The sequence below is a fragment of the Gopherus evgoodei genome, chromosome 8 (assembly GCF_007399415.2).
Source record: "Gopherus evgoodei ecotype Sinaloan lineage chromosome 8, rGopEvg1_v1.p, whole genome shotgun sequence".
Classification (NCBI taxonomy): Eukaryota; Metazoa; Chordata; order Testudines; family Testudinidae; genus Gopherus; species Gopherus evgoodei.
The window spans coordinates 69,795,716-70,039,508 of record NC_044329.1 but is presented as its reverse complement, the minus strand read 5'-3'; the positions used below and the strand labels follow the sequence as shown (position 1 = coordinate 70,039,508).

At 41.6% G+C, this 243,793-nt stretch overlaps 2 protein-coding genes across 7 annotated transcripts; one reads left to right on the top strand and one right to left on the bottom strand.

Moving 5' to 3' along the window:
- Positions 1-517: 517 nt before the first annotated feature.
- Positions 518-165,375, bottom strand: CAMSAP2 (calmodulin regulated spectrin associated protein family member 2). 4 transcript variants are annotated; one of them, XM_030573089.1, is made up of 18 exons: positions 165,003-165,375; positions 146,256-146,515; positions 71,888-72,049; positions 70,225-70,308; positions 57,217-57,249; positions 53,479-53,620; positions 49,601-49,740; positions 28,613-28,706; positions 27,398-27,491; positions 20,632-20,714; positions 20,029-20,098; positions 16,900-19,117; positions 14,296-14,432; positions 13,301-13,521; positions 12,139-12,238; positions 9,079-9,194; positions 5,886-6,004; positions 518-4,103 (listed from the first exon to the last, which is right to left on the bottom strand). In XM_030573089.1, the coding sequence occupies exons 1-18, from the start codon at positions 165,139-165,141 to the stop codon at positions 3,798-3,800; spliced, it is 4,518 nt and encodes a 1,505-aa protein (XP_030428949.1). In that variant the 5' UTR covers positions 165,142-165,375; the 3' UTR covers positions 518-3,797. The 4 variants fall into 4 exon arrangements, with proteins under 4 accessions (XP_030428949.1, XP_030428951.1, XP_030428950.1 ...); XM_030573090.1 differs by having other exon boundaries at positions 521-4,103; positions 12,139-12,211; XM_030573091.1 differs by lacking the exon at positions 57,217-57,249 and having other exon boundaries at positions 519-4,103.
- A 975-nt stretch (positions 165,376-166,350) lies between these two features.
- On the top strand, positions 166,351-241,016 carry DDX59 (DEAD-box helicase 59). 3 transcript variants are annotated; one of them, XM_030572648.1, is made up of 8 exons: positions 166,351-166,418; positions 223,551-224,389; positions 231,881-232,048; positions 234,705-234,794; positions 235,444-235,695; positions 236,495-236,647; positions 237,456-237,584; positions 239,842-241,016. In XM_030572648.1, the coding sequence occupies exons 2-8, from the start codon at positions 223,562-223,564 to the stop codon at positions 240,103-240,105; spliced, it is 1,884 nt and encodes a 627-aa protein (XP_030428508.1). In that variant the 5' UTR covers positions 166,351-166,418; positions 223,551-223,561; the 3' UTR covers positions 240,106-241,016. The 3 variants fall into 3 exon arrangements, with proteins under 3 accessions (XP_030428508.1, XP_030428507.1, XP_030428509.1); XM_030572647.1 differs by lacking the exon at positions 166,351-166,418 and adding an exon at positions 215,181-215,263; XM_030572649.1 differs by lacking the exon at positions 166,351-166,418 and adding an exon at positions 215,283-215,401.
- The last annotated feature ends 2,777 nt before the right edge of the window (positions 241,017-243,793 follow it).

Genomic DNA, 243,793 nt, shown 5'->3' with positions numbered 1-243,793 from the left:
TGGTTTAGGTACTTTCTTATAACATTCATGCAGGAGCTTCAGCCCTGATTCAGTGATGGACAAGTACATTTTTAAGTGCTTTTCTGAACCACATTATTTTCCAATGTCTTAACTAGTGTTGTAACAGCCATTAGATTAACTGGCTCCTCATATTTTTAGCAGCTCCATAAGCAAAGTTTCCTCTTGCTTTTTATGAACAGGTGACCTGAGATATGATATCTTGGTTAACAGGAGAGAGTTGAAATCTCAGTAGTCTCTCTAAATCTGGCTGGAAACATCCATCAGAGAGTTTTAAATTTTGTATATTTGGCAGCCTAGTCCCAAAACCAAGATCACTGGGATTACAGAAAAGTATGCAGAACAAAGACCATAAAGCTAAAAAACAAATGCAAGATTCCATCAAATGGGCATAGGTTAGCCCAGTATATTTAAATTGCTAAATTACATACATGGAGAAAGATAAGTTTCCAAGAATTAAATTCTGACCAAGATATACACCACAGTTGGGAAGTACAAGTGATTTCATAAAAAGCTGTCAACGCTTAAGAAGCCTTAGTTCATTCAAAAGGCAGCTGCTCTTCTATGTTGCAACACAGATAACCAGGAACACTTCACCTCATGTTCTGCCTTTTGTACATTTCCCCTTTAAGCAGCAATCAAGTACAAGGCTTCGTTTTATATTAAAAACACCCTCCACAGGCCAAACCAAAGCTATTGACATGAACACATTATGCTGAATGATAACCTCCCAAAATTAGACCAATCCTTTGAAACAGTGAAAGTTAACCATAAGATTGGGACTAGTGTGAGTGGGAGACAAAATGATCTTGGCAACTGGCCTGCAACTATGAACTTACTTTTAGAAGAGATTAGGATTACATTTCATTCTTGAAGGGAAAGAGTTGTTAAATCCAATTCTTCAACAGCCTTCTTCTGATAATAGAACACAGAGTTACATGTTAAATAAAATAAACATAAATGGGGGATGAAAAGAAAATACAAATCTGTATGTATTTTTTCTAAAATTTGTAAGGTGTTCAGCTACCATGATGAGCATGCTTTGAATAGGTAGGTGAATTGATTAATCACACTTTGTTTATATTTAAACATAATATGAAAGAGCGTGAGAAAATGTATGGTTTTTGGTGCCATGCTTTTATTTAACTGAAAGGAAAAACTACACTGTACCACATAAGTAGTAATATGACAATATTTTACAGCACACTATTTGAAAAAATATGGAAGCAATATTCCACAGAAGTGGACGAGTAAGCACACAATACACTGTACATTTCTCAACAGCGCCCATTAAATCATAATTAAATAGCTGTATTTGGCTTTAAACAGCCAAACAATAAAAATGAACAGTCATACTAAAATTTAAAAAATGGTTTCAGTAGCAATTATGACTGTTAAAATTTGAAGTTTTGCTCTGGAAATTAAGATGAGTGTTTGGCAAATTCAGTCATAGCAACAATAATAATACCACCCTTGATGAAAGCACCAGTGTGTTCTGAAAAGATCAGTGATAAATTCTGGCCTTATGAAAAGCTTTTTTTTCTTTTTTATTTTTTTAAACATGACCCCAACCAAAGATACAGTGTAATTAGAAAATTTGCAGGCTTAAAAAAGAAAAAGCATCTGTCTTCACTTTTCCTGTATTAAGAAAAAAATTTAGACTGTGAGCAATGAACTTTTCAACTGCATTATTCATATTCTACCTTTAGACACTGCACATTTTTTAACCGGTAGACAAATATGAACATAATACATTCAGTCATATTTTAAATGATTCAAAGAATCTCTGTGGCATGTATTTTAACTCACTTTGTTTAGATGGATGTGCATGTACTAGTGAGTATTGCAAGTGTTAGTCAAATCCTAGGCCAGTTTTAGAAAGAAAAAGGCCTCCCATGATAAACCTTTATAAACATATTCATCATATCCACGACTGTTAATTCCATCCACCCGCACCCTACTCCAGCACTGACTTTTTTTGAACTAATTTTTACAATACAAAGTTCATATAACAGTAGTTGTAAGAGCTATCTAACAGGCAGAATGTGCAAACCCTCTTTCCCCTCTATATTTTTTATATAATATATACATAATATGTATACACTTGAAATATAAGAGTTACATATCCTGATCATATACATGCAAACAGTAGGAATCAGCTAGCCACAAGTAGTTTTGAGCCACATACATCTTAAACATGTACTTTAAAGTGTTTTTTCTTTTTTTACAGTTTTAACAAATATACATAAGAACATAAATTATAGTAAAATATTGACAGCATTTGAGAAAATGTTGATAAACAACCCAATGCATTTATGCCTAAGGCCTTATAATAATTAAAAAAGTACTGTTCTAAACTGTTTAAGGACATCTCATTTCTGTGAATCTTCTATATAAGTAAATGAGTACATCATAGTAGTGAGGCATTATTTCTCTCTAAGCAGTTCAGTGAGAGAAATGTACATAATTTTAGTCTCTACTCCCCATGAAACAGAATGAACTACATAGTTACAGAATAACACTGTCCTTATTTTTATATTTACACAGTTGTCACAACACAAACAGAACAGAATCATAAATCATTCAAATCTTTTCCTGAGAATGAGTTCGCCCCCTCCCACCAACTAATCCTCTGGTACACGTTGCCAAAAAAACCACAGATTTGGGGGAGGTTTCAAGTTTGTAGTTTTTTCAGAACAGTGCTACATTGAAAATAATTATGCAAAAGAAAAACACTAAGCACACTTGTGCAAAATAATGAAACACTGATGAAATCAAAATGTAGCCCTTCGTAAATAATACTGAAATATGTTCCAATGGCTATTTTCAAATATGTTTATATTTGTTAAAAAGATTGAAATGTCAACCAGGTTCTTTGCCATACTTATTTTAAGAGATTCTCAAAATGTCATTTGTCAAAGTATGTAAAAAAAAAAGTGATTTACTTCTTAAAAAGATGGACAGACTGAAACACATATCAGATGTCTATCCACAGCAAAATTTGTTTAAGGCTGAATTGGGTAGAACTGAGGTGAAAAAACAGATTTAGTTAGTGAATACTGTGACTCTCCTGAATATTTTAGTTGCTAAATAATAATTTAATCTGAAGGAAACCTCCCTTTAAGCAGCTCAAAGAATTCCCTTAATATTTAGTTTAAAAAAATAAACCAGTGTTACAGCATTGAAATGGAACTGGAAATACTCAGTGGGATCTTTCAGTAATGATTAGAACATACGAGAGTCTTTCAGAACAAGACCAGGATGTCTTAGAATAACTATAGAGTGTTCTGTATCTCATAATAGACCACTTTTTTTGTTTGTATTTCATGATGGAATTCATTAAGTAAATTTCAATGACACTGAAAATAAGAAAAGTGAAGGAAAAAACAGCAAGAAAATTAAGTTTCAGGACAAGCACAAACACAAAAGCATAAGGCAAGAAATGTAAAAAATGTAATTGGAGTCACTGCAGATGAACAACATTCAGTGCTTGTGTATCTAATCAAAATATAGAGTAAATGTATCCTATAGTCTCTATTAGCATATACAAATCTCCACACATGAATCAGACATTTCCATTATCACTTGTAGTTGTATCACCTAAGTGACAATCTTCTGTACTCTTAAATACTGTGTTTACATTCCAGTTGTGGATGATAAAAGAGCTTGTCCAATTTCAAGTTCTATAAGTCTTGTTGGCAACTAGAAACCTCTTTTCTATAGGCAGTAAAGATGAAGTGCAAGTTTACTACAATTGTCTGAAGCAAATATTTTCCCCACTATGCCTTGGTAGGTAAGAGTTTTTTAGGAGTTACTGGTCTCTTGGTTTGCCACAAATGGCTGTGAATGGTAATTGCATCAACACTGGCAGACATAGTTTTAGCAGGTATGTGGCTGAATTGCTTCCTGTCAGAGTTATATTTATATAGCCCCTCTATCATTTTCTTTGTGATTGATTTGGGGCCTATCCCCGTCAGCTTACTGATTTCTTCAGTGTCAGGGCAGTATGTATACAAAGATCTGAACTGGCAGCCGGAATCCCGGAATAGGATTAAGAAGTTATTGGCATCAGATTTCTCCATTTCCTTTAAAAGAAAAAGAGAAGTGTTTACAATGTGAAATTTATATTACATGTAGGAAACCCTCAACACTAAGTTGTAGGGGGTTTTATTTTAAACACATTATAGGCTAAACTATAGTTTAAGTTGCAGAATACTTTCCATAAGACCTTGTTTTCAGTTGATTAAATTTTTCCCAAACTTTAAGTATTAGAACCGAACTTCTGCATGCTGGATGTTTGCCTCAGGAAGAATTTTCATTTTTTATAAAAAATTAAGCTATAACAGTGCAGTTGTTCTTAAGAAGGAGGTAAGGGGAAAAATAATAATTTTTGCCCAGGTTAAAAATATATATAACTGTTAAATTGAGAAGCGCTAGCACCTCCATACTTGGGAGCAGGGGTTTGCAATTTGCAAAGGAGGTTGCCTTTGTACTAAAGATGTACTTGTTGCCACTGGCCAAATTTGGATAGATTTTTAGGGAATCTAAGTTTCTGAAAAATTGCAAGTTAGCACATAGTCAGTAGAGGCTTGTTAGAGGCCATAAGCTTTATGGTCTAAAGATCCCAGTTGCGCAGATCATGATCCATCTGAAACAGCTCCTACTTGCTGACTAGACTGAGCCTGCTCCATTCTAGGGCTGCAGGAGTGGAGCATAACCTTCTCTGCAATTGCTCCTTCCTACTGCTGGGAGCTGTTATGGTGCCAGGCACCAATACTGCCAGCAGAGAGACTGTTTTTCCTGTGCTCCTGGAGCCCCCTCTGCTTTCACCCAGATAGTATGGAGAAGGAAGCATTCTGATATGAATACAGAGGGGTGAGGAATAGAGGGAGGGGATGGGGCAGAAGGCCTTACCTACTAGAGCACACAACCCTTCAGAATCTGGAATTGAACCCAGGACTCTTAAATCTTGACACTGCTTTCCTCTCAGCAAATAGCTATAAACCCACTGGCAAAGTGTGTGTCTCTACCACTCTGGTGGCTAGCGTACATTGAGGATTATAGTTTACTGTTACTACCAGTTACTCCGTTAGGTTAAATAGTAGAGATCTGTGTTATGGATCTAAAGATCCCAACTCTGCTGAAGACCCATATGAGTTCCACAAAATGGAATTGCTTTCTTCAGTTTGCTTTTTAAAAAAAAACTTAGAAAATCATGTTTTAAAAACCCCAAATCCTGGTTTTTTGTTAGGTTGCTAAATCGAGCATTTAAAAGTTAGCAAATTCCAGAATTAAAATTGCCTGTGCATCAGGGGCGGCTCCAGGCACCAGCATGCCAAGCGTGTGCTTGGGGCGGCAAGCCGTGGAGGGTGCTCTGCCGCTAGCCACGAGGGCGGCAGGCAGGCTGCCTTCGGCGGCATGCCTGCGGAGGGTCCGCTGGTTCCATGGCTTCGGCAGACCTCCCGCAGGCGTGCTGCCGAATCCGCGGGACCGGGAACCTCCCGCAGGCAAGCCGCCGAAGGCAGCCTGCCTGCCCTGCTTGGGGCAGCAAAATGCCTAGAGCCGCCCCTGCTGTGCATATAAATAATTCAGTCTCCTTCAGCACAAGCATTATGATACTCTTTAATTACATGATCCTATATGATTGTTTCCATAATACCGCTTGCTCTTTTGGTCCTTTACTCAGAGAGGGGACAGGCTTAGGATCATTGAGACTACTCTAGCCATCCACGAAGCATTTACACAGCATTGAGAGGAAGATTCCTTTCCACTCTTCCCTCCAACCTCGCACATCTCCCTAATGTCCAAAGGAGACTGGATTTAATCCCTTTTTCTTTTTTTAATCATCAGAAGGAAAATATCCTTACCTCCAATATTTTTTTCTTCTGACCTTCATTTACTTTTCCAGCCAAGCAACAATGAGCCAGAGCATTCTGAATAATATGCTTATTGGATTTTGCACTGGGTTCTTTATAGAGTTTTGGGCCTATGAAACAGAATCGACAAATAGGCTAAGTGATTCAATAAACTATACAGAAAGCAGTCTTGAGCACCACTTTTTCCATCTATCATTTGTATATGTAACCATACAATCCTAGCACCCACAAAAGAAATAAGTGGAGCTTGGACCTGTTACACACATGCATTGATTGACTGCTATTCTTCTGTTACTGTATCACAGGATTATGTGTGAATGTGGTACAACCGTCAAGTGAAAAAAGGATTTTTTTTTTAAATAATACTAGATTCACTCAATAAATATGTCCTTCAGCATTAGAGCATCATAGGGGCATTTTAGGGAACTATCTTGAATATGCCTCATAAAAACTATTCATAATAATCTACTAATGATCAAATACTTGTATTTTAAAAAAATCCTTCAACCAACTAGGAGAAGTTTCATTTCTTCCTCTGCTCTTAGTTTTGAAGGGAGAAACCGAAAACAGTGAGTTGCTACAGTGTTTAGAGTTATTGGTCTCCTGCCTTCTGGGATTTGAGTCTTGTGGAATCTCAACTGTGACTTTGCCCACAATGAAGGCAGAAGGTCTTGGTGCTGATTCTGACAGGTCATTCAAGGCTGCCTGAAGTGTTTGTTCCATCAGGAATGACTGGAAAAGCCTATGCTTTGGTTTCTGACAGGTGTGCAATGTAGGGTTGTGAGCTGGAGAGAAGCTGATACTATCCCCCTCTTGCTGACTTTAAGTGGTGACTTAGTCCCATGGAAAAGCCAAATTGGAAGAAAATTTTACTGCAAAAAGTTAAACCAAAAACCAGGTCCCCCAGATGAAAAATGTATCAAATATATTTTTTTATAAACTGTTCTTTGGAGGGGGGGTGATGTAACCTATTAGTATCAAAGCAACATATGAAGCCTAAGAACCATACGCCCTCTAGAAGATGTCTGGCTCTTCACCCTAACAATAATTTTGAGGGATTAGTCAATGGAGAATAGATTCAGCAATTTATCTTCCTATTTCAGTGAAGACACTTTAATCTTAAAGGCTACCAATAATTTAAAATCAGGATGAACTTTCAGTGTCTTAGACTAACTAACTGACTGTTTGGAGGGAAGAACAGAATCAATGGGAAAAGATGTAAGAAATCTGAGTTATAAACCACAGAGTATTCAAAATTATGTGGCAAAAAACCCTGATCGAGTTCCTTAAAAAAAATCATGCTGCATTTAAAAATAAAGTCTGAAAAGTTAAAAAAAAAACAACAACCCCCCACCCCAACCTTGAGACAATGGGTCTTACTGAGAGAACTAAAGGAGACAACCTAAGTCCAGTGTTAGTACCTGTATTAGACTTAATCCTGAGGAGATGCGAGGAAGCAATTAAGTTGGTTGAAAGAGCGCTCAAAGATTGGTAGATAAGTACTGTGTGCAGTATCAAGATTGTAAATTTGGCCTCTTCTGTAGTTTATTGCAGTAGTGTTGAAGAGGAAAATAGTTTATTTTCAGAACATACAAATTTCCCAGCATAGCTTAGAGCTGCACAGCCTCATAGATCAAAATTAACCTCCTTAAAAGCTTGTTTATCTACAATACCTGTTGATACTTCAGAGCTATTCTTTGCGAAAATGAGCGATATTACATGGACAAAAACACAGATTTTATTATTATAATGATGCAAGACATTTTGTAATACACCTCTATCCCAATATAACGCAGTCCTTGGGAGACAAAAAATCTCACCGCGTTATAGGTGAGACCGTGTTATATCAAACTTGCTTTGCCCCACTCATTCCTTGTTCCCTGACCACCCCCTCCAGAGAACCCCATCCCTAATCACCCCCAGGACCCCAACCCTACCCAACTCCCCTGTCCCCTGACTGCTCCGACCCCTATCCACCTCCACCTCCACCCCTATCCTGACAGGCACTCACCGGCAGTGGCAGGAAGCAGAGCAGCCCAGCCCCAGTCTGCTCCACTCTGCCAGCTCCCAGCCACAGTGCTCCGCTTCCCGCCGCAGGTGAGTGCGGGGAGGTTGGGGAATGGATGTCCCCCATACTCACCTGCAGCGGGAAGTGGAGCACTGTGGCTGGGAGCTGGTGGAGTGGAGCGGAGCGGACTGGGGCCGGGGTGCTCCACTTCCGTCGTTGCTGGTGAGTGCAGAGGGGATCCCTTCTCCCAAGCCCACTCTCCCGATCCATGTGGCTGGGGCTGGGGCGAGGGACACAGAGCGGGCTGCTCCTGGCCCCCCACTTATCCCCCAGGCCACTCTGGGACTGTGGTGCCCCCAAAAGTTCCCTCCCACAGCTCCTGCCCCCCAGACTCCGGGAGGAAGCCCCTGACTGCCCCCGAGACCCTCTGCCCCTTATCGAACCCATTGGCCTGGCCTGGCCTGGCACCCTTAACGTGCTGCTCAGAGCAGCGTGTCAGAGCTTTACAGCATTGTATGCGAACCCGCATTATATTGGGTCGCATTATATTGGAGTAGAGGTGTATCACATGCTACACACATGGAAAAAGAGGATGAAGATGTCACTATTGTTAGATTCATAGGGCAGTGAAATATTAGAATTAAGGCAGTAGAGAGTTTTTAATAAGTCTTGAGTTTTTAAAGAGGGGTGTCTTTTGAAACAAGATATAAACTATGGTGTATGGGTGGCTTTCAAAGAATTCTTCAATTCTTTTATATTTAGATTTATATTACTGAATAGATTTTTTTCTCCTATGACAATTATATTTTTCTCTTTGAAGTTTTTGGTTACAGACCGATCACATTTTCTACACTTTCCTCCCCTTGCTATAGAAACAATTTTAATAGGACCTGCATAAAGTTACTTATGTGAGCGTTTGCAGGATTTGGCCTAAATTTGTAGTTTTGTCTATTTAATATACCACATTTCCTATTGTATCAATATTTTTTATTTTATATATTACGCCATTTTTAGATAGTCTAGACATTTGCTTCCTTATTATAGAAGATTAATTTCAAGCCTTTAAGAAAGAGTCCTCAGTCGTGTTGTAGGAATGGCAAACAAAGAACCAAAACTCCCCATACACAGATCCTTCTTATACCCAAACATTTCCCTAAGAACATTACCAACACTGACCTGTGTATTCTGTAGCAGAGGCCACTGAAGAAGTTGTAGATGCATTTTCCCAGTCTTTTTCCCCATTGCGACTACCACAACGACTTGGAGATAAGAATCCTTCCACAGACTCAGACCTAAAAATGTACAAAAATACGTTTTCCTGTCAGAACTGAGTAGAACATAGCTATGAAAAAGTCCTCTTATTTTCAGCAGAATGGCCTTTTAAGATCAAAAGAAGACTTAGAATCAGATGTACCAAACCCGTGGGAAAAAAAGGAGAAATTGGGCTTGTTTTTGGCTTAACTGGCTTGTGAGTTGCTTGTTGGCTGGTTTTGGTTTGTAGCTTGTTGCAGCTTTTTTTTTTTTCAATTGGCTCACGGTAGGGAGGGGGGCAAGCAGGAGGAGAGTCAGTGGTGCACAGCGGGACCATGACAGTCCCAGACTGCACCCCAGGGGATCTAGTCACATAGAGTCTTGTGGATCTTAGGGATTGGCTTGTTTTGAAATAGGATTAGCTTGATTTTTGGCTTACTGTGAAGGTTGGGGTGCTTATTTCCCACGTGAAAGTTGGCAACTGTGCTTAGAATATATTACTACGATAGAAGACAGCAGGATATGAAACGTAGACTAAAAGCCATAATGTTACCAGAAGAATTAGAGGGGCAACTCTGTATGTTTACCTTCTGTCACATGTATTATTTAAGGTGTTCCAAAAAGATTAATAGTAGTAGGAAATTGTAGACCAGGGGTTCCCAATGCAGTGCCCGTGGGTGCCATGGTGCCTGCCAGGGCATCTAACTGTGCCCGCGTAGTGGCCGGCAGATGAGCATCCACCAAAATGCCGCTGAGAAGCAGCATCATCTAGAGGCGTAGCTGCCGAAATGCCGCTGATTTTCGGTGGCAATGCCTCTGGATGATGCTGCTTGTCGGCGGCGACACCTATTGACGTTGCCACTTGTTGGCGGCATTCTGGCAGATGCTCGTCCGCCGCCATGGTCCTCCATAGCTCGTCGTCTGGCGCCCATCAGACGAAAAAGGTTGGGGACCGCTGTAGTAGACTATACGTCAAGGAAAGAGTTCTAACAAAATCTATTAGACTGTAGAACAGTCTTACTGAATTTTGCTTGAATCATTTAAAACTACACCGAACAAAACATTTGAGAGTTTTCCATAGGGAGAAAGCCTGCTCTTGACAGGATGATTAACTAGACAAGTACAATGTTTGTTTTCCCATTGCTGCTGCTGATGGCATTATTATAGCAGCTGCCAGTAAGGACTGCTGTAGTTAAGGTTGCAAAACAGTTTCTATTATAACCTTTTGTTTTCACAAATATTAACCATTGAGACTGAAATAATCAATGCTTTGTCCTTAAATCAGGTGAGTCATTTGCTATGGAGCAAGGAAGGGAGTTCTCCTCCTTGACCTTTATTTGCTCCCCCTGATTTTTCATAGGCCTATAGGTCTTCCACTTTTTGCCCTCCCACCAGACTTTGCAGGATATAATGTAATTACATATAATGTTCTATATGCTGACACCACTTTATCCTACCCCTCAGTCCCCCCTTGAATTTTTATGAAATGACACTTTGCTCCAAATGTGAATATTTTTACATGTGGAAAGTGTGAACAAAATCCCTTCAGCTATATTTTTTCAGTTAAATTCTAAATTTCTTTGAATGAGACTACAACAAAAATTGGTCACGTTTGAAACTTGGCATGGATGTGGTCCTGAACAAGAGAAAGGCCTTGCTTGGTTGAAGAAATTAAGAAAAAAAGTGATTTTAAAAAACATTTTCTGACCACATTCAATTGACATCTGGTAGAACCTTAGCAGCTAATTAAGTTTCATTTCACTTGTAATATCACTGTACGTTCACTCTACTCAGCCTGTGCATGAGGGAGACTGCAAACTGTCTTTATGAAATTCACACAGTACAATCCTCAAAAGAAAACCCCGTTAACTCTCTGACATGAGGAAAAAGGAGAAGATTATGGCAATTCCCCTCCTTCCCTACCCCAACCTAAAATAAAATCAAATCAAATCAAGGATCCTGAAAATTCCATGCCTCTCATCAATTTTTACTGGATTCTACAAGATTCTGAAAACTCAAGCTCTGAATCACATCTGAAGCCACAGTAAGATGCATGAGTACCAGTCATTGTTACTTCAGTGCAGCACATCTGCACTAAGGTTTTGCACAAGTACAGATACATCCATGTGGCTAATCTAGTGTAAATAAAATAACTAGACAAAGCTTTACTTTTTTCTGTAGAATAGCTCAAAATAGTTACAGTATACCTCCTCTCAAATAAAACCAATAGTTTTAAGAGATGCCAAATACACAATACATGTAATTAATATAATTTATGCACTACTGTGACAAGCAATGAGCCAGTGCTCAAAGCATGAAGAAAAGTGAGGCAGTAACTCACTAAAGCTACAGGGCTGGTCACAGTTGAGAAGTAAAACACGGTGGCAGTAAATACAGGATAAAGTTGGGTTAAGTCTGATCTGAGCCTCAGAAAAACTCATGTTTCCTTTTTCTTCTCTCCTCTCTTGAATGTTAATTTTATGAACTTGTATTTATTTAATTCAATCTTTTCATTATATCATTTTCAAGTGAAAACACCACACTGGCTTTTAACTCACAATAAATTCTGGTATTCAGCCTAGGCTGGTGAAAAAAATGCCAGTTAAGTTCTGGTGAGCTCCTGACGACTTTTTGCAGAAACTAAGAAAAACAAAAACCACAAATCTATCAAATCAGCAAAAAAGTACTATGGCATATAAACAGAGCATGTAAACAAAGAATCTACAGGTGGTGAATTAAAGAGATAGCACATCCACTGGATTTTTCTTTTGCACTCATTCACAACTGCACAATCAGCAGCACTTGTGAAAATTAACACACACAACTCAGTTCTTCATCAGCCAACAGCGTGACGGCTCAGTGTTTCAGATCAGGAAAGAGTATCAAAATATACAACTTAGGTACTTTATGCATTTTAGTACATGTGCCAGTTTTCTGAAGATAAACACCAATTTGTATTAAATAAAGGTGTTACTGCAGCTTTACCTTGGTGTTCTCTTGCCTGATTGCACGCTGTCATTGTCTCCTGTGTTCAGTGATGCCAATGAAAGACTAGATACTGAAAAAACACGATAAAGTTGTGAACCTGGATAAAAACAAAGTTAAAATTCATGAAAAAGCAGGCTAATAGTAAAGAGTCTGTTCATTAGACACAACACCAGCAGAGGGAAATTGATAAGTGTTCTTATTTCTATATACGGTATACCTGCATGCATATGTTGCACAGTTAATTCATGTATTTACAGACACAATACCAATGGAACTTATTTGAATTTGGAGTTTTCTGAGGCTAAGCGTTAATGTGAAATATAGAGCTGAAATATGGGCACTAGATTAAAGTTGCAAAATCAGCAAAGCAGGTCTAGTTACAATGGAATTAATTTCCCATTATAAACTGGAAATTTGAATGGATTGTTATGGAGCATTTTAAATTGTACTGAAATAAGGTGGGAGCCATGGCACGGCACACATGGCACGACAGCGAAGGAAATGAAAACCTTACTGCTAAAAACACAAATGAGGACATTGAACTTTCCTCTAAATGTAAACTCTTAATATTTTCTTTGAAATCATTATTCTAAATTATTAAATAATTAATGACATGCTGCCCTATTCACAGGATTATTCTCACTACTACACATGCACTAAGTCAGGCGAGTATGTGAAGTAGTCATAATAAAAACACACCAGAACATAAAGGTAACTTTTCAGAGGTACTTTAGTTTTTGTCTATGATGAAGCAGCAACTTAAGGACTCTTACCTTATAGTCATAATTTTATTTATTAATCTCACATCACCCAAATGTTCTACTCATTCTTAGCTCTACAGGTGCAAAGAACAGGTTAGTGGCTGGAAAGAATACATGAGCATGCACAAAATTGTGCCAGACATTAGTGCTTTTGCTGGTGTTCATCTAGCAAACCTTTGTGATTCTTCTTATATGCATGCATGCATAATATATCAGCAACATTTGTCATCATTAGCTGACATTTGTAAATTCTACTTTTTCCAATTCAGTCACATGCAGCTTCAAATATTGTACATTGGTTTAGCATGCGGCTAATCTATGCATATTTTGATTAGTACCACAATTCAAGCTGGTGTTTTAGCATGAACAGACTCTTTTTATACACCGATATTTGTTACCTGGTGGACCTTTAAGTGGAGTTTTGGGTGATTCAATATGATCTCTATGAATAGATTTTGGACGTGGCTTTTTTTGTTTAGATGAGTGTGGGCGTGGCTTTATTACAGTATCCATTTCTTCCATGAGCTTCAGCTGTTTCCGTCTCATATATTCTTGCTTAATAAATTCTCTGCGTGCTCTTTCATCTTCTTTCTTTTGACGTTCTTCCTCTGTCTTGCGCCTAAGAAATCATGAAATAAAGTTTTAGTAGAAAACTTTCCCTTGTAAAGATTAGCAGTTGTAACCACCATAATACTAGTGACAGGGAAAAAATGGCTATTCCAGAATCTTCGAGTTCTCATATACCAGTAAGATGAACTGGTCTATTCTCAGTTTTCAAACAGTTTAAAAACTTTACACACTTGAATGTTGTTATTGGAAAAATTAAGACTATACTTAAGATTGTGGAATTTTTGGATTTAATTGTTTTAAAAAAAGTTTTCCATTTATTTATTGAGAACTTGTCTTTCTTTTCACCATAGATCTTTGATGTGTTTTTAATTGTATCAGGAAAATCAGAAGATTTGGATCCAGATTTTCAGCTGATACAAATTTGCCAGTTTACACCACCAGAGGATCAAACTCCTCACCCCCATTGTCGATGTAAATAATGGGATGAAAAAAGTTATCTACTTGTATAGTATGGTTCAAACCCTACCCTCAAATACATATGAAAAATTATTCTTTCATTCAAGTGGAATTGTGAATAGATACAACAGAATGTACTCTTAGTCTTTAACTCAGTTTGCCAGTACCAGAACTCCCTGAAATCTATTTAGGTAAAAGGTTTAAATAAAGTATTGGGCTCACAGGGGAAAAAGGATTTGTTGTGGAAAACAAAGAAGGGAGACCTCATTGCATTATGATTACAATTTTTATAATTTTTGCCATAGCAAAGATTCCCATGTATATTATTATTGCTTATGTTGCAATTAGCATATGCAATTAACTTTACCTTGTCTCTTCCTTCTTATGTTCTAGCTCTGCTTCCAGCTGCTGCTTTCGAAGTAGAGTCTCTCTTTCCCTTCTCAACCGTTTCTCCAGTAATGCTGCCCGTTTCACTGCCATATCATTTTCTGCCTTTTGATCATCCTAGTAGCAACAATATTTAGGAAGAAACTGATTAGGAGATTTTAAGATAATTTGGTTCTGCATATGGTATACTTCAGGTCACTAAAAGTCCACATTTTTTAGATTGTGTTGATATAATCTATTAAATATCCTTATTGAAAGTCTTCCAATATCTTTCTCCTACCCTATGGAAAACTAAACCAGCCCTCCACAACCCTACCAGTACACACTTGGAGATTATTTAGTTATGTCAAAGAAGTATTTATACTTCATTTATATCAACAATGGAGATAATGACTGAAGTGGTGAAACCTATACAGATTTAACTATCAAACCACAGCAGGAGGAAACATCCACTTGAGGAGTAGCACCTGGAGACACGAACAGCTGCCTCCAACTTAAGCCACTGGGACCTGTTTATGAGGGCACCCTCAGCTAGATCAACAGCACATCTCTCTGCCCTTGAAGACAAAAAAGCTTCAAAGATCTCATTCCATTCCAAAAAAAAAGGGGAAAAGAGCAACCAGGAGTCAATGGTGGGGGTTGGGGGGAGAAGGGGCATTATGACGTTTATCCCAACATTAATTCAAAAAACTTGTTACCGCCTTTTATATCACATATCCTTACAAGAAAGCTAGTTAAGAAATTTTTTTAATGTTCATACAATGCATTGAACTTGTCAAGTGCTGCACAGCTAAAGTGACAGTCTTGGTTATTTTTATGACGTATTTGTGCTTTAAGATATTTCAGATGTCCCAGATTTTCAGCTCATCTATGTGAAAGTGGTTGTCTACACAAAATTCACTGAAAGCTGCTCTGAGGTTTTGCATGTAAGTAAAGATGGTCAACAGGCAGAATGCAGGTCAGGACAACTAAGGCATAAAATAAGGCACCAGTCCTGAAAACATGCTTAAATTTATGTACTGAGTAGTCATAATGAACTCAGGAGTCTGGTTCCAAAGCCCTTTGAAGTCAATGGGAGTATTTTCATTCATTTCAATGGGTTGTGAATCAGGTCCTCAGTGCCTGTTTGCAGGATTGAGGCCCAACTGATTTATTTCTAATAACAAAAATCTAAACCTTTGCAGAAGAATACCACAAAAGGGAAATAAGAAATAACTCAATATTACTTTTTCTGACATACTACAGGGAGTTTATATTTGTTAAAGTAAATTAAAGGCCCTCTCACATTATCTCCTGCAGTTACATAATCCTATTCAGATCCAACAGCACAAACCCTTGCACACTTGCAGAGTCCCATTAGCTTCAATGAGATTCCACATGAATGGAGATGTCCATATTAGTGGACCTTAGTGCAGGACTGGGGTCTTAGGGGGATTGCACTCTACACACTCTCAGACTCAAAAAAAAACAACCAAAAACAGAACAGGATTTGTAATGGGAAAGATCTTGAAGAATGTGCACAAATTGCTGCTCATCAGGTGGATGCAAATAATTCTAATTTTTTTCCAAATGGTGGATTCAGGGCATACTAAAACAGAAGATAGCATAATAATGGCAAACCTTAGTAAGTTAGCTTGTATAGTTGTACTATGACAGTAACAAGGCACTATCATATGAAACTCAAGGGGTGCAGGAATGAACACAGGAGTTTCACTTTCAGTTAACTGTAGGCTGTGCATGGGGAGACGATGACAGTTTTCCAGGAGGAGCATGTGACTATGCAATACATAAAGCAACCTCTGCTGGCCAATTCAGTATCTTTTGTTAGCACCATGGATTGGTTTCCAGAGGGAGATAGGGCATGCATATCGTGGATGGAGCAGTTTCAGTGATGAATTGAAAAGGGAATAAAATACGCTAAAATTGTGCTCCGGAACCATGGGAGGGCGGTCTCAATTCAGTATCACTTTAAATATATGGTATTCAAACAGTGCAATGCAAGATTTTGTGCAATGCAAGAAAAATTTTGAAGCCTGCATTCAAAACAGTAGTGGCTTTCAGCATCCAAACTGCTTTTATAAATGCACACTTTAATTAAAAGATTCTGCCTACACATAAGCATTTTAGTATATAATATGTTCATTTTTAAACTATACATTTAAAATGCGACACTTTTAAAATACACAGAGTACTCTAAGGAGAAAAAAATTTCTGAAATCTTATATAACTGTTTGTCAGGAGGTAAAGGACATGAAAGAAATTTGTGTGGGCACTAAAGCTTGTGTTAAAAAAAAAAAAAAAAGTGTCCCTATATTCAATATGCTCCCCTCCTCCCAAAATCCCCAAACATCTTTTAAACTTTAAGAACTGAAAGAGGTGATGAAAATTGCTGGCAGATTTTGACAGTCCCTGTGATCCCAAATCAATCAGGAGGAGTCACAACGGCTGAGACAAACTTTTAATCATTATATGCAGTTGGGCTCAGTGGAAAGTGGTTATTTAAAAGTCATCTATGAAATAAAAGGCTCCCTTTGAAAAAGTAAAGTTTTTCCAATAGACTCATGCATTGTTCTAGTTCACCTACCTTAAAAAAGAATCCACAACACACTTTTTGGTCATCCTCGAATTGTTCTCTATCACTCTCACCTTCATATTTTTCAACAGATACTTCAGCCTTTTCAGGTGATTTCAAATCTGAGAGGGAAACTTCAATTAGGTTAGCTGTTTTAGGAATCAGTGTTGGCAAAACAGGTTGGCTTAGCTGATCTTCGTTTGGGGTGAGGCAGACAGTTTCTGTGATGGGCTGAGATAATACTTCAGAAACCTTAGATTCAAAAGGTTTGATCTCCTTTTCTTTCACTTTTTGTTCACATTCTTCCAAAGTAGCTTTTTGTTGTTGTTGTTCTTTTGCTTCATCCTCTGTAGTTTTGACTTCTTTCAAAAGATTTCTTTTTAATTGAGGTTCAGATATACGTTCTCCATCATCTCCAAAACATACAAATGATCTAGTCTGAATGGGAACCTGACTTGGAGAAAATCTTCTCAAACGAGGAAGACTATCCACAGACCGTGGAGCAGTTAAGGTGCGATTAAAAGGTATTATTTTCAGTTCGTTTGGCCTAGGAGTCCTTTGCATTTTAACGGGGAAAGAGGCATTCTTCCTATTAGAAGTTTGTGGTGATTGATGAGTAGGGCGAGGAGGTTCCAAAGCAAATGGTGCAATGGGAGATGACAGTCCTGTTTGCCTCATTGAAGATTTAAGCTCTCGGATTTGTTTCTGAGGTGAAGGCTGAGGAGGTGAAATAACCCAGGCCTGCTGCTCCCTCATTTGCATCAACATCTCTTGCTGAAGGGAGAGGCGTTGCATTTCCTGCTGTAGGAAATGTAGAGAAGCATTTAGCTTTTCAATAGATTTTGTATATTCTAAAATATCCCCTTCATTTATGGTTTCTTCTGCGGGGCTCATTAAGTTCCATTGCTTTTCAGCATCCATAGGTGTATTAGGTGACTTTAACCACTTGGCCTGAGAATTTTCAGCACCTTCCTTTATTATCTCTGCAGTCTTATTAATTTGTTCAATTGGTTTTTGTGTGTCTTTTTCATTCAATCTATTACTATCAGTGAATACTTTTTCATCTTCAGCTCCAGCTGCTTCTTCTCGAAGAGGTGATATTCCATCACCTTTCTTTTTCACTACATTCAGAAATGCTGTCCTTCCCATTTTCTGTCTCTGCTTAGTAAAAGCAGCTTCCACTTTCTTCTTCTGTGCTTCAATGGCTCGCCTCTTTTCCTCCAGCTTCATCCTAAGATGGACCATTTCTGAAGCAAGCAACTGTGTAGTGTCTCTTCCTTGAGGGAGAGGTGTTTCTTCAGGTATATGAGTCCAAGCAACAACATGAGGAATATTCAACTCAGAGCCTTCTGGGGTCGTTTTCTGAGAGCTGCTTCCACTACTTCTGCTATCTGTGTGATTCAGTTTCCTGAATTTCTGCTCTGCAAAGCTGGTCATTTTGACTCCCGAGCTTGAAGAAGCACTGCTGCCAGCTTGCGATTTGGTACTTATTGAGCTTGGACAGGGACTTAATAGCTCTCTGTGGTTGCTAGCTCGTATATCATAATCTTGAAGACATTTAGGTGGATCTTCCATGTCAGAGTCCATGCTTACAGTATAATCTCTCAAAGAAGAATCCTCATCCATAGTTTCTGGAATATCTTCTGAAGGAACATGTATTCCAGTATCCACTTCAGTATTGTCAGTCACAGGACTTAGGGCAACTTTTGTGTCTGTAATGATATCAGGATTAGGCTGATTTAGTTTAATATTTGAATTCAAGATGCTAATTTCCTGGTTATGAAGAAAGAACCCATTTGTAATTTGGTCTGGCTGGATAACACTGGGAGATTTTTCAGTATCATGAATTATCTGCAAAGCCTCTTCAATGCTTGGAGTCTCAATCTCATTGCCAAAATCATCCATAACTACCCTGTTTTGCAGAGCTCCATTTGGAAGCTTGTATTGGCTGTTTTCATTGGCATTCCTTTCGTTGGTGTTAAGAGATGCACTGGCCTTTGGGTCGATATGAGATACTATTTCCTTTTCTTCTTCAATATCTTGAGTTTCCTCTTCTCCATTTACTGGCTTGAAGGACAGGTTTTTCTTAATGTGTTTGGGCATGCGATTGATATTTGGCATAATGCCTTCATTACTAACAGATCTAGTAATTCCTCTGTTTGGAGTAGATGTCTGAATACTGTTTTCATTATCAAAAGAAATGTCAAATGAAACTCCATGCATCGAAGATCTAAATGAAATTAAAATAAAGAAAGCTGTTAAACAACTCGCATTTAATACAATGGACAAACATAAACAACAATCTAAAATTTTAGTGCTACGTGTACTAATGAGATATGATTAGCTTCATTTGCTAGCATTACAAAAATACAAAATCAAATTGAATATAACATCTTATTCAGTTTCATGCTTTTATTGTTTGTTCTAATTGCTTGTATTAAATTATAACCACATGTATGCTTTTATTTTCATATGAAAAATATGCTTATTCACTTCGGGTAACTTCAGAGAGAAAAATAATAATATTCCTGCCAATCTGTAATACACTTAAGCAATTTTAGGAATACAGGAACTGGTCATATTGAATCACATTAGTGGTCCGTCTAATCCAGCACCCTTCCTTTCTGACAGCAGCCAGTACCAGATACATCAAAGGAAAGTACAAGAAGCCATACAGTGATGATTTATACCTATAATATAAAAGAGTTTATATCACCTCTGTTTTGTTCTAAAATCCTCTCTCATCAGCCTATCCTCATTATCCATAGAAAAGTACCTTTAAAAAAAAAAAATCCTATTCAGCTCCTGATCTCAATGACTTCTATTGGGACTTCAAGTATATTGCATGCAGACAAATATATTTAACACCACCAGTTACAATATGAAATATTGGAGCACCCCAGTGCTAACCTTTCACTAGGTTGAAAAATTGACCAATTATTCCTATGTTTACTTTTCTATTAGCTAGTTTTTACTCAATTATATTGCTTTACCTCTTACTCTGTGACGATTTGAGTTTACTTAAAAGTCTCCTGTCGACGGCTTTTTGAAAGTCCAGATTATGTTAAATATAATTCAATATTGTTTAGTGGCTAATCCATTGTTACTTCTTAAACCAGATTCTATGTAATGATGACTTACCTTTTCTCTTTGGGCCAAGTCCCTACATATCCATCCACATAAGACATAGATGTGGACCTTCTAATGACTCCTAATTGGAATTAAAATAGAATATAATGTGACTAAGTTACAACTTATGGAAGTACTTGGAAAATCATTTTAAAATAAACAAGTTAGTTCAGCAAATCAGTTGCTTTCATAGTTTTGAATATTTCAATTGTAAATTATCAAATTTTTTGATTTTTTTGTTTTTATGTAAAATTATCTTTATTTTCATGTAAACAAAAGTATGGCAATCATATACCCATCACTCAGTAAAGAGATAAAGGTAAATTTATTACTGAATACAATATTAATTATGTTATAAATAACTGTTGAAAGCCATATTCCACTTAGAGTGGAAACCAAACTTCATAAAATGTATACAGCCAGTAAGCCTTTACAAAAACCACTGTCTTGAGTGTGTGCTTATCACAAGAAGTTATAGGCCCAACCTTGTAAGCTATCCATGTGTGGATCTCCCACGGAAGCCAATGGGAGTTCTGCATCAAGATATCCTGCAAGAGTATCAACAAAACAAGATAGATAATATTTTATCCAAAAAACCCAGTGCTATGCTGTTACCTGGAGCAGCTGAATAAGGCTGATGGTGTGTATGCCTAACAGGCAGAAGTTGATGAGATGGTGTAAAAGTTGGACCCTCCACACTGTAAAGCAAAACAAATTAACAGACAGAGGCCACATTAGAAGAATGCCGCCAGACTTTGTATATTAGGACATATATATATTTTTGTGTGAGGGAATACAGCCAAATGTAATTTTGCTCTTGAAATATTAATTTATTAAATAAAAAAGTACAAGCATATTATTAACACCACTAGAGTCAAAACAAAATTGCACAGAAATTAAAATAGAAAGCTCTTCTGTAGTTTTCAGAAATGGTCTATTGAAAATGTTTGTTTTACCAATTAACATCTGTCTTTTCACTAAGGAAGGAAGTTAAGGAAGGAAGGAAGTTAAGGAAGGAAATAAGGAAGGAAGGAAGTTAATGTTCTTCACATAAAGGTCACTTCTTTAGGTTTGATCTTGGCAACACACACTACAGCACATAATATAAAGAAACAAAGGCAGAGGTTTCCTGCTGTCCACAGCAGACAGTGGCCTGGTCTACACTACAAATTTAGGCAAACATAAACCGCATTAAGTTGATCTAATAATGTATGTGTCTACACTACCGAGTCCCTTCCACCAACCTAAGTGGCCTATAAAGTTGACTTCTGTACTCATCCTCCGCAAGAGATGTATCACTTGATTTCACATCCACAGATTGACATGGGGATAGTGTAGACACTGCATTGTGTAATTTGAATGAATTGTCCTCCAGGAGGTGTCCCACAGTGCTCTGCTGTGAGCGCTCTGGAGAGCACTTTCAACTTCACTGCACATCAGCCAGGTACACAGGAAAGAGCTGCTCCCCTGTTAAAGCCCCAGGAACTTTTTAATTTTCATTTCCTATTTGATCAGCATGGAAAACTTGCCAGCACAGCTGATCATGGAGACTCAAGGCTGCAAACGCGCTCGAGTATGGAGTACACAGGAGGTGATGGATCTTATTGCTCTGTGGGGAGAAGAGTCTGTGCAGGCAGAGCTCCTATTCAGCAGAAGAAATGCTGATATCTATGCCAAGATTGTGCAGGCATGGGGGAAAAGGGCTACACTAGGGACACACAGCAGTTTGGTGGTGACCCTGCCACTACTCCAAAACGCTCTGTGGATACTTCCCAGGAGCTCCAGGTGACATGTCCGTGGAGCAACAACGAGGACGACATTGTTGAGGAGGAGGAGAAGAATGTTAAGCAGGCAAGCGGAGGATCCATTCTCCATGACAGCCAAGAACTGTTTGTAACTCTGGAGCCCATCCCCTTACAGGACCAGTTGGCGGCGGAACGTGATGCTGGGGAAGGTACCTCTGGTGAGTATACATTCCCAATCAAACTGTAGGGGTTACATGCTATTATTGTTTATGTTTAATCTGAACAAAAAAGCATACTTCAAATCATTTTTTCATTGTGTTGTGTCAGTTCAATAGAGCTGACATGTAATCTAATTTATTTACATAATGCCTTACTTCAGCCTCCTATGTACTATAGTGGTAGGCTCTTTACAAATACCTCTATAGATTTTTGCAACTTGCTTTTTTAATGTAATGCGATAAAACAAAATTTACAATCACTTTTTCATTATTTAATTAAAAACTTATGACTAGCAATAAGACAAAGACAACCTAGGACCACAGGCATAATCTGCTGGTCTTGTGATTTTTGCCTAATGTGTAGTGTATACTGGCATCTAAAGAACCTTCATGAGAAGGACATTACTGTGAGATAATGGAAAATATGGATGAATAAAGCAAGCATTTTCCATGGGTACATAAGAAAATTGAATAAAAATTCTTATTTAATTATTTCTGCAGATTTCTCTAAGCTGTGGATAACTGGCATAGAGGTTTATACCCTTATTTTAGATTTCAGTTAAAAATGCCTATTCCATACTCCAGTGGCTGTATATTATTTCATAAGAAAATTTCATTGGGAAAAAAAATCTGTAAAACATTCTGTCCATCAGAAAGAAAATCCATCTGCTTAAATCCTAATCACATCATCCACGCAGGAAAAGCCTGATGTTGGCACGAGCGATTAATTTTCTAGCATTATAATCCCAAATCCTTGGGGAGAGGCCATCTATTTATTTACTATGAAGTGTTGTGCACTATTATCATACTGTACAAAGTACTGCATCTGATGATAAAAACAAGAGACCCTACAGTTAGATAATCAGTTAGTGGGCTCATAATATTCCAACACAAAAACTGTACTTAATCCTTAGAGAGACAAGACAACTATTGTTGCAGTGATGAACCAGTACAATATGCTACCCCATTATATACAATGTTGATGTTGGTTTGTACTACAGTTCGGAACAGGTCTCAAGAAACAGATCTTACTACAAGTTCAGTATGTGTATCAAGGCACTTATCTGGGGCAGCTTACAGACAATACTTAACTCTGAAGTCCTAATGATACTAATAAAGTAAAGCCCTTTAAGATCTGAGATCTCTAGGGGCCTTCTACAAATGGAATTCAAATGTCTATCTTAGAGATTCCAATCTACCCCTTCACTCTGGAACCCAAAATCATCTACACAGACAGATTCTCTTCTTATCCAGTGTGGGGAATTCTGTTTGGTGTAACAAAGGTGCTTATGTAATTGAAGGACTCTGTCAGAGTGGAGATAAATCCCTTATGAAGGGCTTCAACTCTTGTTTTTTTAATAACTGCAAGCTATATATTTCCTTCTCTTTACCACTGATTCAGTTTTAAGCGAACATTTTATTTAAAATATAATGTAAATAAAGTTGCCTCCATATTAATATACAGTAACACAAAGCTCAATACTTTAATTAAAAGTGAAGCCATTTGCTGTCTTTTATGGAACTTATAAAGGACATCCCTGACCAGGGCTCCAATTCTTATCTCACTCATATTGGTTATACACTGGTGTAGCCCCATTGTCTTTAGGGGAACAGCTCCTGACTTACATCAGTGTAAGTGAGAGGAGAATCAGGCTCTACTACCTAATGGTAGTAAGAAATATCATTCCCTGCTTGACAGTTTCTCTATTTTATCTCTCAGAAGAGACTGAACATGATTAACCAGGTAAGCTAAATAAAAAGAATATACCAAATAGCCAATTAAAATGCTAATTTTATCCTCCTTCTGTGCCCCAAAGTCATAATCAATAAACCTACTGCCCATACTGAAATGTGACTATCATACAACACATGTTCCACTTCTGTTCAACTGAAGGCCTTCTCTGACTCTTATCGAACGAAATATTAAGCAGGGATAAGGTAAACTTCACCACAATATCTATTGTACTGTGAGCAAGAGAACAAAAGGAAAAGATGACATACACTGACTCCACAACAGTAACTCAACTCAACTGGGAGACTAAAGTCAAAATAAACTTTAAGTTTTTAATTAGGGCTGTCAAACGATTAAAAAAATTAATTGTGAATAGAATACCATTTATTTTATATGGTTTTTGGATGTTTACTACATTTTCGAATACATTAATTTCAGTTACAACACAGAATACGAAATGTACAGTGCTCACTTTATATTTATTATTACAAAATTAGCACTGTAGAAAACAAAAGAATATATTTTTCAAGTCACCTCATATTGTAGTGCAATCTCTTTATCATGAAAGTTGAACTTTCAAATGTAGAATTATGTACAAAAAAACCGTGCATTCAAAAATAAAACAATGTAAAATTTTAGAGCCTACAAGGCCACTCAGTCCTACTTCTTGGTCAGCCAATCATTCAGACAAACAAGGTTGGTTACAATTTGCAGGAGATAATACTGTTTGCTTCTTGTTTACAATGTCACCTGAAAGTGAACTGGTGTCCACATGGCACTGTTGTAGCTGGCGATGCAAGATATTTTACATGCCAGTTGTGCTAAAGATTCATATGTCCCTTCACGCTTCAACCACCATTCCAGAGGACGTTTCCATGCTGATGATAGGTTCTGCTTGATAACAATCCAAAGCAGTGCGGACTGACGCATGTTCATTTTCATCATCTGAGTCAGATGCCACCAGCAGAAGGTTAATTTTCTTTTTTGGTGGTTTGGGTTCTGCAGTTTCCGCATCAGAGTGTTGCTCTTTTAGGACTGCTGAAAGCATGTTCCACATATCGTCCCACTCAGATTTTGGACAGCACTTCAGATTCTTAAATCTTGGGTCGAGTGCTGTAGCTATAGAAATCCCACATCAGTACCTTCTTTGCGTTTTGCAAATCTGCTGTGAAAATGTTCTTAAAATGAACATGTACTGTGTCTTCATCCAAGACTGCTATAACATGAAATATATGCAGAATGCAGGTAAAACAGAACAGGAGACATACAGTTCTCCCCCCAAGGAGTACAGTCACAAATTTAATTGACACATTATTTTTTTAATGAGCATCATCAACATGGAAGCATTTCCTCTGGAATGGTGGCCGAAGAATGGAAGAGGCATACGAATGTTTAGCATATTTGGCATGTAAATAGCTTGCAACACTGATTACAAAAGTGCCACGCGAATACCTGTTCTCACTTTCAGGTGACATTGTAAATAAGAAGCAGGCAGCAGTATCTCCCGTTAATGTAAACAAACTTGTTTGTCTTAGCGATTGGCAGAATAAGTCGTAGGACTGAGTGGACCTGTAGGCTCTAAAGTTTTACACAGTTTTGTTTTTGAGTGCAGTTATGTAACCAAAAAAAAAAAATCTGCATTTGTAAGTTACACTTTCACCATAAAGAGATTGCACTTCAGTACTTGTATGGGGTTAACTGAAAAATACTAATTCTTTTATTTATCACTTTTACAGTGCATATATTTGTAATAAAAATAATAATATAAAGTGAGCACTGTGCACTTTGTATTCTGTGTTGTAATTTAAGTCAATATTGAAAATGTAGAAAAACATCCAAAAATATTTAATACATTTCAACTAGTATTCTATTGTTATAAGTGTGATTAATCGCGATTAATTTTTTAAATCATGATTAATTTTCTTGTAATTAATCACGTGAGTTAACTGCAATTGACAGCCCTATTTTTAATATAACAAAACCAAAACATATTTAGTGAATTCACTACTCTGGACTCCCCCTGGTTTCATAATTAAGGATTTCCCCATAATAAACTATGCCATATTTTGATTTTGGCTTGTTAAGATTTCATGACCCTAAGAGCTAGTAAAAATATGTGCCACTGAGCAGGGCCGGCTCTAGGCACCAGTGCAGGAAGCAAGTGCTTGGAGCGGTCAATGGAAAGGGGTGGCATGTCCGGGTCTTTGGCGGTAATTTGGTGGCAGGTCCCTAAGTCCCTCTTGAAGGGAAGAACCGGCTGCTGAATTGCCGCTAAAGAATGAAGCAGCGTGATAGAGCAGCCGCCGAAGTGCCATCAGTCGTGGCTTTTTTTTTTTTTCCCCTTCTCTTCGCCGCTTGGGGCGGCAAAAAAGCTGGAACCAGCCCTGCCACTGAGAGACCATTTGGTCTTTACTGTGTTTTTCCTTCCACTTCACTTTCTTTATAACCTTTAGAAATAGTAACTCTGGATTTCAGGAAAACAAGCTCTTTTCTTGGCCTCACACATGCTGAACAAATCTTAACATAGTTCAACAATGGCTGCCAGCCAAGAAAAGTCATGCCTGGGATTTTCTCCCAATTTCTTCAGTCATCCTAATTTCTGTGTGTGATATTAAGAGTCTAAATCCCCTTCTGCTATAATTAATCTACCTAACATCAGAGGTAGCATTACAAATGGTTTTCTAAAGGCACCCATCACCACAATATCTAAGTGCACCACCAGTATGACAAGGAAAAGGTTTTATTCTTTTTCCATCTCCAAGAATGTGATCTTTAGTACTTCAAGAGGCTCTTCTACTGAGGCATTCATTCCTCTGCTTTGAATGGCTAGTTCTAAGTTTCTATTTTAAGTGAAGATATTGCAAGAATACTAAAAAGCAACAAAACAAATAACTGATTATTTTACATAGCAGCTTAAATAGGATACTGGGACAGGCTGTGAAGCCTGATAACATACATTTGAGTTTTGGGGCTGCTGGAGTTGAACACACTGACTGGTTTGGATGTTGAATCTCCAGATTCAAGGGTTCCTTGTGGTGCAATATTTTAGTGCACTGATGACAGAGTTAAAATCCTCTATATTGTAGATCACAAGCAAATCAGAGTTTATTATTTCCATTCTACTCCCCACTGTACAGATGATGATGAATTGCAATCTCTCTGAATGGGCCAATCCTGTGAGGTCCTAAGTAAATTCAGTTCCCTCTGACTTAAATGAGAGTTGAGTGCCTTCATGACTTGCAGGACTGAGTGAGTGTGAGAAAGTGAAGCCCAGAACTGGAAATGCAGATAATGAATCCCATTGCTGAGGCACACTGTCTGAGCTATGTGGGTCAGGCTTCCATATTACAAGCAATTCTAGTTCCAGCCAGAACTATCGGTCTTGCAGTTTCATAACTAAATTTATTTTCAGAATTTAACAATGTTTCTCAATCTTTTCATATGTATTCTTATACAGAATGAAAAGGAATCAATTGGACCAGGTTCAGAAAATTCTATAATAGTTGTTAGCAGTCTTTTGCTTTATGGTTATGGAATCATGTATGAGGAATTTGGCTTCACCTATTATTTGGTAATACACCCTCTGGACATTTCTAGAAAGGGCATCAGAAAATATACAAATATTTGTGCTTGTTTTGAGTGGAAGGGGAAGAAATGTAAAATGCTACTAAAGAGACTGGTATTACCTGGCTATAAAGTCAGAACCACATGAACCATCCATATAATTTCTTCTATTAGCATTCAAAATAGGAACAGAAGATGCATCTTTCACAGGTTCAGCTGCAATAGAAGACAAAACTTCCACATTATTTTCATTTATCATGCAGTTCAAAACCTTATCAACAAAGCTGGTTGAAATATTTTGAAGTAATGTTTATTCCATGAGCTTACACAAGCAATATTTTTTAAATTTTTTAAATGGAAAGTGTTCATTATTTTCTTAGCCTCTTCTGTCCCCTTTTCCCCATTTTGCCACTGAACAGGGGGGAGAGGAAGAATAGGAGGCACAAAGAAATGCTGATAAATCAAAAAAATGAAAAAAACACCAAGTATTTTGTTTTCTGAGGAAAATTTCAAGAGAAAAAAAATGATTTTTGCAAGTTTCTCATTTTGACATATTTGGGCTACATCTTAACTTATTTAGTTCCATTTTAAATTATTTTTTCCAGATTTTGTTTATTATACAATATGTACATGAAAAAATCTTAAGGCAGTAAGAGCCTACACAACAGAACTGTGATCCCAGGTGTTAGTGCTGAGACCATGGTACTATAGCATATAATTCTTGCCTTACCTCCACAGCCTCTGAAAGGTCTGCCTGAGAGGCAGATTTATCAATCTGAAAAATTGCTGAAGATTGTGTCTGAAATGATTTTTGCTATGCAGGTGCACAGTTTTGTCATCCTTCCCTGTAGTTGTTTGATCTGTTCACTACCCTGCCCTGAGTTCTTTCACTTTTGTGTCTCATTCTGACCAATAAAGTATTATATGGGTCAAATTCTGCCCTCAGGTATGTCTACAAAATTCCACTGCTTTTACGGGGTTTGCATAGGTGTAAGTGAGGGGAATGTAAGGCTTATCTAGATTACACTAATGTAGTTACAGCTAGGCAAATCTTCCTAGTCTAGAGAAGACTTTAATCAAAATGTCTGTTGATGATGCATGAGAAGGAAGAAGAATCTGCCTCTCAGCTTTGTTGATTCCTGAGAAATACATTCAAATTTCATACAAGGATGGTTTCCTGTTTACAGAGTCACTTTCCAGCTCTTTAAGGGGCTGGTTTGTAGCCAAGCACTGTGAATTGAATTGTAGATTAAATCTGCTTACACTATTGAAACCTGAACTCTATGGGGCTTGTACAGCACTAGTTAACATGAAATAAAAAACAAATACTTTGTTACCTTGGGGATTAATGACAACACGCGGCTGTACAAATGATGGCTTCACCACTTCAAACCACCAGAAAAGTTCTGCCATGAACACCAAATAATTACTCTACAAGAAATCAAGGAAATTTAGGTAAAGATAAAACCATACAAATCTTAATCCTAAATAAAATAATCATATAACATTCAGAAGAGGTATCTGTATTTTGTCCACTTTTCATTTCCAAATCTGTTAAACTACTTAGATGGTCAGGTGTGTGTGTGTGTGTAGAGATCATAGGCTGGCAGCACAACCTATTATTAAGGTTGCCTGACACTTCCCATTATAAGACCCTGCTTATAACATTACCGGACTCTGTCTGGATTGAATTTTTCCATGCTGTGTGTTTGCCTCAGGTTGAATTTTACTGGAAAATTTCAGCCAAAACATTTCTCAGCCATTTCTGAGAATGAGACTATTGAAAAATATTTTGTTTTGCCCATGTTAAAAAATTCTGGTGACCTTTTATTTGGCCCTCGGTAGCACCTTCGTTCTTGAAGTAAGGATTTGAAAATTGGCAGGTGGTGGTCCATGTGTGCCTTTTGGTTTCTCCATGAAATTCCACTCAACTTGGCCAAGTTACAGGCTTTTTGAAAAATCACAGTTAGAACATGCTGATTAGAGACTTGCTAGAGTGTTGCAACTAGAGTGAGCAGTGGAGGAATTAGATTGGGACAAGGAAGGACACATGGCTGGTGTGGTGGAGAGACTGGGACTGGCTAGTGAAGGAGACTGGGATTGAGAGACAGAGGGGCAGAAGATCCATAGATTTCAAGGCCCGAAGTCACAATTACATAATCTAGTCTGATCTCAGAGGAGACTGGGAACCCGGGGGGGCGGGGGGGAATGGAGGTGGAGGTTCTGGAAGCCAGAGATGAGTGGGTGAGATTGAGATTGGATGAGTAGCTGGTGGGAAAGGCTAGAAGCAGAAAGGGAGAGGGACAACAGAGTGACTGGGCAAAGAGATCTGGGCAAAGAGATAGGAGAAAGACGTTTGGATGAGGAGTCCAGGGTGGGAGACTGGGAGCCAGTTCAGACAGGGAATGTACCTGGCAGGCAGGTGATGAGAAACAGATTGGACAAGGAGCTGAGATGAGGGCAAACTAGGACTGACAGAGAAGGAGACTGGGGACAAAGAACTGGGGAGAGGAGAAATGAAACTGGGGATAGCTAGACAAAAACCTCAGGAGTTGGAATGGAGGAGGGGGAGAGACAGTTAAGCTTGGCAAGGGGAGAGGGAACAAGCAGAAGAGTCTCCTCCAGTGTCTGGAATGGAATCCATGATTTCTGAGTCTGACTATTCCTCTGCTACCAGCAAATCATGAAACACACTGGCAAAGTATCTCATCTTCCCCAACCCCAATGCTGTTCTACACAGATAATGACAACCTACTATTGCTGTAAGTTACTCCATTAGTGGCAGATGTCTGTGCAGTGAATCTAAAGGTTCCAACCTGATGACCCACCTGCGTGTCAACATTATGGCACCTGCTGGAATCTGTTTTCAGTTTGCTTTGTTAAAAAGCTAGGAAATCACACAGACACGGCTCTATGTTAAGAGAAATTAAGGTTGTGAAGTCAAGCACTCAAAAGTCAGGAAATGCCAGAACTAAGATTATAGAGAAAATAATTTAACAATAATTAAAATTTCCGTATTTTCTTTATCAGAGGGTTAGCCATGTTAGTCTGGATCTGTAAAAGCAGCAAAGAATCCTGTGGCACCTTATAGACTAACAGACGTTTTGGAGCATGAGCTTTCATGGGTCCCACGAAAGCTCATGCTCCAAAACGTCTGTTAGTCTATAAGGTGCCACAGGATTCTTTGCTGCTTTTACATATTTTCTTTTTAATTGCAGTAGTAAGATTGTTAATTATAATTTTACAAATGAAATTAAAAAGCACCACGATCACTCACTGTATTATAGAAATAATAAAAGTGCTACATCTATTAATGAGTTCAACATTTGACCATAAACATAAGGCCACTTCACACACAAACCACATAAATGTAATGAGTTTTCAGAACTTAAAAGGATACTTTGGGTGTAAATCAGCAAAATCATTTTTTTGAAAATTCTCTTTTGTAAACATTTACACTGTTTTATCTACAGGCAACTTTCAGATAATTTGTACAAATAAATTTATAGAGCATACTTTGCAAAAAGACTTAGCAAATGTCAGTTCATGCACCATCAATGAATCCATCCATCATAGATACATATATATATCTCATCATATAAACTGACCACAAAAGGTCAGTGTAGGGGAAAGTGAAGCCATCTTAGTATTTGGGTGCTATGTGAATCTGTAATTTAGGATGATTATTCTTATGTTCTTTTGGTATTGCTGAGAAGCATCATAGCGCACTGGTTGCAACCCTGCTAGCATATCCCGCCCACTTTTTTTTTTGGTCTCAAATCCTCAATTCTCTAGAACACTTTTCATTTTAGTTTTATCCTTTCATTTTTGATACCACTCCAACTTTTTTGAGTCAGGCACATAACCCTAGTCTTCTGATTCCCAAGCCCTTGACAGAAACATTTTACAGATCACAGTGCAAGTTCCACTGCAATAAATTGTACTTTGGGGAATATAATTGTAGCATCAGACACCATGAGTAACTGCTATGTATCTGTCACTGTTAGGGCACTTACCTGGGATGTGGGAGACCCATATTTGCATCCCCCTCTGGAGCAGGGATTTAGACTCAGATCTCCTCCCTCCTAGGTGCAGGGCTGGTGCAACCATTTAGGCGACCTAGGCAGTCGCCTAGGGCGCTGGCATTTGGGGAGCGGCATTTTCTTCAGCAGCGGCCAGATCTTCGGCCGCCGTGGTCGCTGCCGGTATTTAGGCAGAGGGACCTGGGGCAGGGGAGCACAGGGAGGGCCGCCTGCAGCAAGTAAGGGGGAGGGGGTGGCACGCAGGGGAACTCCCCACCCCAGCTCACCTCTGCCCCACCTCCTCCCCGAGCACTCTGTTGCTGCTTCACTTTTCCCACCTCCCAGGCTTGCAGCGCCTAAGCTGATTGGCCCCGCAAACCAGGGAGGCGGGAGAAGTGAAGCAGCCATGGTGTGCTTGGGGAGGAGGCGGGGCAGGAGTGAGCTGGGGCGAGGGGGTGCCTCAGGGTGGGGAGCTGCTTCGGGGGGGCGCCTCAAGGTGGAGGGGGGAAGCTGCCGCGGGAGGACCTCCTCAGGGTGGGGGCTCGGGGACAGGGGAGGGCGCAAGGTGGAAGTTTTGCCTAGGGCACGAAACATCCTTGTACCGGCCCTGCCTAGGTGAGTATCCTAATCAAGAGACTACAGGCTATTATGGGGTGGGTTGCTCTCCATCTCTCCTGTTGAAGCTGTTCCACTTGGTATAAATACTTAAATATTCATCGGATCAGAAACTTGAGACTCAGATATCCCCCGTGCCAGGTCAGCATCCTAATCACCTGGCTATAGGCTAGTCTTTCAGTCTCTCCTATTAAATCTGTTCTACTTTGTATAAATACGTACTTTGATATAAATTGAGCTAGAGAGAGAGAATGACTTCATCTGGTGACTAAGGCACTCACCTGAGAGGTAGGATACATGGATTAAATTCCCTTCTCTAATTCAGGCAGAGAAAAGTTTTCAAGTCCCTTCTCCAGAGGAGAGTCAAACCTGGCTCTCCCACATTCTAAGCAAGTGCTCTAACCACTGCCTTTAAGTTATAAGGGGAAGATACATACACACAGTAATATGACTGAAAACACTTCTCTGATTTGCTGACAAATTCTGAACATTTTCAGAATCTAACTGAATAGTTTTTCTAATTTTTCAGTTTGCTGGCTTAACTAATAATGAGTTATTCATCAAGCTCTACTCCTGTACCAAACACGAGGACAGGAGTTATCTCCTTTAACATTTTGCTTTGATTATCCCAGTGACACTGGCAGACCAGGCACCAGATCATGCCAGGGTCCACATATCTTAGCTGGACAGTGACAGATACATAGCAGGACTCTGTCTGGCTCACTTGTGGGTTAATATTGATAAAATAAGTATCAGAATTATAAGAAAGTGTCTAGTCTCTATTGAATGCTTGTGAGTTGCTGTATGCAGTAATCTTACTCGTAATATCGGTGTTCCACAGTGTAATGTTATATTTGAGTGGCTGTATTGTGACCCTCTGTGATTGTAATGTCCAATACAGAAGAGGGACATTAATTCGTGTGAAGAGCTGCTTTTCTACAGAAATTGTTACACCCCTCCTGAAAGAGGAGACCCGTGAATACCAGGCAGGTTTGAGGTAAGGCCTTACCAAATTCATGATCCATTTTGGTCAATTTCATGGTTATAGGATTTTAAAAATCATGAATTTCATTATTTCTGCTATTGAAATGTGAAATTTCAGTGTTGTTATTATACAGGTCCTGACCCAAAAAGGAGTTGTGGACGGGGTCACAAGGTTATTGTAGGGGGGGTTGCAGTACTGCTACCCTTACTTCTGCACTGCTGCTGGCTGCGGCACTGCGTTCAGCGCTGGGCAGCTGGAGAGCGGCAGCTGCCGGCCAGCAGCCCAGTTCCAAAGGCAGAGCCACTGCCAGCAGAAGTGAGAATAGCATGGTATGGTAATGCCACCCTTACTTCTGTGCTGCTGCTGGTGGGGTGCCACCTTCAGAGCTGGGTTCCCGGCCACCAGCCGCTGCTCTCCAGCTGCCCAGATCTGAAGGCAGTGCAGAAGTAAGAGTGGCAATACTGCAGCCCCCCTAAAATAACCTTGTGATCCCTCCTCCGCAATTCCCTTTTGGGTCAGGATCCTCAATCTGAGAAATACTGGTCTCCCCCTGTGAAATCTGTATAGTATAGGGTAAAAGCACACAAAAGGCCAGATTTCACAGGGGGAGACCAGATTTAACGGTCATGTTGTATTTGTCATGGCCATGAATTTGGTAGGGCCTTAGCTAGGGGTGAATCTTACTACTGGGAAATCCAGACATCTGCACTGAGGAATCATCAACAAAAGGACTCAAGACTCTTAGTACTGGCCGACACCCTGCAGACAAAGGGTTATGAAGTATATACCGACGCTCTGATCGTCGGGGCCCTGGGTGCCTGGGACCCCTGTAACGAGCACGTACTGAGGATCTGCCGGGTACGCTGTCGCTACATGCGGCTCATGCGATGTCTAATGAGTCTCAGACACTATCCACTGGTCCCGGGACATTTATACAGAGCACATCACCGGCCACTGCCAATACTGAGAGTGAGCCAGCGTGACTTCGTGCACCCACAATGAGGAAGAGACCTGAAGACTTCCTCTGTCAGACCCTATCCCCTGAACCCACCGAACCGAACTCCACCATATGAGGGGCATCCTATCCTCATTACTCAGCCCACTTATTTATACCTATGATTACCTGTAATTCCTGTATGAGCGATGTACCCTCACTACTTGGTGACTGTACCTTAATTCATCCACCTTAAACTCCCCTATTGGGGATACTGAAGACTGTATGTGTTATGCGCTATCCAATGTCAAAATACTAACATCCCCCTATACTCTGTATGGTACCCCCGATGACTATTAACTGAATTTTCAACGCTGTGTATCATTTATTTTTAAACATTTTCTAATAAAATTTTAAATTTGTTCTGCTCTCTTCTCCATGAAGATGAGTCATGCAAATGGATTCTCCCATCAGCTGAGTTTGCAGTTCAGAGCACATGGCAAGAGGGGGATAAAAACTTCAACCAAAGCAACTAGGTATCTCTATGTTGCTTGGACTCTTGAGGGCGGGGCAGATGGAGGAGGGCCAAGGTTTTCCTAGGCAGAAGCAAGATATCCTCAGCTGCTAAGCCAGTGTTAACCCTGAAGGCCAAACAGAGTTTGCTGATTTACAGAGGCCTATATTACCTTTTGAAACCCAAGCCTGGTCTACACTATATTGTTAGATGACCGAACTGTGGAAGCGTCTTCACTTAAATTTGGCTCCCACCAACTTAAGTGCCTCTCTATGCTGATTTAGTAACACCATCTCCCCGAGCAGCATAGAGTCACAGTCGACATAATTAGGTTGACAGAGTGTCAGTGTGGACACTAGGGTTACCAACCTTCCCAGATTGGCATTGATCTCCCGGTAGCTCCTGAAACCAATACAGGGGATTTTAATAGGCTGCTAAAAGTCCGATTGGCAGCACAACGGGGTTATGGCAGGCTCCCCAGCTGCTCTGGCTCTGCACAGCTCCCAGAAGCAATCAGTGTATCCAGCTCCTAGGTGCAGGGAGTCTCTGTGTGCTGCCCCTGCCCTGTGTGCTGACTTCGCAGCTCCCACTGGCCGGGAACCACAGCCAATGAAAGCTGCGTGGGTGGTACCTGCAGGCAGGGGCAGCGCACAGAGTCATCTGGCCGCCCCTGAGCCTAGGAGCCGGACATGCCAGTCGCTTCCGGGAGCCACCTGAGGTAAGAGTGGCCTGCCCAGAGCCTGCACCCCTCACCCCCTCCCACATCCCAACTCCCTGCCCCAGTCCCCTCCCTCTCAGAGTCTGCACCCTGAGCTCCCTCCCACACCCAAACTTCCTCCCAGAGCCCACACCCCCTCCTGCACCCCAACCCCCAGCTCCAGGCTCAGCCCAGAGTCCCTTCCCTCACTCCGAACCCCTCAGCCCCACCCTCCAGCCCAAAGCCCGCACCCCCCACCCTTGCCCCAGCCCTGTGCAAATGAGCAAGGGTGGGAGAGAGCAAGCAACAGAGGGAGGGGGGATGGAGGGAGCAGGGCCTCAGGAAAGGGGAAGGGCCTCAGGGACGGGGCAGGGCAGGGCAGGGCAGGGCAGGGCAGGGCAAGGATGTTTGGGTTTCTGCGATTAGACAGTTGGCAACCCCAGTGGACGCTGCATTGCTTACATTGACTATTACTAGCCTCCAGGATCAATCCCCCAATCCTCCACACTGACAATATAATTGATACAAGTGCTCCTGGTGAGAAAGCACACCACCGACATAAGGAGCCAAATGTGCACACACACAAGTACTTTAATAACTGTGATGGCTGTATGCCAATGTAAGTTAGGTCAACATAATTCAGTAGAGAAGACATGGCCTAACTCATTGTTTGTCTGTCTGCTTGCTTTAACTTTGTAAATAACTCTCTATTAGTAAGTCTTCATATAGTTTACTACAGGATTGGCTACAAGCAGTGGCTTTGGTGTGAGACCTAAAGCGCAAGTGACCTGGGGTAAGTGACTGGCCCTTTGTGATCAGGAATAACCTAAATATTGGTGTGATTCTTAGTGTAAGGAACCATCTATCACAGAGATAAGCTCACGTGGGTGGCAAGACACACCCGAGTACCCAAGGGGGCTGTCTTTGACTCTGTGTGAAGGCTGTTATAGTGCCTGAGGAGTTTGCACTAGGTGCAGTTTGTTGACAAAATCTAAGTTTAAATCTCACAACCAATTAGGGATTTGTGCCCTGGTTTCTAACAGCCTGCCCTGAGGTTGTCACTCATGCTCGTGTGTCACTGCTGGGAGCATTACTCCTCCAATCAAGCTTTTGGCTGCTTTTTGATTTATCATTTATCATCATTTACAATTAGTGCAGAAACATGACATAATCTTAATGATAATTCATAACTGTGCTCTGAACACATTTAGTGGTTCAAAAATTACTCAACACTAGATGGCAGACTTGCAGCTGTAAACATTCAGGTTTATAGCTCTACTCTCATTTTCTAAACGATTCTGACCTCACTTACGTCGTTCCCCTTCTTGACATTTCATGCCTACCTAAAAGCAATTAATTAACTTGATGAAATAAAAATTAGTTTACTCATGACTTTTGATGGAATACAATGAAATAATCCTATTGTTCAGATATAGTAGTCACAGTAAATGAATACAAGTTTCTATACAAAAATTTACTAATTGCATTTCTGGTTTCTGTATAAAAGGCAAATAATGTAACGGTGGTTTTTATGGTTCAGCAAAATTTACATACATGATCTTCAAAGTTTCCTTTAGAATCTCTTTATTTCCCCACACACAGTTTTAGGATTAAGATTAATTTTAAAGAATCCATATACTTAAGGCATTACATGTCAGAAAATTTCACAGATCATCCAGAAATAATTAATCTTAATGTTTATAGAGAATTTTGGTTGTCTTAATATTTATTAATTTTGGAACTGCATATTTAAAAGTTAAAGCTTAATTAATAGCATAACAATTTAAAAATCCACAATTCTTTTATAACCAAGCTTCAATCAACTTGTGTTCCAGAGGGGAAGTAGCCAGATGCAAACATAATCAGTCTTTTAAAAGCTATTCATGTAAAAATACATATTAACGAGCTGCCTCAAATTCAACTCGATAGTTAATATGAGTATACAACAGAGAGATTAGAAGACAGTGAAAGGGGAGAGAGTTGAGGTGTTTCAAACATTCTGTGGAGAAGGCCAAATTACATTGTTTAATTATGGACTGTGGGCTTAGACTACAATGTTAGGCCCAATATATCACCTAGATCAACAGTAGTTCTCCCACTGACATCAGAAGGAGAGTTGTACTAAGACTGTGGATAAAACATAGCCCTTATGTAGCAACACAACAATTAGGATTCATCTATATTGCAAACTTTTAAAGTATGAACATGATTTTGAGCCACTGTAGGCATATCCACATGGAGACTTAGCGCATGGCAAACCAGGGCATGACTCTACAAGGCACTAGCTTGCTGCACAATATGTTACAGCAGGGTCCTCACAGTGATTTAGCATGCAGCAAGCTAGTGCGCAATAGATTTACATTTATGTGCCACACACTATGTCTCTGTATGGACAAGCCCTGAGTTAGGACATGATGCTGAACATGTTTTTTTTTACTGGTTAGCAAATCAGTCAGCATTATGTCGGCAAACTCAATTATTCAAAACTGTATTCAAATACAAATGAGCCCTTAGATACTGTTACTATTGCATTTAACATTCCTTAGTGGGAAAAAATGATTCCACCACTGTTATTTCTGCCCTTTGCTTATCTGGCCTTTTATGCATGCAATTACACACTTTGCATGCTTAATTTAGTAATTACTTACAGAAATAAGGCATCCACTTCATGTGTGCAACTTCACAGCTAAATTATTTGAAGATATGGTCCATATTAGATTTCAGACTTAACACCCTGTTTAGATGACTGTGGGGAGTTCAGGCCTTTCATAACTGTTTCAGGCTAAGACAATGTTAAATCCATTCACATACAGAAGGTTGACTTCACAACATAAAGCTTCCATTCTGTTGGATCTGAACAAGTCAAATAGGTTAGATAAATTTAAGATTCCTGACTTAAGAAAATATTCTCTAAGGCTTGGTCTACACTAGGAAATTAGGTTGGTATAACTACACGGCTCAAGGGTGTGAAAAATCCACACTCCTGAGCGGCCCAGTTAAACTGACCTAATCCCTAGTGTAGACTGCGCTATATAGACAAGTGAATTCTCCATCGACCTAACTACTGCCTCTTGGGGAGCTGGATTACTGGCGCTGACAGGAGAAGCCCTCCTGTTGGTATGGGTAGTGTCTTTACTGAAGCACTACAGCAGTGCAGCTGCACCACTGCAGTGCTTTAAGTGTAGACAAGCCTTAAGACACTACTAGAAGGAACAATAGCAGTAAGGGAAACAGGCTACATATAATGTCAAAACTAGACTAGTTGACCCAAAATGTCTTTTCCACTCATACTATGTACATATATGATTCTTTTAGCAATGATGGGCAATCACTTGTTACCGAGTATGGTCATCTTCCATAGGAGTTATGGGTCCTCAGGTGGCTAATAAGGCCAATCCTTGAACCACAAGTTCTATTACAATGAGGGTAGATTTTTCAGGCTCAGCAGGAGGCTGTTGACCATTACTGGAGAACAGTCTCTCCTTCCTCCTGCACCTCTTGTCCTCTTCGGCTTGTTGGCAAGCAAGTTCAAAAGGGAGGGGACCATCACGTAGGACTTCACTCCATTTTAAGCGATCTTAGGAAAGTGTCTCCCAGGTATCAGTGTCAATATTACATTTTTTTAGGTTGTCCTTCAGCAAGTCCTTATAACACTTCCGTTGTCCACCCACATTACGGTACCCTTTTTTCAGCTGAGAGAGCAGGACCTGTTTTGGGAGGCGATGGTCTGGCATCCGGACAACATGACCAGTCCAGTGGAATTGCTGATGGATGATCATTGCCTCGATACGGGTGGTCTTTGCTTCTTCCAGAACATTGGTGCACCTGTCTTCCCATGTGATCTTCAGAATCTTACGAAGGCAGCGTTGATGGTGCATCTCAAGGGCTTTCAAGTGGTGTCTATGGGTCATCCAAGTTTCGGACCCATACAACAGTGTTGGGAGAATAATGGCTTGATAAACAAGAAGCTTGGTGTCTGTTCGAATGTCATGATCTTCAAAGACCCTGTGCCATAAACGAGAAAAAGCTACACTGGCACAGCTCAGGTGATATTGAATTTCTGCATCAATATCTATCTTGGATGAAAGATGACTTCCAAGGCAGAGGAAATGATAGACATTCTCCAGTGCCTTTCTATTGATTTTGATAGATGGAGCATGTATACCTCATTTGGAGAGGGCTGATAGAGCACTTTAGTCTTCTTGATATTAAGAGTGAGACCAAGACATGTGTAAGCATCGGCAAACACATTCAAGATAGTTTGAAGATCTTTTTCAGAGTGGGCAAAGATTGCGTTGTCATCAGCATACTGAAGTTCCAAAATAGATGTTGTGGAAATCTTACTCTTCACTTTCAGCCTGCTAAGCCTGAAAAGTTTTCCATCCATTCCGTAAGTGATTACAATGCCAGCTGTAAACTTCCCAGCAATTAGGTAAAGAATGACAGCAATAAAAACCACAAACATGGTTGGAGTAATACCTTTAACATGTCTCACCTGCCAGATGAAGCATGTGATCTTTCATAAGCGATCAAACATGTCTCCTCTGATACACTCTTAGTGTTAATTAGGTTAGGAAGTAAAATTCTAGGATGCCTTAAGCTCAAGTTGAAAACTTGACTACATGGCAAGTAAAGAGATTTTTCTGTGACAGTTTAAGCTTTACCTGTAAAGGTTTTCTGCATATTTTCATACCTGCATGGACTCATTCTTCTACCAGGTGGAACATGTGTCTGTGACAAGACATAATGAGAGTTCCCCCTTTTGCCTCTTTTCCAGATCAAAGTGATTTCCCAGATATGTGTAAAGAAAAATATGAGAAAACCATCACAGGAGAAAACAGCTTGTAGGAGGTGGGGGGAAGAGAGAGGGCAAAGGGAAAAAAGGGCAACCTGACACAACCAAACTTTGCTAAGAATAAAAGAGACCCAAACCCTGCTATTTTTGCTTGTTTTTTGTTTGGTGAAGGGTTGATCCTGACTAGGATAGGAATGTTTAGAAAAGAAATTACTATAACACTTATTTCAATATCTGATTATTTTTTATTCCTCACCATTTCATCAGATTTTGCCTACTATCTTTGTGTCTCAAAGTAAATAAGCCAATACCAACTAGTCCACTGTGTAGTGCCTCAAACATCCATGGAACATATTCAGATATCCTCTGCAACATCACTAGCCATTACCTTAGTGAGTGTGCTGCAATGATCTTTTGGAATGGGGGAGGGAAAAGGGTGTCTTTTTTCTTGGCTTCATATGCTACAACTACTTCATAATTAATCCATCTGGAAATGGTGTCTTTAGAAGCCAACGTGCCTTTTATACTGTAAGTAAGCTAAACAAATAACTATCTGTTGAATCATTTGAAAGGCAGTACAATGTGTACACACCATAAAACACTTTGGCTGTTTAATGACTGAAGCCTACTATTTGTTTGATTTCGTTTCTACGATTGTTGATATCAGAGACAGAAACAATCATTACCTTCTTGGTTAAGACAAACTCTGAATTCTTATTTCACACATATTCATGAACTACTTGATCTTTGCGTAACTGGAGGATGCAATGAGCACACTAATGTAACCCAAAATATACAGTTTCGACCTGACATGCTTCAAAAGAAATAGGGCATAATCCACTCCCTGTGCTCCTTTATTTATTTTATATCACAGACCATTTTCTATTGTTCTCAGCCACCAGCTAGAGGAACTGAAGTCTTTTGGGACAGGAACTTGAAGATGGTGACTCTCATGCCCCTTAGGTCAGCAGTGAAGTTATCTGAGATCTGTTTGGGCAGACTATAAGTCTGGCATGTGTTAGAAGTGGGTGGTGGAAATGTCTGAAATCATTTAACTCTCAGGATATGTCTACACTGCAGTCTAAGTCCAGAGTTAGTAGGATTTTAGTCAGCTGACCTGTGTTAGAGAACCCTAGACTTGAGCATCTACATTGTATTTAACCCCATGTTAAGACTTTTCTAATCCTTGCTTGAACTTAGTGCTCTAATGTCCACACTGCAATGTGCAGACCCAAGCCAAACTAATCTTATCCCAGAATCCCTAGTGCTCCCCCCCAACCCTGAAATGTGGCCACTCTACCCTAAGACCGTGGTGCACTGTGGGAAAACTTTACTGCTTGCCCTGTACCTTGCCAGGAAGCAGCTCGCTTTGCAAACGGCTTGGTCAATTTGCTCTCCGTTGCAAATCCAAGAGGCTGTCTGATAGTGTGCTTGCAGATCTTTGATTAGAAAACAATGGGTTAACGCTGACCTGAGCTGCTGCCATTTGCCAAGAGGAGGGGGAATGGCTTCTGTTTTCATTAGAGTGGACTGAAGATTTTTGAGGTAGTGAGAACTAAGGAAGTTGTCCCAGGGAATTGTGGAATACTTCCAGGTGACTCCCGGGACCTCAGGCAAGCAGGCCTGCATCTCTTCTGCAAAGCAATAGGGCTTGGATCCTGACTCTTGGATCCTCCAGCCCTGCAGGGCCCTGGGACCCTGGATTAGCGCAACTGCAGTGTAGATACAAGGGGAGTTAGGCTTGAGCCCAGGGTCAAGCACAGGATCACACTGCAGTGCAGACATACCTTCAATGACTGAACATGACACACTTCTGAGTCCTCAAGCTTCATGGGGTATCGCAGAAAAAGTCAGACACGAGGGAGAACTGTTCTGGCATCCAAAATGTAAATTAAGCACAAGGCTATTTTACTTAGTTCTTCTCCAGATTTAGGCCAGATCTACACTAAAAAGTTAGGTCAAGCCAGCTACAATGCTCAGGAGTATGCAAAATACACACACCTGAGCAACACAGTGAAGATGATCTAACCTCTGGTGTGGACAGTGCTAAACCATGCTACTGCCTCTTGGGAAGGTGGACTAACTACAGCAACAGAATAACCCCTCCGGTCGCTGTAGTGAGTGTCTACATGGAAGTACTACAGTGGCGCAGATTCAGCACAGCAGCTGTTCTGCTGTTGCGTTTTAAGTGTGGATATAGCCTTACTGACTGGAATCTTGTTGATCAGATCTGGCAACATCCTATAGGCATGCTATATTTTTAAAGTATATGTCCTAGCTTTAAAGGAAGGTAGCCTTTGTAGGACACTGAAGCAATATTCCCTGAATCTCCTGTTTAACTGTTAAGCCTCAGACTATAACAAGATGGTCTGGAAAGGTGGACATATTTAATCACAACAGAACACAGGAAGTCAGAGTAGAGTACCTAGCTTCCTTTCAACTGCTGCACTAGAAACTCCATGTCCATCCTGGAAGCTCAACTGTGATTTGTGCCACTGCTTTCCCCTAAAATGCACTCTCTGTTGGCAGTTTGCTTCTTTTTGTTACTTATGGCAGCAATATCAGAGATTAACTGATTTTTGATATGATAATATCACTACCTGCTGTACAGTCTTATCCACTTGACAAGTTGCAACAGCTAGGCCACACACATCGAGGCCAGGAAATGTACTGAAACTTCTGCCCAACCTTCTGCCTTTCACAAAGAAAGGTGTAAGCAGGGCGGGTGCAAGGATGTTTCATGCCCTAGGTGAAGCTTCCACCTTGCGCCCCCCCGAGCCCTGTGGCAGTTCTCCGCCCCCCTGCCCCTCCACCCTAAGATGCCCCCCTCTGCAGCAGCTCACCCACGGCAGCTCCCCCAAGTCCGGGGAGCCATGCGGCAGCTCCCCACCCCAGCTCACCTCTGCTCCGCCTCCTCCCCGAGCATGATGTTGCTGCTCCACTTCTCCCACCTCCCAGGCTTGTGGCGCCAATCAGCTGTTTGGCGACGCAAGCCTGGGAGGGAGAGAAGCAGAGCGAGGCAGCATGCTCAGGGGAGGAGGTGGAGCAGAGGTGAGTTGGGGCGGGAAGCGGTTCCCCTGCGTGCCACGCCTCCCCTTACTTGCTGCAGGTGGCCGTCCCTGTGCCCCCCGCCTCAGGTCCTTCCTTCTAAATGCGGACGATGGGACAGCCGAACATCTTATCCACAAGGCTCGTTTGATAGGATAATGAGCCTTGTGGATAAGGGAGAAGCAGTGGATGTGATATACCTAGACTTTAGTAAGGCATTTGATACGGTCTCGCATGATATTCTTATAGATAAACTAGGAAAGTACAATTTAGATGGGGCTACTATAAGGTGGGTGCATAACTGGCTGGATAACCGTACTCAGAGAGTAGTTGTTAACGGCTCCCAATCCTGCTGGAAAGGTATAACAAGTGGGGATCCGCAGGGGTCTGTTTTGGGACCGGTTCTGTTCAATATCTTCATCAACGATTTAGATGTTGGCATAGAAAGTACGCTTATTAAGTTTGCGGACGATACCAAACTGGGAGGGATTGCAACTGCTTTGGAGGACAGGGTCAAAATTCAAAATGATCTGGACAAATTGGAGAAATGGTCTGAGGTAAACAGGATGAAGTTCAATAAAGATAAATGCAAAGTGCTCCACTTAGGAAGGAACAATCAGTTTCACACATACAGAATGGGAAGAGACTGTCTAGGAAGGAGTATGGCAGAAAGAGATCTAGGGGTCATAGTAGACCACAAGCTTAATACGAGTCAACAGTGTGATACTGTTGCAAAAAAAGCAAACGTGATTCTGGGATGCATTAACAGGTGTGTTGTAAACAAGACACGAGAAGTCATTCTTCCGCTTTATTCTGCGCTGGTCAGGCCTCAGCTGGAGTATTGTGTCCAGTTCTGGGCACCGCATTTCAAGAAAGACATGGAGAAATTGGAGAGGGTCCAGAGAAGAGCAACAAGAATGGTTAAAGGTCTTGAGAACATGACCTATGAAGGAAGGCTGAAGGAATTGGGTTTGTTTAGTTTGGAAAAGAGAAGACTGAGAGGGGACCTGATAGCAGTTTTCAGGTATCTAAAAGGGTGTCATTAGGAGGAGGGAGAAAACTTGTTCACCTTAGCCTCCAATGATAGAACAAGAAGCAATGGGCTTAAACTGCAGCAAGGGAGATTTAGGTTGGACATTAGGAAAAAGTTTCTAACTGTCAGGGTAGTTAAACACTGGAATAGATTGCCTAGGGAAGTTGTGGAATCTCCATCTCTGGAGATATTTAAGAGTAGGTTAGATAAATGTCTATTAGGGATGGTCTAGACAATATTTGGTCCTGCCATGAGGGCAGGGGACTGGACTCGATGACCTCTCGAGGTCCCTTCTAGTCCTAGAGTCTATGAATCTATGAATCTGGCTGCTGCGGTCACCGCCAAAGGACCCAAAATGCCACCTCCCAAATGCTAGTGCCCTAGGCAACCACCTAGGTCACCTAATGGGTTGCTCCAGCCCTGGGTGTAAGCATGTTAGAAATCTTAATTTACTGCTTTAATGATTGCTACTAAGCCCAAGGATTGAAGTTCAACAAGTACAAAGAAATTGTTTGCTGCTTCTGCAACTGGTGGAAGATGAAATTGGGAGGAAGCAGACTGCTGGATTGCATTTAATCTTCTGAAGATATGTACACTACATATATTTATGTTATACTTCATCTGTGAGCAACTTTTCAAATAACTATTCTAAAATGTATTATATTGAAGCATTTAATCCTGCTCTTAACATATTTAATTTGTTTTTAAATCACTTTGCTTCTTATACAGAAAAGGGATCAAAACTACAAGCTAAAAGATAATCAATTTATGATAGTTTCCCTGAGGTACAAAGGAATCACACTTAATTTTATAAGCTGGAGATAGAAATATGTCAGCCTGGTGATCTGCAGGCTGTGCATACTGCAGAAATGATGCAAACCATCCCCCTGCTGGCAAGTGGCAGTGCATTAGTCAAAGCTCTAGCAGAAAGGAAACAGCAAATTCCATTATACCCTTTTAGTCAAAGAGATTCAATAAGGAAAACAAGCTGTATGAGAGGGACAGGGGCTAGGATACACTGAGAAAATCAGAGAAAAAGCTACAAAAGGTTTCTGCTCACAACACGAGCTTTTTCAAAGGGATTAATCAAGGGAGCATATATTCTTATTAGAAGTTACTCCCAATGGATATCCTGGGAAATTTGGAAAGCCCTCATCTTAACTGTGAATTTATTTTAAAATCAGATGTCTTTTCCACACATGCAGAACAGAGCTTACAGCACCAGCTAGTGTTTCCCTGCCAAGGCTTAGGAGGAAAACTTGGCAGCTTTTCTGTGTACCATTCACATCTAAATAGGTATCTGTGCCACATGAAGCTTGTGAAAGCATGGCCACAATGAGCTTTTTTCAATTTACAAATGTCCTAAATCCACTCTAAAGAAATTATTCAGAAGCAGGAAAATTACTTAGTCTGTAGCATTTTTAAAGTGTACAATATAAGAAATTAATTTATAAAGAAAATATTTATATCCAAATACTTGTTCTCAAAGCTTTATATTGGATACTTATTTGAATCATTATACACTACGCACCTCCTATACAAAAATAGCATTACTCATTGTCATGGATTAGCTTAGCACAGCAATAAGGAGTCATGGATTCCATATATTCCAGATAGCCAGGTCTGGGGGAAAGAGATCAAAATGCATGGAAGAAGTTCACCTCAGGATGGGATGAGCAGAAATTTGACATAGTGGGCAAGCCTGCTGTCCACTTCCTTTTGTCTGCTCCCACAATACAAGCAAATAGATATTCTAAGCAATAAGAGATAACAGTATAACAAGCATGTCGATAGGGAGCAGTCTGTGATGTGGAAATTTGAAAATGCCAAATGCTGACTCAAGTAGATGAAACTGGCTGCCTCTAGTAGGAACTGATGAAGTTTCAATATGTGAAGTAACAGAATAATCAGCAAGAGGAAAGGAGACTCAAAGAGCTTGGCTTGTTTAGCCTGGCCAAAAGAAGGCTGCGGGGGGATATGCTTGCTCTATATAAATATATCAGGGGGGTTAACGTTAGGGAGGGAGAAGAATTATTTAAGTTTAGTTCTAATGTAGGCACGAGGACGAATGGGTACAAACTGGATATTAGGAAGTTTAGACTTGAAATTAGACGAAGGTTTCTAACCATTAGGGGAGTGAAGTTTTGGAACAGCCTTCCGAGGGAAGTAGTGGGGGCAAAAGACTTATCTGGCTTCAAGACTAAGCTGGATAAGTATATGGAGGGGATGTTATGATAGGATAGTTTAATTTGGGCAATTGATCTTGGATTATCACCAGATAAGTCTGCCCAATGGTCTGCGGGGAGATGTTGGATGGGATGGGAACTGAGTTACTGCAGAGAATTCCTTCTTGGGTACTGGCTGGTGAGCCTTGCCCACATGCTCAGGGTTTAGCTGATCGCCATATTTGGGGTCGGGAAGGAATTTTCCTCCAGGGCGGATTGGCAGGGGCCCTGGAGGTTTTTCGCCTTCCTCTGCAGCGTGGGGCATGGGTCGCTTGCTGGTGGATTCTCTGCAGTTTGAGGTCTTCAAACCAGTTTTGAGGATTTCAATAACTCAGTCCTGGATTAGGGTTTGTATAAAAGTGGATGGGTAGGGTTCTGTGGCCTGCCTTGTGCAGGAGGTCAGACTAGATGATCATATTGGTCCCTTCTGACCTATGAGTCTATGAGTCTATTAGGGGACTGATTCTGCAGCTCTTACTGACACAGGCAGTCCCATTAATGTCAGTGTGGCTACCCATATTAGTAGAGATCCAGCAGAACAATATGCAGGCTTCCAGCCTTTTGACTCAGTTTGAGAAACTGCTGGAGATCATAAGAGCAGCCGTGAAGATGACCCAGTTATGCAGAAAACTGATTGCATCCCATCTGCAATGGCTATGCTGTCACAAAAAGAATGTTTAACTCTTTGAAGACATTCAAAGAAGAATCTTAAGCAAAAAAGGGAAATATTTTAAATAGAGTCTTTGAAAAAAGAACAAAACACAAAAAGGAGAGTTACATTTAGGGAAGAAACCATTTCAACAGTTGTCTCCAATTCTCTAAACTGACCTTAAAGAAGATACCTGACTAGCAAAAAGAGGCACTTTTTTTTTTTCTTACTGTCTTCTTTTGAGAAGAGGATAGTTCATTATAAGAAAGCAGAGGTACCAAAGGCGTACTCAAAGCTCTGCTCAGTCTCTGTGAGATACCTTACCATGTTCGAAGGATAAGCCTGAAAATATCTATTATAGAATCATACTGGTCACACTATCGTTACAGTCACGATAGAATTTCCATCGTAAGTCTCTGTTTTAAGCATATAACTTTCTGGAAAAAGACATGTTTTGCCCTGATATGCGTTTTCATTTTATAACTTGAAGAAAATCTATTCAGCTATTTTATCACCCAAGCACAGAGAAAATGTTTTACAGTCCCAGAAAATATTGCTGAGATACTTTTTGGCACTTGTAAACTAAAGAACAGTTTCATATTAAAAGTTCAAACTTGGCATCTATGTAGTCCTGAAAGAATTAGTGTTCTGTCAAGTTAAGAGGAAGCTGTTAAGAAATAAATCTATAAAATGAATAAAAACAGTACTGTGTATGCACATATCTATTTTCCTTAGTGCAATGGTTTAGCTAAATCAGTGGAGTTAGACCAGTGCAATCCCCTATATCGATATTCTTAGGGCAGAGAGAGGTAATAGCTATGTAGCTCTTCCATCAACAAAACGCTGTCTACGTGGGGGGGTTAAGGTTGGTATAACTACGTTGCTCTGAGGTGTGGATTTTTCACACCCCTGTGCAACGTAGTTATACCAAACTAAGGACACGTCTATACTACCCGCCGGATCAGCGGGTGGCGTTCACTATATCGGAGATCAATTTATCGTGTCTTGTCTGGATGCAATAAATCAATCCGCTAATTGACGCCCGTACTCCACCTCAGCAGGAGGAGTAAGCGCAGTTGACGGGGGCACTGTGGCAGTCAACTCGCCGCCATGAGGATGGCCAGGTAAGTCAAACTAAGACACCTCGACTTCAGCTATGCGAATAGCATACCTGAAGTTTCGTAACTTAGTTCGAACCCCCGCCCCCGCTTAGGCCTTAGAGTGTAGTGGAGACCTGGCCTAAGGCTACTATGTCAGCATAACTATGCTGGCATAAAGACTGTAGAGTAGATGCAGCCTACCTGACAGAAGGTGTTTTTCTGTTGGCATATGAAGACCATCCTCCTCAGCAAAGTTGGCTATGTTGCCAGAAGCACATTTCCATCGACACAACTGGGTACACTGGGGATTAGGTCACGATAGCTATGTAGGTCAGGGTGTTTTTTTCACATCTCTGACTGACATGGCTATGTCAACCTAACTTTTAAGTGTAGACTAAGTCTTATTCTGATTTAAGAGTAGCTTATTTTGATTTCGCTTAAATCTGTTTTTAATTTTCTTAAACTGAAATAACCCTGGGTTAACCAAAACAAGAGTGTCCACACAGCCTTTTGAACTGGCTTCACTGAAAAGGTTTAAAATCACACCGTAAGTTAAACTGGTATAATGCTGCATGTAAACAAGCCCTTAGTGACTATGGCCTGGTCTGCTCACAGATTTTGTGGTAGTATGTCAACTAGGGATGTGATGTTTTAGCATTACAGTTATGTCAGTATGAATCCTATTGTGAACACAGCTATATTGGTACAAAGCTGTATAGTTTATTCCCCTTCCCCAATGGAAAAGCTATACCTATTAAAAGCACATTTATGCCAATAACAGTGCATCCACAATCGAGGGAAGGCACAATGTGTCTGTGTGCAGATAAAGCCTGAAGTACACAGCAACAGCTCAAATCTGGAAGATTCTAAGTGCTCCTGTGAACTGCTAAACACCTTCATCTGGGTGAAGTCAGTGGCAGTTGTAGGTGCTCAGCACTTAGCAGAAATGAGCCCTAAACGCAGTTATTCAGGTAACACTACACACATTCATTGCAATTATATGTAGAATTCTGTATACCTGTTAGAAGACTCAAACACTTACTTGTATCTCATACCATTCTTTATAATGAACACACATACTGTGAAATTCAGTACAGTTTTCTGTTTTAAGGTAAGGAAATGAAATACACACAACTATAAATTATGTGCATAAGTGTTAGATTTTTAAATTAAATTAATTCTGGAAATTCTGAGCAACCATAGCCTATCAAATAAAGATAGCACATACACATGTAAAACACAGAACTTAACACTGTATATATATTTTATATTTCTGTATAGATGGACAAGGGGAGATGAGTTAGTTATTCTAGAAACTATAACTTTAAATTACACTATAGTTTGAAAAACTTAGGAAGTCACAGCCATCATAACTCTCAATTACATTTTTAAAGAAATATTGCAGATTGTGTGTTTTTAATTGAGAGAACAAAGTTATGACAGTCTGCCCAAAATTCAAGTTTTATCTGTTCTCCTTTTAAAAATATATTTACATTTCAAGGTCAATAATAACCATCAAAAATGAGGTGATATGTGCAGCTCAAACATGCATTTTATATGCACATTATACTTTAATCACCATGTCCCAACAAATGCAGTGTCCTTTTTCACTGAACCACATAGCAATAGACCTAAAAGCAGTTAAAATAGCATTACTAAAGCAGATCAGAAGAAATCACACATTCAAAAAAAAAATTTTTTTTTTCACCTTTACTGAAGCAGCAGCATAGAGCATATCTTCAAGAGTGAAATGGCAACACTGGTTCAAATATTCCTGACAAAATTCTTGTATGAGCTGTAGATTATAAAGGCTATCAGCCAATGACATGGTCTCCTTCAAACAAACATCTAAAACGAAAGCACAAAACAGAAAAAGTTAAGCATAGCTACAGATCTGAAAATAAAAGCCTTACATATAATAAATGCTAAGCATTTTGGAGGTAGATTAAAAAATGAAAAATTTTTGTTAAAAGGAATTTTTTAAAAATCAAGTTTTGAATTAGATTTTAATTTCAGAATCTTGAGTTATGTCATCTTACATTTTATTCCATTGCATTTTTATAGGTTTGTTTTTATGCTATTGAAGTAGATTAACATCTTGAATATTTTCTAAAACATGCTATGACTGGGCTTTTTGGTAAATGATAATTCCTAATTATGATTTTTAATGACCCTTCCTGAAAATAAGTTATGATCTAACTCTTGACCCAATTATTTTGAGCCCATCACAAACATAACTGTATAACTTAAATATATTGCACTGATTACAGTATCCCTCTTGCAACTAGGTTTTAAATGCTCAGATACAAGTAGTAAGGTAAATGGAATTTTACATCTGTTACTGGAGTTCTCCAAGCATATTTATTTCTTATCACTGAACAGCCACTCTTGAGAGACTGCCTCAACATCACAAACTCTGGCTCCACATATAAAACCAATATCAGTATTGGCACCATACACTCTATTTTTTGGAGCCAACTGTTCAAAATGAGTTTAATACAAGGAATTGCAGGCCTTGATGCCCTCATTTCCTTTTACTATTCAAAATACCATTTATAGTCACAGAAGTGGTAATGGTGAGTAGGGCATGTGGTTCTGATGCTACAATATACTCTACATACCATGTACAGCTGAGTAACTTTCCTTTCTCCTTCAATAATTGTCTTTTAAGAGATAGACTACAGTAATAGTTCCCTAGAGAAGTTCTTAAAGAATGAGGTCTTGAAGGAAATAAAAAGGAAAGAATATAAGCATCAGATTTTATTACTAAATTGAGGGAGTACAGGTAAGTGAAGATGTGAACAAAGTTTCATGTGGCAGTGTGATGGAGTGGATGAGGTCTTGAAGTCCCCTGCTGGAGGCCTTGTGGCCCTGCCACACCCTGTCCCAGAAAAGGGCAGGAGAGGGTACTTCGGGCTGCCTAGAGCGGCTGCGTGGGAAGCAGCCAATCAGGGCCCAGCAGGTCAGTATAGGAAGAGCTGCAGGGCCAGAGTGAGTTCAGTTCCTTGCTACAGCTGGAGAACAGTGGATGGTGCTCCAGGCTGGCTGCTGGAACTCCACAAGGACAAGGCCCTGAAATAAGGGTGAAGAATATGCAGGAGCCATGGGGAAGGGGCCCAGGGAATTATAGCAGCAACACAGTTTATTTAAAGGGACATCACAGACAGTTGCTACCTATAGGGTCCCTGGACTGGGACCTGGAGTAAAAGGCGGACCCAGCTCCTCTCTACCAGTCACTGGAAAAGTGGCCTGGACTTTGATACACCCCAGAAGAGGAATCAAACTCTTTTAATGGCCCAAGTGAAGAGCTGGGGCCAGAAAGGCCCTGAGAGGGCAAAGTTACTGCCTTCAGGGAAGGAGCCCTGGGGCACCGTTCTATTCTGGAGCAGGGACAAACTGAGAGACACATTACAGAGGGCACTAAGAGAGGCTTCTGTTTGACTCGTACCCTGAAAGGGGTTTATGTTGCTTTTATCTCACAGACAGACTGTATATGACTTGGCTGGAGGGCCAAGTCACCAAAGACCCACCACCGAGAGAGAGAGAGAGTTAGGGTGATCAGACAGCAAGTCTGAAAAATTGGGACAGAGTGTGGGGGGTAATAGGCACCTATATAAGAAAAATCCCCAAATATCAGGACTGTCCTTATAAAATCAGGACATCTGGTCACCCTAGAGAGAGTGTAGGCACATGCACTCAGCCAGAGGGTGCTCGTGAGAGGTTAGTGTGACCCCATTACAGGCAGCTTTACAAATTTCAGGGTGGAGACATTTCTCCAGCATTCCATGGAAGGTGTTTTACAACTATTAGGATGGGCTACCTGGTAGAGGGACTTATGTTGGTCATAGACAGGAGTTAATAATTTAGATAAATCTTTCAACTGAAACTGATACCAACTTGAATATGGCCACAAATGCAAAAAAATCTTGAAAACAACAAAAAAATTCTTTCTTCATCAGGTAACAAATCAACGCACTTTTAAACTGAAAATATTCAGGTTTAATTTCTTCTGTTAAATTTGGTTTGGGATAAAGACTACAAGAGACCAACTAACTAAGATGGATTTAGGATGTGGACATAGCATCTACTTTACCTTACAGAACAAGATGAAAGGAGAATCTGGCATAAGCAGCCTCACTCAGCCTGGTTGTTGATCTAATAGCTACTGAGACTGCAGCTTTGAGAGACAGGGGAGTAAAAGTGGTCTTGTCAGTACTGAGTTCTAATTTCTGGACCGTAAAGCCTCACACTAGAAGATATAAAAAAATAATGCCCTATTCATAGTCAGATGAAGAAAAACTTTTGTTCCCTGGACTGGAAGATTATGATAAATTGCTAAAAGCAGCCAGGTACGGTCTTTTTTAAAGAAAGCAAGTAGTCCAGAATACAAAGAATGAGAAGACATTGGGTCTATGTTTCTGCTTTTTCCCCTATTTATTAAAGCTTCTCCATTTTACTGCATACCCTTCTGGTAGCTGGTGTCCTTAATTCCAAAATGACCTGGTGCTTCCCATGTGAACATTCAAATCTAATAAGTGTCAAGAATAATACTGTTAGATAGAGTAAGGCTCAATCAAACTTTATATTTGTAATGTTTTCTATGGTTCTCACAGTAGGACCTGATCATCTCTGACTTTATTTTCGAGACAGAAAGGGAGACTTCACATGCATATTTTAAAAGGGTAAATGGGATATTATGGCTAGGAGATCCAAACAATAAAACTGGTGATATTAAGCTAGGGATTCGAGGATGACATGAGCCCTGTCTTGCTTCACTGTTCTGAAAAACAGAGAGTGGAGGAATCTGTGGGAAGGCATACATGAGATTCCAACTTCAGGCCTAAAAAATGCTTCAGTCAGAAATTCTGAATCTCTGTCTGTTCTCAAATAGTAAGTGGGCAAGGTGTTAGCACTGGAAGCAAAGATCGAAACAGTGAGCATCCATGGCAGTCCTGGTTTCAACCCTTCTCTGATCAGATACACTAGACAATAACAGCACGTGCCTGGATTTGACACTTACATAACTTGAAAGCCAACTTTTTCCATCTCATAAGCCCAAGAGCAACTGGAGTTTTTCTTTCTTAAATCTGGAGGCCTGTAGTACTGAAGGCATTCTTTGGAATGGTTTTGCATACGGATTTCACACTTCAGATCTGAGCAAGCCTGAGATCCATGTGCATGATCCCAACAAGGCTGAAGCTTTCATGGGAAGAACAGAAGGCTAGAGAATGATCAAGAAGGACTGGATGCCAAGACACTTTAGGCATTGAAGGATGTGCTCTCAAGAGTGAGGAATCTACCAAAACAGTTCCTTATGGAATTATCTTTACAAACTTATATTTGCTTGGTGATTTATAGATAGTAATGGTAAACATAATATTGGGAGATACCCTGGTAAGTAGTGCTCTCTCTTTAAAAACTTAAATTTTATGCATGAGTCAGAGCTTTTAAGAAACTCTCAAATTTTACCTCTTCTGTATCTATGCTATTCAATGCCACCATTCTAATGTATACTGAAGAAAAAGCCATTTTAACTTGCATCGCCATCTTTTTAATGTTAGAGAGTCATCTAACATACACACTCACCCTCCAGTTTGACAATATCAGGACAGTAGAAGTGGATCAGAGCAGCTAAAGCACATCCATCTGTACCATCCTTCAGCAGATTTTCTACCAATGGAATGCAAGGCAGCTGCTTAAGCAGTGTTTGCTCCTTCCTGTAACGAGCCTACCATGTAGAAAGAGGAGATTAAAATGGACATATGCTCAGAAACATATGTGAAAACAGATTTGTACTGTAAATTCTGTGTTCCATTAGTGAAAAGGCATTAAGTAATATCAAGTCAGTCACCATTTTGTCAGTGGTTACTTTCTGTAGATTAATATTTATGCTAAACAAATAGGCAAAATGTAGATAGATTTAAAAGAAAATAAGCTCCTATGATAATATTGCAACTTTCATTCAAAACTACTATGCTACCAAAGTCTGATCAAATACATACAATATTCTAATTCACTCTGAAATCAGATAATTCATTTATCAACTATTAGGAGAATAACCTACGAACAGTGGAATTCAATTTCATAAGCATTCAAAAATTATTTATTTGTCTAACATAATGGGCCAAATCCTCAGCTGGTGTAACTCTGCATTGCTCCTTGAACATGAAGAGCTATGCCAGTATGCACCACATGAGGATCTGGGCCAATATATGCTTCAGTTATAACAGACCTGCTGCCAAGTTCAAAAGTAGAGACATCTGGATTTGATCAGCTCCATTTTAATTTTAATCTGTGTCATACAGACAACAGTGCATTATGGTCAAGATTTCTAGGGTAAAAGAACATTACAAAAAGAAAACATTTAGAAAATAAACTTTTTTTTTTGCTCTAATTTCATATTGGTCATTCTTAATGTGTCTTCTCACATCCTCTGGAGTGGCAGATTAAAAAAAAAGGGACATATAAAATGATTTATTTACTAAGTTGTTGATATGACCTTTTAATTTTCAAATATTACAGAAAGTTTACAATCTGTCTTCATACCTAAGTGCTAATTATGATGTCAAGAATATCCCTGAGCTAACTAATTTTATGTTTAAGTTATGTATATATTTAGATGGAATCCGAGGGATCTCTTCTGAGGTTCTGAGAATTCACTCACTCTAACCCTGAAAATTATACTTTTGGTGAGAACTAGATGGGATTCCACTCGGTGCAGTTCCATGTTTCTCAAATTGGCTAAAATGGGGGATTATTGAGAGATGCAGAACTCCCAAACTGTATTACCTTGTGGAGAGACACCACTACTGTGAACTGAAGAAAAGTCTTTATTACAGCACACCAGAATGTGCTATAACTTTTAACCAGTTAATATTTTCAGATTTAACGAGTGAGATTTAAAGCTTTACTTGAAGCTTGAAATGTGGTGACACTATTGTATGAAGTATGTTGTATGAAGATACAAATGGCAGAAGACAGTTTCTCCTTGCTATGGCAGACATCTGAAAATGCTAAACAAAATGTGTTTATCTTTCATGTATTAACAATATTTGATTTGCATAGGTCAGTAACACTTTAAATTACCTATATTTAAGCAAGACATTTTTCTTCCTGTCAGAGCTTTTTCCTCCCCCTCCAATTTGCAATTCTTTACTCATGACAATCTAATCTATTGTCATGGAAATCACTATAATGTCACAAAGACAGAATTATGCTTTTCCACCATGGAAATGATTTAGAAATGAAGTATGAGGAGAAATGTTTTACTGAGATTTGATTTTATTATTAGACAACAATAGCAAAGAAGCAGTAACAAATAATATGCAGACTGGCTCAAAAATCATAATTAAAAATTTCTCCCAATCATTTAATATATTGTTTTAAAAACAAAGTCTCTCAATTTTGTTTAAAAAACATTTATGCCACCACACAATGACTTTCTGGGAGAAAGCTTCCTGTCACTTAAATGATGATTCAGGTTGCCTTAGGAACATTGTCTACAGACTATTCTTGGAAACTGTCAAACCTTTAAGGTAGACCTGGAAGAAGATGGTTGTCTGAGAGAGCAGAAATACCCAAATTTATGAAAAATAAGTTAAAATATAGTCAAATCTACTAGGTTGCTCAAGGTATATTTTGTATCATGTTTTAAAAGGAACTTATTCAGCATTTGATAAAGAAGGCAACAGATGTTACGCTACTTCAGGTTACTGTGTAGCCACCAGTGACTGTTTTTTACTTTTAATTTGGAAGAAAATCTCTTGTAATTATTTAGAAAGTGTGATGATAAACATGGTCATAACAAAATAACACACCTCAACATGCTAGTACCATATTTATCAAAAGATTGTACAGCACTGCTTTTAATAACTGCATGGCAAATACATATGATGTTTCTAATATACTGCTGGAGAACTCTGGGTAAACTAATACTGTATGCAAAAACAGCAACAACAAAAGGTTTATTCTGAAACAGCTCTTCACTAGCATTCTGGTTTAATGGAAATACTGTATGTTAGATTTTGATGTGAGATGTACTTTATTTTCATAGGTCTGTAATAACCATATACAGCCCACTTGTGGCTTTACTCCTCTATGTTAGTTATGTTGTTGTCCTTTCATTCCTGAAATAAGAACATTTAAATGGTATTACATAGTCCAGAACTGAATAGTCTCTTTAAATATACGTAGATAGCAATGCATAGTGGAAAAAAGACAAAACTGCAGAGGAATTACTTTTATGCTACAGACTCATGAATTTGGGTTCAAGCAGCTAGAAATAGAACAGCTGTAGTCACTATTACAAACTGTTTTTTAAGGCTGTTCTTTAGGCAATGGCAAAATTTGATTTACAGTAAGCAGTTGCTAAGTGCATTTTTCTCTCTTTGCAATATATAAACCATCTCTTATTAGTTAAAACAAAACTATCTGAGGGCCTGCCCAAGTGCTACATGTGTGATTTGATTGAAAGATCAATTTTGGACAACAGAACCAAATGCAGTACAGCATTTACTTGAACATCTACAGACTAAGTAAATCTCAAAGCAGCTCCATACCTATAGTATGGATTTATTGATGACAGAGAAAAGAGCATATTATCTTTGTTGTTGAAGTGTAGCAAGGGGATACATTAATCAAACTGCATACAATTTTAATGCAAATTACAATATGATAAAGAAAAATGATCACCCTCAGAAAAGAGAGTATCAAGGAAATAAATTTAGTTTGTTATTAATGAAGCACAGACTTCATTATTATGCTTTTATAATTTTAACAATAAGGGGATAACCAAAGTTTTGCTCCCCTACATACTCATCACTAATTGAAAAGACAGAAACTAGGATAAATGATGTGTGAGATACACTCTTTTAATAAGTGTCTAAAAACTTCAAATGCCACAAAGGTTGGCTTCTGTGGATCAACTTTCTTAATAAAGTACACAAGCAGCTCTGATTCACTCTGAATAGGAGTTTGCCTATGAACCAAGCAAAGAACCTTACTAGAGAGAGTACAGAGAGGATATTTTATATTCTGAGGTGAGGTCAGAGAAGGCAACACACTGCGCTTTAAAAAGTAAAATATCATAACCACTACAGATGCATGTCAACTGTTCTTAAAGCAACTTCTGATCCAAAATCATACCTTAAATTTTAATTTTCCCCAGATTACCTTGAAAGACTGGATTCTAAACTATGTGAACCCTACGGACAGCAATCTACTATACTATAATCTAATCTATTTGAGATCAATGAAATGAATGAGTACACCAGCATTCTCATTGTAAGCTATTAGATCAAAGGTGAAGCAGTCAGGCAAACTTACAGGAACCAGTTTCCAAAACCATTTGGTAGGAGACTTCAGCGGAAGCAGTAGAAAAAAGAAAAAACAAAAAGCAAAAGGAAATTTTTTTTATCAGATTTTATACTTTATCCCTACATAGAAATTTTGCTATAAACTCTCAGTTTTGTACAATAGTGTATTATAATTTCATAATAAATGCCACACTGTAGCCTTCATACATGATAAAATGAAATTCTTTAATAGTAAAACTAATAATGGAAATGATAGTTTTCAGTCTCTGTCGATCAGAGTAATTTTCCCACACTAAAAAGACACATTTTTAGAATTACTATTATTTTATTTGATGTCCTCACACATCTAATTGCACCCAGGATATGCAATCAATTTTACCAAATGAAGAATTCATCTGAGACTATGATCAAAAAGAAATGACTCAGAACACAGAATATGCAAGCAAGCAAAAAAGGTCACACAATGTATAGTAACAGGTCTAAACATGCTTGTACAGCAACATTATAAATTCCAGTGAGGTTTTTAACAGTTAATTCCAATGCCAACCAGTAACATTTCATACAAGTTGAAAAATATTTTGTAAATATAGTCCTAGGACAATCTTCAGAAAAATGAGGGGTGCAGGCAATCATGTATTTGCAATTACAAGTCACATTAGCATCCGCTACATGATGGGCAATGACCTGAATGTATAACCTAGTTTTCATGTGCATAGTTTTCTTTCAGCTACTTCTAGAGAAGGGGCCGGGGGGATCAGAATGGGTGGATTTAATCAAATAGTCTATAAAATATATAGACTAGATTTGCAAAGAATCAAAGTAAATTCACTCTAAATACTTAATCCCAAACCCATTGAAAAAAAAACCAATGGAAATTATTTCATTAATTTCAAAGGGTTTTAGATTAGTCCCTAATTGTGCTTATAGGTTTCAGAAAAATATTTATTACAAAAAAACAGTTACTGTACTGTAACTGTTGATTTTTTGAGACGTGGCTGCAGATGTGTATTCCACTCAGGTGCGTGAGCACCCAGTGCATCAACACTGGAAACCTTTCCTAGCAGTACCAGTAGGGATGATGCTCATGCCCTCTGGCCCTGAACCCCTTCCCTGGCTATTTAATGGAAGTGCCACCCCAACCCCTCTCAGTTCCTTTGCTCCAAATGTCAAGACAAAACACTCTGATACAGAGGGACTGGAGGCTGGGTTGTAGAATACACGTCTCCACCCACATCTAGAATAACAGCAGTTACAGTACAAGGAACCATTTTTCCTTTGAGTGGTTGTAGATGTGTATTCCATTCAGTTGACTCACAAACTATACCTTAAGGTGGTGGGACATGGAGTCTACTTCAACAACTGCAGAACTGCCTTTCCAAAGTTTGCATCTGACCTTGACGCAGTGCTAACAACATAGTGCTTGATAAAAGTATATACAGAAGACTGGGCAGCAGCCTTGCCAATGTCCAATATCAAAACAGCACTTAGGAATGCTATTGATGTTGGGTGGGCCCTCATCAAATAAATCCATAATCTCTGAGGAAGCATGGTCTGAGGAACAGCTACTTTATATGCGATTGCAATGCAGGAAGTTATTCACCTGGAAATCTGCCTAGAGTCAGCCTGACCCTTCCTTTGATCTGCACAGGAGACAAAAAATGAGGTGATGAATGAAAAAGCGTAGTCCTCTCTAGGTAAAACGCCAAGCATCATCTCATATCCAATGAATTAAGTTGCTGTTCATATGTATTTGATTGCTGTTTGGGAAAGAATAGCAAAAATATTACTTGGTTAAGGTGAAACTGGGAAACCACTTCCAACAAAAATCTTGGATGTGGCCATAGGGCCAGTCAGTCTTTGAAAAACTGTGTAAATTGCATATACCATTAGGACCTGCAGTTCACATACTCTCCTTGCAGATGTTATAGCAAGAAGAAAAGCTGTCATCTGGCACAGGTGGGACAGAGAACAGGTTGCCAGGGGCTCAAGTGAAGGCCCGATAAGAGCAGTTAACACAGTATTAAGGTCTCACAAGGGAACTGGCTCTTTCACTGCTGGGTGGAGACTAATGACTCCTCCTAGAAATCTTGCTACCATGGTATTAGAGAAAATTGACTTCACTTGGATCAGAGGATGAAACGCCAAGATCACCTGTTATTGGATCTTCAAGGAGCTGAGAGACAGATCAGAGGATTGAAGGTGTAGCAGATACTTCAAAATGTCCCAAATGCAAGCTAGCCTTTGTTGAATCCCCAGGCTAGCGATCACATCAAAAGCCGCTTCCACTTGGTCAAATAGGTAGCTCTTGTGGACGGTTTTCTATTACTGAATAGCACTTACTAAACAGCTTCCAAACAGCATTCCTCTGCCTCCTCATCTAACCATGCAGGATCCATGCCATGAGGTGTTGACTTCTGAACACTGGATGCAAAACTCAACTGTGGTGCTGAGTCAGCAGATTATGATAAAGAGGAAGGGTAGTGGGAGGTCGAAATGACAGACTGAGTAGGTCAGAGAGTCAACATTGCCTTGGCCAAACTGTTGCAGTAAGAATTAGTTTGGCATGATCCAACTTCAGTTTAAGAATAATGAGGAATGAGTGGTACCAGGGGAAAGGCATACATCAATGCCGATCCCCAGTTCAGATGGAAGGCATCTGTTAAGGAGCCTGGACTGAGACCTATTTGAGAGCAAAAAAATGACAGTACTTCTAGTTGTCTCGTCTCAAACTGGTCTATAATCAGGATGTCCCTTGTAAGAAGATGGAACTTGGCACACCACTTGTGATTCTGGGAGAAATTCCTACTGAGATGATTGAAGTAGTGATTCTGGACCCCAGGTAAATGAGCAGCTGCAGGAATTATACTTTCCTTGATCCAGAACTGCCAAAATTTTATTGCATCCTAAGATCATAATACATTGTGGTGGTGATGGTGGTGCGCATATGAACTGCTGCACCCCAATGTGATTCTGAAAGGCTGGGCAGGCATTGTAATTGGCTTGAAGCTCCAGGATGTTGATATGAAAGGAAGCCTCCTTTTCGACCATGAGCCCTGAATTTTCAGTGTTTCTAGATGAACTCCCCAACCTATTGAGGAAGCATTGGTGACTATAATCCTGGTTGTTGGAAAACAACCAAAGGGAATACCCTGGCATATATTGCTCAGAACTGTCCACCACTGTAAGAAGTCCAGGATCACTGAAGGACCTTGGACAAGCTTGTCCAACAACTGACAACTTGGGCAATAAACTGACTTCAACCACATTTGAAGAGGATGAAGGCACAATCTCACAGCCTGGACTACATAAGTGCATGAAGCCATATGGTGTAGAATTTCACACACACAAGGACTGTGGTTGAAGTTTAAGATTGAAGTGCCAGACACAGGTGACAAATTGCTTGAAACCGTTTGTTTGGCAGAATCACTCTCAAATTTATTAGTCTAGTAGGGACCTAATTGATCAGTTTGTTCAATTAGCATTAATGTCAACGCTCCTTTGTTCAAAATCAGACTCAGATGATCAAAGAGACATAATGTGAATTGGTATTAAAGAGGACTTGTTTTTTGGACTTGCCTCTCATTAACCAATTGTCCAGGTTTGGGCAGACAAGAATTCCTCTTGTTCTGAGATATTCTTAAACTAGAGTGAAGCGTTTGGTAGATACCCATGGAATGGAGGAAAAGCCAAAGGGAAGCACAGTGTACTTACTGATAAGGCTGACCTCCTCTACAAATCTCATAAACCTCCTATAACTTGGGAAGATTACCATATGGAAGTAGGCATCCTGAAGATTGAGGGCTGCAAACCGGCTATTGTGATTCAGAGCGGGAGAATACTCCCTAGGGTACCCATGCACAGTCTCATGTATCTGATGTACTTGTTGAAACCACAGAGACTGAGGTTAGGTCTCAACCTTCCCTTGGACTTGGGGATCAAGAAGTACTATGAGTAGAAACTCTTTCCCTGATTTTGAAGTGGAAACTCCTCTATGGCCCCCAAAGCCTGGAGTCTGCACATATTGAAGGAGCAGAAACTAGTGAGAGAGGTTCCTGAAAAGGGAAAGAGTAGTTGAGTGGGAAGAGTGAACAGACTGGAACTGAACGGCATACCCCAGTCCCACAATGCTTAGTGCCCACTTGTCCATAGTTATTGACTCCCAAACCCTGTAGAAAAGGGATAGCCTGTTCCCAAACAAAAGGGAAATAGCATGAAGCTTGAGAACTGGAATGCCAACCTCAGGGAAAGTGTTGAGTAGGCTGCTTTCCCAAAACAGATAAAGGACAGGCTGATGCGTTAAAAATGGGACCAGAAGACTTACTTCTATGAGACTTGTGCCTCTTTCTGGAGAATTATCCTGCAGGATAATTTGAACTAAAGAACTGCTGAGGGTGATATTGCTGCTATTGTTGTTGTTCCGGGAAGTGATGCATCTTTAACACTGAGGTAAAACCCCTCAACAAACACAACATAGCTTGAGTCTTCAAGGGAATGTAATGTTTCATCAGTTTTCTCTGAAAATAAAAATTGACTGTCAAAGGGTAGGTCCTCAATTGTCTGTTGGACCTCAGAAGTTATACCAGAGTTCTGCAACCATGAAGTCCTTCTCATTGTTACAGCAGAGGCCTTAACTCTAGAAGTAGTATCAGCCATGTCTCAAACTAACCGTAGTGATGTTTCTGCCACTCAACAGCCTTCTGCAATGAAAGCCTTCAACTCTTCGCTACAGGATTCTGGGCAAATTATCTGTTAATTTTGCCATTGCTTCCCAATTTACAAAAGTCATACTTTGATAAAAGTGCCTGCTGATTGGCAACATGCATTTGTAAGGAAGAGGTAGAATACATTTTCCTCCCAAACACATCCAATCTTTTAAAATCCTTGTTCTTTGGTGTCAGTTTGTATCTCCCTGTCTTAACCTCTCATTAGCTGCCATTACAAGAAGAAATTTAAGTACTGGATGCAAATAGATGCACTCAAAACCATGCAGAGGCACGTTACATCTTTTATCTGTACACTTCGTTGTGGGTGGTAGGGAAGCTTGAGTGTTCCATAGAGTCCTTGCTGGTTCCAAGATCACTTCATTTATGGGGAGAGCCACTTTCCCTGGAGCTGAGGATAGGAGAATATACAGTAACTTATGGATGTTCTCCTGAATACAGAAGGCTGAAACCATGAGCCTCAGGAGGTCCTGATATTATTTAAAATCCTCACATACAGGGGAGGAATATTCTGGTATTACAGCGTTGTCTAGCAATGAAGAAGAGGAAGGAAACAAAGCCAGCGGAATCTCCTGTGATGCCCATAACAACAATTCAGACTGAACCAGTTCCACCGGAGCAACTGCCATTTGTGACTGCAGTGATAGAGGCTCAGTAGGAGAGGCTCCCAGCAGAATAGGACTGTGCCATTGATCAGAACCTCACTGACTGTGGAACATCCCAGGGATCCCCAAAAGGCCATAGTGGGTAGGGATACGGCATAGATGGCCAGTAGGAACTGGGCCAAGAAGTCCTCTCTCAACTATGAAACCATTCGCAATATTAGTACCAATGGTGATCCCCAGGAAGTCTTGGTGTTTTTCAAAAGCAATACTTAGAAGGCAACAGAGAGAAGGAAGATGTCTCCAACCCTGAGGAATCTTCCAAGTTGTCAACAGAGGCAACAGAATAGCCATCCCTGATGGGGCCAGCAAACATCCTGCCTCATCTGAAGTTCAGCTCATCAGTACCGAGAAAGATAAAGCACTCAGTACTTTAAGCACTGATATGGACCTTACACTCAGTACCAGAGCAAATGTCTGCACTGAAATTGAAGCCGTTCCTATTCCTACAGAAGCAGTGTGCTCTGCAGTTGTCACTGATACAAAAGGTAGTAACTGTGCTGACATGCTTCTCAGTACCAAAAGGGTGGGTGACCTCAACCCTGCACCCTGAACTGGAAAAGGCACAGAAGACAGTGCCAACAATGATGAGGGGTCTAAAACTAGTTCAGATGGTGCCAAGGACACTGACGAAGAAAGCACTACAGTTGAGCATTCTTGAATCAAAGGAGAGTCAGGAACAGACAGGCAAAGCAATGCCAATCTTCCCTGATATGACATCTGTGTGGACACAGCTTGTGCTGACATAGATGTTGTCGGTGATGGACTCAACGGATGTCCCACAAGTGGTGTTAGAGTCAACAGTATGGAGTCTACTTGCTCTCACCTCGGTACCAAAGAGCAGGTAGATGGACATGCTCTATCTCGAGTACTGGATGAATCATGATGCTGCTCTACACTCCATTTAGAACAGGAGAAGGAATCTTTCATAGGTTTGGAACAGCTCCCATCTATTTTATGAGATCTTTTTCTAAGAGAACCAAAGGAAGGAGAATAAGCTCACCTACTCCTGGGAAAAGAATCTGAATCTTGCTGAACCTTTCTTTGATGCGTCCTTCTTCCAGGCACAATAAACACCATGTGCTGGGGTCACTAGTGGGGATAGCCACTTGCCACCACAGATCATGTTTAAATCCTAGTGAGGGCATCACCCAGGATAACTGTCTATCCTATTACAAACTAAACCTATGCGTACTATTTAACTATACTAACTAGTCAGTAACTAGAGACGATAAAATCCCAGAAAGACAGAGAGAGAAGTTTGAGGTAAAATAAGACCCAGAATACTCTGACTCCAGCCATGAGGTGGTAAGAAGGAACTAGGGTTTGGGAAGGGCAGTGCTACCTTTAAAATAGGTAGAGGAGGAGCTAAGGGCCAGAGGGTTCCAGCTCTGTGCCTTTGGGAACTGCAAGGGAAAGTTCTCCAGCTTTGGTGCGCTGGACACACACACACCTGAGTGGAATACATGTCTGCAAACACTTGAAGAACCACCATTGTTATTGTAGTATAGCAAATACACAAAGCAAGTTCTGCCAAAGGGTAAATTAACTTGATTGTACAAATGAAAACTTTTAAGGAATGGTTATAAGTGCAGATGAAGCTAATTTTCATATGTTTTATACTGAAGCAGAAAATATATTGCAAAGGAAGTATATATTTTGTATGTTTATGTAGTTATTAAAAAGATCTAGACATGCTGCATTATTATAAAAGGTTTACTCACTGAAAGATTGTAAAAAAGTCAAAGTATGTGAAAGCTCACTGTTATTTTACATAGTTGTTTGCTGTATGGAATTTTGTCTTTACTACATACTTTTTAAACTATGGAAAGTAACTGTAGCAAGGAAACAGATTTCATTTAGTCTGAATATGAAATAATTTTTTACTTGCAAAAGGCTGTGCACGAGGAGTGGTTGAACTCAAGGTATTTCCTCTGCAAAGCCACTGTGTTAGATTGGCCTTCTGTATTTGGAGAATCCCATAACCATTTAGAAGTGGTTAAGTTTTAGGTGATAAATGCCCAACCACCTCTGGATCTGAACATTCCAACCATTCTTATTAAAACACTTCCTGTCAACTGGGTCCAGTTCCTCCCCACCTCACTGAAATCTAATAAAACCCAAAGAAGAGGGAAAATGCAAATGGATTTGCAAAGACATTACACTCAAAGATCTCCCAGTTATATGTAATTAATGCTTACTGTTGGGTTTGTCTAGATTAGGGAATGAGGCAGAAGTTAGGTCTGGGCTATTTAATATGTTAGCTAATCTAGACAATCAAATTATTAATTCACAATAAATAATCATTTAAATGTTTTTTTCAACAAAACACTAATTTAGTTGCTCTCTAAAGATTTATTATAGCATTTCTAAATAAACTGAAGTAAAACTGTCTGGCAGGCTTTGAGGGTTATATACTCAGTTTTCTACTATTCCTGGCAAGAGTGAAATTTATCAAAGTAGGAAATAGAAGAGAATTATAAAGTTTACTGAATAATTTTGCCTGTTTCTAGCATAAGCAATCTTATTTCTGTTTGGTCAGAAACTAAAATGAAAAATAGGTCTTCAGGTCCTTGAAATCTTCATAAAGATCTTTTCTTCCCAGTCCTGCTTGGCTATTTGTGCTTATTGGGGAGATAGAAACATTCTCACTCCCTGATCCTTTTCCAGTTCAAGCTCCAGAATGACAGAAAAACAGGCTTCCAAGATCATGCCTATCCCTGAGAGCTACAGCTTAGAAAACCTCAGGAAATTAGAAGTCTCAGCAGTATGTGGCTGAAGTAGCAGCCCATACAAACAGGAAGAACCTTCAACAATGCTTAAAGCTATAGAACAGGGGTTCTCAAAGTGGGGGTTGGGACTCCTCAGGGGGTCGTGAGCTGTCAGCCTCCACTCCAAACTCCTCTTTGCCTCCAGCATTTATAATAGTGTTAAATATATAAAAAAGTGTTTTTAATTTATATGGGAGGTTGCACTCAGAGGCTTGCTATGTGAAAGGGGTCACCAGTACAAAAGTTTGAGAACCACTGCTATAGAACAAGGTACTTCTGAAATTCAAACTATGCCAGCCACATGGAGAACCCACATTACAGCAGAGGGCCTCAGTCTGGAAAGGGTGATGGAAAGAAGCAGAAGAGGCACAATGGAAATATCAACCCCCTGATTTATTAGGTTTTCAAGTCCTAATGGAAGCAACATGCTGAAGGCTACAAGCAGCATCAAGGAAGGAGGGTAGTGATGGGCTCCAGATGTAAACATAAAGCTAGAACTGCATGTGAACACTAAGGCCAATATTTTCAAGATGTAGGTGCTTAAATTAAGGTAACTAAATGGCCTCATTTTCAAAGTGGTGACCATCCTGAGCTTTCAATCCAATAGAGTCTGGGTGGTCAGCATTTCTGAAAATCATGCCACTTACACTTAGGTGCCTAACTTCACTGTAAATGTGGAGTTCTTTTTATTTTTTGTTTTGTTTGTTTAAGTATTTGGAACGCTGCTTATTTAGAAAGGGTATGTAATGTATCTGAATAATCTAAAAAGTGTAATTACATTGCTTTGGATATTACAACCGCAGAATTCAATGTTGGGTGTTTGACCTAATTACAATGCCTACTGATACCAGTAACTTAGTTCCCAGGCAGGGAATGAAAATGATAGAAAAAGGTAACATCACACAGATAGTCAGTAGTAACAGCTGCAATTGTATGTCAGCAGCAGTAGAATAGTAGCCCATGAGCATAACTGAGTCTGTTGCACAGCTGTCAGTATTAGATGTTGGGGGTCAACAAAGATATACACTGTAAATGACATCTCACTGGCAGTGAGCTGTGAAAAAAGAAATGGAGTACAGGGATGACAAGTCAGAGCCTGGAAACAGATGAACAGTGTGCTGCACCAAAGTGTGTGTGTGAATACTGAAAGACATTTGATAGTGACAGCATTATACTGAACAATTAAGCTGATCATAGCACCTTAATAGAAAGCTGTTGATGGAAATTCCAGTCAACTTGGTTAAAAGGATGGCTTGAGTTACAATTTAAAAAACAAAACAAAACACTTTACTATTCTGTAGAGTGGTTCAATATGTTCCATGTGGCGAAAATATAATTTCTACCTGAGACTGTGATGAGTTTCAAAATCTCAGCAGCAGTGTCTACGTGTGAGAGCTATTAACTTTAGTAATAAGTGATAGTCAAAGTACAGTATGTGAGATGCACTGTACTTAAGGAGTGTGTTTCTAGCAGAAATGGGACGTAAGAGGAGTAATGAATGGCAGAGACTCAACTGTGGCAGGTTGGCCACTGGCCTAAAAGACCAGTGAGAGCTTAGGAGGTGGTGATATTTAAGTAACAAGCAATGGATTTCGATAAATTGGGTAAAATGTGATACAAATGAGTACAAAATATACTATACTTTATCTTCCTGCATTTAACATAAGAAAATAACCTTTAGATACTAAATAGAGCTGGCTGAATGCCTTTTTTTCAAATAAATTATTCATTTTTTTAATTATTATTTTTTAATTATTATAATTATTTAATTATATTTACACATAAATGAAGTTAGCAGGCTCTTATATATTATAAAGCTCAGGAAATGCTTCAGGTGAATATAAATACACTGTAAAATGCTTTTACAGTAAAATTTTTAGGTACAAGCAATATTATAAAGCTCTGAACCTCACTATTACAAGCACCATTAAAAGATACGGCATGCCAAAGCACTTCTATAAACTGAGGAAAAGCTTCTGTTTTTCCATAAAGGGATTTATGGATCTCATGCAACACATCTGGAAGATCATGCATTTAAACATTTATGAAAATCTAATTTGCGGGGTTTGTGAATCTATGTTAGCGTTCAAGCAATGTATTGTGGGTAGATTTATCTGTACTAAAACTTATTTAGGTACAAGATTTATTTTTCCAGAAGCTGATTTAATTTTTCATAACAAATTGAAGCTTTAAGATGTAATTAATATTTTAAACTCATTTTCCATATAATTTTACTGTCATTTCTCTTCATGCCTTTAAACATGAAGGATAACACTTTATTACAGCAAGTGTTGCCATGTCCCCCAGCAATCTCTAAAAGGTTAAAAAAATATATTCAGGAATATACTGGAGCCGTAGAGCTTGCCTGCACTGGTGTGAACACCTAGCATAAAGGCACTTACACTGGGTAACATGATTTATACCAAAATAAATCATGCTACACCTGCACTGGTTCAATGGTGTCTAAAATTCCGATGTAGACAAGGCCTTAGTGACAATTTGTAAAGAGTTTTGAAGCATGTGATCGTTATATGTTTGTACAGTGCCAACCACAGTGGGGCCCAGATCCATGATTGGGTCCTTGAATGCTACCACAATGTAAATAATAATAATAATAAATAAAATAAGCAACATAAAAATACAATATTTTATACAAAATATTTCCATCATGCACATTCATATGATCAAATCTGCAGACAACAGTAGTCTTTAAATAGTTAATAACATAAAATATTTCTCCTCGTAAGACAAATTTCTGTTTCTATACCTCTTTTAGTCCGTTCATTATTTTAAAAAAATCTCAACCATATTGGCCCCCCTCAATATTTCAAGAAAGCCTAAAGTCATGGAGTCCTTACTGCTATTTAATTTCCCTTTTGAGTCTCTAATGGAAGACAATAATATATCCAGATATTTAGCTTGTTTTAACCCAATCTAATGAGTGCTTTTCTATGGCAAGGACATCCCTTACTCTACAGCACTATGCAAAGAAAGCAGGGGGATAATTTTTTTCCCTCCGTATTACTAAGTCAAGATCAGATGGGCTACCAGGCTACTTTTACTGTTGTAAGAGATCTCTCCATTGTGAGGTCTCTCTTTCAGGGAGGCCTAATATCATTGTTAAGTCATATTATTTTGAGTAAGTAGCCTTCATTGTTCTCTAATTTTGGACCAGAAGCTATGAATGACGGCACAATGATTATATGTTGATAAAAAGTTCCTTTTACTCCACATTCCCTCCAGCATGCTGTTCCTACTTTGAAAATATTGCATTTCAGTTAGCTAACAGCATACCATTGGTAAAGAGTCTTAAGCAGTTTTCCACATTGGTAATACAAATATGAGATGACTGACCTTTCTACTATATTTTCAGTCATTTTTCCTATGCTATTTCCTATTAAAATCTTTAATCCATCTGCTCATAAAACTTACTACATTCCTGCATGTCAATTTCAATCCGTATTTTGTAGATGTCAGAAATTAATCCTTTTTTGTTTCACTGTTTCATTGCTATTGCTATAAACTTAAGCTGTTCCTGGGATAGGGCCTTATTTGCAAATATTGATAAAATGTAAGTATGGGGCAGTTACAATTATTTTTGACCTCATCAACAAGACTACCCTTTTAAAGTACGAAAAAGTCAAAGAATTTCTCTACTTGGCATATCTTACATTATTTGAACTAAACAACAAGCAAGAGCCCTTCTCTCATATGCCAGAAACTTTTCTGTGCTAAGCTCTAATTTAAATTTACAATTTTTAAAAGAACCTTTATCATTTTTTTTAAAAACCAAATAATTCACACAGCTAGGCATCCTTCTGGCTCCTTCAAAACAGGGTGGGAAGGAAAATTACTCCTTAAATTAAAAGAGAATAGGGAGGAAAGTACAGGTAGAGTTGTATGGTAACTATAATAGCTTCTTTTACATCAATACCAAAACACGTCTAGAGATAAGAGGAATCCTTCCCCTCAATAATAAGCATTTCTCCAGAGTGAATTGTTCCCACACTCTGGAATCCACAGAATCCTTCCTTAGTATCATGACTTTGACTAAGATGCTTTTTAACTGACTCAGTGCCAGGAACATCAGGGAAAAACTCCTGACAGAAAAAAGTATAGAATACCATGTATTTGACTGTATTCATGTTTAGGCTAGTAACCAACCATTATTATGGACTGTAACCAAAGTGATGCTTCTTGCTATTCCACACTATTAGAAACTTTCAAAAAAAAAACAAAAAAAAACCCAAAGACAAAACCCTATGTAATAGAAGGGAGATATCTAAAAGCTATGCCAAAAAGAACTTCTAAAGATGTATGTTGCTTTTTAAGAGTTAGATCTGTCTGCAGCCTCTTTTTTTTTTTTTTTTAAGTAGTATTTATTATATACTGTTCTTAGGACTAATGTGTCATATGTATATTGCCACAAAGATCTTTCCACATTGTCAATCTTTGATTTGGCAAAGAGGACAAAAGGGAACACAAAGCATGAAACTCATTTTTAAAATGGATTTAACTGAAGAAGTGAAACTTTGATAGCTTGTTGCAATTTTGAACTAAAAGCCTTCTCTCTTACTTTAGCATACTGTACACCCTGCTCTCAGCAGACATATCAGGACTACAGCAGTGTTCATATGTGCTCGTTTTGGCTTGTTAAAAAGCAAAATGCTCCTAAGATTACCAGGAATCACCAGAAATGTTTGCTGTTGGGTACTGAGCATCATTAGAGTGCTCAATTCAACTGTAGTGTTGGCTAGATTTAATAAAGAATTTATAATGTAACTTTACATGTTGTACAAAAGCAAGTCTTGTTTACATATGTATGCACATCCTCACAGTTAAATATTTAAACATGTACACCTACCTTTTGACCTCCTGGAGTTTCTACACTATGATGCTCTTTTAGTTTTTGTTCCTGTTCCATAATGTCTTTCAAATGTTCATTTACCTAAAGAGACAAAATTTTCAAATGACCAATTCTGTTTTTAAAAGAAGCAGTCTTCTGACTGGGTTTACAACTGAAACATGATAGTCAATATGATCAGGGTCTGTTGAAGCCAACCTAGGGCTCAAAGCAAAAGACACAAAATTGGACCCCTGGCTGCAAGCCTCAAGATTCAGGGTGCAACATTATCCAACCCCACCTCCCCTCAACCTCATTTGCCCCAAACTCCTAAGATGGTGATGCTTTGTCCTAGAATCAGTGTATGTTTATGGAGAGAGTTAGGGCTCTGTTTCCCAACTGGTGGATCCCAACCCACCACCGAGTCAAGGGAAGCTTCTCAGTGGGTTGTGGACCTGGTATAGAGGGGAGGCCCCAAAGGGCATCTATACACGTGTGTGTGTGCTGGAGAGTGAGCCTGCTCCACACTCACCCTGCAGTAGTGGCTCCTGTTCCACTGGACTGGGCCTGGCTTTCTGTGCTCTGAACCTGGCAGAGGAGCAGCCAGGCCAAACCTGAGTGATGCTATCATCCTATGCACCACGTTGCAATACCCAGGGTGGAGAGCTGGGCCCAAATCCACAGAACAGGCCGTGCCGCAGCAGCATGAGTGTAAGGCAGGCTGATTTCCATTCTTCCCTGGCCCTCCTTCCCTCTTGTACCCGACCCCGGGTCTCCCTGCTGCAGCGGACTGGCATTAGGGTCGCGGTGCCAGGGTGGAGGGCACTTCTGTGGTTGATCTCTGCCCCCTTAGTGAGGCAAGGAGGAGGATGCTGGCCTATTGTGGCTTTCCCACAATTTTGGAATCTGAGTGAGTTGCAGAAAAAGACAAAATGCAGTCAGTGGGTCTCCTTAGTAAAAAGTTTGGGAATCCCTGATTTAGGGAATGCTGGATTGAGGTTTCCAGTTAAACATGTTGAGGAGGAACCTGTGATATGCCCCCAGCTATGACCGATACAAAAGGGAGAAATAATTTTTCAGGGGCCACTAAATTATCACCATCATAGGACTCGCTGAAAGCATGAAGCAATGTTTACTGCACATCAGACAGAACTCTGGGGCCATCTGTACCAGCAGATTTGGCAGCAGCGTGTTATCTGTTTCTGAATATGCTGGATGCTGATAGGTACATTTTATTACAATAGGCTACTATAATATCTGGAAATTCTGTTTATTATGTAGTAAGTAATCAGGTTGAAAACCTCATACTCAAGATATGCTTAGGTACAACAGAGACCCCAGTTTCAAACTGGGTTCCGTTACACTAGAGAAAGCCAAGGATATCTATAGGTTCTGCTAAATGATTTATCAACAACTTTATCATGTCATCAAAATTCATCAATAACTGGTCAGGTTTCATGTCTGTCTTACATTCTTTTCTTCATACTATACACTGCAGTCATAATTTTGATTTCAATAACATTTTAAATTGATTATTAAAACTTAACTTTTTCTTATCCTTGCTGAAAGTGAAAAATGAACATCCTATATGAGATAAGTCTGGAATACACATACATTCCATTCATGGCTGCAGAATCATGTTGATTGTCTCTTCAATCTAAGCATATGTTTGCTTTGTCCTTACCTTATTTATCCAGTACATGACAGCATCCTCAATGTCATAGGGCAGGTCTGTGGCTTGGAAGAAGACTGAATACTGTTGAGCACATGCAATCACTTTTTCAACACTGACCATCTCTACTGTATATGCCATCATCAGGGTATCAATCATGGCCAAATGAGCACTCTGCAAGAAAGAAGTTAAAATTATTTCATAAGAGACCATTTGTTTATTTTACAAAATTAAATACTCTATTCTTTCTCTATTTTTCATTAAATTTCTACTAGATGTATATGAACCTACAAAACACCAAAAAAACCTAACCTCCACAAGACATCTGATAACAGACTGCCAGTTTTAGGCCAAAGGATAATGCTGGATACATATATAACAATTTTAACAAGGACAACACAAAGCACAAGGACATACACTTGAAAAAAATGTGTTTTTGAAAAGTAAATTATCTGTACAGCCAGATAACGAACATAGCAACAACAACAACAAAAAAACCTGAATGTGAGGTCAGACGTAAAAGCAATGAAAAGAATATAAGACTCCTCACTAAGTTTTAATGTCACCACCAAGATACATGCAATCATTTTAAAGTTTGTTATATTCTTAATAAAATAAATATCCATAAGTAAAAAAACCTGTTAACCAATTTTATCTGTACGGGAAAAGGGTAGAGCTGGACAATAAACTCACTTTGATTACCTCTAAGATACTAAATTTAGAAACGGAAATTCTATTTTTGTATGATGTTAAAATTTATTAAAAATATCAAAGCTACACAATTAAAATAAATCTTTCACTATAACCTAGTGCATTGTAAGAGAAAAGATTCAAGAAGTCAGAAGAAAATTATAGTTGAAATATCATTACATAGGTTACAATTAGGCTTAAACTTGAACATATGTGGACATAAACTAAAAGATAGCCTTCTATGTTAATATGGAAGGGATCAATTTCTCCTCATTTTATGGGCTACAGATTGAGAGACTGGCAGTTTCATTATCAGTAACTATTAAAAATCCCACAAAAAACAAACACACAAAAAAACAAGAAAACTGCAGAGATTTTCATCTGACTCTTGATTAATGTGGGAGTTCTGGGTATTGGTGGCAGCATTGCTCATAATAAAACTAATCAATGTATGCCTTTTGTTGTAAAAAGACAGTAATCATTTCTAGAATTCGGACTGACATTTCTCACAAACTGGAATAATTTCCACATATTAATCTTTTTGCAGTATGGCCCATTATGGCATGTCAGATTTTGTTTGATATATGTTAAATTTTATTAAAAATACCATGGGGATCTGAAGCCCACGCCCCTCCTGAGGCTTCCAAGTCAGATCTTCAGCCCATGCCACAACTACAAAGTGCTCTTTACACAGCACAGCTTTAGAGTGCTAGCATGAGCCCTGATAGCCCAGGTCTGTAGACCACGTCTGGGAGACTTGCTATTAAGACCTTTCCTTGATGGGCAGGGGTGACATACAACAGAAAGCCCTCTTCTGGAGGGAAGACCAGCAGGACAGTGCTGGGAACTACTGACCCAGGCCCAACTGAGAAACATCTAGTTATTGGGTCAGATTTCCAGCTGGAGGATATAAAGCAAGGCCTCAACTCCATTAGGGGGCCGGGAACCAGGAGCGCGCTGAAAGCTTACTCTCTTGTGGCTGCATCAGAAGGCTGCAAGAGGGCAAGCAGGCCCTTCAGACCACTCCTCCCCCTCGGTAGGCTGCGGAGGTCCAGAACTTTCAGTTACCAGAGGTGGGCCCACAACCTCAGTCAAGAACAGGGCTGATGCATTTGTTTTGTGCTGGAGAATAAACAGAGCCCTGTGGAAAAGGCTACAAATGAAACTGGGTGTGTCTGTTTGTCCCAAGCTGGGGAGCTGATCCACCAGTTTACAATTGTATTTTAAAGTAATATCTCTGGATGAAAATGAAGATTCTGAGCACTCAGTAGTGTTACCACTGTAACAAAACTCTATAGTTCAGCATTCATACAAACATTTCATGAAGCACATCAGCTAATATCTTGGCAGCACTGATGAATAACAAGCCACAGAGAAAGATACTGTGTAATATTAAAGAACTTTAGTTAGGGTAGCATACGTACATCATTCCACATCTTATTACCATCTGTAATATGAGAATGATGAATACGTTTGCATTGTGCTGTCCCGTCCTCTTGTACTTACTGCCTACCTCCTCAGATGAACATTTATATTATTTCCACACCAAAAGTGTTATGCGTTTACAGTTACAGTGTCAGAAGAATATTTCTTTTCAATGCAAACACTACAAACCTAGAAATTCACAGGTTATTAAAATATTAAAATTCAGACCAACCACAGTCACATGCTTTATTCCTCAAATGTCATAGATAGGGCCCTACCAAATTCACAGTCCATTTTGGTAAATTTCAGTGTCATAGGATTTAAAAAGTTCTCAAATTCATTATTTCAGATATTTAAATGTAAAATTTCACAGTGTTGTAATTGTACGGGTCCTGACCCAAAGAGGAGTTGTGGGGGGATTGCAAGGTTATTGTAGGGGGAGGTTGCAGTACTGCTACCCTTACTTCTGCATTGCTGTTGGCAGTGGTGCTACCTTCAGAACTGGGTGGCCAGAGCGCAGCAGCTGCTGGCTGGGAGTCCAGTTATGAAGGCAGAGCTGCTGCCTGCAGCAGCACGGAAGTAAGGATGGCATGGTAAGGTATTGCCACCCTTACTTCTGCGCTGCTGCCTGCAGAGCTAGGCCTTCGGTCAGCAGCCACCACTCTCTGGCCATCCAGCTCTGAAGGCAGCACAGAAGTAAGGCTGGCAATACCATGATCCCCCTAAAATAACCTTGCTACCCCCACTCCCGCAACCCCCTTATGGGTCAGGACCCCCAGTTTGAGAAACGCTGGTCTCCCCTGTGAAATCTGTATAGTATAGGGTAATAGCACACAAAAGACCAGATTTCACAGAGGAAGACCAGATTTCAAGCCCCGTGACGCATTCTTCATGGCTGTGAATTTGGTAGAGCCGTAGTCATGGCCGAGAGAGAAACATACTCATTTCTCACATCCAAAATGCACATCACCTCCAACATACAACCACCAACAATGTACATGCCCAGCAGCTCAAATACCCAAACACACACCCATAACCCCAACCGTACCAAGATGAATTTATATTACTGACAGTCTTGTGCTGGAAATGTCTGTTATTACTAATCACTGGGGAGTGGGGCTTCACTGGGCTCTGCCTATGAAAGGCTGAACTTGTGCCCCGCTGGTTAGTGTGCCAGCCTGGCTTAGGTTTCACCAGCTGGCGGAAGGGCAGCAGCTCTACTGAATATTTTGTTCCAGCTCTGGGATTCAAGGGAATGGTGGACAGTGGCTCCTCCTTGGCATCTCCTCCAAGACTGGAGAGGCAGGACGAGTGTCCATCAGCCCCACCAACCCCAAAGACTTGAAAATTACATTGAGTTAGAAAAAGCAACAAAGAATTCTGTGGCATCTTATAGACTAACAGACATTTTGAAGCATGAGCTTTCGTGGGTGAATACCCACTTCATCGGATGCATGGGTTAGAACACAGTCTTAAGGAGTCATGTTAAACAAGATATTAAAACACAACTTTACCTTCAGTATAGACAGAAATTATTCATATTTAACATCACATCAGCCAGTCACAGGAAAGCCTTGGGTCTAATTGGGTTCACTCATGACCAGCCGACAAGATACACAAACATATAATGTGCAGTCCCTGATGCAAAGGTTTCTAGAGTGTTTGCCTAGGGGATGGAGGGGCAGGGATCAGCTGAGAGCCAGAGCTGAGGGTCAACATGTGCTACAGAGAGGAAAAGGATCCAAGCAAAGAACCAAGAAGCAGATGAGCTCTGCAGGGAGCAGAAGCTGTTTTACTATGGTTAAGGCTATGATTTTGTCATGGATATTTTCAGTAAAAGTCAGGGACAGGTCACAGGCAATAAACAAAAAATCACAGAAGCTGTGACCTGTTCCTGACTTTTACTAAAAACATCTCTTACAAAATGGGGTGGCAGGAGGGTCCAGCACCCTGCCTGCCCCTGCAGGAGCTGGGAGCGGCAGGAACCCTATTGCCCAGTGGGTGCGAGGGGTTCCCCTGCCTCCTTGTAGGACTGGAAGCTGCAGGGGAGGTCTGCCATCACCCACAGTGGCAGGGGATCTGCAGAGGGACCCCAGACAGCGGCGGAGGCTGGGGAGTAGTTCCGGGATCCCTCAGCAGCCACCAGCAGCTGGGAGCCCTGGCTGCTTGTGGCGGTGGAGCCACTGCCAGCAGTGACAACTAGGAAGCTCAGAGGTCGCTGCCCCTGGTGGCACCCACCACCGGCACCTACTCAAAGAGGCTGGGCTGCTGCAGGGTCCCTCGTTGCCGAGAGCAGCTGGTCAGCTGTGGGGGCCCCCATTGTCATGGAGGTTGTGGAAGTAATGGATCTGTGACTTCTGCGATCTCTGTGACATAATCTTTGCCTTAACTATTGTTCTTTTAATAGACCTGCTGTGGCTCCCAAGAAACCATCTTGCTACTGCAGGTGGACATTTTTCCTGTAAAACCCAGTTGCTCCCTACCTCCTCAGACATAAGCTGGTGAACTGTCTCAATCTCCAGCCCACAGATACTGGATGATCCAGTCTCTGGGCTAGCTGTGGTATGAAAAGCTGAAGACTCACCAGCCTCAGCAGGAGGAATACCAGCTTCAGCATACTCTGTGTTCAACACTTAGCCCTGGTCTACACTACAAGTTTAGGTCGAATTTAGCAGCTTTAGGTCGATTCAACCCTGCACCCGTCCACACGACCAAACCTGTTTTGTCGACTTACAGGGCTCTTAAAATCGATTTCTGTACTCCTCGGTGAGCGGTTTAGCACTAAAATCGACCTTGCTGGGTCGAATTTGGGGTAGTGTGGACGCAATTCGATGGTACTGGCCTCCGGGAGCTATCCCAGAGTGCTCCATTGTGACTGCTCTGGACAGCTCTCTCAACTCAGATGCACTGGCCTGGTAGACAGGAAAAGCCCCGGGAACTTTTGAATTTAATTTCCTGTTTGGCCAGCCTGATCAGCACAGGTGACCATGCAGAGCTCATCAGCACAGGTGACCATGGAGTCCTAGAATCGCAAAAGAGCTCCAGCATGGACTGAATGGGAGGTACACCTCTACCCCGATATAACGCGGTCCTCGGGAGCCAAAAATCCCTACCACATTATAGGTGAAACCCCATTATATCAGGGTAGTGGCAGAAGGGCTCCAGCAGTGATTTAAACAGCCCGGGACTCTGGCCGCAGGGAGCCCCAGGCCCTTTAAATCGACAACCGAGCCCCGCTGACGAAGCCCCAGGGTAGCGGTGACAGGGCTCTCATGGTGATTTAAAGGGCACAGAGCTTGCCACAGCGGCCAGAGCTCTGAGCCCTTTAAAGCACCGCTGGAGCTCTGGGTAGCGGCAGCAGGGCTCCAGCAGTGATTTAAAGATCTCTTGCCAGCCGAGCCCCGCTGCCGCAGCTCTGGGGTAGCAGTGGCAGGGCTCCAGCAGTGATTTAAAAGGGCCCGGGGCTCCCTGCTACAGCTGGAGCCCCGGGCCCTTTAAATCACTGGCCGAGCCCTGCTGCTGCAGCCCCGGGGTAGCGGCAGCAGGGCCCTAGCGATGATTTAAAGAGCCCTGAGCTCTGGCCGCTGCGGGGAGCCTGGGCCCTTTAAATCGCTGGCCAAGCCCCGCTGCCACAGCTCGGGGTAGCAGCGGCAGGGCTCCGGCAGTGATTTAAAGGGCCTGGGGCTCCTCACAGCAGCCAGAGCCCTGGGCCCTTTAAAGCGCTGCCCGAGCTCGCTGCCAGAGCCCTGGGGTTACCATGCTATACGTGAACCCATGTTATATTGGGTTGTGTTATATCGGGGTAGAGGTGTACTGGATCTGATTGCTGTATGCGGAGAAGAATCCGTGCAGGCCGAACTCGGTTCCAAAACATGAAATGCTAATATACTTCCCAAAATCTCCAAGGGCATGATGAACAGAGGCTGCAACAGGGACACACAGCAGCGCCGTGTGAAAGTTAAGGAGCTGAGGCAAGCCTACCAAAAAACAAAGGATGTAAACGATTGCTCCGGGTCAGAACCCCATACATCCCAGTTCTATGATGAGCTGCATGCAATTCTGGGGGTGGCCCCTACCACTACCTCACCACTGTCCGTGGACACCTGCAAGGGGGGAGTCTCATGCAACAGGGATGATGAGGAGGCGGAGGTTGAGGATAACATATAGCAGACAAGCAGAGAATCCTTTCTCCCTGACAGCCAGGAACTATTCATCACCCTGAAGCCGATACCCTCCCAACCCTCCCAAGGCAGGCTCCTGGAACACAAAGCCGGAGAAGGCACCTCTGGTGAGTATACCTTTGTAAATATAATACGGGGTTTAAAAGCAAGTGTGTTTAATTATTAATTTACCACGCCAAGCCAGTAGCAAGGAGTCTGGAATCACTGCAGAACAGAACATTGAAGCGAATGGGCTCGGGCTTTGGTGCCATTTGGTGGCATTCAAGCAACATCCTCAATGTTAGCCATGCTGCCGGGGGAAAGCCCATTCATGCTGAGCTGTTTGCGTCTGATCCACCAGTGCTTGCAGCAGCACTGAAAAGTACCCCTTGCAGTTTACGTACTGGCTGCCAAAGTGGTCCGGTCCGGTCCCGTCTATCACCCCACCACAGTTAGGAAAACCCATTGCAGCAAAGCCATCCACTATGACCTGCACACGTCCCAGAGTCACTACCCTTGATAGCAGAAGCTCAGTGATTGCATTGGCTACTTGGATCACAGCAGTCCCCACAGTAGATTTACCCACTCCAAATTGATTCCCGACTGACCAGTAGCTGTCTGGCATTGCAAGCTTCCAGAGGGCTATCGCCACTTGCTACTCAACTATGAGGTCTCCTCTCATCTTGGTAGTCTTGCACTTCAGGGCAGGGGAAAGCAAGTCACAAAGTTCCATGAAAGTGCCTTACGCATACAAAAGTTTTGCAGCCACTGGGAATCATCCCAGGCCTGCAACACTATGTGGTCCCACTAGTCTGTGCTTGTTTCCTGGGCCTAGAATCGGCGTTCCATGGCATGAACCTGCCCCATTAACACCATGATATCCACATTGCCAGGGCCTGTGCTTTGAGATAAGTCTGTGTCCATGTCCTCATCCCTATCATGATCACACTGTCGTTGCCTCCTCGCCTGCTTTTGCAGGTTCTGCATATACTGCAGGATAATGCGCAAGGTGTTTACAATGCTCACAGCAGCAGCGGTGAGCTGAGCAAGTTCCATGCTTGCCATGGTATGGCGTCTGCAGGAGAGCAGAGTTGCAGTGGAAGTGGTGGAGGACGATGGTTAGCACCATACACATTTCCCAAGGAAGCACACATACCCAGGAGCACAAGACAGACAACATGGAGAAATTAGCTATTGGGACAATAGCAGCAGAGCAGAGTTGCAGCGGAAGCGGTGTATGACGACGGTTAGCAGTCCTCCTGCACTGTTTGCTGCCAGCAGCACCCAGGACACAACAACAGCAGTGTCAGTGAGCTGAGCTGAACAGGCTGCACGCTTGCCGTGGTATGGCGTCTGCGCTAAAAAAAGGCGTGAAACGATTGGCTGCCATTGCTTTCACGGATGGAGGGGCGACATGTACCCAAAACCACTTGTGACAATGTTTTTGCCCCATCAGGCATTGGGAGCTTAACCAAGAATTCCAATGGGCAGCAGAGACTGCAGGAACTGTGGGCTAGCTACCCACAGTGCACCACTCTGTAAGTTGATGCTAGCCAGGGTAGTGAGCATGCACTCTGCCGACTTAATGCACTTAGTGTGGACATACGAAATCGACTGTATAAAGTCGATTTCTAAAAATCGACTTCTATAAGATTGACCTAATTTCATACTGTAGACATACCCTAGGCCTGTGTCCTGACAAGTCAAAGCAGGTCCATCAGCTGGAGAAGGAGGGAAGCACTAATGCAGCAGTTTTGAGCTGCTCAGAAGCACGCTCCCTGCCTGTTCTGCTCTGTGCAATTTAGCAAAATATAGCAAAATTAAATAAAATGCCATGACTATTTTGATAATTTATTCATTTTTAACTGCACAAAATTACCATCACTAATACATTTAAGCTTCTAATCAATTACATTTTATGTATAGTTTTAAGAAACACATGCACACAGATTTATTTCAGGTTGTTTTCTGACCTGTAATGTGGTTGAGTTCTCAACATAAATTAACAGTTCCCTCAATTAAAATTATTGATCTGTGTCACATATTTTCAGTGTTTCTAATAAACTAAGCAATTGACAGCTCATTAATAAACAAATTAAGGGAAACAGAAATAGAAGGGATAATCTACAGAGAATGCCATGCAATACCAAGTCCAGGTTTAATAACACCCTTTACCTATACTGACAACAATCCATGTTGCAAAATTCTTCTGTTACATCAGTTACCAAACACAAATATATTCAATTTCTTGAAAGTGAACTGCTAATGTTCTTTTCTTTTTTAACCCCAAACTGGATTGCCCAAAAGGTTAACTGCTTAACAAAAAATAACCACCATCTCCTTAAGATCCTGAGAAACCAAGTCTATCAACTTCTCAGTTTTCTACAAGAGAGAGGTTGGTCCACACTACTAAGTTTTGTTGACTTAAACCAACCTGTTTTTTACGTAGCCCTGGTCTACACGATAGAGTTAGGTCAACATAAGGCAGCTCACATCGACGTAACTCTGTAAGTGTCTACAGTAAAATGCAGCTTCCATCAATGTAACTCGCCCACTACATCAGCTTAGTAACTCTACCTCTGCGAGAGGCATAGCACTTAAGTAGATGTATTTAGGTTGATGCACTGTCAGTGTAGACACTGCATTGTTTACTTAGGCCATGTCTACACTAGTGAGCTTACAGCATCACAGCTGTGCTGATACATAAGCAGCTCAGGTTAATGTATAGATTCATTTACTCCCTATGATTGTTTCCCTTTTTGGTGCCTGAATCCTCTCTCTCTCCCCCAACCTTCTTCCCTATTTAAAAATGACACTCATGCTTAGAGAACAAAGAAATGGACTTCTGATTCCTCAGTTTAGTTTTAAAGCCAGCACTGGGAATACAATTAAAATTGTGTATTCTCCATTAGCGATGATAATGAGAACTGCACTAAGCCATGCAGGATCCATGCTTCTGCCAGAGAGATATTGGTGACTGAAAAGCAGTGTGCAGGACTATGGGAAATTTCTTAAATTACATTAAAATTATAGAGTGGAATAAGTACTATGGGAACTCAACACTTAGTTCCCAGAAATCCCTAGGCAAATTACTGGTATCCTACCAAAAAACAAACAAACAAAAAAAAAACACTTAAAAATGTTACACAAGGGCTCTGCACTGCACAGCAGTGTGGGGCACACTGCAATATCTTTCCATGCTTCACCGCATTTTCTAATCAATGCAACAACTTGTGGTGAGGACATGCAGCATCAACTCAAGCACCAAAGTGTGCATGCACCTGAGTGACATATAAAAGTCCATGGCTATAAGCCAACATAAGTTAAATTGACCAAATTTTGTATTGTAGACACAGTGAAAACAACTTTGCCACAAGGAGTCATTTTTGGGATGATAAAAAGTATAGCAATTTTCACCCATAAGGATAATTTTCAAAAAGTTGCAAGTAACCCAAATCAGGTGTGTAACTTAGATTTTATGTAATCCTAGAGGATTCACTATATCCAAAACTTGCTGCTTATACACAAAAAAGTTAAAAATCAATATTTTTGTTGTATCCTTAAAATTAATCCTGGGATTATAGAGACAAACTATATTCTTTCCTTTTCATGCATCAGCACCAGTAATAAAAGCTCTTTAGGTTAAATTAGGCCTTCAGTTACATCTGTGCCAATCTATTGTTACTGGGTTTACAAGCATAATAAATTGCAATTTGTTAGCAGCAAAGAATCCTGTGGCATCTTATAGACTAACAGACGTTTTGGAGCATGAGCTTTCATGGGTGAATACCCACTTCGCTCATGCTCCAAAACGTCTGTTAGTCTATAAGGTGCCACAGGATTCTTTGCTGCTTTTACAGATCCAGACTAACACGGCTACCCCTCTGATACTTGCAATTTATTAAACGGTTCTGTTGATGCACAAGACTGAACAGAATCAACGTCCATCTCTCCCAGGTGTGCAGGCTCTACAGAGCTAACAGGAGGAAAAAAAATGGGGGGAAAATCAGTTTTGTCATGTAAATCACCAGCTATGACTGAATATGCATAGAGAAGCATCTCTGATGAGTCAGAAGGTACCATTTTTACCTAGTAATTTTTAGCAACTGAATTGTTCTGTCTCTGAAGAATCAGCAGGAAATGGAAGCTGATGAGATTCCTAATCTACAGATGCTGTATAAAGCAGGAATCTTATAACACTTAAATCCATAACAGCTCACTAGAATTAATTGACAAAGGAACCAAGGAATGAATTGGAGGATTAGACCCTTAGCTTGTTCTGAGATTTTTTTTTTCTGGAAAAAAAAACAACACATACTTTAATCTTTGAAAATGAAACACTGTCAATGTTCTACACTATTTTAAACATATTATAAACAGAAATAAGTGTGACAGGGTCAGGCCAGATGGCTACAAGAGAGTGGTCGAAGGTAGATACATTAGTTCCAGGTGAAACAGGTCCCTTTTCCTGGGTAAGATAACAGGGACTATTCCAGAACACTCAGGAACTTTCTAGAACTAATTAAGGCAAGCAGGCTAATTAGGACACCTGTAGCCGACTGGGAAGCTGCTAGAATTAATTAAGACTAATCAGGACACCTGGTTTAAAAAGGCTCTCACTTCAGTTAGTGAGGTGTGTGTGTAAGGAGCTGGGAGTGAGAGGATGTGCTGCTGGAGGACTGAGGAGTACAAGCGTTAACAGACATTAGGAGGAAGGTCCTGTAGTGAGGACAAAGAAGGTGTTGGGAGGAGGCCATGGGGAAGTAGCCCAGGGAATTGTAGCTGTCATGCAGCTGTTCCAGAAGGCACTCTAGACAGCTGCAGTCCACAAGACCCTGGGCTGGAACCTGGGGTAGAGGGTGGGCCCACGTTCCCCCTAAACCTCCCAACTCCTGATCCAATGCAGGAGGTTCCACCAGAGGGGAAGATCTCTGGGCTGTTCCCTGCCCCACACAGTGGATCAGCAGAAACTGAGGGGATTGTTCTTACTCTTTTTTTCCCCATACTGGGCAGTGATGAGGTTATCTGAGTGAACAGCAGATTTGAGCCACGAAAGTGGCCAAATTGAGGGCTACTGTGAATCTCTGAGGTGAGCAAAATCTGCCAATAAGTGCAGGACCCACCAAGGTAGAGGAGGAACTTTATCACATACGCTAGAACACAATTCAGATAGCTAACTTTTTTGGTGCTTCACCCTGGCCTAATGTCTCAAAGCACCTAAAACTTGCACCATTGTTCAGACATTCCAGAAGAGAGACAGGAGGCAATGGATATGGTTTAAATTAGGCTGCAATTTTATTCACTTAAAATATATGGGAGTGCCTGGCAATAAATTGTACAGTGCAGGTCATCACAAGTCCTTAATTATTTCCACATAATCCCCAGCCTGGTCAGCCGCCTCAATGTTGGGACTATGCTGCCCACTCCTCGTATGAGGATTTAACAGGGCTAAAAAGGAGGGAGGTCAGCTTCCCACTACTATTCCAGATGTATTCCAGATGTAGGAGTTCGAAGGCCCTTTCCTAAGATCCTTTAAGGAAGGGGTGCTAGAAAAATGAGGAGGGTTGGCTTTCTGGTGTTCCAGACATAGGAGTCCTGAATCCCATTTCCTTAGCTCCGTTAAGGGATACTTTCCTTCAAATCCTTTCCCAATCCATTTTATCCAATAACTATATGCTTACCATAACAAGTACCTGCACTGGCCATCTGTCACAAATTATACATAGTAATCTGCAACACTAACCCCCATGCTTCACCCCACCAGATCTTAAATTTGCTGTGGAGAGGGCAGAAAACACCCACCCTATCTCAGCCAATAAGGTAACGAGACAATTTTTTTCCGCAGTCCCTAAGGAAAAAGCGTGACAAGCGTGATCCACAGAGGATTATGAATGGATCTAGCCCTTTTTTGGATCCTGTGGGTAGGTGTTACCAGCACAATCCAGATAAAAGAGGACTTCTCTGGCACTACACAGAGTATAAATACCCTACCACTCTTCCAGTCAGTTGGAAGGGCAGTGCACTCTCCTCTGACCTAGTCCAGCTGCTTCCTGCTTATCCCTGGCTGTCAGGGTAAACTTTCGCTCTGCTACCAGTTACACGGGGAGCTATTAAAGGGGCAATAATCCCTTTTCTTCTGGCCAGGCAGCCAAAGACCAACCACATACAGTTAAGACCATAAGAAGGGCCATGCCATGTCAGATCAATGGCCAATTGAGCCCAATATCCTGCCTCCAAGACTGGCCAGTACCAGAGCTTCAGGTGGAGCATACAGAACAGGGCAGCTGGAGTGATCTACTCCATCTTCTCCTTCTGGCTTCTGACATTCAGAGGTTTAGAGTCAATGGGTTGCATCCCTGACCGTTGTGGCTAACAGTCATTGATGAACCTATCCTCCATGAACTTATTTAGTTCTTTTTTGAACCCCATTATATTTTTGGCCCCCACAACATCCTTTGGCAATGAGTTCCACAGGTTAACTGTGCATTGTGTGAAAACTTTTCTTTTGTTTGTATTAAACCTGCTGCCTACTAATGTCATTGGGTGACCCCTGGTTTTGTATTGTGTATTTTCTATTCAATTTTCCCACTCCATTCATGATTGTACAGACCTCTCTCATATCCCCCCCTTAGTTCTTTTTTCTAAGCTTAATAGCCCTACTCTTTTTAGTGTCTCTAGGTATGGAAGCTGTTTCATACCCCTGATCATCTTTGTTGCCCTTCTCTGAACTTTTCTAGTTCTAGTAGAGTAGTTACATTGTAAAACATGGTCTGTTGTGTAGATTTAAGTTTAGGTACTTTATCAGAAATGTACATTTATGAACTGACCACCTTAGCACATACTGTTTATAATGTAAAATCTAACTATGCATAAAAATTTATGAAGTGCTTATCACAGTAGTAGCTAAGTGCTAGCAAAACATAACAGATCTGAGTGTCATATTGACTGAGATCAGTGCGTCGTCTAGTCCAATATCCTTTTTCTGACAGTGGCAAATAACAAATGTTTTAGAGAAAGATGCAAGAAACCCCATTAAAGACTATTATGTACAAATGGAAAAGGAAAATTTCTTCCTAACCTGAGACATCTAGTAGTTGGCTTATACCTGGAAGCCTAAGGTTTTAAAATGCCTCTTTATGATAATTTATATACCTTCAAATTTTCTCATAATCATAGAAATGCACAATCCTTTTTATTTTAATCGAGCACTTTGCCTCAGTCATATCTTATGGCAAGGAGTTCCACACATTAAGTTATGCATTGTGTAATAATGTATTTCCTTTTATCCTTTTATATATTTGTGTTTCCTTGTTATTCGCTGTTCTCTCATCCTTATATTATTAGAATGACCTTTTCCATACCATTTATTATTTTAATCTCTTTCAAGTCCCACTTTACTCACCTATGTCATACACACTGTAGTACAAATGCTATCAAGAGTAAATAACATTAAAATATTTCTTTAGAAAACAGATTATTCACATTTGCTGTTGTCATTCTTAAAACAAAAATGATAAGAATATATCATGGACTAATTATTTGAATAACGTAAATGTTTCTAAATATCCAGTTTTTTCAGCTGTTAGAAGTACAAAACAAACAAACCAGTTTTTTGTTAACCTTTTGAACTTTTCCCCTTAAGAAACTGCTTAATATTTTAAGGCCAAGCCAGCATTCCCTGTTTTTAAAAGCTCGTATAAAACAGAATTTGGCTTGTCAGTAATTGTATTCCTGGCTGGAACCTGACAACAAATGTTCCCTTTTTGCTACAATTGAAAGTACACGCCAGGTTTCTCCAGCAGGGATTTTCAAACACTCTTATCTAACTTTTTAGTAGTACACACATTTATATGTTAGCAACGTAGTACCTGGATGCAGTTAACATAATTTGGATCAAGAGAAATATTTCCTGTCAACTAGGAGCACATACATCACATGCTATAGTAGCTGAATGAACTAGCTATATTAAACAGATCAGAAACAGGAGGATTACAGCCAGGAGACTGAATTGCTAAACAGATTCCAATCCCTACCACTGGTAGAATAAATGTTGTTAGGTTATTTTTCAACATGTCCAAAAGATAGCCAGGTTCACCTGAACACTGGTTCGAAAAGAGGGTTGAAAATGGTATTGATAAAACCAGACAATTCTGTAGGATTTGTCTTGATCATCAAGGAAGCAGACACCAGGGAAGCCATCCTTAGGATAGGTTTCAGAGTGGTAGCCGTGTTAGTCTGTATCAGCAAAAACAACAAGGAACCCTTAGGATAAGTTTTATTCCTTTTGAGCTGGTTGGTACTACACCTACGAGACCTCAAAGCAGTCCCACAGCAGGAAAAACAACTGTTCTAGTCGAGGGACTTAAGTGCTAAATCAACTGCTGATTGAAAAGTGAGTTGTTATATATGTGGATTTTTTGGCACTGTCAGATGTGTCAGAATAGGTTTTGGTTTTATTTTCCTTGAGTACCAGCTGAAGTTACTGAAGAATCTAGATGGGTAAAACAATTACCTTATCTGGAACTTAGCCAGGCCACTAGAGATAACAAACCAAAATTCTGCAAGAGTTCCATGAGATTACACACACATTTTTGTGAGACAGAGGTCATCAGAAAGGTCTTTACTATTGTCGTGGGGCACTGCTAAAACACTGACTCTAATGCAAAAACTGGTAGAAAAGTAAGTTAATTTCAGGCTTCTAAGATGGTACTAGGAAATATGGAATGTAAAAACTATAAATTAGCTGACAATATTCACAGAGGTACAGGAGTAACAGGAAAAAGTAGGGAAATTCAGCAAAATCCAATAAAACCAAAATTTAATGTTAATTTTTTATATACTTTAAGCTAAGTTATTTATATGGCCTTCACTCACCATCATATCTAAGCACTTCACAATCTTGTAATGGATTTATCCTCAGCACCCCTGTGAGATAGGGAAGTATTATCACCCCCATTTTACAGATGGGAAACTGAGGCACAAAGTGACTTGCTCATGGTCACACAGGAGGTCTGTGGCAGAGTAGGGACTTGAAACCAGGTCTCCGAAGTTCTAGGTTAGTGCCTTAATCACTAGATTACTTTTCCTACCTCAGTTAAAGCAAAATGATAGTGATCTAACATCAATCTGTCAGACCTCCAGGCAACTCTTTTCTGTAGTATTATCAAATGTACACAGTATGACGCTCCATTACCAGTGCCTCACCACAGAACTTCTTCCACACAAACTTAGTGATGGAAGAAAGTTATCAATCAGGTTCAGCTTCAAACTCATTGCCTGTTTCTATCAAGACCACTCTATTAAGCAATTACACTTCTTATTTCATGCAGCAAGAAGGGGTTTTTCACCTTTTTCATCCGAAAGGTGAAACAGCCATATGAAGCCATTTGTTTTCATTTTCTTCAGACAAGAAACAGTTTTCTCCCCCACACGCCCCCCCCCAAAAAGAGAGAGAGATGCAGCCTTAGAATCAAATTTTGCTTTCATCCTCCATTGTAATTCTGTAATTACTCACCCAATTTAGTTACTCTTGATTTACACCAGTATGGCAAAGCAGAATTGGGCTTACTGCATTTTCATGAAGAACCAGGAACTCTGGCAACTTACTTATTCAGCAAGAATGCATGTTACTGAATCACTCCAAACACATCATAACCATTACCATAACTAAGGCTACGTTTTAGTCATGGGTATTTTTATTAAGTCATGGACAGATCACGGGCAGTAAACAAAAATTCATGACTTGTGACCTGTCCATGACGTGTACTATATACCCCTAAATCTTGGGTGCTCGGGGGGGGATTTGGGGGGGCACCCACCACAGGTGCTCTATGGGAAGCAGCATGGGACCCCTGCTGGTGCTCAGGGGGAAGTGGGTTGGCGGGCTGGCAGGCTCCTTATCTGGCTCTGCATGATTCCCTGGAAGCAGTGATATGTCATTCCCTTGGCTCCTAGGCAGTGGCGCACCCACGGAAGCTCTGCACGCTGCCTCCCCCTGAGCACCAGCTCTGCAGCTCCCAGTGGCTGGGAACTGCAGCCAATGGGAGCTGTGGGGGCAGTGCCTGTGGCAGAGACAGTGCATGGAGCTGCCCGGCTGTGCCTCCACCTAGAAGCTGAGGGAGGGACATGTTACTGCTTCTGGGGAGCCCCCTCAAGGTAAGCACTGCCCAGAGCCCTCACCCCCTCCCATACCCAAACTCCTGCTGCTGCTGCAGGAGGGGCATGGTGGCCCAAGACAGCCTCAGCAGTAGCCGGTGTGGCTGGCCATAGGGCTGCCCAAGCTGCTCAGGTGGCCCCCGGACCAGCTGCATCGGCCACTGCAGAAGTCACGGAGGTTCCAGAAAGTCATGGAATCCATGACTTCCATGACAAACTCACAGCCTTAATTATAACACAAAAAGTTTGCTTCTGCTATTTGGTAAAGATTTTTTAAAATTCAGTAATTGGTTATTGATTACATTACTATAGAAAACACTAACATTTGATTTATTTCCCATCTCAAGCACAACTACAGCTCATTTTAAAAAGTGGATTTGCTAAATATATTTGCTTGCTGTGATAAGCTCTTTAATATCATTTGTTAGTTCCTTTATCCCAGGTTTTGCCATGTTTTTCTTGAGCACATTAAAATGTTATATTAGATTTTTTTTTCAGTTGGCTAAAGAATACTTTGAACTGTCTGCTTAAATCATTTTACAACAGAGTAAGTAGTAAATACTAGTCTCAAAGAAATTTGGGAATCTCTTTCATGAACCACATAACCTAGTGAGAGATTTGGGGAGGATATTTTACTGCTAGTAAGTATCTTCTTAGTGGAAACACACACACACACACACGGAATCCATAGCCTCTCCGTTATTTTACAGTAGAACCTTAGAGTTAAACACCTTGGGAATGGAGGTTGTTCGTAACTCTGAACAAAATGTTATGGCTGTCCTTTCAAAATTTACAACTGAACATTGACTTAATACAGCTTTGAAACTTTACTATGCAAAAGAAACATGCTGTTTTTAACCATCTTAATTTAAATTAAACAAGCACAGAAAGTTTCCTTACCTTGTCAAATCTTTTATTTTTTAATTCCATTTATTCTTTTAATAGTTTATGTTTAACAGAGTAATGTACTGCATTTGCCTTTTTTGTGTCTGTCTGTCTGTCTCAATGCATATTTCCGGTTCCAAATGAGGTAAGGGGTTGAACAATCAATTTGTAACTCTGGTGTTTGTAACTGAGGTTATACTGTAATTTTATCCCAAAAGTTACTAAAAATCTATAGCCTAGAAAAACAAGAAATGGGAGGCCAAATCTTAATGGTCGTTCTCAATACCATTTCAGGATGTGACTCCCACTATTTTAGTCTTTCCCCAACATGTGACTAAAAATACAGAACAGTGTTAAATGTAAACTACTAAAAAAATAAAGGGAAAGATTAAAAAAGATTTGACAAGGTAAGGAAACTGTTTCTGTGCTTGTTTCATTTAAATTAAGATGATTACAGGCAGTATTCTTCTTCTGCATAGCAAAGTCAATGTTCAGTTGTAAACTTTAGAAAGAACAACCATTTTTTTTTGTTCAGAGTTACAAACATTTCAGAGTTACGAACAACCTCTATTCCTGAGGTGTTTGTAATTGTGTGGTCCTACTGTACTTGGTGAGCAATTTTAAAACAGCCCTTTCTATCTCACACTGGTCTTGGGTCCTGCTTAACTGTTTCTCTTCCAATAATGAACCTTGTTGCTATCAGGGGCGGCTCCAGGCCCCAGCACGCCAAGCGCATGCTTGGGGCAGCATGCTGCGGGGGGCGCTCTGCCAGTAAGTGGGAGGGCGGCAGGCAGGCATCCTTCAGTGGCATGACTGCGGAGGGTCCGCTGGTCCCACGGCTCCGGTGGACCTCCCACAGGCATGCCTGCGGAGGGTCTGCTGGCACGCCTGCGGGAAGTCCACCGGAGCCACGGGACTGGCGACCGGCAGAGAGCCCCCCCACAGCATGCCGCCATGCTTGGGGCAGCAAAATGTCTAGAGCCGCCCCTGGTTGCTATACACAGTATAATAGCGGTGGAGAGAGAATAAATGCTCTAATTGCAATGCTGAATGCAACATATTGTGCAATTACTAGTCTTGGAAGTTGACTACTGGATGCAATTTTTTACCAGATGATTCTTTATCTGGCACATAAGCTAAATATTTCACACAAAGGCCAGTAATTTTTTCCTTACAGTACCAATTTCAGATTAACTGAACACTGAATCTTACCTTATAATTAAAAGCTAAATTATAACTGTTAAAAGTTGAATTTAAAAACCCATGAGCAATGAGTAGTGGGAGAGACTACTCACTGTTCCTGTGATCTGTGAAATGATTCAGAGAAATGTTAATGTACACATTAACAAGTCCCATAAAGTATAGCTTGTTCAGGCTCCATTTGAAGATACTACTTCACCTTCTGTTCAGCTGTAAAAGCTACAGGTCATTTAAAAATCCTGCCCATTAAACTTGTTTTAAAATAGCTTAATCTGGGAAAAAAACAGAATTTAGGAGAATTATGTGGCAATTTGGCATGTTGTTTTCAAAGGTTCGTAATTGTTGTTAGCAATTATTACAGTGCTTTACGATAACTTCTGAAAATTCGAAGTGATTTCTGTTTAATCTTAAAAACTTGGGTTAACAAGTTATACTTGTGTATTAAAATAAGAAAACATTTTAATGGCTAATATTTGTTATTTATATTGACAGCACAAAGATGACCTGCAAAGGTTTTTCAAGTTTTTTTCATTTTTCAGTTTATAAAACTTACAGTCCAAGAAGATTCCCTTCTGCTTTACTTATTTTTTGTCAAAAGCCCTTTATTATGATTTTTTTAAATTAAAAAAATAGTAGCTCTGACTCCACCCTGCCCATCTAAATACTTGAGTGAAGGACTTCAGCTTTTCCCCTCCTAACAACATGGCTATCAGCATGCCAAGCAGATACCAATAGTTTTTCCTCTTGCTTTCCCTTGCTACACTGTTTCAGTAAAAATTGTTACATTGCTGCTTTCCAGTAGTGTGGAAAGGGAAAAGACTTACATCTGGATTTGTCAGGGATGAACACATCTCTGAGATTTGTGATGTTATTTAACAGAAAACAAAGTTACACGAGTTGCTGCTGACAAAACAATGTGTCCAAGAGACAAACCACAAGAAGGATCATTTATTTCTAAAATTAGGACAGTTTAAAAACATATGAATATGAATTCTGTTTACATTTTTTTTAAAGCTAAAAACTTTGTAAGTCACTTTTAAACAGTAAGCATAAACAGGGCTGTTTAAACGTAACAAGCAAAATTATCCTTAACAAAGTGTGCTATTATGCTGTGCTGTTCTTGGGGTGTCCAGAACTGAGAGTCACCTTGTTACCCCACTGCCTCCAGCCTGAGAGATACTTGCTTGTGTTTAACTGGGTGTCAGTTCCATGACACAACCAATCTGTTAGCCACCCAAAAATGCTTCTCTGGGGTATGCCAGCTCTTACTTTGGCTTGCAAAGTAATAATGTGCGTGTCCCAGCCCCCGAGTCCCTTTAAAAAGAGTTCCCCTGCAGCATCCAGCCCCCTATCCACTGAACACTCACAGAAATGTCTGCTGTTCCCAAGGGAAGAGTGTACACACCAGCTTGTATGATTCAACTCAGGATCAGCACCTCACTTAACACCACAGCATTGAGATATATTTATAGTGAAAACAAAATACGTTTATTATCAAAGATTCAAGAGATAAGTAAGGATAATGGAAAGAAAAAGGTTACATATAAAACAAAATCCTAACATGCTTTCCAGAGACTAAACTTAACAGGCTAACCTCCTGTCTAAAGAAATCTTATATCACCCATAATCTTTTGTAGGCAGAGACCCCGTTTTCAAGAATGTAAATGTGCTGTTCATTTACTTTCTAAGTGCAGGATAAAGGGGTGTTTTTGCCTTCTACTTATATTCCCAAAGTTCATTGGCTCTACTGAGTCAAGATAACCTCTGTTGTTTATTTTCCTGTGTGGCAGCCCTGTTGATTTCACATCCACTGTGTTAGCCTACAACGCTTAATTTACATGCTGACAGAAAGATAGGTGAATAAACACCTGGTGTCTGACAGAAATCCTGTTTGTCAACTCTGCCTTGAAACAGACTTTAAAACACATTTTCAGTATATTTACATAACTCCTTACATAGCATCTCTACATTCATTTCATCAGTGTGACCCTGGCTTTCATTTAAGACCTCACATGACATTATTTGATGAACCACAATGTACATACCAAGATCAGGATAATCTTGGCAGGGAGGCATTTTTGAGTCACACATGCTCAGTAAAGTGGCCCCATGCATAAGATACTAAAATTCCAGCTGGGTGGGTAGATCTTTTTGTTTCAACAAACAAGTAGGAGTCTCATAATGCAGTAAGTTTTTGAACTTCATACTGTTTTCTATAGGGATAAATTTTAGTGGCAGGAGTTTCCACAAGGAGAGGAAAAATACTGATCTGGCACAGTTCTGATTCTTGGAACAACTCTTTCTATGTCCCAAACTAAACTGGAATGAATGTTGTTTCTCAGTGACTATAGACAACAGTTACAAGCTAATTTCTCTCTCTAGACATTGATGTATAGTTTGTTGGCTCTGTAATCAAGACTAGAAATATTGGGTACATAGGGTGGAGGACGGGAAAAGAAATCACCTCAAAATAGTACCATTGTCAAAACAAATTAAACCACTTGCTTTGGGGGAGAACTGGATAAAACAGTAGACTATGACCAAAAAAAAAAAAACCTCCTTTGTTTAATTAACATGGTTGGATTGCTTATTTTTAAACTCCTAACTCTGACTTTTAATATTCCAACAGCATATCAAAGATCAGTCACTAACATTTTCAGCAAATATTGCAAGAGCTCTTAAAGCCATTATTTCAAATGTTGGCAGGTTTCCTTCTCACCTCCAAAGCCCATCTCCATGGAAACTAAATGATTCTATGATGTGTTTATAACATCAGACAGCATAGCTGTCATTCCCTACCATAGAGGACTACATGTATTGAGCCTTCATTTTCATTACCATTCACATCATACATTTTATCTCAGCGATATTAAGCTTAAAATAGCTAATAACACAAGATACTTAAGAGGAAGAGTCACCTTTCCACAAATAAGTGATTGAATTGTTTTCCCATCATTCCAGTTTTTAAAATGCTGCTCAATACTGATCAAGTTTTTTATCATTTCAGAATGTATTTAATTCTAAACTCACAGAAAAAGCGTACTGTTAAAAGGTAAAATAGTACATTCCCTAACTGAGAAGTCTACTTTTGAAAAACAGGAAATCTATTTTCCTGCAGCTCCAACACTTCAGGCTGTGATCTCATCATCTCTCAACTAAAATATGAGTTAAGGTCAGTGCTTAAATATGAAACTTACAAGAAAAATCTAAGATGCTGCTAATATTCCTCTGATAGTGTCCGTACCCCAGCGTGATGTAAATGTGCACTGTGCTGCTTGCAGATATAAAGTCCTGCTCTCTGCTACAGTATAATTCCAGAGAGTGTGTCCAATGAAGATAGGAGTAAATACAACAGAATTTGTCCCACTATAATTCAGTTGTCATATAAAACTGAGATCCTACCAACCTGTGGCCAAAGATTATCTAGTACTATGGAAAAGTGGGGATATCAAAATCTGATGACCCATCTCAGGGCCTCTGGAGTTTTGCCATTAACTTTAGTGGTAATAGGATCAGGTCCTAAATTCCAATTTGGGTAATTACCTTCTGCTAGACTAAATTCCCCCTGCAATTTTAATTGGATATAGTACTTTTCTAGTCCCTCTCTTAAGTAATTGTGTTCTGTTGCCATGCACTGTTAAGCAGCTGCTGTGTTCCACACATTTTTCACAGACACTCATTTTGGGATCAAAGGGAATTTATAAATATTTTGTAGAACTCAAAATTCTCATTGTAAGCGTGCTTTTGCAGATTTGAAACAGTATACACAATGCTCCATAGGGCACAATGAATGTGTAGAACAAAACACATATAAAACAGTTCCAGAGCAATTATTAGTCACAAGATTGGAATGAAAAGCTGATGTGCTTGAGGGAAAAAAGAATTTGCTTTCTTTACTTTTTCTATATATATATACACACACACACACACGTCATTTTAAACATGTTTAATTTACTAACATTATGGTGAAGTGGCAGTGTCTCCACCACTCTGTAACAAGCTTTCCATAGAAAGATTTTAACAACTGTATTCCACCCAACTTCCTCAGGAAACATGCCTCCATTTGAAATTTTTCTCGTCTTGCCAAGGAGAATATTAGAGAGAAGGTTCAGGTTAATCAGGCAGGGCAGTTTAAAAATGAGAATTTGAAACATAAGTGGATTTTACTTTTGCAAAAGTCATCTTATTTTTTTGGAGGATCATATCTAAAACCCTGGAATAACTTCAGATCAGAGTTATTCATTTGGGCTCAGTAAGCATTTATGTCTTTTAATTGATAGAGAGCTTTAGTTTTAGAGTTACTGACCTCAAAAATTTGAGCATCTGAGAACTATGAAGGACAACATTCCTTTATATACTAACTAGGTAAAAATTTCAAAAAGCTGCTGTTCAAGGATATATGAAGAGTTATATTCATTTTTGTGTAACTGTTGATTCAGGAACTACTACTCTTGGGACAGAAAAACCAGAATCTCTTTTTAGGTTTAGCTTTCTTTGTTGCTCTAGGAAAATATTAGCTAAAGGAATTCAGAGTATATCTTTTCTAATTATTCCAAGGTACTGTCTTTAAAAAGGAGAAAAACTATCTTGAAGTATTTTTCCTCCAAATTTTCAAATAGATCAACTCCTTACAATTTCCTTATTTGCTCTTTTTAACACCATGCACAGAAGAATGGGGGAAAAATGCTAACCCTTTCATCAATGCAATGGCAGTCATGTAAGCCATTATGATTATTTGGTTTTCTATATTCTTGGGGGGTCAGAACCACACAACATAGCACTAGGAAGGGATGACAGGGAGACTGAACCTCCTCAAAGACAGTTTCCTCTTATAATGTTCTTGTCAGGAAACATTTCCCAGCCTCTTACTTAAAGGAAATATATCAGTAGCATGAGAGAAATGAAAATGGATACACAAAATTATACCAATCATAATAAGCTTGTTTCCCTTTTGTCATTACAGTAATAAAAACCTTGGAAGTGATAAACTGCTGACTAAGAGAATTACTAAATCAGACAGCTCACTTATTCATTTCCATCTAGGAAATAAAGGATTCTGACAGGTCAGCCAGAACAGAGGATGTTAGACAAAAGGAAACACTCTAAGACAGGGATACAATTCAAGTAGTGGAGGTGGAGTTGGTCTATTTTATAAATATAATAAAATGTCTTTCCCCTTTCTGGCCCATGAGTCCAAACCTCCTAGGTAAAAAGCTTTTCTCAGCCAGCGACCAAACGTCAACCATAAATAAAATACGGTTTCTTCAGCTATAATAATCCTCAAAGAGCAAGACATACAGTTTGAGCCTCTAGACTTCATGTGCACCTCCCCCATTCCTCCCCCTCCCCCTCGAAAAATAAACTCCCTTCATGCTCTAGTAGTGTATAGTCTGCGTTGAAGGAAGAGGGACTTAGATTCCTCCATGGAGATCCTGCTATGCCACTAACCCCTTTTAATAAGGGTACAGGCACCCAGGAGGCTCAATTTAATTTGCAAACATGCAGCGCCTCTGCTTATGTGGGACAAAGAGTTAACCCCATCCCTGCAAATTTCTATCTGAAGTCTGTTCATCTCATCACAGGCACATTTACTGTACCAGAGATTGCTCAAACCTGTCAACATTTATGAAAATCTGGAATGTGATCTAAAAGAGTAGCTTAACAGTATTCACAAATTCCAATGCCAGACTGCAGCAGGTGTAAAAGCTAATGGATTTATAAAAAAAATTAAGATCTTTTCCATGATTATAGACTTGATAAACAGTTTCCGAGAAAACAAAATTTAGCTGGTCTCAATACTCTGCTTTCCTATGATGTAGAGTTCAGTTTAAGCAGTGGATAAAGGCAAACTAATTAAGCAATCAAAAATAATAAAGGAATTTTTGCTTGTTTATTTTTAAACAAAATTATTACGTAGATTTATGTTCACAACAGTCTCTCTCTCTCCCTGCCCCATTTTTATTATGCTGAAATGTATACAGTTTATCCTTCTGTCAATGATGGAATTGTATTGTGATAAATAATTTTTTACAAAACTGATAACTTTCAAAAAAGTTTAATACCAAATTCTAGGGTTTTTAAAAATTATTTTAATAAAGGCATTAAATTCTGAAGTGATTAATTCATGTAATACCATCTTCAATAAGCACATTTTTGCCCAGAAGCCGTTCTTTGTTGGAAATGAAGGGGATAATTAGTTTGGGCCCACATGTTGTTTCTTTTAAACGATAAACAACTAGAAGGTCTTTCTATTTTCCATGTAAGCAAAACAGAATCGAAGGAGATCTTAAGAAGTGGAGAAGGCTCCTTAACTAATTGGCCAACAAGGTGAAGCAGATGTCAGAGATCAAACACTGTCAATAGGAAGAGTATATAAAGTCTGTTTCTTAAACAGATACTTTTTTGGCATCGGAATGAATCTGAAGAATCTAATTTTTCTTCTCTCTTCAGTAGGTGATATAATTGCCAATCTACCTATCTAGGACATGTATTTTCAAGATGAAAACATTAAAAAATAAAAATGAAGCCTTCCAGCCCCTTAAGATGCATGTTATTCCTATGAAAGATATTGTATGGAAAAAAACCATAAAATCACTATTGATAAAAGTCTGCCTCATGAAAAAAAACAAAATAATCACTGATAAATATGGTAAAGGACACAAATTATGGAAGTAGTAAAAATGAAGCGGACAGGTCAATGATATAGAGCAATCCAGATGGCTTGGTAAGCTGGGTGCAAGCGAACAACTGGTGTTTTAATATGATTAAATGTAAATATATGCATTTAAGAACAAAGAATGTAGGCCACACTTACAGGATGAAGGACTCTATCCTGGCAAGCAGTGACCAAAAAAAGATTTGGGGGTCACAGTGGGTAGTCAGCTGAACAGGAGATCCCAATTTTACACTGTGGTCAAAAAGGCTATGATGATATGTGGACACACAAACAGGGGAATCTCAAGTAGGTGTAGGAAGATGATTTTATCATGACTGCTGCTCGAATACTGTGTCCAATTCCAATGTCTGCAACTGAAGAAAGATTTTGATAAATTGGAAAGGGTTCAGAGAAGAGCCACACAATGACTAAAGGATTAGAAAACATGCCTTATAATGATAGTCTCAGGGAGTTCAATCTATTTAACTTAATAAACTGCAAGTTAAGGGGTGACTTTATTACAGTTGGTAAGTAACCACATGTGGAGGAATAAATATTTGACAATGGATTCTTCAGTCTAGCAGAGAAAGGTATAACACAATCCAACCACTGGAAGTTGAAGCTAGACAAATTCAGACCAGAAATAAGGCATATATTTTTAACAGAGAAAGTAATTAACCATTGGAACAATTTACCATTCTCCAACAAGGACAATTTTTAAATCACGAATGGATGTTTTTCTAACATATGCTTTAGGAATAATTCTGGGAAAGTTCTATGGCCTGTGTTATACAGGAAGTCATATTAGATGATCACTGTGATGCTAGCAGACCAGGTGTCAGGTCGCGCAAAGGCCCCTGCCTCATTGCACACTGACAAATGCATAGCTGGAAACCATTCTGGCTTATCTGGGGGTTAGAATATTTAAAATAGGTATTAGTGTTAGAAGAATGTGTGGTGGGATGGCTGCCCACTGCACACAGGCAGGAGAAGGGTTAAGACAGCCTTGGAGAAGCTGCATAGAACCCAGTCAACCAGCAAAGGGTTTATTGGGAGAGCCAATCAGGAGAAGGCTTGCTGGAGCATCCCATATATAAAGGGTTGCTCAAGAGAGCAAGGAGCAGGGGCTTTTTTGGAGGGCAAAGGGGAAGGACTGTCTGCTAAAGAGCACCGGAGATACTGCAGTGCTGGGCAGGGCAGTGGAACAATAGGGGAGCTCTTGGCTGACCATGGCCAGACTAAAGCCCTGAAGCAAGGGCAGGGAAGATGCTAGGGCTATGGTGGAAGCGGCTCAGGGAAAGGAGGTGGCAGGAATAGGAGGGGCAGTAAATGGCTGCCTGCTATAGGATCTCTGAGCTGGGACCCAGAGTAGTGGACGAGAGACTGCAGTTGGCCAGTAAAAGGCACCCTTGTCATAGTGTCTTTCCCCAATCTGAACCTTAGAGTCCAAAAGTTGGGGTTCCAGCATGAATTCCTCTAAGCTTAATTACCTGCTTAGATCTGATAAGCTGCCACAAATCAGGAATTCCAGTGCCTGATACACTCTGGTCCCCCCAAAACGTTCCCTGGGGTCCCCAAGACCCAAATTCCTTGAGTCTCACAACAAAGGGAAATAAACCATTTCCCTTCCCCCTCTTTTCTTCCTCCCAGCTCTTTCCCGCCCTGGGTACAGTAGGAAATCACCACACAGAGAGGAATGTTACCTTCTCCCCCCCCCGCGTCCTCTTTTCCCCTCACCCAGGCAATACAGATTCAAACTCCGTGAATCTAAAACAAATGTGAAGTTCACCATTCCCTTCTCCCACTGCTCTCTCTCTCTTCTCCCCACCAATTCCCTGGTGAGTACAGACTCAGTTCCTTTGAGCCTTAACTAGGAGAAAAAAATCAAACAGGTCTTAAAAAGCAAAACTTTTAATAAAAAGAAAGAAAAAAAATAAAAGTTGTCTCTGTACTATAGATAGTAAAAGTTACAGGGTCTGTCAGCTTATAGACACTAAAAAGAAGCCTCCCCCCAGCAAAAAACAATTTAAAATACTTCCAGCAAACTACACATTTGTAAATACAGAAAACAATCAAAAGACTATAACCGCCTTTCTTACTAAAATACTCACTATTCTGAATATATGAGAGACTGTAGCAGGGAGATTTCCAAGAAAACTGGTTGCCCGTCTAGTCCCTTCCAGGACCCAGAGAGAACAAGGCAAAACCCAAAAAAACACAAACAAAGGCTTCCCTCCACCGAGATTTGAAAGTATCTTGTTTCCTGATTGGTCATCTGGTCATGTGTCTGGTTCACTGTTTGTTAACCCTTTACAGGTAAAAGAGACATTAACCCTTAACTATCTGTTTATGACAACCCTGGTGGTCCAAGAGAGCTAATTCTCAGCTTGACCAGCAGAAGGCACCACGGCGGTGGGTATGCTTATAGGATGCTGCATGTATTAATCCTACTTACAATATCTGTATCCCATGTTATAAAGTAACATTTAAATGTTTGCTAAGACTGTAAATCCTCCACAGCTGGGGAAAAGCATTACAAAAGTTCACCACAAGGGGTGTTATCTCATGCCCATCAGGAAGGACTACTAAATCTGAATAGGCCAGGGTTCAGCAACCTATGGCATGCATGCCAAAGATGGCATGCGAGCCGGGTTTTTTTTTTTAATGGCACGCTGCTGCCTGCCAGAGCAGCGTGCCATTAAAAATCCTGCCTGGCCCAGCCCGCTCTTCTCCACCCTCCCCCCCCCGCTCGCCGTGGAGGCAGGGGGCCGAAGCATAGGCGTGCGCAAGGGGTGTGCTGGGTATGCCCAGGCACGCCCTAATGAAGGGGTGGAAAAATGGCCCTACTCTCCCGGAGCGGCAAGCTGTGAGGTTCGAGCTCCCAGGCCAGAGCACCCAGCCAAGCGCAGCAAGCCACCAGCCCCTCCCTCGCTTTCTCCCCTCCCCTGGGGCCATGCCACCGCACGCCAACGCTTTGGGAGCCGGGGCTGTGTGCTCCCGCGGGGCAGTGTTTGGCTCCGCAGGGAGGCAGACACATTCCCCCCTCCCCTGGAGCCCTGCTGCCACGTGTGCAGCGCTCTGAGGGGTGGGGCTGCGCAGAGCAGAACATGCTGCTAGGAGCCTCATGGTAAGGGGTCTTGGGCCGGGAGGGTTGGATGGGGGGGGGCAGTCAGGGGACAGGGAGGGTGGGATCCCGGGGGGGTGGGGCAGAGGGTCTCTGGAGGGGGCAGTCAGGAAGCAGGGGGGGTTGGATAGGGCATGGGAGTCCTGGGGTCTGCAGAGAAGCAGGGGCAAGGCCTTGGGAAAGGGATGATGGTGGAATAGGGGCATATTTTACAATACAACACTAGTTTAGTTATATAATATATAGGCTTATAGAGAGAGACCTTCTAAAAAACATTAAAATGTATTACCGGCATGCGAAACCTTAAATTAAAGTGAATAAATGAAAACTCGGCACACCACTTCTGAAAGGTTGCTGACCCCTAGAATAGGCGATTGTGGAACAAAGACTTGGATTGCTTCCCCCATAGCCCTGAAGAGAGTAAGAACCCAAGCCCTTGACCCATCACAGCTTGAATGCTGGGGGAAGGGAATTTAAATGCCTGTTAAGGAGAACTTATTGTTCCTTTGCTGCTTGAAGTGGTGGAGTGGTGAGGATTTCTAAGCATAAGCAAGGGATGGGATGACAATATATACCTGGCAGATATTAATACTGATAAGACAATCCTATTTTTCTGCATGAGTTCCAATAAGATACTTTCAACCTTAATACTTAGCATTTGCTATGCTTATTTGGCAACAGACAACAGTATCCTTCAAGTGGCTAGCTACAAAAACTAACATAAAATTACTATCACTGCTTAATACCATTAAGTGAAGACCAGCTCTCCATACCATCTCCCTGGTTGAAAAATATCTTTCTTGCAGTAGTTTAACTCTTTTCCTCATCATACAAAGAACCTGTTCAAAATCTAGCAATATTATCTCAGTGCATGAAGTCCTGAGATCTGTCCACCTATCTTTTCTCACACATTATCCAGTAACTAAGTCTACATTATTTGAAGGGAACAAGACCAGGGGGATTACATTATTTCTCACATTTTGTTACAACTCTTTCATCCTGCACGTATACAAGGACTACATTATCAGATTTTTGCATTTTTAACACAGGTTTAATCAATAACATTCTTACCCTTGAGTCACATTTAAACGGATATTGTATAGAAAAGGCATCGCACTTTTTACAGAGAGTTTAGGAATATTGATCATTGGTGTAACTACTAAAATCAATGGAACTGCATCATGATTGAATTTCTCTTAGTACTCGCTTCTCAAATCATTACTTATGTGGACATTGATTTCATTTTATTTTATTCATACTGTGAAGTGTAGACAAGGCACTATTTTGAGAAAAATACTGCTTGAAAATTCTGTTATATAGCTTTCTCTAGAATTACATTTTGAATGAATATATATATAGTTAGCTCTAAGAATAGGCAAAGAGAACTTAAACAACTAGAGCCATGTTTACTAGAGAAAGTGTGAAAAGTATTTTTTGTTTCCTCTTTCAGAATAGAGGTGCTCCCATTCTACATATTTCTTACTGGAAAATAGGTAACTTGGAATATATCTCAATCTGCTAGAACGGAATTATTCTTCTACAGCAATGTTTCATTATTATATGGTAGACTCAAGAGGAAGTAGTTTCAGGAGTGAGGAGAGATTAATAGCTTTTTCAGGTCAGTTTCTAATCAAACCCGTCTACAAAACCACAGAGATTAATTGGTAGAGTTAAGCTATTAGCCTAGAGGAGCAATTCCTGATCCTTTTAAATATACATCCTTCTTTTCTAGTGCACAGGAACAATGATGTACAGTAGGAAAATATTCATACCCATTTTCTACTAATATCTTGGTCACTAGTTCAAACAACTCAGGACCCTGGAGCAAAGTCATAGTCCAACAACTGTTTAATGGCCCATGCAAAATAAATTGATCATCTCAGTATATTTCCTAGTGAATGGATATCCACCTCATAAAAACCACCACTACAAGTCCCTTCTTGAAAATCAAAGCCAAATGGACAAGGTCTGAATGGTGACAGAAAGCAGATTACTTTGCTAGCTAAGTCAGGGTTGAGGTACATTGGCAGGGCAGTGTGAAGAAACAGTTACTTACTATGCTGTATCAGTTTTGTGAATAAACAGAAGACTTCCACTTCCCAGCAGTTTCATATGCACTAAATTCATACCCTTTTTCAAAATAAGTCATGTAGTTGAACATACTGAGGCACAGAATTTAACTATTTAGTTATACCACCTGCTGAATTCCATTTTAAACACATAGTATTACTCATTCCCTTCTTCTGAATATGGTGTTTAAACAAACTGGAGTTCTAAAAAAAATAAGGTTTTAAAACAGAATAAATCTAGTTAAATTCTGAATGCCAGGTACAGTACCTTCATCTTTTATTGGCAACAGGGAGGGGCACTGTCATAGTATAATTCCCAAATCTGAACCTTAGCGTCCAAAACATGGGTATTAGCATAAATTTTCCTAAGCTTAATTACCAGCTTAGATCAGATAGGCTGCCACCAAAGTTCCATTAAACCTTTCGACTAGGCCATTGGTTTGATGGTGGTAAGGGGTGGCAGCCAAGTGGTTTACCCCATGAGTTTCCCACAGTTCTTTCATGGTCCCTGCCAGGAAATTAGATCCTGAATCTGCAAGGATGTCTGAGGGCCAACCTACCCTGGCAAAAATGTCTGTTAGGGCCTGGCACACAGTGTTAGCCCTGGTATTGCCTAGAGCTACTGCTTCCGGCCATCGGGTAGCAAAGTCCACGAAAGTCAGTATGTACTGCTTTCCTCTGGGTGTCTTTTTTGGGAAAGGACCCAGAATATCCACAGCTACTCGCTGAAATGGGACCTCAATTATGGGGAGTGGCTGGAGAGGGGCCTTGACCTGGTCTTGGGGTTTTCCCACTCTTTGGCACACCCCACAAGACTGGACATACTTGGCAACGTCCTTGCCCATCCCCTCCCAGTGGAAGGACTTCCCCAACCGGTCTTTGGTTCTGTTCACCCCAGCATGGCCACTGGGATGATCATGGGCTAAGCTCAAGAGCTTTTCCCGGTACTTAGCTGGAACCACCAACTGTTTTTGCGGATGCTAGTCTTCCTGGTGTCCACCAGAAAGAGTCTCCTTGTACAAAAGTCCTTGTTCTACAACAAACCGGGATCGATTAGAAGAGCTGAGAGGCGGTGGGGTGCTCCGTGCCGCCGCCCAAGCCTTCTGAAGGCTGTCATCTGCTTCCTGCTCAGTCTGGAACTGTTCCCTTGAAGCTGGAGACACCAGTTCTTCCTCAGACTGTGGACTTGGGCTTGGTCCCTCTGGAAGCGATGTAGGTGATGGGGTTGTTTCCGTTGCTGGTGAGCCGCTCTCCGCTGGTGCACCAGGGGGTATTTCAGGCTCTGGTTGTCTGCTGCCTCTGGCAGTTCAGGCTCGCTTGCGCCCTCTGGCGTTGGGGTTGAAGATGGATTTGCAAGCACTGTCGTCAGTGCTGGCAACGGTTCTGGTGCTGGCTGCTTTTCCAGCTCCTGGTCTGGGACTGGAAGCATTGTGGCTGTTTCCATTGTTGGCATGGGATCCGGGTCCACTACCTCTTTCTGGGTCTCTTGTAACACAGACGGGGCCTCTGTGGACGGCTCAAGAACAGGAATGAGTCTGGAAACTTGCCTGGTTTGGCTGCGGGTAACCATTCCCACTCTCTTGGCCCGCTTCACCTGGTTGGCCAAGTCTTCCCCCAGCAGTATGGGGATGGGATAATTGTCATAGACTGCAAAAGTCCACATTCCTGACCAGCTCTTGTACTGGACAGGCAGTTCAGCTGTAGGCAAGTCTACAGCTTTTGACATGAAGGGGTAAATGGTCACTTGGGCTTTTGGGTTGATGAATTTGGGGTCCACGAAGGATTGGTAGATAGCTGACACTTGTGCCCCCGTGTCTCTCCAAGCGGTAACCTTCTTTCCGCCCACTCAAATTTTCCCTTCGCTCCAAGGGTATTTGAGAGGCATCTGGGCCTGGGAATCTTTGGTGTGATGGCGGTGTAATGAATTGCACTTGGTTGGGGTTCTTTGGGCAGTTGGCCTTTATATGTCCCAGTTCATTACACTTAAAGCATCTTCCAGCTGACTGGTCACTGGGTCGAGGTGGGTTACTGGAGACTGGTGAGGTGGGAGAATAGGTAGTCTGGGGCTTTCCTTGGGTTGCAGGTGGGGTCTTTGGCTGCCCTCGGTTGTAGGGTTTATTGTCGGGGTGCCCCCTGGGGTATTCGTTCCCCTTGACAGTAGCTTTTTTCTTTTCTGCCACTTCCATCCATTTGGCTCCAATCTCCCCCGCCTCGATTACCGTTTTGGGTTTCCCATCTAGGATGTACCTCTCTATTTCCTCAGGAATACCATCTAAGAACTGCTCCATTTGTATCAGGAGATGCAACTTGTCCACATTGTTAACCTTTGTTCCTGATATCCAGGCTTCATAATTCTTTGCAATGTGGTAGGCGTGTCAGGGGAATGACATATCTGGTTTCCATTTTTGGTTTCTGAACCGCCGACGGGCATGTTCAGGTGTTATCCCCATTCTGTATCTGGCCTTGGTTTGAAAAAGTTTATAATCGTTCATTTTCTCCTCAGGCATTTCAGCTGCCACCTCTGCTAAGGGTCCACTGAGCTGTGGCCTCAGTTCTACCATGTACTGGTCTTCAGAGATGCTGTACCCAAGGCAGGCCCTTTCAAAATTTTCTAAGAAAGCCTCAGTGTCATCACCTGCCTTGTAGGTGGGAAATTTCTTGTGATGTGGAACAATCATTGGCGCAGAGTTGTTAGGATTGGCTGGAGCATCCTGCCTGGCCCGCGCCAAGTCCATTTCATGCTTTCTCTCTTTTTCCCTCTCTTCACTCTGTTTTTGTTGTTTTTCCATCTCTCGTTGGTGGGCTGCATCTTTGGCTTCTTGTTTTCTTTTATGGGCTGCCTCTTTGGCTTCTTGTTCCCTTTTGTAGACTGCCAGTTTGATGTTTTCTTCCCTTTCTTTCAGCTCCACCTCTTTTTCTCTTTTTTCCATTTGTCGCCTGTGGTCTGCTTCTTTGATTTGTCCCTCTACATACATTTTTGCCCTGGAAATCATGGTTCCTGATTTCTTGTGTTGGGGTGCCCTCTGGTGTTTATTGTCTGAACTGCTGGCTCTCTGTTGTCTCCTGGGGTTGGCTTAGCAACAGAGTTTTTTTTTCTTTTTTTAAGTCCTTTCTCAATAACTCAGAAACAAAAAAAACTTTTAATTTGCATATGTGTTCTGCTGGAGTTTCTGTTGACTCACAGTTGGAGTTCTATTGTTTAACAAACGACCCTCATTAAACCTTCATGGTCCTTGCCTGAGGCAATCTCTGTGCACAGCCAGAGGAGCAAGGAAAGAAAAAAAAAATCTCTGGCCGTAGTTTTGAAAACCCTCTCTCTGCTACAAACAGGTAGCAGATAAAAAGAAATATAATAATCTTACTGGCTTTTGGATTCTTATCTTTCCCACACGCTGCCAACATGTCATAGTATAATTCCCAAATCTGAACCTTAGCGTCCAAAATATGGGTACTAGCATGAATTTTCCTAAGCTTAATTACCAGCTTAGATCCGATAGGCTGCCACCAATCAGGACTTAGGTAGAATGCCTGATAGACTCTGGTCTCCCCAAACCTTCCCTGGGGACCCCAAGACCCAAATTCCTTGAGTCTCAAAACAAAGAAGAAATTTACCTTTCCCTCCCTGCTCTCTTTCCCATCTCCCCACCAATTCCCTGGTATATACAGACTCAGTTCCTTTGAGGCTTAACTAGGAGAAAAAAAATTAGACAGGTCTTAAAAGCAAAACTTTTAATAAAAAGAAAGAAAAAAGTAAAAGCAATTTAGATGGTAAAAAGTTACAGGGTCTTTTAGCTTATGGAAAATGGATAAACAGCCTTATCCAGAAAAAATACAATTTAAACTATTTCCAGCAAATGACACATTTGCAAATACAGAAAAACAATGTAAAAGCCTATATTGTCTTTCTACCGTTATACTTACAAATTGGAAACAGAAGATTAGAGAGCCTGGAGATTTGTGTGGTCAGTCTCAGAGCCCAGAGAGAACAGCTCAAGAACAAAGGACCCACACCCAAACTTCCCTCCACCCAGATTTGAAAGTATCTTGTCTCCTGATTGGTCCTCTGGTCAGGTGTTGCAGGTCACTGTTTGTTAACCCTTTACAGGTGAAAGAGACATTAACCCTTAGCTATCTGTTTATGACAGGCACTGCTACTAGTACAATTTTGCAGGCCTGCTACGCATCTGTTTAATTTTCTTTGCACTTGGATGTGAAATACATACTGAACATCAAAACTTACGTCTGAAGCACTTAGAGGAGAGGAAAGTGATCAGGAATAGTCAGCATGGATTCACCAAGGACAAGTCATGCCTGACTAACCTAATTGCCTTCTATGATGAGATAACTGGCTCTCTGGACGAGGGGAAAGCAGTGGATGTGTTATTCCTTGACTTTAGCAAAGCTTTTGAAACGGTCTCCCACAGTATTCTTGCCAGCAAGTTAAAGAAGTATGGGCTGGATGAAGAGACTATAAGGTGGATAGAAAACTGGCTAGATTGTCAGGCTCAAAAGGTAGTGATCAATGGCTCCATGTCTAGTTGGCAGCTCGTTTCAAGAGGAATGCCCCAAGGGTCGGTCCTGGGGCCGTTTTTGTTCAATATCTTCATTAATGATCTAGAGGATGGCGTGGACTGCACTCTCAGCAAGTTTGTAGATGACACTAAACTGGGAGGAGTGGTAGATACGCTGGAGGGTAGGGATAGGATACAGAGGGACCTAGAAAAATTAGAGGATTGGGCCAAAAGAAACCTGATGAGGTTCAACAAGGACAAGGGCAGAGTTCTGCACTTAGGACGGAAGAATCCCATTCACTATTACAGACTAGGGACCGAATGGCTAGGAAGCAGTTCTGCAGAAAAGGACCTAGGGATTACAGTGGACAAGAAGCTGAATATGAGTCAACAGTGTACCCTTGTTGCCAAGAAGGCTAATGGCATTTTGGGCTGTATAAGTAGGGGCACTGCCAGCAGATCAAGGGACATGATCATTCCCCTCTATTCGACATTGGTGAGGCCTCATCTGGAGTACTGTGTCCAGTTTTGGGCCCCATACTACAAGAAGGATGTGGAAAAATTGGAAAGAGTCCAGCAGAGGGCAACAAAAACGATTAGGGGGCTGGAGCACATGACTTATGAAAGGAGGCTGAGGGAACTGGGATTGTTTAGTCTGCAAAAGAGAAGAATGAGGGGAGATTTGATAGCTGCTTTCAATTACCTGAAAGGGGGGTCCAAAGGGGATGGATCTAGACTGTTCTCAGTGGTACCAGATGACAGAACAAGAAGTAACGGTCTCAAGTTGCAGTGGCGGAGGTTTAGGTTGGATATTAGGAAACACTTTTTCACTAGGAGGGTGGTGAAGCACTGGAATGGGTTACCTAGGCAGGTGATGGAATCTCCTTCCTTAGAGGTTTTTAAGGTCAGGCTTGACAAAGCCCTGGCTGGGATGATTTAGCTGGGAATTGGTCCTGCTTTGAGCAAGGGGTTGGACTAGATGGTCTCTCCTCAGGTCCCTTCCAACCCTGATATTCTATGATTCTATGGTGTAACAATTACTGTATAATCCAGAAAAAGCAAAAGAACACTACTATTCCTGTAAAATCCATCCTTCTTTTGCTATTTAAAAGTTCTCATCTGTAAGAGGCCAAAGTTCTCAAGCCATTTCCCCAGTCAGCAACTTCTACTTCCAAGAGCTGGGGAGCTCTGAGTTGCAGACCCAGTCTTTCAAAAAGTGCAGCCCTGCATTAAGCAGGGATCCTCCCTTTTAAGGATCCACCTGTCTCCAGGCTCAACAAGCCTCACAGGTGCACCAGACTCAGGCTGACTGTGCTCAGAGGAGCTCTTTAACTCTTTATTCATTAGGGTGGGATCTACACCTCTACACAGCCTCCCTTTCAAGATGGAATTCAGGATTTCATCATCCAAGCCTGACTCATCCACTTTCTGCAAAAAGAAGTCTGCATTGCTGTATTTCTTTCCCCATAATTTTGCACTCTAAAACTATAGGGTTGGAGAGACAAGCACTGTTGCATGATGCATTGCTTCGATTCCATCACTGCATTTAGCCACTGGAGTGGGCTGTGATCCGTAACAAAGGAGAAAGTATTACCCAGTAAATAGCAACGAAGGGCTTCTATATGTCTCCTTTGATTATGAGTACTTCCTTTCCAGTCATGGAATAGGCCTCTTCCCTGGGGTACAGCTTTTGACTTAGGTACAAGACTGGGTTCTCCTCACCACTCACCTCTTGTGAAAGTACTGCCTACATCAGAGGTGTTTGTCTATAAAAAAAAACTCTTCTGAATTTCTGGGTTTTTTTAGTTTACTTTTTTAAAAACCTAGGAAACAACACATATAAAACTAGAATAAAGACCTAGTAAGGTAAGGTTTCCACTCTTAGCAACATCAGTCCTATGTCCAGATAACAGAGGACCATTTGTGACCCACTCAAGTTAAACCTTACTGCAATAGGAAGAGTTAAGTTAAACCAAAACTCGAGCATGGTAGGCAGGGCCGGCTTTAAGCCGATTTCCCGGAATCGGGCCCTGCGCCTAAGAGGGCTCTGTGCCCGCGCCTAAGAGGGCCCCAAACCTTAGGCATCTTTTTAATTTTTTAATTTTTTTTTTTACTCACCCGGTGGTGGGGGGTTGTCCACTCTGGGTCTTCGGTGGCATTTCAGTGGTGGGGGAGGGTTCGCTCTGGATCTTCGGCAGCATTTTGGCAGCGGGGGGTGGGAGGGCACTCCAGGTCTTCGGCGGCATTTCGGCGGCGGGGGGGCCTTTGGTGCCGAAGAAGACCTGGAGTGGACCCCCCCCATTCATAAAGCCTGCCCTGATGGTAGGTGCAGATGGAGCTCAAAACCCAACATCTCAATGCAAGCCGAAAGGAAGCTCAGATCTCGAGACATCAAATCCTGATGACCAAATGTGTAACAAAAGTAGGCATGTGGAATGTGTGCACTTTGAATAGAATGGGAAAGCCGGCACAAATTACATGAGAAATTTAAAAAAAAAAAAAGCCTACTGAACATACTTGGCATTAATGAGATAAGATGGGTTGGGAATGGCAAGATGGTGTCTGATGATACTACGCTCTTATATTCAGAAGGAGGAAGAGGTGTAGGAATCAGGCTGGATAACAACACAGCGAAGACCCTCTCGGCTTTGGAGCCAGTGAGCGACGGAACAACCACCAGAATGCAAATGATATATCAAATATACAATAATCCCAGTATATGCAACAAAATACAGCTGATGACAGTGAAAAGGATACATTCTATGAGCACGGGCAGCAAGTATTGGATTACGTACATAACAATGACATCAAGTTGATGATAGGTGACTTCAATGCACAAATTGGCAAGAACTCTACTGGACTGGGAAGAAATCATTGGAAGGCATCTGAAGTGATAATGGATAACAGCTCTTGAATCCTATCTTTAGGGTGTTTCTACTACAGAGAGACAGTCTCTTCTAGCACAAAAGGATTTGCAAGTTTACATGGAAATCACCAGACAGAAATCACTAGGTCAACTAGAAAGACCATGTGTGTATATCTAAGAGATGAGCATCTTTGAGTGATGGCAGAGGAGCAATCTTGGCTTAAATCATTATCTTTTAGTTGCCATGTTCAACTTCAACTCAAAAAGATCACAAAGACACACAAAAAGAGTGTTATAGCAATAGAGAAGCTCAAGGACAAAGAAACATAGATAAGATTCCACATTCCACTTCGCAATGATTCCAGTGTTTTACAGCAGGGGTTCTCAATCTTTTTCTTTCTGAGACCCCGTCGCCACATGATATAAAAACTCCATGGCACACCTGTGCCACAACAACTGTATTTCTGCATATAAAAGCAAGGGCTGGCATTAAGGGGTAGGAAGCAGGGAAACTGCCTGGGGCCTCCCCATGCCACAGGAGGCACCGGGAAGCTAAGTTGCTCAGGCTTCGGCTTCAGCCTCAGGTGTTGGAGCTCAGGGCCCTAGACTGCAGTCCTGTGTGGCAGTGCTTCAGCTTTCTGCCTGGGGCCCTAGCAAATCTAATGCTGGCCATCCTTGGCAGACCCCCTGAAACCTGCTCACAGCCCCCCAAGGAAGCACCAGACTCCTTATTGAGAATCACTGTTTTACAGGACCAAACTGATGAAAGTCAGAAAGACAGATGGTTAAATTGGTGGAAAACAGTAGTCAAGACAGAAGAGGAAGCAGTGGGTCTCTGAAGAGGGTTGAAGAAAGATGCATAGATTACATCTGGAACACAGGCATCAACCAATTAATCAAAAGCTCTGAAGACCAAAAAAGAACAGTGCAAGACACAGGAAGAACAGAGAAAAAGAAAGAAGAGAAGATGAGATACGGGCAAGACAGGAATATCTGAAAAAAGAACAGGAGTACTTGTGGCACCTTAGAGACTAACAAATTTATTTGAGCATAAGCTTTTGTGGGCTACAGCCTACTTCATCGGATGCATGCAGTGGAAAATACAGTAGAAAGATATATATATATACACATAGAGAACATGAAACAATGAGTGTTACCATATATACTCTAACGAGAGTGATCAGTTAAGGTGAACTAGCAGGAGAGAAAAAAACCTCTTTGTAGTGGTAATCAAAATGGTCCATTTGCAGCAGCTGACAAGAAGGTGTGAGGAACTGGGGCAGGGGGGAACAAACATAGGGAAATATTTTTACTTTGTGTAATGACCCATCCACTCCCAGTCTATATTCAAGCCTAATTTAATGGTGTCCATTTTGCAAATTAATTCCAATTCAGCAGTCTCTCGTTGGAGTCTGTTTTTGAAGGGTTTTTTTGTTGTAATATTGCAGCTTTTAGGTCTGCAATCGAGTGACCAGGGAGATTAAAGTGTTCTCCAACTGGTTTTTTAATGTTATAATTCTTGACGTCTGATTTGTGTCCATTTATTCTTCTGCGTAGAAACTGTCTGGTTTGGCCAATGTACATGGCAGAGGGACACTGCTGGCACATAATGGCATATATCACATTGGTAGATGTGCAGGTGAACGAGCCTCTGATAGTTTGGCTGATGTGATCAGGTCCTATGACGGTGTCCCCTGAATAGATATGTGGACAGAGTTGGCAATGAGCTTTGTTGCAAGGATAAGTTCCTAGAAGTCGCAATATTACAAAAAACAAACAAACAAAAAAAACCTTAAAAAACAGACTCCAACGAGAGACTGCTGAATTGGAATTAATTTGCAAAATGGACACCATTAAATTAGGCTTGAAAATAGACTGGGAGGGGATGGGTCATTACACCTGCCCAGCCCAGGGCAGGTGGAGGGTCCACGACTCTGTGCTGGCTCACCATAGCTCCCTGTGCTCTGGCCGGACGGAGAGGGGGTTTGGAGCTGCAACCCAGCCATAGTAAGAGCTGTGTGGACAGCTGTGGGGAGCCACGGACCCTTCACCTACCCTGGGCAGCGAGCCTGGGGGGCAAGGACACAGGCCAAGTGCTGCTCTTGGCAGCCCTCTGCATCGCGGATGGGTGGAGGATCCATCACAGTTCCCCACAGCTGCTTGTGCAGTTCTTAAATGGCCAGGCTGTGGCTCCAAGGCCCCAGCCGGAGCCGGGTCAGGGAGAGCTGCAAGCACAGCCGTGGTGAGTCTGGGTCCCTCCACCTGCCCTGGCCAGGGGGCTTGGGTGGTGGGGACACAAGCAGGGGTCTGCTTTTAGGCTGCCTGGCCCCACTCCAGCCTTTAGCTTGGCTGGGGGGCAGGGCCTTGAGGGAAGAGGAAGGACAAGGGTGGGTCTTTGGGGGAAGGGAAGGGGTCTTAGGAGGCAGGGCTTCAGGGGACCCTGGCCCCCCCACTTTTGGGAAGTCTCCACACCAAATTAAAGGTCAGATTATACCATCCAATTATGCTGAGTATGCTACTGTGCAGAGCAGAGACTTGGCCAAGAATAGGGGCTAACAAATGGAGACTGAAGGCTGCTCATTACATATGGCTGAAGAAGATATTACACATTTCATGGAAAGACAAAATAACAAATGTGAAAGTAAGGGAGCTGACAGAGCAGGATATGGTAGAAAATATCGTTGAAGCAAGAAGGCTAAGAGATTGGGGCATGTACACTGTATAGAAGATGGGAGGCATGTTAAGCAAGTATTGACTTGGGCTCCCCAAGGAGGAAAATGAAAACAAGAAAGGCCAAGGAAGAACTGGCAGAAGACAACAACAGAGGATACTGAATGTGCTGGAAACACTTGGAAAGAAGCACCACAACTAGCAAGCGATCTTAATCAGTGGAGGAACTGGCCCAATGTGTCAATGGCACAGGACAAACTAAGGTCTCAGGTGAGGTTGTAAAGTCAAGCTAGATGGGCTCCTGCCTGGAATAGACAGAAGGTACTGGATCTCCTAAGCCTGTGGGGAGAAGAAGAGGCCATGCAAGCACAGCTATGGACCAACCACAGAAACATGCACTTCTATGAACAGATTGCACCTGCTTATCTCTGCATCTTTCAAGCAGGGACCCTTCCTTTTCTATTGCTATCCTGAAATACCAGATCAGAGCACCTCCCTGCACTTTTTGTATTGATCATTATGGTGACATGATTCATTATGTCTGAAAAGGGATTACTTTAATTCTGTATGCCATTTGCAATTTGATACATAGTTCCAATGTGCCATTTATGAGCTCTTACAAATTTAAAAAAATTTAAAAAAAAAGTTAAAAGGAAAAAGTGTCTAATCTTTTAATCTGCAAGTTAAATGAGCGACACACATACATACAACGTACCACGCCTGAAGAGAATCAATGTAATGGTATTTGCTTTAACCATTATGTCCTTCAACTATGAAATTATTGCAAGAAATGACACCACACTTCTCTATTTCCTGGTGTAAAACAAATGTAATTAGCTCATAAACTGGAAAATAAATCAAACCAAACATTATCCTCTTATCCCAATTTGGTCTTTAAATTTTACATCTATACTTAAAACTGCAGCTAAATATATTCATCTGGACTGTGTAAGGCAGCACTACTTTAAATGCCAGCTATGGCATTCAATTAAATTTACAGCTTAGTAATTATCAGTAAAACTATTTAAAAGGCCAATTTTTCAAATGGTATCTCAACCTATCCTTTAATTTTTTATGCACAAGAATTTCCATGTTTAAATTGCTTATGCAAATTCAGCTGACAGCAGCCTTGGAAAAGTAGGAGTTACTACATATACAAAAAGTTGCAAAAATGCTTCAGCAGACAGATACCATAGTAGTCTAGGCCTGGGTACTGTCTACTGTGGTATCACTTTTCACTGCAGCAAGTATAAGACAAAACTCCTGGTGACCGTCTTTCTACTCTAGAAAAAATTCATTTGAAATAAAATATTAACAGTGCTATAATCTCAAAATCAAACACATTTTGCACAATGAGTTCAATTAAAAAACACTAAACCGCAATCAAATACAACAAATATAGTAGAAGATGACCAGCAAATCTTTGTCCTCACTGTCTAGCCTAGTACTGCCTAGCCCTCTTTGTCCTAATTTACTCCCTAAGCTAGAAAGAAAGCTACATACTGAGATAAATGTATTGGAAGCCAGGAACACTATGCTGCAACTAAAATGAGGTAGAATAACAAATGTGTTTCACCTTTAAACAAACAAGTTAAAACACAAAGAACGTAGGATCTACTTTTTCATGTTACAATACTAAAATAAAACTATTTAGACCACTATTAGCAAACAATTATAGCAGTATTCAAATTGTGCCAAGTTAAAAACTTTTTTATAGGCATTTCTGCATGTGTATAGTGTTTTCATTTGTTTTGAGAAATCAATCTTGAGGTCAGTAATGAGGAATGAAGCTGAAGGCAAACCACCAAAGAAACAATACAGCAACATAGAAAATCTAAACCCCATTCTTTTTACTCACAGAGTTTTGATTTAAACTGGAAAGAAAAAAAGTAGTCCAAAGAAAACAGTCATTTTTATAACAAAATTATTCCACTGCAGTATTTGGATTTCAGACACTGTACAACTATGAACCTGAAAGGAAGAAGAAAAAAAAAAATAAAAAAAATGGAATCAACTTCATTGAGTATAAAGCAACAAGTTGTCTGAACCTGCCTCTTCCAGGGCACACACCTTGTTCGACTCCTTCTCTCTGGGTTACTACTGTGGTCTTTTACTCCTCTAAGCTTCCTCTCAGGGCATTTGCCTGTGAAAATCTGATGATCCTGGCTACTTTACCTACTCTGTTTTGGAGGGTCTTCAGGTTTCTCCATTCTACTACATATCAGACTTCACGGGTTGAAAAAACCACTAAATTTTTGGTGACCAGAGTGAAAATTAAAGCTTTCAGCAACCCTTCTACTTATTAGGCTTTTCCTCAGGGAGTAATCTTATAAAGCCCAGCACTGTTGTGCCAGCTATGTATGCAACTCATGTATTGCATGCCAAGAATTCACAAAAAATGTTGTATCCTACAAAAATATAGAAGTCCTACATGTAATCAATCTTCTTGTTTTGCTGGAAAAGTGTGCAATGCTCCAAGTTGCATCAGGGTGCCTAAGCAACAAGACTCAGCAGGCAGTTGACTTCCTGACTGGCTGTGTGTTGGAAAAAGAAGCTAAGACACGCAAGTGTAGATTTGAATTGTCTGATAGAACAGAGCTAGCGGTGCAACTTCTTCACGAGGATGGAAAATTTTGTGCAAAATTTGTTCACTAATTTATTTAGTGCAACAGACTAGGCAATAAAAAACAGAAATAAGAAATTGAAGGCCAAAACCCAAACTGTAATTAATGAGTACTTACAGAGAAATAGGAGAAGAGTTGAAATGAGGTATACAAATGTGAATGGATCTATGGGTGTATGGAAACAAGCAAGCTGTATTGCTGGCCCTGTCTCCTTTTTGTCAATGAAAAGAATATGTGGAATAAAGCAGGATACAATGTCAGAAAACTGGCCAACAACACCTAACAGCCTGTATGAAGTTACAAAGTTTTGGGAAAGATCCTATTTATCTTCAGAGAGGTGAGCAATGGAGAACAGCTGTGACAACACAATGAAAAAAGTTTGCCAGAATCTGGTTATTTTGCAAAGACTAAATTGTGTTCTCTCTCATCTCTGAGAACAAGAGCTGGTATTTCATAGGCATAACAAATCAGATGATGTTCTGAATCAGGGAAATTATATCGAAACCTTAGGATTAGTCAGAGTTTGATCCTTTACTCAAGCAGCATTTGGAAACCTCTACTCTTTGTTCTGGAACATCTAGCAGAACTCAGAATAACCTCACTGAAGCAGAAAGTAATGCTCAGCTTAATGGCATTGCCAAAGAAGTTGAGGAAACACCCTTTGTTGCTATTTTATTTGACAAAACCTCAGATATTGCCAAAAGTCTCAGCTTTCAATTGTACTGTGTTATATGATCAAGAATGGTAATGTTGCTGAACACTTTGTTGGTTTTCCTGAGGTTAGTAACAATCTAACAACATCATCCTTTGCCAGCATGTTGAAACAGTGTACCTGAACTTTAAGAGACAAGTTGGCAGCTGAGACATATGATGGTACAGCAGTAATGACAGATGATGTAAGTGGGCTTCGGAAACATGCTCATTAAAAGTTCCCTGTGCACTTTTTGTTCATTGCTATGCTTACGTTTTAAATCTTGTCCTTGGTTCTGCAACAAACTATCAGAGATTTTCTTAAATTTAAAAGGAATATCTGCATCTTTCTCTCTCTCTCTAAAGTGGGCAGAACTTCTTCAAAACATAGTTAACAGACTGCCTTCTCTTTGTGCTACAAGGGGGAATTTTCATTCAAGGCTTGTACAAGCTGTGAAGCAGAGCAGACAAGTTCTGATTGCACTCTTCAAAGTGTGCAAAATCCAGTGTGGTGCAAAATGCAGCAGACTGGGACACTCAGGCTTTTTTCTCAGCCCAGCGTCTTCTGATCATACTTGATGATTTTCAGTTTCTATTTCTCCTTTGCCTCTGTAGCAACACATCTGAAGTAACAGAAGTGTTTGACATTCTTCAAAGATGTATAATACTAGGTTTTGAATTCAGCAGATTTGAGACGCAATAGAGGAAATTTGCTGAAAACAACCTATTTTTGATGAGTTTTGGAAAGAGGTGTTCTGAACTAGGTTACAGAAACCTTGGGGGGGGGGGGGAATCAAGAGAAAGCCAATCAACATAAGTGACTTCTCTTTGAGGTTATCAACAATGTCAGCAAACAGCTATTAATATGCTTTGAAGGTATGAACTTGAATTTGTCCAGATGCTGAATCCAAAAAGATTCAAAAAGTTCCAGACACATTTTTGATTGATGCTCTTGAATATCTGGAAGCATCTTAGCTGAATAATTTTGACATTTGTTGCTCTCTGAACTGGTGTGCTGTGTACAACTGAGAACATTTGCAAAGTGAAGGTGCATTTCACTTGCACAAAACTATTCAAATCCTGTATTAACAAGTGCCTTTTCTGAGATCAACAAGTTGGTTGCCTTAATTCTGACTATCCCCTACTCTATGGCCATGGAGGAAAGATCTTTTTCAGTCTTAGAGCACATTAAGACAATCACGCACACAGGGCAACAAATGATTACCCAGCTTGGCTTTACTAACCATCTAAAAAGGAACTGCTTCAGTACCTGCGCAGACTTAAGTCACCAAGCAGAGGCTCCGAACGGGTCCGGGCAAGTCCGCCCGGTCCCCGGGGACTCCCCCTGAGCACTGTAATAATCTTTGTACAAAATATGCTTTGTATGGAAGCCCCGTTTACATAGAAATCACACAGGGGGATGGGAAGCACGCAGGAACAGAACAACAACATAAAGACATCCTACCTCTTGAAACAAGGTAATTGAACTTCGCAAGATACAAGCAAGAACAGATGCCATTTTTGGCATCCATCACTAGAAAGACACATGAAGCCAGAGCTCTTGCAAATTGAGAAAGATGAGTTCTTCAACGCAGGATGGAGGGGCTGAAGTCTCTGGAACTGAATATAAGTTAGGAACCTGCATAGGCAAAGATCTTTCACCTAAGATGACAAAGAAAGCCAGCACCTTGTACTTCTGTGGAAGGTCCTGACTAGGGAAAAGTCAGCCATGTCTAGGAAGAACAACCACTGGAGAGAGAAACCAACTTGAACAAAGCCTGTATCTTGGTAAATTAAGTTTTAATCTTTAGAAGCATATTTATTTCTGTTTTACTTGTACCTTTCTATCTTCATTCTTTATACTTGAAAAGAATAAAGTGGGGGAAGGATAGCTCAGTGGTTTGCGCATTGGCCTGCTAAACCCAGGGTTGTAAGCTCAATCCTTGAGGGGGCCACTTAGGGATCTGGGGGAAAATCAGTACTTGTTCCTGCTAGTGAAGGCAGGGGGCTGGACTCAATGATCTTTCAGGGTTCCTTCCAGTTCTAGGAGATAGGATATCTCCATTATTAAATTAAAATGTCCTGATTTGAGAAGTTTAATCTTGGTTGTTGCAAGTTAAATGGAGCAAATACCTGGAATATAAATTGTCTTGTTATATTATCTTTAAAATACTAGTAGTTTGAAAATTTCAAGTTAACTAATTATAACAGTGGAAAAAGGGTAATATTTGTTATTTGCAAAAGTAAGTTCTGAGATTGTGTTAATTCTACTTCTGGACCAATCTTCAGGCAATGGTCAATGAGTACCTGTAACATTAAAAAAACAACTCATGCTTCACTTTCCAAGTTTTTTCAAAAAAGTTATGAAAATGTTACACTCTTCAAGGACACTCTCTCTCTAAACACAAACTCCTCCCTAGGAAAAGATACACATTATAAAGCAGGGAGAGAGTCCTCCAAGTTAGTATATTTAAGTTACAGAAGCCACATATCTAAGTTAAAATTATAGCCCTAACATTTCAGTATGTTTCTCAGGTTTTGTGCGTCAGCATCTCTCTAAAAGTAGATTGTTCAGGGGAAAAAACCACATAGAAGTAATCAGAGAACAAATCTGTGGCAGTGTATATGGATGAATGAGCACATGCTTGGGCGTTGAAAGGTCTTGAGTTCTAATCTTGCTTCTGTCACTCATTCACTACATGACCCTGAACTAGTCACTTTTGTCTTAGTTTTCCCATCTGCTCAATGGAGATCACAATACTGACCTCTTGCTCTGGAGTGTTGTGAGAATTAATTAGTTAATGTTGAACATATAAAGTGCTACATAAGTGCATACTATATAATCTAGACTAAAGTAATTAACAAGTGACATGCAGTGGAAGAAGTAGAATAAGCATACATGCATCAGCTTTCATTTGTTTTGTATATGAAAAGATACCTATTTGAGCTCTGTTGTCCCTTTAGATCAGGGTAGGCAACCTATGGCACGTGTGCCACAGGCGGCCCGTGAGCTGATTTTCAGTGGCACTCACACTGCCCTGGTCCTGGCCACCGGTCCAGGGGGCTCTGCATTTTAATTTTAAATGAAGCTTCTTAAACATTTAATAAACCTTATTTACTTTACATACAACAGTCTCGTTATCTATTATAGACTTACAGAGACCTTCTAAAAACGTTAAAATGTATTACTGGCACACGAAACCTTATATTAGAATGAATACATGAAGACTTGGCACACCACTCCTGAAAGGTTGCCAATCCCTGCTTTAGATATTTGGACATATTCTTTTCCAAGCAGCGCCATGCAAGCAGCTCCCTTGGGACTAGAGACAGCTCAGCTTAGCTCAGCATAGGAACACTTTTGACTACTGCTACTTGCTGACCCTAACCCTGAGTGAGTTTGGTGGACGAATGAGGTGGTGTGATCAAAGGATCATTACCAGTGGGACATTGTCCTGGCAGGTAGGAAGGGAATTAGATGGACTACTGTCAAAGTTACGGGGAGGGGAGAAGTATTTTATTCTTTATTTGCATATATATTCTGTTGTGTTTTCCTTAGTTTATGACCCGTACTTCCATTCCTTTAATAAGAATTTCCTTGCTTCTATTTTGCAGTGTTGTAGCAGTTCAATATATTTGGTCACAGGATATTAGAGAGACAAGGTCAGGTAATATTTTGTACGCAATATGAGAGCACTTCCAGGGGAGGCAGTTCTGCCTATTAAGAACAGTCTGAGAATGTTTCATTTTCCTAGGTTTCTGGGTGGGAGCTCCAGCTTGCTTAGTTATTTGTCAAGAAAGACCTTAAATATATTGAACCTGACCCATTTTGTTGCCCAAAAGATTACATAAAAACAGATCTATTTCTCCTGTGTGAGGATATATTTAATATTTATACAGTGCCATGTGTATACCCCAAAACATCTTACACTCGGTGCTTAATTTGTGCCAGGGCTAAGCCCTGGTATCTCTAGGCTTGGCAGATCATAGCCCTGGCACCTCTGGGCAGCACTTAGTTTGTTCCATTGCTTGCCGGGACTGAGCCCTAGCATTTCTGGGCTTGCCATTTCAGTTACTGGTCCCAGCCCAGGCAACCCATGCTGTCCACAGAGTGCCCTTTCTCCACTGGGGCTCCAGCTGCTTCATCCACAAGTTCCAGTATTGCTGCCTCACCCACACTCCTGCACAAGGCCAGCTGCATGCTGAGCCTGTCCGATGCCCAACAGGTGTACCTGCAGCTAAATTGGTGCAAGCTGAGCTCCTGCACCCTGGGCAACAAGTCCCTCGAGGACAGGGACGACACCTCCCAGCAATGCTTCCACTAGTGCTCTTTTGCCTTCTGGGGGGCTCCTGCAAGGAGACCGCTGCCCCTGGGAGGCCCAAGAGAGATAGAGACTCCCCAGTGCTGGCAGCCAGGAGAGAGGTACAGTGATCGGGACTGGAGAGGTGACTGTGCAGCTGGGGCACAGTGCAGGGCAGGAGGAACTAGTCACCAGGGCAGGAGGAAGGGCTACCTTGCCCATCTCCCCCACACTGGGAGAAGGTGAAAGCTGGTCCTGATCCTGCACCCCCTTGCACAAGGGGTGGGATGCTCTTCCCTCCCAGGCGATTCTGGGTTCAGGTGGTGGGGCCCACAGCCCCTTTGTACAGGGGCAATGGGTCGGGCAGGATGGAAAATTAACACCCTCCTCCAGGGATTGAGAGAGTAATGGGGATGGCAGTGGTTGGTGGGGTAGCACTGCTCTCCCACATCTTCTGCCCCATTTGGAAACCGAAGCACCCTGCCCAACAGTGCAGAGTGTGGGGTTATGTTTGGTGTGGGTGTTTGTGATGGGAAGTAGGTTGCAGGGTGCATGCAGGGTGTCCGGGATGAGGGTGATTGGGGGATAGGCAGGGTTGGGTGTATATAGTATGTGCAATAGGGGGTACATCAGAGCTTAATTTGTGCTGGGGCTCACCAGGGCTGAGCCCCAGCACCTCTTTCTTTACAAATTAAGCACTGCTTAAAACTGTATCCTGCTCCTGTGTACTATGACAAAATGCCCTCTTTTAATTTACAAAATTTAGCTGACCAGAAGAAATAGCCAACAAAAAGTGGGTGAGGGACAGGTTGGACCAGGGTTATGCTAAATAAAAGATAGCATGACTTGTATTGCTATGGTGTATAAAGCTCGTAATTTCAGATCTATCATGCACAGGAGCTGTGCTATGTCCCAACACTTAAACAGTCTCTTGGAGGAACCTCTTCTGTATGGCAGGCCCCCCACAGGTACTACTTTTCCTTCAGGGTTGGCCACACTGCCTCTGAAACTGAGCCTGTGGGCATTAGCACATCTGCTGCACACTGAGCTCTGCCCAGCAAGTCCAAGTGAGATAGACTCCTGGTCAGAGACTTGTACACTCTTCAGGGACCCATGCAGCTCATTCAAGTATATGTAGTGCCACCTGGCAGCCTTTTCAAAATAGACAAGGATTTATCAGTCAACTGGAACACAGCATCAGAAGACCTTAGGTTAGCATAGAGAAATAAAGATTAAGACTTAGTCCAGTGGTTCTCAAACTGTAGGTTGAGACCCAAAAGTGGGTCACAACCCCATTTTAATGGGATCACCAGGACTGGCTTAGATTTGCTGGGGCCCAGGGCCAAAGCCCGAAGGCTTCAACCCTGGACAGGAGGGCTCAGGTTACAGGCCCTCTCTGCATGGGGCTGAAGCCCTTGGGCTTCCGCCTTGCGTCCCCCGCCCCCCCCCCCCCCACACACACAGGGTGGTGAGGCTTGGGTAGGTTCAGGCTTTGATCCCCTCTCCTAGGATTGTGTAGTACTTTTTGTTGTCGGAAGGGGGTCACACGGAAGGAAGTTCAAGAACCGCGACTTAGTCCATCTGGCCATGCCAATGCCATTTGCTAGCCCAGCTGCTATGAATTCAATTTCCAGCTCTCTCCACCTTTCTCAGTCCCAGGTGAGAGCTGTTGAGTCCCTCCCAAAAGCCTACTCTTAACCCCTTCCTCTCTATCCTTTATCTTCAGGCAGAGCCTTGCAAAGTTCACATAACAGCAAGAAGCTCCAGCAGGTAGCTAAGTGTGGATTGTTCAGTGGTTAAAGCTTCCATTGTTTTCTCAGATGCTCTGTTGATTTGGATCCCTTTCAACCAGTTCTTTAAGGACCCATTCATTCCGCCCCAGACAATTGTTCTGTTCTGGTGTCTCTTGTTCTGCCCTAAAGCAGTTTTATCCTCTTTGCACCCACTGGGTAGCAATGTACGGTACAGAGAGAAACTGAGACATGCATAAGAATCAAAAATATTACAAAAAACTACTACTTCATCCAAGTTTTTCTTAAGTTAAGATAAGGGTAGAGAAAGATAGGAGGAGCAGAAGCACTGGAACAAAGGCTAACAGTGGAAAGCTAAACTAAAGTGAGAGTTTTCCTGAGGGTTTGGAGAAGAGTGTGGTAGATTATTGAACTGGGACAAGTTAGAGGTTATTCCAGATGTTATTGGCAGCAAGGAGGAGAGGGAACAAAAATACGAAGATGCAGTTTGGAGAAAGACAAAATGAGTAAAAACGTTAAAACAAAAAAAGGGAGCATTAGTCTTTAAAACAGTATGAAACAACTGCTGTATTGTTTGGATATTTTGTCAACTTGCACACAGCGATTGCAGCTGAGTACTGTTTAAAAGATGATCATCCAGTCAAGAATGATTTATGGGACAGGGAGCATGTGAATGACATAAGTGCTAGTTACAATTGGTTTCATTTAAAAAAAAAAATCATTCAGTACTCCTGGGTGATAACTGACTGAATTTGTTTTTGTTGTGTATCAGTTAATATTTACAAAAGTGGTAAGTGATTCAGGTTGACACGGTTTCTGGTGGCCAAGTGGTGCTTACAGGAACTTGATTGTTACAGGACAGGCGTTCAGCACTTTCTGAATAAACAGGGCCCTTTAAGGTGTCAAGTTGGGCACAAGTGCCTACTTTCCCTCCCCAAAACCACTACTGACTTTTCAAAATCTAGTGCATATATCTGACTGACACACAAGAAACAAAATTTCAGTCAGCTGTCACCCAGAAAAACATCTGAAAATATTGCCCAAGGTCAGTGTTACCTGACAAGAAGTTCATCTATTAAGAGTGTCTAGGGATAGGAACCATTCCTTTCTCTCCCTCTTTCTTCCCCCTCCCACCAATTAATTATAGTAAGAGAAGCCACTTTGGCAAACTTTCCCTAAAAACTGTGCATAATATATTTTTAAAAAATCCTTAATTATGGTAGAGCTTATTATGTTAAACACTTCCCAAAGTGCGACAACAGATTTTGCTCAATTCAAAAACAAAAAATAGACTGACAAATAGATCAAGGTTAGAGGAAGGGGAGCAAGAGCAGGCAATTATGAGTCAGTCAATCCATTTTAATGTAGGGGTTATGGCAGAAATGGGTCTTTAGAAGGACTTAATATGGACAGGGTAGGAACCATGTGGACAAGGTCAGAGATGATACCCCGTATAAGGATGGAGTTTCAGGATTGCATGGAAAATCATGGAGATAATTGTGTGAGAAACTGACAAATGGGCAGATAAGACAGGGAACATTAGTGGAACAAACTGGGGCCAACAGAAAGCTTGACCAGGGAGGGTGCAGGGAAGGAAGAGTTATATCGAGCTTTGAACAAGGTAACAAGAAACTTAAATTTGATTTGACAGCAGATGAGTGGGGCCAGTGAAGGGACCTGAGGAAGGGAGTAATGTGATCAAATAGACTGTATTTTGTACAAATTGAGGAGGGGGTGGAAATGTATGTATTAGGGAAGCTACAGATTACGAGGTTACAGTAATGATGGTAGTGCTGCTCTTCCACATTCAGTCCTAGAGGTCCCTATACTTCTATGGATGAACAAACTACTCCTTATATGAGTTTATGACCTGCTTTGGCATTCTTCTGGTTGAAAAGAATTGCACAATGCTAAAATATTTTTAAAAAACTGAAAGATATTAACGTGTGATGGGAGAATGCAGAGCTGAATAATTTCACATAGTTGCATTCCACTGGAGGAAATTGGGTTCTAGAAATTTACCTGCTTTTAAGTCACTTAACTTTACTTGTAGACATTTCTTAGAAAAAAGTCAATTGACTTTTTAGAGAGAGATTAAACTAACTTCATCAATGAAATTCAAATTTAAACTATAGTTGAGATTAGAGTTACTGAAAATGTTTAAAAATATTTAAACCATGGCATAATCCCACTTCAAGATTAAAAGTTAATTAATTATTCTTCTCTGTTCTATTTGCTTCAGTTGCTAAGTAAGGAGTTCTTGATTTATTTCCCCCTTCTCACACTGCATGCACTGTTGCTTGCCAGTATCATAAAACAACACAATTTTTAAATCTTATTTTACTACACGACCATTTTAAATTGGTAGTTCACAATATCAATTACTGTATGTGACATTAAGAGAGTAAGATTTATCCTTCCTAAAAATAAAACTAATAATTTTACGTTGCTGTTTTTTGGATGAAATTTAACATTGTAATAGCTTAATTGCTAGAATGGAAGGGTTCTAAAGATCCATTTTCTTCCTGTAGCTCCTTTTTCAAAGAGAAAAATATAGAAGACTGATAAAATTTGGGACAGCAGAAATAAAGAATAGGCTAAATATCTCTGTCTGTTTCATGCAGAGCCTACATTTTTAGTCTCTGATGCTCAGTTGAGTGAGGAAAGAAAGCAGCATTGTATGGGAGTTTCTCAGTGAGTCAGAAGTAAACATGCCAAAACTGACTAAGCTCTGTAAGGTGGAATTTTAAGAGGATGGTGTGTCAGGTCATTCTATATATCACAGAGGTTTGTAACAGTGTGTAGAGAAGAATGAATTATATTTTTAATTGCATCAATCCACAATGGCTTTCCCACTGTAACATTCCCCTCTGGTGTTATCTGGACCAGTGATCTGCTAAGTCACTCCAATCCTTGACTCTAGGAGCCAGCCAGCCAGCCTTAGGCACAGCCTCTGGCATGTAAGGGTTGGAAGGGACAGAGGGTGGTGGAAGGATACAGGTTGTGGGGAAGGGGAAGGAGGGCAGGGATATGAGGGCAGGAACGTTGGGGCGAAGGGGCAGACGGTGGCAGAGGGATATGGGTCGGGAAGCTTGGAGCCGAGGGGGATACAGTGGAAGAGAGTGGTGGAGAGATACGAAGGCAGGAGGATTAGGGGAAGGGGCAGAGGATATAGGCGGAAGGTTGGGGGAAGGGGTGGAAGGTAACAGAGAGAAGTTGGTGGGGACGGGGGAAGGGGCAGAGGGTTAACTTCCAAACATGAAAGTGGAAACTAAATGAAGTTTGCCTTTTCCACAATATGCATCTGACAAGGAGGAACAGGGGTTTGACATCACTGCTTTATCAGTAATAAGAACACATTCAAACCAAACCCTTGAAACTCAAAATCATCGTACATTCAGAATGTTGCTACAGCTGCCAACAGCAAGAGCCATGGCAAACACCAGAGCAGACACATAGAGTCCAGAATAGACTATGGAAAATACATTTCCAGAAGCCAGCAAGGTCCATAGTATCCTGGGGAAAATGATAATAGTTGATAAGTAGTCAATTTCCGTTGCAGAGTACTTGGGCTTTAGTACATTAAAGAGACTTAGGACCTTAGCACTAACTCTCCTATAAGTTTTCCCCCCAGATAGAGTCAGATATCTATTGTGATTTACACGCACACACGAGTTCACCTGCAAGCTGTACTAGAATGCAAGACATTGAGCTGCTGCTCATTCACAGCAGACACGTGGATTCAAACCACGACCACAAAGTCTTTCCTTAGACTCAGACCCCTGAATCACAAAAGATTTTAACAGAAAAATGAGTGGATTTGTATTATAAAAGACATGAGACCAAAAGGCACATAGTTCCCATCATACTGACTGGGTAACTGGGCATGATTAATAAGTGACAGATTTCCAAGTGAATGGCATAATAATCGTGAAAAGCTATTTAATTAAATAGCCACCTGAAATGTTGCTTTCTCTCATCCTGCAACTTTCTACTAATGATACATTATTAAAAGAAGTTTTAGTGAGACATGCTTATGGTCATCCAGAAGCAACCATTAAAAAAGTATTTTGGTCTTGTTAGCAAACGACACAGGAACTAGAAATGGACCTTGCCGTTAAACAGCTACTTCAATACATAGCCACAAGATGGAACTCTATATACAATGATGAAAAATGTGGTGGAGAACAAATGGGCTCTGATTGTTTTCACCTTGTGCAGGCAACTGAGACAGACACAATGAAATATTGCAAAAATAATCTTCCAAGTTTAAGCCCTCTGAGGAGTTAAACAGCCAGGTAAGCTCTTTAAATGTTTGCATATCTATGTTGGTGCCAGCTATCAGGACTAGGGGCTTGGCTACACTGGAGAGTTGCAGCGCTGGTGAGGGGGTTACAGCGCTGCAACTCAGGATGTGGCCACACTTGCAAAGCACAGCCAGTGCTGCAACTCCCTGGTTGCAGCGCTGGCTGTACACCTGGTCTGCCTTGGGTGTAGCGATTCCAGCGCTGGTGATGCAGCGCTGGTCATCAGGTGTAGACACCAACAGCGCTTTTATTGGCCTCTGGGTAATAAGGAGGTATCCCAGCATACCTTTTCAGCCACTCTGGTTATCGTTTCACACTCCACTGCCCTGGGCTCAGCTGACTCCTCCTTTAAATGCCCTGGGAATTTAAAAAATCCCCTTCCTGTTTGCTCAGCCAGGTGTGGAGTGCAATCAACCAATCAATCAGCGACCATGCCTCCACATCCCAAACGAGCCCCAGCATGGAACAGTTCCGAGCTGCAGGACCTCATCAGTGTTTGGGGTGAGGAAGCTGTGCAATCACAGCTGCGCTCCAGCCGGAGAAATTATGATACCTATGGGCAGATATCAAAGTCCTTGCTGCTAAGGGGCCATGAACGGGACGCGTTGCAGTGCAGGGTAAAAATAAAGGAGCTGCGCAGTGCCTATTGCAAAGCCCGTGAGGGAAATCGCCGCTCGGGAGCTGCCCCCACGACCTGCCGTTTTTACAAGGAGCTGGATGCCATACTTGGGTGTGACCCCACTGCCAATCCTAGGAGCACGATGGAGAGTTCAGAGCAGGGAGAAGTGGGGGAGGGTGTAGAGGAAGCGGAGAGTGAGGCTACTGGGGTGGAGGGAGACACCCCAGAGTCCCAGGAGGCATGCAGCCAGGAGCTCTTCTCAAGCCAGAAGGAGGCTAGCCAGTCGCAGCAGCTGGAAGTTGTTGGTGAAGAAGAAGCAGAGGAGCGTGTTCCGGGTAAGCAGATTTTATGTTTTGGGAAAGGAGGGTTGGGGTTATGGCTGCCTGCGTGCATGCCTAAACGTGGAATAGCCCATTGATTTGCTCTATCACGTCTCTGTAATCTGCCTCGGTAATCTCTTGAAAACTTGCAAGCCAGAGCGTGGGCAATGTGCTTGCGCAAGTTTATAGGGAGAGCCACCGTGGTCCTTGTCCCAGTCAGGCTAACTCGTCCGAGCCACTGTGCCGCGAGGGGTGGGGGGACCATTGCTGCACACAGGCAAACTGCATAGGGACCAGGGCGGAATCCACATTGCTGTAGAGGACCCTCCCTCTCTTCCCAGGTAACACGCAGCAGTGATATATCTGGCAGCAGGAAACCCTGTTGAGAATGTAGGGATACTGCTCAGTGCAGGGCGCCAGCTTCGCGGGCCCCCCCCCTTGCAGGTCGGCAGCTTCGCGGCCCCCACCGCTTGCAGGTCGGCAGCTTCCCAGTCCCCCCCCCTTGCAGGTCGGCAGCTTCCCAGTCCCCCCCCCTTGCAGGTCAGCAGCTTCGTGTTCCCTCCTGTCCCCTGTGCAGGCCCCCAGCTCCCTCCTCTACCCAGTGCAGAGAAACCCCAGTGAGCCATCAGGCAGTTCCCCTTCCCAGGTGAAGTCGGGGCAGAAACACTCACCCCATTGCTCACCATGCCTTTGCTTCCGTGGCCTCTCTGTGCTATGTTAGGTAAGTGGGAATGATGCTACAAAAAGTCTACAAACTCCTTCACTGTGTGATAATAAACAAAGTAGCCTCTGTGTATTACATGTTTTTTTAAGTGACCTTGAATAATGCAGCCGGATCACCGCCTGCCCGTCGCTTGCAGAACTTGAGGAAAAATCCGCGAAAATCAAAAGAAGAATTGATCAAAGCAGTTATGAATCAGTACGCCAGAGAAAGTAGGAAGACGCAGGAATGGAGAGAGAAAATGCATGAGTGGAGGCAAACAGAAAGCAGGAGAAAGGAATTGGCTACCACAAAACCCTCGAAGCAGTTGATAAGCCTCCTGGCTCACCAAACTGACTCTTTCCAGTCTCTCGTAGCCATGCAGGCAGATCTGTACCGTGGTAACCCACACCCCTCCCAAAGCTCTCTTTCTTGTTCTCCAGTATTTGCACAAAACACCCTTCTCCAGCAGCCTGTTTCTTACTACCCCCAGCTACCCCCAACACCTGTACGATCACCTACCAGCCCTGATAACTACAATCCTTACCCTGTGCACTCCACCCGCATGACGCTGCAGCATATTAATCCTGAAGTGCAGCAGACACTGAACAGCAATGCAAACAGGACATATTCAAACCTCTGAATGTACAGTCCACCACCCTACCCCCCTGCCCTTTTATGTACTGTATTTTGAATAAAGGATTTCATGGCTTTTACAATAGTTTTTATTATTGCAGAAAGTGGTAAATACTGTACCCCAAGGGAAAAACGAGCACAGCAAAAGGCACCAAACATTACTGTTGGCTCTCAGCATCAAATTGCTCCCTTAAGGCATCCCTAATCCTTGAAGCCCTTTGCTGGGCCTCTCTAGTAGCCCTGCTCTTTGGCTGTGCAAATTCAGCCTCTAGGCGTCGAACCTCGGAGGTCCATTCCTCACTGAATCTTTCACCCTTCCCTTCACAAATATTATGGAGGGTACAGCACGCGGATATAACAGCGGAGATGCTGCTTTCCCCCAAATCAAGCTTCCCATAAAGACAACGCCAGCGGGCTTTCAAACGGCCAAAAGCACATTCCACAGTCATTCTGCACCGGCTCAGCCTGTAGTTGAACCAGTCCTTGCTCCTGTCAAGCTGCCCTGTATACGGTTTCATGAGCCATGGCATTAAGGGGTAAGCGGGGTCTCCAAGGATCACAGTGGGCATTTCGACGTCCCCTACTGTGATCTTGATTATATAGTTCTTGGTAAACAAATTGAAATTATATATATCACTTTCAGAAAGAAACAAAGTTTTAGGCTTTGCATTTAACGTACTTTGCTAGCTATGTTTTTGGATGACACATTTTAAAGATTTCATCCTTTTTCAAAGTAAGTCAATTATGAAAACTTAAAAAACAGAAAAATTAAATACAAAACAAATACAGCAAATACTGTACATTGGAAAACAGAAATAATCTTAAAAGAAGAGTGAGATTTTCATTTATCTTTTCTTTTTTAAATATTGAGACTACCAACTAGTCTTCTGTAATTCATTCATTATTTTTATAGATTCAGTTGATGTTTTGGGAAAGGTTAAGAGTTGTTTGAAGGAAATTATCTAAAATAGATATTATTTTCCACACTAAGACCCTGTGTACAATACAAACATAACAGTTTATTTAAGTCATCTGAAGTGGTTACAACAAACTTGGTTGAGTTGTGTTCACACAAGATTCCGCTCCAGCCCCATACAACAGACATGTGTCAATTATGTATAGCCATACCTCCCATACCGTCTAACTGTATTTAGGTATCAGTAAATTCTGGGATAATCTGGGCAGCTTTCCCATAGTGCCTCAGCAGGGATAGAGCAATAGAGGATATGCACAGAGTAACACCAGCAACAATGGTTTCTCTCCCCCACACCCAATAGTGAACATTTGCCAAATGTATAAATTTCCTGGCTTAGAGAATTCAGGTTTCACAGCTCTGAACAACAGTAAGAAAACACTGGGGAGCAACCAGCGACAAGTTGAACGGTTTGGCAGCTACTGGGAATGCTAATTTAGTCCAAGGCCTTCCACTGACTGATGCAGTTACTAACTAGAGACTGTCTAAGCAATACTTGCCAGTTTTAATATAGTTTCCAGTAACTGGACTAGCAGGCAATGGTTGTGTCATGTGAACACTGGAATTTCTCCCTCTAAAATTTTTTTTTTTGGTTGGTCTCTCCCCATCTCTCTCCTCTCTTTCCTTTTTCCCCTCAATTTTTCTTTTTCTTTCATTATCATCATGTACTTTTCCATACTTTTTAATTTGTTTCCTCTCCATTAGCCTACTTTTAGCTTATATCGTCATCAATTCCAAGGCCAGAAAGGACCATTGTGATCATATAGTCTGACCTCGTGTATAAACAGGCCACAAAATTTCCCCACAATACTTACTAGAGCATATCTTTTAGAAAAGCATCCAATCTTGATTTAAAAATTGCCTGTGCTCAAAATTCCTCCCTGACACTTGGTAAATTGTTCCAATGGTTAATTATTTTCACCATTAAAAATATATGCTTTATCTTCAGTCTGAATTTGTCTAGCTTCAGTTTCCAGCCACTGGACTCTTATACCTTTCTTGGCTAGACTGAAAATCCCATTATCAAATATTTGTCCTCAGTGTAGGCTTATAGACTAATCATAAAACTTGTTGGGTCCTAGAATCTCATTATATTCCTTTACACAGGAAGTAAAGTGGCAGAGGACTAATTTTATTCAATTACTCACATCAACAGCACCTCAAAGTCAGCCACCTGTTGCACATCTTTTGCCTCTAGCCCTTCCATTTACCTCATGCACAAACTGAGCAGATTTTGTTAATCTCAACTTGTTATTCCTACTCCCACAAGGAGCTACACTATTAAACAAAATGCTAGTATGGCATGGGGACTGACTTCAACCTCTAGTTTTTCCATTCTGTTTATACAGGCTCGCTTTCCACTTCTTTAACACACACATATATATTTAAAGGGACACTGGCCCCACCTTTGAAAAAAGGATTTAAGTTCTGTTTTGTTTACAAAATCTACTAGAAATTGTAAAATAACATTTATTTTGCAAATAATTTTGTCCTTTATATGTAGGAATTGGATTTTTTCCTTCTGTGTCTATTATATAAAACCCTATATGGTCCTGCACTCCATTTGTTAATCTCTGTTTGCCCAAACCATCCAGTATGTCACAGTCCTAGAAAATTGTGTTGGTTAATTAAACTGAGCTGCTTCTGTAAGCTGGTTATTTTCTCAAACACCACCACTACAGAAGTGTGCTATAAGAATTGCTATTTACAGAAATACAATTTCTCTGTGACAGAGTGGGGGAACTCTAGAAGTATACTATATTTTAGGACTCAAAATATGCCCAATTTAAGATTTTTCTAACATGGATATAATTTTGTGTCTAAGAACTGCATTTTGGGATCTAAAACTACTAGATTATGGTAATTTTGAGGAACCTTTTGAGCTAAACTGTCTTTACAGGTCTGAGAGAAAAGCAAGTCACTAGAGAAAACAAGAATGGAAAAGCATAAACTAATTAAAATATCGTAAACTGAAGTTTTAATTTTTAGAAAGGAATAAATCAAAGATCTACAGAGATGACAGAACAAGTTTTTTGATATACAAAACATATGAAAGCTGATGCATGTATGCATGCAAATACTTCTACTGCACGTCAGTTGTTAGTGACATCAGTCCAAGTGACGCAGTATGAATATATTCAACTTACTGGCTTCTTGTAAGTTTCCAGATGGCATTGAAGAAGTTTCTTTCAACCTTTAAAGTTCCAAATGGTTTGGAAGCTGCTCGCTCAATGGACTGAATCTCTCCCCATGCCATACTGCTTGATGGAAGATTCAAGATTCAGAACTCTCATTTTAAAAAAAGAGACGGAGCTACTGGCAGGATATTTTCCACAAGAGGAATTTGACTCTGGAATGTGCTGAACTGTTTGGTCCAACAGTACTCAGATATGTTAAATGACCAGGAACATTTTTTTCTGTCTTCATCAGTCCAGGAGGTTGCAAACATTTCTTTCAGACATAGACCTTGCTACCATATCTTTATCAGGCTTTTGAGGAAGACAGGAGCATACGGAGGACTGAAATGTGTGCGCCAAGGCTGGGAATTGCAGTTGGAGTGATTCTCACCTTGATTTTGGGAAGGCTGGTGCTGAGTAAATGAACAATGAACTAAAGATGCATACTTTGTGGTGCATTCATTTATTCTGACATCACCACCTCCCCCAACGCAAATTACAAAGGGTTATAACCTCCTTACAGATCTAGCACCACCCAGTTTGATCTCTAGCAAGATCCTTAAGATGATCTGGCTGGATGGTCAGCGCATGTCAGTCATTGGCAATTTGATCAGGCCACCTAAAATATTTTGGTGACCATATGATTGCTAACCATGTAATGGCATCAGTTGGTAAATGCACTACATAACTCATTGGTCTTCATACTACTATGCCATTCCATTTTGGCAGAGGTATCTTTAAATATTTTAGGTTAGTATTCCAGTAAATACACCTTTGTGTAACCAGTTCCCTGCACCCCCTCTTGCATACTACAGTTTGGGCACAGTGAAGAATCATGCCTAAATTACTGAAAGGCACAGCAGACATACTGGAATCATTTAGTTCACCCTTGCAAAATTCTAAGAGATTTATCTAAGATAAGTTAATTATTTGATTTCAGCACATGAATAAAAGTAATCATCTCCCTTTCACTCCCCTCCCCCACTATCATCATCATCATCATCATCATGGTAAAAGGCAACAGAGTAGATTTTGTGCCTGCTCTGATAAGGTTGGCAACACTTTAGCTCATGCAGCTGTACATCACCGGTTTGTACATGTTGCCCACTTCAAGTTGTGAATTTTTTTTAGCCTTCATTTGCTTTTATGGCTGGCTGATGGGTGTAGTAATCCTCAAAACGCTACTATAAGTTTGAAGACAATATGGAAAATTATGTATATACTGGTAAGGCAGTTTTTCAAAACAATTTTTTTATTTGTATGATGTTTCTTAGTCTTCGTTCACTTTCAATTTTACCATCTTCTACTCATGTTAGTCTTAAAGTACTCAATCTACTATCTGTTACTTATATTGTACCTTACATGGTTATCCTTGTCTGGACGTTTTTAAAGTTTCCAAGATTTTTACATTTGCTGAATATTGACGCTGATTACTAAACTGTCAGCTAATATATCCCAAACAATGTATACAATACTTCAAGTGGTATGGGGGATTGGAACAGTTGTTTCATTTTATATTATATGGAAAGGACCTCAATATTTCTTTCCAAGATATTTTACGACAAACACTATAACACTCTTTAGTAAGATTTTTCTAAAATGGATTCCTATGTTCCTATTATTAAGAGTCACAATTGTAGTCTCTAAGAGTGTTATTTTTTTAAAATCTGCAATACCTTAGTCTAACAGTTTTTCTTGTACTTAGCAAGTGATTAGTAAATTGGAATAGCAACATATTTCAGTATAGATCTGGGTTAGTCGTTTAACTAGAGTGAACAAAGGGATACACTTCAATGTTAAAATAGCCAAGATTTAAAATATATTGATATACAATGTACTAGTACTCATTTCTCTGCTTCTCCAACAGAAGTCCTAGACATCCCTCAGATTTGATTAGTGTAGATAATGTGTTCATTGCTCTAGAACGTTTGCATAATAAGGCACTTTACAGTGGTTTTGCAATACTCATGTTGCATTTTCTTTGAAAAGAGTTTAAATACAGGAAACAGTTCCTACTCCCGTCACAAAGGCAATCTAAATGGAGAAGGCTTTAAATAGGTTTGTACCATGAAAAACAAATATGGCACTTTACTAATGCAGGAGCTGCAACTCCTAGGCAGGAGCCTAGGATTCGGTTCGATCAGCTAACTCAAGTAGCAACACAACTTGCCTGGCAACATTAGGGTTTTAAAAATGTGTTAAAAACTTTTATTGGAGCAATTTACATTTGTTGGATACAACTCAACTTTTGTCCTCCTCTAGACAAAGCCTTAGGGTGTGTTATTAGATGTTGGAATGTATTAACTAATATCCTAGTTTAGAGACAAGGCAGGGTAGACTAATATATGCTGACCTGGTTGAGTTAATGCCTGTCATGAAGTAGTTTTCATTGTTTTGGTTTAATACTACTTTGCTTGCTCATTTAAAACAAGGTTAGAAAAATAACTAAATTAAAAATAAACTACTTGCATTGAAATTTCAATGTTCTTTTTATATGAAGTTTTATAAAATCCTTTAAATTGATTTCAGTCTTAGACATGTGGTTCAATCTGTTCAACAGCATCCAATTAAAGAAACAGGAAAGTACTACAGTACTGCAAACTATGTCTGCAAACTATTCGCAAACAACTACAACTGTATTTCAAAGCACAGCCCATTCACAATTTATGTAAATTGCAAATTCAAGCCCACAAGCTTAATTTGAGTTCTCATACAAACCAGGCTACAGGGAGCTCTGAATACATAAAAAAATAGTTAATTGTTTTATAATATAATCATCTGTGAAACTCTGACTAATTTACCAAAGAATGCATCACTCTGTGGCATCACTGCTGCTACCATTACTCCCATGCAACCCTGAATTAAACTGATTCCAAAATTTATACTCTAACACAAAAGTCTACTGTCCAGGAGAGAACTTTGGAATAAATGAGAAATAGTTTGTTATGAATGACTACAAAGAGAGCAGATATTGCAGTTTCTCCAGTAAGTGATTTGATAGCAGACTTTCTGAAGACACAACATATTACATATAAATGAAATTATTTTGGCACAGTTCCATTGTAAAGCTATAATTTCATTCAAGTTTGTTTTCCCTTCAAAGTAGGCTGTGAGAAACACAAAAAAAGCTTCTTTATTTAATAACTTATACATGGTAGTATTTACAGTGCAAAAAAAAATTAAGTTTAATCAATTTTTGTTCAGCAAGTATACAATGCATAACTTCAGCAAAAAACAGACCAAGAATATTATGCTCTTCATGTACTTCCTCAGCATAGAGACTTCAATATCCAAACTGATCTGTTTTGACTGTTCATTTGAATATATATTATAGATGTTGAATTCTAATTAGATATTACTGCAACATTCATCCTAAATCAAGTACTCACATTTACACATGACAGAAAAAGACAACACATTTTCTATACAAGAAATGGACACATTCAGAACCATGCCACAATGTCACATGGTACAACAGAGTCACCAGGTTATGTGTCAACATGTATGCTACACAGAGAGAGGTAACAGCAGACTGAATTATCATCAGTTGTTAAGGTGGTGGATTAAACTCTGGAGAATCTAGCACAGGGGTGGGCAAACTACCGCCTGTGGGCTGGATCTGGCCCATCAGGGCTTTGGATCCAGCCTGCAGGATTGCCACCCCGACGGTGCTGCGGGCCCTGTGCCACTCACAGAAGCAGCTGGCACCCACATTTACACATGACAGAAAAAGGTAACATTTTCTATATAAGAAGCAGGGGAACTGCCTTGAGCCCCCTGCCAAAGCTCTCCTGCACCCCAACCTCCTGTGCTGAGCCCCCTCCTGCACGCTGCACCCCCACCCCTTGCCCTGAGTCCCTTCCTGGACACTTTACCCCGTCCCACACCCCGCACTCCCTCCCACAACCCAACCCCCTGCCCCAGCCCTAAATTCATGGCCCTGAATGCAATTTGCCCACCCAGATGTGGCCCTTGGGCCAAAACATTTGCCCACCTTTGTTGTAAGCTCTTCAGGGAAGGAACCGTGCCTTATTTTTCACTCTGTCAAGTATCTGTTATACTTTTTGATACTGTAAAAATTAAATTAATTCAACAGCAATTTACACTGTTACATGAAACTCCAGGAACTGCAGCATGTAGTTGCAAACTTACTGGGTGAGAGGTATATAACCTCTAGAGTCCTTTCCCAGGGTATGAGATATAGAGTGCTCTGATGAGATGGAGAAAAGGGATGTCATTTCAAATGGAAACATTCTGTGACAAGACCAAAATCTGCATTGGGGCATAACTTTTCCTATTGGATTACAGAGAGCTACAGACCCGGGCTACAGATACCAATACTGGCACATTCAAAGTTCCATTCCAGTTGCTGAACAAAAATGTAATAATGACCACTGGAGACTTAGAAGTTAACATTTTAGCATACCAAGAGATATTCTTAAATAAATCTAGATAGACTGTGTTGGGAGAATGATTTTAAGCAGTTTTCTTCACAGAATGCACTTTTTAAAAGGGGTATTAAAAGAAGGTAAGCTGCAACTAAATGGAGAATAACAAATATTAGAATGGTTGTTACAAAGCCTTTTTTTTTTAAATTTAAAATCAAGCCTTGATAAAACCAGCAGCATAATATAGAAATATTTCTGTGCATGTGTGTGTAAGTGTTATTAACATCTTGCTTGGAGCCTCAAAAGTATGCTAATTCAGAGAGAACCATAACCTTTTCCTAGCTATTAAAATACATTAAACGTATAAAAATGATGGTTCTGTCTACTGTAGACAGAAACAACCAATTAAAAAAAGGAAACAGTATTTTCACAGGTTTTTGAACTGTTTTAATAGTAATAATAGTATACAGCCACTTACAAAATATCAAAAAAAGATTTAGTTCAAAATTTATCATGAAGGCAGTGTAGAAGAACATAGGAAATCAGGGAGTCCTGAGTTCTCATCCCAAGGCTTCTGCTCACTTGCTGTTGGTACCTTGTTTGAGTCATTTAACCTCTGTTTAGTTTATACAACTGCAAAAATGGAATAATACCACCTGACTGCCTTTATAAGAGTGTAGTGAGGATTAATGTTTGCAGAAGTGTTTACAGTTTTAAGTTAAAATATTTTATAAATCACTGTGCATGTGTGAAAATTTAAGATTGTTACAGTAAATAAAGGGTTGAGTAATTGAGCAGTATCTTCCCAGACAAAAGTTCAAAATTTAGCAGACCTTATAAATACATTTATTAAATGATACTTAGGACATGAAGTATCACTCCCATCATCCTGTATTTGAATGACTATACATGGAAACATTTGGAGACATGGCTCATTTTTCTAAAGAGAGATGAAGTCAGATGCAGAGTATGCTCTGTTCCCAATTTTCTGGACTCCAGAATTTATTTTGAAGCCAAAATGTCTACATTTCCCTATGCAGGAGGAAGACAGGTGGGCGGTGTTTCCAGATGATCCACTGTGTGGATCCCTGGCTCCCTCTCCCCAAAATGCCAGGCCTGCAGTAGGGGCACTCTGCACTCTTTAACCTTCCACAAAACATGAGCAGGCTTGTCTCCCCTCTCTCCAGTGCACACCCCCTGCACCTGGATGGACAATGGTTTAAGAATTTTTCTCTAACCAGATACATGGGCAGATTCATATGAAAATTTTACCATCTGAAAACTCTCTCTCTCTCTTTATTTACCTGAGGAGATACACTGTCATTTGACAGAATTGCAAAAAGCTACTAAGTCACATCAAGATGATTTATTGTTATACTGTAATAATGCATTATCACATAATTGTGTTGTCAGAAAAATTGCATCATATAATGATGCCACATCATGCTATAATATCCTTTTCACATCTCTAGAACTCCTTTCTGGATGCAGAGAGCAAAAGAAGGGATCCTTACTACGTCTGCTCAATCCCTTCTCACCTGAATGAGAAAGGTTAGTCAACAAATGAATCCAAATGGTTCCCATGCTACAATTCTGTTTTCTCACATAGCTCATTTTGCTCAAAACATGTAAAATTGGATAATTTAGAGATTGTTCATGTCTAGGATCAGACAGAGCAAGCAGAAGACCAGTTAAATGTGTGAACCTGTAAAGGACTGCCCTGAGGTTTTTCTCCCAGATGATGGGAGAACCTGACCACAACCCAGTTACTTGCACTGGGTGGCTACACTGGTTCCTTACTTCTTAGAATTATACAGTTAGAAGGGACTGCAGGGTCATCTTGTCCAATCCCCTGCCAAGATGCAGAATTTGTTGTGGCTAAGCAATCCAAGAGAGATGGCTAGCCAACCTCCTTTTGAGAGCCTCCAGTGAAGGAGCTTCCACAACCTCCCTAGGCAACCTGTTCCATTGTCCTATTGTTCTTAGAGTCAGGAAGTTTTTCCTGAGATTTAATCTACATCTGCTATAATTCAGTTTGAACCCATTGCTCTTTGTCCTTCCCTCTGTGGCAAGAGAAAACAACTTTTTCATCCTTTATATGGCAGCCTTTCAAGTATTTGAAGACCACTATCATGTCCCTCCTTAATCTCCTCTTTTCTAAACTAAAATATACCCAGTTCCTTCAGCCTTTGCTCATACGGCTTGCATTCCATCCCCCTGATAATCTTTGTTGCTTGCCTCTGGATCCTTTCCAATTTCTCTACATCCTTTCCATACATTGGTGACACTACAGCCCAGCTGAGGTCTAACGAGGCAAGAAGAGAGGTACTATCGCCTCCAGTGACCTGCATGCTATGCCTAAGTAAATGCTACCTAAAACTGCATTTGCTTTTTTTTTGCAACAGCATCGCACTGCTGACTCGTATTGAGGTTGTGATCCACACTACTCCCAGACACTTCTCAGCAGTGCTGCTGCCACGCCAGTTATCCTCCATTCTGTATTTATGCATTGGTTTTTCTTCCAGAAGCACAGGACTTTACATTGGTCTTTGTTGAATTTCACTTTGTTGTCTATAGCCTAGTTCTCCAATTTATCAATAACCCTCTGAATTTTAGCTCTATCCTCCAAAGTAGATTTCACCAGCATGCTCTCTATTCCTAAATCCAAGATATTAAACCCTGGACCCAGAACAGATCCATGTGGAACCCTATTTGAGACCTCCCTCCAATCTGATATCATTCCATTAATAGTTACTCTGTGTTTGTGGTTGTTTAACCAATTATGTATCCACTTAATGGTAGTTCCACTGAGCCCCCATTTCTTTCAGCTTACTTATCAGAAGGTCATGTGGGCCTGTGTCAAAAACCTTGCTAAAGTCCAGGTATATCATGCCTGCCCCTTGCGAGCGTTCTGAAGTCTCTCCCTGGGAGTTTGCTGCACTTCCGATAGTGTCAGGATGAAGACCTCCTGCATGGAAGTTCTCCTATGGCTCCAGGAATAGCTTCAGCAGTCTCCTGCTTAGGCATCCTGCTCCTCCGCTGCCCCCGCTGACTGCAGTTTCCTCCCTTTTAAAGGCCTATCATTAAGGCTGCAATTTAGTCATGGAGGTCACAGAATCCGTGGTTTCCAAAGCACCAGCTGGGAGCTGCAGCACCTTGTCACTACTCCTGGCCTCCACAGGCGGTGGCGAGGACCCTTATGGGCAGCAGGGGGATCCCCATTGCTCTCATCCACCACGGGCAGCAGGGGGAACCCCCTCTGCTCCTGGGCCACCATGGGCGGCAGGGGGGACCCCCTACGCTCCTGAGCCGCTGTGGTCAGAAGGGGGACCCCAGCAGCTCCCAGCTGTTGTGGGTGGCAAGGGGGATCCCAGGAGCTTGGAGCCCCCCGCACCCCATTTTATCATGGGTATTTTTAATAAAATCAAGGACAGGTCAAAAGCCTCCATGAATTTTTCATTATTGCCCATGATCTGTCTATGACTTTTACTGAAAGTATCTGACAAAAACTTAGCCTTAGCTATCATCCATGTTTGACATTGCCAGAGACACCTCCCTCATCAGTGTGGGGTCTATACACTACACCAAGGGACTCCATGAAAAAAAAGTGTTTATGTAGATTTTTATCAACTCTACAACAAAAGAGTATCCCTCCCACTCACAGGACAAGGGTAACTGCCCTACGTACATAATGGAGCACTTTATGTTAAAAATACTAGTACATTGATTGGGTGTGCAATAATAAATACTTGTATATAGCTAATTCAGTACTAATTGTAGCAAATTGCTGGTACTGTTATGCTGGGTCTCATACTTTCTCTTCTTTGGGGAAGCTTCAGGGCACCACTGCTTGCCTCTGAATCAGTATTTTAATTACCCCACTATTGTCCTTGAGGAGGGGAGTGGAGAGGGAGGGACCTGGGCCCGGCCCTCTTCTCCAGGTCCCAACCCAGGGGCCCTGAGGTTTGTGGTGAACCACTTGAACTAGTGGTTCCTTCCCCTGGGCTACTTCCCTCTCCTGCCCTTCAGCTTGTGAAAGGGCTTCTTGCTCTCCTTCTACATAAGCCAGGTGCCCCTTACCTAGGGTTTTTTTGATTTCTCAGCCCACCGCAGCACTCCTCCAAACTTTCCTTTTGGTCTCTCTTCAAAACTGTTCCCTGCTCCAACTCCTTCAAACTGCTCTCTGCTCCAATTAAACCTTCCTGCTCCAACTCCCACACTGTCTGGCTGAAGCAGGGGGTTTTTATCACATGACTGACTGCTGGTGCTCTAATTGGCTTCAGGTGCTCTAGTTAATCTATAGCAAACCTTCCTTCCCTTGCAGGGAATAAGGCTCCCTGCTAACACTCTCCTGCTGCCCTCCAGCCATGCTGTATCACATAATATAGAACATGAAATTCTCTATTCCTCCAAATATGGCTCTGGCCCACTGTTAGAGTGGATATATTTTAACATAAAATGACTCAAAATAGTGGGAGTATACAAGAACTAAGTCCACCTTTCCTGCCAATTTCAGTATTCTATTATCATCTGACTTTTAAAGGCCAAAACCCAAAATATTTTAAATGACAATTTTGCAGGTGAAAGTTTTTAAAAAAAACAGCTTTTCTTTTTTGAAAGTACAACCAATATGGGAATATGAAAATTAAGATCAGTTCACATACTGATCTATGTACATTGTGTCTGAAATGATTACTGTATATACTCATTCATTAGCCCATTCGTTTATAAGCCGACTCTCCAAGATGGTTAGGTAAAAATAGCAAAAACTGTATGAGCCTTTCACAAGCCTACCCTATATTTCAGGGGTTGGCAAACTTTGGCTCCCGGCCATTAGGGTAAGCTGCTGGTGGGTCAGGACATTTTGTTTACCTGGAGTGTCTGCAGGCATGGAGCCTCTCAGCTCCCTGTGGCTGCGGTTCACCGTTCCCAGCCAATGGGAGCTGCAGGAAGTGGTGTTCTCACAGCTCCCATTGGCTGGGAATGCAAACCGCAGCCACAGGGAACTGAGGGGCTCCATGCCTGCAGACGCTCCAGGTAAACAAAATGATAATGTATTAGATATTCAATTCAAGGATTCCATAGAGTTTAAAATCATCAAATTTTGGTGTAGACCCATTTATAAGCTGACCTCGCCCTTTGATGCATCATTTTTTTACCAAAAATATTTGGCTTATAAACGAATATATATGGGAGTTTTTAAATAAATCTATTTCACCTAGTAAACCTGAACTCCTAATTAACCAAACATAAAAATAATTTCTCCTGTTGTAACAACTGTATTATGCAGGGGGAAAAAATGCACTGTTTTCCATCTTTAAGCCTGCCAGTGCCAGGATAGTTTATTACAAATGGAATTTGCCCATTTAAGACAGGCAATTCTGCATCTCAACTGTGATCACCTCGAAAGACTTTAAAAAATTATATTGCTACAGAGCATAAAGTTTCTATTATGAGAAAAAATAGTTTTAAAAAGTTGATTTTCTTCCCCAATTCTGGATTCTACATTTTATCCTTTATTGTTTGGCAAGAACACACTTAGAGTAATTTAAGTGGGAACAACCTTTTTTCATCGAAGAGAAACCTTTAAGATTTGCTGCGGAGAGGTATGGTAATATGAAGAATTACTGTGGGTGTCCCTGAAAGCCCTTGTTAAAATTCTACCTGTAAGTGTGAATTAGGGTTGGAATTTACTTTTCCTGCTCTCAGAGTCCATCCCATTGGAGCTCATACAAATACTTAAGATCATAAACGTGTTTGTTTATAATAGGCCAGGACATAGTGCTGGTCCTGGAGTTTATATCAAATTAAAGGGAAACAACTAAGAAGACCTTTCTTAAAACAATGGCAGCATTGATGAGGCAAAATGCAGCTCAATAAAGTTGTAGCCTACTACAATATGAGAAAATATGTAGCTACTGTACAGCAAAAACATAACATCTAGAAAAAAATGTATAACAAAGTTCCAATAGTCTATAATAATTATGGAATGTTATGTGGCATGCTTTCTGAAACCAGAAGAAAGAAAACAATTCCCTGAAGTTTAATCTTACACAGTTCCTCAAACAAAACAAAATATACACCTGACATGATCTCTCCGTGGAATAAAAAAATTCTTTTACAAGTACTGTATTAATATAGACTTGAAAAATACTTTGTTTTTCCTAGGGAAAAAATAAAGGCAAATACTATACATATAAATAAACCAATCATTAAAGCAGGGCTATCAAACTCAAATTACCACGAAGACCACATAAGGACTAGTACATTGGCCCGAGGGCCACATCACTGAAACTTTTTCATACAACGATACAAAAGTATAGTCAAAAATGAAAAAAATTAAGAGTAATATAGTATGCTATTAAAAGTTAATGCATTAACTTTTTTAAAACTGTAATGCACAGAGGGATTTTAATAAAATATAAACACATGTAACTATTCCTTATGTAGTCAGTAACACTTATGATGATCTACACCAAGGGTCTCAAACACACAGCCCATAGAGTTATTTCCTGCAGCCCACCATAGGCACTGACTCTCTCCTGCACTGAGTAACCCTTTCCAGACACACCCCCCGTAGCAGCGCAAAGTCGAGAGGGAAACTGAGGCTTGCCTAGGAATTATAAAAATGTTACAGAAAATTTCCACTTCAACACAGACATTGTCCAGCGTCCCAACAGAGAGACCCTGGCACTGGGGGAAGGGACCCTCTGGGTGCCCAGCACCCTTAACAGAGAGACCCCTGGGCAATGGGGGATGGTTCCCGGTGCCCCTAACAGTCTATCACAGGGGTCTCAAACATGCAGCCCCATCCCCACTCCAACCCCTTCCCCACTCCAACCCCTTCCCCAAAGTCCCTGCCTCTATTTCAATCCCTTCCCCGCCTCTTCTCCACCTCCTCTCAAGCGCCCAGCATCCCTGCTCCTCCCACCTCCCTCCTGAAAAGTCCTAAGTACCACCAAACAGCTGTTTGGCAGCAGGAAGTGCTGGGAGGTAGGCGGAGGAGCGGGGACGCAGCACACTGGTGGGTAGAGGAGAGCTTGGCTGCTGGTGGAGTTGGTGCCTATGACAGGCCGCAGGAAATAACTCTGCGGGCCAGCCACGTGTTTGAGACCCCTATATTAAAGGGTTCAAAACTAGAGGAAAGTCATGCTTCATAAGACTTTTTTGCAGAAGGCATTAAAAACAAAATGTCAAACATTTTCTCTGATTTGGTTTAACCAGTGGTTCTGCTTCCTGCTTTTAGTTCAACTGGTGGAAGACAGACAGTCATATACATTTAAAAAAAACAAATAAAAAAAAACTCCACTACATACAACAGAAGGCTCAGTTGTGTTTTAACTTCTTCCCTCTCTGCAGCTGTTCCCCAATTAATTCTTTCTACAGTTGAAAACTGAACCAGGTCTAGCCTATTCTAACATATCTTCTGACTCAAATACAGAAGAGCAACCACCACACGATGATTTAAAACACTTTTTGCACTAGAGCCCCTCTATCCTGGTGGAGCTGCATCACAGAAAACTGTTAAGAGATAGGTGTTCTGAATAAAAGTTCAAGTTTATGGTGAAAGGTGAGGGTGTTAAGGAGGGAAGTTACAGGTAGCAAGGAAAAAAAGTTCCCATGCTCTCACACAGTTGAATTAATCTACTGCTCTAAGCACACACAGCTGAACATCTACCAGTTTTTACATTTCCTAGACACAAGCCCATCCCTACTTCTCATGGACATGAAGGCCTTATACCTGTTTGGGACTTCAAAACAAAACCATTAAAGCCTTTAAGTACTGATGGGATTTTTTTTTCTAAGATCTGAAGACTCTAGATAGGTGACCAGATAGATTTTCTGTCCTCCAGGCTCCAGTCACTATGTTTGTTAGCTGAACATTTATGGTGCTGAAATTACATTGAATGGGATGGAGAGGATAGGAAGCACCATTCATGTAGGATGAAAAAAGGTCACTGACAATTAGTTTAACACAGATATGTATGTAAGCTCCCTTGAGACTGTTAAGAGAGCCATCTCTGGCTTTTAGAGTGGTTCTCAGAGGCTCTATCAAGCTTTGGACATTACAAATGTCTTGAACCATCTCAGCTGCATGGCAGGGTTTGTTCTTATTAGTTAGTTTACTATATGGGGGTGTTTTTCACCCTCCATTTGTCCAGAATACTGGATGTATCTGAAATAACCATCTTTGGACTATGTGGGAGCTCCAGAATTCTATGACATGGTCCTCCCTTGCTACTGTCAGTTCATTGTTCAAAACAGAATGTCACCAGTTGTCTTACACCACATAACTCACTCCTTACTTTGAAGGAAGCTACCCTGAGCAGAAAGAGAATGTCAGAACTATTTTCTCCCATATTATTAAAAGGTTGGGGATGATTCCTTTAATTTATGTTTGCAAAAAGGACAGTTGAGTTATTTGTTTTCAGGTCTCCGTTAGATAGGAAACTAGCCAATATAAAAATTACCTTTTCGATTTCTGGGAGAAGGTGGTGAAGAGAAAGGTTTCAAGTATCTTGTCTGTATCTATGGCTATTTTATCTATGTACTGATTTTTACAAATGCATCTGCCAGACTTTTACATAATTTTAGAAACAATACAAAATATGACGACCAATCTCCAAATATAATAAACCCAATCCATAGAGACCTGCAAAATCTGCAGGTAGCCGCTTTATACCTGTGGACCGTTTTTGCGGATAGCGAGGTGGATGCAGATACAAATTTTGCATCTGCTCAGGGCTCTGACAGTAAGAGCCAGGTGTACAGCTGTGAGGAACCACAGCACGGACCATCCACCTGCCCTGAGCAGGGAGCCTGGGGGGCAGAGACATGGGCTGGGAGCTGCTCGGGTCTTCTGACCAGGAGAGGTGGAGGGTCTGCCGCACAGCTCCCCACAGCTGCCTGCCCAGCTATTCCCATGGCTGGACTGTGGCTCCAAGCCCTACCCCCCCACTGGAGCTGGAGAGCCGCACTAGCAGCTATGGGGGAGACTGGGTGCCTCTACCTGTCCTGGGCATGGGGCCTGAGCAGCCCCAGCCTGTGTCCCTGCCTCCCAGCAGTGCAGAATTTTGAGCACAGGTGTTGTGTGCTTGTTGTGATCCAGGTCACTGAGAAAGCAGGTAGTAGGCTTCCACAATAAAGTCTCTAGGTCAGGGGTTCTCAAAATGGGGGGTTGCAAGGTTATTACATGGGGCGGGGGTCGCAAGCTGTCAACCTCTACCCCAAATCCTGCTTTGACTCCAGCATATATATATATATATATATATATATATATATACACAAATGTTTTTAATTTATAATAGGGGGGAGGGGTCGCACTCAGAAGCTTGCAAGGTGAAAACGGTCACCAGTAAAAAAGTTTAAGAGCCACTGCTCTAGATTGCTTTCACAGTAATATGGAACATGAAGTGAAGAAAACAACTCAATTGCATTCAATGTTCACTTTGTTCAGAAAAAAACTTAGTAAAATAAAGATTTAGCCACAACCTTTGGAACACTGGTGTCTTCAAAACAGAGTACTCTGCAAGGATGAAGGGAGTTATCCATTTGAAAAATTAAAAAAAACCCTGAAACTGCTTTAAGGAATTTAGTTCTGTGAATTTTTTAAAATAACTAAGTAATAGGCCTAAATATTTCCTGGCAACAGAAACATGATGCAGATTAAGTCATGTTAACTGCTTGCTAAAAATCTCACACTTTAGAATGAAAAAAAAAGAATCTTAGCAACTCAGGTTTCTAATTAATTTATTGTATAGAGATATTTGTATTCCCAGACCAGTGCTGCAGAAGTGCTCGGGCCATGAAAACTACCAAATGTAGTGGTGAGCAGATTTCAGAAAGTAGATTCAATGAAAACTGAAGCTGCAGGGTCAGTTATTAGGCTGATGACTTTTATCAAGCCATTTTCCCCCACAATGTATCTAGAAATAGGAATTATGAAAAACAAAAGAGATGGTTCCTCTTGGCCAATCTGCTCTCTAAGTAGAGGGAGAGAGAGAACTGACCTGGAGATTATCTCCACTAGATTTAGGAGCCAGGGCGAAATCCTAGTCCCAATGAAGTTAAGTGGAGTTTTGCAATAGACTTCACAGGGGCCAGGATTTCATTTAGGGAGTCCACAAATCCTACAAGGCATGGGCTGTGTTTACTCATTTATATAACTTCCAGCACGCTGATTGGGGTATGGTCACTAGTGGAATACAAATAAAGTAAGATGCCTCCAACAGCTCAACTTTATGTACTGAAGTCACATTGTAATTATTTCTTTAATAGAGTTGCTTCTAAATTATCTTTTGTAATGAACAGACAGCCATGCTACATCTCTCATTACTGTATTTTTAATATGCTGCATGACCGACTAACCAACAGCAACCCCTTTCTCTCAAATCACATGTAAACAAACCCAGTGACAGAATAAAGTTTTGATTATCCTACTATTAGGAGTCCCAAGAAAAAAAAAATACAAAAGCCATACTCACCATCTGAATGGGTTTCTTGTGCAGATCTCTTTCCGTTACCAACTTCTCTTGATCAGTGACATAAAGACCTTTCTGTGCCAAGGCCTGGATAATAGCATCATGACCCAAAAGTGGTTTTGCAGCATCACTCTTGAGAATAAGACTTCCAGCACGACAGTAGAGTTCAGCAGATAGCAGCAAGTTAACAACAGGTGGTTTAATGTGTTCCTGGTCATACTGGTCTGTGTAAAATGGTTCTCGCAATTCCTCTGGAACATTTTCTACAAGAACCAAAAGATATAATCAGATAAACAACACTTCACAGTACTAGGAAAAGTACCTAATCTATACACACTTTAAATAATTAAAGTTGTTAGCACCTAGGAAGTATCCCTTTTTATATAATTATTTCTATATTATTTTAACACAAATCTATGGGGGACCCCATTACAGAATAAGAACTGAACAAAAAACAGTTAGCAAAAGTTACTTATAAATGTAATATTGTTAAACAAAATTAGGTTACGGATACTAGCCTGGGGAGTTTTACAATGCAAAGCACAACATGGCCAAGATGTGGTTTTAAAGAAGCATTAATTCAAAATGTCTTGGTTTTTCCAACTTTGTGGCCAAACTTTCCTCCTTTTAATGTCATATATCATAGCTCAAGCCACAAAGTCAAAATGATGTCAGACAGCTATGATTCAACACAACGAGCTGTCTGTCTCACTCCAGAATTTTATGGAAATAGAACAGTAATACATTCTAGTGTACATAACACTTCTGGAGAAAAAAAGAAAGCCACACCCTTTTGCTGAAATATGTAAAGGCTGTCTCTGGAACTGTGTGTAATTGACTTCCTTTTAAAGACTACATTTCTCCTTCAAATGAATGGCTGCAGAGCCGACAAAAAACTACACAAGAGTTTGTCAAATAATGCTGAGATTTTCACTCAAAATTGGCACAACGCTGTCTATTACAAGCTTTACAGGAAAAGCCATGACAACTTTTCCAAGCACCATATACCAGTTATTATAGATGCATCATTCATGAAAGACATAAGATGTTTGAATCAAATAATAATATCCCTTTTACAAGTATACCTGAACAGCTATAAAATAATTCAAAATAATATTTCATCAAATAAAGTAATATTGGCATTAATATCAGAAAGGACTTAAAATCGGGGTAGGCAACTTATGGCACACATGTCCAAGGCGGCATGTGAGCTGATTTTCAGTGGCACTCACACTGCCCTGGTCCTGGCCACCAGTCCGGGGGGCTCTTCATTTTAATTTAATTTTAAAGGAAGCTTCTTAAACATTTTTAAATCCTTATTTACTTTACAGACAACAATAGTTTAGTTATATATTATAGACTCATAGAAAGAGACCTTTTTCTAAAAGTAACTAACAACATTTCCTATCTCCTACCTCCACAAGCATGTGTTCTACTCCTACAATGCCCCTCTATACCAGGAAGTCCTTCCCCTGGACCCTCTACACAGGGGTTTTCAGCTTAGATAATTTGTGAGGGAGGCAGAGGTGGTTGTCACAAACATCATACCCTTCTTGTATTGCTAACTGGATAGATAGGTTCCCAGTATGGAACATGTTGAGAGCCACTACTGTACACTATGAAGCCTCCCTCACCACCTACGTATATATCAAACACTCATTGTTTCCTCACAGGCTTACATATGACCTTCCAATTTCCTACTAAAAAAGCATTTACTCTACAACTAAGCAATCCAGTAACCGGTTCCATTTATTCCTTCCACATGCCTCCTGACTTCAGCTCTCTCGTCATTATCCCTCCTTCCCCATGTCTGTATATAGCCCATTTAAATTTTAAGCTCTTTTGAGAGAGAAACCTGTCCCATTCTGTGTTAGTAGAACCCCTAACATTTTGGGCACTAAACAAATAAGGCAATAAAATAGTAACATAGTTAGTAAGCAAGAACATAATTAAAGAGATCCTCTGGACTGGTGCATGCAAGAGACCATATTACACATTGCAAAAGGAACAAGATTGTTCTAAGTTTTATGCTTCTAACCAGGCACCAGTCTGGAGTCACTACTGGAGATTAACTAGTAGGAGAAGCCAGAATATGCAAAGATGACAGAACTTGAATACAGAAGATTAATATATTACTATATCAACCTTTGTACTTTTGTAATACTGAAAATCTTAAAGCGTTTTACAAATACCCAAGACCTATTTTAGTTTTTTTTTTTAATATATATAAATAAATATAAAAGAAAGACATTTCTATAGCCGTCTCTAATTTTAGGAAAGAAACTTTAGCAACTGATTTTGAGAAGAAAATCCACACAGTTGAAGTCAATAGGTACACTGGGCATGGGAGGTTTGAGCATTAGCCTACTAAACCCAGGGTTGTGAGCTCAGTCCTTGAGGGGGTCATTCAGGGATTTGGGGGCAAAAATCTGTCTGAGGATTAGTCCTGTTGAGTAGGGGGTTGGACTAGATGACCTCTCGAGGTCCCTTCCAACCCTGATAGTCTATGAAACTGTGAGGGCAGGGATGGGATGAAATCCTGACCTCACTGAAGTCAACAGCAAAACTCTTATTGACTTCAATGGGGCCAGGATTTCACTTCAGATGTTGAAAGCTGGGCATCTAAAAATATGATGTAGTGTTTTGGGGTTCAAACCCAGGCCAATAAGGGGTTCAGTCGTCTGCCTTGTAAACTTGCATTTCTTGTGGCTTCGTAGCTTTGGTCCAGAGCTCTGACTCCAACAGACTGCCTGCAGCACACAACCCTCACCCTGGCTTTGCCTATCCTGGTTACTCCTTACAGGCTGAGCTTAGTATGCCTGGAGTCCTGAATTCACCCCGAAGTGGTAATACTGCAAGGACCAGTCCATCTCACTAGCCCCTCACAAGGAAAGCATTTGGTTCACTGGCTTTACAGAGATAGTAAAAACACTGCAACCTTTCTAGAAGCACACACTTTACTGAATTTACACAGCACTGAAGATTTATAATAAAAGCAAAGCACGTTTATTAACAAAAGAATTAGAGATTAAGTGACACCATGTGAAAGGCATAAAAGTAGAGATGGTTACAAGTAAATAAAAGTGAACACATGCATCTAAAAATCTAAAACCTAATCTAGCATGATAAAGTCTTGGTTTAAGATGATTCCTCTCACCCACAGTCTCTCTTTCAGCTTCTGATGGCCAGAACCCATCACAGAAAACATATTGCTTGGTTCCTTTGTCTCCTAAGGTGAATGATAAAGATGTGTCTCTGTTCCTTATATCCCCAAAGGGATGCCTGTGTCTTACAAGTCAGGAAGGCCTCCTAGGGTGCAGGAACCATGTAAATTCTCAGTCTCAAAAATCAGGATCAGGATAACCTCTGCTGGTTTAGCTCAATGTCTTTGTTTACTGCGAATATGTAAACTGAGGTAAACCCACATTCCTTTGTTAAACCCACATTCCTTTGTCCAAGACAGCACTGTTTATCACCTTATCTAGGCTAGCCTGTCTGGTCTGAAACATGTTCTAAATACATCATCAAGAGGGAATTCATAACTACACACACAACATTAAAATACATGAATATTACAATTATATTAATAACCAGCATGTTATTAGCTTTAACATGATACATCACAAGGCATATTTTGTACAAATATTATTGTAGTAGTATGTAAGGTGTGAATACAGGGCTGCCTAGGGTCACATACAGCTCTGAACATCAAAGGCCACTTTTGAAAATTATCCCTAGAGACGGACTTGCCCAAAGTCACACAGGATTATCTAGGACTACACCACAGATCTCTCAATTCCCGGTCCTGTAACTATCACAAAATAATCCTCCCTCCTTAAACACAAAAATTAGGACATGACAGCCAGCAGAACCTTTCATCTTAAGGCCATTTCTCAAAGATACCACACACGTTCCTTTCCCCATGTGCAGCAATGTTCTCATGCTTTATAGCTTTTATTAGATTTATCTGAGATTTTCCCATGGAACCAGTGAATTCCTTAGCCAGCATAATTTTAATTTTCTTTTTTAGTACCAATGTAAGATTGTTCTAGATTATAATGTGTTTTCATGAATATGAATAGTACACAATCAACTGAAAGAAAACCATTTTCAAAGCAAGCCACTACAGGTGTGTACACACATAACAAAAAGTCCAGACTGCATGCAAGCCATAGAAGCTCAGAATAAGATCCCATTCTGGATAGATTTAATCCCATTTCCATAGATAATTGGCTTCAATTCAAGTGGACGGGTTTTGAAGGTACAAAGCAACTAAAATAAATGCTCCAAATAAAGTAGAAACCAGATAAATTTGTTTACTGCAATACCATCAGAACAAGTATAATCACAGAAACATACAAAATTACAAGAACACTGGGAAACTACAGAAACAAGGAATTAATTGTTGGAACAGGATGAAAAGTTTGCCACTAAATCCAAGGTTTTTGAGGAAACCCCCACTGAACAGGATTCTACTTCTCACAGACAGAAATATATAAATCTTTTTTCTGGTGCAATGTATGTATTATAGGAAAACAGAAATCAGAACTTATCTTGATAACAGATAAATGGATTTCAAGAGTTTTGCAGTTTCTCACTGATTAAGAACTGTGTTACAGACTATAGGCTAGATATAACTATTTCTTTCATTGCTTTCCTATGACCATGGTCTTGCAGTGGAGCTGTGTGCAGGTGGATTTATGATCTGGGCAGAGCCCTGAAGTCAATCGGGCTTCACACAGGCATAGCGGGCCATGTTTACATGGAGCACCAAGCAGGACTGGAGTTTGTCTGTAAAACTGAAGTCCTACTAGATGTAGTAGGAATCTGATACTAATTTTAGTAAATTAATACTTTCGCTTCCCCACACCTTGCCTCCAAAAGGATCTCAAGGTCAAGCTTTGAAGTTAATGAGTAGTTTCAAAAAAAGATGTGTGGTTAAGCTATGCTGCCAAAAAATACAGTTGTTTTTGAAACCAATACTACAATATGCAGGAATTACACTGGGCTGGATTGACATATTGTCAGTAGGACACAGGTTTCATTTTTGGAAAGCACAAACCACAGGGACAATTCCAATCTTGAACTTGAGTTTAGAGATTTCATCGGTCCTGGGCTACCAGGAGACCAGTCAAAACGAATAAGCAAGCTTAACATATGGTATTTTGGTTTTTGTGTTTTCCTTTCTGTACTACTGCCCCAGAATGAAATTAACTGGCTTATTCCACTTCATTTACTTGGGTCCAATACTTTGATGACAATGCTGTGTGTCATTCTAGTCTCTTCTATAATTTGTAATGGACTGAGGGCATGATCCTGCACACATTTATGCATATGCTTAACTTCACACACTGTAAGTAGTCCTATTATTTCAATAGGATTACTCACAGTAGTGAATGATAAGCACACATATATTGCATACGCAGGATCCAGGCCTGAAAGATGTCTCTCTCTCATAAGAAATGAAAATTTTAGTTAACCAAGATATTTAATAGTTTAATCATGCTTTCCATTTTTAACCCACACATTCTCTTATTAGAGAGAACCTAAAAGGATATCAAAATGAACATTTCAATTACAGGTGCACACACAGAGATCACTCAATAGTTTCCTTCCCGCTTCCTCAAAATTTTGGAAGAACACCCAATAACAACTTTCTTAAAAAAGTAAAATAAAAAAAGCTAACCTTCTGGAATATGAGAACACAGTTACAAGAATATAAATGTAATTTAAAGGAAAAGCAGTAGATAAATATTTCCCATACTGAATCTATTTAGTGTGAATTATTCATTGGAAAAAGTGACCTGCATTTCTGCGAAGAGAGTAAGCTCTCTTTAAAAAGTCAAAGCTTGTTTTCCGAAGAGTTTTCAGGCATCTAACTGGATGACACTACACCTTTAGATCTGGGAATGTTTTTAATTAATAAGTACACAACTACTCAGAAGGAGGATGGGAGTAGTCAATAAGTAAAGTCTTCAGCTATTTTCTTGTGAACTGCCTTCTTTTTAAATGGTACCCTCATTACAAGAAATCAAGAATAAAATATCTCCATTTTAAGGCTTAACCTATTCCTATAATCTTGACCATGGAAACCTTTCAATTGTAGGTTTCTTATCAGCAAGGAGATTGATGGAACATGTTTATGGAGAGTGTTCACTGTTATAATAATTGGGCCTACAAATTTACTCTAGTTGTGAGCTCACCTGTAAAAAGTTTATAAAGTGACAATACCCTATAAATAAGGCTATATTTTAGTGACAGGTATTTTTACTACAAATCACGGACAGGTCACAGTCAGGAAACAACAATTCATGGCCTGTGACCTGTCCATGACTCTTACTATATACCCCTGACTAAAACTTGGGGGGTGGCTTCCCGCGGGTGCTGAGGTAGGGTGGCCTGGGTGTTGCGGGCGGTGGCACATGGCCCAGGAACCCTGCTATTGCTGGAGAGGAGCAGGGGGTGGTGCACAGCTCAGGACTCCTGCTGGTGCTGGAGAGGAGATTGGTAGGGCCAACAGGCTCCCTACCTGGATCTGTGCCTCCCTCCCCCAGCAGCAGCAGCGTTTGAGTGTGGGAGAGGGAAGGGGCACGGGACAGGGTTAGGCGGGCTCTGGGCAGCACTTACCTGGGGGGCTCCCCAGAAGCAGCAACATCCCCCTCACTCAGGTCCTAGGCAAAGGCATGGCCAAGCAGCTCTGCGTGCTGCCTCCACAGCTCCCATTGGCCAGGAACCACAGACAATGGGAAATGCAAGGGCAGTGCCTGCAGGTGGAGGCAGTGTGCAGAGCTACCTAGCCATGCCCTGACCTAGGACCTGAGCAAGGGGGATGTTCCCACTTCCGGGGAGCCCACCAGGTAAGCACTGCTCGGAGCCTGCCTCATCAACCACCACACCACAGCTTCCCCTGGCATAACAGAAGTGTCTTGACCCAAAGACCTGTTGGTTGGTTTAGTGCTTGCTCATTTGCTTTCTACAACAAAATGTTGAAGAGTTTTCCCTGTCTACTTTACTGAAAAGGTTGACTGGATCAGACTTTTGTTCAATGCCATGAGTTCACTATCAGATAAAGAGGTAAGAATCCATTGAGTTCTCTGGTGGAATTTCATCCATTGAAACCTTCAGCGTCTTATTCCTTTGGGGAATTGCAGTTAGATATTTATGAATTGGACACTTATTATTCATGGCATGAGAAGCCCATTATTGACGGTGTTTGAGAATACTTCTTTTCCAAGTGCAGATACCAGCCACATAGTAACATGGCCACTTACTGTTACCCTCATCAGTTATTGCTACCAACCTAAGGAAGGTTACTGAAAGAGTGAAGTTAAAAACGACTGTACTCACGTCACCTCACATCAATCCGGTTTCAAGCAAGGGCATCATACAGAAAAAAAATGATTCTAAAAACTCTTTTTAAATGACTTTGTCCTTGTTGATTACTAGACAAGCAGTCTTCAGTAGAAATGACCATCATCTTGCTTGGGGACTTCTGTGACAGTGGCCCTTTAGTAAGCCAATCCTTTCTAAGGAATCCTAAACCTTTACCTGACTTTGACGTAGAAAAACATGTATTGGTTTCTACGGGCCTCTATGCTTTCCCTGTTGCTGTTCAGGTATATAATTACTTCTGCTAAGAAAGACTATGAAATGTTGTGACCTTCATCATCAATTTATAAATGATGCTCAAATTTTTAGCGCCCTTTTGTCAAACTTAAATCGCAGTTTCTGCATCTACCAAGAACTAATAAAGCTGAGAAAGTGGATGGAGGGAAACCAGCTCAGACTCAGACAGAAGTGAAAACAATAGAGGGAAGCATCTGGAGGAGTGGGCCAGACTGGCAAATTTACTTTCCCAAAACATTTGTAGTCTCAAGGTCATACTAGATCCACTGTCTTTTATTTATGGTTGGTGAAAAGGCTAAGATCACTATCTCTGATAAGAACTTCTAAATAGTGAGCCATGACTTTATAACCTGAAGGCTGAACCATTGCAATACTGTACACTCAAAAGAGGTTAGCGTTGAAAGAGTACCCTGAAGCTGCAGCTAGTGCAAACCTGACTGGTGCAAGTTACTATATGCCCATAATATCAATATTCTGTACTCTGCATGCCTTCTTATTCAACTCTGAGGCCAATTCAACATATTGATTAGAATCTACAACGTCCTGAATGGCCTGGCAGCCAGTCATGTGAGAGATCAACTCCTGTGTCTTGATGCAGAACCTGCTTGTCATTGTCCACTAGGCTCAATCTCACTCTTTAGGTTAAAGTTTAAGACTGGGGGCAAAGAATTTTCAGTAAGGACCTCTCTGGAATTTATTCAATGCATAGTATATACATTTAACTTGCAAACTGAGCAGGCTCTACCCGCTTTCTCAACTTTGTATGGAAGTCATATGTATTTGGTCTAATGCAAGCCTAAACTGTACCACACTCAGTGGTTCTTGGGTTGAGGAACCTGTAAGCTGCACTGAAGCTGGCAGATGTTCAAAATTTACACACACTCTTGAACTCAGAGCCTAGTAGATGCAGACCTTGGTGCACCTTACAAACTCCATTACATCAAGAGCTCCAGTTCAGGTGCCAATGTGTTTCACATTAGTTCTTCCAAACAACACCATAAAAAATATTATCAACACAGAAACTAGGTACTAGAAGACTAGGAGAATCTAAGGGTATGTCTACACTACGAAATTAGGTCGAATTTATAGAAGCTGTTTTTTCAGAAATCGTTTTTATACAGTTGATTGTGTGTGTCCCCACAAAAAATGCTCTAAGTGCATTAAGTCAGCAGACTGCATCCACAGAATTGGGGCGTTGAACTGTGGGTAGCTATCCCACAGTTCCTGCTGTCTCCGCTGCCCATTGGAATTCTGGGTTGACATCCCAATGCCTGATGGGGCAAAAACAATGTCACGGGTGATTCTGGGAACATGTCATCAGGCCCTTCTTCCCTCCCTCCATGAAAGCAACGGCAGACAATTGTTTCACGTCTTTTTTTCCCGGATTACCTGTACAGACGCCATACCACGGCAAGCATGGAGCCCGCACAGATGACCGTCACCTTAAGTTCCTGAGTGCTGGCAGACGTGGGACTGCATTGCTACACAGCAGCAGTTCATTGCCTTTTGGCAGCAGACGGTGCACTACAACTGGTAGCCATCGTTGTCGTACTCCTGGGTGCTCTTTTAGCTGACCTCGGTGAGGTCAGTCAGGGGGGCCTGGGCAGACATGGGAGTAACTCAGCCAGGTCATTCCCATCTTCTGCCAAGAACCCAAGAGATGATGATGGCTAGCAGTCAAACTAAGCCATCTTCTGCCAGCCTAAAAATGTAAAAGGTAGATGGAGTGGATCAAAACAAGAAATAGACCCGATTTGTTTGTATTCATTTGCTCCCTCCCTCCCTCCCTTTGTGAAATCAACAGCCTGCTAAACCCAGGGTCTTGAGTTCAATCCTTGAGGGGGCCATTCTGTGTGACAGTTGTCTGTGTTTCTCCTTGATGCAAAGCCACCCGCTCTGTGCATTTTAATTCCCTGTAAGCCATGTCATCAGTCGCCCCTCCCTTTGTCAGAGCAGACAATTGTTTTGTGCCTTTTTTCAGCCCAGACGCCATAGCACTGGGATCATGGAGCCTGCTCAGAACACCGTGGCAATTATGAGCACCGTAAACACCACATGCATTATCCTGCAGTATATGCAGATTCAGAACCTGCAAAAGCAAAACCAAGCGAGGAGACGACAGCAGCGCAGTGACGAGAGTGATGAGGATATAGACATGGATACAGGTTTCTCACGAAGTATGGGCCCCAGCAATGTGCACATCATGGTATTAATGGAGCGGGTTCATGCTGTGGAACGCTGATTCTGGGCGCGGGAAACAAGCACAGACTGGTGGGACCACATAGTGTTGCAGGTCTGGGACGATTCCCAGAGGCCGTAAAACTTTTGCGTGCATAAGGGCACTTTCATGGAACTTTGTGACTCGTTTTCCCCTGCCCTGAAGCGCCAGAAAACCAAGATGAGAGCAACCCTCACAGTTGAGAAGCGAGTGGCGATAGCCCTGTGGAAACTTGCAATGTCAGACGGCTACCGGTCAGTCAAGCATCAATTTGGAGTGGGCAAATTGACTGTGGGGGCTGCTGTGATCTAAGTAGCCAACGCAATCAAAGAGCTGCTGATATCAAGGGTAGTGACTCTGGGAAATGTGCAGGTCATAGTGGATGGCTTTGCTGAAATGGGATTCCCTAACTGTGATGGGGCGATAGACAGAACCCATATCCCTGCCTTGGCACCGGAGCACCAAGCCAGTGAATACATAAACCGAAAGGGGTACTTTTCAATGCTGCTGCAAGCACTGGTGGATCACAAGGGACATTTCAACAACATCAAAGTGGGATGGCCGGGAAAGGTACATGATGCTCGCGTCTTCAGGAACTCTGGTCTGTTTCAAAAGCTGCCTGCAGGAGGGACTTTCTTCCCAGACCAGAAAATAACCGTTGGGGATGTTGAAATGCCTATAATTATCCTTGGGGACCCAGACTCCCTTAATGCTATGGCTCATGAAGCCTTAACACAAGCAGCCTGGACAGTAGTCAGGAGCTGTTCAACTATATGCTGAGCAAGTGCAGAATGGTGGTAGAATGTGCATTTGGATGTTTAAAAGTGCGCTGGCACAGTTTACTGACTCGGACAGACCTCAGCAAAACCAATACTCCTATTGTTATCACTGCTTGCTGTGCACTCCATAATATCTGTGAGAGTACAGGGGAGATGTTTATGGCAGGGTGGGAGGTTGAGGCAAATCGCCTGGCTGCTGATTACGCACAGCCAGACATCAAGGCTGTTAGAAGGGTACAGGAGGGCGTGGTGTGCATCAGAGAAGCATTGAAAACCAGTTTCATGATTGACCAGGCTACGGTGTGAAAGTTCTGTTTGTTTCTCCTTGATCAACCCTCCACCCCCTTGGTTCACTCTACCTCCCTGTAAGCTAGACACATTCCCCTTTGACCACCGCTTGTAGAGGCAATAAAGTCATTGCTGCTTCACATTCATGCATTCTTTATTAATTCATCACACAAATAGGGTGATAACTGCCAAGGTAGCCTGGAAGGGGTGGGGGAGGAGGAAAGCACCAGTTGGGGTGGGGGAGGAGGGAAGGACAAGGCCACACTGCACTTTAAAACTTATTGAAGGTCAGCCTTCTGTTGCTTGGTCAATCCTGTTGGGTGGAGTGGCTGGAGGCCCCCCCACCGCGTTCTTGGGCATATGGGTGAGGAGGCTATGGAACTTGGGGAGGAGGACTGTTGGTTACATAGGGGCTTTAGCGGGGGTCTGTGCTCCTGCTACCTTTCCTGCAGCTCAACCATACGCTGGAGCATATGAGTTTGATCTTCCAGCAGCCTGAGCATCGACTCTTGCCTTCTGTCAGCAAGCTGACATCACCTATCATCTTCAGACGGCCACTTACTTCCTTCAGCCTGCCACCTCTCCTCGCGTTCATATTGTGCTTTCCTGCACTCTGACATTGTCTGCCTCCATGCATTCTGCTGTGCTCTGTCAGTGTGGGAAGACAAAAGGACCTCAGAGAACATTTTATCCCACGTGCGTTTTTTTCGCCTTCTAATCTTCACTAGCCTCTGCAAAGGAGAAACTTTTGCAGCTGGTGGAGGAAAAGGGAGAGTGAACAAAGGGTATACTTTCATGTTAAACCTTGCTGCTCACATTACACAGCACATGTGCTTTTGTTACAAGGTCGCATTTTGCCTCTTGTACTGAGGGCCTGACAGTTTGGTGTGAGAGATCAGTCACACTTCACCCCTCCCCTCACCATGTGGCTAACAGCGGGGAACATTTCTGTTCATCCACAGCCAAACAGTCGAGCAGGAATGGGCACCTCTGACTGTCCCCTTAATAAAAGCATCCTATTTCAACCAGGTGACCATTAATGATATCACTCTCCTGAGGATAACACAGCGAGATAAAGAATAGATGTTTGAATGCCAGCAAACACCAGGACCATATGCTGTGTTTTGCAATGATTCCAGATTACATACTACTAGCCTGGCATGGTAACGTATCCTACCACGGCGGACAGAATAAGGCCACCCTCCCCAGAAACCTTTTGCAAAGGTTTTGGGAGTACATCCAGGAGAGCTTTATGGAGATGTCTCTGGAGGATTTCCGCTCCATCCCCAGACACATTAACAGATTTTTTCAATAGCTGTACTGGCCGCAAATGCCAGGGCAAAAATCAATCTTTAAACATGCCTGCTTTTGAACCACGTGTAATATTTACACAGGTACACTCACCAGAGGTCCCTTCTCCACCTTCAGTGTCCAGCACCATGCTTTGGGTGGATTCGGGGGTTACTGGCTCCAGGTCCAGGCTGAGAAACATATCTTGGCTGTTGGGGAAACCAGTTTCTCAGCTCACAGCAAGAAAGCAATCTTCCTCGTCCCCAAAACCCGCTTCCGTGTTGTGTGATTCTCCACTGATTGAATCAAAGCACAGGGGTAGTGCAGTGGTGGCTGCACTCCCTAGCATGGCATGCAGCTCATGATAGAAGTGGCATGTTCGGGGCTCTGATCTGGAGCGACCATTTGCCTCTCTGTTTTTTGGTAAGCTTGCCTTAGCTCCATAATTTTCAGGCGGCACTGCTTTGCATCCCTGTTATGGCCTCTGTCCTTCATGCCCTCGGAGACTTTCTAATGTTTTGGCATTTCATTTACTGGAACGGAATTCAGCTAGCACAGATTCGGTTCCCTATACGGCGAACACATCCTGTACCTCCCTATCGGTCCATGATGGAGCTCTTTTACAATCCTGGGACTCCACCATGGTCACCTCTGCTGAGGAGATCTGCGCTCACCTGCACCATGCCATGCTGGCCAAACAGGAAATGAGATTCAAACGTTCATGGGCCTTTTCCTGTCTACCTGGTCAGTGCATCGGAGTTGAGAGCGCTGTCCAAAGCGGTCACAATGGAGCACTCTGGAATAGCTCCTGGAGGCCAATACCGTCGAATTGCATCCACACTACCCCAAATTCAACCCAGCAAGGCCTATTTCAGCACTAATCCCCTTGGAGGTGGAGTAAAGAAATCAATTTAAAGAGCCTTTTAAGTTGAATAAAAGGGCTTCATCATGTGGACAGCTCCAAGCTTAAAATTGAGGTAATGCTGCTGAATTCGACCGAAAATCATAGTGTAGACCAGGACTGAATTAACATTACACTTAAATAATTTACAGAATTATCTCCATACCTGCAATTGAGGTATTTTAGCTCAAACAACTTCAATTCTATAACCATAATGCCACATAACTTCTACTTACATTTATCAGAAAACTTCACACCAAGATACCTCACATCTTCTGAACTGACAACAAAGCCTCATACCATACCTACTCTTAACAGAAGTGTACCTGCTAGACATCTGGTACATGTGCACAACCCTACCCAACCAAAATCGGTACTCTTATACATTGTGTTAGTTTTGTGTGGTTTCTTCACCTACACCAATGGTTCCCAAACTGGGGTTTGTGAACCTCTCAGTGTTTGCAAAATGTTACAGGAGGTTCTCGTGAAAAAATTCCCTAATGATGGGCAAAGCTGGCCCTAGGGATCCAGGGCCACAGGGGGCCAGCAGCCCAGAGCCCCTGGACTTCCAAGAGCTAAGCAGATCAAAGCAAGCATCTCTTTCACACTGAGATTTAAACTTTAAGACACCTCATAAGAAATGGAAAGGGAGGTGGATTTTTTTTGCTGTTTTTAAAATTAAATAGGCAGCTAGTAATGTTTTTTAAATTATTATGAAGAACAAGTTTAAGCTTTGTAGTAACGTGCATTGTTCGCCTGGACTGCTCAAGACCTAAATGCTTGTGTAGGAGGAACTCTGAGGTGGTTTTTTAAATACTTTCAAGCTGTTTCACATCTGATACTCCTTGAAGAAACATAGGAGCCTTGTCTTATAATGGGCTTATTCAGTGTGATACAAGCTATGAAAGTGAGATCTTGAAAGTGTGTTACCATTTCCATAATGTAATAAAAATACTGTAATAATAATGGTTAATAGTGTGTAATTAGCATGTCATAAAAACAATTTCCAAGACCACTGCTTTTATAATTTATACTCAGGTAAAAGGAGAAAATCCCTGGAAATATTCATTTTTAAGAGAGAGTTTGCGAGACATGACATTTTAGTGAAAGGGGTTCATAGGTTGTTAAAGTTTGGGAACCACTGACCTAAACCAAAGTTTTCAGTTATTTCACTGTATTAACTTTAACTCTTAAAATGTCTTCCATGAGACTAGTACATTCTAGAATCTCCTACAAAGACCCAGACTGTTTATATTGGCTCCCACCACTCATCAGTAGAGCATCTGTAGCATAATTCTGAGAAAGTGAATTATCAGGTAAAAACTTTTCAGAATTCCTGCTTAATGCAAGCTCAAGAATAAAGTATTTTTTTAGTCTGTTACTTCAATATTATTACAGCATGAATTAATTTGGCCCAAAATGTTATAGTAATTTAATCTGCTTTTGCAACTTAAATGCTTCTATGCAGGAACTTAAAAAAAATCACAGTGATTCCTCTTAATTGTAAAAAGGATTTCCCCCCCCATCTGTACCACGTAGACCTGTTTTCACTATAGAGTTGCCTTTTAAAATTCTCTCAGAATACAGTTCATTCTCTAATGTGACTATGGTTCTAAGAGAGAAAGAACACAAACTCTTGAGGAGATGTCTTCATAAGACTGGCAAAGACCTCAAGGGCCTAAGTCTCTTGAACACTGTTACAATGTATTTCAATTCTTTTCACTAGTCAGGCCTATTCTCCTTTAAGATACATGAGGACTACAATATCAGCAGATTTCAGTCATTTGGTATGGAAAGTAGATTTTCTAAGCTAAAAGGCAAGTTCGTGTTTTCCTCCAAACTGCTCATCTCATGAGTAGTCTGTTGAATTCAATAGACTTTACCATATAAGGTAACTGTATGTGGATTTAAACCCAAAAGTTGTCCTTCCAAAATCTCAATCAAACTTCACTGTTCCAGTCCCAAGATTTTGTGGGTCTTACATGTCCTCCCCTTTGAAATACTAGAAGAATAAAGCTACTTCTACATCTCTTAAATTGTTTGACAGTTAAAACATTCCTTAAACTTTTTAAGAAGCTTCCTTTCATTATGTTAGATGAAAATGCAGCTCTAATGTAGATACTCTCCAAAAGAATGCCATTTCATAAAGGTCTTTCTAGGGAAAGGCAGTTTTAAGTACAAACATAATGCAACAAATCAAAATGTTAATATTTCCAAGTCTCTAAAACAGGGCTTTGGAGCTGTGCTCCAGCTCTGCTCCAGCTCCAGGCAAAAACCTGCTGCTCCGCACTCCAGCTCCAGGCTCCACTAAAAGCCTTGCTCTAAAACAAACACAAGAAGAAATCAAGCTCTCACTGAACTATGCTTATGTCAGGAAAGAAATGGAGCTAAATACATTAAACAAAATGCATTAAGTTCATTTGACCAAAACATACTGACCACTAGATTAGAACCATATTAAATCCTGAATAATCATTGCAAATATGGCTCAAAAATAAGAAAATATATATGATCTCATAGACAGTTATCTGGGACATCAAGTTTCTGTATTTATGAATCAACTGTGATATTACCTGAACTCTGCAACGGTATCTCAAAATGGTAAGAACCAAACTAAATCATGTACAGTTATTTGTTGTTAGAGAAATATTTTTTCCGAGTCTTGTTATATCATACCTGTCCTTGCAGTAAAACAGTAGCCAGAAGCTAAAAGAATCGTTTATTTCTTTCAAATTTAAAGAATGAATGCAATCTTGAACTTAAATCTCTCAAGTATCATCAGGGCAACATAGGCTCATGACTTATCAATTTGCACGTTAGGTATCATTGCTTGATATCGAGTTATGCTGAATTAAGATTATGAACTGATGTAGCCAGTTAAATTTCAGCTATGGTTCACAGGACAAGGTTGTGTTTCTTCCTAACTCTGAAAGAACTGAAAATGGATGCTAAAAGAAACAGAATAAGACTGAAAGGAAGCATGAATTCCTAGCATTATTTTCATATTCAAAGTCATTTTTATCTCATTCTTTTTTCATACATGATGTTTTTACATGACTATTTCCCACATACATCTTCTGTTCTTGTGCTGTATGTTTGGCTCATATCATATGCAAATACAGGTTAAACAAAGTGTACTCTTATCCCTGCACAACTTCATTAAGTTCATGACATTGCACAGATGTAAGAGCTGAATCTGGAATTGTATGTTTATTTACAATCAGTCCCATAGACATCACTCCAACAAGGACAGCACTGACTTGACTTCGGTATAGCATAACTGCAACCCATAGAATACTTCAGAAGTCCTCTCCAGGAGGACATGTTTCTATAATATAGCACAATCACGTTGTCCTTAAAAGTCACTCACATTTTTGTTTGTGTTGCACCACGCATTTAAAACAAAGCATAAATATCAGACCCCAAATGTATATTTTTACATATTGCATGTGTACACACTATGTCTAAAGAAGGAAGAAACTGAAGATGCTTTTTAAACTACAAAAGAAACAAATGTGAATTTCCCCAGAACAGAAGTGGGTGGAAGGATAGGACTTTTATCCAAGATAAGGAATTATCTGATGGAGAAAGTACTATTTTAACTAGGGAAAGCAGAATGAATGGAGACGTTCAAGATAGTTATTGCTCAGTATTTTCTGTAAATTTAGGACAAAGTTTTGAAACCCCTTATTTCATTACTGATCACTTCAAATTCTGCCACTTCAAGATATATATGGGGAATGAGACATTCACACACACCCTAATCATCCTTTGTAGTTCCTTTGGGTAAACATATGACAGCAGATAGTAGAAATATGGCTCTCTGTGCAGAAGAAGTTGTAACCTATTCCAGGGAGAGCTTTAAAAAAATATTAAAAGGAGATGGTCAATCCTCCAGTTCTGCATCTGTTTCACATGTAAAGGTGTGTTTGAAAACTTGTAATGTATGTATTTATGTAGACTTCCATGCTCTCACCCTCAAATTCTACTTTGCAACTCCAGGAACTACCACCATGCAGAACACCGACTTGAAACTAGTCACAAAATACGATCTGGAACACTTTAATGCTGTATACAGTTCTATTTGACAGTATTTCCATTAGCTGCATTAAGTGGGTCAGATACTAGCATCAGAGAATTTAAAAGGCAAAAGCAGAGAATATCTGTTCTTAACTGATTACTTGTTCCATTTGCTTGTGCATCTTTCAGAATGAAAACCACTGGGAGGGACAAGGAAAGGAAAGGAATTTGGTTTGGATCAGACTTTTACAGAAAGCTAACCCCACAGGCTGCTTTACACATCCCATTCAAACTCAGCTAATAGAAACCAAAATATCTCAATCTCCTGAAGATAAAGAATTTGCAAAGCCACATCAGAATAAAAAACTCTGCCATATTTGAATCTGCAGACACAGTGCATATTTTACACCTGATATGATCATTTTGGGTTAACAAAAAATAAAATGACGTGTTTAGTTCATATACATGCAAGCCTACAGAACTGAACTACTTAAGGACATTAAAATACATCACCTCTGAAAACCCCCAAAGCAAATTATTCCAAGAATTTTCACTGTCTTGGCATTTTAGTGCTCAAATTTGCATTGATTAAAAAGAGATCATAAATCTGAGCTCTACAAAATATAAAAGTATTTTTAAAAATAAAATTGCTTTGCAATAACCAGAAATGGTTATTACATACAGAAACTGCTAATATATGGCACTGTCAGTAGTCATGGAATTTTTTTTTCTTTTTAAATATAAAGAGAAAGGTTGTTGTCAGGTATTACCAGCTCCTAATGGCATCATAAAGATATACGTCTTTTAGCCATGTTACAATATGCAACAGTACTCTGGCTACATATGCAGCTATTGCAGAATTCCAAAAGGAGAAACCTTTTCCTGTTATTCTACAGAGAACAGGGGTGAAATGATTGATAGTTCCTGCACACTCCTTCTTTCAAAAACACCAACAAAACTGTTTTATAAATTGAAAATTAAATAAATGATACAGTTAAATCACACATTTTTGTATTTTTGAAATGTATTCCCTCAAAAGATATATTAGAAATACTACTGAGAATAAGCAGCATAATATTCCTGAAGGCCCTGGCTTTCAGAAACATAGAAGTAATACTTTTCAGAAGCATTAAAATAAACTAATATTACACATTCAGATGGAGAGAATTCTACACAGTGTTGGGTGACAATTGGCATTAAATGCTCTTTCTCCTAGAATCCAGGTTATTGCTTAATCTTTACCTATCTGAGTGACTGCAGGCTTACCATCATACATATCAAAACTAACAGTGCACATCCATTTCTCTGACTACCTCTCAGCTGTTAGATAGAAAACACTATTTTTGTATTACAACAAAAAATGTGCATGGAAAAACAATACACGCAGTTTTGTAAGGCCGAATACCTCAAATAAATGCATTTAGACACAAAAACATGACAATTACTCATTGACGGAAATAGCATTGACACATGTAAGAAAAAAAAGACAGCAGATATTCGAGAATAAAAACCACATGACCAAGCAATAGATCAAGATTATTTTCTCTCGTCCAATTCCTTCGGGAATGGCTCACGTCCGCAGTAGTGAAGGAACCAGCATCAAAGAAAGGGAAGAAGACGCCACCTACCTGTCCCAAAGGCTTTGGCCACCAGCCACGCTACATTACAGGCGATTTTAGCCCTGGTGAAATCATAATGGTCAAAAGGTTTGACGGCAGGAACAATAAACGTCTTTCTCATTTCCTTCAGGTCCGCAGCATCCCCCATCTTTTTACAGCACCTTCTCTTTTATTTACATGATTCTTCTTCCCAAACCCTCCCCCCACAAAAAAATGTAAAAAAAGAAAAACCAAAAAAAAAAAAACCCTATAAAAAATAGACGCGGCAGCAGCAGCAGCGGACGATGGTGATGATGAACTCAGCTGTCCATATGGGGTGATGCCTCCTCTGCACAAGAACGTAGCAGAGCCTCTTCTCTCGCTCTTTGTCTCAGTTCATACAGACAAGGCCCCCACTCCCCCAATGACAAGTTTATGACCCCCCCCACTCCCTTTGCTAGGGAAACACTCCCTAGCAAGGGCTGATCCCGCGGGGAACCCCCCCAGCAGCCCGGCCTCCCCGCTCCGCAGGCAGGAACACAGCTCCCGCGGGAGCGAGCAGTGATTTCCCCGCAGCTGCAGGAAGCGGGGACCTGGCCCTTCCCAGCCACCGCTGAGACACAAGAGATGTCAAATTCCCCAGCGCAGGCTCCGGGCGCGGCACAGCCCCCGCGTCTTCGCCTCCCCTCAGCGGAGACGCCCGTGCGGGGGGGGCGGGGGGGGCGGCTGTCCCTGCTAGCGCCCCGGCTCCCTTTCGGGCTGCCGCTAATTAACGCCTCTCGGCTCCTGTCCTGTCCCGCCCTGCCGCTGCGGCTTGCCCAGACCGCTGCCGCACTGGATGGAAAAGCAGCTCCGCGCACGGCGCATGCGCCCCTCGCCCCTCCTCATGGTGAGGCGGCCCTGGGCTGGGCGGGGCGCAGCGGCTGGTTAGGGGTGGGGCCCCGCCGCCCTGGCGGGGAATGGCGTCACGTGGGCGGCCGCACAATAGGGCATTCTTGACGCCATGCCAAGGTCGGGCAGCTCCCAGGCGCAGCCGGGCCTCGGGGGCCCTAGTGCCAGGGGAGCGCGGGCGCTTCCCGCCGGGGGAGGAAAGGAGGCGTGCGGTGCTCCATGGACGTACCGAGAAGGGCTGGACAGGGCGGTCTGGAAAGGAGCAGCGGCCGCCACGAACCCTCCCACTGCATAGGCCAGTAGCCAAGTGGGACCTTCCACAGGGGACACTAGGAATCCGCACGCTTGTCAACCCTGAATGTTAACGTTTCTGGGGCACTTCCTGTCTTAGTGGGTTTGTCCCAATATCCTTGGCCAAAATCATGCCTCCCTATTATATTAGTAGCATTGAAGTGGTGCCTAAGAGCCCCGTTCATGGACTGGTACCTAAGTGTGCTAGGTGCTGTACAGACACATCAGAAAGATGGCCACTGCCGCAAAGAGTTTGCAGTTCAGGTAAGTTTACAATTCTTTTTGCTAGTGGGTGGTTGTTCTCAAGGAGGCTACATTTGGGTAGGGTCGGCTGTTTGTAATTTGTCAAATGTTTTGGGATTAAAAGGGATTATGGTGGAGAAAATCTTATGCCAGGGAGTCTATAGCTTTCTTTAGTGTGTAGATTACATTTAATTAAGATATTCTCATAGACCGTCTCCTGTCCAACTCATAAATGCATGGACCACCTTCCCTCATGACTGCATGAAATCTTTGAGACAATTTGCTTACGTAGAAAAGTAGTACCAGTAATATTATTGTATTAAAATACACTATTGCATGTCTTTTTTAATATGAATTATCAGATGGAAATAAGAGGGAGCAAGCACTATTAGCCAGCTTTAGGTACAACAATAGCAAAAGATCTGTAGATTAATACAATGTACACAATATGAGAACCATATTATGCAATAAGAAAAATATTACATTTGTATATATTTAAAAAAACAAGTGAGGACTCTATGACCAACAATATATGTGTGTGTGTAGGCATACAATTATTAATGTTGTCTATGCTACGTTCTGTCAAAATATTTTCTATTCTTCTCCATTGGACCTTTTAACATTTAAATGCCAACTGAAAAAGGCAAGAACTAGTTATATCTACACCGCTATCTCGATATAATGCTGCCCAATATAATACAAATTTGGATATAACATAGTAAAGCAGGGCTCCGGTGGATCAAAGCAACTTTAATATAACACGGTTTCACCTATAAGGTGGTAAGATTTTTTTGGCTCCCAAGGACAGCGTTATATCGAGGTAGAGGTATATTCCATAAAATAGATAGAATTCCATACAAAAACATGCTTCACCTGCATTATTTAATATCTAGAAGTCAGAAAATGCTATAGTAAAGGCTGCACACTAGCTGGGATGGGGATTATTGATGAGAAAGTAAAACACAAAAAGTATTTGCTTTTAAATAAAATCTGTCATTCCAATTTTAAATATAACAGTTTTGATGTAATTCAAGATTTGTGACATATACTTAATAATGTCCCTTTATTGACCTACTGCTTCCTAGGCTTGGAATAGTCTCCCATCTCTGTCCACCAATCATTTTATCTTAATTCCTCTTTAAAATCAATTTATTCTTTAAATTCTTCCTCACTAATGTTGTGTTCACACATTCTAGCTGAACTACTCTCTTTTGTTTCTTTTTATGCATGAGTTAGATTCTATTACTGTTTTGGACTGGAACTGAATATTGTTTCGTTATTTGCCTTGTGAGGCACCCTGTATACTTCTGATACAATACCTGCATATCCATATTATGTATATATGGTGGCATGTTGAAGTTTAAATTTTTATTGTCATGAGTTTGGCATTATTAGTAATTGAGTGGAGAAGCCCTGAGTGAGTTACATAGCCTATCCAAAAGAAATATCAAGAGATCATCACTTCCATTGTGCACATACAGTTCTTAATATAGTGGGTCCCAAATCCTCATTTCTGCTGTATGAATTATAATTATTAGTACACCTCTACCCGGATATAACGCTGCCCTTGGGAGCCAAAAAATCTTACTGCGTTTTAGGTGAAACCGCGTTATATCGAACTTGCTTTGATCCACCAGAGCGCGCAACCCTGCCCCCGCCCCCCGTAGCGGTGCTTAACTGTGTTTTATCCAAATTCGTGTTATATCAGGGCACGTTATATCGGGGTAGAGGTGTAATAGTGCCAAACCAAAACACAGACTCTGACTCAAGAGAGCAATCCCTATTCAGGAAGGCTTCTTAAGTACAAGCTTAACTTTAAGATTTACTGAACAGAGGTTATTATTTTTATGTTTTCATTATTATTTGTATTATTGTAGTGCCTAGGAACCCTTTTGACATAAGCAGCTAGTTAATATTCAGGGTCTGATGGCTTGTTTCTGTTAGGGAGAGATGTTGATGATGGGGCTATGTATTTCTTTAATGCAGTCCTGCTTATTAACAAATAATGTACATCAAGTCCTGTTTCCCTGAAGACAGCAGGGCTCAGACAGTAGGAGACAGTTTCTTTGCTCATGATTCTAAAGCCACTTTCCATCCAAGACTCTACCCAAAAACTTACTTTCTTAGCTTTTTCTCAGAAATCACACTACACATACTTCTCTGACTGTCTCTGAGACTTCCTTGCTTCTTTCTGTGTGTGCTTCTTTGGTGTTTCTGATCACTCTCTCATGCACACTGCTCAGTCAAACAATACCCCCTCCCCGTGTTTGCATTCCAACCCCAGGTTAATCCCCTCAAACTTCATAGTTTAACCCTTATTCCAGCTTTCCACAATGGTCTGTGTTTGTTTCAACTGTTTATTCCATAAAGGAGCCCAATTGTTTTTTATGTTGTTGACTAATATATGATGGCTAGCATATATAATTTGCACGCGCATGCGCACGCACGCACGCACACACACACACACAGAGTAAGCATTAAGCAACAATAACATTAAGCACAAATATTGTAACCATGATATAGCCCAAACTGACCTATACCATAATCCTTTTCACTTACGCTAAGTATCCCATAACTCCCTGCATTTGCTGAAGTAAGCATTTGTCATAAGCAGACAGAACAAATGTGTCTTGGTTCTGACAAGTCTCCTATGTCATAGTACAAATTACGGAAGTACTTTCACAGACCAATACCTAGAATGCTAGTATCCTAGCAAAGATAAGGAAGAAACAGAACAAGAAGTTTGGGAACTGGAACATACTGATGCTGGAACATCCATAATGTGGGTGCCAAACTGTAAACCCTGTTTATGATGGAAACCTCTTCAAGCCAGGGGGTGCAGAATCAATCATAGTTCCAGTACCTCTAATGATGGGTTGGTTTTAATGATGTTTAAAGAGATGTGTAACTTATAAAATCATCATATAAGTAATAGCAGCTGAAATGTGTAACTTTGAGAGCACACCTGCATAAGGTGAATGTAACATCACTGCATGAGATGGCTTCTCGGAGACTGGTGGTATATAGAATCTTGTTCCTGTACTATATTAATAAACCTGACTGACATTGATTATTTGCTCTCTTGAGTATATTTCATATACCAAAGTGTGGTCAAGCAACTGACTATACAATTTGTCAACATTTATCCTGAAAGAAGGGCAGCTGTGAATCAACTACTTCAATGAGATTTCATCCGACTCCTTGCCTAACATCTGCATACCTCATCTAAAATCAGCAGAGCAACAAAATGTACATCAGATGGGTATATACTATGGCATATAATTTTCTTGTGCTACATACTGCAGTTATTAATCAAGCCAAACTCCTGCTTAAGTTGATGGTGACTTCAATGAGAGTTTTGCTTAATTAAGGGTGGCAGAATTTAGCTTTTTGTCCAATATATTAATGTCAGTAATTATGCTTATCTACGTGATATTCTTTATCATTCCAGTAAGTTAGGAGTAAATAACTGGGCTTGAAATCAGCTATTGTTACTGCAGCTGTACTTGTGTTAATTTATTAAAGTTATAAAAAGAGACCATCTGTTGGCAACTTTTGGTAAAGACAGACTTAACACCCTGCATTATAAATTCAGAAAACATTTAACACTTTATCCCTAATAAACATAGATATCCCTATTATTATGTGTTGTTTTTCCATTAACCTTTTCATCCCTTCTCCGAAGTAACTGATTACTGCTTTATGGCCAAATTGTGGCTTGGTTTGTCAGTGTGTGCAAGGGTATGTGAGAGCATAAGAAACCTCCCACCAATTGTGTTCCTGTGCAGGGGCATAGCATCCAGAAAACATTAGAAAGGTTCCCAGATATATTTGGCTTTTTACACTTTACCTCTGTCAAATGGCACAGGCATTCACCTACCCACATAATATTATATAGCACTTTTTGTCCTATGGCATTTTACAAAGGTGGTTAAATATTAGTATTTCCATTTAAAATATGAGGAAATTTAGGCAGAGAGAGTGTAAGGCTGTTTTTTTTCACTGACTTCTACTAGAGTTGTGAGTATAAAGCACCTTTTAAAAATCTTGAGTTGAGCACTCATGAGCTAAGGCACACAAAATTAGTGGGCACATCTGAAAATTTGGACCTAAATGACTTGCCCAAGGTCACATAGTAAATCAGTTGCAAAGTGGGAATAGAAACTGGGTCATCTGTCTGTTAATGTCCTGCTCTAACCATGACACCACACTGTGGTACACGTGTAGTACTATTCTTTTTCTTTACTGAAAGGGAAACCGCTGAAATATTTATTTCAGAAGACCTGTTTCATATTCTATTCCTAACAAAGTGCCTTCTGCTCTGTTTCTAGCTGTACTGCATCTTGCTATGTTAGGTGTATCGGTTTATATATTTCATTTAGATGTCTGACTCAGGGTATGTTTACAGTACAAAATTAATTCAAAATTATACTATTTGAATTTTCGGAAGTGATATTATACATTTGGTGTTGTGTGTCCCCACTAAAGCACGTGAATTTGGCAGAGAGCGTCCACAGTACTGATGCTAGCATTGAATGTGGGAGTGGTGCACTGTGGATGCTATCCCATAGTTCCTGAAGTCCCCACCACCTATTGGAATTCTGGGTTAAACTCCCTGTGTATGATGTGGCAAAAACATTCTCACACGTGTTTCTGGGTGTGTGTCACTCACTCCTCCCTCCGTGAAAGCTACGGCAGACGTCATACTGCCAGCAGATGGTGCAGTACAGTGCACTGCCTGTCTCCTGGTACTATGAATCCACCTCGCATGTCCTCTTGTTTTTCTATCTACTCTTTTTTATCTAACCGTTTCCCGCCTTTTTCATCCATCATGAACTGAGCTGCACAGCTTCCACCGCAAACTCTGCTCTCCTGCTCTTGCAGCTTTAGCGAGCTTCCCGCCTCCATGAAAGCTACAGAAGACAACCATTTACCGCCTTTTATTGGCCATCTTGAACCGAACAGCTCTCCTACATTTTGCGCCCTTTCTCCAGGATTACCTGTGCAGGCGCCATAGAGCCCGCTCAGATCTCCGCCGCAGTTTTGACCATTGTAAATACCTCACACATTATCCAGCAGTATGTGCTGTACCTGCAAAACTGGATGAGGAAGCGACAACAGCGTGATTACTATACTGATGAGAACATGGACACAGATGTTCCTAGAAGCATGGCATGTGATGATTGGGAGATCATGGTGGCGTGGGCCAGGTTCATGTCGTGGAATGCCGATTCTGAGCTCAGGAAACAAGCACAGACTGATGGAACGGCATAGACTGGTGAAACCAGATGATTCCGAGTGGCTGCAAAACTTTTGTATGCATAGAGCCACTTTCCTGGAACTGTGTAACTTGCTGTCCCCTGCCCTGGAGCTCAAAGACACCAAAATGAGAGCAGCCCTCACAGCTGAGAAGTGAGTGGCCATAGCACTATGGAAACTTGCAATGCCCAACAGCTACCAGTCAGCTGGGAATCGTTTTGGAGTGAGCAGGTCTACTGTAGAGGCTGTTGTGCTGCAAGTAGCCAACACAATCATTGACCAGCTGCTATCAAGGGTAGTGACTTTGGGAAATGTGCAGACCATTGTGGACGGCTTTAATGCCCTAGGGCTCCCTAACTGCGGCGGGGCGATAGACGGAATGCATATCCCTCTCTTGGCCCCGGCATACGGGGGTGGCCACTATGTAAACCGCCAGGGATACTTTTCCATGGTGCTCCAAGCACTGGTGGATCACAATGGACGTTTCAACAACATCAACATGGGATGGCCAGGAAAGGTGCATGATGCTCACATCTTCAGGAATATTGATCTTTTTGAACAGCTGCAGGAAGGGACTTACTTCCCAGACCAGAAAATTACTGTTGGGGATGTTGAAATGCCTACAGTTATCCTTGGGGACCCAGCCTACCCCTTAATACCATAGCTTATGAAGCTATACACAGGCACGCTGGACAGTAGTAAGGAGCAGTTCAGCTATAGGCTGAGCAAGTGTAGAATGGTGGTAGAATGTGCTTTTGGATGTTTGAAAGTGCTCTGGCACAGTTTACTGACTTCATGAGATCTCAGCACAACCAATATTCCAGTTGTAATTGCTGCTGCTTGTGTGTTCCACAATATCTGTGAGAGTAAGGGGGAGACTTTTATGGTGGGTGGGAGGTTGAGGCAACTTGCCTGGCGGCCAATTTCGCACAGCCAGACAACAGGGCAATTAGAAGAGCGCAGCAGGGTGCGCTGTGCATCAGAGAAGCTCTGAAAGCCAGTTTAATGACTGACCAGGGTACGGTGTGACAGTTGTGTTTGTTTCTCACCCCCTATATATATATATGACAGGAAATAAAGTCACAATTGTTCAAAAACCCTTCTTTATTATTTGTTGCACAACACATTGAGAGAAATCAGAAGATAGACTGGGTGAGGGTGGAGGGGGTAATTGGGTTGGGGGTGGAGGAGGAGGGAAGGACAAGTCCAGAAACCAAATCAAAAGTTTGTGTATGCCAACTTTCTGCTGCTTGGGCGATCCTCTGGGGTTGAGTGTGTGAGTCCCCATAGCCTCCCCGCTTGTGTTCTTGGGTGTCTGGGTGAGGAGGCTATGGAACTTTGATACCAGACACCTCTGTGTTCTTGGGGAACCAGGGTGCAGTATCCAGCCTGACTCATGAAAGACTCCCCCCTTCCAGCTTCTGCTTAAAGCAAAACCCATCAGAGAAAAGAACTTGCAGAGAGCAGTGAAGGGCATTGTGAGACACACCTAGACCCCTCCTGACAAGGGTGACAAGATTAAGACATCTCCATTTGCATACAGAATGGAGAACCAAGAACCACACTGAATTCTGGGACTAGAAAAAGCAGGGAAGTACTGCATCATGGGAATCTCTGCTCCATATGCTGCTGAGTCTAGGTCTGCACACACCCAGCTCAGCAATTATCAGACCAATTCTAGTAATGAATCCTTAACTGATATCCAAATAGTAAAGCCGCCTAGTTGCATTGTGAGCTCCCTGGTAGAAATCACCACCCATAGCCAAGAGTGATCAGCTCCTTTTGTCTAGGCTAAAGAAAACCCTTGAGTTATCAGCTTTACCTATAAACAAATCTATTGTTCTCCCTTGAACAATTGTATTTTCTCTACAAAAATCCCTACTGACCCTCCAGTTAGGGTTCTGATGCTCAGATCCAAACTCTGCATCAGATCCACTAGGACTCCATACTCTCCTGACTGATCGTGCTGGGGACTCTGCCTGCCTCCTGCCCTCAGGACCCTCAGCTACCAGCATCATCTGGGAACCCTGACCAGTCCAAGCTTCAGGGAGTGGGGAGATCCCCTTCTATCTCTCTTTTTCATTTTTCCTTTCTACCTTAGGTATTAACCTTTAATAATGTATGTTATGTTGGTTTAGCCCTCCTTGTGTAGTTATCACAATTATTACATAAATAACTTGTATGGTTAAGCTGGTTGCTTCTCTCTCTCTGGCTGAACCTTACTCTTTTGTGTTTTTAGCTTCCCCCATTCACTCTGTAGCAACGCTTCTTTTACCTAAGCTAAAGATCCCTGCAATGCCCAAAATACTGTGGGGTTTGCTCATCAAGTAGGTTACTGCCAGTATAATTGTGTTGTGAAGGTGGGGACAGGGATGTGCTTAATCTGGGACACATAAAGGTAACAGCTTGAAAGTGCTGCTTGACCCAGTCCATGGAGCCCAGGGGCATATAAGGAGAGGCAGCTTGAAGGTGCTGCTTCATCCAGCCCAGTGAGTCCAGGGACATATAAGGGGTCAGCTTGACAGTGCTGATTGACCTGGTCCACTCAGACTTGCTCTGTTAATGTATGTGTGGGTGGGTGTCTGCTCATCTGGTTTTGGAGCTGGAGAAACCCAGCCCTAGGGAACCTAGGTCCTGCAGGATAGCTCCTTTGGGAGGGGGCTTGCAGAAAGGGAGAAGTAAAGCTCCATATGAACACACAAGTGACACAAGCAGTACATTGATAGAATTACAGAATCCCCTTCCCCAAAAAGTAACCCAAATAAATGAGCATATCCCAAAGTAATGGGCAAATCTGGTAACAACTTGGGGAGGAGGGAGCTATACATGGGCTGCAGCGGCAGTCTGTGGTCTTGGTGCCTTTCCCGCATTAGATCCACCATACAGCGGAGCATGTCAGTTTGCTCCCCCATAAGCTTGACCATAGCGTCCTGCCTGCTTTAATTGCATGCGTCCCTCCTCTCTTCATGTTCCTGTAATGCTTTATGGGACTCCACAATTGTTTGCCTCCACATATTCAGCTGGGCCCTATCACTGCAGGAGGACTGCATGAGCTCGGTGAACATGTCGTCCCGAGTTCGTTTTTTCTGCCTTCTAATCTGGACTAGCCTCTGGGATGGAGTAGATAGGGGCTGTGTTGAAACATTTGCACCTATGGGAGAAGAAAAAGAGAGAACAAAGGGAACACTCTTTCTCAGTGAAACAGGCAATTCGTAGTACACAGCACATGTTCTTTCTGTACAAGTTAGCATTTTGCCTCTTATACTGAAGTGATTGCCACGTTGGTATGAGTACGCCATCACACATGAGCAACAGAATTGAGCTTGCAGGCAACCTAGGGGCACGCGGGGTTCTGCATCATCCACGTTCATTTCAATGCTTTCAAACTGCTTGGCCCCCTTTCTCATAGCAAGCAATGCCTGGTGGGTTTGCCATATAAAAGGAGGGCCTGCGGGCTCTCTGGGATGATCGCTTTACACAACACCAACACCACCGCCACCCCTACCACATGGCTCCGATGAGGCTCTGAGCAAGGATGAGCCCTTTAAACTAAACATGAACAGCCCAGCTCTTACTCATCAGAAGTACCTTCTCCAGAGTCATGGTCTGGGAGCCCGCCTTGGGAGTCGGGGGAGGCTGTTGGCTCCAGTGTTAAGAATAGTTCCTGGCTTAGGAGGGAAAATGGATTCCCCAGTTGCCTCCTGTGCACTGTCCTCCTCCTCCTCTTCATCCTCCAATAACTCATCCTCCTCGCTCCGTGCAACACCCCCTTGCAGGTATCCACGGACAGTGGTAGGGTAGTGGTGGCGTCACCCCCCCACAATTGCATGTAGGTTACGGTAGAAATAGAATGTATGGGGCTGTGATCCAGAGCACCCGTTCGCCTTCCTGGCTTTTTGGTACGCTTATCTGAGCTCCCTGATTTTTGTACGACACTGCTTTGTGTCCCTGGAGTAGCTCTTTCTGTCATGGCCCTGGAGACTTTAGCATATGTATTTTTGTTCCTTTTTTTTTTTTATTGGAGCATAGTTCTGCCATAACAGATTCGTCTCCCCAGCATGCGATGAGATTCAGTACCTCCCGTTTGGACCATGCTGGAGCTCGTCTGCGAATCCAGGACTGCATGATTTCATGTGATGGTGGACTCTGCATGGTTGCCTGTGATGGTGGACTGTGCTGATAGTCACCTGGCTAGTGCATCAGAGTTGAGAGTGTTGTCCAGAGCAGTCACAAGGGAGCATTCTGGGATAGCTCCTGGAGGCCAATAAGGTCAAATTGCGTTCACAATACCTTTAACCTGGGATTGCGATCTCGATTTAAGCACTACTCCACTTGCCGAGGTGGAGTACAGAAATCGGATTAAAGAGCCCTTTAAATCGAAAAAAATGGTTTGGTCGTGTGGACGGAATCTTTTTTTTTTAAATTAACTCGGCTAATTCCAAAATAATCGACTAGTATAAACCAGGCCTCAGAGGAGTGTTGAGATAGTGCAATAGCAACAGCAAGTAGCAGTGGGATCCCGCTTTTGCTAGGGATCCATGAGTAGGGATTGAAGAAGGAAAAAAAAGAGTGATACTTTCCCAAGCATCAAGTTCCATCTTCTTCAGAAGACAACATGAGATTCCACTCATAGTAAATTTTCATAACAGAAAACTCTTTTCTTGTGTTTTGATGAACAGTGAAACAAGTTAATGACATTTAATTGATCATTAGACTTCAGAACAACCTCTTGATATTAATAGGCAGTGGGTGGCTCACAACTCTCTTGGAGTTGTTTTCAGTCTGGCATCACTGCATTACAATCTGTTCACATTTCCTTCTCAACCATATTTTGTTTTAAATGATAGCTTAAATTCTGGAGCACAAGATGACAGCCTCCAGAATATAGTATATATTCACCAAATCACTATGAAGTAACCCTGTCCACAAGCTTTTGAACTGGAAGGCAAAGAGACTTGTAGGTAAAGTATATGAAATGCATTCATGGTAAATATAACTGAACATGCATCCGATTAAGTGGGTTTTAGCCCATGAAAGCTTACGCCCAAATACATTTGTTAGTCTCTAAGGTGGCACAAGTACTCGTTCTTTTTGCTGATATATACTAACATGGCTACCCCTCTGAAACCTGAACTACTATTAGTCGTAACATAGCAAGAAGAAAGCCTAAATGACATGATGGCTTTCAGCCTTTTTAAAACAGAAAGCCAATAGAGGAAGAAGGGAAAAGGCATTCTAAGAAGAAGGAAAAGAACTGCTCAAATGGTACAGGATAGATAGTTTTGTCTGATTGCTTCTCTAGGCACAGGACATTTGATGGAATTGTGTAGTGTGCAATGCATGGTGTCATTACTGTCAGCCAGCATTATCTGCCAGAATCAGGAGTGAAGTAGACCCTGGCTCAGAGAAGGTAAAAACAAGTTAAGAGAGCAGCTGGGGTCATGCTGACTCAATTAGAGAAAAAGCTCTTAAACCAAGGCAGAAGGCTTATACCAAATTCTCCACCCCTTTGCACCAGAGACTTCAGTTTGGTTGCATGGATGTGACTGAGAGCAGAATTTGACTGCATGGAACCAGGAGATAAATGGGGGGTGGACACTTGATAGAAAACAGATAAACAGTAAGGATTTGGAATATTTATTCATTTGTTTGTATTGTGGTAGCACCTAGAGGTCCCAGTCACATATCGGGGCCCCACTGTGCTAAGAACTGTGCAGACACATACAGAATAACAATGGTAGTGCCATGATGTTGTACTGCTAGGCAAGTAGTTATAAGCAAGATTCTGATTCCATTACTTGCTTTCATTCCATTTCTTAAAAATGAGGGCCCAGTCACCATCGTGGAACAGGCCTTCACACCTTGGAGATCCTGAGGCATCAGCAGGAGGTCAGGGTTGTCCCCAGCCTCTGTGATGCTGTTGCATCTTTGGTAACCCTCCTTGCTCCAGTGGACCCATCCTGTCACAGTTTCCAACAGACACACCACTTAGAGGAAGAAGGCTCAGTGGGAAAGCAGGGAGCAGCAGAAATGTAGTTCAGCATCTCACTGCATTACATTTCTGCCCTGAGCTCTATTGGTTAGTAGGGGGCTGAAGTGTGTTCCTCCTAGTCCTACTACTCACTAGCCCACTCTTTCTCTAGCCCACTCACTGCCTGCCTTCTTCCTCCATACTGATCTAGAGGAAGCGGGGAAATACTGCTGCAGAGGTGGTTAAAACCCCTTTTCTGCATGGGAAGTAGAGAGACATGAGAGGAGAGCCTCTTATTCACAGATCATGGGGAATAGCTGGATCCAGGCTGTGTGATGGTGGTGATGATAAGAGGCTTCTGAGAATTATATAGGAGTTGCAAGGGATTAGTCAGTAAGCAGCTAGCGGAAAAGAAAATGAAGCATATTTGTTAGAGTTAAGAAAAAAAGAGGCTTTTATAAAAAGCAAGACAAGTTAAGGTGCATCAACATAATTACTGTAATGCAGAAAAACTCCCAGAACACAGATTAAAAATGAAATTTATTTTAAGGTGGGGGAAACTGACAAACCCCAGTAATCCCAGACATTACTAGATAAGGTATGGAGCAACATGAGAGGATTCTGAACAGAAGTCATGGGAACCTGTCAGGATCCTGCCAGACGTGAGAGTTATCTACAGTCGAAAAAAACAAGCACACTGGGAAAGGCTTGCCAAGATGAGGACCATGGATATATTAGTAGATGGAGCATCATCAGATCAAGAACAGCAAGTACATGAGGCAGACAGCTTGTAAATTGCACAGGAGAATTTTTCATAGGCACAGTGGTAATACATTTAGCCCAGGGGTGGGCAAACTACAGCCTGGCATGGCCCCGTTCCGTCGCTCTAGCCGGGGAGCAGGGTCAGGGGCAGCTCCAGGCAGGTCCCAGAAGTAGCAGCATGGCCTCACTCCAGCGTTCCAGCCAGGGAACAGGGTAAGGGGCAACTCCACACAGCTCCCAGAAGCAGCAGCATGTCCCCCTTCTGGCTCCTATGTGTAGGAGTAGGCAGGGGACTCTGCTCTGCACGCTGCCTCCACCCCAAGCACCGCCCCAGCAGTGGGAGCTGCAGGGGTGGTGCCTGCAGATGGGGCAGCATGCAGAGATGCCTGGTCGCGCCTCCACATAGGAACTGGAGAAGGGACATGCTGCTGCTTTCGGGAGTGGCTTGAGTCTCCTCCTGCACCCCAACCCCTTTCCCCAGCCCTGATCCCCCTCCACCCCAAATCCTTCATCCCCAGCCCCACCCCAGAGCATGCCCTCCCAGCTGGAGTCTGCACCCCTTCCTGCACCCCAATCCTCTGCCCCAGCCCTGATTCCCCTTCTGCCCTCCAAACCCCTTGGCCCCAGCCCAGAGCACCCTCCTACACCCTGAACTCCTCATCTCCAGCCTCACCCCAAAGCCCCCTCCCTCCCGCAACCCACTCTCCTGTCTAGAGCCCCCTCCTGCACCACAACCCCAATTTTGTGAGCATTCGTGGCCTGCCATTCAATTTCTATTCCCAGATGTGGCCCTCGGGACAAAAAGTTTGCCCACCTCTGATTTAGCCCCTTCGTTGTTGTGTTTCACAGCAGCTTCTGTGCTGCTTAGAACAGCCAGCAGTTTGCATTGGAGAATTACCTCAGTGTACATGGAAACTCTACCAGTTAAAGCTGGCTTCTAAACCACTTCCTCCTACACCACCCACTGTGTTACCTCCTGTGCTGGAAACCAAACTCCAAAATAATAGAAGAGAGTAGGTAAGGAATGGTCCCGGCAGGGCGTGTAGAGGAGTAAAGTCTTAATATGGCCGGACCTTAGACCAGTGGTGTAAAATTAAAGTTGTTTCCTTGCAGCTTCGGATTACTTTGGAACCATCAGAGAACCAAGGAGCTACAGCTGGTTCCCTGTCAACTTCCCCCTCCAGTTCATCCAAGTTCTACTTGAGCACAGTGGAGAATCAAACCAGTAATGTTTTAGCATGGGATCTTTTGGGCAGCATGCAAGCAATTTAAGAGTACCGGTGATGGTTGTAGTCATTACAGACAGTTCAGAGCTTATTTCATTTGTGTTGAATTGTAAGTTATTTAGGGTCGTTTGATGGGAAATGCGCACATGTTAAAACCAGCAGGAAAAAAAAAGCAGGTTAAGCAATAACGGGTGTACAGACCTCTCATCCACTTTGATCCACTGCATTTTGTAGAACTGCTCCCTACAGCATTCCCTTTAATGTGATAATAGTCTGTTCTGAATACTTCTAGTGAGGGCCTTTCAATTGTTTCTTTTCCTTGTCTGTTTCAGTGCTGAATTGCTCAAGTATGTTTCTCCAGATCCATTTGAATCCACAGATGACTTCTATGGGACTATTCATGTAAGAAAAGCTGTGCATATAGCTAACTGTTTTAAGGATCAGGGTCCTAAATTCAGAAGCAATAGAGGGTCATTTTAAAAAAAGGGAGGGGAATGGGAGGGATAGAGGTAGGATAGTTATATAGTAAGGCATATATTGTACAGATTGTGATCACGCTATTACTAGAGTCCTGCATGGATACAAAATTTGTGTCTGCGTCTCATCCACAATCTGCAAACACAGTCTGCAGGCATCTTCATCCATGGGCAGCTAGCCACAGATTTGCAGGGGTCTACCTATTACATTCAATTTTAAAATAAATATTAATTCACCTTTCCGTTTTTTATGAGCTAATGGAACAGCATAGTTTCAACTGATGATTAGCCTATGACAGAGTTGCAATATGTGTACTGTAGTGCACAGTCAATTTAAAGCTGTGCTGGAGAAAGCACTCCAGACAGAATACACTGCAGGGAACAATATTGCCTTGGGAAAGAGCTTTACAGGGTGATGCCAGACCTAACAGGTCTTTCCCATCTGTGTTTTCTGTGAGAGCCAATCAACTGTTAGTGCTGTTCACAGCCTCAATCAACTTTGTTTAGACAAAGGAATGTGCATAGAAAATTAACTATATGATAAACCAGGTGTGGGCAAACTTTTTGGCCCGAGAGCAATATCTGGGTATAGAAATTGTATAGTGGGCCATGAATGCTCATGATTTTGGGAGTTGGGGTATGGGAGGGGGTGAGGGCTCCAGCTGGGGGTGCAGGCTCTGAGGTGGGGCCAGAAATGAGGAGTTCAGGGTGCGGGAGGGGGCTCTGGGCTGGGATAGGAGTGCAGGTGGGGGTGGGGGTGAAGGCTCTGACTGGGGGTGCGGGCTCTAGGGTGCAGAAGGGTGGGACCGAGGGATTTGGAGAGCAGGAATGGGATCAGGGCTGGGGCAAGAGGTTGGGGTGCAGGCTCTGGGCAGTGCTTACCTCAAGCAGCTCCCGGAAGCAGCGGCATGTCCCCCCTCTGGCTCCTACATGGAGGCACGGCCAGGCGGCTCTGTGTGCTACCCCATCCGCAGATGCTGCTCTTGCAACTCCCATTGGCCTCATTTGCTGGCCAGTGGGAGCCCCACTTGCCTCGTGGGGGCTGCGGCGGTGGCACTTGGGGAGGGGACAGCATGCTGAGCCCCCTGGCTGCCCCTACGCATAGGAGATTGAGTGGAGATGTGCCGCTGCTTCTGGGAGCCGTGCAGAGCAAGCCCCCAACCCCACTCCTCGGCAGGAGCTCAAGGGCTGGATTAAAAGTTTGCCCAGCCCTATGATTAGCCGAAACAGTTTTGAATTAAAGTAAAGCCCTGTTGCTGTAGACATGACAGCTGGAAGCATATCTCACAGCCAGTGTAAACAGACTTGCTCTATCAGGGCTTGAGTTAGCGTGCTAAAAATAGTGGCATGTGGGGGCAGCACAGGCTAGCCACCTGAGTATGGACCCAGGGATCTTGGCAGTTTTGTACTCAGGTGGCTAACCTTGCTTTAACATTCACACTGCAATTTTTAGCATGCTAGTGTGAGTCTGTCTACTTGAGCTGGGAGGCTCTACCCAGCTGCATTGTAGATGTACCCTTATGCATATGCTTAACTTTATGCATGTGAGTACTCACAGTGACTTCACTTGGACTACTCACATGTACATTTAAGAATGTGTTTGCAAGAAACAGTGCATAAATTTGTAAAAACAATTGGCGACATTTATCTTTGTTGTATCTACACAAATCAGCAGAGTTATACCAGGACTAGATTTAGTTCACTGAATTGTTTTAATGTGTGGTGTCTTCTGAGCTGTTCATACTTCATGAAAAAAAATTCTCATGAAAATGTGGGGGTGGAGTCCTGTGCTGTGCGTACACAACACTCTCCTTTCAATCTTTAATACTTTAAGCCTTTTTAATCCCAAAGGGATTAGATGCCAAATAATGGGATAAATGGAATACAAAATTATTTTTTATCAAAGTTGTTTTAAAGTGATCTAACCACAAAAGACCATCTAAAACTGGCAAACATTTTACACTTATTTAACCCAAATATATATAATCTGTTTTAAATTTAGCAAAGAAAAATACTTTTGGTTTGGCATTCTTAGAGTCAAGTTTGATCATGAAGCAAATTTTTGCAGCTGAGTTACAAATCCGTGCAAGCCTCTCAGTGCTTGTCAGGATCCTGTTCTTTAGCAACACAAACAAAACTGTTGTAACAAGTACTCCTGAGGGCATTCTGCACCAAAAAATTAAATATTCTGCACACAATATTTTAAAATTATGCAAATTTTATTTGTTAAATAAAGCATGGCATTGGGGAGCACAGGCCATTGGCTGCACAGAGTTGGGAGATCATTGTGCAGCTTCCTCCCCCTACCCCCCCGACACAGTGCAAGGACTGGGCCTGCCCCAGAAACACCCCAGGGCCCTGCCCCTCCATGCCAGGTGGAGGGACTTAGTGAGGGGTATCCAGGTATGGGTTGAAAGGGTTCTGTGTGGGGCAATCTGGGTGCGGATAGCTCAGTGAGGGACCCAGGTGTTGGGGGATCTGGATGCACAGAGTCTTGTTGGGTTCTGGGTGCAACGGTAATGGGATTCTGCAGGGGTAATGGAACTCTCAGTGGGAGGAATCCAGATTCTGGGGGAATGGGGCTCAGTGTGAGGATCCAGGTGCAGCTGGTTGGGGCTCAGTAGGGGGGATCCCGGTGAGGGTGGCTCGTTGGGGTGGTCCAGATTCAGGGGAGTGGGGTTCATTGGGGGGGATTCTGAGTGTGAGTGGAGGGGTGAGGCTCGGTGCACGGTTCTGGGCATAAGGAGGTCTGGATGCACAGTGGTTAGGCAAATGGGGGAGCAGCTACTTGTACAATAATCCCTCCCCCTGCAGCCGAGGAGCAATGGGTGCGGGAAGCACGAGGGCGGGGGAAGTTTGCAGAGCTTCCTACAGCTGGGGGAGAAATCTGGGGCTGGGTCTGATGTGGTCCCTGATGCCGTGGAGGGGAAGAGGAAGTCCCATCCTCCCTAGTCCAGATGGAACTAGCAGCTGAGCTCAGCACAGAGTTGGAGCCACCGGTGGGGTCTTCCCCAGTCCAGCCCCCTGCCACACAGTGATTTACCTCTCTGCTGGCTTCCCTCAGCACCCGAAACATACTGCTGGGAAAGGTTGCATGACCATTCTTGTTACTTTCATTTGCTTCCCTGTCAAAAAGTCATTTTTCTGTGGGGAAGCAAAAAAATCTACGGGGAACATAAATTCTCTGCATGCACAGTGGTGCAAAATTCCCCCAGAAGTAAACAAGGAGGCATTTATGATTTTGGCTGCGCTCTCTGTTATTACAGTCACCACCTAACTATAAGGCAGCTGGTGTAACATCTTATTAGAAAGTTTCAAAGGCATTAGTAGTAATCAGGGGAAAAAATACACATGGCACACTCCTGTCACATATTTGTAGACTCAGGTCTCTTGTCATTAAATGATTAATAACTACTGTGCTTCACCAAACTGAATGCATGACATACCTACACACACCCACAACAAAGCAAGAGAGTTTAGGGAACAGGCTGAAGTTGGAAAAACATATCTGTTATTCCACCTTCAAAGCTTTGCAGTCTGGAAGCATGTAACTAAAACATAGACTGACAATTTAGTGCCACCACGTCATGAGAAACTGGAGTTTGTCTACTCAGCATTTTTAACAACTAATTGAAAAAATACCAATAGGAATTTGAGAAGGAAAAGCCTCAACGAAAGTAAAATACCTACATTTTTGGAATGTTTTCAGTGATCTGTTTATATCTGTTACTTAGTTATACTGAATAGTGCAATCTTAGGGTATTTTAAGGGCTGCAGTTTTATCCTACATAGGAAGATTACAGTTGTTATTTCATATTTAGATTATTGGTGTTAAATAATAAAGAGCATACAAAGCAGAAAAGGAGTTAAAGGGCCATGGTCCTCCTACATATACTCTCATACTGAGCTGCACAAATACCTATGCCATCCAATCATGAGAAAAAACATTTATAGCAATCATTTGGTATGATGAGCTATACTAACTGGCTATCAAGAAGCTGTGGATACTGTTTAGGAAAAGGAAGAGCATAGTACTACTACACATACTGCAACATTTGTGAATAAGGCCAATTCTGCATTGCTGGCCAGACCTCTGCATGAGTATTGTTATCCTTATACTTTGAGAATATAATGAAATAGCACCAGTGATGAATGTTGTAAAAATACTACAGTGATGAGCATTATTAAAATGCTTAAGATTATGGAGAGAGTGAGATCTCTCTTCATAGCTTTGGTTGAAGCAAACCTCCAACTGTAAAGCATATTTTAATCTTTCCACTCCCCAACTTGATAGAAACAAAAATAAACCACATGAAATATTTCAGTCTATGAGAAAAAAGCTCATGAAAAAATTCTGGGTAAATCAGAAATTTAAATATGTTCCAACTTAGTTTGGTTTGCTGTGTTTATGCCTTTCCCTGCAAACTCCAAAATATTCTTATTCTCTGTAGGTGAGATCAGGGCCATTCCTAGGGAAGTGTGGGGCCTGGGACATCGGCGCTGTGTTTCTATCTGCTGGAGGGTGCTCCTCGCTGGCTCTGCCAAGGCCCCACACCCACTCCACCCTTTCCCCAAGGCCCCACCCTGCCTCTTCCCACCCCCGCTCCGCTCCAACTCTTCCGTGCCCAGTTACGCCCCTTTCCCCGAGCACACTGTGCCCTCGCTCCTCTCCCCTCCCCCCCAGCACCCCCAGATGCTGCGAAACAGGTGCTGGGAGGGAGGGGAAGATCGGTAGGGGGGCTCCTCCTTGCCCCACTCACCCGCCTCACCTCCCTGCCTGCCTCCTCACGAACCACGGGGGCCCCCAAAGCACAGGGCCTGGGGTGGTTGTCCCAATTACCCATACCCTAGGGATGGTTTTGGGTGAGATTCATCCCTGCACAAATGACCCAGACAATCCTGTGTACCACTTAAACCCTCAAAAGGGAGCATGAGGGTATGTCTACCCTGCAATTAAAAACTCACAGCTTACCCTTGCCAGTGACGGGCTCGCGGGGCTCAGGCAGCAGGGCTGTTTCACTGCAGTGTAGACATTTGTGCTAAGGCTACAGCCCAAGCTCTGGGATCCTCCAACCTCCTAGGGCCCAGGTTTCAGTCCAAACCCAAGCATCGACAGTTAAACAGCCCCTTAACCAGAGCCCTGCAGGGATCAGTTCTTGGCTCTACAGTATTTAACATTTTTATCAAGGAAGAAAACAAAATCACTGATAAATTTTGCAGATGACAAAGAGATTGGGGGAATAGTAAATAATGGAGAGGACAGGTCACTGAGAGAGTGATCTGGGTCACTGGGTAAGATGGGAATAAGCAAACAATATCCATTTTAATATGACTAAATGTAAAGTTATATGTCTAGAAACAAAGAATGTAGGCCATACTTACAGGATGGGTGACTCTACAGAGGAAAGCAGTGACTGAAAAAGATTTGAGGGATCATGATGGATAATTAAGTGAACATGAGCACCCTTTATGATGGTACGGCCAAAAGGGCTAATGCACTTGTTGGATTATAAATGGGAATCTTGAGTAAGAGTAGGTCAGATCTGTTTGTGTAACATCAGTTAGAGTCATCTCTTGAGGAATCATATGATGATCTATTATGGATTTCTGTAACACTGACGGGTGGGGGAGCAATAATTTGTCACAGAAGTAATGGAAGTAACAGTAAAACAGATAAATTTATTTTGAAAACAGAAGGCAATAAGCATTTAAACTGAAATTTATAGTACTCCTGGTATCTGATAAAACCTTGTCCTAACTTTATGTAGATATTCCATATTAATGGCGCCTGAACAGACATGGAACAACAATGGATTCAAGTATCCTTATCAGACAGATTGATATTATGTAGCCTAGGGGTCGGCAACCTTTCAGAAGTGGTGTGCCGAGTCTTCATTTATTCACTCTAATTTGAGGTTTCACATGCCAGTAATACATTTTAACATTTTTAGAAGGTCTCTTTCCATAAGTCTCTAATATATAACTAAACTATTGTTATATGTAAAGTAAATAAGCTTTTAAAATGTTTAAAATTAAATTAAAATGCAGAGCTCCCCAGACCGGTGGCCAGGACCTGGGCAGTGTGAGTGCCACTAAAAATCAGCTCACGTGCCGCACCCCTGTAGCCTATTTTGAGTTTTCAGATGTATTGTGTGAATCTGTTCTATACACCAGCCACAGCTACTTTTAAGTCTGTAAAGGTTCTCTTATGAAAAGATCTAGTAGATTTTTAATAGGAATGAAACCAACAGGGTTCTATAGAAAAGACTTCTTAATATTGTGTAAAATTTAATAGGGAATTATCTCTGTTCAGGTTTATGTCCCCTCCATACATAGAAGTGGAAGGGATTAATTGTTTCTTTATTTTTCCTGGGTACGATACATAGCACTGGATATACATTTGCCCTGATTCATCCCACACTTTTTATATCACAACCCCTTTTTTGTAGTCTGCATGTCTTTCGCAGATCTTGGACCAAAGCAATTCCTGATAAAACTCAATTCACATCAGTGAAATAGCACTAGAGATAATTTGGCCCTTTCAGCATAAGATCATTTTTGTGTTGGAGGCTGATATGGCACCATGCCAAATAAGATATTTTATCTTATGTGTAGATTCTGGTGTCAGGGTTTGAAAAAGTAGCTATACTCTAAAGCACACAAGCCATGTGAGCATATGGCCCTATGGGATGACTTTGTAATTATATGACAATACAAATACATTGAGCCAGCTTTTTACATAATCCTTTGGAAAGAACTTTGGTTGAAATTAAGTTATAGGGGTATGCTGTTAAGGGCAAAAATTTTCTCTTATCTTTATTCCATATTCATGTACACCACATGAAGACCTCTCATTAATGTGAGTGGGAGTTCTTCACATTAAATTAATGCAGACTATGCAATAGATATCCAAAGTGAAGATCAGAGATCCATATTGTAACTCAGTGGAAATAATTTTGTGCTGAAGGAGATTATTTTGGAAAAAACTCTCTTACAAGGTTTTACACTGAACACTCTACATACCAAGGGTGAAATTGGTGTATAATTTCAAGTCAATGGGCTAGATAATCACTTGTGATCAAGTAGCACTCATCACAGCTGGGGAGAGATGGCACAAAGGACAGTCCTAGGGCTGTCTGGCCACCAGGGTAATCCCTGGTGGAATGAGGAGCCTGAAGGTTGCTCTATTTGAATTTTAGTAGCTGTAGAAATATCTTGGTCTTGCCCCTAACACAAAAAGAAGAATTATGTAGCAGCTGCTATGACTTCTCTGTGCCTCCCCAGGACTATTTTATGCAGGAGTAGATTGGTCACACACAATAGTTCTAAATCTGCCCTGAGTAATGCAAATCAGCCTTAACTCAGGGCAGGATCTGACCTGTAGACTGATATCAGGGAAGAATTTGGCACCATGATTCTTAAGGAGTCAAGTGTAGGACACCTTCCACACATTTCTCCTAGATCAAACCACTCATTGAGTTTAAAGCCAGAAGGGACTAGTAGATCATCTAGTCTGACCTAAATACTGTGGTTTTCTGCCATTGCTGTTACAGAAAAAAAAAGTATACCCAACCTCTTCAAAGGTGTGCAATGTAAATCTTTTATTTGTCTGTCACACCAATAAATCATAACTCTGTGCTGCTTCTACCAGTCTCCATCTAATGCAGCTGAGATGGAGTAGATCATGAACTGCTAAATTAAATATGTTCATTGACTAATTAGAAATATTTTGCTCTCCTAAACACCAATATGATTGGAAAGAGAGAGAAGCTTGGGGGAAGGGAGGGGGTAGAGGGTCTGGTCCTGAAGTGTTTTTTGCTGCAGGATGGCTACCTTTAAATCTGCTATTGTGTGTCCAGGGAGATTGAAGTGTTCTCCTATAGGTTTTTGTACATTGCCATTCCTAATATCTGAGTTGTGTCCATTTATCCTTTTCCATGGGGACTGTCCGATTTGGCTGATGTACATAGCAGAGGGGCATTGCTGGCATATGATAGCGTATATTACATGGTGGACGTGCAGGTTAATGAATTGGTGATGGTGTGACTGATCTGGTTAGGTCCTGTGATGGTGTCGCTGGTGTAGATATGTGAGCAGAGTTGGCATCGAGGTTTGTTGCATGGTTTGGTTCCTGAGTTACAGTTACTATGGTGCAGTGTGCAGTTACCATGCTTCAGGTTGGCAGGTTGTCTGTGGGCGAGGACTGGCCTGTCACCCAAGGCCTGTGAAAGTGAAGGATCATTGTCCAGGATGGGTTGTAGATCCTTGATGATGTGTTGGAGAAGTTTTAGCTGGGGACTGTATGTGATGGCCAGGGGTTTCTGTTGGTTTCTTTCTTGGGTTTGTCTTGCAGTAGGAGGCTTCTGGGTACACATCTGGCTCTGTTGATCTGTTTCCTTATTTCCTCATGTGGGTATTGTAGTTTTGAGAATGCTTGGTGAAGATTTTGTAGGTGTTGGTCTCTGTCTGAGGGGTTGGAGCAGATGCGGTTGTACCTCAGTGCTTGGCTGTAGACAATGGATCATGTGGCATGTCCGGGATGGAAGCTGGAGGCATGAAGGTTTTCAGTATAGGGTAGTATTAACGTGACCATCACTTATTTGCACTGTGGTGTCTGGGAAGTGGACCTCCCGTGTAGATTGGTCCAGGCTGAGGTTGATGGTGGGGTGGAAGCTGTTGAAATTGTGGTGGAATTTTTCCAGAGTCTCCTTCCCATGGATCCAGATGATGAAGATGTCATCAATGTAGCATAGGTAGAGAAGGGGCATGAGTGCACGAGAGCTGAGAAAGTATTGTTCCAGGTCAGCCATAAAAACGTTGGCATATTGTGGGGCCATGCAGATGCCCATAGCAGTGTCACTGATCTGGAGGTATATATTGTCATCAAATTTGAGATAGTTGTGTGTGAGGATAAAGGCACAGAGCTCAGCAACCAGTTGTGCTGTGGCATCATCAGGGATACTGTTCCTGACAGCTTGTATTCCATCTGTGTGTGGGATGTTTGTGTAGAGAGCCTGTACATCCATGGTGGCTAGGATGGTGTTTTCTGGAAGGTCACCAATGCACTGTAGTTTTCTCTGCTTTTACAGATCCAGACAAATACGGCTACCCCTCTGATACTTTATCCTATTTGTGGACTGACTTGTCTGGGGTGGGGATGATTGTCCTGCATTCCAAAATAGAAATGGGACAAAATTGCATTCAGTTATCTGAAACTGAGTACAGACCATGTTGTGACACAAACTCACAGCTCACCTACTCATGCACCTAGAGAGCAGTTACAATACAGGAAAATATCAGTGGCAGAGCAGATAATAAAAACGTAAGTTCTGACACAAAAATCCTCTGCACTGAGAATTTGGTCAAGGTTTCTGTTCCCTGCCCCCAGAAGATTTAAATATGCCAGAAATGAAATTCATTGGCTAATTGAAATCAATGATATAGTATATAATTTACCTATCAGTTATTTGCCAACAGCAGATTTTATTAGCAATGTCTGTATTGTGCTGTGTCAGTGACCGAATGAGTACTGCAAGCATATCCAGCTCTGAGATCTTATTCTAAGTCAATGAATGAGTGTCCAGTATCCTTAGAAAAAACTTGATTTACAGGACAAGTTCTGGTATACTGCAATCACAAAAATTGAAACAGCTTCATTAAGAAGCAAGTGTAAGAGTAATCCATCAATTTATATCCGTGTATACTGCTGAGTTTCATGATTTGTATGTACAAAACCAAAAAAACCTAAAAAAGGTAATCAAATTGTCTCTTCAACCACTTGATTACTCTTCTTATTAAATAAATCAGTGGCATTTAATGTCATCTCATTTTGGCAGTCTTCGCCATTTGGTTTCTTCCTTTTTTTTTTTTTAAATGAGGCTTTAAGAATTTTACATCCATATTCTTGAAAGGCTGAATGTTATTAAAATGATGGGGGAAGAGACCTAAGAGTCTGCATTATATTATATTACATTCTATGTAGCTCAGGACTGGGAGTCAGAAAAATCTGGAATTTTCCGTACTTGACAGATGAATTACGTGTATTTTTTAAAATGGCCACTTCATCATGTCCATTTGTGTACAAAAATGCAAATAAAATAGCCACATATCTAAATGTCAGTAAATTAAAACACAAATAACTACAACACATTTTTCAAATTTTCATTAGTCCAATAGTGTGAGTGTGTAAATGCTGAAGGCACCAATTATAAGGGACCCCACAAGCCCTTAAACAAGGGGTGGGCAAACTATGGCCCATGGGCTGGATCTAGCCCATCAGGGCTTTCAATCTGGCCTGCGCGATTGCCAGCCCTGTGGCACAGCAGGGCTAAAGTAGGCTCCCTGCCTGCCCTGACCCCATTTCACTCCCGGAAGCAGCTGGCACCACATCCCTGCAGCCCCCTGGGGGGCAGGGGAGAAGGGGAAGAGGGCTCTGACCGCTGCCCTCACCTGTAGGCACCACCTCCCGCATCTCCCATTGGCCAGGAACGGGGAACCACGGCCAATGGGAGCTTTGGTGGTGGTACTCGCAGGCGAGGGCAGTGCGCGGTGGAGCCACCTGCCCCACCTCACCCCCAGGAGCTACTGCTGGACATGCTATCCACTTCCAGGAGTGGGGCGGGGCCAGGGCAGGCAGGGAGCCTGCCTTAGTTCCGCTGTGATCTGCTGCCACCCCGGAGCTGCTTGAGGTAAGCAGCACTGGGATGGATCCCACACCCCGAACCCCTTCTGCACCCTGTACCCCAACCTCCTGCCCTGAGCCCCCTGCCACACCCCTCCTGCACCCCAACCCCCTGCCCTGAGCCCCCTGCCACACCCCTCCTGCACCCCAACCCTTTGCCCTGAGCCGCCTCCTGCACCGCACACCCCTCCTGCACCCCAACCGCCTGCCCTGAGCACCCCCCTGAACTCCAAGCCCTTGCCCTGAGCCCCTTCTGCACCCTGCACTCCCACCCGTACCCCGCCCCAGCCCTACATTCATGGCTCTGCATACAATTTCCCCACCTAGATGTGGCCCTCGGGCCAAAAAGTTTGCCCACCCCTACCTTAAACATTAGAAAGTCTGGAGGAATCCATTTAATTATCTGCTGCCATGTAACAATTGCTCATTCATTATCACCTGAACCAATTTCTTCCACCCAGTCAATCTTACATTTGCCTCAATCCCATAATCCTTTGGCCCCAATCTTGCAATCTGTAAAGTGTGAGTGTAACCCACACACCTTCCGGGTGTAGTATTCTGTCCCATTTAATGGCACCGAGACCACTTAAAGAGCAATTAATCAGTCTGCTCTACAGCCTTAGCTAACAGCCAGTTGGTATTTAGCTTATGTGGTAGAGGCTCATGCATTAAGCTCCAGAGGTCCCCATTTCTATCCTAATGACCGGGGTCTGTCAACATTACATGAACAGATGCTTGACTAGGCTGCATGTGGGCACAGAGTCAGATTGCACTCTCTCTCTATCCTGTCTTTTCCTAAGGGGGAATGTATTTTTATATGGCCTACCTCATGGCATTAAAAGCAACCTCTTTGCCTCCCTTTGGCCATAGGCCTCTCATTGTCCTCCTTTGCGCAGCCCCTTTACCTTGGCTAGCCTTGACTCTACACTACAGCTCATGTACGGGCACTCCCACTGCAGGTGCCCCTGTTGCTCACAGGCCCAACATGCCCATCCCTTCCCTGTTTCCTCACATGTGAGACTCTCCTGGGCTCTTTCTTCCTCCCATTCTCTGAGTGAGGCTTTTGTCTCCCATCCTGGTAGGGGCTTTTCCTTCCAGTGTCCTTGTCACCCACAGGAATAACACAGCCCTGTCCCAACCACTGGCCTTCTGCCCTGATGCCATTCTTCCCACTCTCGCTCTGCAGCCTCTAGTGACCTCTTCCCACAGGAGCCTGAGTATATACAGCTGCTGCTTAGCTAGCTGGGCCATAGAGGCCTGCAAGTACTCCTGTGCCTCCCACTTTCTGCTGGGTTTCGAGTACCTGCCTTATCAGGGCTTGGAGTCACCCTTCCTGACTGCCAGCCCCTTTCTGCAGGGGCTGCGACTCTGGAGTCCAGCCTGGGAGGGTATATGATCCCTCACCAAAACATGCTTCTGCATATTGTGGTTCCATTGTCTCTCCACCTTCACAGTCTCTCAAATAGTCTTCCAAGTCTTTGACAGGCAGTCATTCCCACTGTCCTCTATCCTCCTCTTATAGTGGGGTGACCCTATGCCAGCATTCTCCACCAAGTTGTCAGTGTGCATCACTCATCACCTGACTGGCACCTCCAAGTCATTCTCGAGATTAACTCAAGGTCAACATCCCCATCCAAATCTGCACACCATCACTTGATCTCCACCATCTACCTGCAGCCCTGCGTGCTGCCTCAGCATCCGCAGCATCCTCTTCATGGCTCAGCCCTCCAGCCACATCACTCTGTGTTCGCCCCTTCTGTTCAAGGTTTAGCTCTTCAGTAGTCCTTCCACTTCCTCAGTGACAAATGGGGGAAAACCCATACCCATCCACTACTCCAGGTCCCAGCCCAGTGACCCTCCAAACCACAGTCACTTCCTTTCCTTTGCCTCTACTGTCACTGCATTTCCCTGGGCCACTTCCACATGGCCAAAAAGCACCCTTCTCAGTCTCAGGAACCTGTCCAGAGATCCTTCTCCTCTCCCTGGGTTCCTGCCTGCACTACTCTGTCTAAGGTGCTCCAGGATTGCAGCCTGCTCCAGGCACAGTACTCCTCCCACAAGCTCTAAACAGCTACTGACCCTGCTTTGTCATGCAGCTCTTCTTATATGGGCCTGCGGGTCCCTGATTGGCCACTCTTCACAGCCCCTCTCCTATTGGCTGCTTTTTGTGCGGCCTCCTTAGGGCTCTGTTAACCCCTTACTGGCCAGTGTGGGGCAGATGCCCCATCACACCCCCGCAGATATTATTTCCCCTGAAGAAAATATGTTCTGCTGGAGAGGCACTGCAATTACACCTTTTGCCCATCAGAGGCTACTGTGGCACCAGAAGAGAGGACACCCAGCTCACGGGCCGGAGAGAGAGGGGGCAGAGGCCTGGTGAGGAGGCAAAGGATGGGGAGGAGATGGACAGAGTGGGTCACATGGAGCTGCTGGGGGGATAACAGAGACTGAGGTTCAGAAGGGCTCGTGGAAGGGACAGACTGAGTCAAGGGCACAGGAACTAGTGGGATAACAGCATTGATCCAGGGGCTGAATGGGAGGGGTTGCAGGGCCACATGGGGATGTCAGGGAGGATGTGTCTGGGGGTGCAGGGGCACATGGGGAGAGGAGTGCAGGGACACGGGTGGGGGAGTGCAGGGACACACGGTGAGGGGGAAGATGTGCCTGACTGAATAGGAGAAGCTAGGGGTCTGCATGGGGGAGGCTCCCCAATTCTCTAACAGTCCCTCCCTGCAAATAACCCCAAAACCCTGTTCCATACTTCACTCACCCACACCCAACAACTTTCCAGGTCCCCTCCCAGGCTCCTTCCCAGCAATTACTTCCCTGTCACCCATTACCCCTGGCTTCTCCAGTCTTTGCACTGCTTCTGAGGGATGTGGGAAATACGTTTCTGTATTGTAGTTTAAATGCCTAATAAGGAATTTATTTGTCAAAAAACATTCCTTGAATTTTTTTGTTGTCTCTATTGTTACAGACATACTTGCTGACAGGTATTTTGAAATAAATTACCAAAATAATTTAAAATTACAGGATTATATTGTGTTATTTTGACAAATAAAATATGCAGTGTTTTACAGAATTTTAAAATATTCGTGCTCAGAATTTTTAATTCTTTAGCACGTCTTTTTTTTTTTTTCATGCAGAATTCCCCCAGGAGTAGTAATAAACTGCAAGTAGAGGAAATAAAGAAGCAGTACTGATGATTAAAAGTGCAGTTTGTGTGTACTTAAACTTAATGAGTCTGATACTGTTTTCACTTGTGCTGGTTTTGCCCTGGGATAACTCTATTAAAATAGAGTTACTCCTGATTTACATCGGTGTGAGGGGAATTTAAACCCTGCATTTTCTTACTGTAATTTCTGAAAGAGATGTATTAATAACTTAAAAGTATTGAAGGGAACAAAAAGAGAGAACTGCTGTACACACATTTTGTTTATTATTATACTGGCAAAGTAAAATCTACAAAATTTTCAAGAATGCCATAATATAGAGCAGGGCTGAGTTGACTGATCCTCTTTTGAGGCTTTGAGAATTTCTTAGCTCTAAGAATTAACGGTCAATTTGAATAGTTCTTTAATTCAATGATTTATGCTGTTTCATAAGCAGGAACAGTAAGTAGCAGGTGTTGTGAAATGTTCTGAGACTGCATATTTGCTGGAGATAGAAAAGCTTTGCTGGATATAGATTACAGGGAAACACTGTTAAGAGATTTGTAACCAAGTTCACTGCTTCATTAAGTGGATGAAAATCCATAACAGTTAACAATGGACTTGTGCTCACTTATGCCAATAGTAAGTTTGGTCTTTACATTTTAAATTGGTATCTCATACAGTGGCAGTTTTCTCAACACTAGATTTTGGATTTGTTCTACTTAACAAAAATAACATAGGCATTGAAACTCTCTTAAAGGGTAAAATCCTGATTGACTTTCCTCATTGTTCCTTTCTTTAGTTTCACCCATTGGGTTTGGTCTGAAGAAGGACCCCAGGTTTTGGCCAGAAGTTAAATTTTGGCCCTGTTCTTCTGTATGTAGAGTATGTATTTCATTATAAATACATAGTGAAATGTATGCAAAGTTCTGTCCTCCAAAATGTAATAAGTGCTTGCAAGTAAATTTGCAGGATTATCTCATGTTCTGTGTAATTTGTGCAGATAACACAGACTTTGAGTTTTCCAGTGAACTGGATGACTTGTGAAAAGCCAGTAGTATGCAGTTTGTGTCTGTGATATTTTTTGAAGCTACTTGAGGTATAAATATTAGCTGCCTTAGGCCTAAGTTATTTATGCAACTGTACAGAGCCTTATGCTTCCAGGGGCACTGCTCGATCTGCTATCAGGAGACAGCAGCATCCCTAACTCTCCAGCTGCAGTACCATCTGACCCTCGTGCCAGCAAGCCATGACAGAATCAATCTCTTAACTTCCCTCCCTCACTTGGACAATTGCACTTTAGCTCTACATCCTGGCTTCCTGAGCTATCTAAAGGGAGTAGATGTCACAAGAGGACATGAGGCATTGCAAACAGACAAGAGGGATTTGTCACCATTTAAGGATGGATGGAGCAGGAAGGAAATTGTATGTTGTGAGTGAGCAGAAGTGGAGTGGCCTGGTCTCAAGAAGCTGAAAGGAGTGTCATAATTAAAGAATTGTAGAACTGTAAGACTGAAGGGAATTTGAGAGGCCATCTAGTCTAGCCCCTGCACTTAGACCATCCTTCAGAGGTGTTTGTCTAACCTGTTCTTAAAAACCTTCAATGATGGAGATTCCACAACTTCCCTTGGAAACCTGTTCCAGAGCTTAACTACCCTTATAGTAGAAAGGTTTTCCTAACATCTAACCTAAATCTCCTTTGCTGCTGATTGAGCCAGATACTTCTTGTCCTACCCTCAGTGGACATGGAGGTCAATTCATCACCTTTCTCTTTATAACATCTCTTAATATAATGGAGACTGTTATCAGGTGCCCCCCTCAGTCTTCTTTTCTCAAAACTAAACATACACAGGATTTTTAACCTTGTCTCATAAGGTAAGGTTTTCTCAACGTCTTATCATTTTTGTTGCTCTCCTCTGGACTCTCTCCAATTTATCTGCATCTTTCTTAAAGTGTGACACCAAAAACAGGACTTAGTAGCCCAGCTAAGGCTTTACCAGGGCTGGGGTACAACAGGACCATTATCTCCCGTGTGATACATATGACACTCTGCCCCAAAATGATATTAGCCTTGTTTACAGCTGCATCACATTGTTGACTCATGTTCAGTTTGTGATCCACTATAACTCCCAGATCCTCTTCTGTAGTACTACCACCTAGCCCATTATTTCCCATTTTGTAATTTTTGCCTTTATTTTTTTTTCTTACTAACTGTAGCACTTTATGCTTGTCTTTATTGAATTTCATTTTGCTGATTTCAGACCAATTTTCCAATTTATCATTTTGAATTCTAATCCTGCCCTTCAAAGAGCTTGCAACCCTTTCCATCTTGGTGTTATCTGCAAATTTCATAAGCATACTATGTACTCCATTATCCAAGACATTAATTGAAATATTTAATAGTATCAGACCCAGGACAGCCCCTGTGGATCCCCACCAGATTCATCCTCCCAGTTTGACAACAAACCAATGATAATTACTTTTTTAGTATGGCTTTTCAACCATTTGTGTACCCATCTTACAGTAATTTCACCTAGACCACATTTCTGTAGTTTGCTTATGAGGATGTCATGGGGACTGTGTCAAAAGACTTACTAAAATCAAGATATATCTGCTGCTTTCACTCTACTCCACTAGGCCAGTAACGCTGTCATAAAAAGAAATTAGGTGGTCTAGCATAATTTGTTCTTGACAGATGCATGTTGGATATTACTTATAACCCTATTATCTTCTAGGTGCTTACAAATGGATTGCTTAATAATGTGTTCCAGTATCTTTCCAGGTGTTGCAGTTAGGCCCTGGGTTTTCTTAGTATCTATGTGTAAAAAGGGGACCAATGTTTGCTCTTCTTTGTCCTCTGGGATCTCACCCATCCTCCATGAATTCCCAAAGATAATTGCTAATGCTTCTGATAGCGCTGCAGCTAGTTCCTTAAGTACCCTAGGGTGAATTTTATCAGGCCTTGATGACTTGACTGCATCCAACTTATCTTATTCTTGAACCTATTCTTTCTCTGCTCTAATTTAGGTTCCTTCCCCCTTGTTAAGCACCTCAGCCTTCTTGATGTTGTCTGTAATTAGTGATACTTCTTGACTAAGTAATGGTTCCACATATTCCTGTAACTTTCTCTTGCTCCGAATGTATTTACAGGACAACTTCAGCCTTTTATGTCCCCTGCTAGGTGTAACTCATTTTGTGCCTTACTCTGTCTGATTTTTTTCCATACTTGTTTATCAGTTTGTCCATGTTTCCACTTTTTCTAGGATTCCTTTTTGATTTTCAATAAAGAGAGTGGCCTCTTACCTTTCTTCCTATCTTTCCTTTATGTTGGGCTAGTTTGCTATTGTGCCTTTAATGTTGTCTCTTTGAGAAACTGCCAGCTTTCCTGAGCAAGTTTTTCCCTTAGATTTTTTTACCGGGGATCCCACCTCCAGTTCTCCGATTTGTTAAAGTTTCTTTTCTTCTTCAAGTGATTGCCCATGTGTATTCTGTCCCTGCCTTCAGGTATATGGGATCTTGGGGAGCAATTACCACACAGCTGGGTTTCCAGTTAATTTCTTTATTAAAGGAAAAAAAAAGGAAGTGGTGGGAATTTAATAATGAAATACGATGGGATGGGGTGTATGGGGTGTTTACAGTAGACAACGATGGGGGGGGTTCTTATTGAACAGTGTAGGGAGTTCTAATGGTGGGCTACAGCAAGTGGGGTTCAGCACAATGGGATACAGTACAGTCAATAAGCAACTCTAGATACAGTGTGGAAATGCACAGTGTACCCAAAAGAAATGCAAAATAAAATGGTAGCTTCAATATGAGTTAATAGCTAGATACACAATGTAACACAGTGGCATCAATGTAAATACAAAGTATATCAGAAAAGTGGAGGCAACCAATGGGATGTTATAATTACATGTAAAATGTGAGTTACAGTACAACAATACAATATCAATATAAAGGCTGGGTCAAGAAACAGGAGGGGGGGGGAGTGAGTGATTAGTGGTATGCAGATGAGCGGCTGGAAGCAGCGAGAGTCTCTGAAGCCCTGCAGGGCAAGGACAACAGAGCAGTGTGATGGTGATCTTCGGTAGGGGAGGAGCAGCGGAGAAGTGTAAAGAAGGGCTAGAGAGAGGTTTAAGCAACAAGCGGACACCAAAAACAAAGGTAAAAAAACAGCAAAGGGTTTGGGAAGTTTCACAGGGGGAGAAGCAGCAAGGGGTTTGGGAAGTTTGAAGGGTGATGCAGACGCAGGGGGGGAAGCAGCAAGGAGTTGGGAAGTTCGGAGGGAGTGCAGATGCAGGGGAAAAAGCAGCAAAGGGTTATAACGGAGACACGGAGGAGCACACAGAGAGGGAGATTGGAGCGGGGGAAAAACAGACACGGGAAAGTTCAGGGAGAGATCGGGACAGCGGGAAGGCGAATTTAAGCAGCAAAAAACCTTATCTATCTTAACCAACGACTAGGCAAAACAACAAATATCACAATTCTAAGCAAAGCTATAACAAGCAACTATACGGAGCAACAAAACAGTAAACTATAACAAGGCAGTTGAAACTTACAAGCTCTACAATCTTAACAAACTATGACTTATTAAACTAAAAAAAACAAGACCTATGGTGCACCTTATGCTATGGGGAGGTTACAGAGGGCAGAGTGGTATGTGTCCAGGACCCAGCTCCCAAGGAAGCCAAGGGATGGTGGCTACAGCGGTGGATACAGCTAAAAGCAGAGAGCCCCAAGGCAAAGCCCACAGGAGCAGAGCTTAGCAGCGGCACAAACTTATTTTTAGCGGCAAAGAGCCCTGGAGTTTAAGAGAGGTTTTAAGACACAGACCAAGGTTTAGCTTGAGTCTGTGTGCTGGGGAAACAGAGCCAGCAGCTAAAATAATAAAATAAAAGTATAGAAAGTTTTACAGAGGGATTCTTACCAGTCCCCAAGGCAGCAGCAAAGGCAGAAGCAGCAGCAACATCAGAAGAGGCAAGGAGGCTCGGTACAGTCTCAATAATCAGGAGATCTCTCAGGTAGCAATTCGTTCTTTGTGGGGGGGGCGTTCAAAAAACGGGGGTACGCTCAAAAATAAAACGAAAGCGGAGAAAGGACCCCCCAGAACCCCTGGCCGATAAGACCAGGCAGCAATGCAGGAACCTTTCTGAGGTGTGTTTCAAAAATGTCTGGTTTTAAAGGCAAACTTGGGCAGTTTCCCGCCAGTAATCCTGATAGGCTCCCTCTGTCACAGGGGAGGAGGCACAGGGAAAAAACTGAAGGTAAGCCCAGAGACATGCCTGGACATAGTCCTGTGCAATAGGTGACTCAAGAGCACATGAGACCTATGACTCATGCCCAGGATCTTAAAAACACATTAGGTCTTGCAGCTCTGGACATTGCCTACCCTACACCAAGCCCAGGCTCAACGAGGTGATAACAGAACTAACCCTTTGAACAGGGCAGTGGTCCCACTTAGCACGCAGCACAAGTGGCCATCCCTTTGAGAAGGGCAATGGCTCTTGTTAAACAATTTAAGGGGCCCTCCCTTTGAGAAGGGCAGTGGCCCTGGTAAACAACTTAACAGCCAGGGAAGGGCGGCCACAGGAGAACAGAAAACAAAATGGAGTCTGGGGACAGCTGTAAGAAACAAAATGGAATAGGGGATAGCTGTAACAGACATATTCCACAATAGGTATGCGTGCTTGCCACATGCACCGGTGCCGGCATTTTTTCCCATAGCAGTACCCATAGGAGACCACCCCAGCGACCCTCGCAGTGATGCCTCCCTGGTGAGGTATAAGGGGCACTGCGCACTCCTCCTACCCTCAGTTCCTTCTTGCCGCCTATGAAGGTGCTTTGGAACTGCTCTGCTCAAGCTTGTCTGCAGCTTTCCTCCAGAACTCTTGGTTGGTCAGTGTAGTAGTACCTGTAGTGGAAGTGGTTAGATTAGTTAGTTTAGTTTAGTGTGCCTGGGCTGGTGAATGCCCCATGCCCCGGGTTTTAAGTCGTGCAAAACTTGGAGGTGGCCAGTGCCTGTGAGTGATTCACATGTGGACTGTTTATGCTGTTTGGGTGAAACCCATCTCGGCGACCGCTGCAAGATTTGCAGGTCTTTCAAGCTTCGGACCAAGAGAGAAAGAGACATTTGGCTCCGGGCTATCCTGATGGAGTTAGCGTTGTCCCTGACTCCAGTACGCCGCTCTGAGTCGGCACCAGGTACTGCGGTGTTGGTGTGCGGTGACACCTCGGTGCCATCTACCAGTCAGCACTGCTCCCCATCCGCGGGGCATGTCAAGAAGGCTAAGAAGAGGCCTTCTCCGCTGTGGCACCGGAGCAAAACTGAGGGAAAGGCTAGACCCATGTTGGGCAGTCCTCAGTCCCCATTGACCTCTGTTTCAGGTCGAGCGGAGTAGCCTGGACTGTTCGGAGCAGGCTTCCTTGGATATCCGGATGCCCTCTACGCCGGAGGCCCAGCAAGCAGCCCGGGATGTTATGTCCATGCCGGTCCCGGGCATTGATCACTGGTGCCTCGCCATCGCAGATCCGCCTGAAGGAGCTGATTGCAGAACAGCTGCTACCGGCAGTGCCATTCCTCTACATTGGGATCGTGGTCTCATGGTTGGCACCGTTCCCGATGCCACTGCTCGTCCCGGTCCAGGGACATACGCCAGCCTGGCCTCCCTTCATAGTCGTCCATCGATGAGACAGGCCAGTCAGGCTGAACAGCCTGCTCCCCCGGTGCCACAGCAGGTGCAGTGGCACTGGACTCTGTGGCCAGTGCCGTGGTACCAATGGGCCCCGTGGCCACCAACGCAGTCCCTTGCCGGAGCCTTGGAGCAGCCGTCAGCCTCCCTGTCCCAGCCTCCGAGAAAGGAAGTCGGTGGGACATGCATCGTTGGTGCCGTGTCCAGAGGATCACCAAGTGGTGGGTCCTCCGGTACCGGTGGACACGCAAAGTACTGCGCCTGTCTCCTCACCCTTTCCTGATGAGGCAATTACAGCCCTTCTCCCCTCTGTTCTGCAGGAGGACTCTAAAGCCCATCACGAACTGTTGAAAAGGGTGGCATCAAGCCTCAACCTTCAGGCCGAGGAGGTGGAGGAGCCATCAGACTCCCTCTTCAACATCCTATCCACCTCAGTACTGGGCCGGGTGGCCCTTCCACTCCACGAAGGGGTGGCAAAAATTTCAAATATCTTGTGGCAAACCCTGGCTTCCTTACCCCCCATCTCTAAGAGGGTGGAATGCAAGTACTTTGTGCCCACCAAGGGGCATGAATATCTGTACTCCCACCCTGCCCCCAACTCCCTGGTGGTCGAGTTGGTCAACCACAGGGAACGGCCAGGCCAACTACTCTGAAAAATAAAGACTCAAGGAGGCTGGATTTATTTGGGAGGAAAATTTATTCGTCCTCGAGTTTCCAGTTATGGGTGGCTAGCCATCAGGCTCTCCTGGGTTGGTATGAGTTCAGTTTATGGGGCTCTCTTCCCAAATGTGAGGAGTCCCTCTAGGAGCATGACAGGAAGGTTCTGTCAGAGTTCAAGGCTCTGGTGGAGGAGCGTACAGCGGTTGCCAGGGCAACACAGCAGGCAACATCAGATGCAGCTGATACAGCTGCATGGTCCATGGTCTCCATGGTGTCCATGAGGAGGGTATCGTGGCTCCTGCTGTCTGGGCTGTCCAGTGAGGTGCAGAACTCCTTGCAGGGCCTCCCGTTTGATGGCAAGGCCCTGTTTGCAGAACAGATGGATGTGAAGCTGTATGGTCTGAAAGATTCCTGCACTATGCTTAAGACACTGGGCCTCTATGTTCCAGCTCCGGCTAGACCTAAGTTTAAGCCGCAGCAGGCTCCCACGCAGGCCACCCATTCTAAATACGATCCCCCTTACAAAAAGTCATGGGATTAAAAAAAAACGCCCGCAGAGGCGGTCCCGGTCTGCCCCCTAGCCTGGATACTCCAAGGGCAAACAGGCAGGGAAATGGCAGATTTGATGGGATGCCCGGGCGGGACCTACCAATTCATGCCAGGGATCCACCAGCAATAAAGCTTCCCTTCTCCAGCCGGTTGTGTGCTTTTCTCCTGGAGTGTTTGTGGCTGACTTCGGACCGTTGGGTCCTCAACACTGTCTCCCGTGGCCACACCCTCCAGTTTACCTCTACCCTGCCCAACCACCCTCCGTCCTCATCCCTCCTGGGGGACCCTTCTCAGGAGACCCTGCTCGAGCAGGAGGTGAGGCTGCTCCTTTGCTTAGGAGCAGTGGAAGTGGTGCCAGCGCAGTTCAAACAGAAGGGGTACCACTCCTGCTATTTCCTTCTCTCGAAGGCCAAAGGGGGGCTCAGGCCCATCTTTGACCTGTGAGGCCTGAACCAGTACATGGTAAAGCTCAAGTTCACATGGTCTCTCTGGCCCCCATCATCCCCTCCCTGGATCCCATGGACTGGTACTGTTACAACCCAATGGCCCCCTCCCCTTAGGAAGTCCCCTGGGAAGGCAGATCAGCACTGTATATTGCTAACGCTGTTGTAAGCATCACAAAGCATTTTGGGGAGGGTCAAAAGTGTGCAAATGGGGAGTGGAAGTTTTCTTTACAGGTACAAGAGGCCGAGAGAGTGAGGGAAGAAAGAAAAAAGCAAAGCTCAGTCCGAAGATAAGACACTAACTCCAGCCAGCTCAAGGCCACAGCACACATCTGACTCTCGGCTGCTGGCCAAGAAAGAGGGGAGCCCAGAATCCACAAACCAACCATGAAAAAGGAAGATTCAGCTGAACAGACACAGACCTGCCGAACCAGCCCATAACAAGTGAGGCAAGTGAAGGCCAGCATAAAGGAAAACAGAGGACAACAGAGTCTAGCCAGTGTGTTTTGGAAAAGCTGAAGAAACCATGGATGGCCAGTTTGGACTGGTACAGATGGCACCAGGACCAGAGGTCCCCGAACAGAGCACTCTTCCCCTATCCCCGGCGAGGAGCCAAGACTTACAATCTTCCTGAGAGCTGGAGCAATTCAGAGAATGCAGCAGATTCTTGGACGACTTGGGCCCAGTATAGCACTCCCGTCCACCCTTCCCACCCTTCTTTGTCTCACATTACACCCAGGCCTGGACAGCTTTGAGTCGGACATATGTGAGTATGAGAGTGGGTTAGGGCTTGGGGCACTAATGCTTTATTTTTTCCTCTGAGTGATGTGGGAGAGTTTACAGCACTCTCTGCTGTTATTTTATTATTTTATCAATAACACTTTAAAATTTAGACACTTGGTGTGCCTCATCATCTCCTCCCCCAAAAAAATCCTGTGGCCCAGCCAGATCAACTGTGGCCCAGACAGATTGGTAAAGAAAATCTGTCACAGTACATTGCCCTCGATCTGCAGGATGTCTACTTCCACATTAATATATTCGAGGAGTACAGGCGCTTCCTTCATTTCATGGTTGGGCAAGAGCACTGCCAATTTACGGTTCTCCTGTTTGGCCTGTCCACAGCTGCCAGGGTATTCACAAAGTGCATGTCTGTGGTGGCAGCCTACCTCAGACTTCATGAGGTCCAGATCTTCGCCTATCTGGACGACTGGCTGGTCAAGGGCAGCTCCCGGTCGCAGGTGTGGGATCACGTGGCGCCCTTCCTGTCCACATGCGCCACCCTGGGCCTGTTGGTAAATGACACCAAGTCCACCTTAGTCCTGGTACAGTGCATAGAGCTTATCGGGGCAGTCCTGGATGTGACATCAGTCAGGGCCTCCCTCTCACTAGACAGATTCAAGTCCCTGAAAGTTCTCATCGACACAGTCACAAGGTTTTCTGTGACAACAGCCAAAGCATGTCTCCAGTTCCTGAGTCACATGTTGGCATGCACATTTGTGGTTCGCCATGCCAGACTCACTACATCGAAGTCACATATTGAGTGAATCTTGTACAAGATCTCTAACAAGAAGTGGGCCCTGCTACTCCTTTTTTTTTTTCTGACGCCCTCAAATTGACAATGCGGATAATCCTAAATTTGTGTCTGAATGCATTTCAGTCTTCATTTTATTTACTTGTAATTGTTATCTTTTTTAATGTAGAGGTAACCATTTCTTTATATTTGCAATTATAATGAGAGCTCATCAGCGTCTTTCCTTTAATTGTTATTTAAGACAAATCTATTCCAGCTAACACATATTGTCTTACAATTGAATTTATTCTGTTTTTTTTATGTGCTCTTTCATTTTTGTAGACATACCGTTTGTTTTAGTAACTTCTCTGAAATGGCAAATAGTATGAAAATGAAGCAGATGATGTATTTGTTAAATTCCGTGTTGACTTATTGAACAATAAAGAATAATTTCTTTAGCAACCATTATACCATAATAGACAGAATAGGCTATCACATTCATTCCACAGATTACACAAGAACAACTTTACATCCCACATTATATTTCTTGATTTTTTTTTAATCAAGTAAAGAAAACAAAGGGATGGGAATTGGGATATGTGAAATATGGGAAACAGCTTTTGAGACAACCAGGAAACCTTACCAATGTCCCCCTCCATTCCCATTTTCAGGTAAAAAGATCAGATTTAATTCAGAAGACTGTCCATTCATTAAGTCTTTAAACCAACTTCACAACCAGCCAGTGTTTGAATTAATTCATTTTCAAGAGGTAGAATACTAGGCTAACACCCTTGCAGGAGGTCTAAGAGCATCGTTCCCCAGGCACATTTTGGATAATCTGGTGCATTCTAAAGACTCAAAATTTGCTGTTAACAATTCTGTTTAGGAGCCTGAGATAAAAGTAATTCCTGGTAGATTTGGTTTTGCAGCATCAAGAAATGGGGAGGTGGAGAATTAAATTCACCAGAACTAACTATCCATTTTTCTCTCATATATCTTAACGTCCTGACACAATTGATTTTCCTAAGAGTCATAGACTATGCCTACATTACAGACCTTACAATGACACCGCTGTACTGCTGCAGCTGCACTTCTGTAAGGTCTCCTGTGTAGCTATTCTATGCCAACAGGAGACAGCTCTCCCACCAGCATAATTAAACCACCCCCAACGAGTGGTGGTCCCTATGTTGGCAGGAGAGGTTGGACAGTACCTGCTTTGGTATTTCAAGAGGGCCAAAATCTGCTTTGGGGCTGAGTTCAAACCCTCCCAAATCTCAGTACTCTCTAGGGAAATATGTTTCTTTCTCTCTGTGACTAAATCAATCAAAGGGACAGAAAATGTTTCCTAGTCAGCACAACAAATCTTACTCACCATCATCTCTTTTGTGCTAAGTTTTTAACTGATGGACATGTACTGTCTGCACTGCTCCCCTCCCATGGGGATTTAGTACATTGTAAGTAACCTCATTCACTCTTTCTATCGCCTCAAAAAGTTCCTCCCAATTGTCTTCCATCTTGTTTTTCCTTACTGGAATCAACATCAAGTCACTTGTATCAAAAGATCTTTCTCCAGCATGCCTGTCATATCATGTTTTCTGAGATTTTGGACTCTTTTAAAGGTTCTGGTGCATTACGTCCATCATTGCCTTTACACTCGCTTTAAAATGAGTGACGTTCCCTGACAGGCTGGTTCTTTTGTACTACCCTCCCATGAGTCTCAAATTAAATCTAGGGATTCCCTTACCTGGCTCCTGTAAAGGAGGTCAATGGGGGCAAACCCCATAGACTCACATATAGATCCAAATCATTGTCTTGACAAGTAACATACATTCTCAACATAGATTTCAGTGTTCTAGTGAATTTTTCTATCAGACCCTTGGTCTCAGTCTCTGGATGATAAGGGGTGGCTTTTATATGGCACATTTCAGACAACTCCCATAACTTTTTGGAAAATACGGACATTAAAGTTGCTCTGACAGGACTTCCCTGGGAAAACCTATCCTGCTAAAAAATGGTAATTAGGGCAGTAGCCATGGTTTCAGCTTCTATGTTAGAGAGAGCTGTAACTTCAGGGTAGCTGGTGGCAGAATCCACCACACCGAGTATATATATCTTTCCATTTCTGGAAGGTCTGGGTCGGAGTCCCACAATATCTACAGAAGTACCCCCTTAATGATGGGCAAAGGCCACAAAGGTGCCTTGGAGGGTCCCTTTAATCTCTTACACTTTTGATATAAAACACAGTAATCTTTCACCACCTCAGACATGTGAGGCCAACAGAAATTCTGTATGAGCCTGTCACATGTTTTTGCCACACCTAACAGTCCAGCAAAGGGACAGTCATGAGATACCTGCAGCACCTCTGTCCTGTACTTAACAGGCACAAGCCTCTGTTTGTAGATCTCACCAGGGTGCCTCTTTTTTTGCTATAGGATCCTCCCTGTTCCACAAACCTCCTTTTAGAAAAAAAATCTACCCTTTTCTTCTCCAGCTGGGGCGTTCTGAGCTGCATCCCTCTCCTTGTCCAGAGAAGGATCAGCCTGGTTTGCCTCAATAAATTCCTTTTGGGCGTTACTTAAAAGCAGATTCTGGCAAAATGATGGAATCCCAAATCCCTCCTCTGGGAACAAACTTACTTTCATCTGACAAAGGACTGACTGATGGAATTTTCTTCTGCTACCTTCACAGCCCTCCCTGCTGTCCACAGACAAGCCAAGTGAGGCTGATCCATACTCTTTCTAGCTGCGGATTATGGTATTAACCTGCTCAGACATGGCTAATATATCATTCCCAATTAAAACATCAATGGGAAGCAGATTTCTGATATTCACAGCAGCTCCTTTAAAATTCTTGCATTCTAGATAGACATTGGCCAAAGGTATAGTTACAGAGAATTCAGCCAAAACTAATATATTTAACCTTTGCGAGGAAGTCTGTCTTCCCTCCTTACCAAATTTCTCCTGACCAAAGTGACTTGGGATGCAGTGTCCCTCCAGCCTTTACAATCTATGCCATTTACCCTAGAATTTTCAATTAATTCTTCACTGCCCTCCCAAGACTTAGTCCTAATATAGTTCACTAGGATATTCTTTTGCTCCACCGCTGCCTCTGAAGCAATGGTAGTGGCATTCACTGGCGAAGATGGGAGTGTGGATCATAAGGTTACTTTGAGCCTTTCACAATTTGGTTTTATATGGCTAGGAGCCCCACAATTATAGCAGATTAATCTTTTCCTTTTGATATGAGTTTTTAAACCCAGAGCTCCCTCAGCTTTATTTTTTTAAATCACAGTTGGGATTACATTTATTTCCAATCCCCTCTTCCTACTTAATTTAGGTGACATGGGAATTTTCCTTCACCTGGGATTTTTGTGCTCCCCGAAGGCCCTTGAGTCTATATATTCATCAGCAAATTTGCAGCTTCTAAAACCGTGAGTAGTATTCTGCCTTTACTTCACCTGTAACTATTCATAACAATTTTTTCCTGAGCCAACAGATCAAATAGTTTTCTGTAATCACCTTCAGCCCCCTCCCTATTACCTATTTTATGTACATATTCAACATGAGTGATATTGTCAAACATTTTGAGATTTCTATACATCAATTGATAGATCTCAGGGATAATCTTAAATCTTTCTCAATACATTTTTTAAAAATTTCTCATGCACCTTATCATCACCCTCCTCCATATCATTAAAAACTTGTCTCATTTTCCCAGCTAATCTGGTTAAGAGGACAGGCATCTGTTTATCCTATGGAATTTTGTGCATCCCACATGGCCTCTCAAAGGTAGACAGGTACTCTTCTATATAATCTTTATAAATTGGTCAGACTTTATCCCTCTCCATTTTGTTGTAGGAGATGTACTCACTGGATGGGGAAGCCCCCTTTGCTGCTCCACTATTTTGAGCTGCATTGCTTGAGCTTCTGCCAGCCTTCTGTGTGCCTGCTCCTCAGCTTCTGAATTGGCCTTTGCTGCATTGTGTTTTTGGTGGGCTTTCTCCTCAGCTTCTTTGTTAGCCTTGACTGTGTCCTGGGCTGCTTTGGTCTTCCTGATCTGCAATTCACCATCGATCTCTAGTGGTAGCATTCTTCCTTGGCTCTCAGGTACTGCAATCAGGCCAATTCCACTGAAGTGGTCACCTCGGTGGGATCTTGGACAGGATGGTTCTCACGCTCTGGATCAGACTCCATCTCATCTTTCTTCCTTTGCACCTGATCACAATTTGTGACTTAGGCATTCATCCACCCATCTTCCTCCAGTTTATGAATCACCTGGGGCTTAGGTGAAAGATAAGCACCCAGATGTCTAGAGGGAGGCTGCAGTGAGCATGCCCCAGGATATAAAACTTATGGGCTAAGGGAACTTCTACAGTTGAAGGTAAGGTGCTGAGTGAGTGTAGGCACCTACAGGGGTAGGTGGAAGCCAAGTGGAGTTTTGTGGATTGCAGTGGTGCTGTGTATGGTGACTTAGGCACTGAACTCTGGAGTTTGGATGCCTAAGTTGCTTTGTGGATGGCACCCAAGCTGCCTAACAATGACAGGTAATGAAAGGTAATTGGAGATAATACATTTTTTCTTAGTATATATGCTATCAAAACGTGATCAGTCACCACATGAATTCCTTTACCTGTATATTTTCTCCTTTCTCCTACCCATTGTCTATATCAGACTGTGTGCTTTCTGGGAAGAGACCATGCCTTCTCCTGTGTTTGTACAGTGCTTAGCATATTGTGGTCACTAGTGAAAACAAATAATAAAATAGTAATAGGGCAAAAAAAGTGTTTTTTTCCCTCCCTCCGAATACTTTCATGTTCATCCTAAGTGTAAATGTGATCTGTCCCCAGTTCTGTGTGAATACTGCTATGCTTCATGTTACGCTACAAATTCTAGTTAAAAATTATATAGTTAAGAAATTCTGGTATAGACACAGAGTAAACAGTTAGGCATATGTGTTTATGATTTCTCATCTTCCTTCTATTATTGGTTGTATTAACCTCTTCAGGCAGTAAAAAAGTTTTCACTTCAGGAAAGATTAACAATTATGACTTCATAATCAAATCTAACATTCTAATATTGAACAATTTAAAACAGGTTTCTAGACAATTAAGTATGCTATGAGAGCTAGTGGTATTTTGCAGTTCCTTTTCAGATGAGTAAAATAATCCCCTAGATTGCTCACTCAATACTCAGTTTCTTTTAGTCTCTAATTAGATTGAATAATGATATCTCTAGCAAAGCTTATTAAAATGTTTAGATTTAAAATATTTCTGTGACCTGCTTTTATCTCTCATCTACTAATTCATTAAACACTGAAGAAAAGAAAGCTGCTAAGTGGATATATAATTGTAGGCAGGATTTCTGATGGGGAAATCTCAATGTGTACTATTATGTTGCATTTATAACTAACAAATGATAATCAAAAATGTCAAATCTAATCAAAGGACACTCATATTACAAATGCATTAGTGTTCTCATGGAACAGCGTACAATACAGAGTCAAAAATTGAAAGGCATGCAACTAAAAATGAATCATTGCATAATATGAGAATAGAAATACCCACTGATTAAATTATTCTTTCCATAGAAAGACACATATTAGACTAAGAAACTTCATGTATTTTGCAGCTCAGAACAGCAAGATCATGTTGTGTGACAACAAAAACATGTAATTTCTTTATCCTGTAGACCAGTGGTCACCAACCAGTAGATTGCGATCCTGGAGCCTCTGACAAGTCGATTGCGATCTCCAGCTGCTAATGTGACGACGTAGCAGGGCCAAGTAGGCTCCCTGCCTGCCATGGCAATGCGCCGCTCCCGGAAGTGGCCAGCATGCCTCGAGGCCCCTGAGAGTGAAGGGGAAGGGGTCTCTCTGCACTGCTCCTGCCTGCAAGCACTCCCATTGGCTGGGAACAGGAAACTGTGACCAATGGGATCTGCAGGAGTGCTGCCTGCAGAGAGGGCAGCATGCAGAGCCACGTTCCCTCCCACCCAGGGCCACAGGGCGTGAAGTCGCTTCCAGGAATGGTGTGGGGCCAGGACAGGCAGTGAGCCTCCCTTAGCCCTCCTGCGCTGCTAACCAGGAGCCACCTGACCTAAGTGCCACCCCGCAGGAGCCTGTACGCTAGCGCTGAGCTCCCTGCCATAGCCAGCGCATGCAGTACCCCCTCTTACACCCCAGCCCGCTGACCCCAGCCCTGAGCCTCTTCCGAAAGATTACACCTTGTACCCCCTCCCTCATCCCAACCCCCCTGCCCCAGCCCTGAGCCCCCTTCTGCACCCAAACTCCCTCTCAGAGCTTGCACCCCCACCCCCTCCTGCAACACCAGCCCAAGGCTTAGCCCGGAGCCCCCTTCCACATTCTGAACCTCTCGGCCCTAGCCCAGAGCCTGCACCCCCTCCCATACCCTAGCCCCCTGCCCCAGGCTGGTGAAAGTGAGGGAGGGAGAGCAAGCAACAGAGAGGGGGGGATGATGTGAGTGGGGCAGGGCCTCAAGAGTGGGGCGGGGTAGATCCTAGGTTGCACTTAAATTCAAAAAGTGAATTTGTGCATAAAAAGGTTGGCGACCGCTGCTGTAGATAGTATTATTCAAGTTTCGGAGTTTGAACCTAAAATGATCATTAACGTCCAAAGATTCAACAACACGTTAGAGAATGCTGCTGCTGTTATATTGGATTTGTTCAAAGCTCAGTTTTCTGTAAAAGAGAGTTATTAAACTCAGGCCTATGAGATTATGATATTTGGTGATTTTCATGTTAGGTGCAGTGGTACATATTTTACTCTAGACTAGGAGTCATTATAATTGTTATCATGCCTTTCCTTTCCCTTCAGTGTTGATTACTGTTTTGACATAGATACTTAAAGATCCCCATTGTGTTTGTCTCCCATTAGGATCTACAAGCATGATTCTCAGTCCTAATGAATTTGACAACCTGTGTATTTCAGTGCCCTAAACTCTCTGTGTTCTGGAAATGTGCATTCCTCTGCATTACAGGGCAACTGTAGAGATCCTAGAATTCTGAAAAGTGAAATATTTGAAAATCCTGTGAACTAATAAACATTTTAAGTAAATCCTGTAAGAAACAAAAAACTTGAATTTTGTTCATGAAGCATAATTTTGGACTCTAAATAGTTTGAATAAAAAATATACTGAGCTCATTACATTTTCAAGTCTGAAGTTCTGCCAAGATACTCAATTACAGAATATTTTTGTGGTGTTCCATACCATCATATGCACAGTTTGAGTGGATTGTCCTACTTCTACAGTCATAAGGTTCTTAGCTATAAATGTGATCTATTGTAGTACATATGATTTCTAGTCTACATTTAATTTTTTAGTCATTTTATTTCATTCATTATTCAATAGTATTTGGTATCTTTGAATATACGTTTAAACCAAAAGACACGGGTATGTTGTGACCAAATATATGACATCTGAGCTAAAGGCTTGTGCATCAGTTAAAAAACATAACACATACACATCACTGTTATCCCACGTTGTTACATTTTCTATTCCAAGTCTTGGTAATCTTAAAGGCAGAGTTATGGCTATATAACACACAAATTCAACAATTCTTGTATTAATGAGTTCATCCTGGATATACTGTAGGCTGCATATTCCCCGATTCTTCTCTCCAGATATAACAATCAACAGACTAGCCTTCTGAATATGCAGGTCACTGGTCATTTCAGCATGATCTCCCAGCTGACAAGAGTTGCTGGATCACCAACATTTCCAATTCCTTTGGTGAATTTCTGAGGTCAGCAGCAATAGGTACCAGGAACTGCTGTCCAGTGAAACTGATTATAGATAGGGCCGGATTAACCTTTTGTGGGCCTGGCACCAAACATATTTGTGGGGCCCTCTGGGGGCAATGGAGCATGGTGCAGGGTGGGGGGGTTCGTCCCCAGAGTGAGGGGCCGTCCAGGGGCATGGCATGGCATGGAAGGCCCCGCTTTGCCCAGCCCAGTGCGAGGGCACTATTTACAAACCAGCACACTGTGTCCCCCCCTCTCCCCCGAACTGGCCGAGACTGGCCAGGCTTCTGCATCAGTCCCAGGTGATTCAGCTCCAGGGAGACAGGTGGGGCCCCACAGGTGGTGGGAAGCAGAGACTTCCTTGAGGCGGAGGTGCAGTGGGGTCCGGCCAGGAGGCAGCGAGAAACCGGCAGGTGGGGCGGGGGGGAGAGGAACCCTTGGTCCGCTGGAGGAGCAAGTGGTGAGCATGGGGGAGCCAGCAGGCTGGCGCGGTCTCATGGAACAGTACAAGTAGAGTAGGATGGAGTCCCTTCTCAGGATAGGCCTGGCTCCATTGTGCTATTGTAAACCTGGCACTGATTATAGAGCCACCAAATGATATGCAAATCACAGCTATAACTTGTTAGACTCTGGGTACGTCTTCACTACCCGCCGTATCGGCGGGTAGCAATTGATTGCTCGGGGATCGATATATCGTGTCTCATCTAGACGCGATATATCAATCCCCAAACGCGCTTATATCGATTCCGTAACTCCACCAACCCGAACGGAGTTGCAGAATCGACAGGGGGAGCAGCGGACATCGATCCCGTGCCGTGAGGACGGTGAGTAATTCGATCTTAGATACTTCGACTTCAGCTACATTATTCACGTAGCTGAAGTTGCGTATCTAAGATCGATTTTCCCCCGTAGTGTAGACCAGCCCTCTGTAGTTCAGTTTTGGTGCAGACTGGGACCAACACAGAAAATAATTTTAACTGGAGGAAGTTTCAGCCAGCCTCTGACCAAGCACAAAGCTTTTGCAATATATTGAATGCAGCAACAATGATAGCACAGTAGCCTAACCTGTTGCAATAAAGCTATATAGCGGTATATGCAAATTTCTGTAGAAAACAGGGATGCGGTTGTAGCAGATCTTAACCCGTTTTTTCTTAACTCGTACATTGCTGATTTGTTTCTTCTAATATTATATCTTATTGGATTAAAAAAAAAACTCCCAAATTTGAGGGAGAATTTTTATGAATGGATTCTAAGATAATTTATTAATCTCCAATTTTGCAGTGCTCTGTTAACATATAAAGCTGGAATACTGTATAATAGACTTAGGCAGTTCCTGACCCCTTTGACAGAATGTCACTGCACCAGGCTGTTCTAGCATGGAATCAAAACTTGGCTACTGCACCTTCAAATGACGATACTGGCCTTGGGACCACAAGCCTCTGCTAGATCCAATTAATGAAAGAGGAAAAGCTCTTCCTGGGAGAATTTGTATTCTGAAAGTCTAATATAATTAAACATGCATGGATTGGACTACTGCATTCAGGGCACCACAGAAAAGGGTGCAGAATTGCTGCAACTAGATTGCAAGAAATGGTACAGAGTTTTTATATTAATTCAAAAGAAGAGCCATATTGGGTCAGACCATCTAGCCCAGTATGCTGTCTTCCAATAGTGGCCAATGCCAGGTGTTTCAGAGGGAATGAACAGAACAGGCAATCATTTAGTGCTCCATCCCCTGATATCCATCACAGCTTCTGGCAATCAAAGACTAGGGACTCCCTGTGGCAAATAGCCACTTATGGACCAATGCTCCGTTAAATTATCTAATTGTTTTTTTAACCCTGTTATAGTTTGATCTTCATAGGTTGACTGTGTTGTGAGAAGAAGTACTTCTGTTTGTTTTAAACCTGATGCCTATTAATTTAATTGGTTGTTCCTGGTTCTTGTGTTATGTGAAGGGGTAAATAACACTTCCTTATTCACTTTTTCTACGCCATTCAGAGTTGTATAGATCTCTCTCATATCTCCTCTTAGTCATCTCTTTTCCAAGCTGAACATTGACAGAAAATACCACATTGTGTATATACTATGTGTCACATAGGTAGATGTCCATTATATTTATCCACTGAGAAACTCACTTGGGAGCATACTGCAGCCGGCCCCGATACAAAGTGGCGGGACCCCTGGAGGGTGAGGAGCCCCGGTGGGTCAGCCTATACTCTACCCTGGTCCCGAGGCCCGCTGGGGATATCAGTTGGCGGCTCCTTCATGGAGCCGTAAGCACGGGCGTGTACTTGGCGCGGTTTACCCCGGTCCCGGACACCTGCCCTTTCTGCGGCATGAGAGAGACCCTGGCGCACGTTTACTTAGAGTGCGCCAGGTTGCAGCCCCTACACCGACTCCTCATTAACATCCTATTACGTTTCTGGCTGCACTTTTCCCCTCACCTCCTTCTCTACGCACTCCCTATCAGTGGCCCCACAAAGTCCCGGGACCTCCTGGTCAACCTCCTGCTCGCCCTGGCTAAAAAGGCCATCTACACGATCAGGGAGAGGAGGTTGGCCGATGGAGACTCCGGTGACTGTGGGGGTTGTTTCCGCTCCATGGTCCGTTCACGAATCCGGGCAGAGTTCCTTTGGGCGGCGTTCGCTGGCTCCCTTGATGCCTTCGAGGAGCAGTGGGCGCTGTCCGGGGTTCTCTGCTCGGTGTCCCCATCAAGTTCCCTTCTTATGACCCTTTGACCGCACTCCTGTCCCTCTTCTTTTATTAGTTGTCCCCCATAATCAGTGGGTTCTGTGGTCCTGTGGGTCCTCCCCTTAGGCTGGGGGAGGATCCTTTAGCAGTGGGCTTTGCCCGCCCACTTTCCCGAAACCCAATAATTTTTACCTGGTTATCCAGACATCCATTTTTATTTCATTCCATTCTTTCCCCCTCTCCCAAGGCATGCATTTCTTACTGAGGAGTGCATGCATGTGACGTGTAAAATCTTAGTCATATTTAAATTATTTGGGGAGGGGGAACCACCCACCCACCCTTCTCTTGAAAGCCTGTGAAACAATAATTCAGCATCAGCAAAATGTTGAAGAAAAGATGGAGACCAAGGAGAAATTTCAGGCACAAGCTGGTTTTCTTCAGAAAGTTAGAAGGGCTGAGACTGCGGGACCTGCCTCCTCTGCTGTAACTCCAGCTCTGCTGCATAACCGCCACCTGCCCGTCCACTCTCCTTCCCCCTCCTGCCGCTGGCTGTTTAATCGCCCTTGCTTGGGGGGGGGGGGGGAGCGCAGTGACCTCGGCGTTGGGCGTTGCCGTGTCCCGTTGCGTCAGCGCTCTGCCTCTTGACATTTGATTCTTGCATCTGCCGTCAGGGCAGAAACCTCCCGACGCGCCTTGACCCCTCTTGGCTTTGTTGCCTGCTCCACCCAGACACGCCCCGCTTCGCTACCACCCTCTATCCTCAGGCCCTGTGAGGGTCTCTCGCCTCTCCCCCGTCCCATTCAATCTTCTCCCGCTCCCTCCCCATCTTCTCCTTTCCGTCCTCCTGCCCTCTCTGATGCGCTGTTCCAGCGCGTGCACTCTGGTTCCCGTCGCCGACCGCACCGCCGGCGTGGGACTCCAGTGCCGGCTTAGCCTGGTTGCTCGCTACCTCGGCACTCGATTTTCTTGCTGCCGGTGGTGTCGCCATTTTGTAAGGGGAGTTCGGGTCGGTTGCGAGGTGTATGGCGGGGAGGTACCGGTGAGTTACGTTACCCAGTAACTCCTCGCCCCGGGAGCGCGCTAGCTCCAAAGCAGCAGGGCTGTGGGTCCCGTCTGCAGCGAGGCAGGCGGCGGGGAGCTGCGCAGCGCTGGGGGCTCCTTGTTGGGGGATGGGCGGGTGAGTGTCTGCACCGGGCAGCCCAAGCCCTGCAGTGCGGGGTCCCGTGGGAGAGGCCTGCGTCCACCTTGCCGTGGAGAGCGGTGTGGGCGAGACTCTCCGCCGGTTGGCCCCGGAGAGGCGGGATGGCTGAGCGCGCTGAAACCGCTCACATGTCCCTGGGGAGAACGTTGGGCTGGGCTGGGCTGGGCTGGGCTGAGGCCATGTCCACATTAGCCGGGGTTTGCCCCACAGCAAGCGAGCGCTTCTGCCAGACTGGTTCCGCTCCCTGGCCAGAGTAGCTTTTTGGCAGGGGGCTTCTTTGGCATTGTCACGGCACCTGCACTGGGGTTTTTGTCCGTATAGAAATGTTGCAAAAAGAAAATCCAACCCCATAAGTGGTGTTATCTAGACAGACGAGTTACTAGTGTAGATCAAGGCCGAGCTTCCAACTGCACTGCCCCAGCATTTCTGTGTCCAGAACCGTGTCTACACGGCAAACTTCTCCTGTTTCCAGAGGTAGGCCAGGGGTGTGATCCCTGATACTCATAGGTTTGCTGGTATAAGCTCCATGATAGGTTTATTTTGGTCTGGGATGGTTGGCAAAAGCTCAGTTTTGCAATTTTAAGTTGTGTCTGTGATAGAAGCACTTTGTCATTATGGTTTAGGACTCTTCCAAATTCACTGTCCATTTTGGTCAATTTCACTGCCAGGAATTTTTTTAATTAGTCAATTTCATATTGTTAGATGTTTATATCTGAAATTTCAGTGTTGTAACCATAAGGGTCCAGAGCTAAAAGGCTGGCAGGATGGGATGGCTGCAAGGCTATTGTATATGGGGGGGGGGGGGGGCGTCATGGGATTTCTCCCCTTATTTCTGACCTGATGCTGGCAAGTGTGCTGTCTTCAGTGCTGGGCAGCCAGAGAGGAAGGCTGGTGGCCAGCTCTAAAGCTAGTGCCTCCACCAGCAGCAGTGCAGAAGTGAGAGTTGCAGGGTATGGGGTGTGTGTATATGGGGTTTCCTGGAAGTCTGCTGCCTAAGAGGGGGGCTGACAGCTGGAAGTGTGGCCTCTGTGCGCTAGAAGGTTTGTGTGACAGCTGGAGCTGCAGCCTCTCCACAGGGTGGTGTGTGTATGAGAGACAGCTAGAGTGGCAGCTGGGAGATGCACTTTGAGTGGGGAGCCCAGCCCTTAGAGGAGAATGGAAAGATGAGGAAACTGAACTACAGCTCCCATGAGGCACCAGAGCAGGAGATCCAAATCAAAATATATGGATTTTTTTGTACATATGGTACTTTAACAAAAAAAGCGAAAGTCTCTACAGAAAGCAGACACTTCCTAAAAAATGTCGTTCGGTTGAAAATCCAACTTTTGACTGAAAAAAATTGTGACAGAAAAATGTTGACCAGTCCTATATGCCATTATTAACTACTGAAAATATCAATGCACTCCTTGGATAATAACGTAATGCTGTTCTAAAAGAATTTTACAGTGGGAAAGAAGGATTGTTTAAATGTGAGTAAATATCTAATAGTCTTGAGTTCTGATTCGCTGAATGACATTTCAACTATCTGTGCATAAATTTCTCTATCTGTAAAATTGGGATAATAGTGTTTTGCTTTATGTGGGTGTTGTAAGGTTTACTTAATGTTTCGAAAATGCTTTGAAATATGTGGACAAAAGGGTCTACATATATGCAAAATATTTTTACAATAAGAAAATATTATGTTATAAAAGGGTTGTGGAGATAATGTAATCATAGAATCATAGAACTGGAAGGGTTGAGAGGTCTTCTAGTCCAGTCCCCTACACTCAAGGCATGACTAAGTATTATCTAGACCATCCCTGGCAGGTTTTTGTCTAACTTGCTCTTAGAAATTTCCAAAGACAGAGATTCTACAACCTCCCTAAGCATTTTGTTCCAGTGTTTAGCTCCCCAGACAGATGAAGTTTTTCCCTAAAGTCCAACCAAAACCATCCTTGCTGCAAATTTATCCTCCAAAAGCACTTACAACCCCTCCCAGCTTAGTATCATCCGCAAACTTTATAAATGTATATGCAGCCTATGATTAATTCACATAACATCAGTTTGCTTTGCATTTCATGTATACAAAGAGTCTGAATTTTAAAATAAAATTGCATACCAAAAATCTCCCCTAAAATAATGGTGAGGTTACAAAGTCAAATACTTAAGTTTGGAATGACAGAATGCCCATACAACCTTAATTCAGCTTCCTTGTGTGTATGCGTTTTAATGTAGTCTTTAACTTACGAGATCACATGATTTATTTTTTTCCACAGGACCATTAACAAGCCTCTACCAAGCAATACAAAATGATAATTTTCAGAGGCTTATAGTTTGGCGAAACTTGTGTAGATTTTCACAAGACAGCAAAAAGTTTCCTTGATGGCTGCAGGGATACAGAAATACAGAAAGTAGGATTTCATAGATTCATAGACTCTAGGACTAGAAGGGACCTCGAGAGGTCATTGAGTCCAGTCCCCTGCCCTCATGGCAGGACCAAATACTGTTTAGACCATCCCTGATAGACATTTATCTAACTTACTCTTAAATATCTCCAGAGATGGAGATTCCACAACCTCCCTAGGCAATTTATTCCAGTGTTTAACTACCCTGACAGTTAGGAACTTTTTCCTAATGTCCAACCTAAATCTCCCTTGCTGCAGTTTAAGCCCACTGCTTCTTGTTCTATCATTAGAGGCTAAGGTGAAAAAGTTTTCTCCCTCCTCCTTATGACACCCTTTTAGATACCTGAAAACTGCTATCATGTCCCCCTCAGTCTTCTCTTTTCCAAACTAAATAAACCCAATTCTTTCAGCCTTCCTTCATAGGTCATGTTCTCAAGACCTTTAATCATTCTTGTTGCTCTTCTCTGGATCCTCTCCAATTTCTCCACATTTTTCTTGAAATGCGGTGCGCAGAACTGGACACAATACTCCCGTTGAGGCCTAACCAGCGCAGAGTAGAGCAGAAGAATGACTTCTCGTGTCTTGTTCACAACACACCTGTTAATGCATCCCAAAATCACATTTGTTTTTTTTGCAACAGTATCACACTGTTGACTCATATTTAGCTTGTGGTCCACTATGACCCCTAGATCACTTTCTGCCATACTCCTTCCTAGACAGTCTCTTCCCATTCTGTATGTGTGAAACTGATTGTTCCTTCCTAAGTGGAGCACTTTGCATTTGTCTTTATTGAACTTCATCCGGTTTACCTCAGACCATTTCTCCAGTTTGTCCAGATCATTTTGAATTTTGACCCTGTCCTCCAAAGCAGTTGCAATCCCTCCCAGTTTGGTATCGTCTGCAAACTTAATAAGCGTATTTTCTATGCCAACATCTAAGTCGTTGATGAAGATATTGAACAGAGCCGGTCCCAGAACAGACCCCTGCGGACCCCCACTTGTTATACCTTTCCAGCAGGATTGGGAGCCATTAATAACTACTCTCTGAGTACGGTTATCCAGCCAGTTATGCACCCACCTTATAGTAGCCTCATCTAAATTGTATTTGCCTAGTTTATCCATAAGGATATTATGCAAGACCGTATCAAATGCCTTACTAAAGTCTAGGTATACCACATCCATTGCTTCTCCCTTATCCACAAGGCTCGTTATCCTATCAAAGAAAGCTATCAGATTGGTTTGACACGATTTGTTCTTTACAAATCCATGCTGGCTATTCCCTATCACCTTACCACCTTCCAAGTGTTTGCAGATGATTTCTTTAATTACTTGCTGCATTATCTTCCCTGGCACAGAAGTTAAACTAACTGGTCTGTAGTTTCCTGGGTTGTTTTTATTTCCCTTTTTATAGATGGGCACTGTATTTGCCCTTTTCCAGTCTTCTGGAATCTCTCCCGTCTCCCATGACTTTCCAAAGATAATAGCTAGAGGCTCAGATACCTCCTCTATTAACTCCTTGAGTATTCTAGGATGCATTTCATCAGGCCCTGGTGACCTGCAGGCATCTAACTTTTCTAAGTGATTTTTAACTTGCTCTTTTTTTATTTTATCTTCTAAACCTACCCCCTTCCCATAAGCATTCACTGTGTTAGACATTCCTTCAGACTTCTCAGTGAAGACCGAAACAAAGAAGTCATTAAGCATCTCTGCCATTTCCAAGTTTCCTGTTACTGTTTCTCCCTTCTCACTGAGCAGTGGGCCTACCCTGTCCTTGGTTTTCCTCTTGCTTCTAATGTATTGATAAAAAGTCTTCTTGTTTCCCTTTATTCCCATTGCTAGTTTGAGCTCATTTTGTGCCTTTGCCTTTCTAATCTTGCCCCTGCATTCCTGTGTTGTTTGCCTATATTCATCCTTATAATCTGACCTAGTTTCCATTTTTTATGTGACTCCTTTTTATTTTGTAGGTCATGCAAGATCTCGTGGTTAAGCCAAGGTGGTCTTTTGCCACATTTTCTACCTTTCCTACCCATCGGAATAGCTTGCTTTTGGGCCCTTAATAGTGTCCCTTTGAAAAACTGCCAACTCTCCTCAGTTGTTTTTCCCCTCAGTCTTGATTCCCATGGGACCTTACCTATCAGCTCTCTGAGCTTACCAAAATCCACCTTCCTGAAATCCATTGTCTCTATTTTGCTGTACTCCCTTCTACCCTTCCTTAGAATTGCAAACTGTATGATTTCATGATCACTTTCACCCAAGCTTCCTTCTACTTTCAAATTCTCAACGAGTTCCTCCCTATTTAAGTGGTTCGAAGTAGTAAGAGGGAGAACGAAGTAAGTCATCAACCAAAATAAAATAAAGGGTGCAAATCTATGTCTAATCAAACTGAATACAGATAATCTCACCCTCAGAGATGTTTCAGTAAGTTTTTTCTCAGACTGGACACAATTCTTTCCCCTGGTACAGCTCTTGTCCCAGCTTAGGTGGTAGCTAGGGGATTCTTCATGATGGCTCCTCCTTTGTTCTCTTCCACCCCTTTATATATCTGTTGCATAAGGCGGGAATCCTTTTGTCCCTCTCTGAGTTCCCACCCCCTCCTTCTCAATTGAAAGACACCAAGTTAAAGATGGATTCCAGTTCAAGTGACATGATCACATGTCACTGCAAGTCTTCATTACCTACTTGCCAGCACACAGGTATACAGGAAGACTTGCAGGTAAAATGCAGCCATTTGCAGACAGTGGTCCTAGTTAATGGGAGTCATCAAGATTCCAAACTACCATTAATGGCCCACACTTTACATAATTACAATAGGCCCTGAGAGTTATATTTCATATTTTTAGTTTCAGATAACAAGTGGTACATTTATACAAATAGGATGATCTACACTCAGTAGATTATAAGCTTTGTAATACCTTACAAGAGACATTTTGCATGAAGCATATCTCAATTACATTATGTTTACTTATTACATTTTTATAAAACCATATAAACTGTACAACATCACAGTGGTCCTGAGCTGAATCTTACAAGCTGTTGTATACTGTTCCTTTTGGAACAACAGGTCTGGTATTTCTGAAAGTGTTCAGTGAATAAGGAACTGGATGCTACAAGGAATGCTTGTAGGACTCGGTTTGGTTTGTATTTATCACTAACCTGTACAGTATGGAGTAGGGCCTAGAAAGTAGAGCTTGTGTTGTTAGAGGCTAGTGGCTTCATGGAGCTGATCCACAGTAGGCACAGACAAGACTGCTGTACGCAGGTTGTGGTGTGATGTCTCACAAACCTTGGTGCCCCTCAGGAGAATCACAGAGATAAACTGAATATGTAATCAGACTACCTTAAGCACCTTGCCAGAGATCAGTCTGGGTGGCGCTTGATTTGCATGGAGTCTATGTTCCTTTTGGAATTTGCCATCCTGATAATGATTATTTTCTATAGACATGGACTATGGACTGGACAACTGTGTTAATTAAGTTATTTTTTTAGTTATATAATATGCACAAAGTCATCTCACTTTGACCAACAGTGTATCTGTGCTACTGTACAACAAACTATTACTGGGCTACAAAATATACTTTTACTTATGCAGCACTCAAAGTATAGTAGGTGCTTTACAGATGCGTAAGAGAGAGTTCTTTCTCCAGGAAACTTGCAATCGGAGTCCTATGTCCTGCAAAGGAAGTCAGTGGGATTTCAGGGCAGTGAGGTGGTGGATAAGGGCCTGGTCAATCAGATGTATATGCAGAATTGGAGCTAAGCACAGCACAAGTTGGAAGGCAAGAAATAGTGGAGTGTGGAAGGTCAGGGAAGGGGGAAGAGAGAAACCACAATTTACTGTATTATTTTGTTGATCTCTATGTGAATCTCAGAGATTGTGGGATACTTTTTATTTATGTTTTTTTACACACATTAAGAGCTAAAATTAGTAAATGATTTCAAAGGATTATGTGTGCTATCTAGGAAGGCTGAAGGGGGCTGGTCAGAGAGTATAAAGAGGTGATGGGAAGAAAATGAGATAAAAGAAGGTGGAAACATGAGTTAGAGATGGAAGGGAAGAGTATTAGAATAAAGATGACAAATGGGATGAAAAGTGAGAGATTCGTGGTGGGCACCTTGACCAATGTTTCCTCTAATTTTTTTATATCCATATGTGGAATGATTTTTTTTATGTGCACCGATGTGGAGGTGGGATGTCATGGGGGTGGGGCCGAGGGGTTTGGAGTGTGAGGGGGCTCAGGGCTAGGGCAGAGGGTTGGGGTGTGTGAAAGGGATGAGGGCTCTGGTTAGGGGGTGCAGGCTCTGGGCTGGGGCTAGGGATGAGTGGTTTGGAGTGTGGGAGGAGGCTTAGGGCTGGGCAGAGGGTTGGAGTGAAGGGGGTGAGGGGTCTGGGTGGGGCCAAGGATGAGGGGTTCAGGGTGCGGGATGGGGCTTAGGCTGGGGGAGGAGGGTTGGGGTGCAGGGGGATGAGGGCTCCATCTGGGGGTGCAGGCTCTGGGGTGGAGCCAGGGATGAGAGGGTTGGGCAGGCTTCCCTGGGGCTGCGGTGAGCAGAAAGGACTCCCCCCAGTCCTCTCTTGCCGCAGCACTCTGGGGCTGGGGCGCCTCTCCCTGTCTTTGTGGCCCATGATAGCCTGCTGCATGGCTGCACAGCTTGGAGGGAACTTAGACCTCAACGTGTGTGGGGTCAGGCTTTGGAAGGGATAAGCAAGAAGATGGTAGGATGGCTGAAACAAGAAGTGATACTACATTCAAGGTGAAAAATTCAACAGCGGAAGTCTAGATGATGTCATGAGGCTGATGGGTATAAACATTTTCAGTATTGTTTAGAGAAAGGGGAAATACTGTCATTGTGTGAGGGTCTCAAAGGCCTTGAGCTGTGCTGTATGAGCCAAAACAACTGTTAATTAACTATTAGGTACTTGTGAATGTTGATTCAGTCTCTTGCCTTGAAAGCACATTTCACTGATTGTAATGTTTCATGGTAAAAATAAACCATGACAATCATTATTAACCATGTTTATTATAGTGGAGCCTATGGGCCAACCAAGAGTGGGGCACCATTGTACTATACAAAGTCTCCACTCTGAAGAGCATGCAATCTAAATAGACAAGACAAACCCCTAAATAGACAAAGATGGGGAAAACAGTATAATAAACGGCATGAACAGTGTGAATGTATATTTGCGCACACACATCTCTTTTGAGTGGATTTACTTAGGAGAGGATAAGCTAAATGGAAAGAAAAGGGAAATGGGAGACAGGATGGGTCAAGAGGGTCAGAAGCCCAGGTGTTGAGTGAAACTGAGGTGAAGAGACTAGGAAGGAAGGTAACAGAGAAGTTTGGAGCAAACAGCCAATAAGCACAGGGCAGAGAAGGTCCAGTCAAAACTGCAGAAAATTCTCTGAATGTCTAAAAATACATGCTTTGGCTCTACTTCTCCTACTGGCTAGAATCTTGGGCTGGCTGCTCTCTCTACTTTTCCTCCAAGGCCACATGGTTTGGGAAGGCACGTGTTGGCCCTAACACCCCTGGAGTTGGGGTCAGGGGTCTCACCATCACATTTCTGTGTGCTCAGGGTGGGGTGACCCTGGCTGGACCTTATTTTACCCCTTGCTTCCCTGCTGCAGTGCAGCCGTTCCTGCTTTGGTTACCAGCTGGAGTCTCTGACTAGTTCCACTCTGCAGCTTTTTCCCAAGGCCACATTAAAATACCTTTTAATAATTGTAATTATTTTCTTCACAGAATATTGAATCATGTTTGTTCCAAGGTCTCTTAAAGTCAAGAGGAATGCTGATGGTGACCTAAGCTGTACAGCAAAAATAAAAAAGTTGTCTTCTGGAGAACCCTCATTAGTGGAGGCCACAGACTTAAGAGATGTTAAGCCAACTATAAAAGATGCTTCTGCTTCAGGATGTAATTTATATAAAGCAGTACAAGAATGCACAGAGCTACGAACTTTTCCAGATTCAGACTTCCCCTTTGCTGATGAATCTTTGGGAAGGGACAACCAAAATGTTGATGAAGACAGTTCCTCTGTGGATGAACCCATTAAATCTTTCAGCAAATCCCAGCGCTGGGCAGAACCTGGAGAACCTATATGTGTTGTTTGTGGTCGTTACGGTGAATATATTTGTGATAAAACAGATGAAGATGTTTGTAGTTTGGAATGTAAAGCCAAACATCTTTTACAAGCCCAAGAAAAAGAAGGGTTAAACTCTGACAATCTTGTGAAAGTAGAATCAAAACCAGAAACTCTTTTGCCTGTCACCCTTTATACCTATAAAGAACATTCCTTTATTTTAAGCCTGCAAGATGACCAGATCAAGAACCTTAAATTGCAGTTAGGTATTGTTGTCCAGGGCGAAGGAGTTACAAGACCTATTATAGAGTTTGAACACTGTGGTTTTCCTGAAACTTTAAACTATAATTTAAAGAATTCAGGCTATGAAGTTCCAACCCCTATCCAGATGCAGATGATTCCTGTTGGACTTTTGGGAAGGGATATTGTGGCCAGTGCAGACACAGGCTCAGGAAAAACTGCAGCCTTCCTGCTTCCAGTTATTATTAAAGCCTTGGAAGAGGTAATTAAAATTTAGGGAGGTAATTAAAATTTATATATATATTCAGAAAGAGGTGAGACGCTTAATGAGTCCAGAGTTCTCAATGTAATTAAAAATGGCAGTGATTGTATTGAAGCTCAGTAATTTTTTTTTTTTTTTTTTAAAGAGTCCCCCCCCAATATTGTGAATATTTTCTAGTTGGGTGGGCAGGAAATATAGTCTGTTCATTGATATTAATGTACTTGCAGTATCATTTTGTTCACAAAAAGTAACCTATTGACCCTTTTTTGGTGTGTTTTCTCCCAATAATTATGTAGTATTCCCAATAACTTAGAAGTAAGTTGCTAATATCCCAGCATTCATCATTCTGTGACATCACAAATACTATGAGGGCTTTAAAGACATTCCTGGTATTCATGTGATTTCACAGATGAATATCAGGCTGTGATGTCTTCAGCCAACCAGCAAATATCCAGAGGAATTCAGAGGGTAAAATAAATTTTAAAGGTGAGGTAAAACTTGTTTCTGTGCTGACTGCTCCCCACAACCTCATCAAAAGGGGCCCATCAGTGCATACTTGAATACTTAACTCAGTTTTCATTTTTGCTTTGTAGTTTATCTTAATCTTTGGTAGTACCATTTGAAGTAAGGGAAAAGAGACTAACAGGAATGCTTACATTTCATATGGCAAGTTTTCAAGCAATGGGTGATCTGGCATACTATTCTGTGCATCAGTTTCAGGATACACTGTGGTGACTTTACAGTCCAGATTCTCATTTGAATTTTGATTTTTTTTTTTTTTGGTGGATTTAAATCAGTGTCTCAGATTTAGGAGATTTTCTTTTTTTCCCCTTTAATACACTATGGCTTATTTATTTATGGTGATTTTGCTTGTGACATCTGAAAAACTTTAGTTTGTCTCTATAGCTTCTTAATTTTTAGGATAATAATTATTGTCTATTATGGGTGGGAGGGAAATGGCTTTACTTTTTCAAGTAATTGGTGGCAGTTTAGGGATGGCTGATCCAAAGTGCAGCAGAATCACTATAGTTCTTCGAGTAGTATCCCTATGGGTTCTCCATTCAACAGCGCATGTGCCTCTCAAGCAGAGATTTTCAGTTAGTAATGTGCTTTCAGCCTGCACATGTGCCTTATGCCTCCTTGTGCTGGACACCAAAGCCATATAGGTGAGTATGAGCAAATTGCCTTCAGTTTCTTCTCAACCGCCTTGGCCTGAGAGGGAGCCTTAGTGTGTCTGCCTCAAGCATGCTTCGTCTTTTCTCTTTTTCTGTAGTTGATTGATTGATTAGTATAGTTATAGTTAGCTAGATAAGAAGTGAGAGGATTGTTTTTCTCCTCTCCCCCCCTCTGACAGTCACAGGGAAGATTCTTCTCGTTATCAAGGGTGATGGAACCAACCCTGCATGCCACTCCAACTTCCATTTGGGCCCCCCTAGTGGCCACACTGGGACCCCTGGGATGCTTATTGACAGCAATTTGTCTGACCACCTTATATTGTCGCATAGGGAGGCTAGAGTTGCACAGCTGTCCTCTCCAATGAGGCATTCCCCCCCCACCCCCAGAGATGTTTGAAGACCAGGAATCCAGGGCAGATAAAGAGACCACCCCTCAAATACTTATTTCATCCTCTTCTCTGTATGAGATGGTTATACCTCCACCATCATCCATTGCCAGAGATTTTCAGCAATTCAAGAAGTCATAAATTTCTAGCTAGCAAATTTCTTTTGAAGTCAGGGATTCACAGCACAAATTGTTGGATATACTGTCGTCCACACAACCTCCAGGGTGGTGTTAGCCATTAATGAGATACTCCTAGATCCATCTAAGACTGTATGGCAGACACCTGCCACTGTCCGGCCACATGTAAACAGGCAGATAAGAAATATTATGTTCCTCTTAAGGATTCTGACCTTTTGTTCTCCGATGCTCCACCCAACTGAGCATGATAGACATACTTCTCTAAGTCTTCCCCGTAAGACAAAGACCAGAAGACATTGGATCTCTTTGGACAAAAGAGCAGTGGCAACAGTGGTGAATTACCCCTGACAAGAAGCGATTATAGTTTTCTCATACCTTGATGACTGATTACTCAAGGGCAGCTCCGATGAAGCAGTGGTGTCTTCCAGTCAAACAGCCCTTGCTCTGTCACATGTTAACCCCTGCAGTTCATCCTGAAACGGAATGTAAAAATATCCACTTTAACCCCTATACAGAAGATACAGTTTATAGGGGTGTATTTGGACTTGTTGGCAGCCAGGGACTACCTTCCCTTACACAGATTCGTAACTTTGGCAGTTCTGGTATGGGCAATTCAGTGCAACTCTCAGACTACAATAAGTAACTGTGTTCAGCTCCTGGGGCACATGACACTTGTACCTTTGACCAGTCATGCAGGTCCACTGCTTCCAGGGTTGGCTCAGTGGACCTGAATGATCCATTTTCCAGTCAGACATGTTGGACAGACGGGAGGAACTCCCTACGCTGGTGGAAGGATCAACTCTGTGTCTTTTCAGGGATTCCTTTCTGTTGCTCAGCTCCATTGTGACTTTAATAACAGATGGATCACTGTTGGGATGGGGAGCCCACCTCAATATCCTCACAACTCAGGGAAGATGAGCAACTCAAGAAACCAGTCTCCACATCAATCTGTTGGTGCTTAGGGCTGTCAGGAACGCTTGTCTTTATTTCCTACTCATCGGGCTTGTCAGGGTTCCCTCCTCACTCTGGGATACAGATGTGGGGACCTGCATAAAAGTCCCCCTAAGCTTATATTCCACCAGCTTAGGTTAAAAGCTTCCCCAAGGCACAAATTCCTTTCCTTGTCCTTGGACTGTATTGCTGCCACCACCAAGTGATTTAAACAAACATTCAGGGAGGGGCTGCTTGGAGCCCTGTCTCCCCCAAAATATCCCCCCAAGCCCCTTCACCCCCTTTGGGGTGGGCAGGGGGTCGCTAGAGAATAATATACCAACCGATAGGTTAACAGAGTGAGCATAGACCAAATCCCAGGTTTTTAGGATACTGAAAATCGATCAGGTTCTTAAAAGAAGAATTTTATTAAAAAAAAAAAAAGTAAAAGAATCACACCTGCAAAATCAGGGTGGAAGATAACTTTACAGGGTAAATAAAAAGATTTAAAACACAGAGGATTCCCCTCTAGGCTCAACTTCAAAGTTACAAAAACAGGAATAAACCTCCCTCTTAGCATAGGGAAAATTCAAAGCGAAAACAAAAGATAATCTAACGCATTTCCTTGCTATTACTTACAATTTCCGTAATTTTTAGATATATCAGTTCAGGATCTTTTTAGGAGGTGGGTTACCTGCTTGGTCTCTCTCTTTGTCCCGAGAGGGAACCAACAAAGAGCACAAACAAAACCTTCCCTGCCCCAGATTTGAAAGTATCTTCTTTCCCCATTGGTCCTTCTGGTCAGGTGCCAACTAAGTTAAATTGAACTGATTAACCCTTTACAGGTAAGTGATTCTGTACCTCTGGCCAGAAGGGATTTATGTTAGTGCATTCATAAAGGTTGTTACCCTTCCCTTTATATTTATGATGGGTAAATCAGTGAGGATCATGACGGACAACGTATCCTGCATGTTCTGTTTTAATGAACAAGAAGGAACAGGATCCTCCTCCTGTGTGCTAAGGCCATGAAACTATGGAACTGGTGCATAGCTCATCAGACCCAAATTTCAGCAGTCTATTTCCTGGGTATTCAGAACAACACAGCTGATGACGTTGGCACTGCTCTCAAGACTACAAATGCGCAAGTTCTCCACAGCATATTCAAAAAAAAAGGGGGACTGCTGGAGATCTCTACCACCTCTAGAAACAGGAAGTGTGCCCTCTTCTCTGCTCAAGAGGAGGTCTGGACCATCAATCCTTGGGGGACACCTCTTTTCTGTCTTGTAAGAAGGGTCAGTTCTATGCCTTTCCCACAACACAGCTGATACTAAGGATGATGAGCAAAATCAGACAGGAGATAGCCAAAGTTATCCATATAGTGCTGACATGGCTGAGACAAGCTTGGTACCCTTACCTGCTTCATCTGTGTCCAAATGTAGCTCAAGCTCCTGTCCACTCCTCATCTCCTTTCACTGAGTGTGGGCCATGTGCTTCTTCCTAACCTACCAATTCTCTGTCTCAGGGTGCGATTCCTCAGTGGTTCACAGAGTTAGAATCCTTCTGCTCTATGGAAATACAACAGGTACAAGAGGTATAACAGATGTTACTGAATAGTAGAAAGAGGTCAACTTGTACTACTTACCTGCAGAAATGGAAGAGTTTCTTCTATTGGTGGTGGTGTTGCTGCTTCCTAACAGAATCTCTGCCATCCTGCATTACCTGTTGCATCTGAGGAAATAGGGGTTATCGGTTAGTTTGATTAAGGTCCAAGTATCAGCCTTTCATTCTTTGTTAAAAGTATTCTTCATTTTTGCTCACTTGATATTGACTAGGTTTATTAAGGGTTTGGGGAATCTCTACCCTCAAATTAGAGACCCCACCCCAACCTGGAACCTCAACTTGGTACTTGGTTACCTTATGAGACCTCTATCTGAATCTATAGCAACCAGCTCTCTGCTCCATTATATCTATGAAGACAGTCTCTTTTTTACTAGCCATCGTGTCAGTCCATAGGGTTGGGGAGATTGGCATCTTGATGGCAGATCCTCCTCCCCATATATCTTTAAGGACCAAGTGTCTTTAAGTCCACACGCTAAATTCTTACCTAGATTCCATCTGAATTCCACCTTCACCAATCCAGTCATCTAACCGTGTTTTTTCCAGTCTCATAGCGCTCTGTTTGTTATTATACCCTGGCTGTCCAAAGGGCATTGGCTTTCTATTTAGATAGGACTAAGCAATTTTGAAAGTCATCTAGACACTTCATCTCCTCCATGGATAGATCCCAGAGGTCCACAATCTCTGCTTAGACTTTATTGAGTTGGATATTTTGATTTAATTATTACTTATGCTGCTGCAGGCGTTCATCTCTCCCTCTCTGCCTCCCAAGAGTAATAGCACATTCGACCAGATCACAAGCAACATCTGCAGCATTACTTAAGAATGTGCCAGTATCTGAGATATGTAGGGTCTCTATATGGGCCCCAGTACAAATGTTTTTGAAACACTATGCTTTAATCAGTGCTAGCAGATCTGATGAAGCACTTGATACTGCAGTATCATCTTCAGTTCTAGACTCAATTCCAAAGCGGCTTCCTCCCTCTAGGAATACTGCTCAGAAGTCACCTGAAGTGGAGTACCCATAGGGACATGACTTGAAGAAGAAGAGGTTATTCACTTTGTGCCTTAACTGCGGTTCTTCAACTTGTGTGTCCCTATGGTTGCTCCACTACCCACCCTCTTTTTTCCCTCTGCTTCAGGCTGTTCTCTATGGGACATCTGGGAGGAAAAGGAACTGCGGATGGTTCACCCGCAGGCTTCTGTGTTGCCTTGGTGTCTGACCTGAGGAGGCATAGTGCATGCATTGTGCTAAAGGACACTGCACACTGAAAATTTCAGATGGAGGGTTTGAGAGGTGCATGTGCACCTGAAGTGGAGCACCCATAGGGATTCACATCTTGAAGAACTGCAGTTACTGCACAAAGTGAGTAACCTTTTTTGCTGCTGCTCAGAAGGGACAAGATGCTGAGAATCTGCACAGTAGGTTTGCACAGCTATGGAAATTCTTTTTATGGCTGCCAAGGGGCAGAATTGAGCCTGATAATTCAGTGACTGTGCCAGTTAAGTAGTTTTTTTCCCAGTTACTCCACAGAGAGGGGTAGCCCAACACACACAATAACTACTGTAGCCCGGAGATTAGTCGAGGCCATGGAATGGCTCCACTTCTGACCTGTCTGTCTTGCGGGGCAGGCAGGAAAGGGATGGATGATACCTGTACCCTATGTATAGATACAATTAGAAATGTTAACTATTTACATCTGAGCCCTGCTTCTCACTTGTAATTCTGGGCTTTAGGGCTTGTCTACACAGCGCATTAGTCCACACCAATGAGGGTGTAAATTTAGTATTGTGCACTGACTGCCCTGCGTGGACCCTGCTGGTGCTACAAGTTCCCTCATGCACGTTAATGTAAAAACGGGAGGTTTTTTTGAAATGAGACTACATTAGTACACACGAGGGAACTTTTAGTGCATGCCAGCATGGTCCACGTGGGCCCATTAGTGCACTCTTCATTAGTGGGAACTTAAGCACCATATAGACAAAGCCCTATGATTGTAGTAGTGTTAAGAGTATTTTTTTAACTTTATTTATTGACTGTGTCGATTATATACAGGCTTTTGGATTCTAGAATTAAGTAGGGCAATATAGTCTTCCATGGATTTGTAAATCCACTCTTCTTTCCTTCTTTCTTTCCTTCTTTCTTTCTTTCAACAGTTTGAATAAACAATAGTGTACAAAAAGAGAAATCTATTTTCTTGGTAAACAAGTCCTTATTATTGTAATGTTGGGGAAAACAACCTAGATAAATATTATTTTCAGGCCTAGACAGTTGTGATCTTTCTAGTTTCACAGCTGTATAGATGTATTATTTATACAGTAGACTAAATTAAATTACAGTTTCAGCATATTATAATGCATATAAAAATTATGATCAAGTTAATTCCATTTCTTGGTTAATTCTCGGTCCAGTTATCTCTTAATGTTGGCAGGGGAATAATGACACATCTAAGATAATTTTTCCTGTTTTAAAGCTTAGCCTGCATCCTGTCTTTAGTATCCAGTACAGTATTGAGAAGAACAGTTAAAGGATGCTTTGATTTAGAAAGCAGCTAGAAGTGATGCATTTGTTACCTGACAAAAATACATAAAAGGCATTATAAATCACATAAGCGCCTGTCTGTTATAAAAAGAAAATGCACTGAATTGCTTTGAAAATTCTGGTCCTGATTCTCATTGACACTAAAGGTCTACTCAGCAAAGAATAACCCAGGGTTGGCCCAGGCCAGCCAACTCAGGCTTGTGGGGCTGTTTCATTGCTGTGTAGATTTTCAGGGCCAGGCTGGAGCCACCCCCACCCCTACAAACTTTGCAGGGTCCTAGAGATTGGGCTCTAGCCCAAACCCAGAAGTGTACACAGCCATGAATCAACCCTGCAGCCCAAACTCCTCAAGCCTGACTTGGCTTGCACAGGCCAGCTGGAGGTTATTCTTTGCTGAGTAAACATACCTAAAGGCCCTTTACACTGCCTTGGCGCATAAAGGAGCTTTGATGTTGGTATACGTTACATTGCACTCGCTGCCAGAGCAATGTAAAGGGACCTAAATGTCAATTAGAATCATTTATTTTTCAGCTGAATATTAGAGTTGGCTTCATGAATGATTTTAGTAAGCTGTTTACTAGCTAATTAGATCAAAATGATTGTACTACATAACTATGTCACTATAGAAAGATTTATGTTAGGTTTTTACCTAAGAATGAAAATTCTATGGTGGATAGAAGTTTTTCTTTTTCCTTTATTTTTAGACTAAAACTCCATCTGCACTTATTCTGACACCAACAAGAGAGTTAGCAATTCAGATAGAGAGACAAGCTAAAGAGCTGATGATTGGTCTGCCAAACATGAGAACAGTTCTTCTTGTAGGAGGTTTACCACTGCCACCCCAACTTCATCGGCTGAAACAAACTGTTAAGGTAAGAACTATTGTGTGAAAGAGTCCCTTGAAGAAGATGTTTTTATGGCATGTATAGAAAAGTCAAAAGTTTTTACATCATTACGCAGGAGGGCCATATAAATCTAAACCACAGCTTGTGGGGGCCAAACCAGATTCTACATATTTTAATCAGATTTATAGTCACCTGTATTGATTTTATATTTTAAGTTCAGCTGGTTTTGTATGTTTTTAAATAGACAATACTGTACATAGAAACAACTCATCTAAATACATTTTTATACACTGATTTCTTTGTATCAGAATTACAAAAAGTGGTTAAAAATAAAAAGGTAAAGAACACAAAATACTAATGAATCCGCTGTTAGTGTATTGTGTTGAAGTAGGCTTTGGGCCTTATGAAATGCTCTGGTGGGCTGTAGGTTGGGCACCCTATCTCTACACAGTGAATCTGGACCCTTAGCAGTAAAGATTAGCTCCTGAATTTTTATAGTAACTAGGGCTGTCAATTAATCACAGTTAATTTATGCTATTAACTCAAAAAATTAACTGCAATTTAAAAAATTGTGATTAATCACACTGTTAAACAATAGAATACCAATTGAAATGTATTAAATATTTTTGAATGTTTTTCTACATTTTGAAATATATTGATTTCTATTACAACACGGAATACAAATTGTGCAATGTTCACTTTATATTATTTTGATTACAAATATTTGCACTGTAAAAATGATAAAATCAATAGTATTTTTCAATTCACCTCATACAAGTACTATAGTGCAGTTTTTATCATGAAAATGTAATTTACAAATCTAGATTTTTCTTGGTTACATAACTGCACTCAAAAACAAAACAATGTAAAACTTTAGAGCCTACAAGTCCACTCAGTCCTATTTCTTGTTCAGCCAATTGCTAAGACAAGCAAGTTTGTTTAAATTTACAGGAGATACTGCTGACTGCTTCTTATTTACAGTGTCACCTGAAAGTGAGAGCAGGCGTTCACATGGCACTTTTGTAGCCTGCATTGCAAGTTATTTATGTGCTAGATATGCTGAACAGTCATATGTCCCTTCATGCTTCAGCCACCATTCCAGAGAACATGCTTCCATGCTAATGATGCTCATTAAAAAAATAATGCGTTAATTAAATTTGTGACTGAACTCCTTGGGGGAGAACAGTATGTCTCCTTTTCTGTTTTACCCACATTCTGCCATATATTTCATGTCATAGCAGTCTTGGATGATGACCTAGCACGTTCGTTTTAAGAACACACTCACAGCAGAGTTGACAGAACACAAAGAAGGTACCGTGTGAGATTTATAAGGTTAGATATAGCACTCGACACAAGGTTTAAGAATCTGAAGTGCATTCCAAAATCTGAGAGGGATGAGATGTGGAGAATGCTTTCAGATGTCTTAAAAGAGCAACACTCAGATGTAGAAACTACAGAACCCAAACTACCAAAAAAAGAAAAGCAACCTTCTGTTGGCGACATCTGACTCGGATGATGAAAATGAACATGCGTTGGTCTGCTCTGCTTTGGATCGTTATCAAACAGACCCTGTGATCAGCATGCATGTATGTCTTCTGGAATGGTGGTTGAAGCACGAAGGGACATAGGAATCTTTAGCACATCTGGCACATAAATATCTTGCAATACCAGCTACAACAGTGCCATGCGAACGCCTGTTCTCACTTTCAGGTGACATTGTAAACAAGATGTGGGCAACATTATCTCCTGAAAATTGTAACCAAACTTGTTTGAGCGTTTGGCTGAAGTAGGACTGAGGTGGACTTGTAAGTTCTCAAGTTTTACATTGTTTTATTTTTTAATGCAATTATTTTTTGTACATAACTCTACATTTGTAAGTTCAACTTTCATTATAAAGAGATTGTGCTACAGTACTTGTATTAGGTGAATTGAAATACACTATTAATTTTGTTTTCTACAGTGCAAATATTTGTAATAAGAATAAATATAAAGTGAGCACTGTACACTTTGTATTTTGTGTTGTAATTGAAATTAATATATTTGAAAATGTAGGAAACATCCAAAATATGTAAATAAATGGTATTCTGTTATTGTAAGAGTGCGAGTAATTACGATTAATTTTTTTAATCACTTGACAGCCCTAATAGTAACATTTATATGTATCTTTCTTAATTTTACATATAAAGAATAAGATTTCAAAATGATTTCTCGTCTTTATATTTTTGCTGCTTTCAGAGGGTAAAATTTGCCACTTAGTTAGGTGGAATTATAATTTACAACAGGAAACACATTAGTTCCTTGACTTAGGATTTAGATTTTTCTGGCTCAGAACACACTGCAGACATTCATAAATTCCAGGTATCTTCAGAGGGCTAATCTGTGCCATTTGTTTTCAGATACACACAGTTTTGGAGAATCATGTACAGGAATTTCAAGTCTCTGTGCATCTGAGCTTGAATAATTACACAAAGATAGATAATTAGTATAAATGTGCTGTAATTGTAACTTACCCGTGATAGTCACTGTTTTCTGTCTCTACTAAAAACAAAAAATGAAAGCTTGTCCTCCAATGCTCGCAAGTGCTAATGTCAAACATATTATTTTTCAAGGACTGAATACAGTTTTCATATAGCTTTAACTCATATTAGCTTGCTTTTCTAATGTTTTGATTTTTTTCTGATAGGTTATAATAGCAACACCTGGAAGACTCCTAGATATCTTAAAACAAAGCTCTGTTCAGCTCCATGGTATTAAAATTGTAGTCGTGGATGAAGTAAGTTCATATAAAGTTAAATACTGCAATTAGAAATGAGTGTTATCTAAATATAATGATAATGGCCACTGTTAGAGTTCTCATATTTCTGACTGTTAAATAAATGGTTGCCTAATATAGATCTTGATCTAGCAAAGCACTTATGCAAGTGCTTAACTTTAAGTTTGTGTGTAGTCCCCCTGACTTCCTCGGAATTTTGCATATGCTTTAAAGTTAAGCACGTGAGTGAGTGATTTACTGGATTAGGGCCATAGAGTCTAATAAATGGTTTAATTGGTGGTGGATCAACAATTAAACACACAGTGTTCATTAAAATATAGTTTGTACTTCTGAGGGTTAAAAAATGAATTTAGTGCTTGAGTGGCTGTAGTCATCTGTCAATTTACATGACTGATTGGAGTGGAAGTTACGCCACAGTGACTCACGAATGTTAACAGAATAACAGTGTCTATCTCTCTTCATAGCTTTTCTTCTGACTACCCAAATCAGAACTGATTTTAATTTGGTGACAATGTCGCTACACTAGTGTTGATTGTCAATTAAAGAATAGTGCATGATCGTCAAGAGTTTTCCTGTGTCTTTTTTTGTATGCTATACTTAAAATTATTATGAAAAGATCATACTGTCTTAAATTCATATTTTCATTTAGGCTGATACCATGTTAAAGATGGGCTTCCAGCAACAAGTGCTGGATATTTTGGAAAACACCTCCAGTGATCGTCAGACCATATTGGTTTCAGCCACAATACCAGTTGGCATTGAGCAGCTGGCAAATCAACTTCTGCAGAATCCTGTGAGAATAACCATTGGAGAAAAGAATCTGCCATGTTCCAATGTTCGCCAGATTATCTTGTGGGTAGAAGAACCATCTAAAAAGAAAAAACTATTTGAAATATTAAATGTTAGTATAGTGTTTTCTTTAGCAAATTATGTCTATGCTTGTAGTGAATAAAGTTTAATTCATTTCGTTTAATTTAGCTCTTGCCTATCTAGTTCAAATATGTGTGAGGAAAGCAAGAGCAGTAATGGAAAGTAAGTTTATGTACCCCACTACATTCAAGAATGTCTCCCTGAGGGTTCCCTAATAAAACCAAAATACATGAGAGTACTTTGTCCTTTAAAATGCTGTTAAAAAGATGGATGAGTGGGCTAGATTATTCCTTTTGAACCAACTCTACTGAAACTTCCCCAGAAAATAATAAATAAAATACACACACATACCTCAAAAAAAAAAGTGGGCCTTAATCCTCACAGTAATTCTAGGCTTATTTTATGAGCATTCTGAAGTAATCTTAGCTGCAGTTATGTAAGAGATATATGCATTTAAGTGAACCTCAGGTTTATTTCTGATTTTAAAAAGTCACCATATTTGTATTTAAAACACAACTTCAAAAAGATTATTTTTGAAGTTGTGTCAAGGCAAACTAGGGACCTGATTTTACAAACCCATATGCATATGTTTAATTTGTTTTATGAGTAAAATCACACACGTGTGCAGGTATTTGCAGGATTAGGGCTTAAATCTTGTCCTTTTTTTATTAGGAGTTGGGGAAGTTGTCTTTAAATAAATATGCTTGTTTCAATCTAATGTATAAAATCTACTGAAGAGAAAATGAGCAACTGTAAATAAACAGCTGTGGTTGACCAGCCATGAACTATGCTGATTCAGTAGGTTTTACACAATTATTTTAATTTTACAGGATAAGAAACTCTTCAAACCTCCAGTGTTGGTATTTGTGGACTGCAAGCTAGGAGCAGATCTTCTGAGTGATGCTGTTCATAAAATCACAGGATTACAATGCATATCCATGCATTCTGATAAATCACAAACTGAAAGAACAAATATATTGCAGGTTTGTACTTCCTAAAATAGAGATCTCTATATCTCTATGAAACATTCCATCTTATTTTTAAAAATATAATTTAGTTGTAATGAGTTAGTAAAATAGGCATCTTGTCGTGGTCTATCACTTATATAAAAGCTTCTAACTAATGCAATTCCAGATGTCACTGGATTTAATGTTTGTTTTTTAAACTCCAAGCATAACTTATATTCCTCAGAATATTGTTCTTTGGGGTGAAGGAAATGCATAATGATAGTACTTATATCTGTCTTGTATTACTGGGTTTTCACAATGAATGCTAGAGTTTATGGAAAACTGAAATGAAAGCACAGATTGTATTTCTACTAATACTTCAAGAAAGTGGCTATTTTAAATACTCTAGATTACTTTATAGATTATTATTTATTTTAAATGGGAATTGACCTGAACATTAGTCTGTGACTGCTTTTGTGCCTTGCTGAATTGCTGTTTTGTATCATTTTAAGCAGGACTCAGTGAATTACAATTTTATTTCTGTGTATGCTACATAAATCAAGAGTGCAGTTGGGCAGTGGTTCTCAAACTTGGGCTGCCGCTTGTTCAGGGAAAGCCCCTGGCAGCCTGAGCCGGTTTGTTTACCTGCCACATCTGCAGGTTCGGCTGATCGCGGCTCCCACTGGCTGCGGTTCACTGCTCCTGGCCAATGGGGGCTACAGGAAGGACGGTCAGCACATCCCTGATATCTTGCCCTTCTACAGCAGGTCTCAAAAAGGGAATTGCAAGGGAAAAAAGCATAGATAGAAAGTAATTATAATTTATTTTGTTTCCGACCCCTCAGGGATTATTTCAGGAAAAATATGAAGTCGTAGTAAGCACTGGAGTCCTTGGGCGAGGACTTGACCTTGTCAGTGTCAAACTGGTAGTAAATTTTGATATGCCCTCAAGCATGGACGAATATGTACATCAGGTAAAGAGATATGTGTATCTTAAACACTACATGAGATATTTGCTAAAACATTGTTGGAGAAACAAAACAAGACCATGCATGATCTGAATTGAAAAATGCACGCATAGGGATGGATATACCTCCGGAAAAGTTCCCTTTAGGAGGGGAGGAAGAAGGGCATCCTGAAGAATCTCTCCTCCATCCTATAGAAGAAACACCAAACCTTCAGTCTGAATTAATGGAGGAACACTAAAAAATAATGCCTCTTTGCCAATGGTGTTATAGCTCTCCCTCTCTGCCTCAATGTGAAGGAGTATCTCTGTTCCTATACTTTTTTGAAGCATATGTGTATATTAAACATCTCCTTTCATCTTTTGTTGGACAAAAGTGAAATGTCAATGAAATAATGAATGGGAACTCTGCTTATTTGTATAGCAATATTTGTTGTTTTGCTTAATTCCAACCTATTAGACTTCACTACTCTTGAGGAACAACTGAGAGCTAGTAGAGCATTCAGAATACTGACTTGCCCATGACAATGCTATATATTAGGGCTGTCAATTAATTGCAGTTAACTCATGTGATAACTCAAAAAAAATAATCACGATTAATCACACTGTTAAACAATAAAATACCAACTTATTGAATATTTTTGATGTTTTTCTGCATTTTCAAATATATCTATTTGTTACACAGAACATAAAGTGTACAATGCTCAATTTATATTATTTTTATTACAAATTTTTGCAATGCAAAAATGATAAAATAAATAATAATTTTCTATTCACCTCATACAAGGACTGTAGTGCAATCTCTTTATTATGAAAGTGCAACTTACAAATGTAGGTGTTTTTTGTTACATAAGTGCACTCAAAACCGAAGCAATGTAAAACTTTAGAGCCTACAGGTCCACTCAGTCCTACTTCTTGTTCAACCAATCGCTAAGAGAAATAAATTTGTTTACATTTAAGGGGAAGTAATGCTGCCTACTTCTTAATTACAATGTCACCTGAAAGTGAGACCAGGCATTCACATGGCACTGTTGTAGTTGGCATCACAAGATATTTATATGCCAGATGCATTAAAGATTCATATCCCTTTTCATGCTTCCACGCTGATGATGCTCATTAAAAAAATAATGCATTAATTAAATTTGTGACTGAACATCTTGGGGAAGAATTGTATGTTTCCTGCTGTTTTACTCGCATTCTGCATATATTTCATGTTATAGCAGTCTCGGATGATAACCTAGTACATGTTGTTCATTTTAAGAACGCCTTCCCTGCAAACTTGACAAAATACAAATACCGACGTGAAATTTCTAAAGATAGCTACAGCACTCAGCCCAAGATTTAAGAATCTGAAGTGCCTTCCAAAACCTGAGAGGGATGAGGTGTGGAGCATGCTTTCAGATGTCTTAAAAGAGCAACACTCTGATATGGAAACTACAGAACTTGAACCACCAAAAATGAAAATCTGGTGGCATCTGACACACGATGATTAAAATGAACACGCGTTGGTCTACACTGCTTTGGATGGTTATCAAGCAGAACCTGTCATCAGCATGGAGACACGTCCCCTGGAATGGTGGTTGAAGTATGAAAGGACATATGAATCTTTAGTGCCTCTGGTATGTAAATACCTTGTGACACTAGCTACAACAGTGCCATGCTAATGCCTGTTCTCACTTTCAGGTGACATTTGTGAACAAGAAGCTGGGAGCATTATCTTGTGCAAATGTAAACAAACTTGTTTGAGCAAGTGGCTGAACAAGAAGTAGGACTGATTGGACTTGTAGGCTCTAAAGTTGTTTTTTATTTTTGAATGCAGTTTTTTTGTACATAATTCTACATTTGTAAGTTCAGCTTTCATCATAGAGATTGCACAACAGTACTTGTATTAAATGAATTGAAAAATACTATTTTTTACAGTGCAAATATTTGTAATCAAAAATAAAGTGAGCACTCTGCATTTTGTATTCTGTGTTGTAATTGAAATCAATATATTTGAAAATGTAGAAAATGTCCACATTTATTTAAATAAATGGTATTCTGTTTAACAGTGCAATTAATCGTACGATTAATTGTGATTAAATTCTTTAATCGCTTGACAGCCATACTATATATCCAGTTTCATGTAAGAACACCCAATATACAGTATTGCTGCAGCAAAAAATAGATTTTTAAACCATCACACAATGGAGTTTAAGCAGGCTTCTTTTATTTTGAAGGGGAGAGATTACTAATGCTAATTTAAAATAAACTGTTTTCATTTGCAGGTTGGAAGAGCAGGAAGGCTGGGTCACAGTGGAACTGCAATTACTTTTATCAATAACAACAGCAAGAAGCTTTTTTGGGATGTTGTAAAGAGAGTAAAACCAACAGGCACAATTCTTCCTCCACAGTTGCTAAACTCCCCTTATCTTCATGACCAAAAGAGAAAGGAACAACAGAAAGTTAAACAATCTCAGAATAGTCTTGTAACAGGTGATAATCTTATGGACATTATTAGAAAACATGACAAAAGTAATACTCAGAAGTAATTAATGGTATTATATGTATAAATATAATGAAAGCACTGTATTTCTGTAGTAATTAAATGTGAATTTATATCATTGATATAAGATTTGTCAAAGTTATTTTTGAGAATGTGTAATCTTTTTTCTGGTGAAATCCTGAGTCTAATTTTCATCTCCATCCCTAAATAGTGCCTGATCTAAAAGGACATTCCAAATCTAGAAATCACACTTCACTCTAAAAGTACAGTAACATCTACAAGCATTTTTTCAGTTTTACTTTGTATGGGTGACATCTTCTATGTAGTTATTTTCACTGTTCCCATTAAATATATAGTCTTCTTTCCTTCTTGTTTCTGTGGGGCTTTTGCACCGCAGTGGAAGAGAGAGGAATATTTTTAAAACAGGAAAATTTGATTATAAAACTAAAAAAAATGGCATGGACATGTTTACTATCTGCAAATATTTTTAACTCTTGTTAAATGAACTATGTTTTAAGTTAAGAATCTCCCTTTAACCCTCAAATCAATATAATTATCCTCAATACTGAGCACCCACACAGTTTTTTCATTTATGGGTCACAATTAATTATTAAAAATGATTGCTTCCTGCCATCTCATGTCTGAAACCAGTAAAAAAAAATCCTGCTCCAGTACTCTATAACATCAACAAGATTTTTTTCCCTGCTGTCATTTGGGATAGCAAGGACTGTGGTTTCTTCAACCTCATAGTAGAGGAATGAGGAAAATTAGATCTAATAATTAAAACATTAAATTGTGATCTCATTCTGTTAATGGGAACATGACTGGGCTGCTAGGGTGGAATGTTACACCATAAAAAAAAAAATAGGGCTGTTAATTTACTGTAGTTAACTGACAAGATAAACTCAAAAAAATTAATCGCAATTAATCAGTTTGAATTGCACTGTTAAACAATAAAATACCAATTGACATATTTAATATTTTGGATGTTTTTTCTACATTTTCATATATCTTGTATTCTGTGTTGTAATTGAAATCAAAGTGTATATTATTTTTATTACAAATATTTGCACTGTAAAAATTATAAAATAGTTTTCAGTTCACCTCATACAAGTACTATAGTGCAGTCTGTCGTGAAAGTGCAATTTAAACAAATGTAGATTTTTTTGTTAATATCTGTACTCAAAAACAAAACAATGTAAAACTTCAAAGCCTACAAGTCCACTCAGTCCTACTTTTTGTTCAGCCAATTGCTAAGGGAAACAAGTTTGTTTACATTTACAGGAGATAATGCTTCCCTCTTCATATTAACAATGTCACCAGAATGTAAGAACAGGTATTTGCATAGCATTTTTGTAGCTGGCATTGCAATGTATTTGCATGCCAGATATGGTAAACATTCCTATGCCTCTTTATGCTTCGGCCATTATTCCAGAGGACATGCTTCCATGCTGATGACACTCGTTAAAAAAATGCATTAATTAAATCTGTGACTGAACTCCCTTGGGGATGAATTGTATGTACCCTGCTGTTTACCCACATTCTACCATATATTTCATGTTATAGTAGTCTCTGATAATGACCCAGCACATGTTGTTAATTTTAAGAACATTTTCACTGCTGATTTGACAGAACACAAAGTACCAATGTGAGATTTCTAAAGATAGCTATGGCACTAGACCCAAGTTTTAAGAATCTGAAGTGCCTTCCAAAATCTGAGACGGACAAGGTATGGAGTATGCTTTCAGATGTCTTAAAAGAGCAACACTCTGATGCGGAAACTACAGAACTTGAACCACGAAAAAAGAAAATCAACCTTCTGCTGGTGGCATCTGAGTCAGAGGATGAAAATGAAGATGTGGTGGTCCACACTGCTTTGGATTGTTATCGAGCAGAACCTGTCATCAGCATGGACATATGTCCCCTGAAATGGTGGTTGAAGCATGAAGGGACATATGAATCTTTAGCACATCCGGCATGTACCTATCTTGTGACACCAGCTACAACAGTGCCATGAGAATGCCTCTCACTTTCAGGTGACATTGTAAACAAGAAGTGGGCAGCATTATCTTCTGCAAATATAAACAAACTTGTTTGAGCGATTTGCGGAACAAGAACTAGGACTGAGTGGACTTGTAGGTTCTGAAGTTTTACATTTTTATTTTTGAATGCAGTTTTTTGTACATAATTCTACATCTGTAAGTTCAACGTTCATGATGAAGAGATTGCACTACAGTACTTGAGTGAATAGAAAAATACTATTTTGTTTTGTACAGTGCAAATATTTTTAATAATATAAAGTGACCAGTTTACACTTTGTATTCTGTTTTGTACTTGAAGTCAGTATATTTAGAAGTGTAGAAAACATCAACAATATTGAAATGGTATTCCATTATTGTTTAACAGTGCGATTAATCACGATTTTTTAAAATGCTTGACAGCCCTAAAGAAATCACACCAGAATCAGATCGATCATGCAGGTAAGCAGTTTTCAAATGCTCTTGATCTCAACGTGTTTGAATCTGGTGCTCTAGGCTGTGATCCTGCCTATTCTTAAAGAAATGCTTACATATAAGCATGTTATTCTCATTGGCCAGATCCTTAATTTGTGTACCTTTTTTTTAGATGTATTAAAGCAATGGAGTTTGACAGTTTATACCAGCTGGGGATGTTGACTTAAAGAGCACTACATATGTCGTTAAAATTTAGCACGTGCATAACTATTTGATGACTTGGGGTCCCATAGACTGTCTAGAAATAGTTTTAGTATATCAACAAAGCCTTTTAACTCCTTTCAATAAAAACCCTATCAATTTGACATTTTAAATGTATGTTGTGTATATTGCCCAAACCCTGCAGTGTCTTTTAAAAACCAAGCTCATTACAGAATAAAGTACCATCTTCCCATCATTAATGAAACTTCAGGAAAGAAGAGTCCATTTTTATCCATCCTATTTTATAAAAACACAACTCTTATCCATCTCAGGCATTTTTTTCTGAGCGATTCAGACTACAGAATGAATGTTGAATTAGAAAAGGAAAATTGAAGTCTTATGTAAACTTGTATTGGCATGTGGATGGGTGTGGAATTATACAGTAAATGAAAACAGAAGTTTATGGAAATATGCCTTTTTCCTCTGGAAAGACAACACATTTGCTATGTAGGCAGATCTTTATTTAGTAGCTGCATTCCTACTAAAGTAACCCAGTGGTAGAAGATAACTCAACTGTAAGTTGTTTTGTGTTGCAGACAAAACTACACAGGATCGTTTCAGGGGGCAAGACAAAGATACCACCGTTGTTATAACGCAATTTGATTTATGACAAATCACACACACACACACACACACACACACACACACACACACACACACACACACATTCTGCAGCTGCTGTATAGTTACCACTTCTGAACATAGTTTGAGTCCGTGGCTTGATTTTGCAGCTAGCTTGTGGTGGCTAACTGAAATCTTCCATCTCTCCCATCCTTTTTGTAGGCTTTCGTTTGAATCCAGAGTCTCTAGGTCTTACTGTGTCACGCTGCTTCTGGGTTCTGTGTGATTGATTGCCCATCAATTGCAGACGTGACTTTCAGCTTCGGACCTGGCTTTGATCTTTCTTCTATTGTACCTTTGTTCTTTTCTTTTTAGGGTGGACTCTTCTTACTTGGTTAGGGCTGTTGTCTGCATCTTCAGCCGTTGGTGTTTGAACTCTATTTCATCAGGACAGGCTGG

Excerpts from the sequence above, each read along its gene's own strand:
- CAMSAP2 (XM_030573089.1), bottom strand. The coding sequence starts at position 165,141 with ATGGGGGATGCTGCGGACCTGAAGGAAATGAGAAAGACGTTTATTGTT. Across the intron at positions 20,099-20,631 it reads GCCTTATTCAGCTGCTCCAG|GAGTCATTAGAAGGTCCACA; the intron begins GTAACAGCATAG and ends AATTCCAATTAG. Across the intron at positions 12,239-13,300 it reads TCCACTTAAAGGTCCACCAG|GTTCACAACTTTATCGTGTT; the intron begins GTAACAAATATC and ends GTTTTTATCCAG.
- DDX59 (XM_030572648.1), top strand. The coding sequence starts at position 223,562 with ATGTTTGTTCCAAGGTCTCTTAAAGTCAAGAGGAATGCTGATGGTGAC. Across the intron at positions 235,696-236,494 it reads AACTATTTGAAATATTAAAT|GATAAGAAACTCTTCAAACC; the intron begins GTTAGTATAGTG and ends TTAATTTTACAG. Across the intron at positions 237,585-239,841 it reads TGGACGAATATGTACATCAG|GTTGGAAGAGCAGGAAGGCT; the intron begins GTAAAGAGATAT and ends TTTCATTTGCAG.